This window comes from Saccopteryx leptura, chromosome 2 (genome assembly GCF_036850995.1).
Source record: "Saccopteryx leptura isolate mSacLep1 chromosome 2, mSacLep1_pri_phased_curated, whole genome shotgun sequence".
Classification (NCBI taxonomy): domain Eukaryota; kingdom Metazoa; phylum Chordata; class Mammalia; order Chiroptera; family Emballonuridae; genus Saccopteryx; species Saccopteryx leptura.
Genome location: NC_089504.1, coordinates 381,966,756 through 382,222,985, shown reverse-complemented (window position 1 = coordinate 382,222,985; position 256,230 = coordinate 381,966,756). Strand labels below are relative to the sequence as shown.

Genomic DNA, 256,230 nt, shown 5'->3' with positions numbered 1-256,230 from the left:
AGACACTACCTGTACTGCAGTTTTTTTTCCCCAGAGGACATCCTCTTAGAGCCTGTCTTGCACAGTTGGGACTGAGGTGGTTCTGCCTTTATGTCCTGCTTTGGAAGCCCCGCTTTCTGGACTCTGTTCTTTGAGTTCCATACTTATTTTGGTAGTGTTTCTTCTAGTACCATTCTGAGAAAGAACACATGGGAAGTAGGTTTGTTGAAACTTTTTTTTTTCTTTTTTGTATTTTTCTGAAGCTGGAAATGGGGAGGCAGTCAGACAGACTCCCACATGCGCCCAACCGGGATCCACCTGGCATGCCCACCAGGGGGCGATGATCTGCCCATCCAGGGCGTCACTGTTGCGTCCAGAGCCAGTCTAGCGGAGCCATCCCCAGCTCCCGGGCCATCTTTGCTCCAATGGAGCCTTGGCTGCAGGAGGGGAAGAGAGAGACAGAGAGGGAGGGGTGGAGAAGCAGATGGGCGCTTCTCCTGTGTGCCCTGGCCGGGAATCGAACCTGGGATTTCTGCACGCCAGGCCGACGCTCTACCACTGAGCCAACTGACCAGGGCCTGTTGAAACTTTTAATGTTGAAAATGCTTTAAAACTATATGGAAATGATAGTTTGGCTGGGTATAGACCTGAAGAATGGATGTCATTTTCTTGCTGAATTTTGAAGGTGTTTTTCTCCATTGGTTTTTTTTTTTTTTTTAATTTATTTTTTGCCTGACCAGGCAGTAGCACAGTGAATAGAGCGATGGAATGGGACATGGAGGACCCATGTTCGAGACCCCGAGGTCGCTAGCTTGAGTGCAGGCTCATCTGGTTTGAGCAAAAGCTCACCAGCTTGGACCAAGGTCGCTGGCTTGAGCATGGGGTTACTTAGTCTGCTGTAGCCTCTCGGTCAAGGCACATATGAGAAAACAATCAATGAACAACTAAGATGTTGCAACGAAAAACTAGTAATTGATGCTTTTCATCTCTCTCTGTTCTTGTCTGTCCCTATCTATCCCTCTCTCTGACTCTGTCTCTGTTAAAAAAAAAAGAAAAAAAGAAAAAAAATATTTTATTTATTTTTTTAGAGGAGGGGGGAGGAACAGGAAGCATCAACTCCCATATGTGCCATGACCATGACCAGGAAAGCCCGGTGTTTCAAACTGGCAACCTCAGCTGTCCAGGTTGACGCTTTATCCACTGCGCCACTATAGGCCAGGTCTCTCCATTGGTTTCTACCTTCCAACTTGATGAAAAGTCCCATTTCCCTTTGTATGTGACCCACTTTCCTCCCTGGAAGCTTTTAGTATTGCCTCTTTATTTTAGACAGTTCGTCCTTTTCATTGGACTGCACACTTGATGCATTTATAAACCACTTGATGTGTTGGTTTTACTCTGGAGACTCATTCCCTTCAGTAAACAGATTTTTAAGAAAACGTCTCAGCAGTTACTTTTAATATCTTTGTTTATTGATTACTGCGTTTTCTCTTCGCGGATGTAAACTTTTCTAAGAAAATTTTAATTTTTAACATTTTCTTCTGTTACTTGAGTTGTATTTAGTTCCCTTTTATATCCCCACTTTTGGTTTGCTTTTATATTTTTTATAATGTTAAAAGGCTTTCCCCAAGTATAGCATGGCACTGCAGGGTCTCATATTTAAGAATGAGACCCTAGAAAGTTTCTTGGAACCAATCCAGTGGTCATCTAAGGTTTGTAGATTTCATAACACTCAACCTTGCACGGTGAGATGGAGGGCTGTGAGACGCCGCTTTCACAAGTGCTGTAAAACAGATGGCGCTTTTGACAGGGGCCAAGGTGAGGGCCTTATGCCAAACTGGCCTGGAGCTTATTAGAATCAGTCTTGAAGAACACTCAAGGAAGGATGAAAGAGACAAAAGACTCTTGCATCCTGAGCTCAAGCCAGGGTGAGGATAGAGAGTAGTTTTGAGGTTAAAGTTGTAGACACTATTCCCTTTCATAAACTGTTTTGTTTAAAACAAGACTCTTGCCTGACAAATAAAGCAGTGACCCAGAATGCTTTAGTTGCCAGTTTGAAACCCCAAGGTCACTAGTTTTGAGCGTGAGCTTGTCAGTGTAGGGTCACTGGCTTGGGCAGGGGACCATCCACACGATCCCAAAGCTTTCCAGCTTTATCTCAAAAGGTTGCTGGCATGAAAAGGCCAAAGCTGCTACTTGAGCAAGGGGACACTGGCTTGGCTCCAAGTCAAGGCACGTACCAGAAGCAATCAGTGCACAACCAAGGTGATGCAACTATGAGTTGATACTTCTCACCCCCTCTATCCCTTCCTGTTTTTCCTCTCGCTCTCTCCAAAAAATAATAACAATATGACTCTTTCCTAAAGCCATTTGAGGAAGATTGGCTTATACCAAGAAATTAGGAGAATGTTTGAGCCAAGAAAAGAGTAGCCATAGGAAAAAAAGCTCCTCTGCTGCCATGTGGCTGAAATTAGGACTGAGTGGTACAGTTGGCTCTGTGTGCCTTGGTGTCTAAAAAAAAAAAAAATTTTTTTTTTTTTAAATTGCTGTTTCCTATCATCAGCCCTGATGAAGTATCTCTGATGCTAAATATTTCAAGAAGTATTTCCCACAGGCCCTTCTACAAAGATATTTTTCTAAATTGTACAGCAAAAGTAGAGGAAGTGTTTGAATGTCTCCTTCCCAAAACCAGTAAGCCCCAGGGCACATTATTAAAAGGTCTCAGGGGTACTGCAAAATGTTACTGTTGGTGGTCCCTGCCTCTGTGGGGCTGTTAGGGAACATGCACACATTCACTGTCTTTCCAGGATCTGAATGAGAACTTTGTGGACACGTGTTAAACCTATGCTTGAGTGGCATGGGTACCTGAACCATGCTGTTCACCCAGCTAGCACAGGCTGGCCTTGGACCCGCAGACCTGGGCCTCAGGGAGGAAGGAGCCAGCTGGGAGGGGCTAGGGGCTGGTGGCTCCCACTCTAGGAACCTACAGTACCCTGTACCTAAGGGATGGTTATTGAAGGGGGAGGCCACTGAGTGGCTGGCTGGGGGAAGATGGTCGTTCAGGCTAAGATGGCATGTACAGTCTTCTTGGGGACAGTGCCTTAGATGGACCAGTATGAAGGAGAGATAGGGTTATGTGGCTGAGTGCAGTCAGTGGGTGGCACAGGGATAACCAAGAGTTGATAGTTGGCTGAGACTAAAGAAAGCCTTGCTGCTTCCTTCTCCCCTAGTGAGTAGAGGGGAGACCCCAATGCAGGGAAGGGGCTTTAACAGGGAGGCAGAGATCTCCTGCCTTCCTTATGTGAGTCCTTGGTGTCAGGGCCACCTTCACCTCTCCCTAAAGTAAGCCTGTCTTCAGGAGAGTCCTGGTGGCCTCCCCTGGCAGGGTGAGCAGAGGAGCAGACTGGATCCCTCAGAACAGGTAGCCCTGTCTGTTGGGCACCGGCAGCTCAATTGGGGCTATGTTAAGAGGCTATCGTTTTGGGTACCTTTCACCTTTTTTAGTATATTGCAGTGCTTCTCCCAATTATAAACATTTTTCTAATTATAAAAGCAACAAATGTAAACCATAAAAAAACTCCTGATACACACAAAGGAGAAAATAAGAAAACTCATCATCTGATCTTCAGGAGTGACTGCACTGAATCTTCAACAGTTAAAACGGGCTCTGCATGAAGAAGAGCTCTGCCAGGAATTGGTCAAGTAGGACCACAAAGACCGAGGTCACTAACAGTAATGACTGACCAGTGATTCAAGGGAAGGCTGTGTCATGTGTACAGCCTATGAAAAATACTGAGGCATAAAACTAGGTGGTTTGCTTTAAAGGATAACAATGGAGTTCACTTTCCTTTTTTCCCCCCCTTAACTTTTTATTTATTTATTTTAGGAGAGAGAGAGAGAGAGAAGGGGATGAGAGCAGGGAGCATCAACTCCCATATGTGCCTTGACCAGGCAAGCCCAGGGTTTTGAACCAGCAATCTCAGAGTTCCAGGTTGACACTTTCTCTACTGCACCACCACAGGTCAGGAGTTTTTTAGTTTTTAAGTGAATGGGTTCTTTGTTGTTGTTGTTGCTTAAAGTTATATAACCCTTTTTATTAAATAGTTGCTTACGTGGAAGCATCTGTTATTTGATTTGTCACAGTTTACTTAAATCTTTTTCCGTTGGGCAAAATAAGCTTCAAATACCAAAAAAGTTGTTCTATTCAACAGGCACAGATTTTATCATTGTTCTTTCTCTTATTCAACAGATATTTATTGAGCTCCTAGCATCATATAGATGTTCTCAAAGACTGTGCAATAAACATTAAATTACTGCATTCAGTCAGAAAGACAAGGGTGGAGTGGACCATTTGCCTGGGCTGACACCGCAGCTGCCTTTGGAGTGGAGCTGGGTGGATGTGCCCGGAACCAGGGGACCACAACTGTGGGATCTGGGTGCTGGCTTTATAGGGGTTCAGCTTAAAAATCAGCTTTTCTTTTTAAAATTCTTATTCATTGCCTGACCAGGCAGTGGCGCAGTGGATAGAGCATCGGACTGGGATGCAGAGGACCCAGGTTCGAAACCCCGAGGTCGCCAGCTTGAGCATGGGCTCATCTGGTTTGAGCAAAAAGCTCACCAGCTTGGACCCAAGGTAGCTGGCTCGAGCAAGGGGTTACTTGGTCTGCTGAAGGCCCACGGTCAAGGCACATATGAGAAAGCAATCAATGAACAACTAAGGTGTCACAATGTGCAATGAAAAAGTAATGATTGATGTTTCTCATCTCTCCGTTCCTGTCTGTCTGTCCCTGTCTATCCCTCTCTCTGTCTCTGAAAAAATAAAAGAAAAGCAAAAAATTAAAAAAAATTCTTATTCATTGATTTTAGAGAGGGGTGGAGAGAAAGAGAAGCACCAACTCATAGTTGTTTCATTTTAGTTGTTCATTGATTGCTTGTCATATGTGCCTTGACTGGGCAAGCCCAGGGTTTCGAACCAGTGACCTCATCATTACAGGTCGATGCTCCATTCACTGTGCCATTGCAAACCAGGCTCAGCTTCTCTGTATGTTTGAAAATTTTTACAAGTTTATAAAATTACTTAAATTCTTTAAAAAAAAAAAAAGTTTATTGGCCTGACCAGGCAGTGGTGCAGTGGATAGTGTTGGACTGGGACACAGAGGACCCAGGTTCGAAACCCTGAGGTTTCTGGCTTGGATGTGGGCTCATCTGGCTTGAGCGTGGGCTTACCAGTTTCTGTGCAGGGTTGCTGGCTTGAGTCCAAGGTTGCTGGCTTGAGTGAGGGGTCACTCAGTCTGCTGTAGTCCCCCAGTCAAGGCACACATGAGAAAACAGTCAATGAACAACTAAGGTGCTACAAGGAAGAATTGATGTTTCTCATCTCTCTCCCTTCCTGTCTGTCCCTATCTGTACCCACTCCCCCCACACACAAAATGTTTATTGCATTGATTTTTAGAGAGAAAAGGAGAGGGAAAGAGACAGGAACATTGATCTGTTCCTGCATGTGCCCTGACCAGGGATCAAACTGGCAACCTCTGCTCTTCCAGACAATGCTCTAACCAACCGACCTATCCAGCCAGGTTAAGTTACTTAACATTCGTAAGTGTTGGGGAAAATGCTACCTATGCATACTAGGGTATTTAGTTATAATTAACTATAATTTCAAAAGTACACAGCCTGGCAGATGAGGGTGGCTCTTTGAGAGGAGGATATTGAACCTGAGTCTTAAAGAAGGGTCAGGACTGGACTACACAGGCTGACTGAGAAGACAAGCAGGTGCTTCTGGTGGGAGGTGCTGTTTGTGGGGCAGGGGGCAGCCAAAGGCAGGGTTGCTGCAGGAGTCAGACCTCAGTGGGCTGCTCCATGGCAGGGCTTGGAGGCACAAGGCCAAGATGGTTTGTTTTTATGTCACCTATGCCCCATGCCTGAGGTCTGTAGTCATCTCAGAGTGGTCCGGGGTTGCATGGTCTGAGCTGGCTGCCAACCCACCAGGCTTCTTCCCTTGGTTCTAAGAGGGGGAGAACGGCTGAAGGGCTCTAAGGCCCAGGCTCAAATAATTTCTGCCTCTATTGGTCAGAGCAGAACAAAGGGGGAAATAGGTTAATAGGCTCCACCTCCTGATGGCAAGACTGCAGAAAATTGCCTGACCTGTGGTGGCGCAGTGGATCAAGTGTTGACCTGGAACGCTGAGGTTGCTGGTTCGAAACCCTGGGCTTGCCTGGTCAAGGCACATATGGGAGATGATACTTCCTGCCCCCTTCTGTCTTTCTCTCTCCTCTCTAAAATGAATAAATTTTAAAAAAGGTAGAAAATGGCCTGTGGTGGCCCAGTAGATAGGGCATTGACCTGGAATGCTGAGGTTGCTGGTTCAAAACCCCAGCTTGCCCAGTCAAGGCACATATAACAAGCAATCAATGAACAACTAAAGTAAAGCAACTGTGAGTTGATACTGCTTGCTCTCTCCAGTCCTCTCTCTGTAAAATCAATAAATAAAATTTCAAAAAAAGAAAAAGACTGCAGAGAATATGTGGTTGTTTTTAATCTATTATAAGAAAACTAAAATAACTTCAGTTTGCTTACATTTCTCAACATTAGTGAGGTGAGGCCCAGCTCTTGGCTATAGCAGGCTTCCTAAACCCCTCTTTGTACCTGCAGAGTTGTCTACATTCAGGAACTCAACCTCCAATCAGGCAAGTCAGCACTGCTGTCACCAGGAGTCTTGAAAAACCGAAACCCCTAAAATTAATATAATCAAATCCATCTACTTTCTCTCCACAGATTGTGCATGCTATTTCTTGCCTAAGAAATCTTTTGGTGCCTGACCTGTGGTGGCGCAGTGGATAAAGCGTCGACCTGGAAATGCTGAGGTCACCGGTTCGAAACCCTAGGCTTGCCTGGTCAAGGCACATATGGGAGTTGATGCTTCCAGCTCCTCCCTCCTTCTCTCTCTCTGTCTCTCTCTCACCCTTTCTCTCTCCTCTCTAAAAAAAAAAAAAAAAATCTTTTGGCTCTGGCTGGATAGCTTGGTTGGTTAGAACATCCCCAGAAGCACAGAGGTTACCAATTGGATCCCCAGTCAGGGCACATACAGGAACAGATTGATGCTCCTGTGTCTCTCCCTCTCTTCCTCTCTCTAAAATCAATAAAAATAAACATTAACAAAAACAATTTTAAAAAAGAAAACAATGTAAAACTTTCCCCACACCAAGTCTCATCTCAAGCCTTTTTTTTTTTTTTTATAGAGATAGAGAGGGATAGATAGGGGCAGACAGACAGGAACGGAGCAAGATGAGAAGCTTCAATCATTAGTTTTTCATTGCCACACCTTAGTTGTTCATCGATTGTTTTCTCATATGTGCCTTGACCACCATGGGCCTTCAGCAGACCGAGTAACCCCTTGCTCGAGCCAGCGACCTTGGCCTCAAACTGGTGAGCTTTTGCTTAAACCAGATGAGCCTGTGCTCAAGCTGGCGACCTCGGGGTCTCGAACCTGGGTAGTTCCTCATCCCAATCCGACGCTCTATCCATTGCGCCACCGCCTGACCAGGGCCAAGCCTCCTTTATTTAAGTCTGATCCTTCTTGGGTTACTACTCTTGATATGTAAGGTGAAGTAGAGATCTACTATTATTTCACTTTTTAAAAAATTTTTATTTATTTATTTATTTTTTACAGACAGAGAGTGAGTCAGACAGAGGGATAGACAGGGACAGACAGACAGGAACGGAGAGAGATGAGAAGCATCAATCATTAGTTTTTCATTGCACCTTAGTTGTTCATTGATTGCTTTCTCGTATGTGCCTTGACCACGGGCCTTCAGCAGACCGAGTAACCCCTTGTTGGACCCAGCGACCTTCGGTTCAAGCTGGTAGGCTTTTGCTCAAACCAGATGAGCCCACGCTCAAGCTGGCGACCTCAGGGTCTCGAGCCTGGGTCGTCTGCATCCCAATCCGACGCTCTATCCACTGCGCCACCACCTGGTCTGGCATTATTTCACTTTTTCATGAGCTAGTTTTCCTAGCACTATGTTCCATTGGTGAGCCCGAACCCAGCATCCACCTCGTCCCATATCTTCATTTTGGTTCCATTCCCATTTGCTCGTGGCTCCTAAGGAATAAGTATGTGCCCTGGTTGGAATGAGAGATGAAGGAAAAATCTATAAGCAGCTTCCTCCCAAGAGCCCTGTGCCTGGGCGCCCCCTGCGGCCCATTGTGACGCGTTCGGGCCGCTGGTCCCGGAGGTCCGTGGCGGCGGTGGGGCAGGGCCCAGGGAACCATGGCCGAGACGCAAGAGCTGCTGCTGCAGCTGCAGAAAGATAACCGCGACGGGCGCCTGAGGAAGCAGGAGCTGGAGGAGCTGGTGCGCGGGCTCGAGGCCGAGAGCGAGAGCCTCACTGGGCGCCTGCAGGACCTGCGCGAGCGCGAACGCAGGTGGGCGGGTGCGCGACCGCGGGTCGGTCCTGCCGGCTGCCGCACCGGGCTTCGCAGAGCTTCCAGCCGACCCGTCGGTTACTTTGCCCAGCCCGGCCCAAACCTCCGCTCTAGGCCGTCAGAACCGGGGCGATCTACTCAGGGGGACCTACGAAGGGGAGGGTGGGGTGTGGCGAGCGAAGACCCGAGGTCACTTCCTCGGCCCCACCCACAGCTGGGTCTTCCCCTGGGCGGTAGGAGCCTGAACGTCGGCCGCCTCCTGCGGTGGCACCGCCTCAGTTTCCCTTCTGCAGCCTGCAGCAGAGGAGAAGCCAGTCGGCGCGGGCCCTGCGAGGAGAGGCGCTCGAGGCAGCGCGGGAGCGCGCGGAGCGGGCGCGCGGGCTGCTGGAGGCGGCGGAGCAGCGCAGACAGCACCTGGTGGGGAGAGAACGAGCCGTGGATGGGGCGGGGGTGGGGGCGGGGGTGGGGCAATGGGTGGGGCGGGGAAGGCGGCGAGGACTGTAAATCGGAGAGGCTCCGACCGCCCTCTCGATCCTATCCGCAGGAGCAACACAACCAGCAGCTGCAGGAGCAGTGGGAAGAGCTGTCAAGTCAGGTATACTCAGGAACTGCCGTTTCTTGCTTCCCCTTAGGAAGTCCCGCTCTAGTCCCCGGCCCCGTTTTCCCGCCCCTAGAAGCCCGCAAACCCCGCCCTCACAAAGTTCCAACTCCAGCTATTTTACTACGGAGGCGAACAACACAGTCAGCAGCACTTGGAGCAGCAACTCGGGACCCAACTGTTAGCGTTGCAGGTGCTTGGGTGGGGCCCTGATGGCTGGAGCAGCGGCGTGGACGGGGCAATGACTAACGGAGAGCTGGGGGTGGGGTGGGGTCCTGAGGGTCCTGAAGGGCAAGGGCGCGGGCCTGAGGCGCGGCGGGATGTCTAGCGGCCGGGCTCCTGACATTCCTTGGATCCAATGTAAGAAACAACTGGAGTTGCTGGAGGCCACGCACGCGATGCAGGCGGAGGGCCTGCGGCAGGTGCGGGTGGAACTGGGGTCTGAAAGGGAGGGTCGGCTTCGGGTGTGAGTGGAGGCGGGGCTGGTGCAGGAGGGTGTCCCCTTCTCCTGCCCCCCCTGAGTCTAATCGAGGCTTCCCGCACTCCAGGGCACACGGCGGACTGAGGAAGCCTGGGCCAGCTTCCGGGAGCAGAGCGGAGTCCTGCAGGTGCCGACCCCTCTGCCCTGAGAGCCAGTCGCCTTGGACTCCTGAGAGGCGGCCCGCCTCCCACCCCATACCCACTATTCACCGGCGCCTTACCCAGTCTTGACACCTCACTTCCATCCCCTCCAAGGAGCTGCAGGGGAAGGTGATGGAGGCAGCGGCTGCGCTGGATGCCTCGCGAGGCAGCCCGGAGCTGTACGGAGTTAGGACTGTTGGGTGTGGCGGGGCGACTGTGGCCGGGCCAGATCGCCCATCTCGATGCCTGTACCTGCAGCTGCAACTCCCATCCTCGCCGGGTGCAGGACTGCGCGGGATCCCTCATGGAGGAGGTGGCCAAGGCCGAAAGGGTGAGCGCCGCTGGGGCAGGGAGTGCGCGGCCGGGTGGACTCACTCCCACAGGGCCACACATATCCACCCCGCACCGTCTCCTCACGAGGGCCCGCCCTCCAACGGCCGCGGCCCCATGGCACTCGACTCGCGGGGGACTGGTCCCTGCGACTCCCGTACCTGCATGAAAGGCCTCGCCGCTGCGGGCACAGAGCTAGACGCCGTTCCTCTCACCGCAGGAGAAGGGGCTGTTCCGCTGCGCGGGCTCGACGGGCGTCAAGTGAGCCAAGGGGCGGGCGGTGGGAGCGCGGAGCGCGAGCCCGCCTCCTACATACCGTGCGGCCACGGCCGGTGCGTCCATCCGCCTGCAGGCTATGGGCTCTGAGAGCGCTGCACGTGCTGCTGTTGCTCCCGCTTGGCTTCCTGGCGCTGCCGCTGCTCTACCAGGTTCTGGTCAACCCTGAAGCCTTTCGCCGCGTGCTGCCGCGTCTTGGCTCGGACTGTGCCTCCCGCCGCCTGCGCTACACGCTGTCCTCGCTGCTCGAGCTGCGCACACAAGGGCTGCTGCCCGCCTAGGACTCATCGCGTCGGCCGTTGTCACCTGCACCTGTCTCCGTGTGGTTTCTGGGTATCTGGGGGCGGCCAAGGGAAGACGCCTGGGGGTGTGTCGCGGGACCCTCGGCGACCTGGGGGTGGGCGCTGGGCCTTCCAGGCGGACCTTGAGCCTATCCCCGGAGCCCCGCAGCGAGGGGGCTTCCCGGCGGCTCTGCAGGGAGGCCCCTTTCCTACAGACAGTGCTACGGCACTGGATTCAACTAGGAAGTTGGTCAGTGTCTTATTACTGAACTTGTCCCCACTCCCCCAAACCCCGCACTCTGACCCTGGGGAGGTGGTGGGAATGGGGAGGGAGCTGGCTGGTCAGGTCACTGTAGACGGCTGTATCCTTTGGCTCGGCTGCACTGTGGTTATTCAGATCTCCGCAGCGCCCCTTTGTTGGTTCTCTCAAGGTGGGTTCTCCGCGCGGTTTGGGAGCTTGGAGATTCTCCCTGTGGTCCGCCTGCGTGTCGGTGTTTCCCGACTGCGGTCTTCGTAGGAAATTCTCTTTTTATCTGAATGAACCGAACCTTCGTTTCATTTTGTCTGATGCAAATACTGCTCTGATTTTATTAACCTTTTGAGTAGTGAAATTGTTGTGTATCTTGTATACACACGAGTATTTTTGCTATGGACCCTAAACAGTCGTTTCCTTGATTTGTATTCTCTAGTCTTTTGGGTTAAATTTGTTTGTGGAATTCTGTGTATCAAATTTTATCAAATTTAAGAATTGTGCAGTATGTCCTTTAAAACATTTTTGCTTGGAAGTCAGACATGCTCATGCTCTAAATACTTTTAATGGATATAAATACTGTTTTTCCATTCATCCGTCAGGACTCAATAGAATTTCTGATATGAGGATCTTTTGTATTTTCATATAAATTTTAGACTCGGCTTGTCAATTTCCATAAAATAGCCTGGGATAAAAATAAAAGTCTGGGATTTTGATTATACTGAATTTAGAGATCAATTTGCATATAATTATGTCCTTCAATCCTCTTAACATGATGTCACTCTCCATTTTTTATTTCCTTCAGCAATGTTTTGTATTTTTTAGTGTAAAGATCTTGCACATTTTTACAGTAATTCTAGGCATTTGATATTTTTTATGCTATTTATTATAAATGGTATAGATTTTTTAAAATTGATTTTTTAGAGAGAGGGGAGAGAGAGAGAGAAGGGGGAGGAGCAGGAAGCATCAACTCCCATATGTGCCTTGACCAGGCAAAGCCCAAGGTTTCAAACCTGCAACCTCAGTGTTCCAGGTCGACGCTTTATCCCACTGCGCCACCACAGGTCAGGCCTGGTATAGATTTTTTAAAGTTTCATCTTCTAATTGTTTATTGCTAGCATATAGAAATACAACATTTGGATGTTCTCCTATTATACTGCAGTATTGCTGAACTTCCTTGTTATTTTTTTGTCTTTTCTGTACATTCTTCAGGATTCTACAGAAAATTTTATTATCTGTGAAGCAGGACCATTTTCCTTCTTTTCTAATCTAATCCACAGCTGGCATTATTGCCCAGAACCCTGTACAATACTGATTAGAAGTGGTGACAACAAGCACCATTGTCTTGCTTCTTATCTTAGGAATGCCCTTAGTAGTTCATCATTAGATGTTAGCTGTTTTTCTTAGACAACTATTTTCAGATTGAGGAAGGTTCCTCCTATTTTCAGTTTGTGGAGTTTTTATTATCAACTAGTGTTGAATTTTGTCTAGTGCTTTTTATTCCTATGTTGAAATTATCATATGGTGTTACTTCCTTAGTCTGTTAATGTGAATTACACTGATTGCTTCTTTTTTTTTAAAGATACTACTCAAAATTCTTCCTTTTATTTTATTTTATTTTATTTTTTTCATTTTTCTGAAGCTGGAAACAGGGAGAGACAGTCAGACAGACTCCCGCATGCGCCCGACCGGGATCCACCCGGCACGCCCACCATGGGGCGACGCTCTGCCCACCAGGGGGCGATGCTCTGCCCATCCTGGGCGTCGCCATGTTGCGACCAGAGCCACTCTAGCGCCTGGGGCAGAGGCCACAGAGCCATCCCCAGCGCCCGGGCCATCTTTGCTCCAATGGAGCCTTGGCTGCGGGAGGGGAAGAGAGAGACAGAGAGGAAAGCGCGGCGGAGGGGTGGAGAAACAAATGGGCGCTTCTCCTGTGTGCCCTGGCCGGGAATTGAACCCGGGTCCTCCGCACGCTAGGCCAACGCTCTACCGCTGAGCCAACCGGCCAGGGCTTATTTTTATTTTTTACAAGAGAGAGAGTCAGAGAGAAGGATAGACAGGGACGACAGACAGGAACGGAGAGAGATGAGAAGCATCAATCATCAGTTTTTCGTTGCGACACCTCAGTTGTTCATTGATTGCTTTCTCATGTGTGCCTTGACTGCAGGCCTTCAGCAGACCGAGTAACCCATTGCTCGAGCCAGCAACCTTGGGTCCAAGCTTGTGAGCTTTTTGCTCAAGCCAGATGAGCCTGCGCTCAAGCTGTCGACCTCGGGGGTTTCGAACCTGGGTCCTCTGCATCCCAGTTTGATGCTCTATCCACTGCGCCACCGCCTGGTCAGGCATACACTGATTCCTTCTTTAAAAAATATATCATTTTAGAGAGGCAGGGGTAGGGGGTGGGAGAAAGAGAAGAGGGGAGGAGCAGGAAGCATCTACTCCCATATGTTCCTTGACAAGGCAAGCCCAGGGTTTCAAACCAGCAACATCAGTGTTCCAGGTTGATGCTTTATCCACTGTGCAACCACAGGTCCGGCACACTGATTACTTCTTAAATGTTAAGCTAGCCTGGCAATAGTAGGATAAAGCCCATTTGTCATGACGTTCTTTTTATACATTGTGTTCATTTTGCTAATATTTAAAGATTTTTGTATCTATATCCATGAAAGGGATACTGCTCTATAATTTTATGTTCTTGTAATGTCCTTGTCTTTTTTCCTTTATTAAAAAACTTTTATTTTCACCTGACCAGGCAGTGGCACAGTGGATAGAGCAACGGACTGGGATGTGGAGGACCTAGGTTCGAGACCCTGAGGTTGCCAGCTTGAGCACAGGATCATCTGGTTTGAGCAAGGCTCACCAGCTTGAGCCCAAGGTTGCTGGCTCGAGCAAGGGGTCACTCAGTCTGCTGTAGCCCCCTGGTCAAGGCACATATGAGAAATCAATCAATGGATAACTAAGGTGCCACAACGAAGAATTGATGTTTCTCATCTCTCTCTCTTCCTATCTGTCCCTATCTGTCCCCTGGCCGTATACCTCAGTTGGTTAGAGCATTGTTCTGAAGCACAGAGATTGCCGGTTTGATCCCCAGTCAGGACGTGTACAGGAACAGATCAATGTTCCTATCTCTCCTTTCCTCTCTCTAAAATCAATAAAATAAACATTACATTAAAAAAATTGATTTCTGAGAGAGATAAAGGGAGAGAGAGAAACATTGTAGTTCCATTTTATGCATTCATTAGTTACTCCTTATGTACACTGACTGGGGATCAAACCTGCAACAACATTTTATTTTTTATTTATTTATTTATTTATTTTCATTTTTCTGAAGCTGGAAACAGGGAGAGACAGTCAGACAGACTCCCGCATGCGCCCGACCGGGATCCACCCAGCATGCCCACCATGCCCACCATGGGGCGACGCTCTGCCCACCAGGGGGCGATGCTCTACCCCTCCGGGGCGTCGCCATGTTGCGACCAGAGCCACTCTAGCGCCTGAGGCAGAGGCCACAGAGCCATCCCCAGCACCCGGGCCATCTTTGCTCCAATGGAGCCTTAGCTGCGGGAGGGGAAGAGAGAGACAGAGAGGAAAGCGCGGCGGAGGGGTGGAGAAGCAAATGGGCGCTTCTCCTGTGTGCCCTGGCCGGGAATCGAACCCGGGTCCTCCGCACGCTAGGCCGACGCTCTACCGCTGAGCCAACCGGCCAGGGCCTGCAACAACATTTTAACCAACTGAGCTACTTGACCAGGGCTTAGAATGTCCTTGTTTTGTTTTAATATCAGGGTTATGCTGCCTTCTTAAAAATGAATTGGGAAGTCTTTTATTTTCTGAGTCTGTAACACTGGCAGTATTTCTTCCTTAGATGTTTAGATACTACACTTGATCTTAGCCAAAAGGCCGAGAAGCAATCTTCCTTAGATGTTTAGACCAGCGATTTTCAACCTTTTTATCCCATTTGCACACATAAACTAATTGCTTAAGTTCTGCAGCACCAAAAAATATTTCTTTTGCTGATCTGACAAAAAAAACAGGTATAATTTTGATTCACTCACACCAATGACTGTTGGCAGTTGTCATTTTTTTATTTGACAATCTTAAGAGAACAGAGGTCAGTGGCCATTACTAAATAATCAGGTATTGCATTTTTTTTTTTCTGTTAAGTGGGGTGGGAGTGGGGGATCGGTGGGCACAGACAAGGGCAAGACAGTAGGGAAAGAAATGAGAAGCATCAACTCACAGGTACAGAACTGTAAGGGAGGGCAGTGCTCAAGCCAGCGATCTTGGGCTTCAAGCCAGCAATCATGGGGTTGTGTCTATGATCCCACACTCAAGCTGGTGGTTTTGGGGTTTCAAATCTGGGTCTTCAGCGTCCCAGGCCAGCACTCTATCTACTGCACCACTGCCTAGTCAGGCAAGTATTACAAGTTTCAAAAATTCTTGTGGCACACAATTGAAATTGCTGGTTTAGACTCATCTTGGCTTTATAATAAAAATTATAATTATAATAATGTTATAACTATGTAATAATTGTAATTATACCTTAATCATTTTTAAACATTTTTTAAAATGTTTATTTGATTGATTTTAGAGACAGGAAAGGAGGGAGCAGGAGAAAGACAGGAACATATATTCCTCTATGTGCCCTGACCTGGTATTGAGCCAGCAACCTCTGCGCTTTACTTTAGGACAGTGCTCTAACCGAGTTATCCAACCAGGGCCATTTTTTCTTTTCTTTTTTTTTTTTTTTTTTTTGTATTTTTCTGAAGCTAGAAACGGGGAGAGACAGTCAGACAGACTCCCACATGCGCCCGACCTGGATCCACGCAGCACGCCCACCAGGGGGCGACGCTCTGCCCCTCTGGAGCGTCGCTCCATCGTGACCAGAGCCACTCCAGCGCCTGGGGCAGAGGCCAAGGAGCCATCCCCAGCACCCGGGCCATTTTTGCTCCAGTGGAGCCTCGGCTGCGGGAGGGGAAGAGAGAGACAGAGAGGAAGGAGAGGGGGAGGGGTGGAGAAGCAGATGGGCGCCTCTCCTGTGTGCCCTGGCCAGGAATCGAACTCGGGACCTCCGCACGCCAGGCCGACGCTCTACCACTGAGCCAACCGGCCAGAGCCTTCTTTTTTTTTTCAGAGACTGAGTGAGAGTCAGAGAGAGGGATAGACAGACAGGAACCGAGAGAGATGAGAAGCATCAATCATCAGTTTTTTGTTGAGACACCTTAGTTGTTCATTGATTGCTTTCTCATATGTGCCTTGACCACGGGCCTTCAGCAGACCAAGTAACCCCTTGCTTGAGCCAGCAACTTTGGGCTCAAGCTGGTGAGCCGTGCTCAAACCAGATGAGCCTGCGCTCAAGCTGGCAACCTCAGGGTCTCGAACCTGGGTCCTCCGCATCCCAATCTGACACTCTATCCACTGCACCACCACCTGGTCAGGCCATTATTTTCTCTTTAACAATAAAAACTGTGTGAATTGTATCTCTTCCAGGTCTGTGGCATGACTATCTTTCATATATTGAATAGTCCAAATTAATTTTTCTCTCTTTTTTTTTTTGGTTCTGACCTCAGCATTTCAGGTCAGTGCTTTAGCCCAGAGGTAGTCAATCTTTTTATACCTACTGCCCACTTTTTTTTTATTGTTATATTCTTCTGAAGTTGGAAACGGGGAGGCAGTCAGACTCCCGCATGCGCCCAACCGGGATCCACCCAGCATGCCCACCAGGGGGCGATGCTCTGCCCATCTGGGGCGTCGCTTTGTTGCAACCAGAGCCATTCTAGTGCCTGAGGCAGAGGCCATATGGAGTCATCCTCAGTGCCCGGGCCAACTTTGCTCCAATGGAGCCTTGGCTGTGGGAAAGGAAGAGAGAGACAGAGAAGAAGGAGAGGGGGAGGGGTGGAGAAGCAGATGGGCGCTTCTCCTGTGTGCCCTGGCTGGGAATCGAACCCGGGACTCCTGCACGCCAGGCCGAAGCTCTACCACTGAGCCAACCGGCCAGGGCCTACCGCCCACTTTTGTATCTCTGTTAGTAGTAAAATTTTCTAACCGCCCACCGGTTCCACAGTAATGGTGATTTATAAAGTAGGAAAGTAACTTTACTTTATAAAATTTATAAAGCAGAGTTACAGAAAGTTAAAGCATATAATAATAATTACTTACCAAGTACTTTATTTCGGATTTTCGCTAAGTTTGGCAGAATAAATCTTTATAAAACAACTTACTAGAGTTAAATCTATCTTTTTATTTATACTTTGGTTGCTCCGCTACCGCCCACCATGAAACCTGGAACTCCCTCTAGTGGGCGGTAGGGACCAGGTTGACTACCACTGATTTAGCCTCTGTGCCACCACAGGTCAGGCTCTAGGATGTGTCCTAAGGTCAAGACATTCTCTTCTGCATTTTGTTTTAAAAGCCTTTAAAGCAGGGGTCTCAAACTCAACTCAGCATGTGGGCCGCAGAGCAAGATCACAGCCTTTCGGCGGGCCGCACTAGGTCTACAAAAGGCAACTGTTACACAATACTTTTCTCATTGCAGTTGAAAACAAAAAAAATCAGTACAACAAGCAAAATTGTACATGCAATTTACTCAGTGTCACAAAACGACCAGAAACTGTAGTTCGCATCACAACTGCTGTTAACTAAGCTAATATCTAGCTAGGATGCTAGAGAAATGAAAAATACAAGTAGGCCCCTAGGCTTACTTAATTTTATCCAAAATATTTTGAACTTCGTGGATTAGTCTGCGGGCCGCACAAAATTGTTCGGTGGGCCGCATGCGGCCCGCGGGCCGCAAGTTTGAGACCCCTGCTTTAAAGTTTACTTTTAACATGCAGCTTCTGCAGTCCACTGGGAAATGATTATGTCAGATGTGAGGTCATTGGTCAATTCTTTTTTTTTTGTATTGATACCCAGTTGACACAATACCATATAGAAAAGCCCTTCTTTCCCCTACTGCGCTGCATATCTCTGTGTTTGTGTGTAGGTTTCTCTTTATTATTATTTTTTTTTCTGGCACCAGTAAGCAACACTGTCTTTTTTTTAAATTTATTTTTATTTTTTATTCATTTTAGAGAAGAGAGGGAGAGACAGAAGGGGGGGAGGAGCTGAAAGCATCAACTCCCATATGTGCCTTGACCAGGCAAGCCCAGGGTTTCGAACTGGCGACCTCAGCATTTCCAGGTCAACGCTTTATCCACTGCGCCACCACAGGTCAGGCGCAACACTGTCTTAACCACTGTAGCTTCAGGATAAGTGTTGATGCCTAGGTTTTGCTGGTTCTCAAGATCAAAACAGCTATATTTTTACCTCTGCTTTGTTATGTAAATTTTAGACTTGCTAATTCTGCTAGATAACTTTCTGGAATTTTGCCATTTCCAATGAAACTATAGCTGAAGTTGAGAATAACTTTCTGGAATTTTGCCATTTCCAATGAAACTATAGCTGAAGTTGAGAATAATAAACATCTGTTTAACATTGAGTCTTCCAATCCATGTATATATTACTGTTTAGCTCTTTCAATGTAGTTTTCAATATTCCTTACAAATATTTCATTGGATTATTTCTGGGTATTTGTTTTAATATGCAGTTGTAAGTGGTATTGTTTTCATTTCTTTTTGTTACACACATGACTTTTACTTCCTTTTTTGGGGGGGGTATTTTTCTGAAGCTGGAAACGGGGAAGGCAGTCAGACAGACTCCCGCATGCGCCCTACCGGGATCCACCCGGCATGCCACCAGGGGGCGATGCTCTGCCCCTCTGGGGTGTTGCTCTGTTGCGACCAGAGCCACTCTAGCGCCTGAGGCAGAGGCCACAGAGCCATCCTCAGCGCTCGGGCAAACTTTGCTCCAATGGAGCCTTGGCTGTGGGAGGGGAAGAGAGAGACAGAGAGGAAGGAGACAGGGAGGGATGGAGAAGCAGATGGCGCTTCTCCTGTGTGCCCTGGCCGGGAATTGAACCCGGGACTTCCGCACGCCAGGCCGACGCTCTACCACTGAGCCAACCGGCCAGGGCCATGACTTTTACTTCTTTACTTTAGATTTTATTTATTTTAGAAAGACAGAGAAGGGAGGGAGGAGCAGAAAGCATCAACTCCCATATGTGCCTTGACTAGGGAAGCCCGGCGTTTCGAACCGACGACCTCAGCATTCCAGGTTGACACTTTACCCACTGCGCCACCACAGTTCAGGCCTCCTTTCTAGATTCTTAAACTGTTTCTTTCAAAGTCCTGACGGGACTGACTATAGCCTCCAGTACTGCATGTTGAAGAGAAGTGAAGCAGGCCCACGTATACTTCCTTCTCTGTCTAGGAGGCACAATTTTCAATATTTTTCCCCTGTAAACATGGTGGGTTTTTTGCAGATACTTGCATCAAGGAAGTTCCTGGTCTTTTAGACATGGCTTTATTTCCATTACACTCTATCCTGAGTGCAGACCAACCTCCCCTAACAAGCTTCCCAAAGGCAAAAGGCTCTTGGGTTGATCTTTTGTCTCCCAGTCATCAAACTAGGAACTTGATTGTTATTAAGATTTTTTAGCCTGACCAGGTGGTGGTGCAGTGGATAGAGCGTTGGACTGAGATGCGGAGGACCCAGGTTCAAGACCCCAAGGTTGCCAGCTTGAGCGCGCGAGCTCATCTGTTTGAGCAAACCTCACCAGCTTGGACCCAAGGTAGCTGGCTCGAGCAAGGGGTTACTCGGTCTGTTGTAGCCCCATGGTCAAGGCACATATGAAGAAGCAATCAATGAACAACTAAAGTGCCACAACGAAAAACTGATTGATGCTTGTCATCTCCGTTCCTGTCTGTCTGTCCCTATCTATCTTTCTCTCTGACCCTCTCTGTCTCTGTAAAAAATAAATTAATTAATTAAAAAAACTACTTTTTATGCCTGACCAGGTGGTGGCGCAGTGGATAGGGTGTTGGGCTGAGACGCGGAGGTAGAGACCCTGAGGTCCCAGCTTGAATGCGGGCTCATCTGGTTTGAGCAAGGCTCACCAGCTTGAGCTCAAGGTCGCTGGCTCGAGCAAGGGGTCACTCGGTCTGCTGTAGCCCCCCCCCATCAAGGCACATATGAGAAATCAATCAATGAACTAAGGAACCTCAACAAAGAATTGATGTTTCTCATCTCTCTCCCTTCCTGTCTGTCCCTATCTGTCCCTCTCTCTGACTCTCTCTGTCTCTGCCACACAAAAAAAGGATATTTTATTACATTGTTAAAGTCTTTAAAGAGACCTTCTTTTCTTTGTTTTTGAGAGAGAGAAGGGGAAAGAGAGACATGGAGAGAATGAGAAGCATCAATTTGTAGTTGTTCGTTGATTGCATCTCATAGGTGCCTTGACCAGGGCGAGCCAGTGATCCTCCTCCTTTTTCATTTAAAGATTTTATTTATTGATTTTAGAGAGGAGAGAGAGAGGGGAGTAGGGGAAGGGAAGAGCAGGAAGCATCAACTCATAGTAGTTGCTTCTCGTATTTACTTTGACAGGGGAAGCCCAGGGTATGAACGGGCAACCTCAGCATTATAGGTGGAGGCTTCATCTATGTGCCGCCACTGGTCAGTCACCTTATTTTCTTGTCAGTTTATGGATTTAGATTTTCTCTCCAGTATTGTATATAGCGTTTCTAATTTTTCTTTTCTTTTTTTTTTTAAATTATTTATTTATTTATTTATTCATTTTTAGAGAGGAGAGGGAGAGACAGAGAGAGAGAAGGGGGGGAGGAGCAGGAAGCATCAACTCCCATATGTGCCTTGACCAGGCAAGCCCAGGGTTTCGAACCGGCTACCTCAGCACTTCCAGCTTGATGCTTTATCCCACTGCACCACCACAGGTCAGGCTAATTTTTCAAGATATATCATTTGCCATATTGCCAGAATCTATTTCATAGAATTTGATTTTTTTTTTTTTGTATTTTTCTGAAGCTGGAAACGGGAAGACACAGTCAGACAGACTCCCGCATGCGCCCAACCGGGATCCACCCGGTACGCCCACCAGGGGCGACGCTCTGCCCACCAGGGGGCGATGCTCTGCCCCTCTGGTGCGTCGCTCTGCTGCGACCAGTGCCACTCTAGCACCTGGGGCAGAGGCCAAGGAGCCACCCCCATCGCCCGGGCCATCTTTGCTCCAGTGGAGCCTTGGCTGCGGGAGGGGAAGAGAGAGACAGAGAGGAAGGAGGGAGGGGAGTGGAGAAGCAAATGGGCGCTTCTCTTATGTGCCCTGGCCGGGAATCGAACCCGGGTCCCCCACACGCCAGGCCGACGCTCTACTGGTGAGCCAACTGGCCAGGGCCTGATTTTTTTTTTTTAATAGGGACACAGAGAGTCAGAGATAGGGACAGACAGACAGGAACGGAGAGAGATGAGAAGCATCAATCATCAGGGTTTTTTTTTTTGTATTTTTCTGAAGCTGGAAACGGGAAGAGACAGTAAGACAGAATCCCGCATGTGCCCAACCGGGATCCACCCAGCACGCCCACCAGGGGCGATGCTCTGCCCACCAGGGGGCGATGCTCTGCCCCTCCGGGGCGTCTCTCTATTGCGACCAGAGCCACTCTAGAGCCTGGGGCAGAGGCCAAGGAGCCATCCCCAGCGCCCGGGCCATCTTTGCTCCAATGGAGCCTCGCTGCTGGAGGGGAAGAGAGAGACAGAGAGGAAGGAGAGGGGGAGGGGTGGAGAAGCAGATGGGCGCTTCTCCTGTGTGCCCTGGCCAGGAATCGAACCCGGGACCCCTGCACGCCAGGCCGACGCTCTACCACTGAGCCAACCCACCAGGGCCAATCATCAGTTTTTTGTTGCGACACCTTAGTTGTTCATTGATTGCTTTCTCATATGTGCCTTGACCGCGGGCCTTCAGCAGACTGAGTAACCCCTTGCTCGAGCCAGCGACCTTGAGTCCAAGCTGGTGAGCTTTCTGCTCAAGCCAGATGAGCCCACGCTCAAGCTGGCGACCTCGGGGTCTCGAACCTGGGACTTCTGCATCCCAGTCCGATGCTCTATCCACTGCGCCACTGTCTGGTCAGGCTAATTTGATTTTCTTTTTAAAGCCAATTTGACAAGCTATTTTTTTCAAGTATTGTGATTTCTTTAAAAAATTTTTTGTATGTTTCTGAAGCTGGAAACGGGGAGGCAGTCTGACAGACTCCCGCATGCGCCCGACCGGGATTCACCCGGCATGCCCACCAGGGGGTGATGCTCTGCCTATCTGGGGCATCATTCTGCTGCAACCAGAGCCATTCTAGCGCCTGAGGCAGAGGCCACAGAGCCATCCTTAGCACCCGGGCCAACTTTGCTCCAATGGAGCCTTGGCTGCAGGAGGGGAAGAGAGAGACAGAGAGGAAGGAGAGGGGGAGGGGTAGAGAAGCAGATGGGCGCTTCTCCTGTGTGCCCTGGCCAGGAATCGAACCTGGGACTCCTGCACGCCAGGCCGACACTCTACTTCTGAGCTAACGGGCCAGGGCAAGTATTATGATTTGAAATAATTTCTACTATGTTTGAATGTATTTCTATTAATGTTTATCCTAGCTTTTCTGTGCTCTTCCCTCTCCCTTATCTTCTGTTTGAGATAATCAAGATCCCTTATCTTGATGTTTCTGGGCCTTATAGCCTATATTATGGTGTCCTTTCTACAATATTTGAACTTGGCTCCTCTCTACCATCGTCCCCAAACACTACCTTAAAGCATTTTTTTTTTTTGACAGAGACAGAGAGTCAGAGAGAGACAGATAGGGACAGACAGGAAGGAGAGAGATGAGAAGCATCAGTTCTTCGTCGCGGCACCTTAGTTGTTCATTGATTGCTTTCTCATATGTGCCCTGACCGTGGGGCTAAAGCAGAGTGAGTGACCTCTTGTTCAAGCCAGTGACCCCGCACTCAAGCTGGTGAGCCCACGCATTCAAGCTGGCGACCTTGGGGCTTCGAACCTGGGTCTTCCACGTCCCAGTCCAATGCTTTATCCACTGTGCCACCGCCTGGTCAGGCAAGCATTTTAACTCTGCTAGTCCCTCAGATCTTGCATGTATTTTAGTTCCACTTTTTATTTATTTTTTTGACAGATGGAGAGTGTCAGAGAGAGGGACAGATAGGGACAGACTGACAGAAAGGGAGGGAGATGAGAAGCGTCAAGTTTTCGTTGTGGCACTTTGGTTCATTGATTGCTTTCTCATATGTGCCTTGACCATAGGGCTACAGGAGACCAAGTAACCCCTTGCTCAAGCCAGCGACCTTGGGTCCAAGCTGGTGAGCTTTGCTCAAACCAGATGAGCCCGCGCTCAAGCTGGCGATCTCGGGGTCTCGAACCTGGGTCCTCCGTATCCCAGTCCGACGCTCTATCCACTGCGCCACTGCCTGGTCAGGCTAGTTCCACTCTTTTTTTTTAAACAATTTTTTTGTTTGTTTTATTTATTTATTTTAGAGAGGAGAGAGAGAGGAAGAGAGGCAGAGAGAGAGACAGGGGGGAGGAGCTGGAGGCATCAACTCCCATATGTGCCTTGACCAGGCAAGCCCAGGGTTTTGAACCGGCGACCTCAGCATTTCCAGGTTGATGCTTTATCCACTGCGCCACCACAGGTCAGGCAAGTTCCACTCTTTTAATTTCTCAATATTTAGGTTTCTTTCAGATATCTTATTGATTCCTAACTTAATTCCATGCCACCAGAGAACATCCCTTGCATGATTGAGACCTCTTTTGTGCCCAGCATAGTCTGTGATTGTGAACAGAGACAGACCAGTGTGCTGTTGCCGCTGACAAAGTTTTATAAATGCCCATCAGGTCAAGATGGGTGATGCAGTTATTCAAGTCTACTGTGTTCACTAACTTTCTTGCCAGTTGTATCAATTGTGGAGAAAGTGGTGTTAGAACTTCCAACTATGATAGTGGATTTGTTCATTACACTCTTGAATTATCAAATTTTGCTTCATAAACAGCCACACATGATTATGGATGGTACATCTTTATTCATGTTTACCTTAGGGCTATGTTTTTATATCATAAGTACATTGGTTTCACTTTTTTTTTTTTAAGCGAGAGAGAGAAGTACAGATGGACATGGAGAAAGATGAGAAGTATCAACTCGTAGTTGTGGCACTTTAGTTGTTCATTGACTGCTTTCTCATATGTATCTTGACAGTGGGGCTCCAGTGAGCCAGTGACCCCTTGATCAAGCCAGTGACCTTGGGCTTTAAGCCAACAATCATGGGGTCATGTCTATGATCCCACACTCAAACCAGTGACCTCTGGGTTTTGATTCTGGGTCCTCAGCATCCCAGGTTGATGCTCTCTCTACTACATCACCACCTGGTCAGGTGGTTTCACAGTTTCTAATTCCTTTTAATTGGAGTGGTTAGTCCATTCATATCTCACATAATAAATGATGTAAAGTCATTTTTTCTAATTTCATTGTCTTTGTTGATTAGTTTTCTTCTCACCTGTATCTCATCTGCTATTTAACTGATCTTTTGCATTGTTTTTATTGATTGTTTTATTGTTTTATTGAGAGGCAGAGAGGAAGGGGGGGGGAGAGAGAGAGAGAGAGAGAAACATTTATTTTGTTGTTCCAGTTATATATTCATTGTTTCCTGTGATTGTGTTTCCATTGATTGTGTCCTGACTGGGGATCAAACCCACAACCTTGGTGTTTTGGGATAATGCTAAAACCGACTGAACTAAATGGCTATGGCCTGTATTTAAAAATTTTAGTGACTTATTTCTATGTTATCGTCTTTTGGGGGGGGGGGGTCTTTACTTCCTATCTGCTTAGGATAATTAGAGGGTCATAGTGGGTGGCAATAGATGGCTGCTGCTAGGGGCCAATGGCACAAAGATTTTAGGAGTCCCAGAGCAGAACATTTCAACATGAACATCAGAGAACAGGAAAAGACTAGGCAGAAGCAGGACAAATGAGTACTGGTTGTACTGAGGAGAGACATGGACAGGAGGCCAAGTGGCCTCCAGGGGAGCCCTGAGTGGAGACAGCTTTGGAGCGGGAGAGAGCAGTTAGGGAAAATGTTATGTTATTTTCAGGACTTCTGCACTGTGTTGAGTCATCTTTGTTAAGTCATAACCAGAGTGCCTGGCCTGAGTCCTGAGGAACATGCAGTGCCTGACCTCCCCTTACAGAGTGGCCACCCCTAACCCTAACCAGAGGGTCCCTGGCAGGCCTGTGAGTGCAGGCTCTGCAGCTGGATGGCCCTTATTCACCCTGTTCTTTCAGGATTCTGAGGAAACACTGTCCTGCTCTCTTCCCAGAACATCCAGGAATCACTTTTCAGCTGAATATGCACTTGTGACCAAACAATAAACCTGATATTCAAGTTCAACACAGCACTTGTTGGTTTTTATTTTCTTCATGTTGGTTAAATCTTAAGTTGAATATAATTTTTTTTTTATACACAAGAAAATACTTCATGTACCCTATGAGATAAGTCAGATGGGAATGTGTTCAGTGCAAACTAAGTACCCAACCTATGCACAGACAGTGCCATCAGATGATTGTCATTTGGTCTCACATGCCACATGGGCCACACCAAAGGAAGGAGCTGGGTGGCCAGGCTCTGCAGTGGTGCATTTTGTCCTAATTGTCCTATAAAAATAACTCCATTGGATGAAACGACAGGGCCATTGGCAGTTCACCCCTCTTTGACCTTGCATAGCGGCTGGCAAGGAAGGGCTCACAGGGCTCCATGATTGCGAATGGCCTGGGTGGGAGGCCCATGACAGCTGGTGCTTGATCAGCATCCTCAGTAAGGGATGTCATTCTGATAGTACTGGATCATGTCGTACGTCCGGCTCCTGGAAGGCCAAGAGTTAAGGGAAGCTGTGAGGAGGCTGTGCCAGTCTGGCGCCCCTCACCCCTGAGCCCTCCACGTCTGCTTCACCCCAACAGCTGCACTTCAGAGTCTCCCCTACTCCCTTCTCTGGAAGCGCATATACAAAATTGCAGACCCTCTGGCCTCCTGCCAGTCCCTCCGGTGCCTGGGACATTCCTTCCCCCACCAGTAGCTATGGCTGGCTGTTTGAGCCATATTCTGCACTATCTTCTGCCTGGCCTCTGAACCACCTTATGCTCAATGAGCCCAAAATGTGGGCTCAATGGGATTGTCCTTCTTCGTGCAAAGCCTGTTCTTGGTTCTGGGGCCCAGGCACTGGACCTAGGGGTCTATCTGTAGGAGGTGCCCTGGGCCAGGTGCTACTCTAGACCCTTCCTGGCATGTGGCACCCAAATGAGTGATACTGTGCTCAGCTGCCTACTTCATTTCACCAATAAAACAATCAGAAGAGACCTTCCATGTATTGCCTTTCAAACTTCTCTGACTCTGATGTTATGTTCCCCACATCTACCCTGAGCTTCCTCCTGTTTCTCTGCTCCCTTGTCAGCAAAACCACGTGGCACTGCTCCTGTGCTGTCACTGCCCAGCTTGCTCCCACGTGGCTTTTTCCTCTTTGTGTTGAGACCCACCTGGCACCAGTTCTTGGTCTTCCCAGTTCCGGCAGTCTATACCTCCCTGGGGCTCTGCCTTCAGCGTCTAAACCCACCTCACAGCTCCACCGCCCATCACAGCATGGCTGACTGGCCTATACCCATAGTGCCCTCCTGCTGCTGCTCCTCAGCCAGCCCTCTGGGCCATGCACACTTTCCTTGAGGCCCTTTTCATCCGTGGCTTCCTTGGTCCCACAGACTTAGCCCCAGCTGGGCAGTTTCTGGTCTTTAGGCCTCTGCTGGGTGTCTCCTCAGTACACTCCAGCCTTTTTCAACCAGCACCCCATTACCATGAGAAAGCTCCCTTTAGGGTGTTAAGGGACAGTCTCCCAGAACATTAGCTTCTTTGTCACCCGGCCCAGGCCTGGTCCCAAACAGGTGCCCAGAGGACACCAAGGTGTGGTTGGTGACACAAGAGGGGATGACTCACCTGTTGCTGAGGAAGCAACTCTGAATGACCTTCAGGATGAAATTCGCGGCCTCTCGCTCAGTCATGTTGGGGCTGAACCTATGCCTGGGGAGAGGCTGTGTCAGGGCTGCTGTCACCATAGTCGCTCCCTCTGGCCTGCCCTCCCCACACTGTGTGCTCTTGTCCCAGACTAAACTTAGCAGTTAGGGATTTGTTCAGCTGAGGGTCAGGCCTAGCTTAATATGGGGACACTTTTCCCAGCTAGCCTAGAAGTTTCCGACTTTGTACCCGGCACCTCCTGGGCTAAGTGGCTCCGTGGCTGGGAGAGGAATAGCATGGGGACTAAACCTCTGTGGCCCCAGGGCTCAGGGACGTCACTGCCTCCTTGATCAAAAGAATGGGCTTTTGGTAATGTCTTCAGCTGTAGCTGGTAGAAGCCAGGTCACCTCACAAATATAGTCTGCTAACAAGGTCGCAGCCTGGAACCCTGTCTGCTCTGGGAGAATACTCAGCCTCAATAAGAATCACATTTTGCCTGATCAGGTGGTGGTGCAGTGGATAGAGTGTCAGACTGGGATGCAAAGGACCCAGGTTCGAGACCCCAAGGTCGCCAGCTTGAGTGCGGGCTCAACTGGCTTGAGCAAAAGCTCACCAGCTTGGACCCAAGCTCGCTGGCACGAGCAAGGGGTTACTCGGTCTGCTGTAGCCCCACGGTCAAGGCACATATGAGAAAGCAATCAATGAACAACTAAGGTGTTACAACAAAAAACTGATGATTGATGCTTCTCATCTCTCTCTGTTCCTGTCTGTCTGTCCCTGTCTATCCCTCTCTCTGACTCTCTGTCCCTGTAAAAAAAAAAAAAAAGGAATCACATTTACTCCCACTCAAGAGGCTCCATCTTGGGGCAATTACCCTCCAAATGGCTTACGTGTTTGCCCAGGACCTACTTCAAGAGCTTGATTGTCTGGCCACGAAAGCAGGGCAGACCTGTGTCCAACATGAGGGTGACCAGAGAAACGACTGCATCCATGTAGGGCCTGGGAGAAGCAGGGAGGGAGGTGGACAGAGGCTGGTGAGTGCAGTAGCCCTGCCCACAGCCCTGTGGCTCACTGCCACCAACAGCTGCTCACTTGCTGGCTCCCCCCACCTCTCTGCCGCCTTTCATATCTCACCAGGGCAGACCATGTAGCATCTGGACTGGTGCTACTTCCACCCCAGAAAGAATGGGCAGTCAATGTTTCGGTCCCTCCGAGACCTCCAGCCATGGTTTTTGGGCCCAGCTGAGGAAGTCCAGGCTACAGCACAAAGGTGCCCTGACCCTCCTTTTCTTCTGTGGCAGTGGGCACCAAGGGGTGTGATGTAGGGTCTGACAGACTTTGGGTTGGAGTCCAATTGTCACCACACACTGCTGTTGCCCTTGGCTATGTGACACTCTGAAACCAGGACAGTGAGTCTCTGGCACACAGCCTGGGGGTGGCAGGTGCTCAGGCTTGAGTGAATAGGGTGCTAGAGGGGGGAGCTCCAGGCAATGACAAGTGAAGCCAAGCTCAGGAAGCTGCAGGCTATGGCTGGACTGACACTCAGGTCTGTAGGCTCTGGCATAGGTGGGCTGTGACAAGGTGACAGGAAAGTAAGGCCCAGGTACACCTGGGCTACCAGGTGGCCTCCAGCACCTCCTTGCTCTCTCTGAACCTTAGTCACTCCATCCATAAAGGGGCATAAGAAGGCCCCATGGGACCTTTTTGGATTTGGCCTTACTGGATGAGTGGCTGCCCACTCATCCAGACTCCTCAGGCTGCCCACACTCCTCCCCAGGGCTCACCGCACAGCCAGGTAGCCTCGGACACACATCTCCATGAACCATTTGAAGGGTGTGGCCTCCATCTTGCCTCCCATGATCATCACCATCTCATCTGTCAGCTTGATGTCCGGTTCCCAGCCAAGGTTGCCGCCTGGTGAGCTTTCAAACATGAAGCCAAAGTCTGCAAAACCCCCAAACGCCATTTGTGATGGAATCGGATGCCAGAGCAGATAATGTGGGTGTGCTTCCGCCAGGGCTCAGAGCTGCCAGCTCCCCATACCCCAGGAGCTGGCCACAGGCCGTGTTTCTTTAGGGACAAAGGGAAGCCACAGCAGAAGAAAGGAGAGGAAGCGGAGGCGGAGACCAGGCTGGAGCAGAGACACCTGTGCCTGGGCTGGGGAAGCTTGGCTCCAGTTTCTGATCCCAGAGCTCTCCATGCCCCATAGCTCCAGTTGCTACTCTCACTGCCCCCCCCCCAAACTGTCCTGCTGGCCCAACAGTTTGGCTCTCAAAACTGGACCTGAACCCTGACCTGACCCTTCCCAGCAGGGGTCCCAGCACCCTGCTCCTCTGTGGGGTGCCCCAGGCTTGAGGGGTAAAGGGAGAGGAAGAAGGAGGGCTGGGCTGCTGACCAATATGGATGATGTGGCCCTTCTTGTCTAGCATGATGTTGCCATTGTGCCTGTCCTTGATCTGCAGCAGGAATAGCAGGAGGCTGTAGGCAGCCATGCTTCGAATGAAGTTGTAACGGGCCTGTGTGAAAAGAGCCTGGTGGTAAGGAAGGCTGGGCCTGAGGGCTGCACCTTCCAGGGCCTGTGTGTGCTCCACACCTCCCATGGCCTGTGGTGCTCTTCTGACTCTATGCTGGGACCTCATGCAGGGGCAGTAGGCCCTTCCCCCGACACCCATTAAATAGCTTTCTCCTGGAGAGTCCATCTCAAGTGTTCCTTAAATCCCAAGGAAGTTTGTAGGGTGCCCTGCTTTTACCCCCAAATGTAGGACTCAAAAAAGCATGGATAAGAGGATGTGGGGTTCTGGGGGGCAGGGTAGAGAGCACAAACAAGCCTGGTTTGGGGGCTGTCCTGCTGGTCACCTGCTGGAAGGCCAATGTGGACTCGTCCCCATACTGGCGCGTGAAGTAGTCGTACATGCCGAAGTCTGTCTGGCGGCCCAGCTGGTCCCGAGAGGTGCAGTCAGGAATGCACTCGATTACCCCACACTAGAGAGAAACGCCAAGTACCAGGCCTGTGGGCTAACCATTCTTGGCTGAGGCCTGATGGGCAGCTTCCTGGGCTCCTGTGAAGAACTTACCCCGGGAGCAGTGGCCACCACGCGGTAGGGGAAGACAAAAAGGTCTAGGCCCACCAGCTGGAAGATGTTTTTGAAGAGGTCAATGATCTGCAGAGCCAGCATATCCTAGGAAACAAGGAGACACAGGGTAGGGGGCCAGCCTCTGCCTGCTCACACAACCCTTGGGGGCCCAGCCCAGCAGAGAGTGGGGAAGGGAGGGAGGCTGTAGGGAGCAGGAGATGGAGGGCCAGACCTCACCACCAGGGCTGGGCTGAGCCACACTGCCTGGTGGGGGATGCAGGTAAAAGGCAACCTCCAGGGAAGCTCCCTCTGGGCAGCTAGTGGATACAGAGCAGAGCGGGCCTTGTATAGGGCCCTGGGTTTGGAGAAAGGCCTGACTTACTCTGTGGCAACTGAACCAAATGGAAGCAAAGATTCATGTTTTTGCATACAAGGTTGGGCTGTGAGGCACACCCAAAGCCTTAGAGAGAGGTAGGCCTACCTCCCCAAGCCTGACCTGGGCCTGGACCTTTCCTTACCTGTCGGCAGTCGTCTCCCACTTTGAAGATGGCTGCCTGCCAGGAGACCTTCTGGCCATCGGCCTCTTGTGTGCCGTACTGGTCCTCAGAGTCTGAGCAGCACCGCAGACCTACATGTGGTGGGTGGAGAGGTTGCCCGTTAGCCTGAGAGCAGTGAGAGGCCCTCTGAAGGTGCCAGGGCAAACCCTGTTCACATTCCTAGAAGAAGCCATGGGAACCTTGGGGGTCATTATTGTGAAGCCCTGGTGAGGTTGGTAAGGGTCCAGAAAATGTCTGAGGTCAGCCGATGGAGTCACAGGGCCCAGTGGCTTTTCCTACAAACATTTAAACTTACGTGGATCCAAAGACAGAGCCTGCTTTTCATTAAGTGAGGACACAGGTGTGCCTGAGGTCAGTGGTGGGCACTATGAGCTGGGGGTCAGTGGAATGTGTCTGTATCCTGGGGTACCCGGGAGGTTTTGGTGTCCAGTGTTCAGGTAAGACCATGGCAGCCACATCTCTGCACTGGCTGAGGCTACACTCCCCCTGAACTGGGTTGACTATCATCCTCCCAAATTCATGGCCACCTGAAACCACAGAATATGACTTGTGTGGAAAAAGCGTCTTTGCACTTTTTAGGGTGGACCCTTTATCAGAAGAGGGGACTCTGGACACAGCACATGGGGAGAAGGCCAGGTGAGGAGAGAGGCAGAGGTTGGAGTGATGCAACTACAAGTCAAGGAGCTCTGACAGAATTTCCTTTATTGGAGCCACCTAGTCTGCAGTACTTGCATGACAGCCCGAGCAAATGACTACACCTCCCAAAAGCCCTGGCCACTCTGGGTTGTTGTTTTTTTTTCAATTTTTTTGTTGTTGTATTTTTCTGAAGCTGGAAACAGAGAGGCAGTCAGACAGACTCCCGCATGCGCCCGACCAGGATCCACCCGGCATGCCCACCATGGGGCAATGCTCTGCCCATCTGGGGCGTCACTCTGCCGCAATCAGAGCCATTCTAGCACCTGAGGCAGAGGCCACAGAGCCATCCTCAGCGCCCAGGCAAACTTTGCTCCAATGGAGCCTTGACTGCAGGAGGGGAAGAGAGAGATAGAGAGGAAGGAGAGGGGGAGAGGTGGAGAAGCAGATGGGCGCTTCTCCTGTGTGCCCTGGCTGGGAATCAAACCCGGGACTCCCACACGCCAGGCCGACGCTGTACCACTGAGCCAACCGGCCAGGGCCCTGGCCACTCTGTTTTAAGAGGAGGTCTCTTGGACTGACTTGGAGACCAACCTTTAGGGGTCTCTGATGCTGCACATGAGCTCTGTGCCATCCCCAAATGAGGGGCACACTCAGAGTGGATGGACGGCCATCATCTCTCATGGAGAGCTGGTTACCAAACTAAATGTGCCAAAACAAGGTGGCAATAGCAAGGGAGACACTTAGATCCCAAACTCTATCAGAAATTCTCCACTTACCTTCTTTTTCAAGTTCACTAACTCCACATCGTTTCACCTTGAATTTAGCCAGATATGGAGCTTTTGCAGCACTGCAAAACAGAAAGAAGCGCACCAGTAACACAGCAAACAGACACCCATGTAGGCATGGTGGAGGGAGGGGCGGCCTTCACCTCTGCATGGGTGTCCCCGACTTGTAGTCGATATCCAGCACAATGGCCTCAGGGTTGCTGGGCAGATAGCAGCCTGTGCAGGGAGAGAGGACAAGTCACTGGGAGCCTAAGTGTGACAATGGTGAGGACACAGCCCATCTTCAATACAGAATTCTCCTTGTAGAGTGCACTCTGCAGATGGGGTGGTGCACAGAGACCCCCAGGTCCTCATCTGGGGCACCAATAGCTTCTTATTCTGTGACCATTAAAGGTATGTCCTCCCTGATTCTGTGATCTCTCCCTGGGTCCTTCCGGATATCTAACAAAAAAGCTTCCACACTTCCTGGGAGACGCGTCTTCAAGAGGATGTACTAAGCCTTCAGCTTAGACCTAGCACACTGCCCCTGAGGCCCCCATGGCTGTCCAGTGCTGGAACTATTAGAGAATTTCCACCATGGGGTGGCCTGCTCTCACAGGACCCACACGGAAGCTTCCTGCCTGGATTTGCTCACCTGAACACCAACAGTTCTTGGACTTAGGCCACTAACTGTAGCTCTCCACTCTCAGAACATTGATCAAGTAGGAGGATAAGAGAAATCCCTTTCTTGGCCAAGAAACTGGCAGTAACCATGGAAGAGTGTGCTCCCTGAGACCTTGGGAGGTAGGAGAGCTCTGGGAGGTAGGCTTCAAGGAGGAGCCTGGAGACAGAAAGGATTGGGTCTCCTGGGGAGCAAAGTGAGGTCTTGCTGTGGGGTGTAGATGGGCTGTCCTATCAGGAGAAAGAGGTCCCATTCCCTTCCTCTCGCCCTCCTCTACCTGCCAGCTCTAGCCTCTCTCACAGACATGATATCTGTTCCTCTGTTCTAGAGTCCCAACTGGCTCCCCAGTGCCAACAGGACAAGATCTGGGACAAGCCCCAGAAGCATAGTCTGTGGGGAGCTGAGGGCTTGCTGATAGGGAAATGAAGGCTCCTTCTGGATATCAAGCCTTTTCTGAGAAGCTGAGCTGTTGTCTGCACTGAGCAGGGCAGGAGCTCAACAGAACAAGTCAAGGGAAGGTCTAAACAAACATGTGCACAATATGCCCTGGGTTTAAAAAGAGTAAGTTTGTACCAATGCTTAAAAATGGAGAGCTGTGGCCCTGGCCGGTTGGCTCAGCGGTAGAGCGTCGGCCTAGCGTGCGGAGGACCCGGGTTCGATTCCCGGCCAGGGCACACAGGAGAAGCGCCCATTTGCTTCTCCACCCCTCCGCCGCACTTTCCTCTCTGTCTCTCTCTTCCCCTCCCGCAGCCAAGGCTCCATTGGAGCAAAGATGGCCCGGGCGCTGGGGATGGCTCTGTGGCCTCTGCCCCAGGCGCTAGAGTGGCTCTGGTCGCAATATGGCGACGCCCAGGATGGGCAGAGCATCGCCCCCTGGTGGGCAGAGCGTCGCCCCATGGTGGGCGTGCCGGGTGGATCCCGGTCGGGCGCATGCGGGAGTCTGTCTGACTGTCTCTCCCCGTTTCCAGCTTCAGAAAAATGGAAAAAAAAAATTAAAAAAAAAAAAAAAAAAAAAATGGAGAGCTGTGCAGTGAAGCCTGGATTTCTATCTTGACTTGAAAAAACATGGATCCGACCATACTGGGCTCAAATTCCCTTGTGGCAACAGCTTCCGTCCCAGGGAAGCTTCTGTTTTATTGGAGTTCAGGAACCTCCTAGTTTAACAGCTGCTAAGGACAGTGTCTTAGCCTTTAAAAAACTATAGGCAGGCCCTGGCCGGTTGGCTCAGTGGTAGAGCGTCGGCCTGGCGTGCAGGAGTCCTGGGTTCGATTCCAGGCCAGGGCACACAGGAGAAGCGCCCATCTGCTTCTCCACCCCTCCCCCTCTCTTCCTCTCTGTCTCTCTCTTCCCCTCCTGCAGCCAAGGCTCCATTGGAGCAAAGTTGGCCTGGACGCTGGGATGGCTCTATGGTCTCTGCCTCAGATGCTAGAATGGCTCTCGTTGCAACAGAGCAACGCCCCAGATGGGCAGAGCATCGCCCCCTGGTGGGCGTGCCGGGTGGATCCCGGTCGGGTGCATGCGGGAGTCTGTCTGACTGCCTCCCTGTTTCCAACTTCAGAAAAATATTAAAAAAACCCAAAAAACTGTAGGCAGCAAGAAAAAGAAAGAGTGCCCACTAAGAAGCAGCTCCCAGCTCACCAGGGGTAAATTCAGGAGAGGGGCCCTCTCTGGGCACCCAGGGCCAAAGCTGGAGTAGGGCCAGCCCCACCACTGGTCTCTATGCCCACCCATACTCCCTGGGAGGGCAGTGGCCCTGATCCCTGCCTGCCTGCAAAGGGAGACCCATCTCAGCCTCCTGAGGCCACCTGCTCACCAGGCTGTACTTTCACTTCAGAGAGAGCCGACAGACAAGCCTTCTTTCTCTCGTCTCCTTTAGGGTAGGGCCTGTGAAACAAGACAGAAATGCTGCATCTCCTGTGGAAACTGGTATAAAGGGCTCTGCGGGACATCACCAGGCCCCCTCCTCTCAGACTGCCTTCTCAGTTTGTCTCTTCCTGGCTCTAGCTCCTCCTGGAGGTCTTGCCAGGCTCAATTCCTCTAGGAGCACAGCAATTCTTCCCTGTGTTCCAGGGGGAATCAGTGTAAAACTGGGAGATGCAAAGGAGTATGGCTTCCTAACTAGGCTCCTTCAGGACTTGGGAGAGAACAGAGTGGCCTCCAACTTTAGGACAGTATCTGGAATGCAACTAAAATAATTTTCTGAGGTTCACATGGCTGTACTTTTTGCTACACTTTTTTTGTGTGTGACAGAGGGATAGAGAGGGACAGAGAGACAGGAAGGGAGAGATGAGAAGCATCAATTCTTTTTTTTATTTTTTATTCTCTTTTTTTTTTTTAGAGAGGAGAGGGAGAGACAGAGAGAGAAAAAGGAGAGACAGGGAGAAGAGGGGGAGGAGCTGGAAGCATCAACTCCCATATGTGCCTTGACAGGCAAGCCCAGGGTTTCGAACCGGCGACCTCAGCATTTCCAGGTCGACGCTTTATCCACTGCGCCACCACAGGTCAGGCCGCATCAATTCTTTATTGTGGCACCTTAGTTGTTCATTGACTGCTTTCTCATATGTGCCTTGACTAAGGGGCTATAGCAGACTGAGTGACCCCTTGCTCAAGCCAGTGACCTTGGGCTCAAGCTGGTGAGCCTTGTTCAAACCAGATGAGCCCGCGCTCAGGTCTGCAACCTTGGGGTTTCGAACCTGGGTCCTCCATGTCCTTGTCCGATGTTCTATCCACTGTGCCACCGCTTGGTCAGGCTTTGCTACACTTTCAAGAGACCAGAGATTCCCTATTCATTAGCACTCTCCAAACAATTCCCACGAGCTGGGACTGTCAGGAGTGCCACTTACTTGATGATGGCTGACACGTTGGTGATCTTATTAAAGAAATCAAATTCCCGCTGGTAGAAGTCTTTGGCTGGGCCTGACAAGGAGCCTGTGATCTCCTCCACTAATTGCTCCAGAAGGTCACCAATGTCAGCTGACAGAAACAGAGAGGGTGAGTCTGCAGCGAAGCCACAAGAAGGCCCCAGAGGAACCCTGCATGTTTGCTGGATGCACAGCCCAATTATTCCCCAGCACCTAAACAGCCATCATCAGAGTGTAGTCTGTAGATACCACGGTCAAAATCACACCAAGAGGCTGTTTCCCTGCTTTAGTGTGTTGACACTTGTGAGGCTGTGTACAAACAGTAGGGCCAAGGATGCAAGTGGTCACTGTAGCTTCAGGCTCTGTTCTCATGGCTCTAACGACAGTTAATACTGACAGCTAAAGCCCACATATACCAAAGTTTTTTGAGGGTCCTAGTAGTTTTTAAGGGTGTGAGAATGATTAAGAAGTCTCTGAGAACTGCTGCCCTGGAGGGCTGCCTTGTTCCCACATGGGGTCTCTGGGTCAAGCACAGGAGCCACTGCCCACTGTGTTAAAGGTGAGGTATTCCTGCCAAAGGAAGGGAAGTAGAGGGAACATTGCGTTGGGGCAGGACAAGTCATGGAGGGCTCTGGGCAGCTGTGGAAGCTGTTAAAGATGGGGGGTAAGACCAGAGGAAAGATGACAAAATACTCACGGTCTTTCTGGTGCCCCTCTTCATCTTGATAGATGTTTGTTTTCATGTTCCAGATAAACTGATGTGCCAGAAGCTGGGATTTGGATGCAGCCCACAGAATATACTCCCGCACATAGCCCATCTATAGGATATCAAGGTCACCGTCAGCCCACGCTTGGAGCTCCTGTCCCCCAAGAGATTCTTTCTAACCCAGAGCAGGAGCTAACTCTCAGTGCTTGCAGACCCCACAAGAAGTGAGACTGAGTGGTTTTGGGCAGTGAGCAAACTCTCCTGGGTCTGCGGTGAGTTCAGCCCAATGGCCAGGTCAAGTTCTGACTGGCTGGCCAGTGGGGTGGATGGAGCCCCCTGGGTGGTGGGGTCTGCAATACAGGCACAAGTCAGCTTTTGTCTCCTCTTTTCCTTCCCCTAGATTCTAAGAACTGTGACTTTCCCAATTTTTGCTATGGTCAAGTATGAGGAATGAGTAGGATGGGCACTAAAGCTCATCTGTAAGCTGGCTGTTTAGAACAATGGTTCCCAGAAAGCTCTAGCTAATGCACAGATACTACATGAGTTGACATGCCATGGCCACCACCTTGAGGGGACCACTCCTCTTTCTTCTTAGTCATTTTCCACCACTCATAATGCCAGTTTTAATAACCATGTTCTAGGTGAAAAAGGCAGTTGACCTTTCTGGAACACTCCTAGATGAGTGGCCTCTCCTTCCTGTGGTAGTCTGTGGCCTCTCATCTGGTCAAGTCTTCTTTGGACAGATGTCCTCAACTTGCATTGGTGGGCTTAACAAATAGGTCAAATTTCAAGTAACTCGACACTATGAGTTTCCCTGATTCTAACCCAGCAAATGGATCTAAAGATATTATGAATAGGCCCTGGCCGGTTGGCTTAGCGGTAGAGTGTCGGCCTGGCGTGCGGGGGACCCGGGTTCGATTCCTGGCCAGGGCACATAGGAGAGGCGCCCATTTGCTTCTCCACCCCCCCCCTTCCTCTCTGTCTCTCTCTTCCCCTCCCACAGCCAAGGCTCCAATGGAGCAAAGATGGCCCTGGCGCTGGGGATGGCCCCTTGGCCTCTGCCCCAGGCACTAGAGTGGCTCTGGTTGCGGCAGAGCATCGCCCCCTGGTGGGCAGAGCGTTGCCCCTGGTGGGCGTGCTGGGTGGATCCCGGTTGGGCGCATGCGGGAGTCTGTCTGACTGTCTCTCCCCGTTTCCAGCTTCAGAAAAATACCAAAAAAAAAAAAGATATTATGAATATTCAACTTGTATGTGTTTAAGCATAAATCTGAAGTGTTTCTCAACTGGTGAACACATGGAGGGGCCCGAGAACAGCATGCTGGGAGAGGAGGGAAGCTGTGCACTCTTTCCACACACCTTTCGCTGTGCATCTACTCCATCTGGCTGTTACTAAGCTATATCTTTTCATCATAAACCTGGTAATATAATCAGTTTTGCTGAGATCATGAAAGGGCACTCAATGAAGTAACAAACTGAAGACTATAAGAAAATGGAAACTAAGGCAGCACAGTATAATGGAGAAACTGTAATCACATTGTAAGTAATAATATTCTTATTGTTATTTTGAAACTATTAAATATATATAGAATAAAGCAAAAAGGTAGTATGTTAATGTTCCTAGGAACCATTATGTTTAGTCTTAAAAGACTCAAACATAAAACAAAATAAAATAAAAACTTTATAATACTACATTTGAACTGGAAGTATCAGTATCATCTCATGATGTGTATATATTTTAAAAGTCCCTATCTACCAGAAAGTCCTAGAAAGTCCTAGCTCACAGTCCCAATGGCTGTGAGCTTGCTTAGCATTCAGAGTACAGTGTCATAACAGCGTTTCTCATAAAGAGAACCAGAGTTCCTCACAAACAGGTGATTCCAGGTCTGAATCAGAGAAAGAACAAGAGCCTAGAGTATCGTGTCCCCCTGGAAGGCAGGGAGGCTCCCAAAGACTAAAGATCAAAGATGAGCAGATAATCAGAAGTTCCCATTGTTAGAAAGACAGGTCTCAAAAATAAATGTAGTTAGTGACTGGTACACACTGAACACGTCAAAACCCAGTAGTTTATGATATTTGGGAGAATAAAAGAGAAAAACTTATTGGTCATCTTTGAATAATGCTAAGGAATTAATTCTTTTTTTTTTGTTATTTTTCTGAAGTGAGAAGCGGGGAGGCAGAGAGACAGACCCCCACATGCACCCAACCAGAATACACCTGGCATGCCCACTAGGGGGTGATGCTCTGCCCATCTGGGGCTTTGCTCCGTTGCAACCGGAGCCATTCTAGTGCTTGAGGAGGAGGCCATGGAGCCATCCTCAGCACCCGGGTCAACTTTGCTCCCATGGAGCTGTGGCTGCAGGAGGGGAAGAGAGAGATAGAGAGAAAGGGGTGGTGGTGGAGAAGCAGATGGGTGCTTCTCCTGTGTGCCTTGGTCAGGAATTGAACCCGGGACTTCAACAAGCCGGGACAAAACTCATTATTTTGAAAACTAGAAAAAAAAGAAAATTGGGAATTTTTTTGAAAAGCAGCTTATGTAAATAAAGTAATAGCTAACTAAAACCACAGCCCACCGCATCTCCACATGCTGCTGCTACACACTCCCCACAGCCCACTCTGGCCTGCCCCTGCTAAGTTCAGACTGAACACACAACCACCATGGAGCACAGTGTTCTCTGGTGGCCACCACGTGCTCTCTCATGGAAACCCCTGATGTCCACTCCTACTCCTGCCCCTTCCTCCACTGAATTAGGCCCTTCTGGTAGGCCCAAATGGAAGCAAGCACACTGGAGGGGAGAGAGGGTAAAGGGAGACATTACATGGAGGAAAGGTGTATCACAATAGTACAGAGCTGGGACCAGTGTAAAGGCGGCAGCTTGGTGAATGTCCAGTATCAGAACCACCTGCTGAGTTGGAAGGCTTCTGACAGCTACCTAGCTAGGGCAAGACCCGGCCTATCAAACGAGGTTGGCTGTGATTCTAGAAGTACTTTGGAACAAGATGAAACACCCTTCCAATCCATGGGGAGGAAGTCAGCCCCAGGATACCCAGCCACTGTGGTCATGGCTACTATGGAGATGGGAACAGTGGGACGTGGCCCACAGGTGGGGTGTTATCACAAGGCTCAGCCAGAATGCAGTGGGGAAAAGAGGCTGGCACAGGGCATAGGGGGGTAGGATTGGCAGCATCGGGGAAGAAACAGATGTTCAGACACAGGCGCTGCCCTGAGGCGCAAGCAATGTGTACTCTGGGCTGTGGTCACCCCATGGTTGTTTTCTGTGCTACGCCCTGTGCTAGGCAACTTTTGTACATGGGCACAGTCATAGGTTGAACTGTGCCCCCGCCCCCAGTGCTTCAGAATGTGACTGTATTTTAAAATGGGCCTTTAAGGAGGTGATTAAGCTAAAATAAAGTCATCAGGATAGACCTAATCCAATATGACTGGTGTCCTTATCAGAAGAGACACACAGAGGGACAATCATGTGAGAGCACAGGGAGAAGGTCTTCTAAAAGCCAGTGAGAGAGGCCTCAGAAGAAACAACCCTGGCTGACAGACACCTCAGTCTCAGACTTCCAGCCTCCAGAATGGTGAGAAAATACATTTCTGTTCTTAAGATCCCCCCAAGTCTGTGGTGCTTTGCTATGGCAGTCCTTGTGAACTAGTACATACATCATCTCATCTAACCTTCCTCACCACTGCCCACTAAAGAGATGAGGAGGCTGGATTTAGGGAGCTAGGAAAGTTGCCGAGACTCCATCCAGCAGGTTGCGGGGGAACCCAGGCCCAGCTTCCCAACCTGAGCAAATGGCTGAGAACACTGAGAACTTGCTCACTCTGCAGAGTGAGACTGGGCCTTATAGGGTGAGCGGGGGGCCTCCTGGCTATGGTCACAGGTTGGTGGCCCTGCTCTCAAGGCACTGCACAGCTTGCAATCCTTGGGATAGGCTCCCACCAGGCTGGGCATGAGGGCTGGACAGCATGTCCTTCTTGCCAAGAGTTGCCTCCCGAGTGCCCAGAATAGCTCTCAGAGTAAAGAAAAGAACAGCATGCATAGGCACAGCCTTACCTTGTCATACCTGAGGGCCTGCACGATCTGGGGGATGTAGAACAGGATGGCATCCTGAAAATGAGGAGGAGAAGTGATCATGACCCCAGAGAGGGAGGTCAAATCGTTAACTCTAGGAAAGGTAAGAACAACTCAACATGGATGGATGCCTTAGGTTCCCCAACCTAGGACTGGCCCTGCTGTCACTCAGCCTATAAGATACTGCCCTTGTTGGAGACTATAGCAGGACTGAGAACCTGGGAAAGCCCAGAGGACAGCAAGGAAAATGTCCAATGGCTCAAAACACATGATTGGTGAGAAAAAGCTAAAGGAACAATGTTCTGTGCCTATAAGGAGAGAGAGAAGGGCTCACCTGTGCTCACTGCTGGGCACTTGCTTGGGAATAGGACTGACATTACAGCAAACCTGTGTGCTGGAGCCGCAGGAATTCAGGCCCTGGAACATTCTACTGAACCCGTTACTGTGTCTGCCATGTGGGGTCACTGGGTAATAAGCCTACACAGTCACAACTGAAACCAAACCCAAGTAAACTTCCGTTTTAAACTCAGATACTTTAAGTTAAAAAGAACTGTAACTAGTAGACACACTTGAATTAGACTAAAATCTATCTTCTATCACTACTTGAACAGAAATGAGGAATGAAGACATGTGCTAAAATGGACAAAGGTTTAATCAGGTTATGTTGGAGTCTGAGATAAAGCCTGTCTTTCATCTTTCCACCTAAACACTGCTGGATAGTACCACTAAGGCCAACTCCAGCAGGACCGGGGCTTACCGGTGGGAAGGACCGCAGGACTTTCACCCCATACTGTGCAGTGAGAGGATGTGGTGGGTACATGGAAGAGAAGTAGGAGAGACCTGTGGGTGGATCTGCAGGTGCCCAGCATAGCACATGGCTGAGCTCAGGTGCATCGGCATCAATGGTGTGCCAGGTGACCAGGAACTGGGAAGAAAACAGGGAGATGGTCTGCCTCAGGCGGTACCTGGGCCCCCTGAAAATACTCGGCCCCATCCCACATCACAAAGATGGCCCCGAAAAGTGATGATTATTAAGCATTCAAAACAAAGTGGAAAAGGCTTCTGGCAGTATGTGCAACAGCATCATTTCAAATAGAGTGAAGCACATTTGATACTTTTCTATTATAAACAACAAATGCTTTATACGAGGAGTGGAAAACACAGGAAATTAGGAAAATCATTATACTACTGAGGTCACCAGGTTTTTGTCATATTCCAGGCATTTCTGAAGGCCATTCTGTTTTTGTGCATTTTGAACCCAGGCGCTGGCATGCACTACGCTACCTTGATAGCTTCAGGAACGTCACTAACAGCTCCTGGGTCCAACCGAACCAGACGGGTCACTTCACTGCCAATGGCTTCTGTGTTCTTGAACCTACAGCCAAAGAGGGTATGGGTGGGAGGGCCTCACCAGCAGAAGGGGAGCCAGAGAAAGCCCTGAACTGAGGGATGCAGATCAACCCCAAGTGGTAAATACGACATGACTGACATACTGAACACAGTGTTAATACAATAAATAGAATTATGATTGGCTATGATGAAATGCCAGATCTCAAACAGGAATTATCCTATCTCCCCATTCAAAGGATGCCTCCCTTTACAGTCCTTGCCTTCAGAACACCACCTTGCCCTGGCCCCCAAAGGGACCCATCCATAGGCCAGAAGGTACCATTAGCAACTGGGCTGGTACAAGTTTTCAGGTGTCACTGTCTCAGGCCAACACAAGACAGACTTTCTATAAATACTGTCAGGCTGTGGTTCTGATCCAGTGGACTGAATTAAAACCAGGAGGAAGCTGTTAGTAAGCAAGATCAGAAAGCCCAATCTTGTGAAATGATGACATTGGATCACTTACAACAAAATGGTGGGATCTTGATAACATTGTACGGAGTGAAATAAGTAAATCAGAAAAAAACAAGAAAAAAAAAAAGAATTGATGCTTCTCGTCTCTCCCCATTCCCGCTTGTCTGTCCCTATCTGTCCCACTCTCTGACTCTCTTCTCTGCCTCTGTCACAAAAAACAAATAAACAAAAAAATAAAAACTGAGGATATAATTCCGCATTTTGAACACTATGGGTTAAATAATCAGGTAATTAGTTAAAATTGCTGAGTTAGGAACTAATAATATAATATTATTTTTTTTATTCATTTTAATACCTAACATTCTTCATTAGGCAGAAAAAGTAAAAAACCAAAATGAATAAACTTAGCTTTATCAAAGCAGTTCTTAGTCAAAAGTAATTTTATTTCTATAATTTGTGTAGCTTCACCTTAACAAGATTTATATAACCTTAATTTATAGATTTCTGAAGCTATTAGCAAAAATTTATATTATAATTTTAATATTCTATAAAGTAGCCCTGGCTGGTTGGCTCAGCAGTAGAGCGTCAGCCTGGCATGCGGAAGTTCCTGGTCTGATTCCCAATCAGGGTACACAGGAGAAGCGCCCATCTGCTTCTCTACCCTTCCCCCTCTCCTTCCTTTCTGTCTCTCTCTTCCCCTCCTGCAGCCAAGTTTCCATTGAAGCAAAGTTGGCCCGGGCGCTGAGGATGGCTCCGTGGCCTCCGCCTCGGGTACTGGAATAGCTCTGGCTGCAGCGGAGCTATGCCCCAGATAGGCAGAGCATCGCCCCCTGATGGGCGTGCCAGGTGGATCCCGGTTGGATGCATGTGGGAGTCTGTCTGACTGCCTCCCCACTTCAAACTTCAGAAAAGTACAAATATATATATATATTTATATATTCTATAAAGTATTAGTGGAAAGAGTATATTATTACCACTTGGTTGTGAGATGTTTCCTTAAATACATGTTATAAAGGGAAAATAAAATTTACTAGATTAAGAAAAAAAAAAAAGAAAGGCCCAATCTTGTAAGCATTCACACAGGGGGACACAATTCCTCTGTTGGGATTGAATGCTAGGGCCCTGGAAGTCCCTCTTAGATTTCCATTAATCTAAGAGTTTGGTCCCTGTACGAGCTTCCATGGGAGAGTTCACAGTACCCTCGGCTCCTGGCTGCCTCCTCTGAGCAGCCTGCCACTGAAAGACGACATTTAGGAACAAACCCAAACTCTTCCCAGGTTGACTCTCTGAAGTAGCCTCTTTGAATAAGATGAGGGCCCTGAATGTGCTGATGTGACCTTCCTGGGCTCGAGTGTGCTGTGGCGCCCTAGGCAGGAGTCTATGCTGTGTGATAACTGCACAAGAGGACTGGGTCAATGTCTAGGGCAGGTGACCAGCCAGCTAATATTGCTTCCCCGACTATCCTTGATATCATGTCACACTCCTCCCTACTAAGGCCCCCTTCCTCTGACAAGGTCCCTGTCAGGAAAATGTGACCTGGGCCCACCTGGCTGGCAGCTGCACGGCCAGGTAAGGAGAGATGCTCCAGGCAAGGTTCACATTATCTTTCCACTGCTTCTCACTCAAGCTGATGTATTTGGACCTCCAGTTGGCCACGCTGTTCTCTGCGGTCTGGTCCAGCTCCAGTTCTGGGGCTGACAGTGGGTTGTACCATGTGATGAGACGTTCAATCTCAGTGGCCTGGAGAGATGAGACAGATGCTGATGCACCTTCTGCACATGCCCACATGCTTCTCTGCTCCCCTCACCTCCCTGGTGTATGGGCACGTGGTGGGTGGTGCCTTACCAGCAGAGACAGCAGCAGCGTTCTACGCTTCATGTAGTATTTGTGCAGCTGGGAGCCCCGGTTGGTTTTCTTGGACATACCTGAGGAGGAAAGAGGAGCCATATATGTGTTCCTTGGAGGTCACTGTCCCACCCTTTGTTTCTAGAACCCTGAGGAAGCTGTTTTTCAGTGCTCTGTCCACCATCTGAGCTGCCAGGATATAACTCAGACTTGAGGAACCTGCCAGCAAATCTTCAACTGACCTGACTTCTTAGAGATGGTTGACATGCCGCTGGACAGGGGGTAGGTGTTGATCCAGCCTTGCGTGGCCTGTTGGCGAGAGCCAACAGCTATATCCAGATTGCTCCGAGTGTCTTGGTTATCTGTGGGCAAACACATCATTGCTTCTAGAATGAGGTGTCTGAATTTTCACCGCGATAAGGCAATCAGTGGAATATAAGGGAGAGACATGGCTGATGATGGCTTTGCAGAACTAACCAAGACATATCAGAAGTTCTTTATTTAACCATTCTAGATGAAAAGCTTATTAAAATTTATATCTTCCTCCTAGCCTTTCAGGTAGAATAAAACAAATATAGGAATCATCTTGATAAATGAGAGCAGTTATCTCATCTCCAGCACTGTGCTATCTTTTAATATGGCAGTAACTTGAGGACCTGTGTGGACAGATGGTAAGAGCTGTTTCCCTGTTCTAAGTGGAGCCAGGAAGCTGACTTAGGAAATCACTGTGCCCGCCTTTTCATTTTTCTTTATTTTTCCTGGCAGTCAGGTTGTCAGCTGTGGGTCTAGCTGCAGAAACTCCTTTTTTTTTTTTATTTTTTTTTACAGAGACAGAGTGAGTCAGAGAGAGGGATAGACAGGGACAGACAGACAGGAACGGAGAGAGATGAGAAGCATCAATCATTAGTTTTTCGTTGCGCGTTGCGACACCTTAGTTGTTCATTGATTGCTTTCTCATATGTGCCTTGACCGCGGGACTTCAGCAGGCCGAGTAACCCCTTGCTGGAGCCAGCGACCTTGGGTTCAAGCTGGTGAGCTTTTGCTCAAACCAGATGAGCCCGCGCTCAAGCTGGCGACCTCTGGGTCTCGAACCTGGGTCCTCCGCATCCCAGTCCCACGCTCTATCCACTGCGCCACCGCCTAGTCAGGCCATTCATTTTTGTTTTTCAGAGACAGAGTCAGAGAGAGGGATAGATAGGGACAGACAGACAGGAACGAAGAAAGATGAGAAGCATCAATTATTAGTTTTTCATTGGGACACCTTAGTTGTTCATTGATTGCTTTCTCATATGTGCCTTGACCAGGGGGGCTACAGCAGACCGAGTCACCCCTTGCTTGAGCCAGCAACCTTGGGCTCAAGCTGGTGAGTTTTGCTCAAACCAGATGAGCCCGTGCTCAAGCTGGCGAGCTCGGGGTCTCGAACCTGGGTCCTCCGCATCCCAGTCGGACGCTCTATCCACTGCGCCATCGCCTGGTCAGGCAGGCCATTCATTTTTAATTTATGGTGTGTAATTGACTCATGCTTAGAGAAACAAGAACATGGTTTGCTTTCAGAGGTTTGCTGCTTACTTACATACTTTAGTGCCTCTTCCTTACCATGCGCCCCCTCCACCCTGGCTCTTATTCGTTCTCAGAAACTCAGTTCACATGTAATCTTTTTCAGAAAACTGTCTTGTTTTTCAGAAAACTTGTCCCCAACTCCAGTGGGCCAAGTGCCTCTACCTCTACTTGAGGTGTGCTCCCACGATCCCCTCCTGTTGAAATCACCTGCCGGTTTGATTGTCTCCTACCAGTACTGGCCTGTCAGGTATGCAGTGGGTGCTCATGAACTGAGCTGGCGCTGGGAGAAGTTGCGCTGATGACATTTGCTCAGAGCCTCCTGTGCTCATTCATGCTCCTCAGCTGGGGCTGGAGAAGTGATGGCCAAGCAGACTTTGGGCCTTTGGTGACTGTCCAACATGGCCAAGGCCAGGGCTCAGCTGGGTCTAAGTGCTCTTCTGACCTGGCTCCTTCAGGGCTGCCCACTGCACACCTCTGTCCTGACCCATCCCCACCCGACCACACGTGAGCAGCTGCACTGCTCAGAACAACTCTCACCTGGGGGAACAAGCTGGTTGGCGTTTAGGTACTTCTTATCTGAGAACATGGCAGTCCAAAATTTAATCATTATGCTTATGTCTTCACGCAGCCTCTTTTCTCCTTGAGTAGGGAACTTCGGGGGACAACTTCAAACAACCACAAGGGGATAAGAGTTGAATGCCTGGAATCAGGGACTAGAAGGCAGCACATTGTAAAGCAGTGAGAGGTGATACCAGTGATATCTGAATAATGAGAGGTTAGCCCAGAGCTTGTCATCAGCACAATTATCTCAACAGTCTGCAAGGGAAAGTGTGATGTCCTCAGAGCCCCTTGTGACGACCTCTACCACTACCCCCAGCACTGTATGCAGCTCTCAGCAGAATAGTGTGCTTGTGGCAGATGTGTATGAAACCACAGAAGTTTCCATACAACACTCACACTTTCAAAGCCCCAGGAGGCAGCTGTTTGCAATTCTTCATGCAATAACCATTCATATTAAAAGGATGCACTTAATCTCTTACATCAATTGAACTGAATTGTTATTTATCTCACAGGGAGGCTAAGTACACACACAGAAACACAGCACAGAGCTGAGGATATTCAAATCCAGGGGTGTCAGAGTTGCTTAAAGAGGATGCTGGCATAACCCAGGCAAACTGTTTCATCCTGTGAGTGACTTCTGGGGATCCAGGACAACCAGAGGGATTGTCTGGGACTGGGCTGTCACTGGACAGTGTGCAAATTGGGGGTAGGAGAATACCTGAAGTAGTCAAAGGCAGTAGAATAGATCTTCTCACGAAGCACGTTGCGAATGGTTGCATTTAGAACCACATCAGCATGCAGGAGGGACAGCCCCAGGGTCAGCAGTCTAAGAGAGAACCAGGAGCTGAGTCAAAGCTGTGTGGGACCAAAATTCTGTGGGGTCTGGGTCTACCCTGAAAACTATTGGACCCTTGAGCTCCAAATGACAGAGCTGTAGGTTGTCAGGACTGCAGCATCAGCCAAGTGATTACAGTTCACAGGTTCATGTACCTGAAATGTCTCAGGAAAGATTCTTCTTTTCTTTTTAATAAATAAATTTTTATTAATTTTAATGGGGTGACATCAATAAATCAGGGTACATATATTCAAAGAAAACATGTCCAGGTTATCTTGTCATTCAATTCTGTTGCATACCCATCACCCAAAGTCAGATTGTCCTCCGCCACCTAGGAAAGGTTCTTCTTTTTTTTTTTTTTTTTTTCATTTTTCCAAAGCTGGAAACAGGGAGGCAGTCAAACAGACTCCCACATGCGCCCCACCGGGATCCACCCGGCATGCCCACCAGGGGGCAATGTTCTGCCCCTCTGGGGCATCGCTCTGTTGCATCCAGAGCCATTCTAGCGCCTGAGGCAGAGGCCACGGAGCCATCCTCAGCGCCCGGGCCATCTTTGCTCCAATGGAGCCTCGGCTGCGGGAGGGGAAGAGAGAGACAGAGAGGAAGGAGAGGGGGAGGGGTGGAGAAGCAGATGGGCGCTTCTCCTGTGTGCCCTGGCCGGGAATCGAACCCGGGACTCCTGCACGCCAGGCCGACGCTCTACCGCTGAGCCAACTGGCTAGGGCGGAAAGGTTCTTCTTAAACCTTCACTTTTGTTGGAGTAAATTGAACAAGATGTTAATATGCCTATGCCATAAGCTTAAGTTTAACAAACTATCTACAAGCTACCTCCTGAGATGCAATCATCACCTACAGTGCTCTGAAGGGAGAACATTTAATTCAAGTTAAAAAAAAAGAAATTTCGCCAGCTTGAGCATGGGATCATCGAAATGATCCCATGGTTGCTGGCTTGAGCCCAAGGTTGCTGGCTTGACCTGATCCCCCTGTCAAGCCATGTACAAGAAGGAATCAATGAACAAATAAAGTGATGCAAGTAGGAATTGATGCTTCTTATCCCTCTCCCTTCCTTTCTGTCTGCCTGCCTACCTACCTGTCTCACAAAAAGGACCTGGTTCTGCAGGTAAGAGATCCTGAACAAGTATCTACAGACAGTGCTGTTTCTGTGATGAAGTTAAGTATGGAAACAGACAGGGAGCTCCTGATCATTTCTATAGCAATTTCGCATTGCTATGTGGGTCCTTTTCTAGTAATTCATTTTCATTGCACTTTTAAAGGTATAGGTTGCTGACAGATTTAAAATTAGAGAAGAAAAGAACTACTTTTTCCTTGCAGTTATTTGAGAATCACAGCCCAGACGGCACCCAATGGGCTGCAAGAACACAGGCCTGGAGCTGAGAAGAGGGCAGACAGAGCTGGCATCACCAGTGGCCAGCAGGAAGGGGTACAGGCAGGAGAGGTGGCATATCCCAGTGGGGAGATTCATACCTTCCCTCCATCTGATCACCCAGGCAACTGCAGGCCCAGCTCAGACCCCTCTACACACCAGGCTGGCCCTTCCTGCTGTGTCCAGAGCACTTCTGATCATAGCACCTGGCTTGGGGTTCCCCACCAGGCCACACATCACAAAGGGTAGTATGTGTCCCTCCTCATGTGTCTGGGATTTAGCACAGGACATGGTGTGCAGTTGGCATGATCTTCTGTGGACATCTCAGAAAGGGAAAGTGACTTGTCCAAGGTCACTGCCTAGCTCCAGCCTAAGCTTGTCACACCACTTGCTATTTTTCACTTACCACTATGTCACCACAATTTTGCTGCCACCTACCCCCAACCAATTCAGAAAGGCTGCCCAATATTTGGTCACCCAAGGTCCTTGAGTAGGTTAGCTTCCTGGATACTCCCCTGCTGTGGACAGAATAATGCCTGACTTCCCAGCCCTGAATGGTGCTGTGGGCCAGTCAGTTTTTGGTGAATAAATGACCAACCATGGGAAATCCCCAAGGAGAGGGCCCATAACACCAGCAACTTAGCCCCCCAACAAAAGGAGGAGAGTCCCTCACTTGAAGCGAGGCCCAATGGCTGCCACGTGCCGGTTCATGCTCCCCTTGGCTCCGCCAATGTTCAGGGACATGGAGCGCTGCAGCAGGCTGGAGAAGATCTCCACTTGGTCAGAGCTGCAGTACTTGGCAATCTCGAACCGCTGCACCAGGAACTGAGAGGAAAGGACAATATGCTGCCTTGCAGGCACCTGGCTGGCCCATCCCTGGAGCCAGTTCAGCCAGCTGTGGAAGAGCTCTGCGCTCAGGAGGGCAGGTATTGGTCTGAAGGAAGCAGGGAGAGACTGGCAGGGGCCTGGGGAGAAGGCTGGAACAGCCAATGCCTCCCAGGTAAGACAATCTTAACCCTGGAGCTGTATGCTCACTGGGCCATGGGCTCCCGAGGGAGCTCCCACTACTGGAGTTAGAGAGGCAGAGCACAGCTAAGCTTGGTAGGCAGTGGGGCCCAGGCACATACGTCAATCCAGATGTAGTGAGGGGTCACTTCAGGGGCGCAGGGTTTGGGCTGACTTGCTTCTGATGCTGCCAGGGGGTCTGCTTCCTTTATCTCCGCAGAAAAAAGGCCGAACTTCTGCTCCACTGTCATCTGCCAGGCCCCGGCCATCTCCCGCATAAACTGCAAGTACACAACTGTTGTTAGCTCAACATAAAGCACAGAGAAGTGTTCACTTATTATTTTTAATTCTAAAAGGAATAGATGCTCACTGAACAAAGTTTAGAAAACCAAGGGAAGTATAAGTAAAAAATAAAGATCACCACCTAACCAGGCGGTGGCGCAGAGGATAGAGCATCGGACTGGGACACAGAGGCCCAGGTTCGAGACCCCGAGGTCGCCAGCTTGAGCGAGGGGTCACTTGGTCTGCTGCAGACCCTTGAGCAAGGCACATATGAGAAAACAATCAATGAACAACTAAGGTACTACAACGAAGAACTGATGCTCTCATCTCTCTCCCTTCCTGTCTGTCTGTACTTGTCTGTCCCTCTTTCTGTCTCTCTCTGTCTCTGTCACACACACACACACACACACACACACACACACACACACACACACACACACACACACAAAATAAATAAAGATCACCTATGATCCCAATTCTTAGCCCCCCCCCTTTTTTTTAACCGAGAAGCCAGGCCATGCTCTATATGCTGGTAGCCAGGAATGCTTTGTGATGGCAGGCAGGCCTCTGAACCAGCAAGAGCAGAGCTGGATTCTGCCTCCAGAACACACTTCCTTTTCTCCACCCCACATGGACCTTGCACAATGCCTGCATGCCACTAACCAGGCTGAGGAATAACTCTGGGAGGTGAGTGGAGCCTGCAACCTCCATCAGGCTGGGCAATGGATTCTGCAGGGGAATAGCCTCCCCTGTTGGTTGTCTGATAACACCAGGCAGCTCCTTCAAGGGCATCCAGACCCACCTGCAGAGTGGTGGCAACTGAAGCTTGGTGCCTAGGTCTCTGCTCAGTATTTATTTCCTCCTCCTTTCTTACAGTTTTGTGTGGGTGTCCAAGTGACCAGTCACAAACACTCATCCAGGCCTCTGTTGGTTGGGGCAACCATAGGTTTTGTTTTGTTTTGTTTTGTTTTTGTATTTTTCTGAAGCTGGAAACGGGGAGAGACAGTCAGACAGACTCCCGCATGCGCCCCACCGGGATCCACTGGGCACGCCCACCAGGGGGTGATGCTCTGCCCCTCCGGGGGATTGCTCTGTTGCGACCAGAGCCATTCCAGCGCCTGGGGCAGAGGCCAAGGAGCCATCCCCAGCGCCCGGGCCATCTCTGCTCCAATGGAGCCTCGGCTGTGGGAGGGGAAAAGAGAGACAGAGAGGAAGGAGAGGGGGAGGGGTGGAGAAGCAAATGGGCGTTTCTCCTGTGTGCCCTGGCCGGGAATCGAACCCGGGACTTCTGCACACCAGGCCAACGCTCTACCGCTGAGCCAACCGGCCAGGGCTGCAACCATAGGTTTTTAATAGCACTAATGAGCAAATGGGAATCATGTGAGTGAGACCCTGGGGAAGGGCATGACAGTAGTGCTTGGCTTGGCCCTCTGCTCTCCATTCTGCCTGGAAGTACAGAAGCCATATGGAGAAGAAGGGCAGGGGACAGCTAAGACAAACCCTTGAGGACACATGGGAGAAAGGTATGTGGGCGTCTGAGAAAAACAGCCTAAAGCAGGAGCACGCCTGGACAGCAGAGACAGCAGGGACCCCGGTGTGCATACAGTGGGGAAAGAAAGGGGAGCAGATGGGGATAGAGTTGAGGAGGCAGAGGGGTCTTGCAGGTCATAGAGACCAGTCTGCCTTCTACTCTACATGAGCACAGGATGGCACTGACAGGTCTGGGGCATGGGAGAGACCTGATTAAACCCATGTATTTTTTTGTGTGTTTTTTTTTAATTTTATTTATTTATTTATTTTTTACAGAGACAGTGAGTCAGAGAGAGGGATAGACAGGGACAGACAGGAACGGAGAGAGATGAGAAGCATCAATCATTAGTTTTTCGTTGTGCATTGTAATACCTTAGTTGTTCATTGATTGCTTTCTCATATGTGCCTTGACCGTGGGCCTTCAGCAGACCAAGTAACCCCTTGCTAGAGCCAGTGACCTTGGGTTCAAGCTGGTGGGCTTTTGCTCAAACCAGATGAGCCCGCGTTCAAGCTGGCAACCTTGGGGTCTCGAACCTGGGTCCTCTGCATCCCAGTCCGATGCTCTATCCACTGCGCCACCACCTGGTCAGGCTAAATCCATGTTTTACTTACTCACTCTGAGTGCACATGGAGAAGGGGGAGAAGGGTGCTGGGGAAGCAGGGAGGCTGTCTCCCTAGTCTAGGAGAGGGGCGAAGGAGGCTAAGGCCAGGAGACAGTAGTTGGGATGTGGAAAGTGGTCAGCTTCTGGTAAAAGTAAATCTGACAGGATTGGCTAAGGATCATTTATTTGTGGGGAGTGTGGAAAAGGAAGTCAGAGCTGGCTGTAAGAATTTACCTGAGCAGGGGGAAGAACTACACTGGCATTTACAGAGATTGGGATATAGGCAGAGGCCAGTATGGGCCCAGTTCATTAGTTTTGAGTCATGATTTTGAGCCCCATACCAAGGCATCAGAGTTCTTATCTACCTTAGTGAAATAAAGGCCCCAGACCCTCATGAGATGTGTCCTCCTACTAAAATGAGATCAATAAGCTCACTAGCTCTTTATCCCCCATGAATGCAAAAGATACCAAGACAGCATTAGTGACAGCCTCTGAAGTTGGGGTTATAGATGATTTTTGTTTCTTCATTATCTTCCAACTTCTCCATAATGAGTATAGTTTTTATAATAGAAAAGCTTAAAACCCAATACAAAAGAAACAGAAATAAAAGCAGAAAGGCCTCTGGGGTGCTGCTGGGCCTGGACAGCAGGTCCTCCCAGAGGCAGAGATGGAGAGTGAGAAGAAACAGATGACCTTCAATCCTGAGCAAACAGTAAGAAAGATCTGGATAATATATAGTTTAAAAAACAACAACAAAAAAAAAACAAAAACAAAAAAAACAAAAAAACCCCCAGCCTGACCAGGCAGTGGTGCAGTGGATAGAGCATTGGTCTGGGATGTTGAGGACTCAGGTTCAAAACCCTGAGGTCTCCAGCTTGAGCCCAAAGGTCACTGGCTCAGCTTGAGCACCCTGGTCAAGACACATATGAGAAAGCAACCAATGAACAACTGAGGTGATGCAACTACAAATTGATGCTTCTCATCTCTTTCCCTTCCTGTCCTTCTACTGAAAAAAAAAAAAAAGAATATATAAGATGGTTTAATAACAGAATGAATAAGGCAAAAGAAAATATCAGTGAATTAGAAGACAGGTCAGTTAAAATGAACTGAAATGAAACACATGGGAAAAATGAAAATGAAGAGAATGTAATGACCTGTGAGATAATGTCAAGTCTCCAATATTCTTTATTATTTTTTTTTACAGTGACAGAGAGAGGGATAGATAGGGACAGACAGACAGGAATGGAGAGAGATGAGAAACACCAATCATTAGTTTTTCGTTGCGACATCTTAGTTGTTCATTGATTGCTTTCTCATATGTGCCTTGACCGAGGGCCTTCAGCAGACTGAGTAACCCCTTGCTCAAGCCAGCGACCTTGGGTCCAAGCTGGTGAGCTTTGCTCAAACCAGATGAGCTTGCGCTCAAGCTGGCGACCTCGGGGTCTCGAACCTGGGTCCTCCACATCCCAGTCCAATGCTCTATCCACTGCACCACCACCCGGTCAGGCTCCAATATTTTAATATATGTGTAACTGGAATACCCAAATGAGAAGAGAAAATGGGGAAAAACATTTTCTGAAAGGAATATTGACCTGAAAATTTCCAAGTTTGATAAAAAAACCTCAAATTTCTAAATTTACTAAGCTTAATGAATCCCAACAAATAATACACAGAAAACCACACCTAGGCACATCGCAGTCAACAAAAACAAAACAAAAACTGTCAACCTAGGATCCTAGATCCAGGAAAAATATCCAGATATGTAAAAAATGAAGGTGAATTACACCTGAGAGAATTTATTTTCAGAAGATCTGCATTACAGAAAATGCCAAAGAAGTTCTTTGGTTTGAAGAGAATACTTGCAAATTTGGATCCATTAAAGAGCAGGAGAAATGGAAAATATCTGAATAAATGGATAAAGCCTTTAAAATGTCCTTTTCTTAATTTCTTGAAAGGTTTTTGACTTTTAGAAAAATTATCAAGTGTATACCATGTAGTAGTAAAATAAATGAAAACAAAACATAAAGGATGACAGGAAGAAAACGGGTCCATATAATGCTAATGTTATAGAGCTGTCACTGAAGACTCCTCTGCCTGGCAGTAACAACAGCAGTTAGCATTTACTGGTAGTTCATTACACGCTGGGTACTGTTCCTGGCTGTGAATTAGTCCTTTACTCTTCACAAAAACCCCATGCCATAAGTGCCCTTGTTATTATTCTCATTATACAAACAAGGAACACTGCTCTGGAGTCAGAATCCTGCAGGCTGCAGTGTGACTCCTACAGGCCCTTCTGCACACTCTCTGCTGAGAGCAGAGCAGACCAGGCTGAGAACCCAGTGTCTCCCTTAGTTCCACCATCTACAAAGGGTCCAAGAATCACTGGTTAGCCCAGGGCCCCAGCTGACTTCTTCTGAGAAGCTGGGGCAAGTGCCTCTTCTTTCTAGACAACTCCCATAAAAACCAACTGAAGCAAAACATCTTCCCAAATTCTGCATGGTATGCTACACAAACTCCATGCAGTTTTGAAACAATGTGAAGTATTATGATTACTGCCACTACCACCTGCCTGGAGCATTCTAACTCCATCTTTGGAAATACTCCAATTTCCTTCAAGAGACAAAAAAACCCCCAAAACATCATTTTCAACCACTTAATTGATCTTAAAAAGCACAGAAAAAAACATGTCAAATTCACTGTGAAAATTAACAGGATCTTTGAAAAATAAAATGCTTCTTAGGTGTTCATTCAGTGGGAAGGGCATATATGACCTTCTCTGTGGCCCCCCCTCTAGTAGCAACTTCAGAAATATGGACACAAGGAAGGCTTGCTCCTCCCAAAATTAGCAGGCCAAGAGAAGTATCCTTGTGGATAAACATCATTCCCAATCCCATTAAATGTTGATAGGTGTTCCAATCTTAGAGAAATGGCTCCGCCTACTGAGTTTTGAAAAAAATAACAGCTTCTAGGCACCACTGGGATGCTATTAACTATCTTCCCTGGTCACAGTCCTGTGATCAGGCATTAATATCACACTCCTGCACATAAGGAGACTGAGGCTCTGAGGGTTAGAGGCCTGCCAGGGGTCTCTAAGCTCATCAGTTGAAGAGCCAGGACAAGCTCCGTAAATCTCTCGCCCTGCCCCATCCCCTGAGCAGACTACCATCAGTATCCTACCGGCACTTCCACTCCGTTCTTGCCAGCCAACAGCCACTCCCAGCAGGCTAGAGCAGTCTCCATGCCATGCTCATTGAACATTCGAAGAGGACCCCAACACAAATGATGGAGGAGTTGTGGGTCACAATCTGGAACCAAACATACACTGTTCAGATGCCTTGAACATAGGCTGAAATCTTGGCCTTCCCAAGCCAGCAAGTTAGCACCAGGTAGGCCAACAATGGCCTCTTATTTACTTCCAACTTCTGGAGAGACCACAGAGATCTCTACTGGGGGAGCTCCAGCTCTATCTTCAGCCAGAACTCCAGTTCACTAAGGATGATGAAGGCCAATATTTGTTTATAAACAAGCCCAGAGGTCCGTGTCTGGTCCCTTACCTTTTTTTTTTTTTTTTTTTTCATTTTTTTGAAGCTGGAAACAGGGAGAAACAGTCAGACAGACTCCCGCATGCGCCCGACCGGGATCCACCCGGCACGCCCACCAGGGGTGACGCTCTGCCCACCAGGGGGCGATGCTCTGCCCATCCTGGGCATCGCCATGTTGCGACCAGAGCCTGGTCCCTTACCTTTAATGCTGATGAGCATCGCTGTTAGTTTGAACATGGCCTGTGTGTACTGCTGAGGATTACTGAGGTCTAGCGCTGTGGTCAGCTCCTGGACCATCATTTTGTTCAGGTCAGATAGCTGGCCTGTGGCATTGGAGAACCGAATCATTCCATACACCTACAAGAAGCACGCCATGTCAGCAGAGGCGCACATAATTCAGGCACATGGGTGAGGTCTCAGCATCCACCTAACCACACTTAAAGCAGAACTGAAGGATGCTTCACTGTCCCAAACTAGAGCTTATGCATACAGAGAGTGAGAGGCTCATATCAGTGATGCTACCACTGCTCACAGCTTTTTGGGAAATTCTCTTTTAGAAATGTGTGGTATTATTCCCACCATTCTAGGTGGTCCTTGAGAGGAGGGACATGGTCTTGGTATCTGTGTATTCCAGCACTGAGCCTGGGGTCTGACTCACGTACGGCCTCAAGAACATGGATTGAATCAAGTTCCTTCAGATTCAATCAGTGACTCAACAGAATCAGCCTCACTATTTTCAAAGTTATACATTATTTCCGCCCCCAAGTATAGACTTCCCACCACCACTGGGAATTCAAAATATGTGGAAAAGGCTCTCAGAACAATTCCAAGTGACTGGGAATGCTGGAGTCCCACGGCCTGGCTGATGAGAAGAGTGACTGCTAGAAGCAGGTTGCAGAGCCCTTGGGGAAGGTGAGCCACCCAGGGACTTTTAGGGACTTCTGAAATGGTGTAGGCTATTGTCTGTGTTTTATGAATGAGGAACCGGGGCTGAGAGGTGACGTGACCTGCCAGGCTGATAAACTGTGGTGTGGTGGACTAAAGCTCTCATGGTGGTCAGGTGTGGTTCCTAATCCTGCTTTGCCTGTGTGACTCTGGCAAGTTACTTAGTCTTGGGAGCCTCAGTATCTTTATCTGTAAAATTGGAATAATAGTACGTATACCTCACCGACTACCCCGGATAACATATGACACTCGTGAATGTTTGCTACCACTTAAAAAAAAGCCATAAAAAACAGAATGCTTCAGTGTAGCCAGTGTGGTAAGCAACTGTTATAAATGCTCCAGACTGTGTTGATTGTCCCAGCGCCTCATGCCTTCAAGACCACCTAAAATGAGTGAGTTCCATATTCACCAGACTTCTGTTCATCTTCTTTTGGGAAGGAGCTGACTTACATCAGAACAAGAGGACACTTAGAAGGGCCTTGGACACAGGGGCAGAAGTACCTCGCCCGCATAGCGGTTGCGCAGATTCAGAGATGCCATGAAGTTGGAGTAATCTTTCTTCACACAGGCTGGGCGCTCGGTGAGCTGAACTGCCTACAGACAAATACCAATAACTACTTCAGACCATCGCAAAATGCCTTCCCTATGTTCACCATGGCTAAACCTATGTCCAATTAAGAAGTCAAGTATCCTTTTGTCTTTAACAACAGAAAAGGGAAAACCTAACCAAAACCTAATTTCCTGAGGAATGTTTAAGTCTTTTTGGCAAAATCAATCTCTCACAAGTCAGCTGGCTAGAGTCTAGGGAAAGACTACAAGTTGTCACATGCATTTTTAGTCTGTGAACCCTGCTTCTGGCTTCTGTGTCCTCAGATTGGTGGAGAAACCCAGGTTGGGGAGCTGAGCCAATGCCACTTGGTCCTGACAGGGCAGGAAGGACTTGAAGGTGACATCCTGGTCTCTGCTGCCTGTGTCTCAGATGTTGATGTCTTCAGAGAAAATGCAGGTGACTGCTCTAGGTACTTCTAGGTGAGCGCTCCGATGGTGTCATGAGGTTAACAGACATTGGCTTCCTCTGGCTCTGCTAATGGGCTCCTCCCTTCCTCCCGAGGTCATAGGGTGGTCTTGCTTCCCTCCCTCCCTGGTGCTCATCTGCTGTACCCCCACCATACCACATCCTTAAAAGACAGGCAGGCAGCTCCCACCACCCCGAGAAAATTAAGAATCTCCAAAGGAGCACACAGAGGCCATGCACTGAGTGCTGAGGCTGAGAGACACTAAAGTGCAACGATGCCAGCCAGATAACCCTTTCCAATCCCCTGCTTTGATCCTAGGCTCTAATTTAACTCAGAAAATACTTAGTAGACGTGCTGCTCTCTAAGTTAATTTCGAGCAGAATGAGATGAAGCTGAAGACATGTGCTGCAGTTCAGCATGTGCTGAATACAGGACCATAAGGAAATTGTCCAGCATTTCAAATCAATGTGACTATAAAATGTTGCTGATTATATCTGAGATCAGTTTCCTTCCTCATGGATGTGGATTTGTAGAAATCGAAATCCAACTTGGTTAATGAATCAAGCTTAGATCTTCATCAATCCAAATTTTCAAACGGAAGCATAGTAAGGAAATGTCTGCTTTACAGACCAGCTGTTCTCTGAACCTGGATATCTTTCAAAAGATTCCAAACTATTGATAGACACTTTGAGCACCCTCATACAGGCAGCCTACAGGTGCCCAGGTAGCTTTCATAAAAAGCTACAAATCAGGTGCTCAGTTCAGTCGGTTAGTTCAGTTGGTTAGGGCATTGTACTAAAATACCAAGATTATGGGTTAGAACCCTGGTCAGGACATACACAAGAACAAACCAATGAATGCACAACTAAATGGAATAACAAATGAATGCTTCTCTCTGTCTCTCTCCCTTCCTGTCTCTCTAGAAAAAAACAATAAAAAAAAAAAGCGCTACATATTAGCTCTGGCCCTTTCCCCCACACTGGCTCTCATCACGTACCCCAAGAGTCGTGTTCTGTTTGTTGTAGCCAGCAAAGTGAAGAATGCTCTCGGTGGCCATAGCCAGACCCGTGTGCTGAGACAGTCCCGACACCCAGTTCTGATGTTTGTTTAGATATTCCTGAAACAGGGAAAATGCTATTTTACTTTCAGGTAAAAATAACACTTTATAAACTGTAGAATGAGGTAGTGAAGCAAACACTGGTTCCAGTGCCGGGCCTGTCCCCTCCTGACTACTGTGGGACCCTCAGTGTGTGAGAGCCCCTCTTTGACTAGCTGCTGCTTCAGTGTGAACAAGGATGAAGCCAGTCCTGGAGCAGCTGACACACAGTAAATGAGAGGACCACTGATTCCTTAGCTCATCCTTGTAAGCATCTGCTATTTGCCAAGTGCTGGGGAAAGAGCTGCAGAGCCCTGGTCCTGCTATCAACATGCAGGCAGTTACACTGCTGAGCAGCCTTGCTATGAAGGGCAGTGTGCTGGACAGTAGGACAGCAGAGAAAGTGCCTGAGGCTGGTGGCAAGGGGCACAGCTGACAGACCCCGGAGGTGTGAGGGGGGGACTCCGGTTCTGGGTATCCCTGGGGGTGTACACTGTAGAAGTGGCAAGTACAAGGGGCAAGAAGGCAGGGGGCAAGCCAGACCTGCCAGGTTTGAAAGGCCTGTGTGCTGGGCAAAGCAGTTTACTGAAAACTATGTTAACTCCCCTCAGGAAAATGCACATGAGCATTTATACACAAAAGTGTGCCAATGGTTTCAGAGAGTTTCTGGAGCTCCAGAAACCCAACAATGGATCCAGGTGATGGGAAGTGGCTAATGAGCACATGTAGCAGGGAGGTATTGAACAGATTTGCTAATGAAACTGGGCTGTATGGAGAACTGTCTACGGTGGGCTGAGGCTACAGGCAGGAAACCCGGGGGTGGGGTGGGGGCAGGGATGGTGAGGCCAGGCAGTGAGAGCTGGAAGGCAGGTGAGGTGTAGATTCAGACAGACTGGATGTGCAGGGGAAGGGACACAGAGGGCCAAGGAGGGAAATGGTAGGCATTTCAAGTTTTTCATTTTCCACTTCCTTTTTAGGCCAGGCCTCGAACAATAAGTACCTCTCTCTATTGATTCCTTTTTGTCCTATGAGCCCTTTTAGGAATGAAAAGGAAGCTTCCCCCTCTATAGACTGCAGCCTTAGGATCTAAGGTCTCTTTCTTCTACATGAACCGAAAGAAATCAGAAACTTCCCAAATATGAACAGTTTGAAAAACTGCCAGTCTGTAGAATAGTATATAGTATACATACTATATAATAGTATACTATATAATAGCATATAGTATACGTACTAGATAGTGCCATGTCATCAAATTACAGAAGTGGCTTAATTACAAGGCCAAGTTTTGTCCAGTTTAGCTGGTAAGCTTGCCCTATATAGGACTCCAACTTTTTCATTCCTCCGATCTTTATTGCCACTGCTCCAACACCTTTGAGGAAGGAGGAACTTTATAGGGAACCTAGGCAGAATTCATGGGTTCTTGCAAAATGCAATTCCAAACAGCCTCCAAGGCTCTTGGAGCCAGCTGTTCTGCCCTACCTCAATTCCACACATGTAAATCTCTGGAACTAGCTTTATCTTGGCAAGTGTTGCCGAGGTCAACTTCACAAGCTCCTCTTGACTCACCTGCTTTTTGTTAGCCTAACTTCTAATGGCATTTTTCTTAACTTTGATCCCTTTTAAGGTGATTCTTCCCTCTTACACACTGTGGCATCATTTCTTCTCTGCTTGACCATCCTCAGAGCAGTGGCTCATCTTGTAGTCATTTGCATTTAGAAGCTCCTGCTTTGGTCTGAAAGGACTCATGTATAGTGGGCTACACATGCAGCCCAGATGGAGCTCTAATGGGCATGGGTCCTAACTCTGCTTCGAGATCCTCACTCTAGTCCTGCATCCCACCCTCAGACTGCTGCTGCTACTGGTCTGCCAGACCTCCCAACTCAGCACGCCTTCCTCACCCATCTTGCAAGCAGCCCCAAGTCCTGCCACAGACCCAGCACCTCACCTGGTATGCATGCTCTGTTTCCCTGGGCCCACCTGACCGCAGATCCGATTGCACCTGCCCTCCTCACTCTCAAAATAGCACACACACCCCCTAAGGCGCTGCTAATACAGATCATTTTCTGAGGCTGCTATTACTCTCAGGCACTAAACTAATGGTTTTGGTCTCTGTTTATTCACACTGGTATTTTTGTATTGACTTTGTGTCAAGTTCTTTAGATCTTTGGATGATTTGAAAAAGCTTATCAAGTGTTTTTTTTTTGTTTTTTTTTTTATGATTTCAATAGTACCTGTAGGTGGGACTTGGTAACTGTCGGCGCCCACTTCATGGCCTCCTGTAGGATCATTCCACAGCGGGCAGCAAAGTCCTTCACAATGCTCTGAAAGAGGGTGTGATCAACCCAAGGTCAGTGTATGTGGGTTGTCAGAGGACTGCCACCAGTAAACTGTGGATAGTTATGACCTAATTGTGCCTCCCAAATCCATGTTGATGTTCTAATCCACAGCACTTCAGAATGTAATTGTAATTTGGGACAGGGTGTTTAAGGAAGTGATTAAATTAAAATGGGTCAGTAGGGCAGGTCCTAATCCAATAGGGCTGATGTCCTTATAAGAAGAGCAGATGAAGACATAGTCATGCACAGAGGGATGAACATGTGAGAACACGGGGAAGACAGCCATCTACGAGCCAAGGAGAGAGATTCAGAAGACACCTCTACTGCCAACACCTTGATCTCAGACTTTCAGCCTCCATAAAACTGTGAAAATAGGCCCTGGCTGGTTGGCTCAGCGGTAGAGTGTCGGCCTGGCGTACGGGGGACCCGGGTTCGATTCCCGGCCAGGGCACATAGGAGAAGCGCCCATTTGCTTCTCTACCCCCACCCCCTCCTTCCTCTCTGTCTCTCTCTTCCCCTCCCGCAGCCAAGGCTCCATTGGAGCAAAGATGGCCCGGGCGCTGGGGATGGCTCCTTGGCCTCTGCCCCAGGCGCTAGAGTGGCTCTGGTCGTGGCAGAGTGACACCCCAGAGGGGCAGAGCATCGCCCCCTGGTGGGCAGAGCGTAGCCCCTGGTGGGCGTGCCGGGTGGATCCCGGTCGGGCGCATGCGGGAGTCTGTCTGACTGTCTCTCCCCGTTTCCAGCTTCAGAAAAATACAAAAAAAACCCAAAAAAACAAAAAACTGTGAAAATACGTCTGTTATTTAAGTCCCTCAGTCTGTGATACTTTGTTATGGCAGCCCTAGCAAACTAATAGAGGGGCTGTGCTCTAACACTAAGGCTCCTGGCTACAGGGAGCCTGCACATATCCTGGTCTGTAATTCTTGCATAAGGCTGTGTGGCAGAGCCCACACTCACAGTGCATCACATAGCCACTGTGCAACATATGTCCTTAGTAACTGAAAACAACGGAAGGTCCAAGGAGGTAAAAGCCATCACAGGGGCCTCATTACTGCGTAAGGGAAACTACCTGTTGGCAGCTGGTTTGGCTGGGAGGCCCTAAGATTGGAGTTTGACCAGTCCCAGCCTGGGGGAGCTCCGGTCTGAGCTGGGCTTCAATCTGCCCCAGTGAGGGCTGTAAGTCAGATGTCAGAGCAGTGAAGTTCATCTCAAAGTTATGCTTACTCATATAGCTTTGAGATGTTATAAACTGACAGGTAGGTGAAAACCTGTTTGGCAGCTGAACCAAGAGAAGAGCTGTGTCAGCACAGCCAAGTGGCAGAGAGACCTGGGAGTGAACTGGCACCCATTCATACTGTGTGATCCTGGCAACTGCTGGATAGGCCCCATACTGCTCATACTTCAAACTGCTGGAGACTGAATGACAGACATAATGTGCAGAACACACAGGCCCTAACAGACACAGGAGATGGCAGTGAAATATCCCTTAAGAAAGAGACTGCTCTGGGCCTACCTCTCGAGCTTCGTATGTGTCAGGAACAGTGATCCGATAGGGGGCGTCAGGGATGTTGTAGTAAGGCTGGTCCTTGTGAATATCCTGAAAGACAACAGGACTCCCTCTTCAATAACCTTCCCCAAACTGTTCCTGCCAAGCTGTGCTTCCAGGAATGTTGGGCAGCAGAGCATTTGCCTCCCTTCCCCCAACCTGTCCTGTCTCCAACGGGATCCCAAACTTGCTGTGGCTTCCTAGGAAAGGCCAGAGTAGGATTTGGGCTCCCTACCCTCAATTAAGTGACCTATGACATAAATTAGGTTCAGCGTATGGTGGGCAGGGACGCTTACTGCACTCAGCGACAGTGACAGGGTCTGGAGGATGTCCAGCATGGTCTTCAGCACCGTCCCGCTCCATAGCAAGTGGGGAAACCTGCACCAAGAGTGATCTCTCAGGAGCCAAATCCCAGGGCACCCACATTCCTTAAAGCATAGCCTCAATAGGCTGGGAGTCCCACCTCTGGCTACCCAGCTGAGGGTCTGAGGAGGTCAGGAGGCTTCCAAGGCAGGACACCCAGTTAGAAATGCTCTCAGGCTCCTGCCAGTCCCATTCCTCAGGGCCAGACACAGGCCCAAGTGACCTTCCATCCTGGATATCTTGATCATGCAATGGCCAAGCTGCACTCCTTGATCCCCCATGTGATCCTCCTCTTTTACGGTATTTCCACATCATGGCACAAATAGAAAATGGCAGTACGTGCATGACAGCCTGGGGTAAGGAGAAGCTGCTCCTGAATGAGGAGCCCCAGGGCTGAGGGGAGCAGACTGTATGGCTGTGACTTGTAGTGACTGCAGTGCACTCACCAGCATTCTGGGGGAGGCTGCATTGTCCTTTAAAAGTTTTAATTCTGCCTGGCCAGGCAATGGTGCAGTGGAGAGAGAGCATCAGACTGCGATGAGGAGGCCTCAGGTTCAAAACCCCGAGGTCGCCGGCTTGAGCACGGGCTTACCAGCTTGAGCGTGGGATCATAGACATGATCCCATTGTTGCTGGCTTGAAGCCCAAGGTCACTGGCTTGAGCCCAAGGTCACTGGCTTGAGCAAGCAGTCCCTTCCTCTGCTGTAGACCCCCAGTCAAGGCACATATGAGAAAGCAATCAATGAACAACTAAGGTGCCACAACGAAGACTTGATGCTTCTTATCTCTCTCCCTTTCTGTCTGTCTGTCCCTATCTGTCCCTCTTTCTCTGACTCTTTCTGTCTCTGTCCAAAAAAAAAAAAAGTTTTAATTCTAACCTTTTTTTCCTAGACTGATAAGGTAATGATGATTCTTCTCTGCCTTCCAAATTTAAAGTTTACACACAAGTATATGTGTACATATACACAGAGCATTAAAACGAAAATGAGCATACTTATCCACCAGACCAGACAGGTACTTGTCCGCCACCCTCCGTATCCTCTTGTGAATGTGGTTGAAGTTCACCAGGAGAAACTGCGCATGCCGCTCCAGCTCCTCCTCATTCTCCTTGGTCTTTGCCTAGAGAGTCAGAAGAGACAGGTATATCAGGCGCCCTCTGTGTGTCCCTGCAGACATGTGCTGGCTCTCTGACAAGGCTTACTTTATCTGCCATCATGTTCAGGAAGGCGTCAAATACTTTGTCTGTGACGGCAATCACACACTGCATCATCCCTGAAACAAGAAGAGATATCCACAGTCAGCAGCATCAACAGAAAGGGACCAATCCCAGCTACTTTAAAATATTTTGTTTGGACATCATTTTAGACTTACTCAGGAGTTCCCATACACCATGGTAGTCAACCTGGTCCCTACCGCCCACTAGTGGGCGTTGCAGCTTTCATAGTGGGTGGTAGCAGAGCAACCAAAGTATAAAAAGATAGACATCTTGATAACATTATACGAAGTGAAATTAGGAAATCAGAAAAAAACAGGAACTGCATTATTCCATATGTAGGTGGGACATAAAAGTGAAACTAAGAGACATTGATAAGAGTGTGGTGGTTACGGGGGGAGGGGGGAGAGGGAGAGGGAAAGGGGGAGGGGGAGGGGCATAAAGAAAACTAGATAGAAGGTGACAGAGGACAATCTGACTTTGGGTGATGGGTATGCAACATAATTGAACGACAAGATAACCTGGACATGTTATCTTTGAATATATGTATCCTGATTTATTGATGTCGCCCCATTAAAAAAATAAAATTATTAAATAAATAAATAAAAAGATAGACTTAACTATAGTAAGTTGTTTTATAAAGATTTATTCTGCCAAACTTAGCAAAAATCTGACATAAAGTACTTGTTAAAAAAAAAAAAGTACTTGGTAAGTAATTATTATTATATGCTTTAACTTGCTGTAACTCTGCTTTATAAATTTTATAAAGTAAAGTTACTTCCCTACTTTATAAATCACCATTACTGTGGAACTGGTGGGCGGTTAGAAAATTTTACTACTAACAGAGATACAAAAGTGGGCGGTAGGTATAAAAAGGTTGACTACCCCTGCCACACCCTTCACTACACCCTTCACTTAGCCTCCCGATACTAACATTGTATTTGTTAAAACTAAGAATTGGACACTGATAAGCTACTATTTCCTAAACTCAAGGCTCTTTCTCCCGTCTTCCCACTGTTATCTGTTCCAGGATCCAATCTAGGATGTCATGTGGTATTTACTCAGGTCTCCTGGTCACCCCCAATCTGTGTTGACTTCAGTCTGTTCTTGTTGCCTGACCAGGTGGTGGTGCAGTGCATAGAGCGCCGGACTGGGATGTGGAGGACCCAGGTTCAAGACCCCTGAGGTCACCAGCTTGAGTGTGGGCTCATCTGGCTTGAGCAAGGCTTACCAGCTTGGACCCAAGGTTGCTGGCTCGAGCAAGGGGTCACTCGGTCTGCTGAAGGCCAGTGGTCAAGGCACATATGAGAAAGCAATCAATAAACAACTAAGGTGTCGCAACGAAAAACTGGTGATTGATGCTTCTCATCTCTCTTCCTATCCTGTCTGTCTGTCCCTATCCCTCTCTCTGACTCTGTCTCTGTAAAAAAAAAAAAGTTGTTTTTGTCTATGACCTTGACACTTCTAAACAGCACAGGTATTTTGTAGGAGGTCCCTCAATTTGTTTGATGCTCATTCATGATTAGACTAAAGTTACGAGGCTTCAGGAAAAAGAGCACAGAGGTTAAGTGCCCTTCTACTTGTATCATATCAGGGTGTGTGTGAAATCAGTATCTCCTACTGAGAATTACTTTTTGGGAAAGTACTTTTAGGTTATGCAGATATCCCACTTCTCTTTAAAATTTCACCCACTAATTTAGCACCTCAGTGGGTTCAATGAGCAATTACTGTGCTTCTCATCAGGATTAGCTGTGTTTCTCAATCTTTCTACTTTTAGTAATTGGAAGTCTGTGAGGAATGTTTGCCCCTTCTTTCCCATTTTTTAATCCAATCATCAAATCACATATTATTGTGTGGACTCACAGATATTTATTTCATCTGTTGGGTTATAATCTAATACTATTGTTATTTTGTTGTTTAAATGTTCCAGATTTGGCTACTTGGAGCTCTTTCAGGTTGGCTCCTATGTCTCTGTAACATGCCCATATTTTCTTCTTCTTTTTTTTTTTCTGGCATGGTGCCCCAGGCTCATCTTGTAATTTCCCTGCCCCACCTCCCAAACATCAGCCCTTTATTCATGACGCCCTGGTTTCTTATTAGAGAATGGTATTTAGAAACCAAAATCTGGGCACTGGGCATGCTCATTGCTACTGGGGTATAAAGCAGTTTGGGGTTTTTTTGGAGAGAGAGAGAGAGAGATAGAAACAGAGAGATAGGAACATCAAGCTGGGGATCAAACTGGCAACCTCTGTACTTTGGGATGACACTCCAACCAACCGAGCTATATGGTCAGGGATTTTTTTTTTAATTTGTTGATTTTTAAAGAGACAGAGAGGGGAGGGGAAGGGAAACATTCATTTGTTCTTTCATTCAGTCATTCATTCATTGGCTGTTTCCTGTGTGTGCCCTGACCAGGGATTGAATGTGCAACCTTGTTGTTTTGGGGATGATGCTCTGACTGAGCTAACCAGCCAGGGCCCAAAGCAGATTTTAAAGTACAACAGCACATTGTGAGAATCACTGTGAGAAAGTATGTACTAAATGACAACTCGTCTTCCTCAATGCTGTCCCACTTATCCAGTGTCTTTAAGTATCATACTCAGAACAAAACCCTTTTGAAACCCATTTGGGGTCTCCTCAAAACCAGTGGGACTACTAAAGAGGCCCTCATGATGAGGAACCAGGGGCTGTGCCCCAAACCAAGCTCCCCATTGGCTATTGGAGCATTTCTAACTGGCTACTTGGTGAGATGCCTTTGCCCATCACCTGCCCTTTCTACCTGATCCCTCTCTGAGACTAGGCATGACCTCTTCCCTGGACTATGAGGCTCTTTGCTGATTACAAGAGAAAGAATTACATATGTCTCTACTTCACAAATATTTAATGAAAGAATACACAGACATCCTAGTATATGTGGCTTTTTAAGCAAAATAATAAAAATATTATATTCATGTTTAAATTATCATAATTTGTCTACTGAAAGTCTCTTTAAATTGGTTCTTGGTAGTATCAGCCTGCTCCAGACATTAAAAGGCATGACTGCTCCCTGGCAACAAGATGCTCCAGGCCCATAAATGACCATCCAAGGAGCCCAGGACCCGTTTAGCAGAGGATAATATTAAGGACCAAAATCTGGGGGTTGAAGCACACTTGAGCATTGACAGTGGGCAAAGTGATGCTCTTTCTGTTCTTAGGCCTCTCACAGCTGTGGCAGAGTCACAAAGATATGTATTTTTAAAGGTTATAGGTTTTATACTGATCTTTCCAATGTAGTATGTAGCTTTGTAAAACTATTTTCTCCATCTAGACAGAAAATAGGGGTAGAATTCATTTTTATACTATGGAAGCTCAGTTCATCACAAGAGTACCACACTAATAAACTTACCAGACTTGTCTTTCTGAATAGCTTTATCCTCAAAGTAGCAGAACATGACCTGGAAGCGGTCAGGATCTGTTGAGCGTAAAACCCTAAGAAGGAAAACAACTTTGAGTAAATTTTTAAAAACCCAGGCCCTCCATAACACAGATTTAATACTTCCCAGAAATGGTGAGGCTGTGAGAAACAGACTCCCTATACCATTTAGAGCAGGGGTCTCAAACTCGCGGCCCACGGGCCGCATGCAGCCCGCCGAACAATTTTGTGGGGCCCGCAGACTAATCCACGAAGTTCAAAATATTTTGGATAAAATTAAGTAAGCCTAGGGGCCTACTTGTATTTTTCATTTCTCTAGCATCCTAGCTAGATATTAGCTTAGTTAACAGCAGTTGTGATGCGAACTACAGTTTCTGGTCGTTTTGTGACACTGAGTAAACTGCATGTACGATTGTGCTTGTTGTACTGATTTTTTTTTGTTTTCAACTGCAGTGAGAAAAGTGTTGCATAACAGTTGCCTTTTGTAGACCTAGTACAGCCCGCCGAACGGCTGTGATCTTGCTCTGCGGCCCACATGCTGAGTTGAGTTTGAGACCCCTGATTTAGAGGAACAAACATTCACATGTATTTTCTAAAGGGTGATCCACCATCTATTGTAACATTCCCACACTGTTCCCCTAACAGCACTGGCTGAACGTCCATCAATAGGAAACTGGTCAGATAAACCTAAGTACATCCATCTAATGACACACTGGCAGCCACAAAAACGAGTAGTAAATCTGTATGTGCTGCTATAGAAAACATCCAAGATGAACTGTTAGGTGAAAGAGCAAGGTTCAGGGGAAACAGGTTTCCGAAAGGCCTACATGTCCCTAGTATACATGTAGGATACGTGTGCCTGCATATGCACGGAGGATTTCTTTTTTTTTTTTTTTTTTTTTTTTTACATTTTTCTGAAGCTGGAAACGGGGAGAGACAGTCAGACAGACTCCCGCATGCGCCCGACCGGGATCCACCCGGCACGCCCACCATGGGGCGACGCTCTGCCCACCAGGGGGCGATGCTCTGCCCATCCTGGGCATCGCCATATTGCGACCAGAGCCACTCTAGCGCCTGGGGCAGAGGCCACAGAGCCATCCCCAGCGCCCGGGCCATCTTTGCTCCAATGGAGCCTTGGCTGCGGGAGGGGAAGAGAGAGACAGAGAGGAAAGTGCGGCGGAGGGGTGGAGAAGCAAATGGGCGCTTCTCCTGTGTGCCCTGGCCGGGAATCGAACCCGGGTCCTCCGCACGCTAGGCCGACGCTCTACCGCTGAGCCAACCGGCCAGGGCTGCACGGAGGATTTCTAAAAGGGAAAGTAAGAGACTATCAACAGCGTGCATCTCTGGATTCAGGGCTAGGAAAGTGATGTTTGGGTTTTTCATCTTTAGCATTTTCTGTATTTTTTTTTATGATTTTTTTTTTTTTTTTTTTTGTACAGAGACAGAGAGAGAGTCAGAGAGAGGGATAGACAGACAGGAATGGAGAGATGAGAAGCATCAATCATTGTGTGTTGCAACACCTTAATTGTTCATTGATTGCTTTCTCACATGTGCCTTGACCGCAGGCCTTCAGCAGACCGAGTAACCCCTTGCTCGAGCCAGCGACCTTGGGTCAAAGCTGGTGAGCTTTGCTCAAACCAGATGAGCCCACACTCAAGCTGGCGACCTCAGGGTCTCGAACCTGGGTCCTCAGCATCCCAGTCCGACGCTCTATCCACTGCGCCACCGCCTGGTCAGGCTAGCATCTTCTGTATTATCCCAATGTTTTTCTTCTCTTTTTTACTTTATGTACCTTGAACATTTTTATGGTCAGAGTGAAAAAAATCTTTAACCTTAGGGAAAAAGGAAGAGAAAGAAAAGAAAGGCATGCACTTGAACTGTGCCCCCTCGAGCTGTTCAGGGGTTGTGGGGACTTCAGAGGAACAGTACAGGCACACATAGGACAGCACTCCTCAGTGTCCGTGGGTACCACCGTTGGAGAGTTAAGCTTTAGTGGGGCAGATTCGGTGGCTTTAGGCATATGTGGTCTCAGGTGCTCACGAGCACACAGCTATAACATAATTTCTCACATTTTCTACTTGTTGTTTTTGCTCTGTTTTGGTATGACTTATTTTGTCTTTCTTTGAAAAGGTATTCTTTATTTAAAAAAAAAACTAGAAGGACTATACTAACATGCTATAGGGGACAGGTGAAATCAGGGTTTCTTTCCCTCTACTTATTTCCAAGTTTTTTTTTGTTTTGTTTTTGTTTTTTTACAGAGACAGAGAGAGAGTCAGAGAGAGGGATAGGGACAGACAGATAGGAATGGAGAGAAATAAGAAGTATCAATCATTAGTTTTTTGTTGTGACACCTTAGTTGTTAATTGACTGCTTTCTCATATGTGCCTTGACTGTGGGGCTACAGCAGACCGAGTAACCCCTTGCTCAAGCCAGTGACCTTGGGTCCAAGCTGGTGAGCTTTGCTCTAACAAGATAAGCCCACGCTCAAGTTGGCAACCTCAGGGTCTCAAACCTGGGTCCTCCACATCCCAGTCTGATGCTCTATCCACTGCGCAACCACCCAGTCAGGCTATTTCCAAGTTTTTGTGTAATATTCTCATATTACTTTCATAACTGAAAAAAAAATTACAACAAGAAAAGAAAAGAAAGTCAAAACTCCCTTAGCTCTGCAGGACTCTGAAAAGAATGAGTCACTTGTTTTCAAATTCTGCTCTGCTGTGGGGTCCTCAGGCTCAGACGTGGATATACAGGGAGAAGGACTGTCTACCTCATATATTCCAGCCGGTAAACAGACAGGAGATAAGTGGACATAGCGAAATCCAGCTTGTTGATGAGGGCCGAGACTTCGGGGGCAGGATCCAGCAGGTTGATGATGGTGTTGCGGAGCTCACTCAGTTCAGCCTAGAGGGAAATGAACACTCGTGGGCTCACGTGGGCACTGGAGGGAAAGACATCCCTCCCTGGGAGACATGAACCCCTGTGGCTAATTCTGGCTAATCCGTGTTAACAAATGAAAAATCTGTTCACACTGTTTAAGAGAGCTTAGCAAAACTCCTGTGCTGCACCATCTGTACGTGGGAGGGCGACAGTCCTTACCGGAGTGACTGTGTCATTTTTCATGGCCGAGTTATACTGGAGGACAGACCGCAGTGGCTCTTTGCTGGGAAAGGTGAGCAGTGGGGACTTGGTGGCTATTTCACAGACCCCCTCATACCATTCTTCTGGCCAGAGTCCTGAAAGAGAATGTACAATAGTGAGACGATAGCCCTAGTTGTGAAGCACTACAGGGGGGGTTGATGCTGGCAATTTCTAGTCATGGGTTCTTTGTGTAAGCCAAATATCCCCAAAATGGGGCACAGACACGAATCTGTTTCCTAACTTGCACAGGTTTTTCCTAAGATATGTGGTATTCTCAGAACCCTAAACCACATTTGGGAAGTGTAACTCTGCAAATACTTGCAGGAAGCAGAAGCTACATTTGGCTAATTTTGAATGTCTGCATTCATAATAAGTTGGTCCTACCTCACTCTGCATTCTGTCTTCCCTGGAAGAACAGACATGACCCTACCTGACCCCTCCACAGCGAATCCCATTAGTACGGAATAGAGCCAGAAGTCCCGGAAGAGCTTCTGCAACCGTGGCTTAGCTTCTTTGATGGGTGGCAAACGTCGGGTGAGCTGAGGTGACAGAGAGAGAGAAAAGGAGGTTATTTGCTCACAAAACCCTAAAAGATATGGATGTGAAATTAACTACAGATTCATTCTCCAAGAGCATTCTCTGGGAACCTGTCAGTTAGACTGGATGGGAAAAGGTATGATGAGCAGTGACCCACAGTTCTCAGTAAGCTCCCCAGTGAATGTTCTCATTCAGCAAACAATTATTATTAATAATTTTCACTGGGAGGTGTAAAGCCCTGTTCCTACACTTTAAGGTCTTTCCACCTAATTTGAAGGCAAGTAAGCAAGCACAGCATGGTGGAAGTCATGAGTCATGAATCTCAATGTTAACATGTATGTAAACCTTAGCCAGGCAGAGAGAAGAGAGCAGCCTGTCTAGCATCAGGCCCAAAGCCTGGGAATGTGGAGGGCACAGGGCTGGGGCTCCAGTGAAGAGATGAGACTGGGGAGACTGATATTGTGAAAAATCTGTGAGTGGAGAACAAATGGCTTTCAAATCTTTTCCAGCCACCCAACTTTTCAAACAGTAATCTTGGGCAGAATCCCAGTATGTACAACAGGTAAATGCAGACCTGAACAGATGTAGGAGTGAGAAACTGAAGGCCCTGCATTCCTGTTCCAGATGGTGTCCTGCCCACTTAGAAGCAGGTATGTAAAATGGTTAAATTTGTGTCCAATGCCTGCTGGACAAGTCAATCTTCCCAGAACCCCAGCAGATATCTAGCCCTGGTACAGGAGATGCCTAGGCCCTACAGTGAAGGGGGATACTGTGCCTGTACTTATAAGCACCTGGGCCAGGGGCACAGAGGTGGGACAGATGATAATCCACATTGCTGGGGGAGCACAGTGAATCAGGCACCTTCACATACGGCTGGTAGAATTATAAATTGGTACAACACTTCCTGGAAAGTAATGTGGTTAATACAAATCAAAATTCTAAATATCCCCATTTTGCCTGAAATTTCATCTCTAAGAATCTATCCCCCAAAAATCTAACTTGTACCTATTTGTGGAGATGGATATTAACTAGACTTACTATGGTGATCACTTCACAAGATATGTAACTATCAAATCATGTTATATACCTAAACCTAATGTCAGCTATATCTCAATTTTTAAAAAAATCTGACTTAGGCATAAAAATGTGGTATTATTTGTTATAAAAGAAAAATAAACAGAAAAGCACTAAATGTCTTCCTGAAAAGGACATTTAAGAAAGTTACAGCATATTAAAAATCATATTTTCGCCCTGGCCAGTTGGCTCAGTGGTAGAGCGTCAGCCTGGCGTGCAGGAGTCCCGGGTTCAATTCCCGGCCAGGGCACACAGGAGAAGCGCCCATCTGCTTCTCCACCCCTTCCCCTCTCCTTCCTCTCTGTCTCTCTCTTCCCCTCCTGCAGCCAAGGCTCCACTGGAGCAAAGTTTGCCCGGGTGCTGATGGCTCTGTGGCTTCTGCCTCAGGCGCTAGAATGGCTCTGATTGCGGCAGAGCGACACCCCAGATGGGCAGAGCATCGCCCCTGGTGGGCATGCTGGGTGGATCCCGGTCGGGTGCAGCAAGGAGTCTGTCTGACTGCCTCCCCGTTTCCAGCTTCGGAAAAATACAAAAAAAAAAAAAAAAATCATATTTTCTAAGAATATTTGGTGACACAGGTAGAACAATATTTCAAGTGAAAAATGCAAAATGTATAAATAATATGATATAGATTTAAAATAAGTACGTAAATATACATATGCATAGACAGAAGGGGAAATCCCAGCTACATATGAATAATGATTATTTCTGAGTGTGAATTGGCAGAAGTGTTTATGTTCTTCCTTAAAGTTGTCTGTACTTCTTAAGAGTTCTGTGTGCTTTTTCCACAATCACAATAAAGGTGTAAGAGCTGGCCCAGGGCTTGGTAACATGCTATATGGGAGAAGTAACAGCTCTTTCTCAAAAGCCACCAGAATGCTATATCCCTGAGGAGTCACTAGAGACACCTAGGAGTACAGGGTGGACTCTAGGAAGGTGGAGGAGTGCTAAGGAGAGCAGCAGTGAACAGAAGCCTCCCATTTAAGAAGCCCAGAGCCACAGGACACTGCTACAAAGGCACAGTTGATGAGGGGCTTCCAGCTTGTCAGTGGGCAAGGGCAGAGGGTATAAGAATAAGAAGCTGTGGGACTGTCTTTGAAGTGATTGGCCTGCCTAGGATGAGGTACCAAGTGATGTTGGAGGCATGATAGAGTTCACAGACTCCAGCCTTAGCTTACTGTGCAAGGTCTATGTGGCCAGAGGTTCTGGTGTCTTGTAAAGAGAACCTTTGGTGGTTATAAAAAGGCCAGGATTCCAGCATGTTTCATTCCCAATAGGGTCAGACTGGTTTTGGCACAGGTGAGATAAAGTGATTTTCAAAATTCCATCTTTGATTCGAGATTGTACTCCTCATCCTGTGAACTTTCTGCTCCTTCCTAAGGACTTGGAAGTACCCTGTAGATTCTCCCTATACCGATCACTCCTGGCCTGTTGTTCATAACTCCAGCTAAGACGGCTCTGGTCCCAGATGAAGGGAAGGGGGACCAGAAGGGAAGGGGGACCTGAAGGGAAAGGAAGACCAGAGTGGAATCAGAAACGGCCCTGAAAGTACTCTGAAGTATTCTGAGATAAAGACACAGTACAGTTATGGCTAGCTACAACGCTGGGCAGGGACACAGTCCTATGCTTCAGGAGATAGAAAGGAGCTGGGAAGTTTGAGAGAAGAGCTGGCCATAAGATGATGAGGGGTCCTGTCTGGCCCCCAAGAGAGTAAAGGAAGAGGCAAGAGGAAAGGGTTAAAGATAATTGACCTGCTTTCTCCTGAAAAGGTCAAGGTCCAGGAAAAGAGACTGAAATAGGCAAAGGAGTTTAAAGAGCCATAACAATCAAATGCAATACATGAACCCTGAATGGATCCTGGATTTCTTTTAAAAAGCTATCAAAAAAGTCATGGAGGAATCTGACTTGGCTTGGATGCATGATGAGAGAAGGACTGTGGCTTTCTAAGTGTTAACAGTGACATAGAGCAGGGCAGAGATTCTCCCATTTAAGAGATAGAGTTTCTAGTGCCTAGGGCTGAAGTGTTTCCATTTCCTCTGCAACTCACCTTTAAGTACCTGAGGAAATACCTGATAATGGCAAAATAATAACTATCTTATCTAGTATTTGATAGATAAATGTCTATTACGTATTCAATTCTTCCAACTGCTGTGTATATTTTTAAACTTCATTAAAAAAGTTGAAAAATATATCTATGAGGCAAAGAAACACATATGCCACAAAGAAAACAGTAGTGTACATATGATAGAAGGTACTGCTTTACAATGAGGGCCAAAACCATGTACATCTACTGGGAAACAGACCTAAAAATGTCAAAAGTGTCATTAAGGAATGAAATCCAGTTTTTTCAACAGTGGGATATATGACTAGAAATCTAGATATGCAGAAACATTACTGGCTAGTAGTTTAATAATAACAAAAGTAGCAAATACTGCCCTGACCGGTTGGCTCAGTGGTAGAGCATTGGCCCAGCGTGTGGAAGTCCTGGGTTCGATTCCCGGCCAGGGCACACAGGAGAAGCGCCCATCTGCTTCTCTACCCTTCCCCTTCTCTATTCTCTCTATTCCTCTCTTCCCTTCCCACAGCCAAGGCTCATTGGAGCAAAGTTGGTCTGGGCACTGAGGATGGCTCCATGGCTTCCGCCTCAGGTGCTAGAATGGCTCCAGTTACAACGAAGCAATGGCCCCAGATGGGGGAAAGCATCGCCCCTTGGTATGCTTGCCAGATGGATCCCAGTCGGGCACATGTGGGATTCTGTCTCTCTCTGCCTCCCCACTTCTCAGTTCAGAAAAAAAAAAGTAGTAAATACTCATAGAAAAGAAATTCCAACAAAGAAGTATATAAAATAAAAATGAAAGCTTTCCATCTGCCTCCATTTTCAATGTTGAAAGTTCTGTGTCTCCTTCCAGATCTTTTCTGTGAATAAACTGTTTTGTGAAAGTGATAACAACCAACAGAGACCAAGCATTTACTGTATGCCAGGTGCCACTCCCTATGTTTTCCACACATGATCTCATTTATGCAGTACATATAACTATCCATTGCCCTCATTTTACTTTATTTTTTAATTTTCAAAATTAAATTTATTGGGTAAGATAGGTTATTAACATTACATAAACTTCAGGTGTACAACTTTATAATATGACATCTGTATACTCTACTGTGTGCTCACCACTTGAAGTCTAATCTCCTTAGGCTACCATATATTTGACTCCCTTTTTTTCTTTTCTTTTTTTAAATTTTAATTTATTGATTTTTAGATAGAGGAAGGGAGAGAGTGAGACAAACATCGATTTGTTGTTCCATTTATTTATACATTAATCAGTTGATATAATGTGTCCTGACTGAGGATTAAACCCACAAACATGGTGCATCAAAATGATGCTGTAACCAACTGAGCTACCCGGCCAGGGCTATTTGAGCCCCTTTACCCTCTTTATCCTCCCCTTAGTCCTCTTCCCCTCTGGTAAATACTATTCTGTTCTATCTATGAGTTTGGCCTTTGTTTGTTGCTTTTTGTTTTATATCCCACATATGGGTGAAATCATATGGTTCTTTGCCTTTTTCTGTCTGACTTATTTCACTTTGCATGATACTTTTAAGATCCATCCATGCTGTTGAAAACAGTACGGAGGGCCCTCAAAAACTTAATAATACAGCCCTGGATGGGTAGCTCAGTTGATTAGAGCACCATCCCGAAGTACAGAGGTTGCTGGTTTGATTCCCTGTCAGGGCACATACAGGAACATATTGATGTTCCCCTCTCTCTCTTTTTCTCTCTCCCTTCCTCCCTTTTCCTCTCTGCCTAAAATAAATAAAATAAGAATACAGCTACCATATAACCAAGCAATCCCTCTTCTGGTTATCTCAAAAATTTTTAAATACTTATTTATGAAGATACAGTATGTACCCCATGTTCCTTGCTGCATTATTTACAATAGCCAAGACATGGAAACAACCTAAGTGTCCTTCAACAAATGACTAAATAAAGAAGATGTGATACATATGTACATCGAAATAATATGCAGCCATAAAAAATATGAAATATTGCCTGACCAGGCGGTGGCACAGTGGATAGAGCATCAAACTGGGATGCGGAGGACCCAGGTTCGAGACCCCGAGGTCGCCAGCTTGAGCGCGGGCTCATCTGGTTTGAGCAAAGTTCACCAGCTTGGACCCAAAATCCCTAGCTCGAGCAAGGGGTTACTCGGTTACTTGGTCTGCGGTAGCCCCACGGTCAAGGCACATATGAGAAATCAATCATTGAACAACTAAGGAACCGCAACGAAGAATTGATGTTTCTCATCTCTCTCCCTTCCTGTCTGTCTGTCCCTCTCTGACTCTCTCTGTCTCTACCACAAAAATAAATAAATAAATAAATAAAAAAGGGGGGAAAAAAAGAAATATTGCCATTCATTATCACTTACAGTGGAGAACACAGAGATTTGGAGGCAGGATTTCCACCAGGGCAGACAGTATGGCTTTGGTGAAGCTGAGAACAAATAATGAGAGAGCAGCAGCCACATGAGTCCAGAGAGGACACTCTATGTGGAAGGAACAGCAATACCAGGGGCCAGGCTTGGCACATGCAAGAAAGAGAAGGAGCTGGCCAGGAGAAGACTGCATGGGGCTTAGTAGGCTCCTCTGAGGAGTCTGACAAAGGTCACAGCCTCTCCTAGCCATCATGGAGAAGACTTGGTATTGAAGGAATGATGAAGGCCCCGAGAAAACAAATTCTGACTGAAGCTACTGAGTGCCAAATCAGACCAAGATCCAACCACATTTTTTGAGTCCTGAACACAGCAGACAGCTGTTTACATGCCAGAATTTGCCACAATAAGCAACATACAGATGTCCCCTGCAGGCCCCTTGCACACCTGCAAATTCCCGAGAGTCTCACTCTCATTTTAGAAGGTCTCTGGGTGACAACACTACCAAACACACAAGTACTGAAATCAGGGAGCAGCACTCTGTGGTAAGTTGATCTTCTAGACAATCCAGCACATTCTTATAATAATGTTTTTGATTACAAATTAAAAACAGCCCTGGACAGATGGTTCAGTTGGTTAGAGCATAGTCCTGAAGCACAGAGGTTGCTGGTTCTATCCTTGGTTGGGGCACATACAGGAACAGATTGATGTTCCTCTTTCTCTCTCCCTTCCTCTCTAAAATCAATAACATAACATTAAAAAAAAAATTAAAATCACAGCCCCAGAGATACCTGTGAATGCCTATGTGGATCTAAGTTTGGGAAGAACTGCTCAGTAACACCCTTTATGTCTCACAATGTGCTGCAAATTCTGGCAGATAACATGGTGACTCTTGACTGAAGAAAAGTCTCCCTACACAGTAAGTCATGAATCTGATTCTCCTTCTTCACTTTTCACTGAGCTCACAAAGAATGAGAAACCTGCCTGCTTTGCAGCCATTCAGACTTGGAGACCAGGGCAAAGTCAGCCACTGCAAATATCCTAGCGGGAGAGTTAATGGCTGGAGGGCAGAACAGTGGCCAATACTTTCTCAAGAAAGCAATACCGCTATACTACCCCTGAAGTAACCCAGCCCCCAAGCTCTGAAGAGCATCTCTGTAATGTGGTGGCTTCGGCGAGACTGTCTCATCAGCACGCTAACACAGTGACAGTCATGCATTCAAAGCATCAGCTACACCAGACCTGGAGCTGAGGAGTCACAAGTCACTCAGCAGTAATCAAAGACAGAGTAGCGGGGTTTGTGCTGACAAAGCTAGTTGCGTGGTGTTTGATTTGGGACATATTTACTTTGGAAGATATACAAAAACAGCCCAGCACCAAAGTTCATTTTGAAACTGTGCTGATAACCTTGGCCGATTTCATCTCTGCAAAGCCACTTCTCAGAAGCACAGAGGTGAGTTTGGTTTCTAATATTTCTGATTATAAATTCTTGTTTATGGTTAGAGATTGGCAACTGGTGCATTTCTCTATCAAACTATGAATTCAAAAGCTTTCTATACTATTATTGTAGAAATGGAAAAATGTTTTATTTTTTAATTTGCCTACAAAATTTTGTCATTGGGACAACTGACAAAATTAAGAACAGGAATTTTGACTAGGAGAAGATTGTACCCATGTTAAAATATTTGAAACACATAACTGTATTATGAGGATATATAAGAATAGCCTTGTAAAAAAAAAATAGCCTTGTTCTTAGGTATCTTTCCCTGAAATACTAGAATTAAAAGTTAGAGGGACACAATAAAAGTGACCTCCTCTCAAATGGTTCAGATAATATGTATGTGTACACAGAGATATACTCACATATGCAAATATGAAGAGAGAGACAAAGAGAATGATAAAACCACTGTTCCAACACATAAAATCTGGGAAAAGTATATGCAAGGATATTTTCTCTATGCTGTTTTTTGAACTTTTCTGGCATTTTGAAGTTATTTAAAAATTAAGTTTTTAAAACTTCAAGCAGTTACTTCTTTCCCATTTTACAATGACCTGTTTGGGCCTGAAGATAATGGCCACAAGGAACAAGACTGTCCTGGTGTTAGGTTCTGTTATGTAATGAAAAGGTCCAACCCCACTTCACGCACTCAGCATGATAAAATAAATGCCTTATGAAATTCCCAGACACACAAACTTTTTTTATTTTTTTTATTTTTTTATATTTTTTTGTATTTTTCTGAAGCTAGAAACCGGGAGAGACAGTCAGACAGCCTCCCGCATGCGCCCTACCGGGATCTACCCGGCACGCCCACCACGGGCAACGCTCTTCCCACCAGGGGCAATGCTCTGCCCCTCCGGGGCGTTGCTCTGCAGCGACCAGAGCCACTCTAGCGCCTGGGGCAGAGGCCAAGGAGCCATCCCCAGCGCCCGGGCCATCTTTGCTCCAACGGAGCCTCACTGCGGGAGGGGAAGAGAGAGACAGAGAGAAAGGAGAGGGGGAGGGGTGGAGAAGCAAATGGGCGCTTCTCCTATGTGCCCTGGCCGGGAATCAAACCCGGGACTTCTACACACCAGGCCGACACTCTACCACTGAGCCAACCGGCCAGGGCTCAGACACACAAACTTTTAAAGGGTTTACCTTTAAAAAATAATGCTTCTCTTCAAAGATAGTGATCTAGATTTAAACACAACCTAGAGAAAGTTTTAAAGTATTTTATATAATTCTTGTTATACTAAATGGAAAAAGATAGAAAGATCTTTCATCTCAATCCACAGGAAATATCATATATATTTTCTTCTTCTCCTGATAAGGGAATAATGAAAACCATTTTTGGCTTTTCATCATATAATGCAAGAACAGATTATAAGAAGCTTACAAATATATTATCTGAACACAGGATAAAAACAGGAATGTCTTCGCCTCTGCCTCCTATCTGGTCTCACATTCCTTTCCCCAAACTCTTATTTATTCAAGTTGGGTTTATTTATTTATTTAAGTAACAGGTTACTTTAAAAAAATTTTTACATTGATTTGAGAGACAGAGAGAGAAGCATCAACTTGCTGTTCCACTTAGTTGTTCCAGTCGTGTACTCATTGATTGCTTCTCGTATGTGCCCTGACTGAGGATCGAACCTGTGACCTTGGTGTGCTGGGATGACACTATATCTGTCCACTGAGCCACCTGGTCAGAGCTGGTTTATTTCTTTAACCTATTTTTAGCAGAGAAGGATACTTCTCAGTGCAGTCTAGTGAGGAGACTCCTACCCAGTTGCTTACTTTCTTCTTTTCTAACTTTTTCAAGTGTATTACCATCAATATGTATGCCTAATTCTGTCTGGAAACTGGGCCCAGTTATGTTTGCAGCCACACACATTAGCGATTGTTTCACAGGCAGGATAGGTATGTGGCACTGCAGTGGTAGCTGGATGCTTAGGGGTGAAGGGAGATGTGAAAAAACAACAAACACTTTCAAAGTCAGAAACTTTATGATTTGCCCTCTCCAAAACATGCAATTCAGAAGCCTCTCAGTTGTAAACAGAACAATAATTGAGCTGGTAATTTTAACAGTACTGTAGGGGAAGACCCAAGGAGGGAGTCTAAGGGTGGGGACACTATTCTGATACTCTAGGGAACAGAGGCAGAGCGCTCAACATAAGGGGTCTGACTAACATGGTTCCAATCTAGCCATGGCCACTCCTAGAGATGTCAGGCTCAGTATCTTGATTCATAAAATGCTGTGACATAGACAAAGTTCCTTGCACAGAGCCTGGCATCCAGTAGGAGATGCACCAAGAGTCATTGTCATTGCCAACATCAACAAACTGAGAGCATTTAAAGTGGGGTATCATACAGTTAGCCCCATCTTCAGGCCTAACAGGTCCACATATTAACAGGAGCAGTACTTCTTATCCAGCCTGAACCAGAAGCAGATATTCTGGTCCTCAAATATCTAACAGGAGATGAGGACATACACACACACACAACAAACTTAATAAGTCACAACTCCTCTTTCTGGGGTGATCAGAAGTAGAAATAATGTATGACTGAACAGCATTACAAACACTATCACTGTCCTGGCAGAATACAGAAGCATCAAATAATTAGCTCATCTACCCAGGATGCAATTAATAACCAGGAACTGAGCAAAAGAAAGACAAAGCCTTTTGGCAACCAAAACTGATTTGATAAGCCAAGTAAAATTCTTCCTTGGAACAGGCAGAGGATGTATAAAGACAGGCTTACCACAGGATATGTATCAAAATTTATCTTGTTTTACTTAAATGAAGAGAGTACCCCTCAGGCCTTTAGTAAGAGCTTTGTGACATCACCCTCACACAGACTTTATATTCCTGGTGAGAGTATTTCTAACCCCCCGTTAGAAGTAGTTAAGTAGAAAAGCTATGTTCCTCTGGACAGCAGCGGGAGCCAACATACAAAGGAGAAAACCGTACAGTTGCTGCAAGCCATGCAGCCTCATAACTTCCAATCACATTTTAGCCTACCAATCACATTTCACTAGGTCTGGAGGAGGTCTCTGTTACAGACAACTTCTAAAACTTATGCCAATCAACCCAATATGATTACAGACATTTCAAATATCTTTAGAATATTTGTTTTCAGAAAGTCTGGCCCATACACATTTTTAACATCTCCACTCATGCCCCACCTCTCAGTGAAGCTTCTCTGACTCTCCTGGTACCCCCACTCCTACTGCAGGAGGCAGAGCTGTAACCCAGACCCGTGTCACACTCCAACCTTCTTTGATAGTGTCTTTATGAGAGCCCCTGCCTTAGTGCACATCTGTCCCCAGTTTGGCTGGGGAGCCCCTTGGTGAGGGAGACCTTTATGCCTCCAGTGTCTAATATGTTGTGTGAAGAAGAGAAAAGCTTTAGTGAATGAATGAAAAAGAAACTCCCCCAGGATCCCTGAGCCCCCAAGATTCTAGCTAAGTACAGTTCTGCAAACCTTTCTTTCTTTTTTTCTTTTTTTTTTTAATTTTTCTGAAGCTGGAAATGGGGAGAGAGAGTCAGACAGACTCCCGCATGCGCCCGACCGGGTCCCGGCACGCCCACCAGGGGCAACGCTCTGCCCCTCGGGGCGTCGCTCTGCCGCGACCAAAGCCACTCTAGCGCCTGAGGCAGAGGCCAAGGAGCCATCCCCAGCGCCCGGGCCATCTTTGCTCCAATGGAGCCTCGCTGCGGGAGGGGAAGAGAGACAGAAAGGAAGGAGGGGGGGTGGGGGGTGGAGAAGCAAATGGGCGCTTCTCCTATGTGCCCTGGCCGGGAATTGAACCCGGGTCCCCCGCATGCCAGGCCAACGCTCTACTGCTGAGCCAACCGGCCAGGGCCTAAAAAATTCTCATCTATCGCTTCTCGGCCTTTTGGCTAAGATCAAGTGTAAAAAATTCTCATCTACTGGCCCACAGATCCTTCAGGCAGGTAGGTTTATGAAGCCCACACACAATGTTAGTATCTGTTTCTTTTCTTCAGATTGTCTTAAAGTCCATAATCCTAAAATGATTAAAGACTGGCACTTCAAGGGCATCTTCCTGGGCCAAAGCCTTGGGAACTTGATACCTGGGCACTGCAGATGTGGGGTGGGGTCTGCTAGGCTGTCTCTCACATGTCATGTTTTCCCTCCCAGCTTTAGCTCTGCCAAAATGAAATGTCCGTTCCAACTTCTCATTGTTTATCTCATACTAACATCTGTATGTGGAAACAATGACCTGGTGGATCAGCTTGAGAAAGGAGAAAAAGGTCCTAATCTGAGCATGCCACTTCTCCCTGCTGACTTCCACAAGGAAAACACAGTCACCAATGACTGGATCACAGAGGGGGACGAGGATGAGGATTATCTGGATCTGGAGAAGCTATTCAGTGAAGACGATGACTACATTGACATCATCGACGTGGTTTCGCCGACAGATTCAGAGGCCAGTTCTGGGAACATCCTCCAGCTGTTCCAAGGCAAGAGCCGGATCCAGCGTCTTAACATTCTCAACGCAAAGTTCGCTTTTAACCTTTACCGAGCACTGAGGGAGCAGGCCAGTACTTCCGAAAACATCTTCATAGCCCCTGTGGGCATTTCTACCGCCATGGGTATGATTTCCTTGGGCCTGAAGGGGGAGACTCATGAACAAGTGCACTCTATTTTGCATTTTAAAGACTTTGTCAATGCCAGCAGCAAGTATGACATCATGACCATTCATAATCTCTTCCGTAAACTGACTCATCGCCTCTTCAGGAGGAATTTTGGATACACATTGCGGTCAGTCAATGACCTTTACATCCAGAAGCAATTTCCAATCCTGAATGACTTCAAAACTAAAGTTAAAGAATACTACTTCGCTGAGGCCCAAGCAGCTGACTTCTCAGATCCTGCCTTCATATCAAAAACCAACAACCACATTGTTAAGCTTACCAAGGGCCTCATCAAAGATGCTCTGGAGAATATAGACCCAGCTACTCAGATGATGATTTTAAACTGCATCTACTTCAAAGGTAAGAAACAAATTAATGTTTTTCAAAGCAAAATTGCAATATACTCTCTTAGTACACATGCAGGTGGACTAAATGCCAAGAACTGTATTCTAGCTCTGATTTACCCAAGAAACCAAGACAGTTCACAGAGAGAGGGAAAATCATAAGGTGATAGAAGGAGCTGACAGTTACTTGAGCCCTAACTTTGTGCTTTACAGTCACTGAATCTTCACAACCTTGTGAGATTGTTACTATTGTTAGCATCCCCGTTGTACAGATGGAGCCACCAAGGTACAGAGAAGTAAAATGACAAGTAGACAGCTAGTAAGGGGCAGAGTCAGGATTGCCCCAGCCAGGCCATCTCAAGCACTTTGTTAAACTGGAAAAAATAATATAGAAAAAAAAAAAATTTTTTTTTTGTATTTTTTTGAAGCTGGAAACGGGGAGAGACAGTCAGACAGACTCCCGCATGCGCCTGACCGGGATCCACCCGGCACGCCCACCAGGGGCTACGCTCTGCCCACCAGGGGGCGATGCTCTGCCCCTCCGGGGCTTCGCTCTGCCCCGACCAGAGCCACTCTAGCACCTGGGGCAGAGGCCAAGGAGCCATCTCCAGCGCCCGGGCCATCTTTGCTCCAATGGAGCCTTGGCTGCGGGAGGGGAAGAGAGAGACAGAGAGGAAGGGGGGGGGGGTGGAGAAGCAAATGGGCGCTTCTCCTATGTGCCCTGGCTGGGAATCGAACCCGGGTCCCCCGTACTCCAGGCCGACGCTCTACCGCTGAGCCAACCGGCCAGGGCCTAGAAACATTTTTAATATTTGGTCAGCCTGGATTTTTTCATTTCCTTGCCCAATTATCAGTAAGCAGGAATATGAACAAAAGGCCAAAGAGAAAACTGTTCTGCTTGAATAAGTGACGTTAACACCTACAACTCTTTTTGGGACACTTCTGCACTAAAAGGCAGGTGTGGGAATGAATAAACTATTGTTTTTAGAGCAACTGTCCTAGGCCAGACACCAAAGCACTTTTTAAAGAGACTACTTCCCCTCATTATACACACAAAGGACCTCTGGAGTCCTAGAAATGAATGGCATAGATTTGTAAAATAACAGACCTCTCTTTTAAAATGCCCCCACTGGGCCTGACTTGTGGTGATGCAGTGGATAAAGTGTTGACCTGGAACACTGAGGTCACCAGTTCGAATCCCTGGGCTTGCCTGGTCAAGGCACATATGGCAGTTGATGCTTTCTGCTCCCCCCCCTTCTCTCTCTCTTCTCCTCTCTAAAATGAATAAAATCTTTTAAAAAAATAAATAAATAAAATGCCCCCACTGAGACCTACTTCATTCTATGAGCCTAGAGAGCTGGAGGGCAGACAAAGGAATGAGTATCATACCTGGCTGCTGTGACACAAACCACTTTCCTTTTTGCTACCAAGAATTAGTAGGCACCAACTAGGGTAAGTCCCAAGGTCTGGGAGGCCATGCTTCCTGGGTAGTTAGCTTCAGTGCAATTTACAACAGCCCTGAGGCAAAGGACTAAGGCCCTCACCTGGTTGCTGCTGTGGGGCCAGTGTCCTTCAACAGACTAATACACTGCTCTGTGCCTAGGCTAAGGCCTCCTAACACCTGTGTCAGGTAGGCGTTCTGCCAGATGGGCAAAGGAAGGCTGAAGAAGCCGAGACCACAGCAATGAGCCAGACCCCTGGGCTGAATGTCCCACAAAAGTCAAGCACAGCGCTGTCCTCGTGGTGGGTGGAACCAAAGACTGAGGCTCTAACAGGCTTGTGACAGACACAGACATGCACACAATACATGTATCCCCAACTTTCTAAAGTTGTGTTTTTTTTTTAATTTTTATTGAATTTAGCAAGAGAGAAAGAGAAAGACAGGGACATAGATCTTTTCCTGTATGTGCCCTGTATGTATCTCCTGACTGGAGATCGAACCAGCAACCTCTGTGCTACGGGACAATACTCCAACCAACCGAGCTATCCAGCCAGGGCCACCACTTCATTTTTACAAAAGACCTATATTAGTACAGCAACAGCATTTTTCATAAAAGTGAAAATCCTCAAGTTTTTTTTCAGTTAAGGAGAACAGGTACCCTTCACTGTACATGGTTTTGGCTTACAAAAGGTTTCAAAGGACCCTCTACTTTTGAATAGTGGGGGAAACCTATATATATGACATAGACATATCTTTTCTATTACTGGCTAGCAGTACAAATTATAGAAGGGAGCAAATTGTAGTCTAAGCGCTGGCTTTACCACCCCTTATTTGTGGTGGCCTCAGGTAAGTCATTCACTGTCCCTGTGACTTGATTTCCTCACCTTTATCACGGGGATGATAACACTCATCTGACAGGGCTGTGGGAATTACTGCAAGAGATAGCGATGCCACACTTTGGCCCAGTGCACAGCATATAGTGAGGGTCCAATAAGCTTGGATGAGTAAAACTGTAGATTCCCATATTACCTAATATATTAAGTATGTATGATATTACTAGTGACCCTTATTTTGCTTCTATAAGCAATTAGGTAAATTCTGTTTAGAAATGACTTTAGAATAGGCCAGTGGAAGCATTTGGGTACCAAAGCCGTCAGTTCTACCAGTCTGTGGGGGTACCTTTGGGCCCTGAGAGCCTCTCCATTAGGCTCTCACACACAGCACCAAGCCATCCCAACTGGAAAGGGGCTGGAGAAACTCCTAGGATGGTCAGTTTATAATTTGAATTTGTAACCACTATCCTACCAAAGTGTAAGAGTGGCAAATATGTGTTACTTTTTCCCATTATATTGGAACGGCCACTTAATTTAGTCCTAGGAATCAGATGAATGAAATGCTAGTAATACCCTTTCGTGGATGCTTATCAAAGAAGAGGAGAGTCTAAAAAAGTAATTTTAATCTCTAGCTCCCAAATTTGTTACTAATTCAATTTTAATTTCAAATGTTATAACCATCTTGTAAAGCACAATAAAACAGGTTGGGGCCCTGGCCGGTTGGCTCAGTGGTAGAGCGTCGGCCTGGCGTGCAGAAGTCCCGGGTTCAATTCCCGGCCAGGGCACACAGGAGAAGCGCCCATCTGCTTCTCCACCCCTCCCCCTCTCCTTCCTCTCTGTCTCTCTCTTCCTGTCCCGCAGCTGAGGCTCCATTGGAGCAAAGATGGCCTGGGCGCTGGGGATGGCTCCTTGGCCTCTGCCCCAGGCGCTAGAGTGGCTCTGGTCGCAACAGAGCGACCCCCCGGAGGGGCAGAGCGTCGCCCCCTGGTGGGCGTGCCGGGTGGATCCCGGTCGGGCGCATGAGGGAGTCTGTCTGACTCTCTCCCCGTTTCCAGCTTCAGAAAAATACAAAAAACACACACAAAAAAAACCAAACCCAAACAGGTTGGGCCTAACAGGAAGCCAAAGGAAATAATCCCAGGAGACATGGGACAGCTCCAGCAGAACTGGAAGAGCAGTGATTGTCAACCAGGGGACAATTCTGCTCCCAAGACAAATAAGGAGACATCTGTGGTTGTCACAACCTGGGGCAGAGGGGGAGGCACTTCTGGCATCTAGGGACAGTTTCACAAGTTAGGCCAGGGATGCTGCTAAACATCCTACAATGCACAGGACAGCTGCCCATTACAGAGAACTGCTCGTGTTAAATAGTGCTGCAAAGCCCTGGGCAGAGGCTGGCTCAGGAAGGAGGAAATCTAGCTACAATCAGAAGCATGTGGTGTTTAAACCTCCTCCAAAGAAACCTCCTGGTTATCTCATCCAGCTGTTCTATCCATCAGCTGCAAACCTTGAAAAAGCTGCTCTGTTATGTGCCTGCTTCCTCATCTGTAAAGTGGGGCTAATAATAAAAAGCACCCACCCCCATATGGCTGCTGGAGGGAGAAATGAGACAAATACAGGAAAGGTACTTAGAAGAATGCCTGACACATCACCAGTTCTTAACTGTGAGACATCCATCATTACTAGTTACTAGCATCTTAGAGCTGAATTAGTCACATACTTCTTCCTGGATACACAGCGCTGCATCCAAATCTAAAGTAAAGATCTTGATAACAGCATTGCATCACCAATGTGTCTTGCTAGTTCTTATAGAGTCTGAGGGATAAGAGCCATCAAAACAGATCTGCCGTGAGTTCAAAGCTATTCATTTTACAGATGAAGGAGTAGAGGCGCAGGCAAGGTAGGTATCTTGCTAGTGTCAAACAACTAGTGTCAGAACCTAACTCAGAATCTACTCCAGTCTATTTATCCTTCCCATCGTTACCTTGCTTCCTGCAAGTATGTTAGCATTCTGACACTCTTGGAATCCTCTGAAACAGCTGTTCTCAAGTGTGGTCTGCAGACCAGGAGCATTAGTGTCCCCTGGGAACTTGTCATGTTCTTGGCCCAAACCAGGTTTTTGAGATCAGAAGCTCTGGTATGGGACCTACAGTCCAAACAAGTCCTCCAGGGCCTTCTGATGCATACTTACATGTGAGTATTACTTCTTTAAAAGAACATTTTCATAAAAGCCCTGTTCCTATTGACTTTACAGGATCCTGGGTGAATAAATTCCCAATGGAAATGACCCACAACCACAACTTCCGGCTGAATGAGAGAGAGGTGGTCAAGGTTCCCATGATGCAAACCAAGGGGAACTTTCTGGCGGCTAATGATCAGGAGCTGGACTGCGATGTCCTGCAGCTGGAGTATGTGGGGGGCATCAGCATGCTAATCGTGGTTCCACACAAGCTGTCTGGAATGAAGACCCTTGAGACACAACTGACGCCGCAGGTGGTGGAGAGATGGCAGAAAAGCATGACAAACAGGTACTTCAGGTTGAGTGTTCTTTTGATTTCCTGACCCTGAGGAAGCCAAGGAAAACTGGAACTTTGGTAATTTTAAGAAAAAGGGAGATATGTGAATACCCAAGCACTGACACAATGGGCCACTACTCTGTTAATTCAGCCCAAAATCTTGCTTGGTGAGAGGCAATCAGAGCTCTGTTAAGGACCTGTCATTCATGATTTTCCTCTAGTGTTATTTATTACTCTATTGTCAAAACTACAAGTTTTAAACACTTCCTAATATTAACTGAACCATGGAAGAAAATGAAGAAGATATATTTGTTTCACTGGATTCTGGCTAGGCCCATATTAAGAAGTGCACCTGGTATGGCTGTTCTTTCAGGACAAGTATACAAAGAAATGCAATAAACTAAGAAGCAGGCTCTTAGAGGAAGGTATTTGCCCAAGTAGCCAATTAGTCATCAAGTCCTGAAATTTTTCCTTAAGAATGTCCCTTCTGTACTTGTTTCCTTCCTAACCACACTGCCCATAACCTTCTACCCTGAACCAATGGAGGCATAACCAGCCTGCCTATTTCCATTCCTCAGTCCACCATAAAATTGGCTGCCAGAACAGAATTCCCATGACACCATCTCCATCCGCTTCTTCTTTTAAATTCTCTGTGGACCCCCACCCACAGCATATAGCCCAGCTTCTTGGCTTAGTCCACAGACAGACCCCCATCTAGCCTGTTCTCTCTCCTAACCCTTCTCCCCTCTCTCCTTCCCACCTGCTTGGTGCCCCCCTGCACCCCAGCTAGAATACAGCCCCACATTCCTTCCAGGCCTCCACTCATCATCTCAAGCAAAGGGCAGCCTTCTAAGCCACCAGAATACCCCTTCTTCACATCCCTTCCTGGGTGGCTCCAGTAGTTAGATCTGTTCTAGTCAGCGACATTAACTACCACCTTCTTGTTTTCACTGCTTCACATGAGAGTCTTGGCTCAGAAACCAAGCTCTTGAGAAGGATAGCGCCTGACATCTCTTTATCCCTGTGAGGCTGGATTTGGCCCTAAAGGCACAATCGTTGCTGTTGATCCAGTTGAGCACTGAATGAGTTGAGGCAAGAGCTGAGAATACTTAGCACTGTCTGGTATATAAAGGGTTCTTTTCTTAAGTTCATTGACCTCAATTAAAAAAATAAGAATTGGCTGAAATTAGGGACTCAAACAGAGAATTATTTTGGACACATTCTCAAACCACAAACCTGAAAGAAATGACATGAACCACACAGTTTTTGAGGAAATGCCCACACAGCAGTAACATTGCCTCAATTTTCAGTAACTGAAATTTACAATAAGATGGTCTTTCCAAAATCCTCAACTGACAGTGCTGAGATATAATTTTCACAAGTGCTGTGTTAATAAGTCTGTAGTAAATGTACTACTCCTGGGTGCATGTAAAGAAAAAACACAATTCTTTTGTAATTTGTGGTTCATAAAACTGGGTCCCCTTTTATTATTATCTGACCAGAACTCGAGAGGTGCTCTTGCCCAAATTCAAGCTGGAGAAGAACTACAACCTGGTGGAAGCCCTGCAGTCAATGGGGGTCACAGCGCTCTTTGACAAAAATAGCAACATGACGGGAATCTCTGACCACAGGATCACCATTGACCTGGTAACCTCTTCCCTCTCCCCTCTGTACCCATCCACAGGGTCTGCCCCCAGCCAAGCATTCTCCCAACCCAGCCCTGACTTCACATGTTGGGGAGGTGGGTCTGTTCTCCATAAGTCTGCCAGACACTGAGTTGGCAGGGTGGTCTGTCTGTCTCAAGGAGCAGCCAAGGGCTGAGCTCCATACTTGCTGACACCAGAAAGAGAGCAGGTGTGTGTTCCACTCTGTGAAATATCTACTCCCAGTCAAATCATCAAAGACCTGTTAAATACATGCAGAGACGGTGCACTACCTGCACACTGAACTTAATACACCAGTGACAGGCACTCTGCAAAGAAGACAGCACCAGTCCAGATAATGTGCAGAAGGCCCCATCCTTTTGGCAGTGCACCTGGGACATTTGTCTCAGACTAAGGACATGGTGCCTGCAGCCTGTCTTGTCTTGAAGACTGCTCATACTGTGACCATCAGCAAGAGCAATTATCATGCTGGAGTATAAAGATAAATATTGTCTAAACAATATGGCCTCTAAGCACGATTACCATACCTGACAGGTGATTAGGAAGCATTTCAAGGGTCATTTTGACCAGCTGTGGTTTGTGCCTTGTATGTGGTCTTTCAATCCATTCCCTGAATGAGATGTGACTCGACCATATTGCCTATCCCTGTGTGCCAACTGAAGGAATCTGACAACTTTCCTTTCCATTTTGAAACAGTTCAAGCACCAAGGCACCATCAGAGTGAACGAGGAGGGCACCCAAGCTGCCGCTGTTACTACGGTGGGGTTCATGCCGCTGACAACCCAAGTCCGTTTCACTATTGACCGTCCCTTCCTATTCCTCGTCTATGAGCACCGTACCAGCTGTCTGCTCTTCATGGGGAGAGTTGCCAATCCCACCAAGTCTTAAAGGTGGAGGCCTGGGTGTCTCAAGTTTTGGGGGCACTCTGTAAATCTGTTTTCATTCTAAAAATGAAAACAGAGATGTTTGGCGCCATGACCTTTGTGGTTTATGCTACCAATTTGAAATTGAGGCCCATAGGAGAGAAGAAATTTACCAACAAATGAGAAGTTTGCTGGAATCAATTCTGCATAGTGAACAATGCTGTCAGTTCTTAGAAGTTAATGTACCTGTAGATTGTTGGCTGTTACTGAGAGGGTGCCAGCAACATACAGACTGATTTACTTCCTACCTCCTCAGAGCTTCCCTGGGCACTTTCTTAACCTTGTAGTCCCCATCCTTGCACATCTGGCTCTATTACTCAAAGCCTTTTCAACCAGGGCTCCTCATCTAAACAGAGAACACAGACATGAGAAACATGACTAATTTCTCACCTTTATCAAAGATGGTGCACAACCAGCACCATTTCTAATGCCCAGGAGAGAAGCCACCTCGTGATATTCAAGGGGTGCCCTGGGCATTAGGGCTTAATTCTAGCAAAGGCCCAACCTTCTGAACTGATACTGTCATCTATATGCCTGCTGTCACCTCACTGCTGCCCAGAGAAAAGTATGTAAACGTGGCTTGCGTTCTACCCTAGAGATAAATAACTATCACCAGATTTAAATATTACCACTTTTATTGTGTATCTGTTATAATTCTAATTTTTGAAGCTCAAATAACTAAGAAAGGACAAACTCAAAATAACTGACATCCCCAGAAAACAATAGAAATTAAGAAAAATTAACTTGTGTTCTCCACAATGACTCATGTGCAGGGCACGTTCTCAGGGCAGGGCTACTATGAATGGGACTGCATGGAGAATTCCTGAAATGCCAGTCTTTATGTGGGACACACATTTCAGCTTTCATCCCTGGATGCAGGGAGACCTACAGATGTGTTCCTGTCTGGTTATTAAAGTAGGCAACATCTTGGGGAATTAATTTCTGGATTCTTTACTCCCTGGGTAAGAAAAGTAGAATCCAAAGAGGCTGCTCAGAAGTCAAGAGTGCTGGGGATGATGGGCAGTGCCAGGGAGAGCCTGACAAGCGCTGTGTGTGTGGCTGTCCAACTGTGACACCCACAGCCCCACAGCAGAGGCTCTCTCTGCAGAGGAGAAAGATCTGGTTCAGCAGGGCGCCAAAACCTGCCAAGATGTCACTGCAGTAAGTGCTGTAGCCATGGTTCAAGTGCAGGTTTGGCCTGACTCCAGGGTCACATGTGGAGTCTTGTCACAGAGGGCCTCTGGCCCAATGACACCAGTACTAGTCAAGGGGGCAGCAAAAGAGGAGCACTTAGTGCTCCCCAATGTAGGGGCACTGTGATAGGTGTGCCCCAAGTAATCTCACACCGACTCTGACAGATTCACACTTAACATTTTTTTGCAGCCGAGGAAACAACTAAAGCTCAGAGGTAAAGTGACCTGCCCCAGGCCTAAATTCAAACCCAGGCCCTGCTTTTCACTGCTAACCCTCTCTGCCTGCTTGCTCCCTTCCCAACTTCCTATACCAGGGTCTACCCTAGCCTCCACCATCTACTGACCAGTACAGAGTTGATACCAAGTCTTTCCTTTTAACACCCTCTTGACCTCTAGGTAAAACCTGAGGTTGCTAATGACCTTATTGAATTTCTTCTACAGTTTGCTTCAAGACTGTTCTTTTCTGGTGCTTGTCCTACATTTCTCATCTTGCTGCTGCGTCCTCCCCCTCCTTTCATTCCTAAGTGTAACTACCTCAAAAAACTCTGCCTTTAGCCCTCTGTCACATCTGGCTGCTACCAGAGAGGCAACAGCCTCACTTTCAATTTGACTGTCACACCTCTGCCGGAGCTAGCCCAGGCTCCTCTATGACCCTGCATCTACAAAGGTAAAGGCCCTCCACTCTGCATGCTTTTCATTCACTTATATTTACTCTGAAAGTCTTTGGATCCCCTCTTTCAGAAACTAGGTGACCCATTTTTCAAGGCAGTGGAGTATTAATTCAGAACGCAAACCCTGGGCCAGGCTGCCTGGGTTTGAGTCTTGGCTCTGACGTTTAGTAGCTATGGGACTCTGAGGCAAATTCTGTGCCTCAGTTTCCCCATCTGTAAAGTGGAGATAATAACAGTACCTATCTTGCAGGGTTGTTGTGAGGAATAAGTGAGTTCAAGTCTAGAAAGGGTTTAAATCTGTGCTTGATGTTTAGCAAGAATTAGGTAAGGCTTTCCTGTTACTATTTTCATCTGAGACAGTGTATAGGCCAGGGGTTCCTAACAGGGAGGCCTGGGCTGGGTTTCTCCCATTTAACTACCTGAGGTGAAATGCTAACCCTTATGAAAAGATGCATTTCTATGGAGAAAAAGGGCACAGCTTTCAAAGGGGTCCAGGACCTAAAAATCATTAGTCCACAAACCTCATTTTACAGGCACTGAGAAAGGAGTAACCTAGTGACACAGGTCACAGACTCTAGGTGAAAGGCACAAATGGTTTTCAAGCAGGAGGCACATGTTACTACATCACTACTTTATAACAATGAAGCAATCAGGCCTCTAGTAGCAATAGATAACTTTCAAAATGCTTAATTAACTGATGGGCTAGACATCAAGAGAAGTAGTTTTTAGTCAGTGATATTTCTGAAGAAATATTATTCATAAAGTTGCAGGGCAAAGATCACCAAACTTAAGCATTAAGGAGCCTCAGAGATCACAAGACCCAGCCTCCAGTGACTTCTTCCAGGTTCCCAAGGTCACTGATAAGTGAACAGCCACATTAAAAATGCTTCCAACCCCAAACCCTCACACTTCTACTGAACAAAGTAATTTGATACACTTTATCATCAAATGATTCAAAATAGAGTATATTTTCTTAAAAAGAAAAGAACCATTAAACATTAAAAAAAACCCACAACTTTGGAAATTAGTTTCTCTAGAAGGTACAAGAGTTAACCAGAAAGTAAATTTAAGAACCCATGATCTCTGTGCTCTTTGTTGAGCAACAGAATCAAATATTTGTTTCCTCCCCCTGAACGTAACCATTAACTTTTGTTAAAACTACAATATGTATTCTATCCATGTAAAAGGTCACTGCAGCAGAGGAAATAGGCAAATTTTAAGTAAGCATGTTCTAACCCAGTGGTTTTCAACTACCAGTGTGTGGACTGGTGCTGGTCCGCCAGAAATGTCTTGCCAGTTCATGAAAGAATTAACCAACATGACAATGTATGAAGATTACAGAACTACTGTTTTAGCTTATCTTTGCTAACACCTATCCCGACATTGGTCAGAACTTCAGAAATCATCTCCATTCTTTCAGAAGCTCTATGCTGGCAGAGCAGATGTGGAGAGGCTGAGATGCTCACTCAGGATCCCACATGCAGGACCAGAGGTTCAATTAAAACCAACCTCACCAGACATCGCTCTCCAAAAGTGCTAAGAGCCCCCTCTAGATTTCATTCACACATTTATTAAACTCTGACAACTGCTAAACATGTTTAAAACTTCACAGGCATATGAGTCACAGAATTCTGGTGTACACTGATGTGAGTGTAACCTCAAGCATGCTCCGTCTACCAAAACCTATTCTCTTGTGGAGCCTGCTGCCCAGCCCTTCTCCCCTTCAAAATGCCAAGAGTACCATGGACTTTATACCTCTCCCTCCAGGTCAAACAAAAGGTCTATGTTCAATGACACTTCCAAAACACAACAATATCTATGCTTTTAAAAATTAACTTATGAGGGTATGATGAAAAATATGGCAGAAAGAGCCTCAGTAATTATGTGTGTGTGTGTGTGTGTGTGTGTGTGTGTGTGAGAGAGAGAGAGAGAGAGAGAGAGAGAGAGACAGAGAGACAGAGAGACAGAGAGAAACAGAGAGAGAAACAGATAGGGACAGACAGACAGGAAGGGAGAGAGATGAGAAGCATCAATTCTTCATTGTAGCACGTTAGTTGTTCATTGATTGCTTTCTCATATGTGCCTTGACTGGAGGGTTACAGCAGACTGAGTGACCCCTTGTTCAAGCCAGCAACCTTGGGCTCAAGTTGGTGAGTCTTGCACAAACCAGATGAGCCTGCTCTCAAGCTGGCGGCCTCGGGGTTTCAAACCTGGGTCCTCCATATCCCAGTCTGATGCTCTATCCACTGCGCCACCACCTGGTCAGGCGAGTCCCAGTAATTCCTAAATCTCAAAGGTTGTAAGAGAACACCTGATCACAAGTTCGAAGGTAGCTAAGGTTCCAAAGAGAATGTGAAAAGTCATCATGGTACAGGCCCAACTCTGTGTCTCCTCAAGCACACTGAGGAAGAGCAGACTGTCCTGAAAACAGATACGTCAGGACAAAGCAACTCTGATTCCCCTCCAGAATTAGCCACTCACTAGATAGAGAGACAGGAGATAAATGGACAGGTAGAAGGAAGGTGAACTAGAAGCTGAATGCTCCACAAAATGTAATGTGTCATCTTAAAGATGAAGAATGCTAACCAGTCAGTTACTATTTTTCATCCATCTTGGTCAGGTAAAGTAGACCTCCTAAAAGTCCCCAGATTCAGAATGATGAACACCCAGACTGCAGGAAGTACAGAAAGTGCTTTGCAGAGACCAGGAGAGGTGGTTCTGCATCTGCCTACCTGACTGACCTCTATGCCTGAGTTACCACGGCAGCTCTGAGGTCAACCCCACTGATGTTCATGTAAAGGACCGCCATGTAAGACTTAAGACTCAAACTACTAGGGGTAGGATGATGTGGGAAGAAACTAGACAGCAGAAGCAAGAGCTTAACTACAAGTTGGGTTAAAATACTAGACTATGGGGCCTGGCTTAGGATGGACAGTTGGGAATGATTGAGAAAGGATAAAACAACTTTTATAAAGATCATTTGCACCCTGGCCGGTTGGCTCAGTGGTAGAGCGTCGGCCTGGCATACAGAAGTCCTGGGTTCGATTCCCAGCCAGGGCACACAGGAGAAGCGCCCATCTGCTTCTCCACCCCTCCCCCTCTCCTTCCTCTCTGTCTCTCTCTTCCCCTCCCGCAGCAAAGCTCCATTGGAGCAAAGATGGCCCGGGCACTGGGGATGGCTCCTTGGCCTCTGCCCCAGGCGCTAGAGTGGCTCTGGTCACAACAGAGCGACGCCTCGAAGGGGCAGAGCATCGCCCTCTGGTGGGCGTGCCAGGTGGATCCTGGTCGGGCACATGTGGGAGTCTGTCTGACTGTCTCTCCCCGTTTCCAGCTTCAGAAAAATACAAAAAAAAAAAAAAAAAAGAAAGATCATTTGCAAAGAAGTGGCTGCAGGCTAGACAGGAAAAGATGGAGATGGACTTTCTACCAGACAGTGCTATGGCAGGGGACAGGACCTATTCTAAGAGCTGCCCTCAACAGTGGTGGTTGGGGCTGTGCCCAGGAGTGTGCTGGGTCCACCATGCCAGCAATGCTTTCCAGGGGACACTCAGAGCTGCGGCTCCAAGGCCTGAGCACTAACCAGAGGCCTAAGGCCTTCTTTTGCAGGAAGGGGCTGAGGAGGAGTTAGAAGTGGGTACCCACCTGCATTAGAGGCAGCATAGCAGGATGTGAGAGACAGGAAGAACCCAGAGTCAGAGCATGGACCTGGGAGCCTGAACTGAGACACTATGAGGGAACTGAAGTGGGTTCTCTGGTCAACCTGCTGAGGCTAGTTAGGCAGGGCTTAGAAAAAGGGTGTAAAGTGGTATAGCCTCAGTGGCACATACCTATGGGATAGTCACAGAAGAGCTGGTGGTGACTAAAACATAGTCCTGCCTACGAATCACTGGCATCTCAAAATAGCATCTTTCTAAGAAATTTTGAGTGCATCACAGTGCAACATTCAAAATATGAGCACAATATCTGGAGTTTAAAACTACTCAATTGCCTGACCAGGCAATGGTGCAGTGGATAGAGTGTTGGACTGGGACGTGGAGGACCCAGGTTTGAAACCCCGAGGTCGCCAGCTTGAGCGTGGGATCATAGACATGACCCCATAGTAGCTAGCTTGAGCCCAAAGGTCACTGGCTTGAGCAAGGGGTCACTCGCTCTGCTGTAGCTCCCCCTGCCCCCCATCAAGGCACATATGAGAAAGCAATCAATGCACAACTAACATGCCTCAACAAAGAATTGATGCTTCTCATCTCCCTCCCTTCCTGTCTGTCCGTATCTGTCCCTCTGACTCTCTCTGTCCCTGTCAAGAAAATAAATAAATAAATAAATAAATAAAACCACTCAATTAATGAATACTTACCACAGCTATTACAGGAATGAGTACGCCCAAGTTCCCTGCACTGCTAGAAGCCTAGAAAAAAATAGAATTAAGTCAATGATAAGTATGTGTTTATTAAAAAAAGAGAGACATAGTGTTGTATAAAGCTAGAATTCCTTAATCTAAAAGAAGTAATGAGAGGTACATACAGAGAGAGATATGTAAAAAGATGCTTATCCAGTATAATTTTAACAATCAAGCAACTTAAATGTCAAACAGTAGTATGATTACATAGCTCATGGCACCTCTGCATAATTAAATACCACACAGCTACGAAAAAGACAACTTTCTAAAAACTGTTTAGTCACCTCAGAAAGTACCCCAAAAAAATGTTAAATGAAAAAAAAAATCAGGATTTAAGAGTATACTACAAATTGATAGTAACTCAATGATATAAAATAAACCTCAATGATGTAAAATAAATATATTTGCATAACCAAGTCATAATGTTAACAATTACTATTATACCTGAGTAGAGGAATTATGGATATATTTTTACTTTATTATTTATAGGTTTCTGTATCTTTTCTATAATAAACATATATTCTTTCCAAGTTAGGGAAAATTTAGGGGTTACTTAAAAATGATAAAAGGGAAGTTCTCTGTCTAGACACAGATATGTGGCAACTTATGGTACACGGACATTAGCGAATGTTCTTGAAGCACGTGCCCAAGAACAGTTTATTTTCCACATTCTACATTTACAAAAATAGTAGCAGCTAAGGGTGTTGAGCACCCACCATATGCCAGGCACTGTCCAAATGCTTCATACCCATCAACCATAGGAGCAACTCAATAAACACTTGCCTATTCACACTGCGTGATCAGTAAATATAAACTATTTGCAAAGAACAGAATTCACAGGTTGGCACCCAGAGATTCCCACATTGCCCTGGGCATGACCCCCATCCCCAGCCCATGAGAGTAGGCAGAGGGGAGCAGCCTACTGGTCTCATGGGTTGTCTTTCCTGGCATTGAGATATATTCCCAGGGAAGAGGAGGAGAATAGCTTCTGACACCCCGTCAGTTAGGTTAAAGCCTTTGCTTTCTCAGTGCTGAGCACCTCTCTGCATCATTAGAGTAGCTCGCTCAACCTGATGTCAAAGGCCCCACTGGACAAGACAAATGTCATTGTCTCTTATGCATTAGGATGGATCTAGCTGTGCACCATCCTGGAAGACTTGAGAAATTAAGTTACCCAGATCACTAGTAGGGGCCCAGTAGAGCAAGGCTGAATTAGAGCAAAGGGTCTCAGGATCCCTTTTTGCACAAGCTACTCCCTCAGCCAAGATTTGTAAACAGAGGGGTCCTTCTCAATTCAGTTTCCCAGTTAGTTGTCACCTCTTCAGAGAGGCCTTCGTGACCCTCACCACACTGCCCTATTTTATTTTCACCATCACCTCCCCTTAAGCCCACAGAAGCAGGCACCTTGTCGATATACTTCTGTAACCCTGGAACCTAGAACAAGGGCTGGGAAACTGCAGTCTGTGATCAAATCTGACCCACTATCTATTCCTGGAAATACAGTTTTATGGGAGCACTACCACCCCTGTGTTTATTTAATGGCAGAGCTGAGTAGTTTCAACAAAACTAAAACAGTAGCCCACAAAACCTAAAACATGCACAATCTGGCCTTCTATAGAAAAAGTGGGTTGACTGCTGCCCTAGGTACATAGTAGATGAATAGTAACTGTTAACTGTCTAGAGAAGAGAAAGGAGGACAGAGAAGACAAAGAAGGAAGAAGATGGAGACTTGGTAGAGGGACTGGCATTTATTTATATGACATGTCAAAGGAGAGGTGATGAAGTTAGAAGCTTAACCTGCCTCAGCCTCTCCAATCTGTCTCTTTGGGGGTTGGAGACCTGACAGGTTTTTCTGGCCCCAAAGACTTGTCTCTCTTGGACAGCCTGGATTAGGCCAAATCTGGCCTTTCTCATATTGTCATTGTGTTCTAATGACAGCCTCTGCCCCCTGGCTTCTTGCACTTGATCAGATGGCACAAACGGAGAGATGGGATCAGGAGTGATAAGTAGTCTGCTGTCACCTTATCACCCTGGACTGGGGGAGGCGGCTGAAATGAGCTAGAAGCCACCCTTTCCCCAACCTTGCCAGCACCCCTAAGGAAGAACCTTGCCCCCTTTGTTCTTGTACTATATCTGATGTGTTAAAATCTTTTAACACAGAAGGTGCAATGTTTCAATCAAGATGGTGCCTGAAGACTCAGCCCTGGCCAACCGGGCAACACGCAGGGCCACCCTCCACCCTACCTTCAGGGCGGGCCCCTTCTCGCTGGCCCTTTCGCTGGCACGCTTTCCCTCCAGCCCCAGCTGCACAAACAGCTCCAGCAGGTTCATGAGCAGCTCGTCCACAAGGTGCTCGTCCTGGATGTTGGCTGCGATGTTAGCCAGAGCATTGATTACCGCCAGGGAGCAGTGCCTGGGGTGGGAGAGAGAAATGACAGCCACCACAAGGCAGGGACCTCCTCACTGCATGGGTAAGGCAGGCTGACACCACCCACCCTTGGCCAGCCTCACCACCCCCTCTCAGTGCCTGTGAAGAAAGAAGCCCTCCAGAGGAGATGAGTACACCAATTTTGTGAACAATGGCCTCTAACAGAAACCCGGCTGCTGCAGAAATGACTGTGACCTCTCCCCTGACATACATTAACTCTCTGAGTAGTACGAACATTTATGTACATCCTCGTGCCTCCTAACCATCCAGAGTATGAGATAACAAAAATTTTTATTTTAAAAATGTGTAAGGCAACATTTTTTAAAAAGGCAAATGTATGTTCTTGTTTCCATAAAGTGCTTATCAAACAAACATGATTTTAAGTTAATAAAACTGGAACTGGAACTAATTTCATTTTTTGAAAACAAAACAAAACAAAACCTTACTCCCGGGGCTCAGTGAGCTTGAAAAAAACTCACTACTCAAAGGGTTAAGGCCCCAGGGGACTCTTTAGGTTCTAGGAACCTGCCCAATGGGGACAGTTCCCTTTGAGTGTCGAAACCTCTTACATAATTAAAAATGGAAGTACACCTAGTTATTTCCTGGATAGACCTTGCTTTTCCCCTCAACAGTGAGCCTTAATTCATCACTATCACCCTTAACACTCTGTCTGATAATCAGCTTCTTCTCAATGTGCCTTGAACCTGGGGCTGATGTTAGCATTAGCTTGCACCAGATACCTATGAGGTGCTCAGTGGTCCTGGGACAATCTGACATGGAGTCACACATACCAGCCCCACATAAAACTCCAAATACAAAACTGACATGCCTCCTCAACCAGATGCTGTGAACCAGCCAGGCTGTTCAGGTTTCTGTGGGTATTGGGGGCAGTCAGACCCTGCCATTTCTATGCTGTGTGACCCTGGATGAGTAGCTAACATCTTTGAGCCTCAGTTTCTTACTGAGTAAAACAAGGATAATTTCTTCCTCCCAGGGTGGAGAGGGAAGTAAACACTCTACTTAAAGCACTGAGCACACCACCTGGCCCCCAGTAATCTTGGAGTAAACGGCAGTCATGATAATGGCACCCATTTCATAGACAGGTAAATTCCTGACAGGTGAAGGCAAATGAATGGCAGTAAATGCTTCCACTAGTGAGAAAGAGAACAAATCACTTTTGGTGACAATAACAGAATAGGCTTTATGGAAAAAGAGGTAACTTGAGTCAAAAGTTGAAAAACTGGTAGGCATGTGAACACAGCAGGGCCAAGAGCAGCAAGATAGACACGAGGGTCAGAGGAAAACAGCAAAGACAGGGCGGTGAAGGTCTGAAGAGCAAGGAGGAACGGGTCATTTTCAGAGCAAGGAAACAATGTGGGAAAGAGGTGTTTTGGTCTATGTCTATGAGTCAGTTTCATTGCAGAGATCAGGATGGATGAACAGAAGGAGGGGGAGATGAGCTGGCCGCCTCCCCAACCCACTTCACAGGCTGTTCTAGTAGCCTAGGCTCGTGATGGTGGCAGTGAAAAGGCAAAGAGATAATAATACTGAGAGCTGACATTTATCAAGAGCTTTCACATGTACAATCTCAATTACCTACACAACTGGAGACATTTGATGAATGAGGAAATTGTGGCACACAGCTACAGTCCTGCCCACTGAGCTGGTTGTAATGGTCAGGAGGGGAGAACAGAAATGCTAACAAAGGGGCAATGTCTACTCCTCCCTGCTCCAACCTTCTGTCCTCCCAATTTCACTTTTATTTTTCCCCTCTCTTCCCTTGATCTGACAAACTTTTGTGAGATCCTCCAAACATGGAAAAGCATGTCCCTGTACTTAAGATATTCCTAGTAAGGGCAAGGGACAGACGAAGAAGTATTTCTCAGTCTTCCAGGGAAAACTGGTCAGACTACACATATTTCAAACATTTGAGGATATAAAATACCCATTCCGTTTGACTCTCCAATTCTACCTCTCTGAATCTATGCTGAGGAAAGCATCAGATGCTCAGAGGTATATGCTATTAAGGTGATTAATATAGCATTTATCAGCAGAAAAACCAGAAACTACCTAATAGCCAAGCTAGGGACTGATTAGGTAAATCAAAGTTTTGCTATATGACGGGATACTAGACAGCCATTAAAGACAAAATGCAGAGGAATTTTTATGGCATGGTTAATGTACTGCTACATAAAAAAATAGGTTACCTGGGTGGGCAATTTGAGTCCATCTGGAGTGGGGGAAGGTGATGAACACAGAGTTCAGTCAACTCCAGGCCATGGGCATATGGGGTTTTCATTTCTCACCTTGTGTGTGCACTGATCCATAGCATATTTTCTTTTGCAGGAAGAAAAGTTTATTTAAAAAACAAATCCTCCCAGAGCCTGAGCCAGAGCCAGAGCCTGAGCCCAGAACTGTAGTTGAGGCCTTGTGTGATGAGGAAAAACAAGTGAACAAGCTATATGATGGTAGCCTAAGTACTGTGTTCATCACTAAGTAACCCATTACTGGAATGTGGAATTCAGCTGACCTAACAAATAGCCCACTAACTCTCTCTATTCTGACCAAACTTCTTTTTTTTCCCAAGAAGTATTTTATTTTATTTATTTATTTTTTTACAGAGACAGAGTGAGAGAGAGAGATAGACAGGGACAGACAGACAGGAATGGAGAGAGATGAGAAACATCAGCATCAGTTTTTCGTAGCGACACCTTAGTTGTTCATTGATTGCTTTCTCATCTGTGCCTTGACCGTGAGCCTTCAGCAGACTGAGTAACCCCCTGCACAAGCCAGTGACCTTGAGTCCAAGCTGGTGAGCTTTGTTCAAACCAGATGAGCCCGCGCTCAAACTGGCGACCTCGGGATCTCGAACCTGGGTCCTCTGCATTCCAGTCTGATACTCTATCCACTGTGCCACCACCTGGTCAGGCTGACCAAACCTCTTTTAACAAGGTGCTCCCACCATCAATCCAAAATAAATAGATCAAGATAACTACTAAAATAAATAAGTAAAAGGAATCCCCAAATTTCATTTTCAAAGGGAGTTAAATACTGTCGTGATCTAAGGTGACAATGAGGTCCAAAGAATTACCTATAGCCATGGTCCTTGTAATCTTTAGTAGCTGAGTACACAACAGAGCTAGCCTTCACGCTGATCTGCTGGAAGAGATTCCACACTTCCTGATAAATGTATTGCTGGAAGAGAGCAAGGGACACCATTACTACTCCACAACTACTCTGTGAAAGCCCCTCTTTGGAAAACAGAAAAGGCCCCTCTATTGTCATTCAGAGGGAGAGTTCCTGGAATCATGGACCATATGGCCTAAAGACCATCCAGGGTGTCCATTCCTAAAGCTTCAAGCAAACTTCAAATTAAAAACTAAAAAGGAAACAGCTTAAATTTAAATCCTATTATTAGCATCAGTAAGAAATTAGTCTAAACTTCCTTTAACCCCAGCACTCACACAACCATTATACTATTCTCTTCTTTTAAAAAACACCTCACTATTTAGTGTTAAGAAAGTTGTAAGCATTTAGCTGATATGCAGGGTAAACTTAATCTGTATTTTTTACATTCCTAATAGTGAAAGGAATTTAAAGAAGTTTGCTCAGGGTTAGTGAGTAACATGGCTGAGGCCTTCCTTACATTTCCGGTGATAACAAGGCAGCCTAGCTGGTCGATGATAAGCACATCAAGGGGAGAGGGAGGCTGGCAGAATTTCTGCTGCAGGATCTGCAGAATTGGCTCCATGACCTTTGGGGTGTCCCTGAGGGCCACTGCGATGTGCCCCAAGGCTCGAATGGTGTGGTCAGGAATCAAGTGCGCATCCCTATGGGAGGGAGAACAGAGCATCCTGGAAACAGTTCTCTGACACGCAACAGTGCAATAAGACCCAGAAGCTAGACCTGGACCTGGACCTGGACCTGAGTGTCATCACACCTTAACCACCAGCAAAAACACAAAGTCCTGGGTACCAGGAGGGAAAACAGAGATGTTTCTCTACTTCCAAATAGTGGTCCAGAATAGACATTACAAGATGGGTTCCTCCTGAAATCATGGGACAAACAATGCTCAATCCCCATTGTTACCAAAGAAGCCCAGAAGTACACAATGCGAGCTGCCCCCTTGAGCCTGAAGACAGCAACTGGTTGCCCCTCTGGGATGGGACGTACTTGTCGCTCTCCTGGGAGATGTAGAGTCGGTTGGACAGGCTGGCCAGGAAGGCCTCCACGATCACTGCATCCACTGTCAAGCCAGCTTTCAGGCACCTGAGCAGCAAAAAACCCCATAAAGTATTAGGCATCATAACCACCAGATGAATGTTTGTATTTTCTTTTAATTTCTCTTTTCTCAGATTTGCAAAGTTTAAAGAACTGCTCTGAACATTTTCCCCCAGAAATCTGAATGAAAGTCATTACATAGAATAAATTCAAAGAACTGCTGCAGATTTTGCCCACTTGATAAATATCTCAGTTGGAAACAGTAACTTCATTATTTTGCCCAGGACAGTTTCCTTCATAATGTCATTTTCACCTTAATTCCAATTCAAAATTTCCTATACTGTTCCTTAACAAAAGTCATTGTAGCTGATTCAAGACAAATGAGGCCCTGGCTGGTTGGCTCAGTGGTAGAGTGTTGGCCTGGTGTGTGGATGTCCTGGGTTCAATTCCCGGCCAGGGCACACAGAAGCACCCTTCTGCTTCTCCACTTTTCCCCCTCTCCTTTCTCTCTCTCTCTTTTCCCCTCCCGCAACCAAGGCTCCATTGGAGCAAAGCAGGCCCGGATGCTGAGGATGGCTCCATGGCCTCCGCATCAGGGGCTAGAATGGCTCCCGTTGCCCTGTTGCAACAAAGCAATACCCCAGATGGGCAGAGCATCGCCCCCTAGTGGGCATGCCGGGTGGATCCTGGTAGGGCACATGCGGGAGTCTGTCTCTGCCTCCCTGCTTCTCACTTCAGAAAAATACAAAAAAAAAAAAAAAAAAAAGACAGATGGTCTCGAGATGGCTGAGAGAATATTAAAATTATACAGCAAGGGCCCTGGCAGGTTGGCTCAGCGGTAGAGCGTCGGCCTGGCGTGCGTGGGGACCCGGGTTCGATTCCCGGCCAGGGCACTTAGGAGAGGCGCCCATTTGCTTCTCCACCCCCCCCTTCCTCTCTGTCTCTCTCTTCCCCTCCCGCAGCCAGGGCTCCACTGGAGCAGGGATGGCCTGGGCGCTGGGGATGGCTCCTTGGCCTCTGCCCCAGGCGCTGGAGTGGCTCTGGTCGCCGCAGAGCGACGCCCCGGAGGGGCAGAGCATCGCCCCCTGGTGGGCAGAGCATCGCCCCTGGTGGGCGTGCCAGGTGGATCCCAGTCAGGCGAATGCGGGAGTCTGTCTGACTGTCTCTCCCCGTTTCCAGCTTCAGAAAAATACAAAAAATAAATAAATAAATAAATAAATAAATAAATAAAATTATACAGCAAGGTTTCAAGAGCACTGAGACATGCTTATGTCCTAGAGAAAAGGAGAAATTTAAAAAGCCCCTAAGGACATAACATCTTATCAGGTGCTTTCTACTTAGGAATCTGCTTGACCAGCCTCAGAGGTAGAAAGAAAAGGGAGTCTCATGGGGGTTGGGAGAAGCTGAGTTACTGTCTTGAATTGGCTTCTAAGAGCCAGGAGCCAGAATTCAGAGAGGGGGAGATATCACAAATATCAGAATAGATTTGGTTCCCAAGTTCGGAGAGCAAGAGTTCACATAGAGGTCTGGGCAGCAAGGGACACTCGATCACATAAAAGACACTTGTCATTTATATTAAAAATTACACAGAAAAAAATAAAGCAGACAAATGTTACTCTGCATGACGGGTTAATGGATAATTCTTTTCCTTCTACTTTCTAAAAAGGTAGGAAACAATTTTTTTTTAAAAACTGCAATAATGCCTCCTTTAGATCAAGTGTAGGTTTAGAATAATCATAAAAAAGCTTAATAGAATTATAAACATTTCTTACTTTACAAGAATTTATTTTGTCTGAATAGCCCTTTCCTTCCTCCCCAGTCACCTGTCCCTTTGGCCCAGGCTCGCACCTACAGATGTTGTCAATGGCAATATCCCGGAGCTGCTCATACATGGAGGGCTGGCTCTTCTTTCCTGACATGACGCTCAGGGTTGACTCGGAATGCTCGTTGGTGACACTGATTTTTATATCATTACCAGCAACTGAAGGTAAAAATTCAAATATGTACCTGGTTAAGTCTCACTTTTCACCCTTGTGTCTGTAATTCAAAACCAAATAATATGCTAATCATTTTTACTTATACTAGCAATCACTCTAAAAAGATTTGACCAAACATTTCAGAACAAAAGTATCTAAGAACAGGAAGGATGAAACAAATATGGTTCAATAAAAAGGAAGAACATTTGGGTTACAAAGATGACGGGTGCACATGACAAGGGAAAGCAAATGAGGGAAAGGCCTGGCACCCCAAGGGGGTCTGGTAGGGAAAACTACAAGAAAAGGGAGGAAGAGGAGGAATGAGCCCACATACAGAGAAGACTGCATAGCCCAGCCACAAGTTCTCAGTCACAGAACCATGCTGGACTCACACACATTCATGTGGTACTTTTCTTGGTGCTTCAAGGGCAGATGGGGGCCAGGGGTTGGAGGCTGGAAACATGGCTTCAGGTACAGCCATCAGGTTACCTGTGTGGTACTGACTGTGACACTTATAGAGCTTCACCAGCACGGGAGACGGAACAACCAGGAAGTCCCGGAGAGACGGCATCACTGAGTGCACCACCACTGGGAACCTCTCACACAGGCGGCCCAGACCCTGCAACACACCATTGACCTACTACGCAACCTGGGAAAAGGCTGGCTGAGCAGTGAGATGCTCAACCTTCAAATACCCAAGTATGACCAGAAACTTCCAAGATCAAAGCTCCCAGGGGCCACCTGACCACAGAGCACAAAGACAGGAAAGGGAGATGGTCTTGATTTTCTTCTACCTAAAAGGGAGATGTATTAAGTGTGTCCATTTATTTTTGAAGCGAACGAGAGGAGAAAAGCGTCCAAAACATGATTTCTAAACAACAGCAGACACAGAGTCACGGGTTTGCAACAGGTTAAGAGTCTCGGCAGAACAGAGCTGGCACCGCAGACATCAGGAGATATCCTCTCATGAGGCATCTGGCAAACATCTGCAGCCCTTCACCTCTGTGCCTGAGAATGGCCTGGCTGGCAGAAAGGAGGAGCCAACTGCTCCTGAACCCTACTCATAGAAATCCCAGCACCCTGGCAGCAGCAGCAGCCCCCACTCCGTAGTGAACTATGTTCACAGCAGGCTCTAGTTTAAGTTCCTAAAGACAACAGCTCAGATTCTGCTGCTGATGTGCCAACCACAGCCTGAATGGTGCTACAAGAGGACGTTGATGGGATCTCAACCTTTCCAGAGTCTGTGTGACTGACCTGCAGACAGCAGATAAGCAAAGGCAAATGAGCAATGATGACTTTACTGGATGTCTTGGACTGTAGCTTCTCAGACAGCTTGATGCAAAGATTTTCTGCACCTAAATTAAAAAATCAGGAGAGGGTACAAATGATTAGCAAAGGTCAAAATTTACAAAATACTTATTCACCAATAAACCACATAATTTCACTCAACCCCAGAGACACACTTTTACACAGGATTTATTAATATTGAGATGTTACACAAGAAAGTGTTAGGAGGCTGGTATTCTTAACTGAAAAGCTTATCTTTGCATCTTTTCTGCTGTTGTAAAAACACCATCCTGCATGGTGTGTGACTGTTTTCTCTTCTCTGCTGGCCCTGAGCCCCCTTGTCCTTATCCCCACAGTGTTCTGTTGAATGGCAGCCATCCAAAAGTCTGCTGTATGCCCTAGACAAGCACTAGAGTTTCCACTTCTCACATAAAAGCCCTAAGAACGAGCAGGAAATAGTGGAGAGAACACACAGGCCCTGTGGCCTTGGCCATCACCATCCTCCCAAGTCCGGACACTAGACACCCAGGGAATGGCAGGAGCTGACGCTCACCCTGCTCATCCTTTACAGCCCACACCATGAGGTCCACACAGGCAGCGTTTGCCTGGCAGCGCAATTTGAGGGGGCTCAGCTCACTGTGGATCCGGTCTGCATCATGAAGAATTTTCTGAAGCTCCCCTTGGCTTGTGTTGAATTGCTCCAGCACAAAATCATGGATCTCTTTCACAAAGGTGGTTGGGAGGTCTGTAGGAAAGAGAGCAGGCACTGCAGCTGGAAACAAAACTGTACCAAAATGCAGGCAGTGGCTGTGAACTTCTAGAGTCTTTCCCTCTCTAACAAAAACCCAAGAAGAACATGTCTGCTGCTGGCTGCTATGGTTCCAAGAATGTCCTCTAGGAAGACCTTGGATAGGCTGTGCCTAGCTGCTTTCCACACATGTGCCACCTGGCACTCAGAACAAACGATCATTTCCCAGAGAGGTGAGAACCATGCTTTGTTTTAAACAGTCAAGATACTAAAACCTAAATATATGAAACACATAAATTGGGACTTATCATACTAGAACTGGTACAATTAATATAAGGAAATATATACTTTACTGATACACATATCTATTTTATATTTAGTATTGTCTTCAAGTTTTATGGAGAAATGTAATTGATACAAATCGCTGTATAAGCCTGACCAGGCGGTGGCGCAGTAAATAGAGAGTCGGACTGGGATGCCAAGGACCCAGGTTTGAGACCCCAAGGTCGTCAGCTTGAGCACAGGCTCATCTGGTTTAAGCAAAAGCTCACCAGCTTGGACCCAAGGTCACTGGCTCGAGCAAGGGGTTACTCAGTCTGCTGAAGGTCCACGGTAAAGGCACAGATGAGAAAGCAATCAATGAACAACTAAGGTGTCACAATGCGCAATGAAAAACTAATGATTGATGCTTCTCATCTCTCCGTTCCTGTCTATCTGTCTCTGTCTATCCCTCTCTCTGACTCTCTCTTTGTCTCTGTAAAAAACAAAAACAAAAAAACAACAAATCGCTGTATAAGTTTAAGGTGTATAGCATAATGATTGTACAGCTGAAGGTTACACCAGGAAATGTTAGGAGGCTGGCTTTCTTAACTGAAAGCTTATCTTTGCATCTTTTCTGCTGTTGGGAAAACACCATACTGCACGGTGTGTGACAGCTTTCTCTTCTCTGCTGGCCCAGAGCCCCCTTGTCCTCATCACCACAATGAACAATAATTTAAAGTACGCTAGTTATTAGATAAGGACAAAAACTGGTTGTAGTCTAAAAAAGGGAATTCCTTGCCTAAAGGGTTAAATATTCAAAGCATCCAGAATTTGTAGCCTTATCAAACTCTCATCCTTGGGGCCTGGAAAACCAATGTGGGCAGAAGTCAGACCAGTCAAGGAAGTTGGAAATACACAGCTTATATGGAAAAGGAGGCCACCAGACTCAGCCTCCACCTTCCATGAACCCTTAGAGTGTTCAATAATATAAGGAAAAGAGCACAGAAAAAATGTTATAAAATGCACAAAAGAGACACTGGAATGAAATGCTAAGTTTATGCTATATTATTGTATTAAGATATTACCTCTGGCCCTGGCCGGTTGGCTCAGTGGTAGAGCGTCGGCCTGGCGTGCAGGAGTCCCAGGCTCAATTCCCAGCCAGGGCACACAGGAGAAGCACCCATTTGCTTCTCCACCCCTCCCCCTCTCCTTCCTCTCTGTCTCTCTCTTCCCTTCCCGCAGCCAAGGCTCCATTGGAGCAAAGTTGGCCCGGGCGCTGAGGATGGCTCTATGGCCTCTGCCTCAGGCGCTAGAATGGCTCTGGTTGCAACAGAGCAATGCCCCAGATAGGCGGAGCATCGCCCCCTGGTGGGCATGCCGGGTGGATCCCGGTCGGGCACATGCGGGAGTCTGTCTGACTGCCTCCCCGTTTCCAACTTCAGAAAAATACAAAAAAAGATATTACTCTGATTTATTACAAGTACCTCATTTTCTTTATTTTTCATACTTTAAAAAAATATCTAAAGTAGCTATGGTCTGGTAGCTCAGTTGGTTAGAGAGTCATCCCAATATGTCAAAGTTACGGGTTTGAACCCTGGTCAGGGCACATATAAGAATCAACCAATGAATGTATAAATAAGTGGAATAACAAACCAATGTTTCTCTCTCTCCTCTCCCCTCTCTCTAAAATCAACAATTTGTGTGTGTGTATGTGTGTGTGTGTGTGTGTGTGTGTGTGTGTGTGAGAGAGAGAGAGAGAGAGAGAGAGAGAGAGATAGGGACAGACAGATAGGAAGGGAGACAGATGAGAACAATCAATTCTTCATTGCAGCACCTTAGTTGTTCATTGATTGCTTTCTCATATGTGCCTTGACTGGGGAGCTACAGCAGAGCAAGTGACCCCTTGCTCAAGCCAGCGACCTTGGGTTCAAGCTGGTGAGCTGTGCTCAAACTAGATGAGCCTGCGTTCAAGCCAGCAACCTCAGGGTTTCGAAACTGGGTCCTCTGTGTCCCAGCCCGACACTCTATCCACCGCGCCACTGCCTGGTCAGGCTAAAATCAAGAAATACATTTTAAAAACATAAATGTCTAAAGTAGTTGTGTTAAACTGTATGCATGAATAGGACAATATAACCTGTCCATGTCAGAAAAATATCTGAGGAAATAAACTCACCAAAGAAGTCAGCATTACCTGACCAGGTGGTGGCACAATGGATAGAGAGTCAACTGGGACGCTGAGATCCCAGGTTCAAAACCCTCAGGTCACCGGTTTGAGTGTGGGCTCATCCAGCTTGAGCACAGGCTCACTAGCTTGAGCACAGGCTTACCAGCTCAAGCACGGTGTAGCTGGCTTGAGTGTGGGATCACAGACATGACTCCATGGTCTCTGGTTTGAGCCCAAAAGTTGCTGGTTTGAAGTCTCAAGTTGCTGGCTTAGGTCCAAGGTCACTGGCTTGAGAAAGGGGTCACTGACTTGGCTCAAGCCCCCCAGTCAAGGTACATATGAGAAAGCAATAAATGAACAATTAAAGTACCACAACTACAAGTTGATACTTCTCATCTCTCTTCCTTCCTGTCTATCTCTGTCTCTCTCCCTAACACTAAAAAATAAAATAAAATGAAATGAAAAAATAAATGAAAAAAAAGTCATTGATGGCAGCACCAGAGGCATAAAATCATGGACAGATTTTTTAAATTTGCTTTTTCTCCAAAATTTCAGTGACATAACTATGTCTTGCCTGTGTTTTTAAGTGCCCCCAGCAGAAAGGAAGCACAAACCTGAGGCAGTAGCCCTGAACCCAGTCTCACCACATTCACACATGTGCAAAGTCCTCACCTGTCATATAGTACAGAGTATCACGCAGCATCTTGAACATGGCGACATAGAGGGGGTCACTGAACGTAGTGTAGTAGAGATCAATGCTGGGGTTGGCCTGTGGAGGAGGCAGAAGCACATGATCCAGCACAGAAACCCTCTTCTGGGCTTTTACCTGCCTGTGGAGGCCCGGTTAAGTAATCCTTACATACGTGACTTAGCATTATAAATGGAATAACCGTTTACCATGATTCACCACTTGAAGCACTTTAATTACTCTCTTCGCCCTCTTAAGCAACAAGCAGAGGAAAATAGGAGGTTCACACAGTTCAAAGATGCCTGCAGGGAGTAGCCACTTGTACCCTTCACCTTCTCTTGCTGAGAGCTCACTATTTTTGAAGTCAGGGAGACATAGTAAGTAGAGGAGGACAGGGACAGCCAACGAACCACCGGTCCATGGGATTCAACCCTGTCTACCACCACATGGGCAACAAACAATGCAGCCAGGGAAACTTGATATTCAGCTTGTTTTGTAATTAAAACTCATTTTTAAATGTTTTCTAGCAATCTAACCTAAAATGTAGCACTGTTTTTCTTCCAGGGGGAAAAAAAATTCATACAAGGTCTAATGTGATGAATAAGATACTGTTCTAATGAAAAAATATGGCTTATCAGAATTCTTGACACATGCAAAAGTGCTCTGCAAATACAGGTTGGGGGGTTGAGGAGGAAGAGGAAGCAAATCAGCACTGGGCCAGAGCTCAGTTGGAGGAAAGGGGCCTATGGTACGAGGCTGGTGTTGGGTGCAAGAGTCACATGGAAGGCAAGAGAATTGCATGGAGGTCAGGAGAGTGATACTGGATTTCAAGTGGGCACTGATAATGGGAGCTATGGTAACAAAATGCCATCAATGAGCACTGGCTAACTGCTTTACAGACATCACCTCACACAGTCCTCAAAACATCCTTATGGAAAAAAAACCCCCAAAAACAAACATCCTTATGGGATAGGGATGAAGAGATGAGATTTGTTGGTTAAGGTGATCCAGGGGCCTGACTCTGGAGCTAGGAAGAAGTCATTTCAAGCAAGGAGCAGAGGAAGGTAGACCAGATAGCGCAGCCTGGCTCCACCACTAACTAGCTATGAACTAAGTTCCTTAACCTTGCAAGCCGCATTTTTCCCTATCTGTAAATGGGAATTGGTATGGAATTCAATGAGTACGTCAAGTCCTATCCCAGTGTCTGGCACATAAGCATGCAATAATTACTAGCGATCATTAACAATGAGTATTATGCCCTGGCCGGTTGGCTCAGCGGTAGAGCGTCGGCCTAGCGTGCGGAGGACCCGGGTTCGATTCCTGGCCAGGGCACACAGGAGAAGCGCCCATTTGCTTCTCCACCCCTCCGCCGCGCTTTCCTCTCTGTCTCTCTCTTCCCCTCCCGCAGCCAAGGCTCCATTGGAGCAAAGATGGCCCGGGCGCTGGGGATGGCTCTGTGGCCTCTGCCTCAGGCGCTAGAGTGGCTCTGGTTGCAACATGGCGACGCCCAGGATGGGCAGAGCATCGCCCCCTGGTGGGCAGAGCGTCGCCGCATGGTGGGCGTGCCAGGTAGATCCCGGTCGGGCGCATGCGGGAGTCTGTCTGACTGTCTCTCCCTGTTTCCAGCTTCAGAAAAAAAAAACAAAAAAAAAAAAAAAAAAAAAAAAAAAAAACAATGAGTATTATATTTTGTAATACAGGTCATGGTTTCACCCCTCTTTTAAAATTGAGTTTTAGAGAGAGCGGATGAAAGAGAGGGAGAGAGAGAAAGAGGGAGGAGAAACAAGACACATCAAGTCATAGTAGTTGCTTCCTGTATGTTCCTTGACCGGGTAAGCCTAGACTTTCAGCTTTATCCACTGCACCACCACAAGCCAGGCGGTTTCGCTTTTAAGCAATAAAACCATTTCTTAAAACAAACATTTATACAAATTAAAAATTGCAAACATTTATATAAAGTCCAAATTACAAAACAAAACTGCTCTGGTTCAATGGGGAGGAGGGTCCCAGAGTCCCAAATTCCCAGCCTTCCCTCTACTCATAAAAGAAGCCCTAAAAGGGATACCGCACTGAGCTCCAACTTTCCCCCTCATTACACTGATTGCACTTTTCATTACGGATGGCCTACAGCCCAACAAGTGGCCAGGAGTTCTGACTACCTAGCCCAGCTGATGGCCCTGGTCCTCCTGGTCTGCCCTGGATTACAGATGACCAAATGGGAACAAAGGTAAACAAGAGGCCTCTGAGACCACAAGCAGTGAGAGAGCTAATGCTCAGGCCGATGGGCAGGGCATAACTTACAGAAAGTTCAAAGACAAAGTAGGAAGGGCCAGACTGAACCTTGGAGAGTAATAAGAACCGATGCAGAGCATCAGCACACCTGGCACATAAATCGAACGTCTTCAGACACCTTGCTGGGAGCACATGCAGGGCAGGAGATGACACACTCTGCAGCACAGAGAAGCCCTTGGGGGCTCCTTCCCCCTTCAGAGCTGAGCCCAGTGGTACCAGGCATAGTGTCTCACAATCAGGTAAGAGAAAGAATACCAGGCATAATGAGGAATGTGGGTCCAGCACATGCCCACGGCAAGGATCAGGCTGGCAAATGGCAATTGCTCTGGATTCCAACACTCAAAAGAGGACTGACCCAAATGTTCCCTGAAGTTTTGAGACCTCTCAACACTAACACTCAATATTTTTATAAATACTCCAGTAGGCATTCATTCCAAATACATTAAAGACAAAAACTCTCTGGGTACACACTCCTCACACATGAAAGGCACAGCCTTTTGTGTGCCTAAAAAAAGTATGAGGGTTGTGTACTGAGCTCAGAGAAGCAGCTTTGAAAGCACCAAAGGAGTAAGGAACATAAAGAGCTTCAGAGTCAGAGAACCCAGGGTATTCCTAGCTCCCACGGTGACTATGTGACAAGGGCACAGTAATTAGTCCCTTAAACCTCTATCTTTCATGTGTAAAACAGATACTGACCACTGCTCAAAGGCACTATGCAGTATATTTAAAAGAGCCCGGAACAGAGTAAGCTTCCAAGTGGCAAGTACATTGTCATTGTTGAAACTAGGAAAATTAAGTTGAAAACGCAGTTCCCACACAAACCCTCCCTTCTCCCACCACGCAGAGGCTCACAACAGGCAGATCTCAGTGTGACGCCCTCAGAAGGGATGTACCTCTATCATGCTGGCTGCAACTGCATCCAAGGATTTGAGAACAGGCTCTTCAACAATCTTCTTTACCTATCAGCAAAACAAGACCTATGAAGCACCTGACAAACACCATCAGAGACAAGAATGCCAGCTCCTCTACTAAAGAAGAAATTTTGACAGACAAGACCACATGATAGGCCCATATGGTAAAAAATATCATAGAAAAAATAGGCAATACATAAATATCAAACTAGACACACAAAATGCCCTTAACTCTGCCATGAATTGGAACTTTTCTTACCTAGATTGGAATGACATAAAAAAAAGGTACCAACTCTCTCAAATTTGCTAATATTAGATTTCCATTTCCAGGCCATGAAAGTGTTCAGACTCCAGGCATCACTGACATTTTATCCAAATCCCCTCCCAGATGTGAAGAGCACCTTCATAGCCAGTCCTTGGTGCTCACAGCTCCTTCCTCTTCCCTTTGGCTCTTCCAAAGCTGTCCAGGTACTCCAACTGCAGCACACATTTTAAATTTCTAATAGAAATGATTCTTTCTACCCATTCTCTATACCAGCATTTAGAATAGGAATGAACTCTTCTGTCCACTGTGGGATCACCTTATGAAACTACCTGCTCCCCTAATTGTAGTACTTTAAAATGGCATTTTAAAAACATATAGATAATGATAAAAAAAACATGTCAGGAGAAGAAGTAAAAAATAGCCTAGAAGAAAACCTAACCTTGAATAGTTAAAATATAGTGGAAAAAATAATTCCCCTAAGAAAGGATCTGAAATATTTAGCCTTCAATTGGATTTCTGAGATGATACTAAGAAAAGCCATCTGAGAGGCCATGGGCCACCCAGGCCACCATTTTGTCTGGGACACTGACAGTGAGGAGCAGTTTAGGGGGAGTTTTCCTTTCTGACAGCAACTTTAAACTCATACTGGGCTATTTTTTTTTTTCATACTGGGCTATTCAGTCATTTGTTCTGGCTCTATCGCCTATGAATTAATGTCTTCTTACATCTTCAGCCTAAAGGTTTTCTCTGAGTAATTTCTATTCTTACTCCACACAGGAAATGGCTGCTCTCTCCAAAGCATGCTTCATGCTTTTGGAGGTGTCATTCTCATTCTCTCTCATTCTTTCCAAAAGCCAGAAAGTCCCATCTTTGGAGTCTGTCCCTGATGATGTCTTCACCCCTACCCACTTGAATGTCTTGAAGCATCCCAGCTCAACCATAACAACCTCAGAGTCCCTAGATCAAAGTCCATTTCAGGACTTAGACAATGGAACCAATGCCTTCTCTGGTATCATCTCAAAGGCCACCCAAAAGTACTCGATTTGGAAAAAGCTAGGTTTTGTACTGATCTGAATAGAGCAGCCTCGAGAGAGAATCAGGTACCCTGAGCTGAGCCCTGACCCTGCCCTTGGCCTCAGGATCCTTGATGTATTTGGCACTAATTTCCTTACATCTAAAATGAGGAGCATAGTTGCCTCCTCGAAATGATCATTGCAAGGATTAGATGAGAACATACTGTACAACTGCTCTGTAAATGGTACTTTCCTTCCTTCTTTAACCCCAAAATTATGACTACTACATTCTTTATTTGAAAAACTTCTAGTTTTTCTTTTAAAAAATTCAGGTTTACACCACTTGCAATTTTACTGATCGAATGTCCATGGTCTGTTTATCCATTAACGCCTTACTTACCAAGTTTAAGAGTTCCCGAAGCTTTTCTAGTGGAATATTAAACTCCTTATACGTGACGCCATTGAAAAGAGGAGAAACTGAGAAGCTGGAACTGATGGTGGAGAAGTAGTAATCGGGATCCAGGACACTCCCATCAGGTAAGTAAGAGACTAATGGAGTAGAAAAGCAGAAAGGCAGTCACAGGAACACGTGACCAGGATGCTTCCTCAAGCCGATTCCCTCAATAACCAACAAAGACATAGAATTTGTTTTTGTTTATACTCCAATTACTTGTTTCTTTTTTCTCTTCTTTTCTTTTTTTTAAAATAGAGACAGAGAGAGAGTCAGAGAGAGGGATAGATAGGGACAGACAGACAGGAACGGAAAGAGATGAGAAGCATCAATCATCAGTTTTTTGTTGCGACACCTTAGTTGTTCATTGATTGCTTTCTCATATGTGCCTTGACCGCGGGCCTTCAGCAGACAGAGTAACTCCTTGCTCGAGCCAGCGACCTTGGGTCCAAGCTGGAGAGCTTTTGCTGAAACCAGATGAGCTCGCGCTCAAGTCAGCGACCTCGGGGTCTCGAACCTGGGTCCTCCGCATTCCAGTCCGACGCTCTATCCACTGCGCCACCACCTGGTTAGGTTAATTCCTTGTTTCTTATTAAGAAGTAAAGGCTGACCCTGGCCAGTTGGCTTAGTGGTAGAGCATCGGCCTGGCATGTGGATGTCCTAGGTTCAATTCCCAGTCAGGGCACACAGGAGAAGCGACCATCTGCTTCTCTACTCCTTCCCTCCTCCTCCTCCTACTTCTTTTCTCTCCCCCCTCCTCCCCTCCCACAGCCATGGCTTAATCGGTTCAAGTGCATCTCTCCCCCTCCCCCAGTGCTGAAGATGGCTCTGTGGAGCCTCCACTTCAATAGCTCCGTTGCAAGCATGGCCCTAAATAGGCAAAGCATTGGTCTCAGTTGGGGGTTGCTGAGTAGATCTGGGTCAGGGTGCATGCAGGAATCTATCTCCTCTCCTCTTACTTGGAAAAAAAAGATAAAACAAAAAGAAGAAGAACTAAAGGCTGGATTGCAAAATTCTTGGTAACTGATGGCTCTCACTGGGGTGTTTCATGTTAAAAGCTCAGATACAATCATGTCCTAATATTTTCAATCCAGACACTGATAACAACATATGGGAAGAAAAATAAGGAATTACAGCTTTTTAAATATTGAGAGATGTGGAAGTTTGAGGTCCAAAGGGCTCCAAAGATATTTTACCACCAAAATTAGCACAAAAATGCAAATTATTAGAAATTTAAAAATCAGAACAAAAACAGCAAATCATCCAACACATAATAAATGTATGTAATCATTTGAAAACCCATTATTTAAAAATTGTAATACAAGACTATACCTGGAAAATAAGCCTGTAATATTTTCATATTAAATAGTGACAGACAGTATTAATCTATAAAGAACCAAAGACTTCACTTTATAACCTTTTCAAGTACTAGAACACAGAAAAAGCAGAGAATTGAGTTTATTACAATTGTGTCAGAGTGGTGCATAATTATATGATGCTAGTGATGCACTGCTAACCCGACTAAAGGTGGATGGGTCTCCAAAGAACAAACCAGCATCTTACAACAGAGGGGATGAGATGGGCAATAATACTGAAAGGAGTTTATATTCTGGAGGCCAACACAATTGGTAGTTTACCATTGAAAGAGGGAATAAGCTAGGAAAAAAAGGAAAGAAAGAATAAAGCCGGTTTAAAGGCAGTAAGAAGGTGGGGGGATGTGTGTGTGTATAAAATGGAATCTCATTTAGCCTTAAAAAGAAGGGGATGATAAAGCCAGTTTAAAGAAAAGTAAGAAGAGGGGTGTGTGTGTGTGTGTGTGTGTGTGTGTGTGTGTGTGTGTGTGTGTGTAAAAAATGGAATCTCATTTAGCCTTAAAAAGAAGGGGATCCTACCATTTACAACATGGAAAAGCCTGGAGGACATTATGCTAAGTGAAATAAGTCAGACACAGAAAGAAAAAAAAAGCTACATGAGCTCACTTATATGTAGACTCTAAAAATATTAGAAACATAGGAGCAGAGTTGAGCAGTGGTTACCGGAGGTAGGGAGGTGGGGGAAATGAGGAAATTTTGGTCAAAGAGAATGAAGTTGCTGTTATATGGGATGAATTAAGTCAAGAGAGATAATATACAACACTATTATGGCCACAGTTAATAATAGTGTATTGAATAATGAAAATTTTCTGAGAATAGATTTCAGTGCATTTACCCCCCCAAAAAAGGTAGCTATGTGAGGAGACAGGTATATTAATAGCTTGTCTATAATAATCAACTCACTATGTAGATGTATATTAAATCACCATGTTATACACCTTAAGTATATGCAAGTGTATTTTTTAAATAATAATAATAAAAGGTAAGAAGTCTGTAATCAGAGGGCATCTCTCAGATAGACACCATGACATAAGGATGAAGTCTTGTGTGGCTGAGCCAGTGTGTGGTGGGCATAGATGACAGAAACCGCAAGGACCAATGATCTAAGATTTTGGATTTATGCAGGGGGGCATCACTGAAAGTTTTTTAGCAGGATATTAAATGATCAGGTTTGTTCTTTTAAAAACTAATTTATTTTTTTTTTGTATTTTTCTGAAGTTGGAAACAGGGGGGGGGGGCAGTCAGACAAACTCCCGCATACGCCTGACAGGGATCCACCAGGCATGCTCACCAGGGGGCGATGCTCTGCCCATCTGGGGCGTTGCTCTATTGTGACCAGAGCCATTCTAGTGCCTGAGGCAGAGGCCATGGAGCCATCCTCAGCGCCGGGCCAACTTTGCTCCAATGGAGCCTCAGCTGTGGGAGGGGAAGAGAGAGACAGAGAGGAAGGAGAGGGGGAGGGGTGGAGAAGCAGATGGACGCTTCTCCTGTGTGCCCTGGCCAAGAATCGAACCCGGACTCCTGCACGCCAGGCCGATGCTCTACCACTGAGCCAACCGGCCAGGGCCTAAAAACTAATTCTTAAAGCCTGACCAGGCGGTGGCACAATGGATAGAGCGTCAGACTGGGATGCGAAGGACCCAGGTTCAAGACCCCGAGGTCGCCAGCTTGAGCATGGACTCATCTGGTTTGAGCAAAAAGCTCACCAGCTTGGGCCCTGGCCGGTTGGCTCAGCGGTAGAGCGTCGGCCTGGCGTGCGGGGGACCAAGGTTCGATTCCTGGCCAGGGCACATAGGAGAAGCGCCCATTTGCTTCTCCACACCCCCCCTCCTTCCTCTCTGTCTCTCTCTTCCCCTCCTGCAGCCAAGGCTCCATTGGAGCAAAGATGGCCCGGGCACTGGGGATGGCTCCTTGGCCTCTGCCCCAGGCGCTAGAGTGGCTCTGGTCGCGGCAGAGTGACTCCCCGGAGGGGCAGAGCATCGCCCCCTGGTGGGCAGAGCGTTGCCCCTGGTGGGCGTGCCGGGTGGATCCCCATCGGGCGCATGCGGGAGTCTGTCTGACTGTCTCTCCTCGTTTCCAGCTTCAGAGAAAAAAAAAAGCTCACCAGCTTGGACCCAAGGTCGCTGCCTTGAGCAAGGGGTTACTCGGTCTGCTGAAGGTCCACGGTCAAGGCACATATGAGAAAGCAATCAATGAACTAAAGTGTCGCAATGAAAAACTGATAATTGATGCTTCTCATCTTTCCGTTCCTGTCTGTCCCTCTCTATCCCTCTCTCTGACTCTGTCTCTGTAAAAAAATAAAATAAAGTAAATAAAATAAAAACTAATTCTTAAAAAGAATTCTTATGGCCTTGGCCAGCTGGCTTAGTGGATAGAAAACTAAGTGCTTTCTAAAAGTTTAACACTTTAGATGCATGACAGCAGAGCATTAGTATTACCATCCCTGACATCACAAGAAGTAGTCACTATGGGCCCTGGATGGTTAGCTCAGTCAGTTAAGAGCGTTCTCCCTTGCCTGACCTTTGGTAGCACAGTGGATAAAGCCTTGACCTGGAATGCTGAGGTCACTGGTTTGAAACCCTCGGCTTGCCTGGTCAAGGCACATATGGGAGTTGATGCTTCCTGCTCCTCCCCACCTTCTCTCTCTCTCTCTCTCTCTCTCTCTCTCTCTCTCTCTCTCTTCTCTAAAATGAATTAAAAAAAAAAAAAAAAAAAAGGTGTTCTCCCGAAACAACAAAGTCAAGAGTTCGCTCTCCAATCAGGCCACACACAGGAAGCAAACAAAAAATGCATGACTGAGTGGACCAACAAATGCTTCCCTTCCCCCTCCCCTCTCTCCCTTACTCTGTCTGTCTTTTAATTAAAAAATCGATAAAAATTAAGCCCTTAGTGGTCACTATGAACCTGCTATCTAAGTGCTAGGTCAACATGAGGTGAAGCCTACCTTCAAAGCAGTGTAAGGCGGATCCTCCAGGGGAGCTCGGAGGAGGCATCCCACGTTCAGGGCTGACCTGAAACACACAACCATACTTACAGATCAGAAAAGGCCAGTCAAATCTGTCAGATTTGTCTTAGATAATGTTCTGTCTGCCTGCTCAATATTGTACTTCAATTTGTGGTTCAAGTCTCACCTCCCTGAAGCCCACTGTACCTACAACATTCTCTACTATATACCAAATCACTAAATTCTTCCTGTCCAGACATACATTTTGTCCTTGATTACTAAGCTGAATTAGTCTCATGTTTTGTGTCTATCTTTTCTCCATGAGTCAGTTATATACTTCTTTAGGACACCAACTGTCTCCAACTCAGAATAGACTTTGGCACCCAACTGCTAGGAAACAAATACTTCATGACTAGGAGATGAAAACACTTATAAATTATATAAAAGGGAATTATAATTCTCTTCTATATTAAAGAGAATTCTAGTAAGAACATTTTATGTTTTCTAAGTTTCCTCAAGCTACACTCAAGAGGGATTTTCTTCATGTGAGCACTTAACAAGACCTCTCTCCTCCTCTCTTCCTGGGAGTGTAGCCCCACCTGAGAGATGCTGGAAACACTGCTGGTCTTCCTCTTCAGGGTGCCCTCCTGACACACAGTCAGCAAATTGCTGGGGAGGATGGAGCGAAAGTCATTGAAGGAACGCCTCCGAATGCCTTCCAGCTCCTCTGGGACCCGGAGGGAATGAGGAGGGACTTTGGGAAAGAGTTTGGAGAGGAGAGACTCTTCTGTGTTGCTGTAACGGCCAAACGCTCGTGAGATTCCGATCAGGCATGGGACTGCATATTTGCAAAGGTATTCTAGGAGACAAAGTAAGAACGTTCTGATTCCAGAAAGTTTCCTGTGAGAGAACCATACTGTACCAACTTGTAACACTGGCTCACATCTCACAACCCACCCACTAATGAATCTGAAGGGTCAGAATAAGCCATAGCAACAGGGTCAACTCTAAGGGCTGACCAATGATATTTTCAATTTGGCATTAACAATAATTTCAGACTATGTCTGTGTCACACACAGCTGCCTTTTCTGGGAGGTCTCCGTCTATTCATGGTATATACAAATTAACTATACAGCTAAGTCACGTTATCAGGCACCTTTACTACACTTAATACATTTATCACTCCCAGGATCATATTGTTAGTCTTACCCTAGAGGAAAAATGGCCTTTGGAAGTCAGACATGTTACAAGTGAAAAAACTTAGGCCCAAAAGAATGAGGTGACTTGTCCAAGGTCACGCAACATTTTCAGATGGCAAAACTGTGCTCATGACCCCCATGTGACCTCTTAGCTAACACACAACAAACACAAGTAATACTGCAAGATTTTCATCCATGATGTACATAGAATAGTAAAAAATAGAAAAGAACACTGAAGAAAGCAAAAAAATAACCACAAAACCAATTTTTAAAAAGTCTTGAATCTAGGCCCTGGCCGGTTTGCTCAGTGGTTAGAGCGTCGGCCTGGCGTGTGGAAGTCCCGGGTTCGATTCCCGGCCAGGGCACACAGGAGAAGCGCCCATCTGCTTCTCCACTCCTCTTCCTCTCCTTCCTCTGTCTCTCTCTTCCCCTCCCGCAGCCAAACCTCCAATGGAGCAAAGATGGCCAGGGCGCTGGGGATGGCTCCGTGGCCTCTGCCTCAGGCGCTAGAGTGGCTCTGGTCACAACAGAGCGACGCCCCGGATGGGCAGAGCATCGCCCCCTGGTGGGTGTGCCGGGTGGATCCCGGTCGGGCGCATGCAGGAGTCTGTCTGACTGCCTCCCCGTTTCCAGCTTCAGAAAAAATACACACACAAAAAAAAGTCTTGAGTCTATAATCATACCTTTCTCTTGAATCTCCAAAGCCTGGCACATTCCCAAAAGGACATGTAAAACCTGCAAAAGTGCCTCTAGAATCTGTAATAGCCAAGGAAACAGAAAACTTACAGTCAGTAAGAAAATTATCACAAAATTAATTCAGAATTAGAAATTTCAGATATTATATTGTCCAACCTCATATCTGAAACATAATTCCCCACATGAGAGCTCTGCTGAGGGGCCAATTAGCTGACCTTTCAGGCACAGAAACCTTCCCATGTTGGGCTGATCCAGAGTTCCTCTTAACACTGGGCCGTGCTGTCCTCCTGGGGCTTGTACCCACCAGCTGCTGGAGCCACTCTTTCCTCCATATTCTGCAAGCAGGTGAAAGGCCCCCAAATCCCTTTGCATGGCTAAATATTCCTAGTTCTCTTCATCCATTTCTTATAATTACCAGTTCTTGATGATGCTGATTGCCAGCTTGTGATTTTACTGTAGTCCACTGTGTCAGACACCATCTCAAACTGTAGTGCTCAGTATAAAATCCATTAATATTCCAGGGATGCTAGGCCTCACTGAATAATCACCAAACAACACAGATTCTACCCTTTCATGTATGTGTCATTAGCTTCTTTACACTGTGTCCTGGCAGCTACTTTACACTGCCGGTTCAATGAGCTCACATATAAAATATTTAAATCTTTTCCATACATGCTGCTTCCAAGCTATGCCACCTCTACTTACATAGTTGGTATTTTTTACCTGTCACTGAGTCCTACAAAGCTCATGGCATTAACTTTACTTCATCATACTGTGTGTTTGTTAATTCCTGGAGTTGTTTTCTACAAATGAGGTTCGCTTGCTTCCTGATCTTCATTCATGGACGTGGCTCATTTTGCTTCAACAGTAGGGGGAAGCCTCCTGCTGGGTTGGCACCTCACCAGTCACCCTTTCAGGACGTCCTTTGAGCGGTTCCTTACAAATTGTTTTGATGCTATGCCCATATTCCAGGATGCCAGGAGAGGGTTTGTCCAATGCCTTGATGAAGACCAACTAGACTATATCCACCTCATTTCCTTCTACAACCAGTTTTAGAAAACTCAGGCAAAAAGGTGAATGAAGTTGGTATGATTTGTTCACAATCAAGTTTCTTACATTATTGCTAATATTAAATGATGCTAACCTCTGAAGACCTGTAAAGAAATATTTCCTCCATTTCATATACTAGTACTACAGGAGGGTAAGTGTTAATTGTCTTCAGTGTTATTGTCTTTGTCACTGTCTTCAGTGTTAACCCCCCTATTTTGATGTTTTTGTAGAAAAGCCCTTAACTTACAGCCTGTTAACTTTATAATAATATGTAATTCTAATATATCTACTTATCTCTCTAACCAACCTACCAATAAAGAACTTAAAAAAATAATGGAAAGGCAGAAATACTGACAATAGAATTTATAGTTTAATATCAAGGAAAGAGATTTTATAAATTAAAACACAAAAATAAAGCCCTGGGCGGATAGCTCAGTTGGTGAGAGCATCATCCCAAAGCTCAGAGTTTGCCAGTTAGATCCCTGGCCAGGGCACATAAAGGAACAGAACAATGCTTCTGTCTCTCTCTCTCTCTCTCTCTCTCTCTCCCCTCCTCTCTCGCTAAATCAATAAATAAAAATAATCTTTAAAAAAACCCACAAAAACTTAAAAAGCTTAGCTGACCAGGCGGTGGCACAGTGGATAGAGTGTCGGACTGGGATGTGGAAGACCTAGGTTCGAGGCCCCGAGGTCACCAGCTTGAGTGCGGGTTCATCTGGTTTGAGCAAAGCTCACCAGCTTGGACCCAAGGTCGCTGGCTTGAGCAACGGGTTACTTGGTCTGCTGAAGGCTCGTGGTCAAGGCACATATGAGAAAGCAATCAATGAAAAACTAAGGTGTTGCAACGCGCAATGAAAAACTAATGGTTGATGCTTCTCATCTCTCTGTTCCTGTCTGTCTGTCCCTGTCTATCCCTCTCTCTGACTCTCTGTCTCTGTAAAAAAAAAAAAAAAAAAAAAAAGCTTAGCTAGGCCCTGGCCAGGTGGCTCAGTTGGTTGGAGGTTCAAATCCTAGTCAAGGCACATCCAAGAGTCACCAGTAAATGAATGGATAGATAGAACAACAAATCAATGTTTTTAATAAGAAAGAAAAAAAATAAGCTTAGGTAGGTGGAAACATTTAGCATAGAAGCAAGCAACCTGACAGTCCCTGCCAAGTCCCTAAAGATAGCAGCATACAAACCTTGATTTTCAAAATAACCTGATTTGTTAAGAAAAAGTCTAGATTACAATCATTGTCTTTGTTTAAAAAAGTATTAAACAGCCTGACCAGGAGGTGGCACAGTGGATAGAGCGTTGGACTGGGATGCGGAGGACCCAGGTTCGAGACCCTGAGGTTGCTGGCTTGAGTGCGGGCTCATCTGGTTTGAGCAAGACTCACCAGCTGGAGCCCAAGGTCGCTGGCTCGAGCAAGGGGTTACTCAGTCTGCTGTAACCCCATGGTCAAGGCACATATGAGAAAGCAATCAATGAACAACTAAAGTGCCACAATGAAAAAAAAAATTGATGCTTCTCATCTCTCTCCCTTCCTGTCTGTCTGTTCCTATCTATCCCTCTCTCTGACTCTCTCTCTGTCAAAAAAAAAAAAAAGCATGAAACACATTTAAGTAACATTTCCAGTAAACTAAAACTTCACCCCCATAAAAATCTAAGCACTGAAAGGATCAGCTTCAACTATCTAAAAATTTCTCTTCTATAAAAAAATTTCAATTTCACCTGACCAGGTGGTGGCGCAATGGATAGAGCGTCGGACTGGGATGCAGAGGACCCAGGTTCAAGACCTCGAGGTCTCCAGCTTAAGCGAGGGCTCATCTGGTTTGAGCAAAAGCCCACCAGCTTGAATCCAAGGTCGCTGGCTCCAGCAAGGGGTAACTCGATCTGCTGAAGGCCCACGGTCAAGGCACATATGAGAAAGCAATCAATGAACAACTAAGGTGTCGCAATGTGCAACAAAAAACTAATGATTGATGCTTCTCATCTCTCTCCATTCCTGTCTATCTGTCCCTGTCTATCCCTTTCTCTGACTCACTCTCTGTCTCTGTAAAAAATAAATAAATAAATAAAAATTAATATAAACAACATAATTACTTCAATTTTTTTTTTTTTACTATTATCAATACTTTAGGACTCTTTGATCTTAAAGAAATGCTCAACAATTCATCTCATACTCACCTCATCCCTAAGTGCAGGATCCCTGTATGCCACATCAGACAGCAAGGTTACCAAGCAGAAGCTGAAGCTCTCTGCAACTGGGAGGGCCCCTAAAATATATAAAGACACAAATCAGATCATAATGAATGAGACACTGGGCCCCACCTACTAGTTACCTAATTCGGTATGTTCCTTCTCTCACATGGCTTGCCAAGGCACCAGTTTACAGTGGTGGCTGCCCTTGCTGAGATGAACCTCGGAAGAACAGATATGGGCCCAACATGTTTGCTAGAAACACCTCTACCTTTCTCTCTCCTTTTTTTTTTTTTTGTGGCAGAGACAGAGGGAGTCAAAGAGAAGGACAGATAGGGACAGACAGACTGGAAGGGAGAGAGATGAGAAACATCAATTCTTCGTTGTAGCTCCTTAGTAGTTCATTGATTGTTTTCTCATATGTGCCTTGACCGGTGGGCTACAGCAGACCGAGGGACCTCTTGCTCAAGCCAGCGACCTTGGGCTCAAGCTGGTGAGCCGTGCTCAAACCAGATGAGCCTGCGCTCAAGCTGGCGACCTCGGGGTCTCAAACCTGGGTCATCCACATCCCAGTCCAAAGCTTTATGCACTGCGCCACCGCCTGGTCAGGCACACCTCTACCTTTCTCTTAATAAAATGTTTTGGTTCAGTACATGTAAATGTTTCCTGAGTCAGTTTACAGTTTGAAATTATAAGGCTTCTGAACATAACAGACTCCATTTTTTATTCCTGACGTAAATAACAGTGAGAAATCAATCTTTTTTTTTTCTTTTTTTTGTATTTTTCTGAAGCTGGAAACGGGGAGAGACAGTCAGACAGACTCCCACATGCGCCCGACCGGGATCCACCCGGCACGCCCACCAGGGGCGATGCTCTGCCCACCAGGGGGCGATGCTCTGCCCCTCCGGGGTGTCGCTCTGCCGCGACCAGAGCCACTCTAGCGCCTGGGGCAGAGGCCAAGGAGCCATCCCCAGCGCCCGGGCCATCTTTGCTCCAATGGAGCCTTGGCTGCGGGAGGGGAAGAGAGAGACAGAGAGGAAGGAGGGGGGCGGTGGAGAAGCAAATGGACGCTTCTCCTATGTGCCCTGGCCGGGAATCGAACCTGGGTCCCCCGCACGCCAGGCCGACGCTCTACCGCTGAGCCAACCGGCCAGGGCAAGAAATCAATCTTGATAGTAGATGAGAAATGGAATAAGAAGGCTGTCAAATACCTATGACTACTACTTTAAACTAAAGTAAATGTTTATATCTCCTTTTCTGTCTTGACAAATGGAGAACATCCTAATAAGAGCTTCCAAAGAGTTTGTCTATTACTCATAGATTTTAAGTCCTTCCACTACTACTCCACTTCTTCTAGAAGGGAGGTTCTCAGGAGCACAAACTCAAGGTCAAGCAAGCACTACATTCAAAAGACCAAGCCCTGGCCGGTTGGCTCAGCAGTAGAGCGTCGGCCTGGCGTGCGGGGGACCCGGGTTCGATTCCCAGCCAGGGCACATAGGAGAAGCACCCATTTGCTTCTCCACCCCCCCCTTCCTCTCTGTCTCTCTCTTCCCCTCCCGCAGCCAAGGCTCCATTGGAGCAAAGATGGCCCGGGTGCTGGGGATGGCTCCTTGGCCTCTGCCCCAGGCGCTGGAGTGGCTCTGGTCCCGGCAAAGCAACGCCCCGGAAAGGCAGAGCATCGCCCCCTGGTGGGCAGAGCATCGCCCCTGGTGGGCGTGCCGGGTGGATCCCGGTCGGGCGCATGCGGGTGTCTGTCTGACTGTCTCTCCCCGTTTCCAGCTTCAGAAAAATACAAAAATAAAATAAAAATTTTTTTAAAAATGCAGTTTTAGGTCATTCTCAGATATGACTGTGCATCAGAATCATCTGGAGGGTTTGTTAAAATGCAGAATGACTGCTTCCTAGCCTTAGTTTCCTCCCTCCCTTTCTCCCTCTCTTTCTTTTTAAAAATTTTTTATTTTTATTTATTTACTTATTTTTCTGAAGTGAGAAGTGGGGAGGCAGAAAGACAGACTCCCACATGCGCCCGACAGGGATTCACCCAGCATACCCACCAGGGGGTTATGCTCTACCCATCTGGGGCATTGCTCCTTTGCAACCGGAGCCATTCTAGTGCCTGAGGCAGAGACCATGGAGCCATCCTCAGTGCCTGGGCCAACTTTGCTCCAATGGAGCCTTGGCTGCGAGAGGAGAAGAGAGAGATAGAGATAAAGGAGAAGGGGAAGGGTGGAGAGGCAGATGCGCGCTTCTCCTGTGTGCCCTGGCCAGGAATCGAACCCGGGACTTCCACACGCCAGGCTGATGCTCTATTGCTGAGCTAGTTGGACTTTTTAAAAATTTTTTTTAATTTATTAAGAATTTACTTGAACCAAACTGACAAACATGACAGAGAACAAGATCTCAAATGCTCCCCGACCCTAGTTTATAATTCAATAGGTCTCATGTAGGAGCTGAGAGTCTGTATTTCTGATAAGTTCCCACGTGATACTGATGCTGCAGTCCAAGGATGGCACTCTGAGAACTATTGCTCCACAGTTTAAAAGCATAAATAACACTGCCTTAACAAAACACAGAAGACTACAACGTTACCCAGTACTTGGAAATTTATATATCTCCAATAGTGCTTCAAATAATGCTAAAACTTCCATTCTCATGAGGCTACGTAAATAGAAGTATATTTGTTTTGAAATAAAGAATAGAAAAATAGAATCAACATTTACTGGTATTCTATTTCTTCCCAAACTAGATAACAAAGGTAGAATAGACTTCATAACAATGCTCTATTTAATTTGTGTAGTCCTTTAACTTCCAGGATACATGCATAATTTGGGGGGCCGTCAGTTTTAGGCATAGTCAGTCACCAGAAATGATGCAAAACCCAAAAGTTAAGAGGAATACAGGCACAAGCAAGATGTTCATGAGAAGAGTAAAACCCATCTGTAGCAGACTGAGCCCACCCAACAAATTGGGGCCATGCCACCAACAAAAAGAACAAGGGTCTTCCTTAGAGCCACCATCCCCTGCTATATCTGAAGGTGGGCCTTGGGCAGGCCTCAGAGAAAGACATTACAAGGAAATTTCAGTCTCCTGGGTTGTGAACTCTAAAATGTTGACAGTATTCCAAGCTGATTTTGGCATCTTGGGAAATCAGTACTGTATATAAGAGCACAAAGCTTGGCCTATGTAAATGTTTCAGAAGGGAGAGGAGAAAGAAAGCAAGGAGGGAGGAAGGAAGAAGGGAAAGGAGGTCAGTGGAAGGCAAAAGGGACCCTTTTCCTTTGACCTTAAAGAGAGATCAAAATAAAATACAAGTTAAAAAGAAATACCCAAAAATTTATTCCATTTCTAAAGGAGCAGTTTATCTGAAACCTAGCAACAGCAACAAAGTAAAAAATATTTACAGTGCATATGAGGTTGATTCCTGAACATTTGCTTTACCCTCCCTTTTGGACCAGCAGTAATGCAATTTGGAGAAATTACCTCATTCCAGGAGTGAATCTATTAATCTAACAGTAATAGAGAGTAACAGAGACTAGTTCAAGGACAGGCAGATGACTCAATTCTGGCCACTCAGACATGAGAAAAGGTTCCTGAAGGTCTCAAAGTTCCTACTTACTCTCAAAGTGCAATGGAAAGAGACTGAAAAGATGGCAGCGGAGTAGGCAGACGCACAGACGCCTAGCTCTCACCACCAAACTGGAATACAAATCAATTTACGAAAAATCAGCATGAAAAACCAACTCTGAACTACAAGAACAGCTCTCAAAAACCAAGGAGCAAAGAAGCAGCCACAAAAAACCTGGTAGGAAGCGCCTGAATCTCCCCTGCTTACAGGAACGGAGGGGGGGGGTGAGGATGAGAGCCCAGAGGGGATCTCACACAAGGGAAAAGGGCAGAAACTACTGCTCACAGCCACTTGCCTGGCGACCAGAGAACGAGGTGTGTTGAAAAGACCAGCTTATCTCCCAAGTGGAAAGGAAAGGGAGAGAGACAGACTGTGAGGGGCTAGGAATTCAGGAGACGAACTAAAAAAGCTGACTCATCCGTGCTGGAGGCGGCCATAGCTGGGGGAGGGACTGAACCTTTCACAAAACAGAGCTGAATTGCTTCCGGATCAGAGATCTCCGGACATCTATCTAGCTCCAATCAGCGCAACAAGACACAGCTGAAAACAAGAAGTGGGGAGGAGGGGCAGTAACTCAGGTCTCCATGGAGATCTGAGATACACCTCCCCCTACTGAAGCTGAGAAAACACCCTGCCTCCAGAGAGATTAATTGGCTAAAGATGCCTTCAGAGTCTCAGGTTACACCCAACCATTCCTGGATACAGTTTCAAGGAAGCCCCCTGCTGAGATCAGTAAAAAGACTATCACCTGTTAAGAAAACAAACAAATCAAGACTTCAAAGCTGCCCAAATCCAAAAGTGGATTACAGATAACAGCTTATACCAACCCAAGAAGACCTAGAAATAACTGAAAACTGGAGGCAGACAACACCAAGCCTAGACTCAACCAACTCTACAAATAAAAAACCCAAAAACAATGAGAAGACAAAGAAGTGCAATCCAAATGAAACTACAAGAGACACCTTCAAAAGATGAACTGAGTGATATGGAAATAATCAAACTTCCAGATGCGGAGTTCAAAATAATGATTGTAAGGATGCTTAGGGATCTTAGAACAACAATAGATGGTCATTATGAACACCTAAATAAAGAAATAGCAAGTATAAAAAAGAATCAGTCGGAGATGACAAATACAGTATCAGAAATAAAGACCACAGGATAGATAAAGCTGAGGTTCGAATCAGCGAGTTGGAGGACAAGTGGAATGAAGGCATGAAAGCAGAGAAGAAAAGAGAAAAGAGACAAAAAGTCAGAGGAGGCCCTGGCCGGTTGGCTCAGCGGTAGAGCGTCGGCCTGGCGTGTGGGGGACCCAGGTTCGATTCCCGGCCAGGGCACATGGGAGAGGCGCCCATTTGCTTCTCCACCCCCCCCTCCTTCCTCTCTGTCTCTCTCTTCCCCTCCCGCAGCCAAGGCTCCATTGGAGCAAAGATGGCCCGGGCGCTGGGGATGGCTCCTTGGCCTCTGCCTCAGGCGCTAGAGTGGCTCTGGTCTCGGCGGAGCGACGCCCCGGAGGGGCAGAGCATCACCCCCTGGTGGGCAGAGCGTCGCCCCTGGTGGGCGTGCCGGGTGGATCCCGGTCAGGCGCATGCGGGAGTCTGTCTGACTGTCTCTCTCCGTTTCCAGCTTCAGAAAAATAAAAAAAACATTAAAAAAAAAAAAAAAAGCCAGAGGAAACCCGTAGAGAGCTCTGTGACAACATGAAGAGAAATAACATCCGCATCATAGGAGTTCCTGAAGAAGAAGAAAAAGAACAAGGGATAGAGACTATGTTCAATCATATCATAGCTGAAAACTTCCCTAAATTAATGCAAGAGAAACTCTCACAAGTCCAAGAAGCACAGAGGACTCCATTAAAGAGAAACCCAAAGAAACCTACACCAAGACACATCATAATTAAAATACCAAAGCTAAGCGATAAAGAGAAAATATTAAAAGCTGCAAGAGAAAAAAAAGTTATCACCTACAAAGGAGCCCCCATAAGGATGACATCCGACTTCTCAACAGAAACACTTGAGGCCAGAAGAGAATGGCAAGAAATATTCAAAGTAATACAGAACAAGAACCTACAACCAAGACTACTTTATCCAGCAAGGCTATTGTTTAAAATTGAAGGAGAAATAAAAAGCTTCCCAGACAAAAAAACAACTCAAGGAATTCATTACAACCAAACCAATGCTGCAGGAAATGTTAAGGTGCCTGTTGTAAACAGATCAAAGTGGGAAAAGAATATAGCAAAAAAGGAATACACCTTTAAAGAAGAAAATGGCAATAAACAACTTCATATCAATAATAACCTTAAACGTAAATGGATTAAATGATCCAATCAAAAGACATAGGGTAGCTGCATGGATAAGAAAACTGGACCCATACATATGCTGTCTACAAGAAACACACCTTAGAACAAAAGATACACATAGACTGAAGGTAAAAGGATGGAAAATAACATTTCATGCAAATGGAAATGAAAAAAAAGCTGGGGTAGCAATACTTATATCAGACAAGTTGGACTTTAAAACAAAGGATATAGTAAGAGATAAAGAAGGCCACTACATAATGATAAAGGGAATAATCCAACAGGAAGATATAACTATTATAAATATCTATGCACCTAATATAGGAGCACCCATATATATAAAGCAGACTTTGATGGATTTAAAGGGCGAGATCAACAGCAATACTATAATAGTAGGGGATTTCAATACCCCACAACATCACTAGATAGATCCTCAAGAAAGAAAATTAACAAACAGCAGACTTATTGGAAACACTAGATCAACTCGATTTAATAGATATCTTCAGAACCTTTCACCCTAAAGCAGCAGAATATACATTATTTTCAAGTGCTCATGGTACATTCTCTAGGATAGACCACATGTTAGGACACAAAAGTGCTCTCAACAAATTTTAAAAGACTGAAATCATATCAAGCACTTTCTCCGATCACAGTGGCATGAAACTAGAAATGAACCACAACAGAAAAGCTCAAAAATTCTCAAACACATGGAAACTAAATAGCAGGTTGTTAAATAATAAATGGATTAAGAATGAGATCAAAGAATAAAAAAATTCCTAGAAATGAATGACAATGAGCATACAACAACTCAAAATTTATGGGACACAGCAAAAGCAGTACTGAGAGGGAAGTTCATAGCACTACAGGCACACTTTCAGAAGCTAGAAAAAGCTCAAATAAACAACTTAACCCTGCATCTAAAAGAATTAGAAAAAGAACAGCAAGTAAAGCCCAAATGTAGTAGAAGGAAGGAAATAATAAAGGTCAGAGCAGAAATAAATGACATAGAGGCTAAAGAAACAATACAGAGGATCAATGAAACTAGGAGCTGGTTCTTTGAAAAGGTAAACAAGATTGATGAACCTTTAACTAGACTCACCAAGAAAAAGAGAGAGGACTCAAATAAATAAAATTAGAAATGAGAGAGGAGAAATAACAACTAACACACAGAAATACAAAATATTGTAAGAAAATACTATGAAGAACTGTATGCCAAAAAACTAGACAACCTAGATAAAATGGACAAATTCCTTGAAACATACAATCTTCCAAAAATCAATCTGGAAGAATCAGAAAACCTAAACAGACCGATTACAACAAATGAGATCGAAACAGTTATCAAAAAACTCCCAACAAAGAAAAGTCCGGAGCCCGATGGCTTCACAACGGAATTCTACCAAATATTCAAAGAATAACTAACTCCTATCCTTCTCAAACTATTTCAAAAAATTGAAGAGGGGCCCTGGCCGGTTGGCTCAGTGGAAGAACGTCGGCCTGGCGTGCAGAAGTCCCGGGTTCGATTCCCGGCCAGGGCACACAGGAGAAGCGCCCATCTGCTTCTCCACCCCTCCCCCTCTCCTTCCTCTCTGTCTCTCTCTTCCCCTCCCGCAGCCAAGGCTCCATTGGAGCAAAGATGGCCCGGGCACTGGGGATGGCTCCTTGGCCTCTACCCCAGGCGCTGGAGTGGCTCTGGTCGCGACAGAGCGACGCCCTGGAGGGGCAGAGCATCGCCCCCTGGTGGGCAGAGCGTAGCCCCTGGTGGGCATGCCGGGTGGATCCCGGTCGGGCGCATGCAGGAGTCTGACTGTCTCTCCCCGTTTCCAGCTTCAGAAAAATTAAAACAAAAAAAAATTCAAGAGGAAGGAAGACTTCCAAGCTCCTTTTATGAGGTGAGCATAATTCTGATTCCAAAACCAGGCAAAGACAACACAAAGAAAGAAAATTATAGGCCAATATCTCTGATGAATATAGATGCTAAAATCCTCAACAAAATATTAGCAAACCGGATCCAACAATATATGGAAAAAATCATACACCATGATCAAGTGGGATTTATTCTGGGGAGGCAAGGATGGTACAATATTCGTAAATCAATCAATGTGATTCATCACATTAAAAAAAAGGAGAAAAACCATATGATAATTTCAATAGATGCAGAAAAAGCATTTGATAAAAACCAGCACCCATTCATGATCAAAACTCTCAGCAAAGTGGGAATACAGGGAACATACCTCAACATGATAAAAGCCATCTATGAGAAACCCACAGCCAACATCATACTCAATGGGCAAAAATTAAAAGCAATACCCTTAAGATCAGGAACAAGGCAGGGGTGCCCCCTTTCACCACTCTTATTTAACATAGTCCTGGAAGTCCTAGCCACAGCAATCAGACAAGAAGAAGAAATAAAAGGCATTCAAGTTGGAAAAGAAGAAGTAAAACTATCATTATTTGCAGATGATATGATATTGTATATAGAAAACCCTAAAGTCTCAGTCAAAAAGCTACTGGACCTGATAAATGAATTCAACAAAGTGGCAGGATATAAAATCAATACTCAGAAATCAGAGGCATTTTTATACACCAACAATGAACAGTCAGAAAGAGAAATTAGGCCCTAGCCGGTTGGCTCAGCGGTAGAGCGTCGGCCTGGTGTGCAGGAGTCCGGGTTCAATTTCCGGCCAGGGCACACAGGAGAGGCGCCCATTTGCTTCTCCACCCCTCCCCCACTCCTTCCTCTCTGTCTCTCTCTTCCCCTCCCACAGCGAGGCTCCATTGGAGCAAAGATGGCCGGGCGCTGGGGATGGTTCTGTGGCCTCTGCCTCAGGCACTAGAATGGCTCTGGTTGCAACAGAGCGACTCCCCAGAGGGGCAAAGCATCGCCCCCTGGTGGGCATGCCGGGTGGATCCTGGTCGGGCGCATGCGGGAGTCTGTCTGACTGCCTCCCCGTTTCCAGCTTCGGAAAAAAAAAAAAAAAAAAAGAGATTAAGAAATTAAGGAAACAATTCCCTTCACAATTACAACCAAAAAAATAAAGTACCTAGTAGTAAACTTAACCAAGGAGACTAACTTGTACTCGGAAAATTACAGAGCATTGATAAAAGAAATCAAGGAAGATACAAACAAGTGGAAGCATATACCGTGCTCATGGTTAGGAAGAATAAACATCATTAAAATGTCTATTTTACCCAAAGCAATCTATAAATTCAATGCAATACCAATGACATACTTCAAAGATATAGACCACATATTCCAAAAATTTATATGGAACCAAAAGAGAACACGAATAGCCTCAGCAATCTTAAAAAAGAAGAATAAAGTGGGAGGTATCACACTTCCTGATATCAAGTTATACTACAAGGCCATTGTACTCAAAACAGCCTGGTACTGGCATAAGAACAGGCATACAGATCAATGGAACAGAACAGAGAACCCAGAAATAAACCCACAGTTCTATGGACAACTGATATTTGACAGAGGAGGTAAGTAAATACAATGGAGTCAAGACAGCCTCTTTAACAAATGGTGTTGGGAAGGCCCTGGCCGGTTGGCTCAGCGGTGGAGCATTGGCCTGGAGTGCGGGGTACCCAGGTTCGATTCCCAGCCAGGGCACATAGGAGAAGCGCCCATTTGCTTCTCCACACCCCCCCCCTCCTTCCTCTCTGTCTCTCTCTTCCCCTCCCGCAGCCAAGGCTCCATTGGAGCAAAGATGGCCCGGGCACTGGGGATGGCTCCTTGGCCTCTGCCCCAGGCGCTAGAGTGGCTCTGGTCGTGGCAGAGCGACCCCCCGGAAGGGCAGAACATCGCCCCCTGGTGGGCAGAGCATCGCCCCTGGTGGGCGTGCCGGGTGGATCCCGGTCAGGCGCATGCGGGAGTCTGTCTGACTGTCTCTCCCTGTTTCCAGCTTCAGAAAAATACAAAAAAAAAAAAAACAAATGGTGTTGGGAAAATTGGACAGCTACCTGCAAAAAAATGAAACTAGATCACCAGCTTACACCACTCACAAAAATAAACTCAAAATGGATAAAAGACTTAAATGTAGGCCGTGAAACCATAAGCATCTTAGAAGAAAACATAGGCAGTAAGCTATCCGACATCTCTCGGAGCAATATATTTGCTGATTTATCTCCACAGGGAAGTGAAATAAAAGACAGGATAAACAAATGGGACTATATCAAACTAAAAAGCTTTTGCACAGCTAAAGACAACAAGAACAGAAATAAAAAGACAAACTACACAATGGGAGAACATATTTGACAATACGTCTGATAAGGGGTTAATAACCAAAATTTATAAAGAACTTGTAAATCTCAACACCAGGAAGACAAACAATCCAATCCAAAAATGGGCAAAAGAGATGAATAGACACTTCTCCAAAGAGGACATACAGATGGCCAATAGGCATATGAAAAAATGCTCAACATCACTAATCATTAGAGAAATGCAAATTAAAACCACAATGAGATATCACCTCACACCAGCCAGAATGGCGCTCATCAACAAAACAACACAGAATAAGTGCTGGCGAGAATGTGGAGAAAAGGGAACCCTCCTGCACTGCTGGTGGGAATGCAGACTGGTGCAGCCACTGTGGAAAACAGTATGGAGATTTCTCAAAAAACTGAAAATCGAACTGCCTTTTGACCCAGCTATCCCACTTTTAGGAATATACCCCAAGGACACCATAGAACGGCTCCAAAAGGAGAAATGCACCCCCATGTTTGTGGCAGCATTGTTCACAATAGCAAAGATCTGGAAACAGCCCAAGTGTCCGTCAGAGGATGAGTGGATTAAAAAGCTTTGGTACAGCCTGACCTGTGGTGGCGCAGTGGATAAAGCATCGACCTGGAAATGCTGAGGTCGCCGGTTCGAAACCCTGGGCTTGCCTGGTCAAGGCACATATGGGAGTTGATGCTTCCAGCTCCTCCCCCCTTCTCTCTCTCTGTCTCTCCTCTCTCTCTCTCTCTCTTTGTCTCTCCCTCTCCTCTCTATAATGAATAAATTTTAAAAAAAAAAGCTTTGGTACATATATACAATGGAATACTACTCAGCCATAAGAAATGATGACATCGGATCATTTACAATAACATGGATGGACCTTGATAACATTATACGGAGTGAAATAAGTAAATCAGAAAAAAACTAAGAACTATATGAATCCATACATAGAAGGGACATAAAAATGAGACTCAGAGACATGAACAAGAATGTGATGGCAACAGGGGTGGGGGGTGGGGGGAGGGGGGATGGGGTGAAGAAGGAGAGAGGGGTTGGGGGAGGGGAGGGGCACAAGAAAACCAGATAGAAGGTGACAGAAGACAATTTAACTTTGGGGGAGGGGTACACAGCACAATCAAATGTCAAAATAATCTAGAGATGTTTTCTTTCAACATATGTACCCTGATTTATCAATGTCACTGCATTAAATTTAATAAATAAATTAAAAAAAATCAAGGGAAAAAATATGATTTAAAAAAAAAAGAAATTAATATGCTTGGTAATAAAATTAAAAAAAAAAAAGTGCAATGGAAAGCTGGCTTACTTAGCCCTACCCTCTCCCTCCCTCATCCATAGGCCTTGGACAACGTGAGCAGACATAGCCCATGTGGCTGCAGGCAGGCTGTTGTTCCACAGCCAGAAGTGGAACCAGGTAGAAGCATCCTAACTGATGTGTTAATATAATTAAGCATTTGATTCTTACAGACAATGAACATACATATTCTTCTTTGCATTCAAGGAAAACATCACATAAAATTACCTCTGCCTTTCTGAGTTGTGCTTTCTTCTACCCAGTATACTTTTGGAAGACCTTTAAGAAGTCGAAGAAGGTAAGGAACAACAGAATCTTTGTGCTATAAAAAAAAAAGGATTACATTTAATAAAATATGTGACTGGTAGCTTTTTAGTATAAATTAAGCCTAAAGCAAAGTATACCCACATCCTAATCCCTTTACAGAGGAACATTCACATGATGTCGCACCCTTCTTGTTTCCTGACAGTCTGTACCACAAGTGCCTAAGGGAAGGGCTAAAACCTGTTCTTCTAGAGCTTAGTGTTCAGCCTGGCTCTGGTCTCCTCTTGGGGGCTGGGCCCTCAAGGGCTCCCCCAGAAGAAGTATGTGCATGCACACACACTCAAAACTACCTTCACGCTCAAAACTGTCCTCAAACCCTTCAGTGGGCCCCAGGATCAGATCTTCTCTAGACTGGAGAGAAGCTCACAGCCACATGCTTCTAAACTTCATGATGCTTCTGTTGTTATTCATAACCCTAGGTTATTTTTTGTTTGTTATGTTTTAATATTCTGCTTCATTTAGCTTTTCTTGAATTAAACATTAGACTTCATAGCCATCACTGGCCAATGAAAATTAACTTCTTTCTAGTTTCCAAACTAGTCAATCAGAATATAACTTTATAACCTCCCATTACTGGCTCTTTTGGTTGTTTCCCTATTTATAGATGCTCCAGTTAAAAATTAGGTAAGTGTGTTCCAGAGAAAGGGAATACTATTTGATGCTCTAAAATACTGAAAGAACATGTGGTGGTTGTGACTATATGACTATTAAGATCTGTAACACTCCTTCCACTGAAAAGTGGAGATGAATGCACCTCTCCTAGAAAACGGGCTGCCTTAGAGACTTGCTTCTAGTGCAGCGGTTCTCAAACTGTGGGTCGCGACCCCGGCGGGGGTCGAACAACCAAAACCCAGGGGTCACCTAAAGCCATCGGAAATAAAAAAAGACTCATTCCCACCTGTTCCACCTACTCTGCCCTGCCTACCGCTAACTACTTTTACTAAGTTTGTATGAATTCTTCTAGTATTGCTTTAGGTAAACATAAGTAGGTATCAATTTAAATTCTAATTACACCTCCCTTTTATACTGTATAAAACACTTTCAATTTAGTAACGACTTACCTGAAGATCAGATTCAATGAGGAAAATGCCCAACGCAATCACTGCATCTCTCCGCCTTTCATCTAATTGGAAGATTCCATGGAAATCTACTGGGCACATACAAAGCAGCTTTTGGACCTAGAAAATAAGACCAAAATACCCTCAACTGATTAAAAAATTATCAGCCTACATTCAGAATAAACCAATAACATAAAAGGCCAGTGAGTCTACATAATCAATATGTCAGGTTTTCCAATTAAAAGATCAAAAAAAGCCTCACCAGGCGGTGGCGCAGTAGATAGAGCATCGCACTGGGATGCAGAGGACCCAGGTTCTAGACCCCGAGGTCGCCAGCTTGAGCGCGGGCTCATCTGGTTTGAGCAAAAGCCCACCAGCTTGAACCCAAGATTGCTGGCTCCAGCAAGGGGTTACTCAGTCTGCTGAAGGCCCGCAGTCAAGGCACATATGAGAAAGCAATCAATGAACAACTAAGGTGTTGCAACGCGCAATGAAAAACTAATGATTGATGCTTCTCATCTCTCTCCGTTCCTGTCTGTCTGTCTGTCCCTGTCTATCCCTCTCCCTGACTTACTCTCTGTCTCTGTAAAAAATAAATAAATAAATAAATAAAAATTAAAAAAAAAGAAAGCAAGCAAACTCCTTTTGTTTGCCTGGAATTTTTTTTGGTATTTTTCTGAAGCTGGAAACGGGGAGGCAGTCAGACAGACTCGCGCATGCGCCCGACCGGGATCCACCTGGCATGCCCACCAGGGGACGATGCTCTGCCCATCCGGGGCGTCGCTCTGTCACGACCAGAGCCATTCTAGCGCCTGAGGCAGAGGCCATGGAGCCATCCCCAGCGCCCGGGCCATCTTTTGCTCCAATGGAGCCTTGCTGTGGGAGGGGAAGAGAGGGACAGAGAGGAAGGAGAGGGGGAGGGGTGGAGAAACAGATGGACGCCTCTCCTGTGTGCCCTGGCCAGGAATCGAACCCAGGACCTCCGCACGCCAGGCCGACGCTCTACTACTGAGCCAACCGGCCAGGGTCTTGTTTGCCTGGATTTTAAAAATACACATACAAAGGGACAACACAGGCCTAAAAGAAAAGCACCTTCTCATCTGAAAACAGTCAACAGGTTTTGTCCTAGCAATGTGCCTTCTATGAATGATTGTAAAGAAGTAATTAGAGCCTGACCAGGCGGTGGCACAGTGGAAAGAGCATCAGACTAGGATGCAGAGGACCCAGGTTTGAAACCCCGAATTTGCCAACTTGAGCGCGGGCTCATCGGCTTGAGCGCAGGATCACTGGCTTAAGTGTGGGATCATAAACATGACCCCATTGTCCCTGGCTTGAGCCCAAAGTCACTGGCTTGAGCAAGGGGCCACTTGCTCTGCTGTGCCCCCCCCCCTCCCTGGTCAAGGCACATATGAGAAAGCAATCAATGAACAACTAAGGTGCCACAACAAAGAATTGATGCTTCTCACCTCTCTCCCTTCCTGTCTGTCTTCCCTGTCTGTCCCTCTCTCTGTTTTCGTCACACACACACACACACACACACACACACACACAAGAAATAATTAGAAACTCGGGCAAAGATTACATAAAATACTTTCATCCCAGTGTTGTAAATACTAATTAAAAATTGGAAATCTGTTTAATGTTAGGAGACTAAATGATTCAATCAATTGATGAAATATTAGGTTAAATCATGCATGAAATAGCAGATATTTAACCATTTGTGAACTATATATATAAAAAACAATGCTTTCATATAGTTTTACCTAATATTACAGACATTAAAAATAATATACATATTTTTCCAAAAATAAGCAATGACAGAACAACGCTCTAAATGTTCAATAGGGCCCAGGCCGGTTGGCTCAGTGTTAGAGTGTTGGCCCAGCATGTGGAAGTCCAGGGTTTGATCCCTGGACAGGGCGCACAGGAGAAGCACCCATCTGCTTTTCCACCCCTACCCCTCTCCTTCCTCTCTCTTTCTTCCTCTCCCGCAGCCAAGGCTCCATTGGAGCAAAGTTGGCCAGGGCGCTGAGGATGGCTCTGTGGCCTCTGCCTCAGGTGCTAAAAAATGGCTCCGGTTGCAACAGAGCAAGGAATCCAGATGGACAGAGAATCGACTCCTACTGGGCTTGCCTGGTGGATCCCAGTCGGGATGCATGTGGGAGCCTGGCTTTGCTTCCCCTCCTCTCACTAAAAAACAAAAACAAAAACAAACAAAAAAATGTTCTATAAAGTCAGGAGAAGAATGGTCTGAATTACCATACACAGAGAAAATACTGTAAGAAAATATATCAAAATGTTGCTAGTTTTGAGAGACATAATGACCAGTGGTTTTAAATTTTTTCGTTGTGCTTTTTCATATTTGCCAAAATATGTTCTAGGGGAATATATCACTTATGAATCAGGCTAAATTTCCAGTAAGTTAAAATGAAAAACATATACATATGGGAGGAAGAGAAATCCATGCTTTTTTTTACTAAATGCTTAGGAAAGAGAGGAACAAAAATGCTAACTTCCCACTTCTCTTCAATGTTTCTCCACAAAAAGAATATGCTTCACAACCAGAGAGAAAATAAACTATAAAAAAGAGCTGTAGACCAACCACAATAAAGTGATCATTTCAGAGGTTTCAGCCACTTTCACTAGACAATCATATATCTTTTTCCCCCCTTTTTGTCAAGATTTTATTTATTGATTTTAGAGGATGGAGAGAGAAAGAGAAAGAGGGATAAGAGCGGGAACATTAACTCATAGTAGTTATTTCTCATATGTGCCTTGACCAGGCAAGGCCAGGGCTTTTAACTGGCAACCTATACATTCCAGGTTATCCACTTTATCCACTGCGCCACCACAGGTCAAGCAACAATCACATATTTTGACAGAAAGAGTAAAGTCTCTCAAGAAATATTCCTGTAAATAAGAGATGGAAAGAAGGTGTATATCAGTGTGTTGCAAAGAATGTTGATTAATGAATCAACAGGTAAGCACAGAGAAGGGTCTGGGGCCTGTCAAAGTCCATGCACTTTGCACTGTCCTGTGCAATATTTAACAACACCCTGCTTGAACATACAGAAGACACACTGGGCCTCAGACCTGGAAGGTAAAACTAATGTGCTAAAAGACAAAATGAAGAATCAGAAACTCATCAAAAGTGGCACAGCCTCACCATTAAATATGGAAAAGAGGTAACTGTACAAAAAGAAATAACTTGTCAATATTCCCACATGACATACACACAACGTGATGCTTAAAATTTTAAATATTTTTGCTCTCAGTCCCTTTCTTTGTCCCTAGAGATTGCTCTGGGAGCAGAGTAAGAATTGTGTTTTATTTTTTGTTGTATATAAATAACCCTTTGAGTAGTGAGTTTTTTCATGCTCGCTGACCTCCGGGAGTGAGTTTTTTTTCTAAAAACTGAAATTAGTACCAGTTCCAGTTTTATTAACTTAAAATCATGTTTGTTAGATAACCAATTTATTGAAACAAGAACATACATTTGTTGTTGTTTTTTAAACGTCGTCTTACACATGTATGATCGTACTCTGGATGGTCAGGAGGCACAAGAATGTACATGAACGTTCGTACTACCCAAAGGAATAAATCTATTCTTGACAAATTTTAGGGTTGCGATAGCACATGGATGATAGAGTTAGACCCAGAGTCACATACTGGCTTTGGCACAGGCCACCTGGGTGACACGCTGATCTGCAGCTTCCCTATGGAGCTAGATGAGACTTGAACTCAGGACTCACCTCACAGTATATAAAGCAGTAGCCCATTCTACTGCTTTACATTAATGTCCTTCAAATGGCTTATATAAGAGTTAATCAAGTCAGTGTACCTTTAACTCATTCATTCAGTATTTACTGGGCACCAATTTCATGGGAGATTCTGTCTTGAGCACTGTGGATGCAGAATAAACCAGGCAGATGGGGCCCCTGCTCTCATTCTAGACCTGAAGAGACCAACCCAGTGAAAATCAGATCAGATAAAATAAAAACAAAGACAAATTTAAAACAAGAGGCTTAATTCTCCCTGTTGAAATTAGGGAATTCACCTGGCCTGTGGTGGTGCAGTGGATAGACTGTCGACCTGAAACTCTGAAACCACTGGTTTGAAACCCTGGGCTTGCCCAGTCAAGGTACACATCACAAGCAACAAGCAAGCAATGAACAACTAAAGTGAAGCAATTATGCCTGACCAGGTGGTGCAGTGGATAGAGTGTCAGTGTGGGACACTGAAGACCCAGGTTCGAAACCTCAAGATCACTGGCTTGAGTGCAGGCTCATCTGGCTTGAGTGCGAAGTTGATGGCTTGAGCATGGGATCAGAGACATGACCCCATGGTCACTGGCTTAAAGCCCAAGGTCGCTGGCTTGAGCCCAAGGTCACTGGCTTGGCTGGAGCCCCCCTGGTCAAGGCACATATGAGAATGCAATCAAGGCGGACCAATGGTGATGCAGTGGATAGAGTGTCAACCTGGGATGCTGAAGTCCCAGGTTTGAAACCCCAAGATTGTGGCTTGAGCATGGGCTCACTAGCTTGAGTGTGAGGTCTCTGGGATTAACTCAATCCTACAGTTCGCTAACCTGAGCTAGGGGTCACTGGCTCAGCTGGAGACCCCCAGTCAAGGTACATATGAGAAAGCAATCAATGAACAACTAAAGTGCCACCAACTACAAGTTGATGATGCTTCTCATCTCTCTCCCTTCTTATCCATCTGTCCCTCTGACTCTCTTCCTCTCTCTCCTTCCCTCTCTCTCTCTTAAAAAAAAAAAAAAGCAATGAATGAACAACTAAGGAGCCATAACTATGAGTTGATGCTTCTCATCCCTCTCCCTTCCTGTTTGTCTTTCTCTCTCACTAAAAACAAATAAATAAATAAAGTGAAGCAATTATGAGTTGATACTTCTTGCTCCCCCCTCCTGTAAAATCAATTAAAACCTTTAAAAAAAGAGGAAATAAGATTTTTTCTTTGTTTATTTACATCGAAACCTCACCACTGGCCTGACCAGGCAGTGGTGCAGTGGATAGAGCGTCGGACTGGGATGCAGGGAACTCAGGTACGAGACCCCGAGGTCGCCAGCTTGAGCGCAGGCTCATCTGGTTTGAGCAAAGCTCACCAGCTTGGACCCAAGGTCACTGGCTTGAGCAAGGGCTTACTTGATCTACTGTAGCCCCACGGTCAAGGCACATATGAGAAAGCAATCAATGAACAACTAAGGTGTCGCAACGAAAAACTAATGATTGATGCTTCTCATCTCTCCGTTCCTGTCTCTCTGTCCCTATCTATCCCTCTCTCTCTCTCTCTCTGTCTCTAAAAAAAAAAAGAAAAGAAAAAAAAGAAAGAAATAAAGAAAGAAAGAAAAAAAACTCACTACTGTACTTTCTTTCTGTGAAATGTATCTAAATTCCTTTGAAGACTAGATTGGCAATTTGTAAGCTTTATGACCTGGGAATCTTTTCTCAAGGACCTAGAAGTCACCTCTTTGGAATGTAAATATCAAAGGAGATAGTACCCCTACCTCTGTTTTTTTGGGGGGAGGGTAGGAGCCTAACTTCAGCAGACTCCCTGCTATAGGGTGCAAAATAACCTCTTGTCATAAAGACCGAAGTTTGTCTTACCTCTGATTAAAGCCAACTAGCTAACACATACATACGGTCACTCCAATTACAAGGTAAATGAACTATGTGTGACAAATGGTGCTGTCAAGTCCTCTTATCTGAGGACTTCTTACGATTTACCTTGAAAACATGTATGTGACAGGTTATATCTAGTTGGCTAGATATTACAGTGAGATTTCCTGTTTTTGCAATCTTTTAGTAGATTGCCTGCGACACATCTCATGTTTTGTTTAGTGCTTATTTAATAATTAAAATGTTTTCTTATACTGCCTTTGTTGAAAGCATTTCTGGGTTGGGAGATTTTTAAAATTTTTATTTCCCCAACAATAGGGTCACTTTCAAAGGAGTGACCAGGAAAGGCTCTTTAAGAAGGTGCCCATTATACTGGGACTGAGTAAGGAACCAATCAAGACAAGTTAGAAAAGAACATTCTGGCAGAGTCCACTGTGGTAGCAGCACTGTGGGAAAGGGAAAGGTGGGATCCCCAGGAGTCCAAATATAAGCCGAAACAACCCCATAGGTCACCACAGGCTAGGCTGGGGAGCCTGGATTGTACTCTAATAGCAACAGGAAGCCAGAGCTACCGAGGCACATACAGAGGCCTTAATGATTCAAATTTGGAATTGAGATTTAGAAAAATCTTGGCCTTGGCCGATGTCTCAGTGGTTAGTTAGAGCACTGGCCCAGCATATGGACATCCCAGGTTCAATTCCTGCTAAAATGGCAATATACTCCAAATTGAACCACAGATTCCTAACAATCCCTATCAAAATTCTAAGTAACATCTTTGCATAAATTGACAAGCTGACCCTAAATTCACATGGAAATTCAAAGGACCCAGAATAGTCAAAACAATCTTGAAAAACAACAAAGTTGGATGACTCACTCTCATAAATTTCAAAATTTATTGCAAAGTTACAGTAATGAAAACAGTGTACTAGGACAGGACAGATATATGGACCAATGAAAGAGCAGAGAATCTAAAAATAAAACCTCACATATACAGTCAACTGATTTTTTTTTTTTTTTTGTATTTCTCTGAAGTTGGAAACGGGGAGGCAGTCAGACAGACTCCCGCATGCGCCTGACCGGGATCCACCCGGCATGCCCACCAGGGGGCGTCACTCTGCCGCAATCAGAGGCATTCTAGCGCCTGAGGCAGAGGCCACAGAGCCATCCTCAGCAGCCGGGCAAACGCCGCTCCAATGGAGCCCTGGCTGAGGGAGGGGAAGAGAGAGACAGAGAGGAAGGAGAGGGGGAGGGGTGGAGAAGCAGATGGGCGCTTCTCCTGTGTGCCCTGGCCGGGAATCGAACCTGGGACTCACGCATGCTAGGCCAATGCTCTACCACTGAGCCAACCAGCCAGGGCTCAGTCAAGTGATTTTTGACAAGGGTGCCAGGACCACTCAAAGGGGAAAGAATAGTTTTCTAAAATAATACAGACACAACTGGATATTCATATGCAGAAGAAGGAAGCTGGACTCCCACCTCACACCATATACAAAAATTAATTCAAAATGTGTAAGACTTAAACATAAGAGCTCAACTAGAAAACGTCTGACAGAAAACTAGATATAAATCTTTGTGACCTAGGGATTAAGCAATGGTTGCTTAGATATAACACCAAAAGTATAAGCAACATAAATAAAATGGACATCATAAAAATTAAAGATTGTGCTTCAAAGGACACCATCAAAGAGCAAAGAAAACCCACAGAGAGAAAATATTTACAAATCATACGTCTGAAAAGGGACTTGTACATAAAAAATAAATTAACTAGAACCTGGCTGGTTGGCTCAGTAGTAGAGCATCAGCCGACGAGTGGAATTCCCGGGTTCAATTCCCGGCCAGGGCACACAGGAGAAGCGCCCATCTGCTTCTCCACCCTTCCCCCTCTCTTTTCTTTCTATCTCTTCCCCTCCAGCTACCAAGGCTCCATGGGAGCAAAGCTGGCCTGGGCACTGAGGATGGCTCCATGGCCTCCACCTGAGGTGCTAGAATGGCTCCGGTTGTGATGGAGCAATGCCTCAGATAGGTAGAGCATCACCCCCTGGTGAGCATGCCAGGTGCATCCCAGTCGGGCACATGCGGGAGTCTGTCTTTTTGCCTCCCCACTTCTCACTTCGGAAAAATAAGTAAATAAATAAAAAATAAAATTTTTTTTTAAAGAAATAAAGAAATGAATAAATAAATATAAAAAGAACTATTATGGCCCTGGCCGGTTGGCTCAGTGGTAGAGCGTCGGCCTGTCGTGTAGAAGTCCCGGGTTCAATTCCCGGCCAGGGCACACAGGAGAAGCGCCCATCTGCTTCTCCACCCCTTCCCCTCTCCTTCCTCTCTGTCTCTTCTCTCTTCCCCTCCCACAGCCAAGGCTCCATTGGAGCAGAGATGGCCCGAGCGCTGGGGATGGCTCCTTGGCCTCTGCCCCAGGCGCTAGAGTGGCTCTGGTCGCGGCAGAGCGACGCCCCCTGGTGGGCGTGCCGGGTGGATCCCGGTCGGGCGCATGCGGGAGTCTGTCTGACTGTCTCTCCCCGTTTCTAGCTTCAGAAAAAATACAAAAAAAAAAAAAAAAAAGAACTATTATAACTTACTAATATTAAGACAACTCTTTAAGGTCATCAAAAGAATCAAAAATTTTCCTGCCTCAGCCTGACCAGTGGTGGCGCAGTGGATAAAGCGTCAACCTGGAAATGCTGAGGTCGCTGGTTCAAAACCCTGGGCTTGCCTGGTCAAGGCACATATGGGAGTTGATGCTTCCTGCTCCTCCCCCCTTCTCTCTCTCTCTCTCTCTCTCTCTCTCTCTCTCTCCCCTCTCTATAATGAATAAATAAAATCTTTAAAAAAAATAAAATAAAAATAAAAATAAAAGTATTAAAAAAAAAAACCCTGGGCTTGCCTGGTCAAGGCACATACAGGAGTTGATGCTTCCTGCTCCTCCTCCCTTCTCTCTCTCTCTCCCCCTCTCTATAATGAATAAATAAAATCTTAAAAAATAAAATAAAAACAACAAAATGTTATTAACCTTCTATACCTTTGTGCTTCCAATTCTTTTAAAAAAAAAATTTTCCTGCCTCTGGGCCTTCGCACAAGCTGTACTTTGCACAAGTTAGGCATATTCTTTTTTATACACTTCATTGGCTAACTTCTACTCATCTTTTAGCTGTGTTTAAAATCTCCCCTGATATCCATATACATCAGGACTCCATTTTATCTCTCCTCATACCATTTACCTTTTCTTTTAATTGAGGCAAAATTCACCAAAACCATATACCTCTGCTTTCTGGCAATTATTACATTTTAAATTATATTTACTTGTAATATTTTGTTTAATGCTTATTTGTCTGCTTTTCTCTCTCCATGGAAAACTCTATGATAGCAAGACCTATTTATTCATCCCTCTAATTGGCCCCCTAGCACAGTGCTTGGCACATAACAAGCAATAAAAGATTATATGAATGAATGAATGTCACCATCTCTTGCTTTCATAATGGTATAACTGTTTTGAATCCAGGCTTCCAGACCAGTTCTAAACACAGAAACACTGAGGAAAAGAGAATGGTTTTGGCAGCAGACATAGGCCTCTTAGAATTCAACAAATAAATGCAAGTGAGGACTGAGGATTTTTCCTCAACCCTGTATTTATGTGTCAGTTTAATCACACATATAAACGTAGTATTCTGGCTAGCTTGGCAAAGTTCAAAAAAGGCCAAGCATTTTTCTAAAATGCCATTTTACATGAGAGAAGCAAATACAAAAACAAATATATAAATAAGTCATCAGGAAAATGAAATGTATAGATAAATTTCAGCGATTAAAATCAACTACAGGAATAGCTGCTGGAGAAAGGGACTGGAAGCAACCACAGGGTACAAACTGCAAATACAGACAGCAGAACAGAGAATCTGCAATAAAAAGTCAGAAATAGAACACTTCTGCCCTCTGGGGGAGCAAACAGCTAGTGACACATCAATTCTGAGACTCCCTAATACCATCAATATAAACAATCCAGCCGTAATAATCTTCTTAATGCACATCACTCTCAGGCCCTGAAACATCCAAGGGCTCTTCCCTGTCTCATCAGTTAAATCCAAACTCTGAATCTGGGACTACACATGAAGTCACTGACTTTCTTCTCCAGCCACACCTCCACTCTTCCCTTTAAATACACTGTTTCTACCGACCAGTTAGTTACCTGTTGCTGCTCCTTATTCTCCTCTTTGCTTTGACTTTCCCTAGCCAACCACATTTAACATTTACAAATGCCCATCCTCATCACTTCCAAGCCTGGCCTACTTAAAATCCCTGGGGAAAGTAACCTTCTAGTAAAAACCCACAACATTTTCACTTTCTTAGAGCATGGTTCACTTTTTTACAATGTGTATTTTCACATATCTGACAAGAACCATGGAGAAAAGGTTTGCCTCCTTCCCCAATTATCTGCCCTTTCCACTCACAGCCCAGCAAAGTGTGAAATAGCTATCAATAAATATCCTCCCAGGGGATTTTTATTGAAAAGCCACCACCAGCTATCTCTGAACAGACAACTGGCCAGCTCTGCACTAACATCACTGCTACTTATTTGTAAAATAGCTGAGGATTGGGATTGTGCACACCTAGCAGACCTAATTATAGAAAAGTAAGTTACCTACAGCAAGCACAGCTGGAGTCAGTATTCAAGCAAAGACCTGCAAGTATGAGGCAAATGCTGAATTCAAGTTTCCACAAAACAGAAAACAAAAATACAGCAGTATCATATAATCACTTCTGCCTTATGAAGTTTTTTGGTTGTGTGTTTAACTCATAATTTAACACAACCATGGTCAAATATCATTATCTTGGGATCAAAAGAATAAGGTAACCTTGTACGCTTACTGAAGTGTCAGGAAAAATAAAATCTAACACTAGTGAAGCTATAGAAAAATATGCATAAGGTGTCTTGATGTTGTCAAAACGAAGTGCAATCCTGGCCCTGGTTGGTTGGCTCAGTGGCAGAGCGTCAGATTGGTGTGTGGAAGTCCCGGGTTCAATTCCCGGCCAGGGCACACAGGAGAAGCGCCCATCTGCTTCTCCACTCTTCCCTCTCTCCTTTCTCTCTCTCTCTCTTCCCCTCCCACAGCCAAGGCTCCATTGGAGCAAAGTTGGCCCGGGTGCTGAGGATGGCTCCATGGTTTCTGCCTCAGGTGCTAGAATGGTTCCAGTTGCAACAGAGCAACGCCCCAGATGGGCAGAGCATCATCCCCTAGTGGGCATGCTGGGTGGATCCCAGATGGGCGCATGCAGAAATCCACCTCTCTGCCTCTCTACCTCTCGCTTCAGAAAAATACAAAGACAAAAAACAAAAAAACTAAGTGCAGTCCTTTGAAAATAATTGAGGCCTGACCTGTGGTGGTACAGTAGATAAAGTACCAACCTGGAATGCTGAGGTCACTGGTTCAAAACCCTGGGCTTGCCTGGTCACTGGTTCAAAACCCTGGGCTTGCAAGCCATGTATAGGATTTGATGCTTCCTGCTTCTCCCTTCCTTATTTCCCTCTCTCTCCCCTCTCTAAAATGAATAAGTAATATCTTTTTTTTTTTTTAAGAAAAAAAAATGAAAACAACTGGGTAGTAAACATCAAGACCCATCTACAGACCCTGGCCGGTGGCTCAGTGAATAGAGCATTGGCCCGGCATATGGATGTCCCAAATCTGATTCCCGGTAGAGCATACAGGAGAAGAGTCCATCTGCTTCTGCCCCTCTCCCTCTTCCCCTTCTCTCCCTCTTCCTCTCTTGCAGCCAGTGGCTCAATTGGTTCAAGCGTGGCCCCAGACCCTGAGGGTAGCTTGGTTGGTCTGAGTGTGTCAGTCTCAGGTGCTAAAAATAGCTCGATACTTGAGCATCATCCCCAGATGGGGTTGCCAGATGGATCCTGATTGGGATGTATACAGGAATCTGCCTCACTATCTCCCCTCCTCTCACCTAAAAAAAGAAAGGAAAAAAAAAGGCCCATCTACAATTTAACACAAGTATGTAATTCAGAAGACAACAACATGCTAGGTGTACAAACATGCTGTTTTACAAGGGAAAAACTAGAAAGTCTAAACTGAAAAATGCTTAAATAGATTATGATCTTTCATTTCAAAAAATGGCATGCAAGGTCCTGGCTGGTTGGCTCAGCAATAGAGCATCGACCCAGCGTGTAGAAGTCTCGGGATCGATTCCTGGCCAGGGCACACAGGAGAAGTGCCCATCTCCTTCTCCACCCTTCTCCCTCTCCTTCCTCTCTGTTTCTCTCTTCCCCTCCCATAGCCAAGTCTCCATTGGAGCAAAGTTGGCCTGGGCGCTGAGGATGGCTCCATGGCCTGCACCTCAGGCATTAGAATGGCTCTAGTTGCAACGGAGCAATGCCCCAGATGGGCAGAGCATCGCCTCCTAGTGGGCATGCCAGGTGGATCCCAGTCGGGCACATATGGGAGTCTTTCTGTTTCTCAGCTTCTCACTTCAGAAAAATATCCAAAAAAAAAAAAAAGACATGCAACCATGAAAACAATGGGAACTATTTTTACTATTTTTAGAGAAGATCATAAACACAGCCATATATATATATATATATATATATATATGATTAAAGACTAAAAATGTCACTATAAGAAATCAAAGTTCTACTGGGTTAATGTTATGGGCTGAATTGTGTCCCATCCTGCTCACATATTGAAGTCCTAACCCCCAGGCACCTCAGAATGTGACTGTATTTGGCCATAGAATCTTTAAAGAGATAATTAAGTTAAAATGAGGTAATGAGGGTGGGCCAGTCCTATCAATCTGACTGGTGTCCTTTTTTTTTTTTTTTTTTTTTTTTTTTTTGTATTTTTCTGAAGCTGGAAACGGGGAGAGACAGTCAGACAGACTCCCGCATGCGCTCGACTGGGATCCACCTGGCACGCCCACCAGAGGCGACACTCTGCCCACCAGGGGGCGATGCTCTGCCCCTCCGGGGCGTCGCTCTGCCGCGACCAGAGCCACTCTAGCACCTGGGGCAGAGGCCAAGGAGCCATCCCCAGCGCCCGGGCCATCTTTGCTCCAATGGAGCCTTGGCTGCAGGAGGGGAAGAGAGAGACAGAGAGGAAGGAGGGGGGGTGGAGAAGCAAATGGGCGCTTCTCCTGTGTGCCCTGGCCGGGAATCGAACCCGGGTCCCCCGCACGCCAGGCCGACGCTCTACCGCTGAGCCAACCGGCCAGGGCCTGACTGGTGTTCTTATAAGAGATTAGGACACAGGCACAGAAGGAAAACTGAAAACACAGGGTAAGATGGCAATCTGCAAGCCAAGAAAGACCTCAAAAGAAACTAATACTGCTTAAACCTTCACTTGGATTTCTAGCCTCCAGAATTTTAAGAAAATAAATTTCTGTTATTTAAGCCACAGTGGTACTTTATGGCAACCCTAGCAAACAAATACAGAGAAGGTAGCACGTTTTCAGGTAAAGTTTCTCTTCCAATTTCTTCTTTAAATATTTTAGATTTAATAACAATGGTTCTAGGAACATGATATACCCTCTGCTAATGCTCATTCTCTCTCTCCTCACTCTATGGATGGTTCTTTTTAACATGGCCTCACAGAGGAAAGGGAGCAAGGATGAAAAATTCAGCTGTATGATGCTAAAAAAAAAATGCCATTATCATTATTTTTGCTCCATGGCAGACCACTCTATAAAGGACAGACTGGATAACCATGAATTTCAAAAAGCCCACTGTCCACAGCATCTGGCCATATATTCCTCCAATTATATGTAAGAGCTAACAAGCTCATCTTCTGAAGCACATTGTCCACCTGGAAAAGTCCAGCCTGTCCCTAATGCCACAGTGCCATTTAAACATCAGATCAATAGTTAGCTAAGATTACCTCAAGATTCTGACATTCTAACTGGGGAAAAAAAGAAAGAGAAAGAAAGGATATTTTAGGACATGGGAAAGAACTGTGAACAAAGCCTCCTAAGGGTAAGAAGAGGAACAGAAGGGCAAGAAATGCTGCCTACTCTGTAGCTCTGCCCAGAACTCTCCATGTCCTAGGGTCTGGGGTCCATTAGTATGACACAGGACAGAAGAGGAGAGGCAGAAATGGGTCACCTCATTTCATGGACACAGATGAGTAAAACTAGGCAGAGCCAGGAAGGAGCTTGGCAGGGGCAGCTCAACATTATGAAAACGGGCAAGAACCAGGGAAGTAGAACAAGACAGGCAAGCATATAGAAATCAGAGAAAGGGAGTCTAGAAGCCACCATATACGGAGATCCCAGTGTAGATTAGACTCTTCTCTGTTTGTTTCCTTTCACCTTTCACCTTTCACCCAGAGGAAAGAGTGATGAGGACTGAGTGGAACATGGTCTAGAGGGCTTCAGTGAGAGTGTTCTCAGAGTTAGACTATAATCCTGGGACTCAGGGCTGAGACTCCAGTCTTAAAGATAGCCTAGCAGGAAAAGGTCAAAGCCCAGATATGGATCACAGAATAGATGCCCAGGGGTCTTGGGTTTGGTTCTCTGAACATGGCAGGAGTCCTGGATACATGAGTAGATAGAGGTCACCTGAGTGACCAAATTAGGACTGTTTCTTATTTAACTGGCTCAGCATGTACCAATTAAGAGCAGGTTCTCAATAAATGTTTTCTGAATTAATTAATTAATTAAACATATATAAAACCCAGCCTGACCTGTGGTGGCACAGTGGATAAAGCATCGATCTGAAAGGCTGACATAACTGGTTCAAAACCCCAGGCTTGCCCACTCAAGACACATACGAGAAGCAATTACTATGAGTTAATGTTTCCCACCCACCCCCATTCTCTCTCTCTAAAATCAAAAAACATCATCTAAAAAATAAAATTAAATAAAATCCACTGAGTAACAACAGGCTTCATTTCACAGCCTGGGATTAGACTGGAGTAGGCAAACACAACTGGCATATAGAGGAACAAAGAGAAAAAGTTATGGCATTAGTGTGCCCCAAGTGCCACTAAAAGCATGTCAGGGCTGTCTGAGTTACCAAAGTCTTAAGAGCTGAGCTGTTAAGTCTAGTTCAGAAAACATAGCCTTCCTCAAGTTAATCTTATCTGGAGTAAACCCTTCTCGGTCCAATGCCTTCTCTCTGGAAAAAGGAGAAGAGAGAAAATATGAATAAAGAAATGAGAAAGAGCCTGACCAGGCGGTGGCATAGTGGATAGAGCATCAGACTGAGACACGAAGACCCAGGTTTGAAACTCAGGTTGCCGGCTTGAGCACGGGCTCACCAGCTTGAGCACAAAGTCACTGGCTTGAGCATGATCATAGACATGACCCCATGGTCACTGGCTTGAGCCCAAAGGTTGCTGGCTTGAATCCCAAGGTCGCTGGCTTGAGCAAGGGATCACTTGCTCTGCTGTGGACCCCCAGTCAAGGTACATATGAGAAAGCAATCGTTGAACAACTAAGGTGCCACAATGAAGAATTGATGCTTCTCATCTTTTTCCCTTCTTATCTGTCTGTCCCTATCTGTCCCTCTCTCTGAATGTCAAATAAAAAAAGAGAAATGAGAGAGAGATTTTCCAGTACTCGTATGTCCCCATCTGCCATCCCAGATGGATCCTCAGAAATTCCTTTACTCTAAAGAACCTCAAGAATCTTCAGCTTAGGAATGCTAAGGGCTTTTTTCTTTTAACATTTATTTATTGATTTTAGAAAACATCAATAATTTGTTCCTGTATGTTACTGACCAAGAATCAAATTGACAACCTTTGTGAATCAGGGAGAGCTTCCTTTTGATAGTTTTAGAGTAGGTGAATGTAGCAAGCAGACAAATACTATAAGACTAAACAGCTAACAACGATACCTAGCAAAATCAAGTTTCAATATCATAGATGAGGATAAGAGGAATTCATACACATGATGGAATCAGCCACCTACAGAAGCCTCCTTTAGGAAGCTGTTTCAGGGTCATCAAGACAACCCACTTCCCTGATTTACCAATGTCACCCCATTAAAATTAATAAAAAATTAAAAATTTAAAAAAAGACGACCCACGTGTACACAGTTGTATTTGTGGCTAACTTTTATTACAGTGAAAGGATATTAGCATGGGAAGAAACACAAGCAGAATCTGAAGAAACCCATGCACAGGTTTCCTCCTCTTCTCTCCTCGCTGTGAGGGTACACCACAAGCACGCTGCCTTTCAGAGCAGCAAACAATGTTAGTGCCTAGGAAAGTCTTTTAGAGACATAGCACCCAAGTTTTCAATGGGGGCTGGTTATGTAGGCACTATGTGCCTAGGGAAGTCTACTACAGACAGCACTCAAGGTTTTTACTGGGTGCTGGTCACATAGGCATTGTCCGCCTAACTACCATCAAAATTCCAGATTCCTGAAGGAAAAGAGGTGTTCAACATAAATCTATTATTTGCGCAAAGAGTCTAGGCACAGGTGAACCACCCTTTTCAATTAGGGAATGGAAGGAATAGTTCAAGTGTCAAGTTCCCAGAGGCCAGGCAAGAGCCAACATTGCAAGCAAGCCTTCTGAAGATAGCAACCTCCGGCTTGCTCTGTTAGCTCTTTTCTGAAGTGACCTGTAAATGCCGGCCAATGAGACTAAAGTACCTCCCAAAGAGATGGTATCAGGGAGCTGACAACATAAACATTATATTAATTAGTTGTACTTTGCAGGAGAAAGTAGAGCAGGGGTCCCCAAACTTTTTACACAAGGGGCCAGTTCACTGTCCCTCAGACAGTTGGAGGGCTGCCACATACAGTGCTCCTCTCACTGACCACCAATGAAAGAGGTGCCCCTTCTGGAAGTGCAGCGGGGGCCGGATAAATGGCCTCAGGGGGCCACATGCGGCCCGCGGGCCGTAGTTTGGGGATGCCTGATTAGTAGAGTATAATAAGATTGGGGAAATGACCTGTCCAGAGTTACACCAACATAACCAAGTGATAATGGATTTAAATTCAGGTGGTCCTATTCTTTCCATTCTGTTGTACTGCTTTAACTAGAAGTCAGGTTGGCATTAGTCTCCCAAGACCTGCTCACCTCCATTTGAACAATAAATCAAGTTTGAGAGCTACAAAACCAAAGAAAAACTAGGTCACTCTGCCAAAGGGCCTAAAACAGCTTTTCAACTTCACCCTTCACCAGAATCATAAAACCACTCCCAACTAGGGCAAGCAAGTCTCCAGTCACCACTGCTCTTCTGCTGTCAGACAACATTTTCTTTCCAGCTGCCAGAAAGCTGTGTGAGAAAAAAAGAATCCCATCCCTTTAATACTAACACACTGTAATGAATCTCATTACACTGGTGGGAGAAGAAAGTGGACATTTACTGTTCACCTACTTTGTGCCTAAGCTCTGTGCAAGGCACTTTTTATGCTTTAATTCATTTAGTCCTCAAGAACAACTTAATTTCACAGATAAGGAAATAGAAGCTCTGAGAGTTGAAGTAACTTGTCCAGGACAATGCACAGCAAGTGACAGTGCAAGGACTTAGGTCTGATTCTTAAATAAATCTATGTTCTTGCCTGACCAGGCAGTAGACCCTGAGGTTGCCAGTTTGAGCGCGGGCTCATCTGGTTTGAGCAAAGCTCACCAGCTTGGACCCAAGGTCGCTGGCTCAAGCAAGGGTTTACTCGCTCTGCTGTAGCCCCACAGTCAAGGCACATATGAGAAAGCAATCGATGAACAACTAAGGTGTCACAACGAAAAACTGATGATTGATGCTTCTCATCTCTCTCCGTTCCTGTCTGTCTGTCTCTCTATTCCTCTCTCTGACTCTCTCTGTCTGTGTAAAATAAATAAATAAATAAGTAAGTAAATAAATAAAAATCTGTTCTTTCCACCATCCCAGCCACACCTTTGAGTTGCCTTTCACCTTTCTTCCAAGATAGGGATTCCCTGGCATAAATTCTCCTTTCTCCTCTGAAGCTAATTCCGAGTTCAAGTCTCTGCCTACAGACAGTTCACTCCCGCTTCCCTGCCACTGTCCTTTCTACAAACACACAATCTTTCACACAATCGAACACCCCCTCAGGTATCACAGAAAAACAATGCCCAGTACATTTGCACTTCTGAAAGCATTTTCTGATACACTATTATACTTGCCCCTCACAGACAATCCTGTGAAGCAGGCAGAGCAGGTAAAAGAACCCCCATTTTACAAGAAAAGCATCTCCCAAAGTCACAGGATAAAAAGTAGGGAAGCCAGGAGATTTTGACCCGGTCCTCCGCTTTTCCCACTGCTCCTCACTGCCGCCCCCACCTCACCGATGTCACAAGGTGCCCTTTCGGCTCGAACCCCAGCCTGTCGTTCACAAGTCCGTCTCACGCCCATCCACCCACCCGCAGCCTCCACGCCTGTGCTTTCCACACGGCCCACCCCCACGCACCCTCTCATCTCCAACCCCCTCCGCCCACGGGCTACCTCACCCCTCCGGCCACCTCGGCTCACGAGCCCCCTCCTGTCACAGGTGATACGCGACCCCCTTCTCGGCCTCCTGCAGACCCTAGCCCAGCCTCTCCGCTTTGGCGCCCCTGTTCCCCACTCCTGTCAGCCCGCGGCCGGCTCGGCCCAGGCTACCTTCTCCAAGGATGCAGGTCTCTGCACAGCCAGGGAGCGGGCCAATGACAGGACGGTGTTGAAATAGAAACCTCGTGAGGCGCTGGAGCCGGAGCCGCAGCTGAAGCTGCCACCACCCCGGGCCGCCGCCGCCGCCATCATCGCGCGCACAGCGGCGGTGGCCGCCGGCTTCCCGCACCCGGCCCGCGAGCGCCGGAGCTCACCGCGCAGGCGCGACCTCATCCGGCTTTCCTACCACGTGACCTCTCTGTTGCCAATACTGGGCGGGGCGTGGCCATGGGGCGGCCCCAACGCTAGAGGTGGGAGAGAAGCTTTGCGATAGGCCAGGCGGCGCGCGCCGGACTTGTTCCCCCCCCCCCCCCCCCCCCCCCCGCCTGCAATCCGCTGGGCACGATGGTCGGCTCCAGAGGCGGGGCCGCCCACACGTGACGCGCGGAAGACACTGAATTTGCGACGGCTGAGTCGACTGGCGGATCGCTGCACTGGACGGTCGCAGTTGCGGCCAGACCGGTGGGCTCTTCTCGAGGGCTTCGGAAAGGCAGCCGGGACACCTACGGGCCCGGAAAGGCCGTTCCTCGCCTTGGCTGCGCACCTTCTGCTCCTGCCCAGACCGAGCTGAGCACCAGCACCATGTCGGCCTACCCCAAAAGTTACAACCCATTCGACGACGACGCGGAGGATGAGGGCGCCCCGGCAACACCGTGGAAGGACACCCACGACTTCTCCGTCGGGCCTGGTGCGCACGCGGACAGGCAACAATACCTGCGGCAAGAGGTGATACGCAGGGTCGAGGCCACGGCCGCCAGCACCGGCAGGTCCCTGTCGCTCATGTATGAGTCCGAGAGGATTGGGGTCGCCTCTTCCGAGGTGAGTCTGTAGCGGGGTTGGACTGAATCGGCCAGTCTCTATTGTCACAGTTGCCAAGAAATGGTGGGGGGTTTTCACAATTTAGGGGAAATCCTCGAATAGAGTAGATTCTTGCACCTAAGTGACTTAGTATCTTGAGTACTTGAAAGAGGTAGTGTGCTCAAGGAATTTTCTTTAGCCATTAGTCTGCTTAGTTGATTATTTTTTTCTATTCTTAATTCAGACGCACACTCCACACTGTGTCCTGTCCAGGTAAGTAAAAATTCTGAGCAGCAGAGTCTACGGAAATGGAGGGTCAGAAGCCTGGCGCAAGGGCTTCACCCATTCCTCCCCCGGTGACCCAGAATGAATGAGGACTTTGTGAGCTGATGTCTGAAGCATAAGAGCAAATGCGCCTTGAGTTTTTCCCCATCAGTGACCACTTCTCCCCCTTGCCAGTTAAAGGTGTTGAAGTCTTGTCTGCCTGCATACCTGATGAGTAAGCCATAGCACAACTTTAGTCAAATCTAAGGCCTTATCTTCTCAAATTTAAACAAAGATCTAATAGACAAGTGTGGTTGGGATAATCCATTGTTTCAGCTCACCTTTGTCAGTTCTTTCCATCCATCGAAGGTTTTAGAGTTGGACTTTAAGTGAGGATTATTCTTCTCTTCAGCCTACTAATGAAAGGATTTTGTGTGGGCATTATTTTTTTTAAGTTTTAAAAGATGCAATAGTAGATTATCATTCTGTCTGCTCAGAATAATTAATGCTAAGCATAGGTAGCCTGACCATGCTGTGGTGCACTGGCTAGTGTCCCACATTTGAAACCCCGAGGTTACTGGCTTGAGCACGGGCTCCCCAGCTTGAGCTCAGGGTCGCTGGCTTGAGCGTGGAATTATAGACATGACCTCATGGTCGCTAGCTTGGAGCCCAAGGTTGCTGGCTTGAGTAAGGGGTCACTTGCTCTGCTATAGCCGCCCCCCCCTACCCCCCATCAAGGCACCTATGAGAAAGCAATCAGTGAACAACTAGATGCTGCAGCAAAGAATTGATGATTCTCATTGCTCTCTTTTTCTGTCTGTCCCTATCTATTGCTCTCTCTATGACTCTCTCTCTCTCTCTCTGTCAAAAAAAAATTTATTTTAGCCTGACCAGGCAGTGGCACAGTGGAAAGAGCGTCAACCTAAGACACTGAGAATCCAGTTTGAAACCCTGAGGTCGCCGGCTTGTGTGAGGGCTCATCTGGCTTAAGCATGGACTCACCAGCTTGAGCGTGGAGTCGCCGGCTTGAGCATGGGATCATAGACATAATCCCGTGGTTGCTGGAGCCTTTTGTGGTCTAGAGGGAAGGTCTGTTTCCGTAACTCGAGAGCCAAAAACAGAAGATGTGAATTGTTTCATACGGATTATATTGACACATCCCATGCTGCCCTCAGAGGTCCTTCTCTACACAGTGGGATGTATGAGAACAGACACAGAGTGGCACCTCAGGCCTGTGAGTCTTATTCTGGGCCATGCTGGTATTGCTCTGCTAGGTAATAGTATGATCATGACTGGGCAGTGACAGGATCTTTCATTAGCATGATTGCACGTTTAATTTTTCTAAGCTCTCAATTATCAGAACAGGAATAGTCAGCACTCCTGCCCCAACCTCCTTCACACTCCAAACTATCTTTGAATCATTCTCAATACTCTTTTATTCTCCTCAGAGTGGCAGCTGGGTTGGAAGGTCATAATTCAGTCCCAACTTGGCAGGAGTAGGAAAATTATTAGTCAAGTCACCTCTAGTGAAGGAGAGCTGCTCTCACCCTGTGAAACCTGGCAAGGTTTGTTTCTCACAAAGACTAGCCATGGGTCATGACTGCCAAAGGACAGAGGAGAAGTAGACAGGGCAAAGCAGGTTGCACCTGGCTGACCTGGTAAGCACAGTCCAGAGCCATAGAGAGACTTGTAGGCCACTCAGCTCTTTTTCTATCTCACAAGTGTGATTTATTTCTTCTTTTCTTTTTCTAAGGTTTAATTTTTGTGAAGCGGTAATTTAGTCACAAGGTTCAAAATTCAGGCCCTGGCCAGTTGGCTCAGTGGTAGAGTGTCACCGCAGTGAGTTGATGTCCCAGGTTCAATTCCCAGTCAGGGCACACAGGAAAAGTGACCATCTGCTTCCACCCCATCCCCTCCCTCTTCTTTCTCTCTCTCTCTCTCTCTCTCTCTATCTATCTATCTATCTTTCTCACGCAGCCATGGCTTGATTGGTTCAAGTGCATTGGTCCTGGGTGCTGAGGATGGCTCCATGGAGCCTCCATCTCAGGTGCTAAAAAAGCAGTCACTTGTGAGCATGGCCTCAGATGGGCAGAGCATTAGCCCCAGACAAGGTTACCAGATGGATCCCAGTCGGGGCACGTGCGGGAGTCTGTCTCTATCTCCCTTCCTCTCACTTGGGAAAAGAAGGAAAAGAAAGTTCAAAATTAAAAACATACAGAAGGTTATGAAATTTCTTCCTAACCTCTGCCTCCACAGCAACCACTTACTATGTTTCTTAGGTGTTTTATGGAGCTATTCTGTGTATAAAAGCATGCTTACAATCTTTTTCCTTTTTTAAAAAAGTTTTTAAAAGAGTCTATTGATTTTACAGAAATAAGAGTGGAAGAGTGAGAAGTATCAACTCATAGCTGCTTCACTTTAGTTGTTCATTGATTTCTTATGTGTGCTTTGACTGGGCGGCAAGCCCAGGGCTTCAAACGAGTTACTTCAGCATTCCAGGTTGACACTAGTTGTCGGTGAGCCTGCACTCAAGCTGGTGAGCCTGTGCTCAAGTCGATGACCTCAGGGTTTCGAGCCTGGGTCCTCAGCATCCCAGGTCGATGCTCTGTCCTCTGTGCCAAATACCAGTCAGACCAGGCTTTTAAAATTTTTAATTTAAGCAGAGACATTCTGTACATTTTTATATTAACAGGATTGGAGATTATTTCATAGTGATATATAATGTGCTGCTTTTTTTGAAAGGTATGTCATTATTCCATTGAATTATGCTTCTGTTTATGTAGCCAGGGCCTTAATGATGGGCATTTCAGGCATTTAAACCTTTGGGTGAGCCTATTTGTGTCCTGCTTAAAGACTGTTTTTGTACATGCTTTCATCATCCTGGCCAAGGAGCCTGCCCAGGGTGCTTCATGTCCCCTCTGGCAGTGAGCTGAGCATGCTCCAGTGACATGTTGTGGTGCCTTAGATCTCAGTATAGGGGAGTCCAGCAAGGAAAGTTAGACCTGGGCTGGAACAGCAGGTGTAGTAACATCAGTGGAAAGGGATTGGTGTTCAGTAGGATTTGAACATGTTACATTCAGCAGCCCTCACCAGAATGTCCTGCGCACTATTTTATGCAGATGCCGTACTTGCCTTCTCACTGTCTTTCTGGTACTTAAGCATTTAGTTTAGAGAGGTGGGCAAGAGGAGAACACCTCCTAGCCCGGAACAGAGGTCATCATGGTCATCTTTTCAAGGATTCTCCATAATTTAGGGTGGTGCCTCCATTCCCTGGGTAACTGGCCTGGGAGTAGCATCCTCCCCACTCTGAAAGAGGGGCTCTACTGACCAGTATCCCCTCCATCTCTGTGGTTCTGATGCCGCCATAGTTCTTAGTACAACCTTGTTCTGACACAAAGCTAACTGGAAGAAAGATATCTGCTAGGTTAAGTAATTCCCCAGTAGATTGCTAAAAGGTATGAAGGAGGAGCAGTCTTTTGCTCAGCCTTCTACCCCCACACTTTTCATCACTGTGTCCTTTATGTTATTAGGTGCTCCCCAAATAGTTGCCAGGTGAATAAGTGACCTGAGTAAGGAAAAGTAAAAGAAGGGGGTGGAGGAAGCAGAGGATTGCTTGGAAGTGGAGAAGAGATTGAGGCAGGAAGAATGAATTGATGTGTGACACTGGATAGTCGTCTTAATGGCCAGAAAATGCCCCCTTAAGGTATTTCAGGTGTTCTACCAAGAATAAGGGATTCTGATAGAGAAATCTCATTGGACCACATCTTCACCAATAGATCTGTTTTGGGTTTATTTTTTTTAATTTTTCATAAACTTGTCAATGATTGAATTTGATTGGAAAAATTTGGGGTTCCAGGCAAATTTGCTGGCTTCTTAGCTATAACAAGTTGTTACCAATCTGGTAAGTCAGACATCCATACTAGGCATGTGGTATCTGGCCATATCTGCTGCTCCTTCCTGAAATGTGCACTAATGGCTGCCCATGTTGTGGGAAGCTGAGCAGCTGTCTGATCTCCAGCCTTCCGCCTCTTAGTTGGTGGTTCTGAGAGAGGGAGATACTGTTGGAGATGTTTTTTGAGGATCCCCCAAGCCACCCTCAGCATCAGTGATTTCTTAGGTCTAATAGCAAAACTGTTATACTTCTAGTTATGGTTTATTGCAGTAAAAGGATACAGATTAAATTCTTAAAGGAGGCCCTGGCCAGTGGCTCAATGGATAGAGCATCTGCCCAGCGTATGGACATCCTGGGTTTGATTTCATTCAGGGCATACAGGAGAAGTGACCATCTGCTTCCCCATCCACCTTCTCTCCTTCCCCTCCTGCAGCCAGTGGCTTAGTTGGTTCGAGCATGACCACGGGTACTGAGGATGGCTCAGTTGGTCCGAGTGTGTCATCCTCAGGTGCTAAAAATAGCTCAGTACCCAAACATTGGCCCTAGATGGGAGTTGCCGGGTGGATCCTGGTTGGGGCACATGTGGGAGTCTACCTCACTATTTCCCCTCCTCATCTAAAAGAAAAAAAATTCTCAAAGGAAAAAGGCTCATAGGGCAGAGTCCAGGAGAGACCAGGTGTAAACTTCCACCTGGTCTCTCCCAGTGGAGTTGTATGGACAACACGTACTTCTCCCAGCAATGATATACAACAGCACAGATGGAATATTGCCAGTCAAAGAAACTCACCCAAACCTGGGGGTCTAGAGATTTTACTGGGGGTTAACCATGTCCACATGGATGGCTGCCTGGCTGACCTAAGTGTCCAACAACTTCAGAAGTAAAGTGTTGGCCCAAGGCCTCCCCGTCATAAATCACATTGTTCACATAATCTATCTGGCCTGCCCTAAGGACTCAGAAAAACAAAGACCCTCTTATCAGGGTAATTCAAAAGCAGACAAGGCCCTTCTTTGGAATGTGCAGGATGTGGACAGTCCAGGCCTGCTGAGTTAGTCCTTTACTTAGGCCCCAGATCTGCCTGCATACATGAAGTGAGGGGAATCAGCATTACTGCCTTCCCCTTGGTGGTTTTTTGGTACAACCCAAGGTTCAGTTTGTGATTTTTTTTTTTTTCAGTTTGTGATTTTGAATCACTTCATGCTATCGCTGTGAGACATGCTGTGAGACTCATGTCTACTGCACTGAGACAGAGCCCAGATTTGTGCATATGCACACGTGCTCTTGCATCCCTGCCAGTGCTTTTGTGTGTGTGCACTCTTTGGAAGAGGAGCTGCATAATGACGATAAATTTCAAGTTTCTAGACTCCAAATTGACATCTGTCTACTTATCTTTTTTTTTTTTTTTTTTTGTATTTTTCTGAAGCTGGAAACGGGGAGAGACAGTCAGACAGACTCCCGCATGCGCCCGACCGGGATCCACCTGGCACGCCCACCAGGGGCGACGCTCTGCCCCTCCGGGGGGTCGCTCTGCCGAGACCAGAGCCACTCTAGCGCCTGGGGCAGAGGCCAAGGAGCCACCCCCAGCGCCCGGGCCATCCTTGTTCCAATGGAGCCTCGGCTGCGGGAGGGGAAGAGAGAGACAGAGAGGAAGGAAGGGGGGGTGGAGAAGCAAATGGGCGCCTCTCCCATGTGCCTGGCCGGGAATCGAACCCGGGTCCCCCGCACGCCAGGCCGACGCTCTACCGCTGAGCCAACCTGGCCAGGGCCTACTTATCTTTTGTTACCCAAGTTTAAGTACAAGCTTAATATGAGAAACTTAGTATTGACATCTTTTCCTCGGGAACTCTGAGCATGACTCAGGGAAGACGCAGGATCCATCTGATGTCATGAGATGCTTTGGCTGTGAATTGGGGCTGGGGTCTGGTAGTCACTGCTGCCCTTTGAATACCATAATTCTGCCCCTTCATTAATCCCTGCTGGGTCCTGCCCAGCATCCTCCCTGTTCCCTGTCATGGTCATGCTTACCACATTCAGTCTTTCTTCCTCTCAGTTCCCCCAGCTGGCCCTGCCTCTCCAGGCTACTGCATGTGCTACTCCTCCCACCCCCAGTGCTCTAGCCTCACCCCAACCCTTTGACTCCCTAACTTCTCACCCCATTTGGGAGCCACCCTGACCCCCTCCACCCCAACCCTTTGACTCCCTAACTTTTCAGTTTTCAATTTCTCACCCTATTAGGCAGCCTCCCTGACCCACACCCCACCCTTAAACCAGGTAAGGAGTCCCTTTGAGGGGCTTACCCTGACAGAGCCTCAGTCGTGTGTGTCTAATGGCTTTCTTTTCTATCTCCCACACAAGATTGTAAGCTCTGTGAAGCAAGGACCCAGCTGCCTTTCTTGGATGCTCAGCACTGCAATGTAATCAACAAATGAAAAATCGGATTTAACTACCCTCATATTGTCCTCTGCTAGACTGTCAGCTTCATCAGGGCAGAGATTTGGGTGTTCACCCGTGAATGCCACACACCTGGATCAATGCCATGCAGAGAGGGGAGGTGCTCAATAATAGGTGTTGGTGGGTGTCTTGCAGCACCTCTGTCATTTTGTGTGTGTTTTCAAAGAGCAGTCTTCCAGCCATGATTCCCTAATATCTTCACATCTTCACATGGCCCTTGGACATACACCATTGGGCAGGTGTCCCCTCACAAGGTCTTCAACTATCTTTCTGCTTCCCTTGTCTACAAATCTCTGTGCTTGATAAAAATCCACAAGGCAAAGAGGAATTGAGACATGTCTCTCTGTGTTGTCTCTCAGCATTGTACCTCCAGCCACCCAGATGTTTTTCTCTGACGATCTTTTTTTCCAGGTTAACCTTAGAAAACTTTTGAGGCTCAAGGGGGTGAGGGAATCACCTGTAATGCTAACACCTGAGGTAAGAGCTTTGCAGGTGTTCCCTTTACCCTGAGGGCACTTTGCAGGGCTCACAACCACCCTCATCTCTTAGGTGACCTCCCATTTTCACAGGAACCAATAGAGAAGACTTGACATGGCCTCCCTCTGGGGGATGGGAGGCTTCCCTTCTTAATGGCTGGAGTGCAGGGCCTACCTGTCCTGTCCTTTCTGTCCTGGCACTCCTGGTGTTTGTTCTACCAAGCCTTTTTTCCTCATTTGTAGAACTAGGTCACAGGTACATGAAGTCCAGTCATTTCCTTTGCTTGGAGGAGGATTTTAGCAGAAGTTCCTTCTTTCCTGACCTTCTAACCAGCAGATCACCTTCTGTAAACACCAGCTTCCTGCTCACAGAAACTTCCAAAGACCAGAAGAGCAGCACTCACTTCCTGGCCTTCCAGCCTCACAGCAGGACAAGCCACCCCCACATATTTCTCTGCACTTATGTCATAACGTCTAAATAAGATGTTTGGCTTCCTTACTGAGTCAGCACAGTGACGCAGACTCTTGAGAGTTTGAAAGACCGTCACTTGGAAACAGAAAAAAATAAAATTGAGGAAGGTTTTGTCAGCTGCTTTTTACTGCTGAAACTGTCCAAATTGAGGTGAAGGCCAAGGTGGGAGGGCAAGTAGCTTGTGAGATGAGCCAGACTGTCATAGGAGAGTTCACTGTCAGGGGAGCCAAGGACCTGCTCCCTGAGGGCAGCAGAGCCCTGGCTGCCATGCCCACTTCAGCTTCCTTAAATGCCTCTTTAGCTTCAGATTCTTCTGTTTTCTGCTGTGTGTGAAACAGGCTGTTTAGGACTGGACTGTTGGTAATATATCAACTCAAAAAACACAGGAGTCCTGGAGAAAATAATTTTACTCCTAATTTATAGCTCTCCTTTGTTTCAGGAAAGACTTATCTTAGAATGGACTTGAAGTTGACAAACATAAGGTGTTAGAAGTAGAAACTCCAAATAAATTAACAATATTTTAACACCTTGATATCTGAAATGGGCTCTCAAACCCATTGGTTATAGTTTCTTTTTATTATTATTTTTTTTAAGTGAAAGGAGGGGAGATAGATTCCCACATGTGCCCCAACTAGGATCCACCCAGCAACCTGTGTTGGGCTGATGCTCAAATCAACCAAGCTATCCTCAGTGCCTGAGGCCAACACTGGGACCAGCCAAGCTATCCTCAGTACCCTGGGCTGATGCTCGAACCAATTAAGCCACTGGCTGCGAGAGGGGAAGAGAGAGAGAAGGGGGAAAGGGAGGGGAAGAGAAGCAGATGGTCGCTTGTCATGTGTGTCCTGACTGAGGACCAAACCTGGGACTTCCACATGCCAAGCCGATGCTCTCTCTCCATTGAGCAAACCAGCCAGGGCCTATAGTTTTATTTTTATTCATATTTCCAAGGTGTTTGTTTAATTTTTTCATGATTTTTTTTTTTAGGTATCAAGAGAGAACATCTAAAGATTATTTGCACAAGTAATCTGCTGAGCCACAGGGAGATGCTGGGTTAGAAGACTGAGAGGGAAGGTAGCTGAGGGCAGGGGCTGCATCATGAAGTAAAAAAGAAAAGCTTAAGGCCCTGGCCGGTTGGCTCAGCGGTAGAGCGTCGGCCTGGCGTGCAGGAGTCCCGGGTTCGATTCCCAGCCAGGGCACACAGGAGAAGCACCCATCTGCTTCTCCACTCCTCCCCCTCTCCTTCCTCTCTGTCTCTCTCTTCCCCTCCCGCAGCCAAGGCTCCATTGGAGCAAAGATGGCCTGGGCGCTGAGAATGGCTCTGTGGCCTCTGCCTCAGGTGCTAGAATGGCTCTGGATGCAAGAGTGACTCCCCAGAGGGGCAGAGCATCACCCCCTAGTGGGCATGCTAGGTGGATCCCAGTCGGGCGCATGTGGGAGTCTGACTGCCTCCCCGTTTCTAGCTTCGGAAAAATGAAAAAAAATTTAAAAACATTTAAAAAAAAAGAAAAGCTTGAGAGTCTTAGGAGTCTTCTGGCTCAAAAGGCAGATCATAGGGAGGGACATGGTTAGAATGCCCTTAAATAGGGACTAAAACAAGTTTGGCACAGATAACAGAAAGGGTTAGTGTTTGGTGATGAGTTCATATCCTCAGCCAGAAGTATCAGCTCTTGGAGAATAAGACCCAGGCTATTCTTGTGGTTACAGAGCATCATTCATCTGCCCATTTAGCAGATTTGCAGTGAGCAAAGCAGGTCCCTGCCTCATAGAACTTGCATGCTATAAAGAAAACTATAGCAGGCCGAGAATGGACTATTGAGGGTGAAAGGAGGAGTTCTGCTTTCAAGAAGATGATCAGTTAAAGCTCTTTGAGGAAGTGGCCTCTGAGTGGACACACAAATTAAGGGAGGAAAGAAATCATAGAAGTACCTAGATGAGTATTATAGGCTGAGAAAGTAGCATGTGCAAAGGTCCTGTGACAGTCACTCTTGGTACAGGTTTTAAAACTATAGATGAGCTGGAATCATACACTAACAGGGTTCAGAAAGAACCCCAGATTATTGTCCATGAAATAAAATTTAAAGATATGACCAGAGCCACATGGTTCAGTAGGAACTTCCATAACTGAAAAGAAAGCCTATAAAACCATAGTCCATGGGGCAGTGCCAGGTCAAAGCGTGTAAGGGTTATCGGCACCGAATACAGGGCTAGAAAGGGTCTTCTGCCAGTCCAGGCCCTATACTTTGACTCCTACAAGCATGCTTCATCCTGTGAACCAGCCTCATGTGGGCAGGAGGGGAAAAGAACTCGAGCAAATAAGCAAGCAAGCAAGTAGAGGTAGAGCAAGAAGGGGAAGACAAGGGAATATATTGTCAGAAAGGATAGTATGCCCCTTGCAAATGACAGTTTCGGTCTCCGTATGTGCTCACAGAGTTTATGAAGAGCCTGCTGTGTGTCGTCTGGTACAGGAGAGGGAGAATTACAAAAACATAATGCTGTCACCTCTGGTTTTCCCCAGGAGCTTGTCCGTCAGCGAGGAGTCTTAGAACGCACAGAGAAGATGGTGGACAAAATGGATCAAGATTTGAAGGTCAGCCAGAGGCACATTAACAGCATTAAGAGTGTGTTTGGGGGGTTCGTCAATTACTTCAAATCTAAACCAGCAGAGACCCCAACTGAACAGAATGGCACCCTCACCCCCCAGGCCAACAGCAGGTGAGTAAGTCTTCAGCTGTCCTGATGTGAAGTAGCAGAAAGTGGGGTTTAATGCAAATGGCCAAGACTCTCAGGCCACTTCTAGTGCCTTAATAGGATCCAAGAACCTTGTAAGTGTCTCTTGGGGAGGGATTCTTGTTTAAACAGATTGAAACAATAAATCTTTCCCCAGTGCTCTGGATTACCTTCTTTTGATTGACAATCTGCAAATTCAGCATCAATTGTATCGCCAGTAAATTACTGCTCCAGTAATTGTGTACCCCAGTAATTTGGAAGAGAGAGTGTTCACTTCAAAAGCTTAGTCAGGCCTAACCCGGTGGTGGTGCAATAGATAGAGCATCTGAATGGGACGTGGAGGACCCAGGTTTGAGACCCGGAGGTTGCCAGCTTGAGCATCTGGTTTGAGCAAGGCTCACCAGTGTGAGCCCAAGGTCACTGGCTCGAGCAAGGGATTGCTCAGTCTGCTGTAGCCCCCCAGTCAAGGCACATATGAGAAAGCAATGAATGGGCCCTGGCTGGTTGGCTCGGTGGTAGAGCGTCAGCCTGGCATGCAGAAGTCCCGGGTTCGATTCCCGGCCAGGGCACACAGAAGAAGCGCCCATCTGCTTCTCCACCCCTCCCCCTCTCCTTCCTCTCTGTCTCTCTCTTCCCCTCCTGCAGCGAGGCTCCATTGGAGCAAAAGATGGCCCGGGCACTGGGGATGGCTCCTTGGCCTCTGCCCCAGGCGCTGGAGTGGCTCTGGTCGCAACAGAGCGACCCCCCCCCCCAGAGGGGCAGAGCGTCGCCCCCTGGTGGGCATTCCAGGTGGATCCTGGTCGGGCGCATGCGGGAGTCTGTCTGACTGTCTCTCCCCGTTTCCAGCTTCAGAAAAATACAAAAAAAAAAAAGAGGGAGAAAGCAATGAATGAACAGCTAAGGTGCCGCAACAAAGAATTGATGCTTGTCTCGCTCCCTTCCTGTCTGTCTATCCCTATCTGTCCCCTCTCTCTGACTCTCTGTCACAAAAAAAAAGCTTAATCAGTACAAATGTGACTCACTTCACCAAATATTTGCTTTGAAAGTCTTTATAGTGAAATTTTCCGTATTTAATCCAAGTTGCTAATTGATTTTTGTTTTAAAATTAAAGATTATTCTCCCCATATTTTTGGCCAGAGTATATTGAAATCACACATGTGATTTTGGCAGGCATGTAAATGTGACAGGTTTAAAAGATAAAAGAACTGAGTTTCTGCCAAAATAGATTATTACTATGCATATCTCAGATCACTGTCTTGTCTTTTATTATAAAAACGTAACCATGTTAAAAAAATTTGCACCTTACCTACCATAACACAGAAACTTAAAATTAAGTTTTTCTTATTCAGTGACTTTATAGTTGTGTTGTATTAGAGTATTTTGGTTTTGTAGCCTGCTTCCATTTAACCCAGAAGACCGATGTAATGTTATTACACAGGTTTCATAGCCATCATACTGTGTGTGTGTGTGTGTGTGTGTGTGTGTGTGTGTCTTGATTCTGGAATACAGAATCTTTTTTTAAATTGATTTTAGAGACAAAGAGGAAAGGAAAGAGAGAGAAGCATTCATTTGTTGTTCCACTTATGCATTCATTGGTTGCTTCCTATATGTGCCAGGAATCGAATCTGTAACCTTGGTGTATCAGGATGATGATCTAACCAACTGAGCTAACTGGCCAAGGCCAGAGGTATTTCTTTTGATGCATAATTGATCTTAAGTAACAAGCCAGTGACTGTTTACTTGTACATACATCTATATGGCCATCGCACAGATTAGAAAGTAGGTACTATGGGGGGAAAATTAGGAAACTGTTATCAGCTCACAATGGGGCTAGGGAGAAACAAGTATAGGCAAAAGAGCCAGTGGCAGCAGAAAGAACAGGCAGGTGAAGACGTTGGTGAGGGGTCCAGGGCTGTTTTTTTGTGGATACACTACCTAAGTTATAAAGGTTGATTTGTTATTTGGACTTTGACTCAGCCATAATCTTCCATTCATCCCCAACTTTCCAGCTTGACCCTAATTTTAAATATTTTGTTCATTCTATGCCCCCAACTGCAGTAGCTTTTTTATTTTTAATATGCACATCAGAAATGTGATTTGTGCCTGACCAGGAGTTGGTGCAGTGGATAGAGTGTCGGACTGGGATGTGGAGGACCCAGGTTCAAGACCCCGAGGTCACCAGCTTGAGCACGGGCTCATCTGATTTGAGCAAAGCTCACCAGCTTGAGTCCAAGGTCGCTGGCTCGAGCAAGGGGTTATTCGGTCTACTGAAGGCCCACGGTCAAAGCACATATGAGAAATCAATCAATGAATAACTACGAAGCCACAATGAAGAATTGATGTTTCTCATCTCTCTCCCTTCCTGTCTGTCCCTATCTGTCCCTCTCTCTGACCCTCTCTGTTTCTGCCACATACACACAAAAAAGAAATGTGATTTGTGTCCTCATTTATGGCTACTGTAATAACCATAGGAAGTGTAGATGTCTGTTCACTTTGGACTGAGACATCCACCTCATACAAACTCAGCAGAAGAGCAAGCCCTTGGAGCGGTGGGAAGCTGGCGAGTTTATGATTGGCACTTCCCTGTGTCCTCCATACCTCTTCTCAAAGGCTTCTTCTTGGGGCTCATGATATAAAGGCCTTTAAGGTCCTGAGATTCCCAGGGTAACTTCCCTTTTTTCGAAGCATCTTAAAACTGGAGGCCTTCCAAAAAAAAAAAAAACTGGAGGCCTTCCCAACAAAGGTGTTCCAGCAGGGAGGCAGTCACAGTTACTTTGGAAAGGAGGACTTATCAGTGCCCCATCTAGCCACTGCCCATAGATTAGCCCCAGTCAACTGTTGAGTTCTTGCTGTCACTTAGTAACTGTAGGAAGCAAAACTTTTACATGAAGTAGCTTACTGTCATTTAAGTGTTGTCCACATATACATGAAAGCAGATCTGTGCAACTTTGTAAAGAGGCTGCTCTAGTGGCATTGTGTGTGTTCCTTTCTTCATGGATCTGAGTGCCCATTCTTTGCAGCACCATTACTTTGGCTGGGAGATAAAGCTGTAGGAGCAAGGTCCATCTGTCTTTTGGAAGTTGGGGGGAGTCATACAGTCAATAATGATGCAGTGGAGGCTTAGAGGAAGGGGAACTTGGCCTTAGGGACTGAGGAGCTGACTTGTGCATGGAGTCAAGGTTGTGTGGTAGTCTCCCAGTGAAGGAGGGGGAAGGGGCAGGCACATGGTAGTCAAGGCACCAGAGAAGCCAGGGCAAGGGAGGACATTGGTTGAGGCATGGTCTATGACGATATGAGCTATTAATCCCTAAAATCTTTTTTCAAGGGTTGATAGAAACATCAATTCAATTTATGTTCCACTCATTTGTGCCGTCATTGATTGATTCTTCTATGTCACTTGACTGGGGATCAAACCCACAACTTTGGCATGTGGGATGATGCTATAACCAACTGAGCAACCCGGCCAGGGCATAATCCCTAAATTCGCAAAAATTACTACTATGTATAATTGCTTCTACAAAATTCAGTAAATTGTAAGTAAATATTTTTGTGATCCTTTTAAAACCCTTAGTCCATAATAACAGGAATATTTGTAATTTAAAAGTGTTTAAAATAAGTTTCTCCTAATCAAACTTCTGTCGAGTCATGTATTTCTAGTATATATTCTATAGCACAAACTCTTGGGCTTTCTCTAAAGTTTTATTTGAATCTTGGTAAGCCATTGTTCTTTGTTACAAAGCTTCATAAGCTGCTTGGTCTAATTCCATTATAAAGCTCATGGGAGATCCATTCGGATCACAGATTTAACTATCACTGAACCTGAAACTCTCTAACTTATAAAGACTTGGCTTCTGACCAAGATCCACTACTCTCTTAGATTCTTTATCATTTCTGTCACTGTCCTTTGTCCTTTGAATTGTCTTTTTTTTTTTTTTTTTTTTTTTGGATAGACACAGAGAGTGACAGATTGGGACAGACAGGAAAGGAGAGAGATGAGAAGCATCAATTATTCGTTGCAGCACCTTAGTTCATGGGTTGCTTTCTCATTTGTGTCTTGATTGGGGGTGGTGGCTACAGCAGAGTGAGTGACCCCTTGCTCAAGCCAGTGACCGTGGGGTCATGTCTGTGATCCCACACTCAAGGCAATGACCTCAGGGTTCCGAACTTGGGCCCTCCCCGTCCCAGTCCGATGCTCTACCCATTGCTTGCCACTGGTCAGGCAGAATTGTCTTTCTTTAGGGCAGCCATTTTTAACCCAGAAACCAAGCTTTTATTATGTAAGTATTACTACTGTTTACATAAGAGAGTGCACAGAAAAACAGTCAGCTTTGGGATAATATGGGCTGGATGATGGCTGGGTGGGCTCAGCAGCTATACATCTCCCACTTACACCCAGCTGGCAACATGTGGGACCCACTGTCATGCTCAAAGAAACCAGCTGTGTGTTCTAGACCTTCAGTCACCGCTGCTTTCAGAAGGTTTTGCTCTAGTCTACATGTCAGTGGAGCACAGGGAGCCTGCAAAACTGTTAGCTTGACAGAATCTGGGCTTGCTCCTAATGGGCAGGGAGCCTTTAAAAACTTCAACTGGAGCCCTGGCCGGTTGGCTCAGCGGTAGAGCGTCGGCCTAGCGTGCGGAGGACCCGGGTTCGATTCCCGGCCAGGGCACACAGGAGAAGCGCCCATTTGCTTCTCCACCCCTCCGCCGCCGCGCTTTCCTCTCTGTCTCTCTCTTCCCCTCCCGCAGCCAAGGCTCCATTGGAGCAAAGATGGCCCGGGCGCTGGGGATGGCTCTGTGGCCTCTGCCTCAGGCGCTAGAGTGGCTCTGGTCGCAACATGGCGACGCCCAGGATGGGCAGAGCATCGCCCCCTGGTGGGCAGAGCGTCGCCCCATGGTGGGCGTGCCGGGTGGATCCCGGTCGGGCGCATGCGGGAGTCTGTCTGACTGTCTCTCCCCGTTTCCAGCTTCAGAAAAAAAAAAAACAAAAAAAAAAAACTTCAACTGGACGTTAGGATTATGTTAGAAAAATGTCTGGCATTTTAGGAGTAAGGAAAGGCAAGGCAGAGAACTAATCCCTAAGGGTAAAGAGAAGTAGGGCAGGAAGAGGGGCCAGGTTTCTGGGGTACAAGAGAGATGAAGAGGAGTTTTCTTTGCATTGTTTGTGCAGAAGGATGATCGAAATGGAGAATAACTGTGGATCCCAGCTTTTCTGATGAAATGGCCAGGCTGTTGGTAAGCAGAAGTGGAGAGGGACAGACTGTGTGGGAAGCCCAGCTTCCGGGCACGTGCTATACCTGTGGGGATTCAGTGGGGTGTTGGGTACAGTGTAGGTATCTCTGAGTTGCCAAAAGAAGTTCCTGTCTACAGCAAGCTCTAGCAAACTAGGAAGCAAAATCAAAGATACTTGTAGGCCCTAGCCGGATAGCTCAGTTGATTAGAACATCATCCTGAAGCACAGAGGTTGCCAGTTTGATCCCCAGTCAGGGCACATAATGGAACAGCTCAATGTTCCTGTCTCTCTCTTTTTCTCTCTCTCTCTTTCCCACACTCCCCCTCTCTGCCTCTTCCTTCCTCTCTCACTGAAATTAAATTAAAAAAAATTTTTTTTAAGATCTTTTGTAGGAACTTATATAACAAGAAAAAATTTTTTCTAGTAGTAAAAGTCAAGATAATAATTGAGTATAGCCTGACCAGGCGGTGGCGCAGTGGATAGAGCATCGGACTGGGATGCAGAGGACCCAGGTTCGAGACCCCGAGGTTGCCAGCTTGAGCACGGGCTCATCTGGTATGAGCAAAAGCTCACCAGCTTGAACCCAAGGTCACTGGCTCCAGCAAGGGGTTACTCAGTCTGCTGAAGGCCCGCAGTCAAGGCACATATGAGAAAGCAATCAATGAACAACTAAGGTGTTGCAACGCGCAATGAAAAACTAATAATTGATGCTTCTCATCTCTCTCCATTCCTGTCTGTCTGTCCCTGTCTATCCCTCTCTCTGACTCACTCTCTGTCTCTGTAAAAAATAATAATAATAATAATTGAGTATAATTTTTTTGTAATACAGGTCTACTAATGAGAAGACTGAATTCTTAATTGAGGTTCAAAGGTAGTGTTTCCTATCATTTGATTGCTGTGGCCACACAGGTGGTAGAATGGATTTGGCCCACGGTTCAAAGTTTTCTGAGTCCCAGTCTAAAGTACACAGTTGGTTGTTTTATATGCTCTTTTCTAACTGGGCCTAGGATGTTTGTTTTCTTGAGGGAGGGCCATCTAACCAGATGCTTTGCTTCTTAGAAGCTTGCTACATGGTGATGGTGCTGCTACCAAGAGTTACTGATGGAATCCCTGCTTTGGTTAGAGGAGACTTTGATTTTCTTATACAGGTATTACTTGAAAAGACTGATTGTACTGTCGTGTTTTTCCTTTCTAAAAGTTTCCTTTGGCCAGGTGGCTCAGTGGATAGACCATTATCCCAGTGTGCTGAGGTTGCAGGTTCCACCCCTGGTTAAGCCACATACAAGAAGCAACCAGCCTGACCAGGCGGTGGCGCAGTGGATAGAGCGGAGGACTGGGATACGGAGGACCCAGGTTTGAGACCCCGAGGTCACCAGCTTGAGCACAGGTTCATCTGGTTTGAGCAAAGCTCACCAGCTTGAGCCCAAGGTCACTGGCTCGAGCAAGGGGTCAGTCTGCTGTAGCCCCCCGGTCAAGGCACATATGAGAAAGCAATCAGTGAACAACTAAGATACCACAACGAAGAATTGATGCTTCTCATCTCTCTCCCTTCCTGTCTGTCTGTCCCTATCTGTCCCTCTCTCTGACTCTCTGTCTCTGTCACAAAAATAAGTAAATAAAATACAATAAGCAACCAATTTGGAACAATGAAGTGGAATAACAAATTGATGTTTCTCCCTTCCTCTCTCTCTTTCTCAAGTCAATAGGGGGAAATTTTTAAATAATGAAACTTTTTCCTATCTTTATTAAAAGATTGAAAGATGCTGTAAGTACAAGTAAAGAACAGGAGGCACAGTACCAGGCCAGCCACCCAAACCTCAGGAGGCTGAATGACTCAGGTTAGTGGGGACTTACACTCCCTCCTGCATTTGGATTCTATGGGGAGACCTCTTGATTTTGTGTTGGCCTTGAATGGATGAGAGGTTACAGGGCAGGGACTTCAGCTGCTGTCAGCCCACATGCCGGGTGAAGCGTATTAGGGTCCCAGCACTACTCTTAGGAAGCTGGAGGTAGGAGTTACTTTGGAAGGTGGCATAATGAAGTGGGAGCCTGCATCTCTTTGAAGATGAGCCTGGGTTCTGGCAGTGAATAGCTAGTTATAGGAAAACCCCTATTGTAAGTAGAATAATGGCCACATCCTGGTCCCTAGATCTTGTATGCATATGTTGTTAAGTTATATGGCAAAAGGGGAAATAGGTTGCAGAGGGAATTACAGTTGCTAATCAGCTGACTTTCAAGGGGGGAGATTATCCTGGGTTATCCAGTGGGGCCCAGTATAATCACAAATGTCCTTTCAAAATGGAAAGGGAGGCAGAAGAGGGAGTTTCATAGCGAGAGATTAAAGATGCTACGCTACTGGCTTTGCAAGATGGAAGAAGGGGTTATTACTAAGAAATGCAGGTGACCTCTAGAAACTGGAAAAAGAGCCCTGGCCAGTTAGCTCAGTTGGTTAGAACATCGTCCCGAAGCACAGAGGTTGCCGGTTCGATCCCTGGTCTGGGCACATACAGGAACAGAATGATGTTCCTGTCTCTCTCTCTGTCTTCCTTCCTTCCTCTCTCTCTAAAATCAATAAATAAACATTTTAAAAAAAAGAAAAAGAAAGAAACTGGAAAAAGCTAGGAATTGGATTCTGCCCCAGAGCCTCCAGAAGGAACCCAACCCTGTTGCAATGACACCCTGATCTTAGCCCAGGGAGACCCATGTTGGAAATCTGACCTCCAGAATTGAAGGATAAGTTTTTTACAGCAGCAGTAAGAGACATACAACCCCCAAGCCTGAGTGGGGGGAGAAGCAACAGAATGGAAAAGGTGTGCAAGATAGAATGTTTTGTATGAAATCATCCATTAATATCAAATGATGGACCCAGAAACATCCCTTCCCTGGAAAGGAATTTAGGCCTCCTGGGGGCTTCTATAGACCCCTAGGAAGCCAGGCACATTGGAAGGGCTCCAGAAACCATATGCTTTCTGTGCTACCTTCAAGGAAAGCAGAACACCCTGGCAGCACCAGAATCCACCACTGTCATGGTTGACACAGCTAAGGACAGGCCCACCAGAGGAAGAGCCGGGAGTCAGGAAAGACTGAGAGCAACACCATTTAGTCTGGAAAGGCAAAAACTATGGGAGGAAATGAGAGAAAACTAAAATAAACCTGGGAAAAAAACTGAGCTCTTTATATCTTGAAGAAGTAGACAGGAGCCCTATACCCAAGAGACAATTTTAAGGAATTAAAGGGAGTTTTTATTTGTGTGGAGTGTTTTAAGAGACTAAAAAGAAACTGCCACTGTATGTGTAGAATGGCTTCAGTGGTTGGTGCTAGAGGAAATATCATCAGTCTATCCTAGGGATATATCCCTAAGAGATGTAAACTGGGGTGACAGACGGGCTTCTCTGTTCATTTAGAAAACAAGTTCAAGGAAGATTTATTTCTAGGGGCAAATGTGTATTATTTAACATTTCTCTTTTTTCTTTTCTTTATTTTTTGTTTGTTTTAAGTGAAAATACAGACTAGAAATAAATTTCAAAAAAAAATCACCCATCATTTCATTTCTATAACATAATATTTTAACTTTTTTTCTTTTTCTTTTTAACTTACTAATTTTAGAGAGGGAAGGGAGAAAGAGACAGGAACATCAGTCTGTTCCTGTATGTGCCCTGACTGGGGATCAGACCAGCAACCTCTGCACTTCAGGATGATGCTCAAACCAACTGAGCTATCTGGCCAGGGCAACAGTTTTTATTTTTAAACCTTGTCTTGTCCCTGAGCCTGTGTGGTTGCTCATTGTTGCAGTTCCACTGCCATATTATTACTTCTATGAATCAGTGTCTCCTGAACTCCTGCCAGTGCCTGACCAAGTCACCCATAGGTTGAGGGTCTTTGATCTCTGAAGGGATGCCCTGAGGAAGCATGTCTTCCTCTCCTACAAGCCTGCCCAGTGCTCCTGCCCCTGCATGTCATCTATTCACACACTCATCTCTTTGAATGGCCTCTAAACCAATCACCTTATTTGTTCTATCCATTTGTCAGATTGAGATTAATTTGGTGAAGCAGCATTTCTAGAGACATCAGTTAATGGTTCTTCTATTGTTTCTTTCTAAACTCAGACTCTGTCCCTGAAGGCACCATTTCTTCTATGAGTACTGAAGCTTACCCAAAGAACCCACACCTTCAAGCCTATCACCAGAAGATCGACAACAATCTAGGTAAGACTGGAAGCTGCACCAGCCTGTGCAAGTCCCTTTTTCAAGACACTTGTCTTTCAGACAGCCCACACCAAGCCAGCCTGTGTACTAGTGGGCACCTAGGTTCTCAGGACTAAAACCTGGTGTCTGCCTCTCCCCAGTCACATGTCAGATCCAATGCAAGTTATATCCTTCTCACCCCTTGCTCTCTGGAGTCTGTTTACTTCTTTTCACTTTCTCCTCTTGTGTGGATCGTGACCTCAGCAGGGACCAGAAGTCCCTGAGGGGCCACACAGTGTAGCCTGGACCCTGCTTACTTCATTCTTACTACCTGACATGCAGAGCCCTATTTCCTGCCCTGCGAACCAGGCTCAGGAACAGAACTTGCATCTGAGGACTAGGGTAAAGGTACTTGAGTGACACCATCAAGCATGTAGGAAACTACCTATCCTGGTAAGAGCAAGCACTCATGTGTCCCTTATAGCACATTGGCCATGCAGCCAGCTTCCTTACAGTCCAGGTCCCTTGCCCTGGCCTCTGGCTCCTGCCTGCCTCTCCACCCCTCCTGCCCTCATCACTTTGTAGCTCTGGACTCTTTCCTTGCTCACTGCCCCATCTCCCTAGACTGTTCTTTTTCCCACTCTTGTTTTAAAGTGGCCGCTTCTCGTCTCTCAGAACACTCTGGTTTCCACTACAGTGGCCTACTGATGTCTTCCTGACCAGATTATAAACTCCCGAAAACACAGGAATATTTCGGTTTAGCACTACACCCAGGGCCTAGCAGGCAAGCACTCAGTGATTATTTTTTGAATAAAGGGAGTGAAGTCAGTTATTTGAAGTTCAAGGGCGGAATGTCATGGTTACAGACTAGGGATTGACCTTGTGAGCGACTTTCATGAGTTTATTCTAAGTGGTGTCTCAGTGTTGCCTCCTCTGATCTTTGCTCCATGGACAGGAACCTCTCCCATGGCTACCTGGGCTCATCAGTCTTCATTTCCTGTTAGGAGATGACACAGTGAGACAAAAAGTAAAATATCTTCCTACTCTAAAGTGTCCAGTGGGAGGCAAACCCAAGCTCCACGAAAATGCATATTGGGTGTCTATATGCAGCCTTCCTCCTGCGTTTTTCCTCCCAGGAGGGGACACACTGTGGCGCCCTTCCCTGCTTGGCCCAGAGCAGCACCCATTCTAGCAGGCCTGAGCAGATGGCATGAATGGCATGTTAGGCATACTCTTTTTCTTTTTAGTTAACATTTAACCTTTGTTTCTGAGTACATAGATTCACTGTAGAAAGTTATTAAGTTAGGTGAGTGCCAGGAGGAAATAAACATCCAGCAGTAGCCACTGGCTTGGTGCCATTCTACTTTTCGTGTATGTGCGCACACATATGCATACAGTGTCAGGTGTGCTGGGGATCATTCAGTATGCACTCTTCAGTGTCCTGCTTTATCACTTAGAAATTCAACACTTTCCTAAAACCTTTTTCTTAAAGTTTCTTTGAAAAGCCCCTGCTCTTGGACATTTAGGTTATTTCAGTTTTTTGCTACTGTGTATACATACACCTTTGTCCATTCCTGTGAGGACATTTTTGGCCACATTTTGTATCTAGACTACTTAAAATGGGATTATAGTCAAGGAATAGGTTCTTTTTTTAAGGATTAAAGGAAATCTTCACAGAAATAGGCAATGATTTTAGTGATGACACGTAAGCAAGAATGGATAAATACAAAACTGTAATTCCACCACCCATAGCTCACCACTGCTTCTCTCAGAGTGAATGTTATCACTAGACTTACGTGGCCACAGGGAAGCAGGCCCATCTCTACAATCTCTATGCCCTGGCAGAATTTCACCTACCCTTTGCCCTTAAAGCCCAGACAGCCATGCATTGCTTCTGTCCTCTAGAGCCAAAGGGCAGAGTCCAGAGATAGAATGTGTACCTGTCAGATCTAACTATTCCAGAGAAACAAAAGGGCTTGAAAGCCATCTGTCCTCCCCACCAAAGATTTCCCGAGAGAGAGACCTAAGGAAGGTACAGAATTCAGGAAGTCCAGCTTACCTGTAGAGGCTGAGGGTGTAAGGTTAGCATGAGGACTTGTAGCCTGGTGTGGAGGAGGGCTGGGGTAGAACAGGGAGACTCCAAGCTTAGCCACCAAGTTCCTCTGACACCAGCACACACGGCTGCCCTGGGACATTAGCTCTTCCCTTCATACCACACCTACCCTCTGTCTCAGGGACTCAGTTCCCCCCTAAGGAGAGCTCACTTGCCCTGTGACTTGACTTTATCACACTTTTTATCTCATTGTCTAATGTTCACAAAAATTAGGGGATATTTCAAAACTAATATGAAGTGATAAAATATCCCCTAATTTTTTTTATTTTTTATTCATTTTTAGAGAGGAGAGAGAGAGGGAGAGAGAGAGATAGAGAGAGAGACAGAGGGGAGGAGCTGGAAGCATCAACTCCCATATGTGCCTTGACCAGGCAAGCCCAGGGTTTCGAACCGGCGACCTCACCATTTCCAGGTTGACACTTTACCCACTGCGCCACCACAGGTCAGGCCCCTAATTTTTTTTAATTTTTTTTATTTATTGATTTTTTTATAGAGAGAGGAGAGAGAGAGAGAGAGAAAGAGAGGGTAGAGGGGGGAGGAGCAGGAAGCATCAACTCCCAATGTGTCTTGACCAGGCAAGCCCAGGGTTTTGCATTCTTTCTTCTTTTTTTTTTTTTTTTTTTTTATTCATTTTTTAGAGAGGAGAGAGACAGAGAGACAGAAAAAGGAGAGAGAGAAGGGGGAGGAGCTGGAAGCATCAACTCCCATATGTGCCTTGACCAGGCAAGCCTAGGGTTTCGAGCCGGCAACCTCAGTATTTCCAGGTCGATGCTTTATCCACTGTGCCACCACAGGTCAGGCTCCCCTAATTTTTGTAAGCAGTGTAGTTATCTGTTCTTTGCTCTCCCAGCTGCCAACAAGCTTCCTGAGGCCAGGGTGACCTCGCAGGTTTTATGGTCATGGGTTTCAAGAAATTCAAGAAGCATAGGGCTGAAGGCTATTTTTCTTTTTTATTGATCCTGCTTTGATTTGTGGTGCCAGTGCCAGTATTTGTGGATTCTGGCCTTTTCTCACTTAGTTTTACCTGTAATTTAGCAGTTAGAAGGCTTACAAAGCACCACCTCTTCTCTCTTCCCTCTGGCTTTTTCCTGTCCTGCTGTTCTTAGTAAAGGGGCAGAAAGCAGCTCTGGGCATGCCCCCCATTCCCACTTCCCATGTGCAGGTATGTGTGTGTGAGCATACACACATAAACGCACACACACAGTAATGAAACCTGGGATAGAGTCTTTATCATTCACTTGGAATCAAGTCAGGACACATTTCTGCGGCTGGCACAGCCCCATCAGGGAACCCCAGAGTCCCTCCACATGCCTTTTCCCCCCACTCACCCTCAGTTCTCTTTATATCATCTGTGCCAAGTCAGCCTTTTACGCACTCCTGAAGTTGGCCATGACCTTATAGACATGATCACTCTTAAAAACAAATGTGAGATTGATTTTTATAACATTTTGGAACAGAAGGAAAACATTTGTTACCAATAGTGGAAAACCTAATGAGGGAAATAGAGTGAGCTCAGAAGGAAATAGAATGTGCTCATATGGGGGCTCATTGTGGCCAGGCGCTCCTGGGGCCCTTTTCTCTCACGGGCTCACCTTAGCTGTGGTCAGGGTCCTGGGCAGGCTGGAGCTAATCTAAGGCGGAGGGTCAGAATTTGCACTCAGACCCAGAGGGACTAACCTGAATTTCCCCCCATACTCTACTTCCCCTGAGTGGAAGTGGGACTCTCATATTGGAACTTGAATTTCAACAATAATGATGTAACTTTGCACAAGAGCTGAACCTTTGCCAAAAGCAGTATACTCTAGTTATTTGGGGCTCAGCCAGCTGGCATCTCTGAAGGAACTCATCACCTTCAGCATTTCATTGCTTTCGACATGGGGACAGCAGGCTGCAGAGCTCTGTGTACTCAGCTTATTCAGAGGCCAATGTCTTCTTCCTGTCCCCAAAGTAAGTGAAGGAAATGGTGCCAGGCCAGTTTTGGGAAAAGCAAGCTGTCATACACCAGAACATTCACAGCATTGAGGTGTTCACGGATTTGGGAAATGGTAGCAATGAAGCAATGAATGAATGAATGTGGGAAAAGGTGAATTTTCATAACATAGGTAAAGGGACCTCACTGCATTTGTGTGGGAACTTCTGTAGTTCATGTGTGGGGTTTTTTAAAATAATTATATTATAGTTGATGTGTTTTCTGGCAGAACATTCCAAGTGGCGGGGCAGGGACAGACCCGCACCCCCTTCTGCCACTTGCAGAGTGGACCAGAAGGTATGAGCCTGGTGGATATAGAGGCTTCCTAGGTCTGTCTCTCAGGCATGTTTCCAAAAGAGGATACTCGTATTTTTCTGTGCTTGATCTAGCTTTAGAGAGCTAGAGATGGAAGAAAGGAAAGCAGCTACTACCCACTGGTATGGGATTTTTGCTTCTGAAGAGCAAGCCAGTGGGTCTGGCTGTTAATAACCAGTATATCTCTCCCAGATACTCACCGTGGGGTCTAGGAGAGGAATATTTCCAGACCGCTTTGTGCTCTTTTTCTATGGGTATTAACTGATCTTGCAATTCACAGCAACCTCCTAGAAGGTTCAAAGGCCGCTGAAAAATTACGTAGGTCTATGCACTTTATATAACACTGGGGCACCCTGGCCGGTTGGCTCAGTGGTAGAGCGTCGGCCTGGCATGCGGGGGACCCGGGTTTGATTCCTGGCCAGGGCACATAGGAGAAGCGCCCATTTGCTTCTCCACACCCCCCCCCTCCTTCCTCTCTGTCTCTCTCTTCCCCTCCCGCAGCCAAGGCTCCATTGGAGCAAAGATGGCCCAGGCACTGGGGATGGCTCCTTGGCCTCTGCCCCAGGCGCTAGAGTGGCTCTGGTCGCCACAGAGCGACGCCCCGGAGGGGCAGAGCATCGCCCCCTGGTGGGCAGAGTGTCGCCCCTGGTGGGCGTGCCGGGTGGATCCCAGTCAGGCGCATGCGGGAGTCTGTCTGACTGTCTCTCCCCATTTCCAGCTTCAGAAAAATACAAAAAAAAAAAAAAACAAAAAAAAAAATAAATAAAACACTGGGAGGACAAACACCATTGTATTAACAGTGGTTATCTTAGGTGGGTGGTATGGGGAGGAGTTATTTTTGCATTAAGAACATACTACTTTTCATTGAGTAAACAGATTTTCTTTTCACTTGCGCATATTTTGGGAAATGTAACCAAAGCACTCGAAGATAGCCTGTTATCTGAGGAAGACTTTTTGTTGTTGTTTTGAAGGCGACAGAGAGTCAGAGAGGGGGACAGATAGGGACAGACAGGAAGGAAGATGAGAAGCATCAATTCTTCGTTGCAGCTCCTTAGCTGTTCAACGATTGCTTTCTCATATGTGCCTTGACCGGAGGCCACAGCAGAGCAAGTGACCCCTTATTCAAGCCAGCAACCTTGGGCTTCAAGCTAGTGACCTTTGGGCTCAAGCCAATGACCATGGGGTCATATCTATGATCCTACACTTCATCCAGTGACCCCGTGCTCAAGCTGGTGAGCCTGCGCTCAAGCCAGATAAGTCCACACTCGAGCTGGCAATCTGGGGGTTTCAAACCTGGGTCCTCCACGTCCCAGTCTGATGCTTTATCCACTGCGCCACCACCTGGTCAAGCTGAGGAAGAGGACTTTATAATCTAAATGTCACTAAACACCTGGGAGGGAACAAGAAGCAGTTCCTGATGCAGTCGCTGCTTGCTTAAGCCTGCATGTCCTTTCACTCTCCCACAGATGAGCTGTCCATGGGACTGGGCCGGCTGAAGGACATAGCCCTGGGGATGCAGACAGAAATTGAGGAGCAAGATGACATCATTGACCGCCTCTCAACCAAAGTGGACAAGTTAGATGTCAACATAAAAAGCACAGAAAAAAAAGTTCGACAGCTTTAAAAACAGTGAAGGATTTACACTCCATTATGATGAAAGAATTTGAAAGAGCTTCTGTTAAATTCCCAAGAAATTTCACTTATTATTTTAGTGTGTAATTTAACATGTGTTTGCAAATGTTATAATAGAGTGGGTTTTAAGAGATTTTGTTATAAGGAAATGTGTGTCACACTTTTTCTGAGAGCCAACACCTCACTTAGTTATTTGAACTGAATGATTAGAGGTGTAATCTGAGTACGGTTTCTTTGCCTTGAATATCTTGGGCTTTGATTAGTACCATGTTAGAATAAGAAGAAAAAGTTGCATTTTTTACTTTAACCAGCATATGCAAAGATGTGGGCAGGATTTTCATCTCTGTTTGTTGTATATCTCATTCCTAGACCTTATCAAGAGTCAGATTGCTAAGGGACCCTGTGAGCTAGTTGTTTGTTCAAAGGGTCCTTCTCACACCTCTCCTGCTCTGCACATATGCACACTGAGCACATCATAATTCTCTTAACCTCCTGGAAAAGGATCAGTATGAGGTTCAGAAATGGAGTGTCAAGCATTCTTTGCTGTTTTTATTGACAAATGTCACCTCTTCCCCTCTGGCCTCTACCCTTGGCGTCATTTCAGTAGGGGTTCAGACCAGCCCTGTTTAACTGTGATGCCCGGAAATATGTAGGGAATTTGGTAAGCCTTTCTTCCTTGTGTACCCTCATTTCTGACTCTCTGTTCATGATCAGAAGCAGATTCTCCGCTGGCTTAAGGCTGTGCCTGGCTGACCAATGTGGTCCCTGTGGAGTTGGTGGGAATGGAGCATCACACAGACGTAGCCAAACAGTGGTCTTCCTACACTGAGCCCTCCATTCCTCTGGAGCTCTCCAGGACTAAGCCTCAGGAAGGGCAGTTTTCACACTGTGCCTGGGTCTCCTGAACCATCCAGGGTTGCTACTCACTCTTTTTGCACATCTTACAAGGTGACTTGACTCAGCACTTGGTTCTTTGCCACCTGGGATTAGGACTGAAACTCCAAAAATGATGCTGACTTTGTATAGAAGGAGTTGGCTAAAAAGAAAGCCCAGACATTATCATTTTAACTGGTCCAGCTTGTTTTTTCATTTCACAAAAGAAATCACTTAAAAGCATTAATTACAATTGATTTCCCTACATAAATGGATTTCTTTGTGTTGGTCCTTTCAACAGAATAATTGAAGCCACAAGGCCCTTGTCTTTTTTAAAAATTAATTAAGTCCTGGCTGGATGGGTCACTTGGCTGGAGCATTGTCTTGCAGTGCAGAGGTGGCTGGTTCAGTCCTTGGCTGGGGCACATACAGAAACAGATCGATGCTTCTGTTTCCCCCTTATCCCTCTTCCTCTCTCTGGATTCAATAAAAATAAAAAATAGAAAAAAATAAAGACAAAAAAATTAATTAAAATAGTTTGAAGATGGTGAAAGTGGTCAAAGGGACTGATTTTAATAAGATAGTTCAGGTCAGAAACTTAAAAATAACAATGCCTTTCACCTTGAAACATGGCATGGGCTCAGTGACCTTCACCGCTTCCATTCTGTAGCCTATAAACAAAGTCCCTTAAAGCAAAGGAACTTCTTTAAAGTGCTGCAGCGATGCATCAGTATTTATGTCACAAATCGTTTGTTAAAAGTCCATCCCATAATGCATGCCCTTCCTGAGAATACTGACAGCCTCCATCAGCAGATACTTTTTGTCCAGTTGCACCCACTCATGGAGTCCAATCCACATCATTATGAATATCCCAGGACATGAGGGTGCAGTGAAAGGTACTCAAGTTAGATGTTTATCAGATAAGTTCATCATGGTTATTCACTTCAAAACTGATACAAGGAAAAATTTAAAACATACTCAGTCAAAAAAAACAAGATTTCAGGGCTTTCAGCAAAAAGGCTGCTCAAAAAGCATAAAGCTACAGAGCAGCCGGTATGTATTAATACATTTTCACTCGTTCTAATTTTTTCCCTCTCTAACACCTTTCTCCATGTAATAATAACTTTCTGCTTACTGTCATCAGGTATAGACTCAAGGAGATCAGTCATTACACTTCAGAGCTAAATTTTTTTTCAAGTAAAGGTCACCCACTGCCAAACATTCTCTTCTTCAACCTTACATTTGTCTACTGGGATTACTGATCAAACTGACTTAAAGTAGCACCTCATTTTTATGTACCTTTCCTATCTTTCTGGAATTGATGAGGCCAGTTACCCCATTTTTTTAACCCAAGCATATGGAAGGTGAGTTGTCCTCACTTTTATAGAAGTTTGTTTTCCTCTGACACATTAGAAGGCCTCATATCTTTTATTATTTTCTTGTTCAAACCTAATTCTAAGGAAGGCCTGAGGAGCCTCTAGAATCTTGGCACATAATGGTGATGATCAAAAAGAATATTCTACCCTCTAGAGACAGAAGTGCCCAGGCTGGGGTTGGGTGTGGGATGGCCTTTGGTACAACAGACAAGACCATTGAACATGTCATTCTTGCCTGATGGGGCCTGTAAGCCAGATTTTTATTTCCACAATTGAGCTGGAAACAAACTGTGCCTTTAAAAAATGGCTTTTCTAACGTTAGGTTGTTTATAGGTTAAGTGTACTCCTAACTTAAAAATAAGTGCATTCTCCTCTAGAGGAAACGATTTCTAACATCTAGTGATTTGTAACTTGGCAGTGGGGTAGTCTTTTTTTGCATTCTATAGGAAAAAAGATCTGAATTTTACTCAGGTGGCAAGAAAAATACAAAAGTGCATTTTAATTTCTCTAACTTCTTTTTATGAATATGTAATTTTAAGTGTACATTATGCCAATTTAATAAAAATCTTATACTTTGTTTATATAGGCTTTTCTGCAGAATTTTTAAAGTTAGCATTTTTGGGCATTTTCATCTCTGATGGATGAAATGTCTTATGTACAGAATCATGATCTAGTCATTAAAGTGCTCATGGGAAGGTGGCTTTTGTTCAAAGTCTGTATCAGAACAGCTCTTACGCTCCATGCCTTCAACTTAACAATGACCACATTCCATAAAATAAAATGTGAAGTTGGTTTTTAAGCAGCTTCTGTCTTCTACTGAATCATTTTCAAAGAGTTGGTGGTGGGGAATCCTCCTTGCTGAGTTGTCCTGCATATGATCCTCCTTGCCACACTCAGCCTATGAACAAGCTTCTTTCTTGAAACTCATCTTTGAGAGTGCTCTTCTATCTGTCTCCTACCTCCCTTCCCCCTCTACAGAACTGTCTAGAGCAGGGCTCAGCAAATTATAAAAGGCCACAAAGTAAATGTTTAGACTTACAGGCCAGACAGTCTCACAACTACTCAACTCCACGATCAGCACAAAAGCAGCCAAATTTGATATAAGGACCGTATTCCAATAAAACCTTATGGACACTGAAATTTTAATTTCTTTTTTTTTTTAGTGAGAGAGAAAGCACGTGAAAGGATCAGACAGGAAGGAGAGAGAGAAGCGTCAGTTCTTTCTGTGGCACCTTAGTTGTCCATTGATTACTTTCTCATCTGTGCCTTGACTGGGGGCTGCAGCAGAGTGAGTGACCCCTTGCTCAAGCCAGTGACCTTGGACTCTAGCCAGTGACATTGAGTGTCAAGCCAGCGACCATGGGGTCACATCTATTATCACACACACAAGCCAGCTCAAGCTGGTGACCTCGAGGTTTTGAACCTGGGTCCTCAGCATCCCAGGCCAATGCTCTATCCACCACACCACCAGCTGGTCAGGCCATTTCATATAATTTCTACATGCTACAAAATGTTTCTTTTAATTTTTTTTAACCACTTAAAAATGTAAAACCACTTAGTTCACAAGAGATACAAAATATGGTGCCTGCATTTGTCCCATGGGCCATAGTTAGTTCCCCATTTACACTATCAAGAGGTAATCCCATTGGTGGAGAGGATGAAGAATGTCTGGCCATTCTACTCAAGTGGGTTCCCAGGACTCATGGTTTCCAAGCCATCAGGGCTCCAGGTTTCTCTCCTGGGCAACACTGCAACCTGTTAAGAAAGGGAGAACAGTCCAGGCCTAGCCTTGGCTCCACTCTCCTGCCTCTATCTTCACATCTGACTGTAGACCTAGGAATTGCTTCCAGATCTGAAAGCTCTGAGAAAGTGCCTGCAGGCTGAGCTAGGCTACCTTGGAAATCTTACCTGTCAGTGGACTGGCTATCCATATCCCAAAGACCAACCTGGTTTCAGTGGGTATCATCTTTAAGCATCATTATAAATAAAGAATGATGAGGGTCTGAACATGGACAGTGGAATTTTCTGGGAACTCAAGGAAGAGGACATTATATAGAACGAAGCATATTTGAGGGCCTGGCCTGGTAGCTCAGTTGGTTAGAGCATTGTCCCAATACACCAACATTGCAGGTTCGATCCTTAGCACACATACAAGAATCAACCAATGCACCTGACCAGGTGGTGGCACAGTGGATAGAGAGTTGAACTGGGATGTGGACGACACAGGTTCGAGACCCCAATGTTGCCAGCTTGAGCTCAGGCTCAGGCTCATCTGGTTTGAGCAAAGCTCACCAGCTTGGACCCACGGTCACTGGCTCAGGCAAGGGGTTACTTGGTCTGCTGAAGGCCCACAGTCAAGGCACATATGAGAAAACAATCAATTAACAACTAAGGTGTCACAATGAAAAACTGATGATTGACATCTCTCTGCGTTCCTGTCTGTCCCTATCTATCCCTCTCTCTAATTCTGTCTCTGTTAAAAAAAAAAAAAAATCAACCAATGGATAGTATAAATAAGTGGAACTAATTGATGTTTCTCTCTCTTCTCTTCCTCTTTCTCTCTAAAATCAATATATAGAGAAAGAAGCATAAGTGAAAAATAATTAAAGTGACTGTTGGGAGCTACAGGTAGAGAAAAGGCTAGTGTTTAGGTTGTGGGTGAGAGGTGACATGAGGAAGGTAGGCAAGTCCCAATCTGAAAGTTTAATTTTTATTTTATTTTTTGTATTTTTCTGAAGTTGGAAACGGGGAGGCAGTCAGACAGACTCCCTCATGCGCCCGACCGGGATCCACCCGGCATGCCCACCAGGGGGCAATGCTCTGCCCATCTGGGACATCACTCTGTTGCAACCAGAGCCATTCTAGCGCCTGAGGCAGAGACCACAGAGCCATCCTCAGCACCCGGGCCAACTTTGCTCCAATGGAGCCTTGGCTGCGGGAGGGGAAGAGAGAGACAGAGAGGAAGGAGAGGGGGAGAGGTGGAGAAGCAGATGGGCGCTTCTCCTGTGTGCCCTGGCTGGGAATCGAACCCGGGACTCCTGCATGCCAGACCGATGAAAGGTTAATTTTTATTTTTTTATTTTAGAGAGAGAGGAAGGAAGGAGAGAGAGATAGAAACAAGAACATCGATCGGTTTCTGTATATGACCTGACTGGGAATCGAACCAGCAACCTCAGAGATTCAAGTGATGCTTTAACCAACTGAGTCATCCAGCCAGGGCTGCATCACAACATTCTAAGAGAAAGAGGCCCTGGCCAGTTTGCTCAGTGGATAGAGCGTTGGCCCAGTGTATGAACATCCTGGGTTCTATTCCCAGTCAGGACACCCAAGAGAAGCAACCATCTGCTTCTCTTCCCTTCACTCTCCCCTTTCTCTTCCCTTTCTGCAGCTAGTGGCTCCATTGGTTCAAGCATCAGTCTGTCTCACTATCTCCCCTCCTCTCACTAAAGAAAAAAAAAAAGGTGGCCTGACCAGGCAGTGGCGCAGTGGATAGAGCGTTGAACTGGGATGCGGAGGACCCGGGTTCGAGACCCCGAGGCCCCCAGCTTGAGTGCGGACTCAGCTGGTCTGGGCAAGGCTCACCAGCTTGAACCTAGGGTCACTGGCTCGAGCAGGGGGTTGCTCGGTCTGCTGTAGTCCCACAGTCAGGGCACATATGAGAAAGCAATCAATGAACAACTAAGGTCTCGCAACGAGAAACTAATGATTGATGCTTCTCATCTCTTTCCGTTCATATCTATCCCTCTCTGTCTCTGTAAAAAAAAAAAAAAAAAAAAAAAAGGAAAAGAAAGAAACAACCTTAAGGAGAATCTGCTGTTACAGTTGGCAGAGGTAAAAATGTGTGATGCAGAAAAAGGCTTAGTTGGATAAACTTATAAAGCTCTAAAAAATGTAAGGGATTTAGATTCTATGGATATTCATTGTATACAAATTACTCATCAAGAGCTAATTGAGCCTGACCTGTGGTGGCGCAGTGGATAAAGCGTCAACCTGGAAATGCTGAGATCGCCGGTTCGAAACCCTGGGCTTGCCTGGTCAAGGCACATATGGGAGTTGATGCTTCCAGCTCCTCCCCCCTTCTCTCTCTGTTTCTCTCTCTCCCTCTCTCTCTCTCCTCTCTAAAAATGAATAAAATTAAAAAAAAAAAAGGAGCTAATTGAGCCTGACCAGGCGGTGGCACAGTGGATAGAGCGTTGGACTGGGATGCAGAAGCACCCAGGTTCGAAACCCAAGGTTGCCAGCTTGAACGCGGGCTCATCTGGCTTGAGCAAAAAGCTCACCAGCTTGGACCCAAGGTCACTGGCTCGAGCAAGGGGTTACTCAGTCTGCTGAAGGCCTGCGGTCATGGCACATATGAGAAAGCAATCAATGAACAACTAAGGCGTCGCAACGAAAAACTGATGATTGATGCTTCTCATCTCTCTCCCTTCCTGTCTGTCCCTATCTATCCCTCTATCTGACTCTCTCTGTCCCTGTAAAAATTAATTAATTAATTAATTTAAAAATAAAAAAAAAAGCTCACCAGCTTGGACCCAAGGTCACTGGCTCAAGCAAGGGGTTACTTGGTCTGCTGAAGGCCCGCGGTCAAGGTACATGTGAGAAAGCAATAAACAACTAACATGTCACAACGAAAAACTGATGATTGATGCTTCTCATCTCTCGCCGTTCCTGTCTGTCCCTATCTATCCCCCTCTCTCTCTCTCTGTCCCTGAAAAAACAAAAAATTGATGCCAAATTCCTGACTTGCCATCCACACAGCATTTTGATGGCTTATTTTATTAAAATTTTCTTTCAGCTCAGAGCCAAGGCAGATTTTTCAAAACAGAGAACATTCTAAGCCATCATTACTGAATAATTAATGGCTTTGGAAATTAGTTTTTGCCACAGAGTTGATAATTTTTTTTTAATTCAACCTAAAATTACAGGACAAAACTGTTTAAATGTGAAATGTATACTGCAGAAAAGTCATTTTGACAATAACTAATGTCATTTTGAAGCATAAGTAATGTTAAGCTGCTTTATACACTTCCTGTGCTGTCAAAGTTAAAACAAAAGCAAGATCTGCATTCCCACACAAAATTGCAGCACATATATTTTCTGACCTCAAACTACAGTTCCAGCAGCATTTTCAGACTTTGTTGTCAAGTGCAATGGAAATTTTCATATTTTAAAATCCATTTAATTGTGCAATTGAGGATTTTCCACCTAACCTTCAATTGAAGATAATTAATCTGCAGTATAACAAGTTAAAAGGCTTCCTTCCAGACTTATGTACTTGTGTCCAGATCAATAAAGCAGAAATAGAGAGGCTTGAGTGGCATTTTGCAGATTGTTAGGTCCTTTGCTATTTGATTTCCCCTTCAATATAGTGTACATTGTGTAACTTACATGTTGTCATATCATTTCACATGGACTATAAGATTTATTGATGTGGACATAAAGTGATAAGAAATTTAAGAAATGTGCCTCGCTTGTGGTGGCACAATGGATAAAGCATTGACCTGGAATGCTGAGGTCTCTGGTTTGAAGCCCCAGGCTTGCTCAGTCAAGGCACATGCAAGAAGCAACTCCTGCGAGTTGATGTCTCCTGCTCTTCCTCTCTGCCTTTCTCTCTCTCTCCTCCTCTCTCTAAAATCAATAAATAGAATCTAAAAAAAGAAAGAAAGAAATTTAAGAAATGTACAAGAGTATTTTTAAGAATCTTTTTTTTTTTTTACAGAGGAGAGGGAGAGACAGACTGAGGAGAGACAGAGAGAGAAGGGGGGAGGAGCTGGGAGCATCAACTCCCATATGTGCCTTGACTAGGCAAGCCCAGGGTTTCGAACCGGTGACCTCAGCATTTCCAGGTCGACACTTTATCCACTGCGCCACCACAGGTCAGGCCACAAGAGTATTTTTTTCTTTACTTTTTTTTTCCTCTTTTTTTTTTATTTTTTATTTTTTATTTTTCTGAAGCTGGAAACGGGGAGAGACAGTCAGACAGACTCCCGCATGCGCCCGACCGGGATCCACCCGGCACGCCCACCAGGGGCAATGCTCTGCCCCTCCGGGGCTCGCTCTGCCTCTACCAGAGCCACTCTAGCACCTGGGACAGAGGCCAAGGAGCCATACCCAGTGCCCTGGCCATCTTTGCTCCAATGGAGCCTCGGCTGCTGCGGGAGGGGAAGAGAGAGAGAGGAAGGAGAGGGGTAGGGGTGGAGAAGCAAATGGGCGCTTTTCCTATGTGCCCTGGCCGGGAATCGAACCCAGGTCCCCTGCACGCCAGGCTGACGCTCTACCGCTGAGCCAACCGGCCAGGGCCTTTTTTTACTCTTTAAACGTATTTTGACAAGCAAACTTGACTCAAAGGAACCGCTGAGCTAAAGCCTGCCCTAAACCTATTTTAATACACTAGTATGAGACACTTGCTGTCAATGAAGCACTGATGGACAGTCTCATAGATTTTTTTATTCAGTGTTTCTTTGATTGTAACAGCAGATTCTCCTTAAGGTTGTTTCTTTCTTTTCCTTTTTTCTTTTTCTTTAGTGAGAGGAGGGGAGATAGTGAGACAGACTGATGCTTGAACCAATGGAGCCACTAGCTGCAGAAAGGGAAGAGAAGGGGGAGAGTGAAGGGAAGAGAAGCAGATGGTTGCTTCTCTTGGGTGTCCTGACTGGGAATAGAACCCAGGATGTTCATACACTGGGCCAACGCTCTATCCACTGAGCAAACTGGCCAGGGCCTCTTTCTCTTAGAATGTTGTGATGCAGCCCTGGCTGGATGACTCAGTTGGTTAAAGCATCACTTGAATCTCTGAGGTTGCTGGTTCGATTCCCAGTCAGGTCATATACAGAAACCGATCGATGTTCTTGTTTCTATCTCTCTCTCCTTCCTTCCTCTCTCTCTAAAATAAAAAATAAAAATTAACCTTTCATCGGTCTGGCATGCAGGAGTCCCGGGTTCGATTCCCAGCCAGGGCACACAGGAGAAGCGCCCATCTGCTTCTCCACCTCTCCCTCTCTCTAAACCTAAAAAACAATTTGGTCAGGTATTTTAAATTTTGAAATAAAAAAATGGGAGGAAACTTTTCAAAGAAAAGTGGTGGTGCAGTAGCTAAAACCACGGTGGTTGGTGGTGGGCAGCAGCTAGCAGGAGCACGGAAAACTGAGCGCCCTCGGTGTGGCAATGCAGGCATTGTCCACTGCCCCTGTGCAGCCTTTGTTCAGAGCTGGCTGTACCCTGCCTGGTTTCACCCACCACCTGGCCCCAGCCCCTGGCAGGCTCCAGGGTGGGACCTCAGCTGGTACAGCTTCCAGCACTGTTGTCCTCTTGGTGCTGCTGTGAGGAATTGCTGCTCTAACATCAGAAGTGCTGCCAGAACGACCCCCCTCCCAAAGAAACTCCCCATACAACCCCCTTAACTCCATGAGCTCCATGAAAGGTATTCTGTCACCCAGTGATGGGCCATTCCCTTATGGCTCTGTCCTTTGGCAGCAGAACATCAACCAGCCTCCCTGCTCCCTCTCTGTGGTCACCACAGTTTGGGGAGTGACCAACATATTCCAGAGCCAGGTCCTCGGGAACCCTATGGCCAATACCAACAACACCATGAATTCAGGCAACAACCCATGGCACTGGGCATGACCACCAATAACCTTGACCTCAAATCTCCCCAGTTTGCTAGGCAGCAGCAGTTCTTGGCCAAAGCTGGTTCGATATAGCCCTACATCCAGTAGGGCAGGCACAGTGGGCCCAACTATCCTGGCAGTAGATCTTTGGAACTTGTTACACTGGGGGTCCTAATGCCCCTGCAGGCATTGGCATCCCTCTGCACACCAAGCTGCCTACTGACTTCACTCAACCAGTGGCAGCAGCAGCAGCCACGGCCAGTACCACTATGGCAGCCTTGCAGGAGACACAGAATAAGGATAAAAACCAATATAGTCTGATAGGTACCACCCGGGCATATAACAGCTAATTCATGAACCATCCTGGGCTGCAGGGGACCTGCCTCCATGAGAGACAGCATGAACTCTGTAAGCATGTCAGCTGGCATGACAACTTTGGGGATGAGCAGCCCTCCCGTGGATATGAACCAGCCTCAGCTGCCCAGCATCCGCCCCTTTGGCATGCACGGGCAGTGGAGGCCCTAGCAGACCTATCTGAGCTCCCAGCCCCAGTCTGTTTTCATTCAGAGCATAAAGAGGCCATACCCAGGAAAGCACAACTACGAAAACCAGCAATACAAACCAAAGAGCCAATTCCCCACGCAGCCAGGCCAATATCCCATTCCCAAATCCCCATGGCTGCTCATTTGCCCAACTAACCCAGGCAAAGGATGCCTGGCCAGCCAAGCACCAGTCAGTACCTGCACCACCACCCCCCAGTCAACATCGGGCAGTGTTACAAGCCAGAGCAGTTTAATGGACAAAATAACAGCTTTTTGGGAAGCAGCTACAGTAACTATAGCCAAGGGAATGTCAATACCAGGCCAGTTCCTGTGGCAAATTACTACCACTCACCTGTTCCAGGGAATCGCAGGCCCCCTCCATGAACCTCGGGAGCAGCATACCCCCCATACCTGTCCTCAGACCTAGATATTAAACCATCCTTCCCACCTGACATCAAGCCAAATACGAGTGCTCTGCCACCACCCCCAGCCACCTACAATGACATGCTACAGCTCATGATCTGCCTGTGTGATGGTGTGGTGCTGTATGTAGTCCTTCACCTTGAGTACAACCTTGCCATCAGGAATCATGTCTTTCATCTGCGGCCCACAGCCACCAGACACTGATATGGAGGTGTGACCTGGAGCTGCAGTTCAAGTGCTGCCACCACGAGGACTGGCAGATGGATGCCAACTGGCCAGCCTCTGTGCAGGTCAGCATGAATGCCACACACTCTCCAGTGGTGATGGACCTCTCACCAGTCCCTGCACCTCAAGCACATGTGTCAGCCAGCCGCAACACCATCTAGATCACCTTCAGGGCCTGCTGTGCTGTTCCACCTCTTCATGCTGCAGCTGGTCCACCAAGTCTACCAGGTGTCTGTGTGTTCTGTGCAGCAAGGGCTATTCAAGAAGCTCCTCCTAAAAAATTAATGCCTCTTGGCCTGACCTGTGGTGGTACAGTAGATAAAGCATCGACCTGGAATACTGAAGTTGCTGGTTTTAAACCCTGGGCTTACCTGATTAAGGCACATACGGGAGTTGATGCTTCCTGCTCCTCCCCCATCTCTCTCTCTCTAAAAATGGAAAAATAAAATCAGCCTGACCAGGTGGTAGCACAGTGGATAGAGCATTGGCCTGGGATGCAGAGGATCGAAACCTGGGTTCGAAACCCTCAGGTCGCTGGCTTGAGTGTGGGATCATAGACGTGGCCCCATTGTTGGGGACCAAAAGCCAACAGGGTCTTTGCAGTTTAGATTATGGGGGAGTGAGATGTGGGGAACTTGCTGTAAGCTGACAGTCTGCCCAACCCCCCCACCTCACTTGTTCTATGAAGTTGCTAAAGGCTATTTTTTTCCACACCTTCATGTTAGCTATGGTGCTGGATTGTTTATACTGGGTCCTATGCCCCATGTCCCTCAGAAAGACTTGAGGCAAGTTTCTTTTTATCCTTTGTTTTGTGAAGTTAAGGTGTTATGTATGGTGGGGGTTTCTGCACTTGGGAGAATTCTTGGGATGCCTTGAAAATGTGACTTTGCTTTAATGATCTCTTTGATTTGCTAATGGCCTCAGTTTGCTCTATAAATAAAGCAGGTTGGGGGATGGAGGGTTGCTTTTTGCAAGCTATCTTTACATTGCAAAGAGATGTCCTGAGCCTATCATTTTTCTCTTTAAGGCTATTTTCTTAATTCCGCACTGTTCCCACTCAGGACCTGGAATTACTAGCTGAGCTGGTTCACGGCACCCCATGGGCTCTGGTTTGAAGCCCAAGGTCGCTGGCTTAAGCCCAGTGTCGCTGCCTTGAACAAGGGGTCACTGGCTCAACTGCAGCCCCTGAGTCAAGGCAATATGAGAAAGCAATCAACAAACAATTCAGGTGCTGCAATGAAGAGTTGATGCTTCTCATCTCTCTCTTTTTTTTTTTTTTTTTTGTATTTTTCCAAAGCTGGAAACTGGGAGAGACAGTCAGACAGACTCCCGCATGCGCCAGACTGGGATCCACCCGGCACGCCCACCAGGGGCGATGCTCTGCCCACCAGGGGGCAATGCTCTGCCCCTCCGGGGCGTCGCTCTGTTGCAACCAGAGCCACTCTAGCGCCTGGGGCAGAGGCCTAGGAGCCATCCCCAGCGCCCGGGCCATCTTTGCTCCAATGGAGCCTCGCTGTGGGAGGGGAAGAGAGAGACAGAGAGGAAGGAGAGGGGGAGGGGTGGAGAAGCAGATGGGCGCTTCTCCTGTGTGCCCTGGCCAGGAATCAAACCCAGGACCCCTTGCACGCCAGGCCGACGCTCTACCACTGAGCCAACTGGCCAGGGCCTCCATCTCTCTTCTTGTCTGTCTTGCTCACTAAAAAAAAAAAGAAAAGAATAAACAAAAATTTAAAAATAAAAGCACCTCCTGCCTGCTGAGCACTGCATCACCAAAATCAAGTATAATTTCTTCAGTGTGGCAGCCTCATCAGGCAACACAACTCTCAATGGGGAGGACAGCATGGAACAGACAGCCATCAAGATGTCTCTAAAGTGCCCCATCACAGTCCAGCCATCTAGCTGCCTGCTTAAAGCCACGATTGCACGCATGTCTAGTGCTTTGACCTGGAATCATACCTGCAGCTGAACTGCAATAAAACCACTCTGCTCGCCCTGGCCAGTTGGCTCAGTGGTAAAGCGTCGGCCTGGTGTGCAGGAGTCCCGGGTTCGATTCCCAGCCAGGGCACACAGGAGAAGCGCCCATCTGCTTCTCCACCCCTCCCCCTCTCCTTCCTCTCTGTCTCTCTCTTCCCCTCCTGCAGCCAAGGCTCCATTGGAGCAAAGTTGGCCCGAGGATGGCTCTGTGGCCTCTGCCTCAGGCGCTAGAATGGCTCTGATTGCAGCAGAGTGGGCAATCAAGGTTCGAACCAAGATGGGCAGAGCATCGCCCCCTGGTGGGCGTGCCGGGTGGATTCTGGTCGGGCGCATGCGGGAGTCTGTCTGACTGCCTCCCCGTTTCCAACTTTGGAAAAATACAAAAAAAACCCACTCTGCTCGAGGGCCTGGCGGTAGCTCAGTACATGTGGGGCATCCTCAATGCCATTCAACTCTCCCAAGTTTGATGAGGTCACCATCAACCCCAGATACATTTGGCAACCAGTGCTCATCAAGTTGGACCTACACATCAAGGATAACCCTAGCACCATCCCCTCCAAGAAGTTCAAGACCATGAGTCACAGCCAGATGATCATGCCCAATGTCATGGAGATGATCTTAGCCCTGTGCCTGCTCCTGCCTTCAACTGGGGGCGCCAACTCCAATGACTACAGCAAGCAAGGCAACAACTACGCAGTCCATAGCAACTTTGACTTTCTTCATGGGATCCCTGGTAGAAGTTCACACACCATCCCCCCCAGCTCTCTCACCCCCAAGACATGCCCAACAATGTGGTTGCCCTCAAGAAACCCCTCAGCCACCCCATGTAGAAAACTATGCCCACATACTGGCAATTCTGACCAGCCCCATCCCTCCATACAAGCAGCCAGTTAGGTCCTCCATTACATCACAGTGAGGCTCCTCCTCCTCCTTCCCCCTTCCCAGCAAACATTAACCCCTCCTCAGCCTTAGAGAGTCAGGCAGGAGCATAAGTAGCATCTGACATGCCAGTTTTCACTGGACTTCCTTCCAGAACTCACAAATTCTGACAAGCTCCTCTCATAGCTGGATTCTCCCCCACCCCCTGCTGAGCAATAGTAATGATGACCTCCTCTCTTTGAGAACTGAAGCCCACCCCACTTTGGGGCCATCCCTCCCCACTCCATGCTTTATTTGTCCCACACACACTTTCCCACTGGGAGCCTGTGTCCTCAGACCACCCCTGATTCTCAAAGCAGAGGGGTGGAAGAATGCACTGTGAAGGCTGTGTGGGTTGGGAGCCAATGCCCAGAGCAGGCCCTGAGGATGGCCCTCACAATGGGGAGCCAGCCAGTGGGAGAGCACGCACTGAAAACAGCTTCCTGGTCCCTCTGTGAGTGCTGATTCCAAACAACCCTCCAGTGCCCCCTACTCAGGTCGTTTCAGTTTCTAAATTGTAACCCTGCCTCTCTGCTTCCTGGCCAAAAGGGGCCAAGGTTGTCACTTTGACCCCTGACCTCTAAGCCAAGATACCCTGTAAACACTCTCTCAGAAAGCAGAAATAAAGGATAAGATTCTGTTTGAGAGAGGGTGTGCCATTCCTGCTTAGAGACTGATGGGGAAAGGATTGGGCCCTCCTCAGAGCCAGGCAATGCAGCAAGTGGCTCCATGACCTTTGTTGGGTCTGGGCCAGGCCTTGGGAGGCAGAGAGTGAGTACTCAGCAGAAATTTTTGTGTCTTTAGTTGAGAGTCAGGGAAATGCTGCCAGGTGGTCAATAGGAACAACAACCTGATATGTTCCAAGCCACTCCATTTTTAAACAATTTAAAGCTACGAAGTCATCTGGAGAAAAGAAACATTGGACTTGGACAGCAAGCAAACCATTTCTCTCCATGTGTTCTATTTCCTTCCAACTGCTCCTGACCAACCTCTCTCGGACTGTTATGCAGGAAATCCACTTCCTTCTGTACTGGTTTCCTTTTGTTCCTCTAGACAGCAAGATGGGATGGTGGAAAGGCATGGGAGACTCAGACTCGGGCGCATTCATGCACTTAGCAGCATGAACCCATGCATTAGTATCTTCAGCCCCAGCTCTCTTTCTGACCCTTGTGCTTAAGGCTGCCCATGTGTGCTGGGATGTACCCATGAGCATGAAGGGGTGTTTCTGTGGCTGGCTCAGACACAGTGCTTGGCTGCCAGCCTCTCCTTGTTGTGTCTCACTGCCTTGGAAACCTCACCCTTCACTCCTGCTGGTTCAAACAGAAGCAGCCTCTGGATTCCATCCACCCCTTTGCTCCATTCAGCTTACTGCTGAATCTCCCAGGTAGCTTGATTGTCTGTTTCATTTCAGAATCCTCTGTGCTGCCCTAAGCAGCACGGCCTGGGACTTGTGTCATGTCTGTAAATTTGTTGTGCCCCTCCTTCTACTACTGCCTGGGCCCTCTTCTGCTCTCTCTCTCTCTTCATGGTGGGTGGGCCCCAGCAGTCTGCTGGACTTGACCAGAAGGTGGCCCCAGCTGTTGATTTCTAGTTACTGTACCAGATGTCCAGCACAAAGTTTTCTGAAGGAACGCTGCCATTGTCCTTCCCCACACCTTTTTTCCTTTGTCCCAATGTTGAGCTTTTTTACAGTGTGGTATTTGGTATGCAAATCAATTATTTTTAGAATTGCTTTTGTGCCTGACCAGGGGTGGCGCAGTGGATAGAGCGTCAGACTGGGATGTGGAGGATCCAAGTTTGAGACCCCAAGGTCGCCAGCTTGAGCGCAGGCTCATCTGGTTTGAGCAAGGCTCACCAGCTTGGACCCAAGGTCGCTGGCTCGAGCAAGGGGTTACTCAGTCTGCTGTAGCCCCACGGTCAAGGCACATATGAGAAAGCAATCAATGAACAACTAAGGTGTCGCAATGAAAAACTAATGATTGATTGATGCTTCTCATCTCTCTCCGTTCCTGTCTGTCTGTCCCTATCTGACACTCTCTCTGTCTATAAAAAAAAAAAAAAAAAAAGAATTGCTTTTGTAAGTACTGTATCTTTGTGAATATTTTAGTATTATCTTTGATAATATTCAGCATTTTCATGACCTGGTTATAGCCTGTGCTGATGCATATAAAACACCTTGACTCAACAATAAAAATAATTTTTTAATGTTTATTTTATTGATTTTTTACAATTTTTATTTATTTATTTTTAATATTTTATTTTTGAGAGAGAGAGAGAGAGAGAAGGGGGCAGGAGTAGGAAGCATCAACTTCCCTATGTGCCTTGACCAGTAAGCCCAGGGTTTCAAACTAGCAACCTCAGCATTCCAGGTTGACACTTTATCCACTGTGCCACTACAGGTCAGGGTATTTTATTTTTTAAAATATTTTACTGATTTTGGCCTGACCTGTGGTGGCGCAGTGGATAAAGCGTCGACCTGGAAATGCTGAGGTCGCCAGTTCGAAACCCTGGGCTTGCCTGGTCAAGGCACATATGGGAGTTGATGCTTCCAGCTCCTCCCCCCTTCTCTCTCTCACTCTCTCTGTCTCTCTGTCTCTCCCTCTCCTCTCTAAAATGAATAAAATAAATAAATAAATAAAAATAAAAAATAAAAAAAAATATTTTACTGATTTTTTTAGAGAGAGGAAGGGAGAACAGGAGAGAGAGACAGGAACATCTGTTCCTGTATGTGCCCTGACTGGGGACTGAACCAGCAATTTCTGCACTCCAAGTCAATGCTCTAACCAACCGCACTATCTGGCCAGAGCTATTTTATTGATTTTTAGAGAGGAAGGAAGGGAGAGAGAGAGAGATAGGACCATCAACCTGTTCCTGTATGTACCCTGACCAGTGATCAAACTGGCAACCTCTGTGTTTTGGGATGACAATCCAACCAACCAAGCTATCCGGCCAGGCAAGAAAAATAAATTAAAAAAATTTTTGGCCCTGACCAGTTTGCTCAGTGGTAGAGTGTCAACCCAGCATATTTAAGCCCCAGATTCAGTTTTCGATCATGGCATACAGGAGAAGCAACCATCTGCTGCTCCCCCCCTCCCCCTCCCCCTCCCCCTCTCTTCTCCTGCAACTATGGCTCAATAAGCATGTTGGCCCCAGGTGCTGAGGATGGTTCCATGGAGCCTCTGCTTCAGGAGCTAAAAATAGCTTGGTTGGGAGCATCAGCCCCAGATGGGGGTTGCTGGGTGGATCCCGGTCAAGGCACATGCAGAACTCTATCTCCCCTCCTCACTTAAATTGAAAAAATATATATATATTTATATATTATATATATTTATATATAAATATATATTTTTTATTATTTATTTATTTATTTATTAGAGATGAGAGAAAGAGACAGAGAGAGAGAGAGGAGAGACAGAGAGAGAGAAGGGGGAGGAGCTGGAAGCATCAACTCCCATATGTGACTTGACCAGGCAAGCCCAGGGTTTCGAACCGGCGACCTTAGCATTTCCAGGTCAATGCTTTATCCACTGCGCCACCACAGGTCTATATATATATTTTTTATAGAGACAAAGAGAGAGGGACAGATAGGGACAGATAGGAAGGGAGAGAGATGAGAAGCATCAATTCTTCATTGTGGCATCTTATTTGTTCATTGATTGCTTGTTCATTGATTGCTTTCTCATATGTGCCTTGATGGGGGGGGGCTACAGCAGAGCGAGTGACCCCTTGCTCAAGCCAGCAACCTTGGGCTTGAAGCCAGTGACCTTTGGGTTCAAACCAGCAACCACGGGATCATGTCTATGATCCCAGACTCAAGCCAGCGATCCCACGCTCAAGCTGCTAAGCCTGTGCTGAAGCCAGATGAGCCCATGCTCAAGCTGGCGACCTTGGGGTTTCGAACCTGAGTCCTCCATGTCCCAGTCCGACATTCTATCCACTGCGCCACCACCTGGTCAGGCCTATATGTATTTTATTTACTGATTTTTTAGAGAGAGAGGGAAAGATGGGGGCGGGGACATAGAGGACCAGGAAGCACCAACTCATTGTTGCTTCTCTCAGTTGTGCCTTGACTGGACAAGCCTGGGGTTTTTAACTGGCGACCTTAGTGTTCCAGGTCAACGTCTTACCACACTGCACCACAGCAAGTCAGGCCCAAATATTTATTTATTTATTTATTTTTTAAAAAATTTATTTATTTATTCATTTTAGAGAGGAGAGGGAAAGACAGAGAGAGAGGAGAGACAGAGAGAGAGAGAAGGGGGGAGGAGCTGGAAGCATCAACTCCCATATGTGCCTTGACCAAGCAAGCCCAGGGTTTCGAACCGGTGACCTCAGCATTTCCAGGTCGACGCTTTATCCACTGCGCCACCACAGGTCAGGCCAAATATTTATTTTAAATGCATTTATTATATTGATAACAGGAAACAATTGCACAATCTCCTTACCTTCAATAAAATGTTTCCAGTTTTCTCTTGATTTTGTTCCATCTTTTTTTTTTCCTTTTTTCTTTCTTTTTTTTATTTTATTTTTATTTTTATTTTATTTATTTATTTATTTTTTAATTTTCTGAAGCTGGAAATGGGGAGAGACAGTCAGACAGACTCCCGCATGCGCCCGACCGGGATCCACCCAGCACGCCCACCAGGGGCAACGCTCTGCCCACCAGGGGGCGATGCTCTGCCCCTCTGGGGCGTCGCTCTGCCATGACCAGAGCCACTCTAGCGCCTGGGGCAGAGGCCAAGGAGCCATCCCCAGCGCCCGGGCCATCCCCGCTCCAATGGAGCCTCGGCTGCGGGATGGGAAGAGAGAGACAGAGAGGAAGGAGTGGGTGGGGGTGGAGAAGCAAATGGGCGCTTCTCCTATGTGCCCTGGCCGGGAATCGAACCCGGGTCCCCCGCACACCAGGCGGACGCTCTACCGCTGAGCCAACCGGCCAGGGCCAATTTTGTTCCATCTTTAACCCAGCTACATTCAAAAATTACTTATTAATAGTGTCAGGCACTATTCTAAACACTTTACATGTATTAGCTTGTTTAATAATATATGAAGCATGGGTGGAATGGTTAAGTAACTGGCCCAAGGTCACTCAGCTAGTCAATTGACTGAGCCAGGATTTGAACCCAAGCAGTCAGCTTCAAATTCTGTGCTACTCAAATTGTACCCGAGACTAATAATACAACATAAAAGGATTTTGGAGTTGATAAAATGAGCTGATCCTGAGTCACAAAAAGCACTAGACCTTACCCTTTAGTTTACCCTAAACTGTACATCACCTATCACCCTATGTCCAACCTGAGGAGTTGGAGGTGTGCAAAGAGCCAAAATGAAATTGCATTGCCAGAGGGAGCTAAGTATGGGTTTGTACTGCTTGCATTTCCCTTTTTGGACATGCTTTCTCTTCTCTCCAGCTCCTGGGGTGGTGCAACCAATAATCAAGCACCAGTAGCCTAGAGCAGGGGTCCCCAAACTGCGGCCCCCTGAGGCCATTTATCCGGCCCCTGCCGCACTTCGGAAGGGGCACCTCTTTCATTGGTGGTCAGTGAGAGGAGCATAGTTCCCATTGAAATACTGGTCAGTTTGTTAATTTAAATTTACTTGTTCTTTATTTTAAATATTGTATTTGTTCCCGTTTCATTTTTTTACTTTAAAATAAGATATGTGCAGTGTGCATAGGGATTTGTTCATAGTTTTTATTATAGTCTGCCCTCCAACGGTCTGAGGGACAGTGAACTGGTCCCCTGTGAAAAAAGTTTGGGGACCCCTGGCCTAGAGGTTTCTCTCGATAGTCATTCGTTCAACAAATACAGCAACAACTCAGAGCCACGCATTGTGCTAAACCCAAAGATGAACAAGACATCATTCCCCACTTTCTTTTTTTTTTTTTTTTTCCATTTTTCTGAAGCTGGAAACAGGGAGAGACAGTCAGACAGACTCCCGCATGCGCCCGACCGGGATCCACCCGGCACGCCCACCAGGGGCAACGCTCTGCCCACCAGGAGGCGATGCTCTGCCCATCCTGGGCGTTGCCATATTGCGACCAGAGCCACTCTAGCGCCTGAGGCGGAGGCCATGGAGCTATCCCCAGCGCCCGGGCCATCTTTGCTCCAATGGAGCCTAGGCTGCGGGAGGGGAAGAGAGAGACAGAGAGGAAAGCGCGGCGGAGGGGTGGAGAAGCAAATGGGCGCTTCTCCTATGTGCCCTGGCCGGGAATCGAACCCGGGTTCTCCGCACGCTAGGCCGACGCTCTACCGCTGAGCCAACCGGCCAGGGCCCCACTTTCTTTTTTTTTATAATTTTAAAAAAGACTTCAAGCGTCGCCCCCTGGTGGGCGTGCCGGGTGGATCCCGGTCGGGTGCATGCGGGAGTCTGACTGTCTCTCCCCGTTAACGGCTTCAGAAAAATACAGAAAAAAAAAAATTAAAAAAGACTTCATTCCATTTTTTTTCAAAGAGGAGAGGGGGAGGAGATAGAGAGCGAAGGGGGAGGTGGAGGAAGTATCAACTCCCATATGTGCCTTGACCAGGCAAGCCCAGGGTTTCAAACCGGCGACCTCAGTGTTCCAGGTCAACGCTTTATCCCACTGCACCACCACAGGTCAGACTCATCCCTACTTTCTTTTTTTTTTTCTTTTTTTTTTAAGATTTTATTTATTTATTATAGAGAAGGGGGGGAGGAGCAGGAAGCATCAACTCCCATATGTGCCTTGACCAAGCAAGCCCAGGGTTGAACCAGCAACCTCAGTATTTCCAGGTTGACGCTTTATCCACTGCGCCACCACAGGTCAGGCATCATCCCTACTTTCTTAAAATTTACATTCTAGTTGGGGTACAGAGCAGAAAGGCTAGGGGAGCAGAGAAGGCAAGACTTGAAGCCACGCCCGAGAGACGTCTGTATTTTATTTACATTAATTCAGCACCAGTGATGACTAGATTACCTCAGGCTGTAGTAGACCGCTTAATCTTGTCAATCCAACATTCACACCCCCAATTTGTGCCTGTCGGGGCCCCTGGCCACTCCGGGTATCTCATCCTACCAGAACACCTCGGGCCAAGGTCACCTAGTCTTTATTTTCTGGTCACCTCAGCCCCCGCGATCGTCTCCTTCCTGAGCCACCTCAGCCTATCCAGGACTGTCCCCTCCGCCGACCAGGTCACTTCAGTGCCACGCCTCCAGGGTCGGAAATTCGACCAACACGTTACGCTTTGTTCCCAGAGCAGCCAGAGCAGGTTTTCGAAATGCCGCTCCCACTCGGGTCCAGCTGTTTTCCTGCCAGCGCGAGAAGACCTAGGAGCGGCAGCGCCCCCGGCGGCCTACCACAGCCCAAGAAAGGAGTGCTCACTGTCTCCAAATCCTCCGCCTCCTCTCGGAACGCGGGAGCTGGAGCGAGAGGCGCACGCCCGGACCGTCACGACGCAATCCTGATTGGCTGTTCTGCGCGACATCACGGGGAGGGACCCGGCTGCAGCTGGGATCCGAAGCCAGCGCGTGCGCAGACAGAGAGCACTGAGCGGAGGGGGAGGTGGCCGGCTGCTTCTCTCGCGTCCGCCATTTTGTTGCTGTGGTTCTTGGGAACCGGCTAGGTGAAACTGCCGTGGAGGCGCGACGCTCCTTGGGGTTCGGGGCTTGGTGTGGCAGCTGGGGTCGGTGCAGAGCCGGGGGCGCGCGGAGCCGGTGCGTTTCAGGCCAGGAGTGACTGGAAGGCGGCACTCCCGGCGGGGCAGCCCGAGAACCCTGTGGCGGCCTCCGCTGCTGCTCGGCTTCGCCCGCCCCGACCTCGGGCTCTACCCTGCATTCCCCGAGCCGGCTTCTTCCGTGAGGCGGCCCCAGAGCAGGCGGGCGAAGGCAGAGGATGCTGCGGGCCCGGAGCCGCGGGGAAGGTGCTGGCTTGGCCCTCTAAGCGCGCCTCGAGGTGTGCCGAGAGGCCCTTCTTCGGTCCCAAAACCGTCTGCCGGGCAAAGGCGTCCAGAGCAGGCTAGAGCAGCCGCCGCCCCGACCCGCCCCAGAGTCTCAGCCCGGCACCATGTCCTCCGCCAGATTTGACTCTTCAGATCGCTCCGCCTGGTACATGGGGCCGGTGTCTCGCCAGGACGCGCAGAACCGGCTCCAGGGCCAGCGCCACGGCATGTTCTTAGTCCGCGACTCTTCCACCTGCCCCGGGGACTATGTGCTGTCCGTGTCTGAGAACTCTCGGGTCTCTCACTACATCATCAACTCGCTACCCAACCGCCGTTTTAAGATCGGGGACCAGGAGTTTGAGCACTTGCCGGCTCTGCTCGAGTTCTACAAGATCCACTATCTGGACACCACCACCCTAATCGAGCCCGCACCCAGGTACGCTAGCGCTAGCGCTTCCCGGGCGTGCGACCCACCCGACCCCGGAGTAGGGTCGACATTGGCCGGGTTGGTGCATTGGGTCGATCCAAGAATGTGTGTGTGTGTGTGGGGGGGGGGGGGATGATTGAACTCATTTCCTGCTATCCTGAACCAAATTATTTTCCAGAATGCATTCCGAATGGAAGGCTAGTTTCAGGATCTGGGTCACTGGATGAGGATATGCATCTTAAACAGTTAACGGCGGTTACATAGTTAAAAATTAAAATGTAGGAATTTTTTGCCTTTTATCACGTTACCTATGTGGTTATCATACTAAAGCAGTGTTTTGTTGTTGGGGTATTTTTTAAACCTTTTTTGGACTCCAGGCTTCTTTGAGAATAGGAAGATAGCTGTGGCATCCCCCCCCCCCCCCATGCACGTACACACACGTTTGCACACCATTCTTGGACTCCCTGCAGATTTCTGAACTCCAAGTTAAGAACTCCTGTCCAGCCCGTGGAACAGTCGGCAAATGAAGTGCTTCAGCATTTAGAAACAACCTTTGTGAAATATCAGAACTATATTGATACTTTGGTGCCAAGTTTGAAATAGCCATTTATTATATCATACATTAAATTCAAAAATTTTAGGGCCTGACCTGTGGTGGCGCAGTGGATAAAGCGTCGACCTGGAATGCTGAGGTCACCGGTTCAAAACCCTGGGCTTGCCTGGCCAAGGCACATATGGGAGTTGATGCTTCCTGCTCCTCCCTTCTCTCTCTCTCTCTCTCTCTCTCTCCTGTCTAAAATGAATAAATAAAGTCTTTAAAAGAAAAAAAAAATTCAAAAATTTTAAAAGAAGACAACTTGGCTTCAGTGAGGAGCTTCGCACACACACAAACACACACACACCCAGCTGGACCTTTAATAGGATAGAAATTCATTTGGTTAAATTCCAAGGAAGAATAAGGCTAGAATATTTACTTACTAAGGGAAATTTTTGAATGACACTTATTTTCTATCCTAGTTGAATTTTAGATGTTCTTTTTTATTAAGTCTAATGATTTAGTATCTATTTAATTTTTAATATCTTTTATAGTTAAGAACCCTAAGTGACACTGAGTACCAGATATCCCCTTTTAAAGTAAAATGCATTCTTTTATTTGATTATTTACTTTTACTTGCCTTAATCAGTATCTTAACAGTTTCTTTTATTTAAATTATGCTAAATTTGAACTGAAGAAATGGCCTAGAATTTTAAAAATAAAAGAGACTTCACTGCCCAATTTGTTTCTTTTTATTTATTTATTTATTTATTTATTTATTTATTTTAATTTTTCTGAAGTTGGAAACAGGGAGGTAGTCAGACAGACTCCCGCAAGCGCCCGACCGGGATCCACCCGGCATGCCCACCAGGGGGCGATGCTCTGCCCCTCTGGGGGCGTCACTGCCGCAATCAGAGCCATTCTAGCACCTGAGGCAGAGGCCACAGAGCCATCCTCAGCGCCGGGCAAACTTTGCTCCAGTGGAGCCTTGGCTGCAGGAGGGGAAGAGAGAGACAGAGAGGAAGGAGAGCGGGAGGGGTGGAGAAGCAGATGGGGACTTCTCCTGTGTGCCCTGGCCAGGAATCGAACCCGGGACTCGTGCACGCCAGGCCGACACTCTACCGCTGAGCCAAACCGGCCAGGGCCTTTAAATATCTATTTTAAAAGGATAGAGTGCTAATATAGATTTTATGGGATGAAATGTTTCTGATTTTACAGGTTTGCTGACAAGATATTGATGATGAATTTTAAACATTAAAAGCTATTATACTACACTTGATCTTAGCCAAAAGGCCGAGAAGCGATTAAAAGCTATTATAATTAAGGAGCACTCAGTGGATGCCTAGACTAAGTGTTGCATTTGTGAAATAGAAAAGAAACAAAGTCATGATAGTGTAATGGCTTTAAGATTAACTACTGAACTAAATGGACTTTAAAAACTGGGAGAGCCTGACGTGGTGGCGCAGTGGATAAAGCGTCGATCTGGAATGCTGAGGTCCCCGGTTCAAAACCCTGCATTTGTCTGGTCAAGGCACATATGGGACTTGACGCTTCCTGCTCCTCTCCCCTTTCTCTCTCTCTCTCACTCTCAGTCTCCTCTAAAATGAATAAATAAATAAATAATTTTTAAAAAACTGTGAGAAAGTGATTATAAATCAAATACTGTATAACAAAGACTAGACACTAAAAATCTGGTGAAACTAGTACCCTCAAAGATACTAGTAATTAGACTCAACTTTGAGCACAATAGAATTCCAGTATAAGTGGTTGGAGAGACTCTTAGAACCCACTGTAATGAAATTTTTGTAATGTGTTTTAGTAAATAATTGCCCTAACTTGGAAGTGTGAATTACATCATTAATTTCAGGCATTTATTAAGCCATGTGCTATGTATAAGGTATTGTGCTTATGTTTAGGTGACAGATACTATAATACAGCTGTCCCAAAAATGAGTAAATAAATGGTTTTATCCCCTTCTAGAGGGAGAAAAAAGAATATGTTGCAGCAGCCTCCTGCTACCCTCAAAAAAACTACTCCAAATTTTCCACACACAGTCTTCCCATATACTAAATCTGCGTCTGTCCTTACTTCCTAACTTGAATGTAGCCCCTTTAGTCCTCTCACTTATTCCCTGAGAACCTTTGCTCAGGCTGTTGGCTCTTCCATTGACTGCCTAACTCCACCCACTCCTCACCTATTGAAAGCCTACCTGTTGTTCCAAACTCCTCACAAATAATAGGGCCTTTCACTGACTCTCCCCCTCACATTCAGCTTTGTTTCTCCTTTTCTGTGTCCTCCATCTCAGGTATGTTGCTGTAATTTAGTGTGTTTTTTTCCTGATGTCTCTCAACACTGGCTGAGTTAAATCCTGGCGGTATTTACTTTGTTAAACTGAGTCTTTGGATCGTCTCTCCCAAGCCTGGAATTTACAGATTTGGTTTGATGTGTTATTATTAGCCTTTGTAGAAAACTAGAGGCTAGTAAAACATTGGCTAGATTAAAAAGTCAGTGTAATGCTTCTTCATGCCCTAAACAAGATAAATTAAGTGGTTTAGCTTTTTAGGCATCAAAACTGAGCTTTTAAAGCCAGAATTTTATGCCCCTTGGCTAATAATTCATTTTTTAACTTTTATTGATCTTAGAAAAAGGGGGAGAGAGTGAGAGAAGCCTTCATTTGTTGTTCTACTTAGTTTTGCATTCATTGGTTGATTCCTGTATGTGCCCTGACCTGGGATCAAACCCTCAACCATGGCATTTTGGGATGACATTCCAACCAACTGAGCTAACTGGCCAGGGCCAGGAATGTCTCTTAACTTTTAATTTAAAAGATTTGTTTTTAAAGGTTTTACTCGTTTTTATTTATTTATTTTTCTTAAGTGGGAGGCAGGGAGGCAGTTTCTCACATGCTCCCAACCAGGATCAACCCGGCAAGCCCCCCCACAGGGTGATGCTCTGCCCATCTAGGACCACTGCTTCATTGCTAAGCAGCTAAACCATTTCAGCACCTGCGGTAAGGCCATGGAGCCATCCTCAGTGCCCGGGTTCAACTTGCTCAAACCATTTGGCTGTGGGAGAAGAGGGTGGGGAAGGGTAGAGAAGCAGGTGGTTGTTTCTCCTGTGTGCCCTGACCAGGAATCGAACCTGGGATTTCTATATGCTGGGCCGATGCTCTACTGCTGAGCCAACTGTCCAGGGCTAAAGATTTTATTTACTGATTTTTGAGAGAGAGAGAGCGGGGAAGGAAAGGGGAAAGGAGGAGCGCAAAGCATCCCCTCGCAGTTGCATCTTGCATGTTCCTTAACCAGGCAAGCCCAGTGGCCATACCCCACAACCTCAGCATTCCAGGTCAACACCTTATCCACTGCACCACCACAAGTCAGACCCTTCAAAGACTTTATTTATTTATTTTGGGGGGGGGTATTTTTCTGAAGCTGGAAACGGGGAGAGATAGTCAGACAGACTCCCGCATGCGCCGACCGGGATCCACCCGGCACGCCCACCAGGGGCGAGGCTCTGCCCACCAGGGGGCGATGCTCTGTCCCTTCGGGGCATCGCTCTGCCTGGACCAGGGTCACTCTAGCGCCTGGGGCAGAGGCCAAGGAGCCATCCCCAGCGCCCGGGCCATCTTTGCTCCAATGGAGCCTTGGCTGCGGGAGGGGAAGAGAGAGACAGAGAGGAAGGTGCGGTGGAGGGGTGGAGAAGCAAATGGGCACTTCTCCTATGTGCCCTGGCCGGGAATCGAACCCGGGTCCCCCACACGCCAGGCCGACGCTCTACCGCTGAGCCAACCGGCCATGGCCAGACTTTATTTATTGATTCAAGAGAGAGAGTGAAAGGTGAGGGGAGGAGTGGGAAGCATCAACTTGCAGTAGTTGCTTCTTATATGTGCCTTGACTGGGTATTTATTTATTTTATTTTTTTATATTTTTTTATTTTTCTGAAGTTGGAAACGGGGAGGCAGTCAGACTGACTCCCGCATGCGCCCGACCGGGATCCACCCGGCATGCCCACCAGGGGGTGATGCTCTGCCCATCTGGGGCGTCACTCTGTTGCAACCAGAGCCATTCTAGCATCTGAGGCAGAGGCCACAGAACCATCCTCAGCGCCTGGACCGACTTTGCTCCAATGGAGCCTTGGCTGCGGGAGGGGAAGAGAGAGACAGAGAGGAAGGAGAGGGGGAGGGTGGAGAAGCAGATGGGCGCTTCTCCTGTGTGTCTTGGCCGGGAATCAAACCCGGGACTCCTGCACACCAGGCCAACGCTCTACCACTGAGCAAACCGGCCAGGGCCTTGACTGGGCATTTCGAACCAGCAACCTCAGCATTCCAGGTTGACACTCCATCCACAGTGCCACCACAGTCCAGGCTAATTTTATATTTTCATACAAATATTTACAAGAGAATTTTTCCCATTGATAGGTACTGGAAAAGATGGGTGACATACATGCTTTCTCCCTCATGAAACTTGGAGACAGACAAAAAGTAGAAAAATAAGTAAAATGCAATATTAATAACTACTATGAAAGAAGTAAACCTAAGCCAAGAGAATGTAATAGAAGGGACTTACCTGAGGTGCTGTGGTCAGAGAAAGAATGAAACTACTGAAGAGTAGAAAAGAAAAGCAAGCCTTGGAAAGGCCTGAGCTAAAGAGGGGAAGAGTGGAAGAGCCTTTCAAGCATAGAGTAGAGCTTACACAACGTCTTGAGGTGAGAAAGTCAGCCAGTATGTTAGGAGTGTGGTTCTTTTTTGTTTTTGTTTTTGTATTTTTCTGAAGCTGGAAACGGGGAGGCAGTCAGACAGACGCCTGCATGCGCCCGACGGGGATCCACCTGGCACGCCCACCAGGGGGCGATGCTCTGTTGCAACCAGGGCCATTCTAGTGCCTGAGGCCATGGAGCCATCCTCAGCGCCTGGGCCAACTTTGCTCCAATGGAGCCTGGCTGCGGGAGGGGAAGAGAGACAAAGAGAAAGGAGAGGGGGAGGGATGGAGAAGCAGATGGGCGCCTCTCCTATGTGCCCTGGCCGGAAATTGAACCCAGGACTCCTGCACGCCAGGCTAACGTTCTACCACTGAGCCAACCAGCCAGGGTAGGTGTGTGGTTCTTAAAGGAAGAGGTCATATAGGAAGAGTTTGGAGATACAATAGTCAAGATAAGGAAATTGAATTTTGCTTAAAGGTAGTGGGTATCATGGAAGGAGTTTGAACTTGGGGCTGTTACTATAATCCAGGTGCAAAATGATGGTGACTGGTGACATATCATAGGTCCAATATGGACAGCTGTGGCTTGGTGGAAATACCTATTTTGGTGATAAGATTGATGCTGATGGGAGATAAGGGGGTATGGTAGAGGAAGAGAAAGGAAGAAACAAAGATGACTTGGTATATTTGTAATTTTCCCCTCTGGGTTTATCTTATTATTGTAATTGCTTTTGTATTTGTGATAAACTTAATCCCCAGAAAGTATCCTGTCAGATCGCCTGTTCATTTTTATTTATTTTTTAATTTTTAATTTTATTTTTTGTATTTTTCTGAAGTTGGAAACGGGGAGACAGTCAGACAGACTCCCGCATGCGTCCGACTGGGATCCACCCGGCATGCCCACCAGGGGGTGATGCTCTGCCCATCCAGGGCGTTGTTCTGTTGCAACCAGAGCCATTCTAGCGCCTGAGGCAGAGGCCATGGAGCCATCCTCAGCGCCCAGGCCAATGGAGCTTTGGCTGTGGGAGGGGAAAAGAGAAAGAGGAAGGAGAGGGGGAGGGGTGGAGAAGCTGATGGGCGCCTCTCCTGTGTGCCCTGGCCGGGAATCGAACCTTGGACTCCTGCACACCAAGCCAACGCTCTACCACTGAGCCAACCGGCCAGGGCTATTTATTTATTGAGAGGATGTTTATTAAAGCTGGGGACAGTGAAACAAGGAAGGGCTTAGGAGAGAATAAGGAACAGGAGAGAGCCTAGGCGGGACTGCTTTGGCTCACTGGAAAGTCAGGGAAAAGGGATCTTGGAGAAAGATTCAGGGAGTTAGCATCATATGAGATTGCTGCTGCCCTGTTTGGAAATCTCTGGGGACCCTTGGAGTTGAGTAGATACATGTCTGAGAGGGGAGAAAGACGTGGGCGTGCTCCTGAGAGGGAGAATTACCAGCTTTTGTTGATGTTTTGAATGACCATAAAGGATTCTCTTTCTGTACATGGGTGTAATTTTTATGTTACAAATCATTTGATAAACATCCTGTGGTGGTTTTCACCTCCATTTTATTTGCGTATAAACATTTTTAACATAGGTAAGCACTAGTGTTTTTTTATTGATAGAGGCTATTTCCAGTTTAACAACAGATTGATTCAGAAGGTTTGTGAGTGGATTGTTTAGATATGAGCTACATTTTCCCATGGTTTAGAAACTTGAAAGTGTGTTTTGTGTAACTTGGTTTTCTAGTTCTAGCTTAGGTATAAAAGGCTAGGAGAAAATTATGAGGAATAAATATTTAAAAATTAAGGCAAGTTGACCCTTAGAGAAAAAAAAATTTTTTTATTTAAAAGACATTGCACATTGTATGTACCTGGGAATACGGAACTAACATTACATCAACAGTCCCTGTCATGATCTTGAGGGAGCTTACTGGTTACCAAGATTTTTTGAAAGACTTTCCATGCTATCTGACATGGTTAAAGTAGCTGTGGGAGAAGTGGAAAAGAATGCTCAGCCTAACCTGAGCATCCAGAGGAGGACCCTCACAGCTGTGAAACAGAAAGCAAACTCTGCATGGACCAGAGAATACTATAGGCAACAGGGTCACACCTCCTCCCACTGTCTCTGTTCTAAAATATACTGCTCACAAAAATTGGGGGGTATTTTTATCACTTCATATTCATTTTGAAATGTCCCCTAGTTTTTGTATTTTTTTTTGTGAGCAGTATATTTAATGGAACTTAAATCTGCACTTAATAGTTGGAAAGAAGGATTATCAGTAATTTTGATTAGCATAGAATTTAGCACTGTGAATATATCTTTGAGTTTCTTCTTACCAGTAGTTTAAATCATCTAAATTCAATTCAGATGTAAAATATAAGAACATTGTTATTGTGTTTGGAGTGTAAGCTTGCCCAGTTAAGAGTTATATTCTAGTGGTATATAAAACACTGGTAGTCATTTGATTTGTGACATACTGCTTGTTTGAGACTCAAATGCAGGGAATTATTTTTACCTAAGAAAGAATTTTCCTTTGATCTGAATAGTTGGATTAGGTTATTTTTTTTTTATTTTTTTTATTTTTTAAATTTTTTTATTTATTCATTTTTAGAGAGGAGAGAGACAGAGGAGAGAGAGACAGAGAAAGAGAAGGGGGGAGGAGCTGGAAGCATCAACTCCCATATGTGCCTTGACCAGGCAAGCCCAGGGTTTCGAACCGGCGACCTCAGAATTTCCAGGTCGACGCTTTATTCACTGCGCCACCACAGGTCAGGCCTGGATTAGGTTATTTTTAAGGTTCTTTCAGGCTAAAATATTTTAGTTTTTTCTGATAACTAAAAGGAGACAGTGTTTATTAGTGGGAGTTCAGATGACCCTGGAGTCTGAGCTAAAATCCTAGTAAGTAAGGTGGGGCCCTAGGGCATGTGGCCCCTAGTCTGGAATGATGGCTAAGACTGTGACTGGAGCAGTGGTGAGATGAAGAGGCTTGGAAAGCAAACCAAGATTTCCTTGTCTGTATAACAAAATTAAACCAAGTTTCGGGAATTGGAATGGTGAAGCTTTTGTGTTTTAGAAGGAAAAGAAAGGGAAAGAAACTAGAATGGGAAATGCTTCCCTGTCTTTGTCATTTTACTTCTATTAGCAGGAATTTCTGTATTTATCTATATATATAGACCTACTCTATACCAAAGCCCAATACTTGATTCAAGGTATATAATGGGGATAAACCATGATTCTAGCCTTTGAGATACTCTTTTGAACAAATTAAAATATACTATGGGGACCCTGGCCGGTTTGCTCAGTGGTAGAGCGTCGGCCTGGCATGCGGAAGTCCCGGGTTCGATTCCTGGCCAGGGCACATCTGCTTCTCCACCCCTCCCCCTCTCCTTCCTCTCTGTCTCTCTCTTCCCCTCCCGCAGCCGAGGCTCCATTGGAGCAAAAGATGGCCCGGGCGCTGGGGATGGCTCCTTGGCCTCTGCCCCAGGCGCTAGAGTGGCTCTGGTCACGACAGAGCAACGCCCCGGATGGGCAGAGCATCGCCCCCTGGTGGGCGTGCCGGGTGGATCCCGGTCGGGCGCATGCGGGAGTCTATCTGATTGCCTCCCCGTTTCCAGCTTCAGGGGAGGTAAATACACACACACACACACACTATGGGGAAAAACAAGTACGATCAACTAAGGGGATCAGGGAAGACTTGAAAGAGGAGGTGTTTTTTTTTCAGACTGATTCTTGAATAATGAGAACAAGTATATGAGGTAGAAGAGGTGGTGGCAGTGCCTGCTGGGAAAGTCACAGAGTTGTAATTAATACTGTATGAGTAATGGGCAGCAAGCTAGGAAGGAAGAATAAAGCAGAACCAAAATATGTAAGCCTGTCTTCCACAGATCTGTCAACATGAAAGGGTGCTAGTTGCCCTGGCCGGATAGCTGTAGTTGGTTAGAGGATCATCCCAATAGGTGAAGGTTGAGATGAGAGTTTGATTCCCCAATCAGGGTACATACAGGAACAAATCATTGTTTTTGTCTCCCTCTCTCTAAAATTAATAAATACATTTAAAAAGTAGAAGAAAGGATCCTAATCTTTAACTTTTGTGCATTTATTGATTAATTTTAGAGGGAGGAAGTGGGGGAGAATCATTGGTTTCTTTATGTGTCCTGATCAGGGATAGCATCCACAACCGTGGCATTTGGGATGATGCTCTAACCAACTGTGCTACCTGGCCAGGTCTGAGTGGTGTCTCTAATTGAGAGGATAGAAAAGAAAGGGTCAGGGTGAGAGGACGATTGTGTTCTACAGGGAAGCCAGGTGATGTTAGTAATCTGATGGCTGTTTTATTGAGAAAAGAGTTGATGGCTAAATATATAGATTTGGGAGTCTAAGCTTAGATGGAATCTCCGGAATGAGCAGAACGAAAATGAGCAGAGGAAGAGAAGCTGTGGAAGGAGGTGAAGAATCATAGAAGCAGAACCAGTAGTAATGGTGTGAATGTCCAGGGATGGAAAGGAGAGGTCCACAGTATTTATTGCCACTGCATGGCAAAGAAGAGGTAACTTATCTAAAGCAATTTGACTAGCAAGGTACTTAGCCAATCTTCTTCTTTTTTTTTTTTTTTAGATTTTATTTATTCATTTTAGAGAAGGGGGAGAGAGAGGAGGGGGAGGAGCAGGAAGCATCAACTCCCATTTGTGCCTTGACTGGGCAAGCCCAGGGTTTCCAACCAGCGACCTCAGCGTTCCAGGTCGATGCTTTATCCACTGCGCCACCACAAGTCAGGCTGCCAATCTTCTTGGAACTGATTTATTTTAATTTTTTTCAGTGAGAGACAAACAGACTTTAGTTGTCCATTGATTGCTTCTCATATGGACCTTGACTGAGAAGGGTTGAGCCAGTGATCCCCTTGCTCAAGCCAGTGACCTTAGAATCTTGTCAATGAGCAGCAACCTTGCACTCAAGCTGGATGAGCCCATGCTCAAGCTGGCAACCTCAGAGTTTCAAACCTGGAACCTCAACAACCCAGGTTGATGCTCTATCCACCGTGCCACCTCTGGTCAGGCTACAATTGGTTCTTTTACCATCTTTTTTTTTTTTTTTTAAGATTTTACTGATTTTACTGAGGAGTGAGGAACAAGAAGCATCAACTCATAGTTACTTCACTTTGGTTGCTTGTCATATGTGCCTTGACTGGGCAAGCCCAGAGCTTTGAACCAGTGACCTCAGCCTCTCAGGTAGAGGCTCAAGCCACTGCACCACCACAGGCCAGGCCATCTACTTTGCTTTGTTTTTCAACTTTTTATTGTGAAATACTTCATATATATAAGAGTGTATGTATCCATGTATATAATCAGAAATATTTTCAATATTCATGTCCCCTCTTCATTCATTTATTCATTCACTCATTCATCTATTTAGAAGGCAGCGGGGATAGACAGGGACAGGCAGACAGAAAGAGAGAGACAAGAAGCATCAACTTGTTGTGGTACTTGAATTGTTCATTGATTGCTTTCTCATATGGGCCTTTTTTAAATTAATATTATTCATTTTAGAGAGGAGAGAGAGAGAGAGAGAGAAAGAAGGGAGAGAGCAGGAAGCATCAACTCCCATATGTGCCTTGACCAGACAAGTGTGGGGTTTCAAACTGCCGACCTCAGCATTCCAGGTTGATGCTTTATCCACTGCGCCACCACAGACCAGGCTCATATGGGCCTTTGATGGGAAGCTCCAGCTGAACCAGTGACCCCTTGCTCAAACCAGCAACTATCGGGGTCATGTCTATGATCCCACACCCAAGCTAGCCACCTCAGGGTTTTGAACCTGTGTCTTCAGCATCCCAGGCCAATGCTCTATCCACTGCACCCACTGCCTGGTCAGGTTCGTGTGTAAACTTGAAAGAGGAGTTGATTTACAGTCTTTTTTTTTTTTTCTTTTTTTTTTTTGTATTTTTCCGAAGCTGGAAACAGGGAGAGACAGTCAGACAGACTCCCGCATGTGCCCGACCGGGATCCACCCGGCACGCCCACCAGGGGCGAAGCTCTGCCCACCAGGGGGCGATGCTCTGCCCCTCCAGGGCGTCGCTCTGCTGCGACCAGAGCTACTCTAGCGCCTGGGGCAGAGGCCAAGGAGCCATCCCCAGTGCCCAGGCCATCTTTGCTCCAATGGAGCCTTGGCTGCGGGAGGGGAAGAGAGAGACAGAGAGGAAGGAGGGGGGGGGGGAGAAGCAAATGGGCGTTTCTCCTATGTGCCCTGGCCGGGAATCGAACCCGGGTCCCCCGCACGCCAGGCCGACGCTCTACCGCTGAGCCAACCGGCCAGGGCCGATTTACAGTCTTGCTCCAAGAAACAAACTCAAATGACTGAGAAATGGTGAATTGTTTGGATTTTAAGTTTCAGGTTTCTTTGAGCAGTAGGGCCTAAAGGGCAAGTATATCTGATGTGGCATCATCATGGTTTCATCTACAGTGGAACTGATGTATAATTTGCAGGATATTTGATGAATAAAGGAGTTTGAGAGTATGGGTTAGAAGACTTCTATGTCAGGAATATGACTGGGAGATTGATTTCATGTCATATTTAAAGATACCTGCACATGTACTGAATCAGAAAATTAGTCCCAAGGTCAGTATGGCAATATAGTAGTAGAGAAAGTATAAGCTGCTCTGAGCAGAGAGCTTGGTGGGGTAGAGCGTCATCCAGAAGCTCAGAGGTTGCCAGTTCAGTTCCTGGTCACAACACTTATTAGGAACAAATGTTCCTGTCTCTCTCCTGCCCTCTCCCTTCCTCTCGCTAAAATCAATTTAAAAAAAAAAAGTTTTTTTGGCCTGACCTGTGGTGGCGCAGTGGATAAAGCGTCGACCTGGAAATGCTGAGGTCGCCGGTTCGAAACCCTGGGCTTGCCTGGTCAAGGCACATATGGAAGTTGATGCTTCCAGCTCTTCCCCCTTCTCTCTCTCTGTCTCTCTCTCTCTCCTCTCTAAAAAAAAAAAAAAAGAATAAATAAAAAAAAATTAAAAAAAGAAATAGGATTGTTGAGGAAGAAGAGAATATAAAAAAAAAGTTTTTTTAAGAAAATAAATGATACACTGTCTTCCATCTTTACCAAATTTACATACATATACACCCTCACCAAGGAAGTGTTGAAAGTTGAAAGGCACTCTGCCTTCTCTAACCCAGTAATGTAGATCAGGAATCTGCAAACTTTCACTAAAGGGTCAGAGAATAAATATTTTAAGCTTTGTGGGCCACATAGCCTCTGTCCCAACTACTCAACTATGTGCTTATAGGGCCAAAGCTGTCATGGATAATGCGTAAATGAATGAACTTGACTTATGTTCTAATAAAATATTTATAAAACCATGCACTAAAACTTTCACATGCTTTCATTTTGATACTCAGATGATGATTCCTCTACAAGATGCTTTTTTTTTTTTTAATTTGTAAAATATATAAACCCTTTTCTGGTTTTTATATTTTGAGGGACACAGAGACAGAAGCCTTTATCATCTTTGTGGGTGTCCAGGGAAGTGTGCCGAATGTATGCAATAGATTAGGACCATGAGAAAGAGTATGTGGTGGTTGTGACAGAGTCCTAAGGAAGACAGCTCACTCAACTTACTGGAGATTTTAAAAATAAATTCAGACCAGGTATCTCTTTGTATAAACAAAAAGGTTCCTGTAAAGCAGAGGTATGAGGTGTGTATGTGTGTGTATGCACTTAGCATGTGATTTAAAAAAAATTTTTTTTTTTTTTGTATTTTTCTGAAGCTGGAAATGCTACTCTAGCGCCTGAGGCAGAGGCCACAGAGCCATCCTCAGCGCCCGGGCCGTCTTTTGCTCTAATGGAGCCTCGGCTGCGGGAGGGGAAGAGAGAGACAGAGAGGAGGGAGAGGGGGAGGGGTGGAGGAGCAGATGGGCGCGCCTCTCCTGTGTGCCCTGGCCGGGAATCGAACCCGGGACTTCCGCACGCCAGGCCGACGCTCTACCACTGAGCCAACCGGCCAGGGCCTAATTTTATTTTTTTAGCGAGAGAGACAGGAAGGGAGAAAGATGAGAAGCATCAACTTGTAGTTGTGGCATTTTAATTGTTGGTTGATTGCTTCTTATACATGCCTTGGCCGGTGTCGGGGGTTCAAGCCAGCAACCATAGGATCATGTGTATTATCTCACGCTCAAGCCAGTGACCCTGTGCTCAAGCTGGTGAATCTGCATTCAAGCCAATGACGTTGGGGTTTTGAATCTGGGACCTCAGCATCCCAGGTTGGCACTATATTCACTGCTCCACCACTGGTTGGGCTTGCCATGTGATTTTTAAATGCATGTTCAGGTTAATAACTTCTGTTGCAATACAAATAATAGTAATGTGACAGAACCTTCTTAACTCCTGAGAATATAGAGAGGGAAATATTTTATTATTTAAAAGTTTGACAAACACTGTTAATAGAGTAAGATTTTTCTTTTAAAGTAATTTTCTTTCTCTCTTAAGGTATCCAAGCCCACCAATGGGATCTGTATCAGCACCAAACCTGCCTACTACAGAAGAAAATCTGGAGTATGTACGGACTCTTTATGATTTTCCTGGGAATGATGCTGAAGACCTGCCTTTTAAAAAGGGTGAGATCCTGGTGATAATAGAGAAGCCTGAAGAACAGTGGTGGAGTGCCCGGAACAAGGACGGCCGGGCTGGGATGATTCCTGTTCCTTATGTTGAAAAGCTTGTGAGGTCCTCACCACACGGAAAACATGGAAATAGGAATTCCAACAGTTATGGGATCCCAGAACCTGCTCATGCATATGCTCAACCTCAGACCACAACTCCTCTACCTGCAGTTTCCAGTACTCCTGGGGCAGCAATCAACCCTTTGCCATCCACACAGAATGGACCTGTCTTTGCAAAAGCAATCCAGAAAAGAGTACCCTGTGCTTATGACAAGACTGCCTTGGCATTAGAGGTAAAATCTAGTAAGCCTGTTTTTTGGGATTATCTGACATTTGGTTTTTAACTTTGTTTCTGCAAAATTATATTCATGGAAATAAGAGAACTGGGTGATTTTGGAAGATCCATTGTTAGTTTTCCACATGATTCTTTTGTCCTTTCCTATTCCTTGTTTCTTCCAAGTTCTCAACCTTCTTGCTCTCTTTTCTGCTCCCAAAGCCTCAAAGATTTAGTTTCACAGTAGTTGGTTTTCTTTCCAGTAAGGAAAGGTGATGGTTAAGAAAGACCCATGACCTAGAAATGACATCAATAGACAGACATATAACCACTTGTATATTTTCATATTTTTAATATTGTGGTCAGTTGAGCTGAGGAGAGATATAAATAAATGTCTTAGTATCTCTCTTCAGCCAGGCAGAGGAATAATTTTTTAATGTCTCAGATCCTATGAGAGATTTTATAAGTTATAATAACATAAAATAGAACTTGAACATTTTAATTGCCAAATCATGTTCTGACTAAACAAGGACGGCCTTTTAAAAATGTCTTGCCGCCCTGCCCGGATAACTCAGTTGATTAGAGCTTTGTCCCGAAGTACAGAGGTGCTGGTTCAATCCCCAGTCAAGGCACATAAGGGAACAGATTTGTTCCTGTCTCTTTCCCTCTCTCTCCCTTCCTCTCTCTAAAGTCAATAAAAATAAATATTTTTTGCAAACCGTAGCATATTATTGTAGCTTGTGGAAATACAAAGTTCTTTTTTTTTTTTTTACAGAGACAGAGTGAGAGATAGGGACAGACAGGCAGGAATGGAGAGAGATGAGAAGCATCAATCATTAGTTTTTCGTTGCTACACCTTAGTTGTTCATTGATTGCTTTCTCATATGTGCCTTGACCATGGGGCTATTGCAGACCGAGTAACTCCTTGCTCGAGCCAGTGACCTTGGGTCCAAGCTGGTGAGCTTTTTGCTCAAACCAGATGAGCCCGCACTCAAGCTGGCGACCTCGGGGTCTCGAACCTAGATCCTCCGCATCCCAGTCCGACGCTCTATCCACTGCGCCACCGCCTGGTCAGGCCAAAGAAGTTCTTAGACCAGTGTTGATGAGTCTGTTAGGGGTGGTGGCAAAACTGCAAGCTAGTATCTACAAGAAGTTAAAAAGAAGTTGAGTAAGACATCTGATTAAGCACAGAGTGACCATATATGAGCACAAACCCCATGGCAGTTCTGGGGAAAGGACAGGAGAATCTGACAAATAAAGTAGATTTTATAAAATTCATAATTTTAGAAGAATGGTCCCATATATTTCTTGCTGTTATTTTTTAGTGAATTATAAAATACCTACAGTGAGGTGGATCCTAAATACAGTGTGTCCGTAAAGTCATGGTGCACTTTTGACCGGTCACAGGAAAGCAACAAAAGATGATAGAAATGTGAAATCTGCACCAAATAAAAGGAAAACCCTCCCAGTTTCTGTAGGATGATGTGGCAGCATGTGCGCATGCGCAAATGATGACGTAACATCGTGTGTACAGCGGAGCAGCCCACGGCCATGCCAGTCGAGATGTGGACGGTACAGAGGAAAGTTCAGTGTGTTCTGTGGCTCGCTAAATTTGAATCCGTGACCAAAGTGCAACGTGAATATCGGCGCATTTATAACGAAGCGCCACCACATAGGAATAACATTACTTGGTGGGATAAGCAGTTGAAGGAAACCGGCAGTTTGGTGGAGAAACCCCGTCCTGGTAGGCCATCAGTCAGTGATGAGTCTATAGAGGCTATACGGGATAGCTACCTAAGGAGCACTAAAAAAATCTGTGCTTGAGCCCACATCGAACTGCACTAAATAGATATGAAACTGGGAGAGTTTTCCTTATATTTGGTGCAGATTTCACATTTCTATCGTCTTTTGTTGCTTTCCTGTGACCTGTCAAAAGTGCACCATGACTTTACGGACACACTGTATTACTGTATTGAAAATGCAATTTGGGGCCCTGGCCTGTTGGCTCAGTGGTAGAGCGTTGGCCTGGCGTGCAGGAGTCCCGGGTTTGATTCCCGGCCGGGGGCACACAGGAGAAGTGCCCATCTGCTTCTCCACCCTCCCCCTCTCCTTCCTCTCTGTCTCTCTCTTCCCCTCCCGCGCATTGGAGCAAAGTTGGCCTGGGCGCTGAGGGTGGCTCCATGGCCTCTGCCACAGATGCTAGAATGGCCCTGGTTGCAACAGATCAACGCCCTAGATGGGCAGAGCATCGCCCCCTGGTGGGCATGCCAGGTGGATCCTGGTCGGGCGCATGCGGGAGTCTGTCTGACTGCCTCCCCATTTCCAACTTCAGAAAAATACAAGAAGAAAAAGAAAAAAAAATGCGATTTGGTACTGCAAATCCCAGCTGTTTTATTAATTGATAACTATGAAAATGCTTTGTGAACCACAGACTGCATTGTGTCGTCATAATATGATTATAGTTGAATCCTCTTTCTTAATATTATCAAATTGCATATATGTTAGAGAAACAGATTTAGTGATTGTTTTCCGAATTTGCCTCAGTGTCAAAGCAGGGCACGGTTGGGAGACAGCCTAAGTGCATAGCAGAAGGATGCAGTAGTGGAGCCTGTTGCTTCAAAAAGCAAAATTTAACCCACAGAACATTTCTGTCCACAGATTAAAGTTAGCTATAATTTGTTTTGTGTGTATTTTTTCATTGATTATTCTCAGTATTGTCTGGACCAGGAGTCATATCTCAGTGAACTACACTTGAAAGTTTGTTTCAGAGTCCGTGGATACTTTTCCCTCTAGTGTTGGCTGGAAGGAAAAAGTGAGGCTTATGGGAGGGATCTGGGTCTGAATAGGACCCAGGTGCTTTTATACTTCCCAGTGGAAGTCTAGGGAAAAAACCCAGGAAGCTGCTGTATCCCTAGATAGAGTCCAAGCTAAGTGGACCTTCTGTTTTTTTTCATCCCCCACACAGACTTGCCCTTGCACTGGGACACAGGTCTGGCCTAGTCTATATCTCAACACCCTAAAATAACTTGGTGTGTACTGGGCTTTTAATACCTTCTAGTCTCCGTGGTGGTTTCTGCCTTCAGAGGCATTTTCACATCTGTCATTTCATCATGGGAGTAGAGAGCTAGGATTCAGAGAGTTGTTTTAACTCGCATGTATTAGGCACCTGGTTTTTGGCACATTGCGCTGAGAACATTGGACGTCAAGACTTCCAGTCAGCCTGACCAGGCGTTGGCACAGTGGATAGAGTGTCAGACTAGGATGTGGAGGACCCAGGTTCAAGACCCCAAGGTCGCCGCCAGCTTGAGCGCGGGCTCATCTGGTTTGAGCAAAAAGCTCACCAGCTTGAGCCCAAGGTCGATGGCTCAAGCAAGGGGTCACTCGGTCTGCTGTAGCCCCACGGTCAAGGCACATATGAGAAAGCAATCAATGAACAACTAAGGTGTTGCAACGAAAAACTGATGATTGATGCTTCTCATCTCTCTGCGTTCCTGTCTGTCTGTCTCTGTCTATCCCTCTCTCTGACTCTCTCTCTGTCTCTGTAAAAAAAAAAAAAAAAAAAAGACTTCCAGTCAGCTTTTGTAAGGGAATTGGGTTTTTACCTGAGCTACTGTTTAAAGCCTTACTCCATTTAGGACACCTGCTTCTTGACCTCTGGCTCTAAGATGAGCATTTTAGAAACTAGTATCTCTGAAGCATTTCTTGGAGTATGCACAGGGGGTTGTAGAGAAGAAGATGAGGTACTATGGGGGGATCACTTAGGCTTGGTGAGTGGATACACAGGTAGGTACCTTAAAGAGATCAGAATGAGGAGAAAGCCTGTCTGGTTAATGACGTGTATTTTAAGGTTACCCATAAAATTAGGGGATATTTCAAGATGAATATGAAGTGATAAAATATCCCCTAATTTTTATTTATTTATTTATTTTAACAGGGACAGAGAGAGGGATAGATAGGGATAGGCAGACAGGAACGGAAAGAGATGAGAAGCATCAATCATCAGTTTTTCATTGTGACACCTTAGTTGTTCATTGATTGCTTTCTCATATGTGCCTTGTCCACGGGCCTTCAGCAGACCAAGTAACCCCTTGCTCGAGCCAGCAACCTTTGGTCCAAGCTGGTGAGCTTTTGCTCAAACCAGATGAGCCCGTGCTCAAGCTGGCTACCTCGGGGTCTCAAACCTGGGTCCTCTGCATCCCAGCCCGATGCTCTATCCACTACGCCACCGCCTGGTCAGGCAAATATCCCCTAATTTTTTTTTCCAAGGACAGAGAGAGACAGAGAGAGGGATAGATAGGGACAGACAGGAATGGAGAGAGATGAGAAGCATCAATCATCAGTTTTTTGTTGCAACACCTTAGTTGTTCATTGATTGCTTTCTCATAATGTGCCTTGACCACAGGCCTTCAGCGGACCGAGTAACCCCTTGCTCGAGCCAGTAACCTTGGATCTAAGCTGGTGAGCTTTTTGCTTAAGCCAGATGAGCCTGCGCTCAAGCTGGCGACCTCGGGGTCTCGAACCTGGGTCCTCCACATCCCAGCCCGATGCTCTATCCACTGCGCCACTGCCTGGTCAGGCTATAATTTTTGTGAGCAGTGTACATGTCCATTATGTAGCTCTCCTAGTCTCTTGGTCCCCAGCGAGAGGTCTCCAGACCTGAACCTCCTCATGACACTAATCCAGCCGTGTAAGCCTTGTCAGAGTATTGCTTTGGTGCTTTACAGAGAGAGTATAAGTGGTACTCAAGAAAAATATCCCCTGGCCGGTTGGCTCAGCGGTAGAGCGTCGGCCTGGCGTGCAGGAGTCCCGGGTTCGATTCCCGGCCAGGGCACACAGGAGAGGCGCCCATTTGCTTCTCCACCCCTGCCCCTCTCATTCCTCTCTGTCTCTCTCTTCCTCTCCCGCAGCCGAGGCTCCATTGGAGCAAGGATGGCCTGGGCGCTGAAGATGGCTCTGTGGCCTCTGCCTCAGGCGCTAGAGTGGCTCTGGATGCAACAGAGTGATGCCCCAGATGGGCAGAGCATCACCCCCTGGTGGGCATGCCGGGTGGATCCTGGTAGGGCGCATGTGGGAGTCTGTCTGACTGCCTCCCCGTTTCCAACTTCGGAAAAATGAAAATGAAAAGAAAAAAAGAAAAAGAAAAATGTACCTTTGCCAAATTCTACTTAATGGTATTTTTCATTCTGTATGCTTAAATTTTATTTGATTGTTTTTAGAGAGAGAGAAACATTGATTTGTTGTTCCCCTTAGTTGTACACTCATTGGTGGATTGTTGTAGGCGCCTTGACCAGCAATCAAACCCATAACCTTGGCATATCAGGACAATGCTCTAACTAGTTGAGCTACCTGGCCAGGGTCATTCTGTATGGGTTTTTTTTTTCTTCTTTTTTTTTTTTACAGAGACAGAGAGAGTTAGAGGGATAGATAGGGACAGACTGACAGGAACGGAGAGATGAGAAGCATCCATCATCAGTTTTTCATTGTGACACCTTAGTTGTTCGTTGATTGCTTTCTCATATGTGCCTTTGATCACGGGCCTTCAGCAGACCGAGTAACCCCTTGCTCGAGCCAGAGACCTTGGGCCCAAGCTGGTGAGCTCTGCTCAAACCAGATGAGCCCGTGCTCAAGCAGGCAACCTGGGGGTCTCGAACCTGGGTTTTCTGCATCCCAGTCTGACACTCTATCCACTGCACCACCACCTGGTCAGGCTCATTCTGTATATTTAAATGAGACTTTCAAGTATGGCATAAATGAATATTTCTATGAATTGTGTTATTTTCTAAAACTTAGTGGTGCCTATCTAATCTTGTTAAAAACAGCTCTCTTGGGACTGTTGCAATTAGGTTACCAGATAAAGTATTAAAATTAAAATGAGAAAGGTGGGACAAATAGGACAAAATGTACCAGTAATTGAAGTTTCGTATTCCCCTTGGTAGTATTACAGAGAACAGTGATGGCTTAGGTGAACTGTATTTCTTAAATTATTTCACAAATTTTTTTCGTAAAACTTGATTTTCAAAAGAATATTCCATTCCTGCAAGTAAAGACAGGTTTTTATTTACATTTTATTTTTTTTAATTATTGATTTTTTTTTAGAGAGAGGAAGGGGGAGAGAGAGAGACAGAAACAACAGTCTGTTCCTATGTGTGCCCTGACCAGGAAGTGAACCCACAGCCTTTGTGTATAGGGACAACGCTCTATAACCAACTCAGTATCTGGCCAATGCCACGTAAAGAGAGACTTAAAATAGATCTGTGTTTAGCCATTTCCTCGCTTGTTCACCTCTTTTCAAGAATCGAGTTGATGCTTGGGATTTGATTTGAAAGGGAATAGTTGCTACCTGTGTAAGGTGGATTGCAGTGGGTATACCTACTCTTTTTTGTTTGTTTATTTGTTTTGTGGGGTTTTTTGGTTTGTTTTGTTGTTGTTTTTTCAGTGAGAAGTGGGAGGTAGAGCCTGCATTCAATCCAGATGAAGTTTGCGGGCAATCTACTTTTTTATATATTTATTTTTTTCTTAAGTGAGAAGCAGGGAGGCAGAGAGACAGACTCCCGCATGTGTCCCCACCAGGATCCACCTGGCAAACCCACTAGGGGGTAATGGTCTGCCCATCTGGGGCATTGCTCCATTGCTCAGCAGCTGAGCTCTTAGCACCTGAGGTAGAGGCCATGGAGCATGGAGCCATCCTCAGCGCCCAGGACCAACTCACTCCAATCTAGCCATGGCTGCAGGACAGGAAGAGAGAGAGAGAGAGAGGGAGGGAGAGAAGCAAGAGGGGGAAGGGTGGAGAAGCAGATGGTCAGTTCTCCTTTGTACCCTGACCAGGAATCAAACCCGGGACATCCACATCCCAAGCCTACAGTTTACCACTAAACCAACCGGCCAGGGGTTATACATTCTCTTTGTAAACAGCTTTCCCATGCCCTTGATATAATAAGGCTACAAGAACCCCTGGGAAGCAGGTGACACCCTATAAGAACATTCTCAGATTGAGGGAAGCAATGTAGCCCTTTCCAAAAGTAGATCATTGACCAGAAGAGAATGTTTGGAGCAAGGGTGCTATTGTCATAAAATAACTATAATCAAAGTTGCATTCTGTTGCACAATGGAGAAGCAAGATGGTTAGGAAAGATTATGGACCCTTAGTCAAGTGTTGGCTTTTCCTGGTGTGATCTTGGACAGGTTGTTTAAATTCTTTGAGCCTAAAAGGCACCCTGGCTCTGAGAGTTGATGTTAGTTTGTTCATTAATCATCCTTTTATGCAGCCAACCTGTGAGGTGCCTTGTAGGTCCTGCCACCAAGGAGCTTACTTCCTAGTGAAAGAATAGAGACAAACGAGCAGTGTGGTAAGTGTGCTGACAACACAGAATAAGAGGGAAGAGTGGAGGTGGAAGTATGGATGGGTATTAGTCTGGGAAGGCTTCCAGGAGGAGGTGGTTCTTGAACTGAATTATGAAGGATGAGTAGAAGGTAGGTGGGTGATATGGGAAGGCATTTCTGGCAGAGGGAAGTGCTTGCATAAACAAGACTAACACCACCAACTAGCTATGAGTTGGTGAGAATGCTGGGTATTAGGCAAAAGTAGCAAATGACAAAGCAGAGGAAGTGGGCTGTTGCCATATCATCAAAGGGCTAACTAAGCTAAGGAGAATAACCATTTTCTTGTGTTGCCTTTATTGAGGTATGAAATAGGCAATTTCTCACAATACAGGAGGTTCTGAAGTTTGCAGGCAATCTACCTTTTTACATATTTATTTTTTCTTAAGTGAGAAGCAGGGAGGCAGAGAGACAGACTTCCGCATGTGTCCCCACCAGGATCCACCCAGCAAGCCCGCTACCAGGCAATGCTCTGCCCATCTTGGGCCATTGCTCTGTTGCTTGGTAACTAAGCTATTTTTAGCCCCTGAGGCAAGGCCATGGAACCATCCTTGGTGGTTGGGGCCAACTTGCTTCAAGCCATGGCTACAGCAGAGGAAGAGAAAGATGGAAAGAGAGAAGCAAGAGGGGGAGGGTTGGAGAAAACAGATGGTCACTTCTTCTGGATACCCTGATCGGAAATTAAACCCGGGACATCCACATGCTGGGTTGACACTCTACCACTGACTCAACCGGCCAGGGCTATTTATTTATTTTTAAAATAAATTAGAGCAAATGATTCTCTGTATAATTATTTTATTCTTATACACTTTTATCACTGTATATCCTTTCCTGATTAGAATTTTTTTTTTTTTTCCCGAAGCTGGAAATGGGGAGGCAGTCAGACAGACTCCTGTATGCGCCCGACCGGGAGCCACCCGGCATGCCCACCAGGGGGCAACGCTCTGCCCATCTGAGGCGTTGTTCTGTTGCAACCAGAGCCATTCTAGGGCTTGAGGCAGAGGCCATAGAGCCATCCTCAAAGTTGGCCCGGGGTCAACTTTGCTCCAATGGAGCCTTGGCTGCAGGAGGGGAAGAGAGAGACAGAGAGGAAGGAGAGGGGGAGGGTGGAGAAGCAGATGGGCGCTTCTCCCTTGTGCCCTGGACGGGAATCGAACCCCGGACTCCTGCACACCAGGCCGATGCTCTACCACTGAGCCAACCGGCCAGGGCCAGATTTTTTTTTTTTTTTTTTTACAGAGACAGAGAGTAAGAGAGAGGGATAGACAGGGACAGACAGACAGGAACGGAAAGAGATGAGAAGCATCAATCATTAGTTTTTCATTGCGTGTTGCAACACCTTAGTTGTTCATTGATTGCTTTCTCATATGTGCCTTGACAGCGGGCCTTCAGCAGACCGAGTAGCCCCTTGTTAGAGCCAGCAACCTTGGGTCCAAGCTGGTGAGCTTTTGCTCAAACCAGATGAGCCCATGCTCAAGCTGGCGACCTCAGGGTCCCGAACCTGGGTCCTCTGCATCCCAGTCTGACGCTCTTTCCACTGCGCCACCGCCTGGTCAGGCCAGATTTTTTTTTTTTTATGAGAGAGACAGGAAGGGGAGAGAGGTGAGAAGCATTAACTTAGTTATTAATTTATTGCTTCTCATACGTGCCTTGACTGGGGGGGCTTCAGCCGAGCCAGTGACCTTTGGCTCAAGCCAGTGATGATGGGGTCATGTCTGTGATCCCACACTCAAGCCGATGACCCAGTGCTCAAGCTGATGAGCCTGCATTCAATCCAGATGAACCTGTGCTCAAGCAGGAGACCTCAGGGTTTCAAACCTGGGACTTCAGCATCCCAGGTCGATATTCTGTCCTCTGTGCCACCACCATCGGTCAGGCAGGGAAGAAATTTCTTAGCATCTTCAAAATTGTACTTAACTGTAAGTGTACATGCACACGAGTATGAAAATTTGTATCAACGTGTCTAAATGGAGCCATTTAGCCATTTTCTCTGTGGTATAGGTTAAAAACAAAGTTGGTGACATGAGGGTAGGGGGTCTGTGGGAATCAAAGTCAGTGGAAAAGATACTATGGAGGAAGAATAACCCATTTCTCAGGCTGCAGGTAAGTCTTACTAAGGTGATTCAGGATGGAATTGATACAAACCAAGAAAAAAGGCAAGTTGTAAGAGTACTTAGATCACTTAGTCTAACCCTCTTCCTAGTGATTTTAGCTTTCTACAGAATCTAAATCCATTGGCCCTCCAGTCTCAACTTGGAAACCTCCAAAAACATTCATTCCTTCAGCAAAGATTTGAGTGCTTATAATGTGGCAGGCATTGTTACAGGAATTGGAGTACAGTGGACAAAACAAAGGTCTCTGACCTTATGGAACTTCTGGAACAGTTTCATGTGGTAGTTCCTCTCATATTGGCTGACACTAGTGGTTAAGAAATTCCTTACATTCTCTCTCTACCAGGGAGAAACAAACCACAAGTCCCCTTCCTGTAATTGCCTAGCCCAGTTGTTCCTCCAGAGGTTTTGTTTTGTTTTTTGGTCTTATACTATCTATACACTTCTGAATTTTTTAAAATCCTGACTGTGTCTTCTAGCATATTGATTCCCACCCCATCCCTCCCAGGTTCATGTTAACTGCAGTTCATAAAAAAAGCACAGTCCAGATCTGAGTACTAAATCCTCTGCAGTCTCTCCTGATAGTGTCTCATTAAAAAAAAGGACAATGAGGCTGTGGTCTGGTGTTGACTTGTTCTTGGTTGAGCCCATGCAGCCTTTCAAACACCCTATTTCCCATTCTAATTCTTGTAAATTATTGTCATGCCTATGGCCAAGGCCAGGCAGGTTCACATTGGATTCGGGCAGACGGTAGAGGAATTGAGGAGCCAGAAAACTTTGGGCTAGCCCTGGCCGGTTGGCTCAGCGGTGGAGCGTCGGCCTGGCATGCGGGGGACCCGGGTTCAATTCCCGGCCAGGGCACATGGGAGAAGCACCCATTTGCTTCTCCACCCCCCCCTCCTTCCTCTCTGTCTCTCTCTTCCCCTCCTGCAGCCAAGGCTCCATTGGAGCAAAGATGGCCCGGGCGCTGGGGATGGCTCCTTGGCCTCTGCCCCAGGCGCTAGAGTGGCTCTGGTCGCGGCAGAGCTACGCCCCGGAGGGGCAGAGCATCGCCCCCTGGTGGGCAGAGCATCGCCCCTGGTGGGTGTGCCGAGTGGATCCCGGTAGGGCGCATGCGGGAGTCTGTCTGACTGTCTCTCCCAGTTTCCAGCTTCAGGAAAAAAAAAAAAAAAAGAAACTTTGGGCTATACTCATTTATTAGGTTCTCTCAATAGTGGATGAGCTAACAGGCAGAGAGGAACACCGCTTCTCACAGTGGCGGGTTTTATACCTATATACCCTTATATAGGCTATATACCTATGGCATTGAGGATCCAGGTTCAAAACCCTGAGGTTTTCGGCTTGAGCGTGGGATCATATGATCCTATGGTCACTGGCTTGTAGCCCATGGTCACTAGCTTGAGCAAGGTGTCTGTCCCCCTACCTCTCTCTCTTAAAAAAAGGAAAAAAAGAAAAAAAAATTTTAAAGGTCTGTCTTCTGTTGTCCTTAGATTCTTGTACCTGTTGCTTCTGTCCTCAGAACTTTGCTCCTCTGCTCAGCCATCTATCCCTAGTATGTGGGGACATCAGCCTATAGTTTTCTCTCTTTTCCTTACTTTTGCAGATTTCTTGAGAAAGTAGTTTACAAGAGACCTGTAGTCTCTGTGACATGTAGTACAAAGTGAGCAATGCAAGCTCCCTCCTTCAGAGAGTGCTATTTATGGTGGTGTATGTGTTGGGGTTGAGCTGACCATGGGAGGTGCAAAATGGAGTCTCCTTGGTATAATCTGCAGGAAACCTGAAGGACAAGGCACCTGACGCCCTGACCTCAGAGCCTTTCTTTCTAGTGGGTGGTGCCCACCTGGTAGGGTTATTTTACAGAACACACAAGAGGAGCGAGGGAATGGGCAGTGAAGACAGGTGAGGTCTTTCACTTCAGGTGCCATATGGCATCAGAGGTAGAGAACTAAATTTGGGCTGTTAACTTGAGTCATCAGGGAGTATCTTGGTGAAATGGTGGGAATAATAGCTGCAGTGAGGTGAGCAAGGTCTGGCTGTAGGAGAGGTGTGTGTTTGGGAGTTGGCTGATTGTGCCGGGATGACATAGATGATAGAAGGTGGCTTAGGGCAGGTCGGCAGAGCCAGTTTGTGAGAGTCTGGGAAGAATCGGTGGGCATAAGCAGGAGGTCAGAACACATTCCTAGCTCCCAGGCTAAAGAGATGAGCTCACACAGGAAATGGGGAAATGCTGTCCCAGGGTGGGTTTTCAGGAAGGTGAGACTTTGTTCTCTTTCTTTTTTTTTTTTTTTCCAGAGAGAGAGAGAGGGATAGACAGGGACAAAGAGAGATGAGAAGCATCAATCATTAGTTTTTCATTGATTGCTTTCTCATATGTGCCTTGACCGCGGGCCTTCAGCAGACCGAGTAACCCCTTGCTGGACCCAGTGACCTTGGGTTCAAGCTGGTGAGCTTTTTGCTCAAACCAGATGAGCAGATGAGCCTGAGCTCAATCTGGCGACCTCGGGGTCTCGAACCTGGGTCCTCTGCATCCCAGTCCAATGCTCTATCCACTGCGCCACCGCCTGGTCAGGCAACTTTGTTCTCTTTCATGTTTATTTTAAACATCAGCTAAGGCAGAGTAAGATTTCAAATTTTTGGCAAAACGTGCTCTGGGCATCTGGAATCTAGTTAAAGATGGCAAAGGAATAGATAAAAAGACAAAATTCCAAAGTGTTTATTATAGGACGTCAAGTAAGTAGGGCAAACAAAAACTTGAGTCACAGGGAGAAGCAATTGATTCTGACATCTGCTGACATAACCTTTGAGAGCCAGCTGTTGCTTGTTTCTCTTTAGTCTTGGCTCATTTTTGCAGTAGCCTTGCCTTTTTGTTTTTAATTTTTTTATTATGATTATAATTGAATTGAGAGGGGGAGAGAGTGGAAAGGAGCAGAAGAGAGAGAGATTGATTTGTTGTTCCAATTAGTTGTGCATTTATTGGTCACTTCCTGTATGTGTCATGAGCAAAGATTGAACCTGCAGCCTTGGTGTTTCAGGACAACATTCTAAATGAACTACCCACCAGGACCACAACTTAATTTTTAATAGAATCCTAAAAAATAGAACTCTCAATTGCTAACCTTCAAATTTTAATTGTTCAACCAACTTAGCTGTTTCAGCTGAGCCTATGACATTAATTATAATTTATAAATGCATGCAGTTAAGCTTCTTAAATCTTTTCTCATGCATTTTTAGTACTTGACTACAAAACTCCAAATATAAAAATACATTTTAATTTTGTCTTTAAACTTCTTTTTTTTTTTCTTCTTTTTTTTTTGTATTTTTCTGAAGCTGGAAACGGGGAGGCAGTCAGACAGACTCCCGCATGCGCCCGACCGGGATCCATCCGGCACGCCCACCAGTGGGTGATGCTCTGCCCATCCGGAGCGTCGCTCTGTCGCGACCAGAGCCACTCTAGCACCTGGGGTAGAGGCCAAGGAGCCATCCCCAGCACCCGGCCATCTTTTGCTCCAATGGAGCCTCGGCTGCGGGAAGGGAAGATAGAGACTGAGAGGAAGGATAGGGGGAGGGGTGGAGAAGCAGATGGGCGCCTCTCCTGTGTGCCCTGGCCGGGAATTGAACCCGGGACTTCCGCACGCCAGGCCAACGCTCTACCACTGAGCCAACCGGCCAGGGCGTCTTTAAACTTCTTCATGTTTAAAATCTAATTCTTAATTTCCAGAATAACTGTTTATAATCCATCGTGCAATTGTTGAATTGGTGATTCTTCTAAAAAGGAGTTTGCGTCTGACCAGTGATGCGCAGTGGATAGAGTGACGACCTGGGACACTGAGGTCCCAGGTTCAAAACCCCGAGGTGTCCGGCTTGAGCCCAAAGGTTGCTGCCTTGAGCATGGGGTCACTGGTTTGGCTGAAGAGCCTCTTAACACCCACCAAGGCATGTATAAGAAGCAATCAGTGAACAACTAAAGCGCTGCAACTGCGAGTTGATGCTTCTCATCTCTTTCTTCCTCCCTCCCTCCCTCCTTCCTTCCTTCCCTCCTTCTTTTATTCTCTCCTTCTCTTCTTTTCTTCTCTCCCCCCCCAAAAATAAAAAGGAGTTTGTGTCAGAATTCAGACAGGAAACTTAAATTTTTTAACTGAATTTATACTGTGTTCTAACTAGGGAGCCTTGGGGGATAAAGTTCTTTTTTCCATTGTCTTTTTGGTGAGTACTCAAAATAAACCAGTTTCCACAAGATGAGAAGTTCCTTTGGTAATAGTGCTTTTTTCCATGGAAATGTAGTGACTTCAGCTTTATTTCTAGGTACGTTTGGGGAATTACACATTGTTCTGTATGGATGGGTCCCTACATCCCAGTGAACAAGTAGAATGGCAAAATCAAATAATAAGGCTCTGGCCAGATAGCTTGTTTGGTTAGAACAGTGGTAGTCAAACTGGTCCCTACCGCCCACTAGAGGGTGTACCAGCTTTCATGGTGGGTGGTAGCAGAGCAACCAAAGTATAAATAAAAAGATTTAACTATAGTAAGTTGTTTTATAAAGATTTATTCTGCCAAACTTAGCGAAAATCTGACATAAAATACTTGGTAATTATTATTATATGCTTTAACTTGCTGTAACTCTGCTTTATAAATTTTATAAAGTAAAGTTACTTCCCTACTTTATAAATCACGATTACTGTGGAACTGGTGGGCGGTTAGAAAGTTTTACTACTAACAGAGATACAAAAATGGGTGGTAGGTATAAAAAGGTTGACTACCCCTAGGTTAGAACATCAACCTGAAGTGCAGAGGTTGCTTGTTCTATCCCCAATCAGGACACATACAGGAACAGATCAATTTTCCTGTCTGTCTCTCTCTATCTCCCCCTCTCACTCTCTGTCTCCCTTCCCCCTTCTCTCCCTCTCTTTCTCTGCCCCTCTCCCTCTCCTTTCCTATCACTATAATCAATAAATTAAAATTTAAAATTTTTTTTATTTTTTATTCAGTGCAAGGAGGGGAGGCAGAGACAGACTCCCACACGTGTCCCAACTGGGATCCACCCAGCAAGCCCACTAGGGGGCAATGCTCTGCCCATCTGGGGCATTGCTCAGCAGCCAAGCTCTTCTTAGTGCCCGAGGTAGAGGCCATGGAGCTGTCCTCAGTGCCCAGGGCCAACTTGCTTCAATCAAACCATGGCTGCAGGAGGGGAAGAGAGAGAGAGAGAGAAGCGAGAGGGTGAGGAGTGGAGAAGCAGATGGGCACTTCTATGTACCCTGACCGGGAATCAAATCCAGGACATCCATACTCTAGGCCGATGCTCTGCCACTGACCCAACTGGTCAGAACCAAAAAATATTTTTAAGATTTTCAAAATAATAAAAAACAAGTAATGAAATATGGGAAAGTAGAAAAGTCATAGCAGCCAGTCTGTGTTTACTGGGTGGAAGTTAAGAACCTTTGCCTGTTCAAGGCACATATGAGAAGCAAATACTACGAGTTGATGCTTTTTGTCTTTCCCTCCATTCTCTCTCTCTCTCTCTCTCTCTCTCTCTCTCTCTCTCTCTAAAAACCAATAAAAATTACTTTTAAAAGCCTGGCTTGCGGTGGCGCAGTGGGTAAAGCGTCGACTTGTAATGCTGAGGTTGCCAGTTCAAAACCCTGGGCTTCCCTGGTCAAGGCACATATGGGAGTTGATGCTTTCTGCTCCTACCCCCCTTCTCTCTCTCTGTCCTCTCTCTATAAAATGAATAAATAAATAAATAAAATTACTTAAAAAAAAGAAAAGACAAAAGACTTGCCTGACCTGTGGTGGTGCAGTGGATGAGGCATTGGCCTGCAATGCTGTAGTTGCCAGTTCCGAGCCCCAGGCTTGCCTAGTCAAGGCATATAGGAGAAGCTGTGAACTGATACTTCACACTCTTTTCCCTCTCCCTCTCACCCTCCTTTTCTCCCTCTCCCTCTTCTTTCCTCTCCCTCCTTCTCACTCTTTCCTCTCCCTCTCCTACCCTCTCTCCTTCCCTTTTGCTCCCTCTTTCCCTCTCTCCCTCCTCTCCCTTTTCCTCTCTCCCTTTCCCTCTCTCTCCCTCTTCCTCTCACTCTCTCTCTCCCTCTCTCCTTCCCTCTCCCTCGTTCTCTTCTCTAAATTCAATAAATAAAATCTTTTAAGAAAGAAAATATGGTAAGAAAAAGGTAGGAGCTTGACTGGTGGTTGCATAGTGGATAGAGCTTCTACTGGGATGTTCAGTTCCCAGGTTCGAAACCCCATGGTTGCTGGCTTGAAGTTTAAAGTCTCTGGCTTGAGCAAGGGGTCACTGGCTCTGCTTGAGCCCCCCCCCACCCCAATAAGGCACATATGAGAAGCAATCAGTGAACAACTAAAGTGATGCAACTACAACTTAATGCTTCTTATTTCTCTTCATTCCTGTCTTTAAAAAAAGAATAATAAGAAGAGGATAGGACATTAAAGGCAGAGGGAGTCTTGGGGAGAAAAGCCTGGGGGGTGGAGAGACTAAGTGGTCCTGTGCTGGTTGGCCCTGCTGCCTTTGCACTGTGCAGGGAGACAGGGACAAAAGTAGTCAGCACTGGGTACTGCCTGGTTTTATATCCCTGCTTTATGGTGGACCAGCCCAGGACCTTGGGGAGGGCTCCAGCCTCTAGATCTTCTACCCCAGCCTACTTTACAGAAGTTCGGTGTATGTTGTGGGTCAAAGAAAGATAACGTGTCTGAAGGAGCTCTGCAGATAGAAATCTGCAAAAATGGGGCCACATGGGCAAGCCCATGACTCAGTGTCCATTGTATTAGAAACCCAGGCCTACACTGCATACTCTGGCTTGTTTACTTTTTCATCCTGTTTGGACCTTTCCCTTAGCTCTTTATAGCATAAACCCTTTTTTTTTTTTTTTTTTTTTTTTTTTGACAGAGAGAGGGATAGATAGGGACAGACAGACAGGAAGAGAGAGAGATGAGAAGCATCAATTTTTTCTTGTGGCACTTTAGTTCATAGATTGCTTTCTCATATGTGCCTTGACCGTGGGGCTACAGCAGACCGAGTAACCCTTTGCTCAATCCAGTGACCTTGAGTCCAAGCTAGTGAGCTTTGCTCAAACCAGATGAACCTGTGCTCAAGCTGGCAACCTCGGGGTCTTGAACCTGGGTCCTCTGCATCCCAGTCCAATGCTCTATCCACTGCGCCACCGCCTGATCAGGCTAGCATGAATTCTTTTAATATTGATAAAGTCACATCAGGACAAAAATATTAAGTTGTTTGCTTCCCAGCAGCATGTGGACCCTGGCTCAGTGTTAGAGCGGCATTCCAAGATGTCAGTGTTGAGGGTTCTATCCCTGGTCAGGCAACATACTAGAATCCACTAATGAATGCATAAATGGTGAACAACAAATCAGTGTCTGTCTATCCATCTTTCTTTTCCTCCCTCCCTTCCTTTCTCTCTCTAAAATTAATAAACATTTAAAAACATGTTAGCTAATGGCATATGTAGAAAAATAGTCAATACCTACACAGCTGATGTTTCCAGCCCCCCTGTAAGGGAGTTATTTCTTGATACTTTTCTTAAAATCGCTGATTGTGTAAGTGGAGTCCTTTTATTTTATTTATTTATTTATTTATTTATTTTTGTATTTTTCTGAAGCTAGAAACGAGGAGAGACAGACAGACAGACTCCCGCATGCGCCCTACCGGGATCCACCCAGCACGCCCACCAGGGGGCGACGCTCTGCCCTCCAGGGGGCGATGCTCTGCCCCTCCGGGGCATCGCTCTGTTGCGACCAGAGCCACTCTAGCGCCTGGGGCAGAGGCCAAGGAGCCATCCCCAGCGCCAGGGCCATCTTTGCTCCAATGGAGCCTCGGCTGCGGGAGGGGAAGAGAGAGACAGAGAGGAAGGAGAGGGGGAGGGGTGGAGAAGCAGATGGGCGCTTCTCCTGTGTGCCCTGGCCGGGAATCGAACCTGGGACTTCTGCACGCCAGGCCAACGCTCTACCACTGAGCCAACCGGCCAGGGCAAGTGGAGTCCTTTTAAAAAGTACAGGTTTTTTTTTTGCCTGACCAGGCGGTGACACAGTGGATAGAGCATCAGACTGGGATGCCGAGGACCCAGGTTCGAGACCCCGAGGTTGCCAGTTTGAGCGTGAGCTCATCTGGTTTGAGCAAGAGCTCACCAGCTTGGACTCAAGGTCGCTGGCTCCAGCAGGGGGTTGCTCGGTCTGCTGAAGGCCCGCGGTCGGGGCACATATGAGAAAGCAATCAATGAACAACTAGGGTGTCGCATTGCGCAACGAAAGACTGGTGATTGATGCTTCTCATCTCTCCGTTCCTGTCTGTCCCTGTCTATCCTTCTCTCTCTGTCTCTGTAAAAAAAAAAAAAATTTTTTTTAATTAAAAAATAAAAAAGTACAGTTTTTTTTGGATAGGATACTGTGAGTAATTTAATGTTAACATTCTTTTCTTTAGTTTGTAGAGAACATGTTGACCTTGTCTTCTTTCTCCATTCTTACAGGTTGGTGACATTGTGAAAGTCACAAGGATGAATATAAATGGCCAGTGGGAAGGTGAAGTGAATGGGCGCAAAGGTCTTTTTCCCTTTACGCACGTCAAAATCTTTGACCCTCAAAACCCAGATGAAAATGAGTGATTGCCATTGCCCTGTTTTCTGCTGCTTCGTAATTCTGCCTGTCATAGTCTCCTTTGAGTGGGAAAGCATTCTGTTTCATAGGCAAGTTACACTGCATTGCCAATGTCCAGCTTTCTGCAGATTGGTGGTCTCATACACGTTTGGAATGCACACAGTGGCTGCCTCGGCGTTTGTATCATAGTTGTATTGTCAAAGAGTAGCCAATTTCAGAGTTCTTTTGGATCATAAACTGGAAATACTGGTGGAAGCACACAAGTGGAGAGAAGTTGACAAGGAAAGGTCCTTCTTTTCATCACTGCCCTGTTTGTTGTACTTGTGACTGATTCTGTCATAGTCATCAAAGAAAGCTTGAGGCCATGGCGAGACATTGCACGTTGCTGTTCCAAAAAGCAATGGCTCAGTTGCTAGTTTGTTTTTCCTTTAAAGAGCAGAGCAAGTGAACCTTGAAGAAGAGTGAATTCTGTCCTAAACTTTCAAAATCCAGGTTTCTCTCTATTTTGTTTGTTTGGTTTTGGAAGACTTAATTAGACTTGTGTGTTCTGAACAGATTGGATTTTTGTGATATCAGAAGGCTCACATGCCTCTGAGCTTCTAAACTGAAGCTACTGAAACTAAAGGAAATTGAAAAAAAAAAAAGCTGACATGGCGGCCTTTATTGTCTTGGTTGGCAGTAGTATCTTTTAGCCATATAGTAAACAACATTAAAAAAAAGTCAGCAGTCATGGTGTACCATGTATGGGCAGCATCTTGGATTACATGTTCCCAACAGCAGCAGTATAGAGGGTGATTTGGGGAAACCTTTGCTTAGCTTGTTTGATAATGACAGGAACATTTGGGAAGGGGGACACTTAGCCAGTTTTCTGTCCAGAGGTTCAGTGAATGTACCCCTTTAAGGTATAGGACTTAAGTTTTTTAAAAAACAGATTGTTCATAGAATTACTTAATTCATTAATGAATCTTTAAATTCTACTTTCTGAAGCCCAATCCTTTCTGCCCCAACCCAGGCTCACCAGGCTGCCAGAGAAAGATGGTGCTGCTAATACTGGTTCTACTGTCTGTTTGCCTGTGATGCTCCCAAGCAAAGAAAATGCTGGCTTGGAAATTGGTTGATGTATTTGATGTCTAATGTCTTAGTGACTAGGAAGAACCATTACTCAATTTACTATTAACTGTTTACCAGTTTGAAGTTTTCCTGTTAGCTGAAAGAGGTCTGTTCATACAAGCCAGTTGGTACAAATGGTTATAGTAGACTAGAATTTTGGAACTTTTTTGCAGTTCAGTCTGCTCTCCCTTCTGGACACTAGTGAAGACAGGCCTCAGTGCAGAATAAATACAGCAGACCTAGAGATGTAGCAGTAACATAATAAGCAGCTCTTTATCATTTATTGAACATCTGTTATAACTGTCTCCAAAGGGTCTTAGGTTTGAGGGCTAGAGCAATATATCCTGGTGACAGAACCAGTAAAACATTTTTTCAATTTTTCTTTAAATCAGTAGTCTATCAAGTAACTGCCATATTAAAGAATCTTGAGAGTGCTCCTATGTGACAAAGTTAATGGTCAGTTGGAAAAAAAATTACTGTGGCTGTCTGCCTGTAGTTTTCCTGAAGGTACCTGCCCATTGCAGTTGCCTCTTGTTCTGAATTCAGGCCCAGCCTAGCACACACAAGTGACACGTGTGACAGGGTCCCCATACTCTACCTGGAAACTAGCCTTGCATTTAGTGGTCCAGTACTTGAGGGAGTTTCTAGCAGAAGGTGAAATGTATGCCTTATTCATGGGGGTAGGGATCACAAACCTTAAGGCTTTTTAAAACCAAATTTAGTTGAGGGGCTTGATACTTTTTATGGCAATAGTTAGTTCTGAACACAAGAAGCAAAACGACTATTTTGGAAAGCAAGGTTTCCTTTTAGCCGTATCTGCTGACCACTGTAACAAGACGTACATCATATGGAGTACTTCAGAATCAGCACACTCACAAGCTAGGTTTGGCTTCTGAGTTAGTCTGCTCATCACTTCAGCTTACATACTTGTCTCCAGGACTGCCCTGGATACTTGGAGCCTCAAATAAGGTGAGCCTAGAGTTCTGAACTCTCAAGATACGTGCCAAAAGTAGCACCTTTTTGACTTAGAACTTTACTAGGTTTTTAATCGAGCAGGGAAATTTTTTTTTTTTCACACTAAACATACAAAAAACTGCATCCTTGCCTTGGCTTCATACCTGTGTTCCCCAGCGGTCTGGGAAGACTGCTTCAGAAAGTGATGTGAATCTTCCAGAGAAGCTGCCTCCCCTTCTGGGCTCACTTCCCTTTTAGGATTGTTCATTATTACTACTTGCTCTACTCTGCTGTTTGTCGTTTAAGAAAATATTTGGATGTTAAATTAACTCACTTGGGAAATGAACAAGTTACGTACTAAAGGGCATTGACAATTTGATTCCAGACTTATTTATCCTGGGAAGGACTTCCAACACAGGAGTCATTCTTATCATTTCTGCATCATGTGGTACCACCTGATGACAAGGTTAATGAAGAGGACGGACACATTGACTGGCTGCCATTTGATGACTCCAGTCATGTTGGAAAGCTGAAAGGAGGGAAGGACAGCTGCTCCCTCCTTGGAGCTCAAGCATCCCTGGCACTGTGCTAACTTTCTTTTACAGCTGTTTACAGACAAGGCGGGCCAAGACAGACGGCCACTGCTCTTGTAATGTTTGCTCAGAGGAAAATGAACATTTTATTTTTGAAAAGGGATGTGTTTTTGTGCCAGGTGTTTATAATTTAATCCTTTAATATTATGTTCATTAACTTCTTAAAATGAGTGAATCCTTGTTTTAACACAGTACCTAAGACTAATGCTTTTTGTGGACACCACTGAGCTCTGCCTCAAACTCCACCCTCTGGGACCAGAGACCAATGTCCCTGGTAACTGCTGACAGTGTGGACACTGATAGTTGTATATTCTAAAGGAGTAGGACAGTTCTCTGAGACAGGGTCGTTGTCTCTGCAGGAGGAACAGTGGCCTTGCTTCTAGACGGTCTTCACTGTGTGTTTTAAAACAACAAAAACAACACAAAACTCTTTTGACCTGTAACTTAAAAGATCGTAAACTTCAGGCAATAATATTTTCTGTGTAAGCTTTTAAAATTATTTTTGAGGATCATAGCTTGTTTTATTTTGTGCTATAAAATTAACAGTATTAAATGACTTATATTCTTAGAATACATCGAGTGTCTTTTCTTAACAGATTAGTGCCTTTTTATTTTTGTATTTTATTTTATGTTACTGGTCCTGGCATCAGAACCCTTGTTTCCATGACCTGTTTGTACATTGTCTCAATAAAACTTGCATCAGCCGGTGGTGGCAGCAGCTTCAGTGTTTCAGTGTCTCCTCAGTGCTGCCAGGAGGTGCTCAGCCCCCACTAGCCTCCTGAGCAATTCCTGGTGAAACACCTGTGAAACGCCAGGTGCTTCACTGAGGACGAGTCCTGCAACCCAACCCTGCTACTGACTGACCACGAAATAGAATGGGATCTTGTATCAGCCCTTCCCCACCTCAGGTGTTCCCTGCAGAAGAAAAGCAGCTGATGCTTAATTAGTCTCAGCTTTCTGAGGGTGAAGCAATAATTGCCACACTTGATACCACCAAGGTAAACTTGGATGTCCCCCCTCATTCATGGGCACCCACATCTGAATGCTTCTGTGAAATATTTGTTCAACAAGAGCAAGCCAGAGTGGGTTTCAAGCAGAAGTATAAAATAAGTAGCCTCATCCTAGATCGAATATCTATGTGGGTTTTTTTTGTGGGTTTTTTTTTTTAACATTTCCTTTATTTATTTGTTTATTTATTTTTTGCATTTTTCTGAAGCTGGAAACAGGGAGGCAGTCAGACAGACTCCCACATGTGCCCTACTGGGATCCACCCTGTATGCCCACCAGGGGGCGATGCCCCGCCCCTCTGGGGCCTTGCTCCGCTGCATCCAGAGCCATCCCAGCACCTGAGGCAGAGGCCAAGGAGCCATCCCCAGCGCCCAGGCCATCTTCGCTCCAATGGAGCCTCGGCTGCTTGGAGCCTCGGCTGCCGGAGGGGAAGAGAGAGACAGGAAGGAGAGGGGGAGGGGGAGGGAAGCAGATGGGCACTTCTCCTGTGTGCCCTGGCTGGGAATCAAACTCCTGCACGCCAGGCCGATGCTCTACCACTGAGCCAACCGGCCAGGGCCTAAGGTTTTTATTTTTAATGTTTATTGTATCAATATTAGAGAGGAAAGGAGAGAAAGGCAGGAACATCAATCTTCTGTATGTGCCCTGACCAGGGACCAAACCAGCAACTTCTGCACTTTGGGACTATGCACTAACCAACTGAGCTGTCCAGCCAGGATGGTACCTGTCCAGCTTTTTAAAATCCTTTTCTGCTCCTGTCTGTATACTGGCCTCCTGATAAATTCTAGGGATCTTCAGGTGGACAGCTTGAGATGTTAGGGGTGCACTGATTTCCCTAACACCCCTTCAGCCAGAGCCCTGTTCCCATGCCTATTTATGTGTATATTGAGAGGTCCAAATTTTGTGGTAAAGTCTTCAGAAATGAGTTTTCAGGAAGTGATATCAACCCATATTTATATAGAACTTCCTGGTTTCTACTTTGAAGATTCTGAAGAATTTTAGAGAAAAGTTTGTCTTGAATAGAATACTAAAACTGTAAAATCATTCTGGAAAAAATGCCCTGGAGACACCTTTGAAGAATAGTTTTAGTTTAAAAAGGTATATTTTAGATATTTTAGTCAGCAATCCTGAGCTGGGTTCCTCCAAAACGGAACTAGGGAACCATTGGAAATAAGGGGGGGTGGGGGCTGCCCCTCTCTGGGGCAGCCTCCTGCTAGATTATCCTTTGTGCCTGTCCCCCATCAACCCAGAGGCCAGGGTCCAGGTCCTGAAACCACCCTGCATCAAAAACCATGACCCTGTTGGGCTTCTGGAGGCTCTGTGGCCAAGTCGGTGAATCTTTTTTTTTAATCAGAGACAGAGGGATAGATAGGGACAGACGGACTGGAACGGAGAGAGATGAGAAGCATCAATCATTAATTTTTCCTTGCGACACTTTAGTTGTTCATTGATTGCTTTCTCGTATGTGCCTTCACCGCGGGCCTTCAGCAGACCGAGTAACCCCTTGCCCGAGCCAGTGACCTTGGGTTCAAGCTGGTGGGTTTTTGATCAAACCAGATGAGCCTGCGCTCAAGCTGGCGACCTCGGGGTCTCGAACTTGGGTCCCCTGCATTCCCAGTCCGACATTCTATCCACTGCGCCACCTCCTGGTCAGGCAAGCTGGTGAGCTTTGCTGAAACCAGATGAACCCGCGCTCAAGCTGGTGAACTCAAGATCTTGAACCTGGGTCCTCCGCATCCCAGTCGGACGCTCTATCCACTGCGCCACTGCCTGGTCAGGCCAAGTTGGTGAATCTTAAGGCCTGACCTTGCTGCTCTTGCAGCCTTTCATGCACACCTTGGTTCCTTAGAAGACACAACCAGAGCTGGAGCAGGGGAATCCCTAGGCTGCCGGTGGTAAGCTCTGGGTGCAGATGTGATGATGTGTCCTATGGTTGGGGTCACTGGAGCCCAAGGGGGGTTCCTAACTGACTAGGGAAGGGAAATTAGGAATAATATTTCCTTTGTCTTACCCCACGTTCCCTCTGACTCAGGAGACCCCAGATGACTTGCCCTCCCTCAACCACTCTAGCCTAATCAACACGTTTAGCTCTTCACCTACGCTGCACAGTGGAGACCCGGAGCTCCCACTTCAGGTTCTGATTTCATGGATCTGGGTGCTGGCATTTTGTTTTCAAATTCTTCAGGTATTTGAGAGTCATTGTGCCAGTGAACCCCTTCGTTCCTGTGCATCGGCTCTCCAAAGTCCTTGGCCAAGGCTCTGTGGTCCATGTGCCTATTGTGAGAGCAGAGCGAAGCTGGGTCCACTGGGGTGTGGACCTGAGCAGGCGGGAGAACAGACCACAGGTCTGCAACCACCATGTTGGGACTTAATGTCAGCGCTCTTTCTGCCCGCCTTTATGGGAGAGACACTGGAGTAGATGGCTGAGCTCTGCACCAGCAGTCAGCTTATGCAGTCTGTGCAGCCTCCACACCCCTGGTACTTGACGGTGTCCTTGGCCTGAAAGCTCACTATGGCGCTCCATCTGTCACTTGGGGCTAGTGAAGTCAATCTTTTGGTGATGGAAAATCCTCAGGTCTAACTAAAGGGCCCATCTTCCAGCCCTTGGGCTGACTCTGGCCCAGTCCTTGCCTGAGGTGTATCCTGACTTCCTGGCCTCCCTACTTCCTTCCAATCCAGTGGCAGTCCTAGTTGCTGTTATGGTTTTTTGGGGTTTTTTTGTTTTTACTTTTATTAATTTTTAGAGAGGAGAGAGAGTGAGAGAGAGAGAGAGAAGAGGGAGGGAGGAACAGGAAGTATCAACTCCCATATGTGCCTTGACCAGACAAGCCCAGGGTTTTGAACCAGCGACTTCAGCATTTCCAGGTCGACGCTTTATCCACTGCGCCACCACAGGTCAGGCGTTGCTGCTATGTTTTATTCCTAAAGACACGTGATGAAAACCCCTCACCCAGCTCCTTCCTGGCCCATGACATCCTTCCACACCACACGCCTGCCCAGCAGTCAGGCCATACTGCCCCGACACATTGTGAATTCCCCAGAATGTGACACTACGTCCTTGCCTTTGCCCACACATTCCTTCTGCCTGGATGCCCTTCTCTTTTTTTAAATTAATTAATTAATTTATTTTTTACAGAGACAGAGAGTGAGTCAGAGAGACGGATAGACAGGGACAGACAGGAACAGAGAGAGATGAGAAGCATCAATAGTTTTTCATTGCACGTTGCAACACCTTAGTTGTTCATTGATTGCTTTCTCATATGTACCTTGACCACGGGCCTTCAGCAGACTGAGTAACCTCTTGTTGGACCCAGCGACGTTGGGTTCAAGCTGGTAGGCTTTTTGCTCAAATCAGATGAGCCCGCACTCAAGCTGGCAACCTTGGGGTCTCGAACCTGGGTCCTCTGCATCCCAGTCCGACGCTTTATCCACTGCGCCACCGCCTGGTTCATCTCCTCTTTTTTGATGAACTCTACTGGCCTGTCTGTCCTCAGCTCCTGCCACCTCCTAGTAAAGCCCTCCTGACCTTTCTCTCTCTCTCCATGAGGACCGGAATTAGGACCAGTTGTCCCAGAGCCTGAGAACAGGACAGTGCTGGCAGTAATCCAACAACTTGGAGGAGGGATCAGGCTAGACTGAAAAGGTTTGGGGGAGGTGAAGCTGGCCTTGGCAAAGTTGGAGACCCCTCAAAGGACCCAGAGAGAGCTGGGAACATGGTGGCCAGACTGTGTAAACTAACCTGAGCAGGGGAGAGGCCGGACTGCAGTCACCAGAGCAAGCTAGGGACTCAGGCATGAGGTTGGGGGTGGGGGTTTGGCCTGGGCTACCCAACCTGAGGATTCCCCCAACTTCTGCTACTATATGAATAAATGACTGTTTAACTCTGGGCACCAGTTCCACCCATCATGTCCCTCAACATACCTGACCTCAGCTCAGATGTTGGCTGTGCTGTACTAGCACCGCAACATTTCCTGGGAAATCTTAGTCAAACCGAGGTCTCCCTATCTGGAAATCCACCCAAGTCAGCAGAGAAAAGGCCTTCACTCTCAACCCCTTCACTCTGAACCCCAAAGCTCAGGGAGGGCCCTGCAGATCATCAGGCTGGCCTCCAGGGGGCGCCAATATCAATCCAATGTTAGCTAATGCAACTACAATATCTCATTTTCTTAACTGAGAAAGATCATCCTGCACACTGGGCTTGGGGACCCTAGGCTTAGGGGAGTGGGGAACAAGGAAACTGACAAGAGGGGGAAGTTGTAAGGAGGGCAGAGACAGGCTTGATGCATGCATGGTGGGGTTGCTCCAGGGATGAGAGGGTTAGGTAGGGATCACCCATCTGCTTCTCAGACCTAGACAACCCCCTCTCTGCCTTTGGGGTGTCTGCTGATCTAAAGGGATCTCAGCCACCCAGGTCACCTTACTACATCTCAAGCTGGAACTTGATTTCCTTTTTTGCTATTGACCCATTAGGTATTGTCAAGGCTTCAGGGATGGATGCTATCACCTTGTCAAAATCACCTTTGGGGCTAGACCTCAGGCTACCCAAGGCTCAGAGGCCTAATAGTGTCCTTGGAACCCCTTGCCTACAGGCACCACGCCAAAGTCTTGGGGTCCCTCCATAACACAGCATTTCTAGCCTACCTCTGGTTCTAGCTTTTGTTCCATAGGGATCTTGTAATTTCTGTCCCACTATGGGGCAGCCAGAACCTTGAGCCCAATCCCTAGGATAAAGAGCACCATGAGGTGCTGCCACACTCATACCAAATCAGGACATCTCTCTAGGTTGTTGGCCTCCTTAGCCCCTTCGCTGAGCTATCCCCCTAATTTAATCTCTGGTACCCTAAGTTCAGCAGCCCCAACCCACACACACAACCTGAGCACCTGCCTCTGCACTTGTTATGGTGTCCTGCAGGCAGCCCCAGCTGGGAGCCAATGCAATTATTCCCATGTTTCCTGGGGAATCTAAGGCAGAGGGGTCACTATTTGAAAAGGTCAGAGAGCAGGACTCAAACTCTGCACTGGACACCCTGAGGCTTTGGCTGAGCCTGAAAGGCCACTCCTATCCAACTCTCACCCTTCCAACTTGACAGCCTAGAATAGTTTAGCCAGTCTGTCAGGATTCAAGTCTGTGTTCTGCCACTCACCAGTTATGTGGCTGTGAGAAGTCCCTAACCTCTCTACACCTCAGTTTCCCCATTTGTAAAATGGATAGGATACAAAGAGAAACTTCCTCCTCAGGCTGTTGTGAAGATTAAAGTAATAAATGCATGTGAAGCCAAAGCCATGGTTATGGAGCACACTGTCTTCCTGGCTGGGGGTGCAGGGGTGGGGGTAAGGAGCAGGGATGCAAGGGCAGTACGTTCATGGAATGGGGGCAGGCTGGTTGGAAGCCAAGTGCACCAAGCCCAAGCAATGTCATCTGCTCAATGATGGGCCTCTTCTGTGGCAGTGGCAACAATCAAACTGAAAACCACACATGGCCACAAACAGATGGCCTGGGCAGAGCCACATGTCCCCCTCCAGGCCAGGGCCCCACACCCACCTGCATGAGTGTAACCTATGTAGGCCCTTGTCCTTACCCTAGGTGAGATGGCCTCTGAGCTTCCCCATCTGTAAAATGAATGGTGGGGGTTGTGCTGGCCCCCCTGGACAAGGTATGGCATAAGTAAAGGACTCCCTTGGGAGGCTGAACAGCCTGGCACAGGACTGTAGTACTGTTGTCATATTGTCATCCTTACAGGAGGAGAGCAAGGCTAAAAAAGGGCAGAGACAGAATTAATAAAAACGAGGACCCAACCAAAGAAACAATAATAGAACAGAGTTGGTGGGCCCTGATATGTTTAGTGATAGATGTGACATCACTTTTCTGGAATGTGTCATTCATTCATTTCCCACATAATCACTGAATTCCAGTTTTCTGGAGGGACAAAAGCACAATGCAAAGATCTGCAGTCAGGACAATAGAAACACTAAGGTCCAAGAGTCAGAATATCATGTCCTGATGGAACCTGGTCAGGGGATGCTGGTCAGGGAGGGCTTTCTGGAGGAAGGGACACAACACCAACGTGCACCAGAGTTTCTGGGGACCCAGAAAGTTCTCCTGGTATAATGACAGGTGGGAAAGAGATTATGTAATAAAATATAAATTAAAATATATAGAACGTAGAACATATTGTGTGCGGGGAGAGGGAAGGGAGGGAACTAGGAGACCTGGGAGACTGAACCCCCAAAAGCCGGTCAAGATATCTGGGGACAGGCAGGAGTGATTTGGGTTTTCACTTTTGGAGAGATTTCTCCAGGTGATACAACTTACCCCATGCCGTTCAAGAATGGTTCGAAGACAGGGGAAAAAAAAAATAGGAAAGGAAAAAGAATCAGACTCGGTGCGCGCCCCAGCTTGGCGTCCCTTCGGGGTCGTGAGGATACCCCGCGTCCCAGAACCCGCCAAAGCGTCCAAGGCCAGAAGCCCTCTCGGCTGTCTCCCCACACCCCAATACCCACAACTGAACTCCGAGGCCATGGGCCGACCCCCTGACCCGGGACACCTCCCACCTGCACGGACCCGCGGGGCGGGGCTGGGAGCGCCGACTCCCGGGCCGCAGTGTCGCCGCAGCGCCTGCCCCGCCCCCGCCCGCTCCTCCCCCCCTCCCTCCGGCCCCCAAGCGGCCGCTGCCCCGAGCGGCTCCAGAGCGGACTCCCACGTCCAGCCCAGGTGAGCTTCTGTCCCCGGTCCCCGGGACCCCGGCCTGTACACCACGATCCTGCCACCTCGCCTCTGTCCCCGGGGTTGCTGCCCCGCAGCCTCCGCACCCCGGCCTAATGCACGCGCTCGCGGGTCTCGGACCTGAGGCCAGCGTTCTGGAAGCGGGGGGTCGGCAGCCGGGGGGAGAGAGATAGCTGAGGCAGGAGCTCCCTTCTTCCTTCTTCCCTTTCCCGCCGGCTCACTCCCGCAGTGGCATTCCCTCTTCCTGGGCCACCCGGTCTGGTGGGGGGCCTAGACGATGCGTGAAGTCTGTTTGAAAGGGCGTCCCAGATAGAGGAACTGCACGTGCAAAGGAAGGGAGAGTGCACAGGTTTGCGCTTGAGCCTTGAGGGGGAGTTGGTGAGGACCGCTAGCACCCCAAACTTGAATTACCTGGCTGAGGAGCTTGGATGCCATCCAGAGGAAGGCTGGAAGCCACTGAGGGCCTAAGCTGAGTAGGAGGCTCCCAGAGTGGGTATGGGAAGGGCCTATGTGACCCTTGGTGAAGAGTGGGGTCAAAGGGGAGGGACAGGGCTGTGCAGAGGATTGGGGAGAGGCTCCTCCTCAGCGTGCACCAGCGGAGACCCCCCTGGGAGAGGGCAATCTGGGACAGAACATAGACCCATAGTGTGTAGTTAGCAATCAGGCACTATTACAATTATTTGGCATTGGGCAGTTTGTGGACAAGGAACAGCACTCTGCAAAAACTTGGGGTCCCCTCCTGACATGCCCTTGGCAAGGATTTTTGCCTTTGAGTGGGGGTGTCTGGGCTTGCAGTAGGTAGGAGAGGAGGGCACCAAGCTGGTTTTGTGCACGGTAGGCCTGGAGAAGAAGTTTCAGTCCGAAGCAAATCTGTTTCCAGCCCCATGGTACTGGAGGGTGCAGACACTGGGCACCTGGTAAGGGAGGGAACAGTCTAGATAGGTACCTGGTGGCAGGTTGAGGCCCCAGCTTTTCTGGGATCCGTGGCCCAGCAGGTGAGGCTTGATACCAGGCTGGAAGGAAACAGGCAGGGCTGAGCTAGAGGTGAAGCCAGGATCTGGGGAGGGGCCCCCTCGTGCCCAAGAAGAGTGCAGACAGTGCAGATGGTAGCCATATTTTACAGACCTGCCTTGGTGAGAAGTAGAGGAAAGAGTATGGTGTACCCAGGTGGCTTCAGGTGCCACTGCCTCTTGGCCTATAACGGGCACCACTAGGACAGATAAGATCAGGTGCCAGGCAGTAGGTGGTCCTTCTCCAACCTTTTCCTCCTATCTTTTTGACCCCCTTGCTCTCAGGTACCCACCCAGGTTCCTTGCTGGGATCTGGGCTAGACCTAGTGGACCTCAGCCTCACCTCAAGTTAGACTTCAGCAAGAACTTCTACAGGAAACAAATGGGATGACTGTGGGACAGACTATGAGAAGGTCAGTTGTAAACAGAGCAGCTAAACTTTTATCCTGGTTTTCCACAGTCGTCTGTAAATTGCATCTTCTGGATGGTCCATCCTGTGGCCTTGAGGTCTCCTTGGCTGCAGGGATGGATCTCCTTGTTGACCAACTCAGGTCCTCAGTGGTCATTCCCCCCAGCCCCACCAACTTGCAGGGTGATATGTGGGCATTTTAGATTACTGCCCATCTTGAAACTGAAGTGGGAGGGGGTGGGAGGCCACTCAGATGCCCCTACCTGCTGCTTGACCTTGGCAAGACCTTGGCAACTCAGTTTATCCATCTGTTGTTGGGCATAACCTCAGTGTTATGGGCCTGGTGGGCATTTGTGAAGAGTGAAGGTGGGGATGGGAGCATATGGCTGCTAAACATGGTCTATGGCAGGACTGTGTGCCTATCCTCCCTTTCCCCCAGCTTCATCAGGCCTGGGCTTGCTGCCCACTTCTGATCACCATGGAGCTGGGTTTCCCTGGGGACCAGTGGACTGGCCCAGCACCCCTCCCCAACCCCTCCTGGCAGCAGGTCACAGTGGGAGGAGGGGTGGAGGCTGGGCTTCCTCCTGGACCCCTGCCCCCTTGCCCTGCCTTCCAGGGCCTGGCAGACTCAGTCTACTGCTGTGCTGGGAGCAAGAAGCTGTGTTTGCCACTGAAGGAGGTGGGTATCCAGGGGCTTGCAGCCAGGGTGGGTACAGGGACCAGGAAGAACTAAATGTCATCCCATAGTAGGAAGGAGAAACCTAAAGACTAGGAAGGCTCTGATCTGCTCAAGGGGATCTAGGTTTGACCCCAGCCATCATGGCCTCTCTGGAGAAAGGAGGGTCCTATGGATCCCAGGCTGCATGATTTTGAGGGGGCAGCAGAATTCAGGAAGGATTTCCTGGACATGACAGCTATGGGGCTGGACCTAAATGTCTGGCAGAAGGACCCCCAGCAGTGTGTACACCCCATGCAAAGGTGGGAGTGGGAGTGACAATGCTGAGCCTGAAGGGCCTCAAAGAGGAGGTGCCCTCCAGCGTACCATTCTTCCTCTGGGGTCAGGCTCCCCTATACACAACAGTCCCCAGCTCCAATGTTGGTCTCTTCCAGAAGCCCCTCCCCACACTGTGTCTGTCTCTCTGTGTCTCTATCCACATCCCCCAGCTAAGCCCTGATCCTTATAGATGCCCCCTCTGCTCCACCCACACAGGTCCTGAAGGTGGCTGCAACTGGGATGGCAGTGCCAGCATTTCATAGGGCCGTGGAAAGTCCAGCCCCACTGGTGGCATCCTAGCCTCCCACAGCCCACCATCTGTGTGCCTGCACCCTGCCCATCTGGGGCCACTCGCCATGGGCGGCTGCTTCTCCAAGCCCAAGCCAGGTACCTCCTCTCTTCTAGCTTCCCCCCTACCCTCCAGCCTCCACTCTCCTTCCCTCCTCTCTCCATCCCCCCTCCCGCCTCCTGTCACCTTCCTCCGCCCCTCCCCCCTCTGCCTCCTAAGTAGGTCAGGCTGGGTAGCAGCCGCTGAGAATGTTAATGTGCTGCAGGGAGGAGAGGGTGTGGGACCTGGAGCCACACTTCTGCCCCCCCTCCAGTGACCCTTCCTCTTTATTTAAGGCTTTGGGTGCTGGGACTCAGAATCAGCTGAATCTTTCTTGGAAGGGGGAGGAGAGGGTTCTTCCTGCCATAGGGTGGGGAAGGGCAGCTTTGTTGCCCAGGGCTGGGGAAGGTGGTCTCTGGGGACAGACCTCCTTAGCCACTGTGTGACCCAGGGTACTACTTAAGTTATCCCTTGAGCCTCACTTTCCCTCTGTACAAAATGTACCTGACCTCTCAGAGTTGCTGTGAAAGTGAAGTGGACAGGTCCCAGCCCTCTTCACCTCTTCTGACCCCTTGTGACCTTGGCCCACCTCTTCAGCTTCTCTGGGCACACTTTCCCATTTGTACAGGAAATCCCCACCCTGACTGGCCCAAGGGTTCCAGCCCAGGGTGGGGGCATCCTGGGTGCTGGGGCATTCTGGGTTTGCTCTCCGCTGGACATTTTTCTCTGCAGGGCTCTCCTTCTGGCCCCAATTTCCTTCTTCCATCCTCACAATACCCAGGATGGCAAGGTGTGTAGGCATATCACAGAGGAAGAAACCGGGGCTGAGAGAGGCCTCTCTAGTGCCCAGTCAGTGCCCCGCCCATCCTGTCCAGGTCACCCTGCCCAGTTTGACTTGCCCCAGCTCCCCTTACCTGATACCTATCAGCTCCATTACCTTGGAACGCCTGAGCCTTTTCCTGGGTCTGAGGGAGAACTTGGGGGCAAGAGAAGTGTGATGTCCTGCCAAGCATTGAGACTTAACACACCTGCCCTCCCTTCACTCCTGTGCTTGCTGTGAACACCTGGGCCAGATCCCACCATCTTCCTTGCCTCCATGTATGACCTGGGCAAATGATGTCCATTGTTTGTTTGCTTGTTTTATTTATTTTCTGAGAGAGACAGGAAGGGAGAAAGATGAGAAGCATCAACTCATTGCAGGACTTTAGTTGTTCATTGATTGCTTTTCATATGTGCCTTGACTGGGGGCGGCTCCAGTTGAGCCAGTGACCCTTTGCTCAAGACAGTGACCTGGGGCTCAAGACAGTGACCTGGGGCTCAAGACAGTGACCTTGGGCTTCAAGCCAGCGACCATGGGGTCATGTTGATGATCCCATGCTCAAGTCAGTGACCCTGCACTCAATCTGGTGAGCCTGCACTCTAAGCCAGATGAGCCCATGTTCAAGACAGTGACCTTGGGGTTTTGAACCTGGGACCTCAGTATCCCAGGTCAATGCTCTATCCACTGCAACTTTGGTGTATCAATGCTCTAACCAACTGAGCTAACTGACCAGGGGATGTCCATTGTCTTAACCTCAGCCTTCCCTTCATAACTGGGCAGGAGGTTGTTGGCTAGCACCAGACAGCAGGAGGCCCTAGGCAGAAGATACCACCTATAGTTTTCTTTAAAGGAACACAAAGTGCTGTCCTGCCTGGGACCCATGGCCCCAGGACTCCTAGTATAGGAACTGGTTACCCTACACCAGAGGCAGTGCTAAGAACTTGGTCTTTGTGTCCAAGTCCAGCCTCCCTTCCTGGGTGTGTGGTCTTGGGCAGATGGCTTCACGTCTCTGAGTCTCTGTGTTCTCATTTGTAAAATGGGGCTAATAATTGTGCTTTCTGTGCAGGCTGTTGTGCTTAGCACAGGGTCTGGCACTTGGGCAGCACTTGCAAAACATTATTATGTCCTCTTTTGGTGCTGGGCGGTTTGCAGCCAGGACTCCCCTGTCAGGCTATGGTGGAAAGGCAGGAGCTCAGGCCCCAGACACACATCCTGAACAGGTCAGGGGTGATGCTCAAGGAATTTCAGGGTGTTAGAGTGAGAGCATTTGGCCATGAGGGTTCAGCTGAGGTCAGAAGGGACCACAGGGAACCCAGAACAAGTAGAAGATCTTTGTGCAAATTCTTCACTCTCTACCTTGCTCAACTGTGGCTCAGAGCACATCAGCACACACTTCCTGAGTTCCCTCTATATTCCCCCTGGTTCAGTGGCACTATGTTCTTTATAAAAAATGTTCTAGGCCAGACCCTTGCTAAGCTCAGAACTAGGAGGAAACGTACCTCTCTTGGCTTTTATTAGGTCACAGGTGCTACCTAAAGGCTTTCCCTTTTCATCATGGCTGCCAGGAAGCTCAAAGCTAACCAATAAAACACTATTACCCAACTTCATCTGTTGAGCTTCTGCTCTGAGTTACATATTTTACCTCCTTCAATATTCACTGTCACCAAAGAGGTAGGTGTTCTTCTCTCTGTTTTAAAACAGGGGCATCTTCCCACAGGGATTAAGGTAGGAGCTCACGGTCAGGTGGGCAGCTGGGAATCATGGAGTTAGGGTTGCTTTGGCTCTGTGAGTGAGCAGAGACACCCCTCTTCCTATTCATCTTTTCACCACAGCTGACTTAATGGCTTCCAGTTAGATTGCATCAGGCAGCACCTCAGAGCTAGAAGGAGATGGAGGATGAAAACAGCCTGGCTTGGCTGTTATCTGGGCCCTTGCCAGGTTGTTCTTTTGAGCTCCCTCTCTAAAGCTCACATAGTTGGTGTCAGCTAAGTCCGAAGTATTTTTCTTTTTAATTTTTCTGAAAACCTTCTAACACTATTACATAAAGTGTGGGAAATAGAGGGAAAAACCCACTCCACCCATAACTCCCCCACACACACACCTGAAACAACAGCTTCAGCATATGGTGGGCTCAGGTGCCCCTCCTACCCAGCTAGAATCACTGAGTAAACCTTCACCCCTGCTGTGCCAGGCCTGAGCTGGAACTGAGGGATGGGGGGCTGCCCCCAGGTTCCTAGGCCAGGCCAGCGTAGAGGATTAGCAAAGCCTAAAATGAAGGACATACAAGGGCTGGGCAGCCAGAGGAGGGAACGCCTGACTCTAAGTGGATGGGCAGGAATTAGCCAGGGCCAGGAAAAATGGCAGCCTGGGCCAAGCAAATTGCATAGGCAAAGGCTGGGGATGTGTGACTGGGTTCTTTGCTTCTGGAATGTCAGGTTTGAGGTGAAGGTTATGAGAGGTGAAGCCAGGAAGATGCCTGGGAGCCCTGGTGCCTTGGGAGTTGGGACAGGCACCTCCTGCTCCCTCATCGGTCCCACGCTGTGCCAGGGGCTTAGCTTCCATCACTCAGCCTTCCTCCCTGCAGCTGCAGCCCAGGAGGCCGGATTATCACAGCTCAAAATTCTGTTTATTGTTCCCTTCTAATTAGAAAAATACACCAGGCACATTGCAGGGAATTTGGAAAATGCAGAAAAGTATAAAGAAGAAAATGACAATCTCTGACTAACTCCCCCTAGAGTTGGCCCCATGGGCAGACTAAGGAAGTGTCTTCTGTGTGGAGGCTGGTTGGGAGGGGGGGGTTCTGTGCCCTCTCTGCTCTGTCCACGAGCACTCCCCCAGGTGGGAGTCACCCCCAGGCCTCAGACTCCTGCACACAAAGATGCTGAAAAACCAGTGCTTGGCAAATGCTGACAGATTCTCAAACCGGTGAGAATAGCTGTTTTAAGAAGTTGTAATTATGTCTTGTACACTCTTTTTTGAATTTTGAAAAACACTTTCCTATGGTCCCCAAACTTTTTACACAGAGGGCCAGTTCACTGTCCCTCAGACCGTTGGAGGGCCGCCACATACAGTGCTCCTCTCACTGACCACCAATGAAAGAGGTGGCCCTTCCGGAAGTGCGGAGTGGGGCCGGATAAATGGCCTCAGGGGGCTGCATGCGGCCCGCGGGCCGGGCTGTAGTTTGGGGACGCCTGAAAGCTCTGGCCAAGTAGCTCAGTTGGTTAGAGCATTGTTCCCATATGTCAAGGTTGTGGGTTTGACCCCACATCAGGACACATACAGTGGTACCTTGAGATACGAACAGACCAACATACTTTTTTAAAGATACGAGCTGCGACTCGGTCCATATTTTTGTTCGTGATCCGAGCAAAATTCCGACATACGAGTCGTGATTCGGGAAGCTGCTGCTAGTTGGCATGTTGATGCATCGGTCCAGTATCAGCAGTTTGATATACGAGTTGACTGACTTACGAGCTCAGTTACAGAACGAATTAAATTCTTATCTCAAGGTACCACTGTACAAGAATCAACCAGTAGATGCATAAATAAGTAAAGCAGCAGGTCAAAATCAAAGTTTCTACCTTTCTTTCTCCCTTTCTCTCTCTAAAATCAATAAATAACAAAAAAAAATTGTGTGGGAAAGTTGCAAGCATAGAACAACAAACCCTCAATTTCCTGTCACCCAGATTCACCAGCCAGTATCTGAGCTACACCCATTTGGGTGCCCTGTTCTCACTTGAGTCATACCCTAAATGTGCCCCTGATTCCTCAGGGATGTTGTTGTCCTCTGTGCCCTTGGAGTCAGAGCAAGACTCAGGGCACCAGCCTGCACTCTTTCCTCCACACAGATTACTGGAGAAAGAGTAATTTCAGAGTTGAAGGTGTTTTGTTTGTGCCCCCTTCACTAATTTTTTAATTGAAAAAAAAATCATGCAGAAATCAATTTAAACCCACCAGGACCCATTCATGCTGCCCCTGTCCTGCTTCTTGCCTGTTTTAAGGCTCTTTGCTGGTGGTGCCAGAAGCTTTCTGGAGAGGTCGAGGAGTAGGGGATAGCCCACACTTAGAGAAGAGCAGGCCCTGTCCAGAGCTTGTGGGGTGGGCAAGGAGGTGGGAGGGTAGGGGGATCATGGTGCCCCCCAACTGCCCACAGTGGAGCTCAAGATCGAGGTGGTGCTGCCGGAGAAGGAGCGGGGCAAGGAGGAGCTGTCGGCCAGCGGGAAGGGCAGCCCCCGGGCCTATCAGGGCAATGGCACTGCCCGCCACTTCCACGCAGAGGAGCGCCTGCCTGCCCCTCACCCCTACCCTGGCGCTCAGGACTGTGTGGAGGCTGCCGTCTGTCACGTCAAGGACCTTGAGAATGGCCAGTGGGTGCTGGGCCTGGTACAGGGGTCAGAGGGCCCAAGGTGGGAGGGCAAGTACAAGCCACAGATAAGGTGGGCAGGGAGGCCTAGAAGGGGTCTATGGGTAGCTCCCATCCTGGCCAATGCCTTTGTGGCTTCTGCTGGTCTGGGCCTGCTCCCCTGAAGGCTAGACTCTGGTATGAGGTGCTAGTGGGAGGTGGTACCTCACATCTGACCTGACTTCTGAGTGTAGCCCTTCCCCAGGATGCGGGAAGTGGAGCTGGGCTGGGGAAAAGTGTTGCTGGTGAAGGACAACGGGGAGTTCCATGCCCTGGGCCACAAGTGTCCTCACTATGGTGCGCCCCTGGTGAAAGGTGAGTTGTGATGAGGTACACAGGAGGTGGGGACGGGGCCTCCTGAAATGGGCTTGGCTGCAGCACCATCAAGCCTGAGCCACCCGAAGCCACACCCCAGTTTGGTTCCTCCTTGGACCGCCAGTTCCTCATCTATTGGTGGGGTTTCTGGGACTGTGTGGAAGGGCTAGCAGGTGCTGGGATTTCTCCAAGAAATCCTTGGAGAGGGGCTTTTGCAGGTGACCCCAGCTCAGCACTGCCTCCTTCCAGGTGTGCTGTCCCGTGGCCGAGTGCGCTGCCCCTGGCATGGTGCTTGCTTTAACATCAGCACTGGGGACCTGGAGGACTTCCCTGGCCTGGACAGTCTGCACAAGTTCCAGGTGGGGTCAGGTGTGGGTGGAATGGGAGCCTGAGGGTACATGGTCAGGACTGGGGCACTCCAGAGCCTGGTTCTGAGCACCGTAGCACTTGCAGGTGAAGATTGAGAAGGAGAAGGTATATGTCCGGGCCAGCAAGCAGGTAAGGGGATGTCTTGGGGCTCAGGTAAAAGGGAAAGCCAAGGAAGCATATGGGCCTAGGGAACAGCATGTGCAAAGTCCTGTGATGGGAGGAAGTCTGCTGAGTGAGGGTAGGGAGCAGAGTGAGGGGTGCATAGTGGGGATGGGGCTGGACTGCTGGGATTATGGCATAGGGGGATTGGCTACGACCCCAGCTCCCAGTTGCCTCCCACTCTCTGGCAACTCCAGGCCTTGCAGCTGCAGCGAAGAACCAAGGTGATGGCCAAGTGCATCTCTCCAAGCGTTGGCCACAGCGGCAGCACTAACGTGCTCATTGTAGGCGCAGGTTGGTGGTGGGGTAATGAGAGGCGGGATGGGGTGGGGAGAGGTGGTTGCTGACCCACAGTCCCCTCCCCTCAGGTGCAGCTGGCTTGGTGTGTGCAGAGACCCTGAGGCAGGAAGGATTCTCAGACAGGATTGTACTGTGCACTCTGGACCGGCACCTCCCCTATGACCGACCCAAGCTCAGCAAGGTGGGGGGTGTGTGAGTGGGAGTGGGTCTCTCCTTCTGGGTACAGTCAGGCCCACTCAGAGCCTTGGTTGCTGCCCATTGGTGGTCCAGCCAGCTGTC

General features: G+C 46.7%; 6 protein-coding genes, 1 non-coding gene and 3 pseudogenes across 10 annotated transcripts in view; 7 read left to right on the top strand and 3 right to left on the bottom strand.

Moving 5' to 3' along the window:
• Window positions 1–8,245: 8,245 nt before the first annotated feature.
• Window positions 8,246–10,506, top strand: TMEM191C (transmembrane protein 191C). Its single transcript, XM_066366493.1, has 10 exons — window positions 8,246–8,400; window positions 8,694–8,817; window positions 8,945–8,995; window positions 9,114–9,191; window positions 9,364–9,420; window positions 9,547–9,606; window positions 9,734–9,798; window positions 9,878–9,950; window positions 10,170–10,210; window positions 10,302–10,506. The coding sequence occupies exons 1-10, from the start codon at window positions 8,246–8,248 to the stop codon at window positions 10,504–10,506; spliced, it is 909 nt and encodes a 302-aa protein (XP_066222590.1).
• Window positions 10,507–14,534: 4,028 nt separating this feature from the next.
• On the bottom strand, window positions 14,535–14,665 carry LOC136396307 (U2 spliceosomal RNA; annotated as a pseudogene).
• Window positions 14,666–24,183: 9,518 nt separating this feature from the next.
• On the bottom strand, window positions 24,184–155,606 carry PI4KA (phosphatidylinositol 4-kinase alpha). Its single transcript, XM_066365440.1, has 55 exons — window positions 155,381–155,606; window positions 137,191–137,307; window positions 136,034–136,127; window positions 124,345–124,433; window positions 121,111–121,183; window positions 119,828–120,087; window positions 119,229–119,295; window positions 114,861–115,009; window positions 113,165–113,230; window positions 109,964–110,060; window positions 106,672–106,863; window positions 106,086–106,186; window positions 105,321–105,450; window positions 104,704–104,836; window positions 102,808–102,903; window positions 102,281–102,464; window positions 101,726–101,829; window positions 98,451–98,619; window positions 96,165–96,215; window positions 70,474–70,582; window positions 70,002–70,138; window positions 69,673–69,806; window positions 66,879–66,961; window positions 63,482–63,552; window positions 63,275–63,399; window positions 62,215–62,296; window positions 61,886–61,969; window positions 60,268–60,357; window positions 57,938–58,057; window positions 56,426–56,518; window positions 55,180–55,336; window positions 54,615–54,742; window positions 49,146–49,304; window positions 48,692–48,843; window positions 46,518–46,625; window positions 45,776–45,903; window positions 43,921–44,040; window positions 43,679–43,758; window positions 43,380–43,573; window positions 41,315–41,405; window positions 40,788–40,955; window positions 40,013–40,066; window positions 35,940–36,060; window positions 35,225–35,354; window positions 34,195–34,265; window positions 31,864–31,936; window positions 31,712–31,782; window positions 30,261–30,370; window positions 29,743–29,847; window positions 29,525–29,650; window positions 29,064–29,184; window positions 28,453–28,612; window positions 27,578–27,667; window positions 26,651–26,734; window positions 24,184–25,532 (listed from the first exon to the last, which is right to left on the bottom strand). Exons 1-55 carry the CDS (start codon window positions 155,600–155,602, stop codon window positions 25,481–25,483), a joined length of 6,375 nt encoding a protein of 2,124 aa, XP_066221537.1. The 5' UTR covers window positions 155,603–155,606; the 3' UTR covers window positions 24,184–25,480.
• Window positions 77,461–90,590, top strand: SERPIND1 (serpin family D member 1). Its single transcript, XM_066365447.1, has 5 exons — window positions 77,461–77,537; window positions 81,729–82,585; window positions 87,098–87,371; window positions 88,862–89,006; window positions 89,720–90,590. Exons 2-5 carry the CDS (start codon window positions 81,745–81,747, stop codon window positions 89,909–89,911), a joined length of 1,452 nt encoding a protein of 483 aa, XP_066221544.1. The 5' UTR covers window positions 77,461–77,537; window positions 81,729–81,744; the 3' UTR covers window positions 89,912–90,590.
• TRNAD-GUC (transfer RNA aspartic acid (anticodon GUC)) lies at window positions 145,023–145,098 on the top strand. Its single transcript has one exon. It is a non-coding gene; the product is annotated as a tRNA-Asp (tRNA).
• A 195-nt stretch (window positions 155,607–155,801) lies between the features above and the next one.
• SNAP29 (synaptosome associated protein 29) lies at window positions 155,802–185,000 on the top strand. The gene is made up of 5 exons (XM_066365438.1): window positions 155,802–156,247; window positions 166,295–166,491; window positions 173,489–173,574; window positions 175,843–175,941; window positions 181,784–185,000. The coding sequence occupies exons 1-5, from the start codon at window positions 156,011–156,013 to the stop codon at window positions 181,939–181,941; spliced, it is 777 nt and encodes a 258-aa protein (XP_066221535.1). The 5' UTR covers window positions 155,802–156,010; the 3' UTR covers window positions 181,942–185,000.
• A 1,868-nt stretch (window positions 185,001–186,868) lies between these two features.
• LOC136392460 (zinc finger MIZ domain-containing protein 1-like) lies at window positions 186,869–196,230 on the top strand (annotated as a pseudogene).
• A 6,522-nt stretch (window positions 196,231–202,752) lies between these two features.
• CRKL (CRK like proto-oncogene, adaptor protein) lies at window positions 202,753–239,832 on the top strand. 2 transcript variants are annotated; one of them, XM_066365437.1, is made up of 3 exons: window positions 202,753–204,218; window positions 217,906–218,371; window positions 223,260–223,398. In XM_066365437.1, the coding sequence occupies exons 1-3, from the start codon at window positions 203,908–203,910 to the stop codon at window positions 223,353–223,355; spliced, it is 873 nt and encodes a 290-aa protein (XP_066221534.1). In that variant the 5' UTR covers window positions 202,753–203,907; the 3' UTR covers window positions 223,356–223,398. The 2 variants fall into 2 exon arrangements, with proteins under 2 accessions (XP_066221534.1, XP_066221533.1); XM_066365436.1 differs by lacking the exon at window positions 223,260–223,398 and adding an exon at window positions 236,330–239,832 and having other exon boundaries at window positions 202,757–204,218.
• Window positions 205,818–206,049, bottom strand: LOC136396305 (U2 spliceosomal RNA; annotated as a pseudogene).
• A 6,948-nt stretch (window positions 239,833–246,780) lies between the features above and the next one.
• AIFM3 (apoptosis inducing factor mitochondria associated 3) overlaps window positions 246,781–256,230 on the top strand; it is a 16,456-nt gene continuing 7,006 nt past the window's right edge. For 2 of the 3 annotated variants that reach the window (XM_066365429.1, XM_066365427.1), the window contains exons 1-10: window positions 246,781–246,833; window positions 248,141–248,268; window positions 248,881–248,943; window positions 249,475–249,645; window positions 254,560–254,773; window positions 255,014–255,123; window positions 255,373–255,482; window positions 255,577–255,621; window positions 255,849–255,945; window positions 256,020–256,132. In XM_066365429.1, the coding sequence (XP_066221526.1) occupies window positions 249,615–249,645; window positions 254,560–254,773; window positions 255,014–255,123; window positions 255,373–255,482; window positions 255,577–255,621; window positions 255,849–255,945; window positions 256,020–256,132 (720 nt within the window). In that variant the 5' untranslated portion in view covers window positions 246,781–246,833; window positions 248,141–248,268; window positions 248,881–248,943; window positions 249,475–249,614. The remainder of the gene's footprint in view (window positions 246,834–248,140; window positions 248,269–248,880; window positions 248,944–249,474; window positions 249,646–254,559; window positions 254,774–255,013; window positions 255,124–255,372; window positions 255,483–255,576; window positions 255,622–255,848; window positions 255,946–256,019; window positions 256,133–256,230) is intronic. The other variant, XM_066365428.1, reaches the window with a different exon arrangement.

Excerpts from the sequence above, each read along its gene's own strand:
- TMEM191C (XM_066366493.1), top strand. The coding sequence starts at position 8,246 with ATGGCCGAGACGCAAGAGCTGCTGCTGCAGCTGCAGAAAGATAACCGC. Across the intron at positions 9,607-9,733 it reads AGCAGAGCGGAGTCCTGCAG|GAGCTGCAGGGGAAGGTGAT; the intron begins GTGCCGACCCCT and ends ATCCCCTCCAAG. Across the intron at positions 9,799-9,877 it reads TCGCGAGGCAGCCCGGAGCT|CTGCAACTCCCATCCTCGCC; the intron begins GTACGGAGTTAG and ends CTGTACCTGCAG.
- PI4KA (XM_066365440.1), bottom strand. The coding sequence starts at position 155,602 with ATGAGGTCGCGCCTGCGCGGTGAGCTCCGGCGCTCGCGGGCCGGGTGC. Across the intron at positions 113,231-114,860 it reads TTCGGGAACTCTTAAACTTG|GTAAAGAAGATTGTTGAAGA; the intron begins GTAAGTAAGGCG and ends TTTTGCTGATAG. Across the intron at positions 49,305-54,614 it reads AGAACGGAGTGGAAGTGCCG|TTTATGCGGGAGATGGCCGG; the intron begins GTAGGATACTGA and ends GTGTACTTGCAG.
- SERPIND1 (XM_066365447.1), top strand. The coding sequence starts at position 81,745 with ATGAAATGTCCGTTCCAACTTCTCATTGTTTATCTCATACTAACATCT. Across the intron at positions 87,372-88,861 it reads CAGAAAAGCATGACAAACAG|AACTCGAGAGGTGCTCTTGC; the intron begins GTACTTCAGGTT and ends TTATCTGACCAG. Across the intron at positions 89,007-89,719 it reads ACAGGATCACCATTGACCTG|TTCAAGCACCAAGGCACCAT; the intron begins GTAACCTCTTCC and ends ATTTTGAAACAG.
- CRKL (XM_066365436.1), top strand. The coding sequence starts at position 203,908 with ATGTCCTCCGCCAGATTTGACTCTTCAGATCGCTCCGCCTGGTACATG. Across the intron at positions 204,219-217,905 it reads CTAATCGAGCCCGCACCCAG|GTATCCAAGCCCACCAATGG; the intron begins GTACGCTAGCGC and ends TTCTCTCTTAAG. Across the intron at positions 218,372-236,329 it reads AGACTGCCTTGGCATTAGAG|GTTGGTGACATTGTGAAAGT; the intron begins GTAAAATCTAGT and ends CCATTCTTACAG.
- SNAP29 (XM_066365438.1), top strand. The coding sequence starts at position 156,011 with ATGTCGGCCTACCCCAAAAGTTACAACCCATTCGACGACGACGCGGAG. Across the intron at positions 156,248-166,294 it reads TTGGGGTCGCCTCTTCCGAG|GAGCTTGTCCGTCAGCGAGG; the intron begins GTGAGTCTGTAG and ends GGTTTTCCCCAG. Across the intron at positions 166,492-173,488 it reads ACCCCCCAGGCCAACAGCAG|ATTGAAAGATGCTGTAAGTA; the intron begins GTGAGTAAGTCT and ends CTTTATTAAAAG.